Here is a 263186-nt window from a genome sequence, read left to right as displayed (position 1 = left end):
AGACTGCGTGTCAGCACCGAAGCTGGCCCTGTTGACATTGCTTAGCGCCAATGGAAGGGAAAAGGAAATGGCTTGGCCAGCTCCATATCTACCTTGGAGACGGCTAACGTGAAGGTGATTGTTTTGTATTCAAGGAGCGCCGTCCGCACGGTCTTCTACATGTATTTTACTAACAACAAAGAAAAATGAGCTAAACTGAAAAAAAAACGAGTCATACCGCTGATTCTGGGAGCAAGGAGATGCTTCTTGTAAACAAAGGAACCAAAATCCCTGGCAGAGGGGAAGTGACCCCAAATTCCAGAGGGAACCAAAGCTGCAGATGGCAGACAGAATTTTACACAGTGGCTCCTGTCCAGATCCTTTCCAGGGAGCAACAAGTCAAAAATACACATTCTGGGGCAGCTGAGCCAGGCTGGGTGATGCACGCTTACAATCTCAGCACCTGGGAGGCTGAGGCAGGAGGATTATCACAGGTTGGAGGCCAGCCTCACAGCAAGACCCTGTCACAAACACCAAAAGAAAACCAGGTTCTAGCTAAACCAGGTGGGGCCTGGGCCACTCTAATAAAGTTCCTTGGGGGTCTCAGGTGAGTTCCTCCCCAGCCTCTAGGACCTCACCGCACAGAGCTAAGGCCAGCACCCCAGCTGGGTTTCGCCACTGGCCCAGAAGCCGAGTTCTAACAAAGCCCCCTGGGCCTCCTGCATGGCCTAGTCGGGAGCACTGAGCTAGCACAGAGCCCAAAATCCAGTGCGAGGAAGAGAGGGGTCTATGCCTATCAAACAAGATACTGCAGAGTGATCAGCCTAACCCAGAGGAGCCCGGGAGGGTGAGAGCAGAGTGGGTTTGAAGATTGCCTGGTGCCAAGCAAGACGGTGTCACTAGGGCCCTTCCAAGAGGGCAGCAGAGGTGTCCGCCAGGAGCTGGGACAGCGGGGCTGAGGCACTGCTGCTGGGGGCAAGGTCCTCTGTGTCCTCACAGGCCAGGCCCGGGTTCCCTCCCCAGCCCCGGGATTCTAATGTGGTTCTGTTCCAGGCCCCACGATTGTGGTTTTGTTCTATCACAGCAGTGACAGAACAGCACAAGGTCACTGAGCCCAGGCACCGACAGCGAGGTTAAAACTACAAGGCCAGGAAGGATAGAGCCAGGTGCATAAGCTCTGTCTGTCCTGACAGGCCCTGGGGCACTGGGACACACAAGAGGAGCTCCTCCAGAGCAGCTCACATGAGGCCAGGCGTGTGGTGGGAGGCAGATTCTAGGGGGCTCAGGAGGAGCCTGAGCCGAGCTGTCTGAAGCCTCTTTCCTGGTTAGCCTCCGAGGACTCGCTGTGTAGTACAGGCTGCCCTCAAACTCACTGGGTAGGCCAGGTTGGCCTAGAGCTTGCAGCGATCCTCCTGCCTCAGCCTCCCAAGTGCTGGGATTACAGGCATGTGCCACCTAGCTTCACTGCAGGGTAAGTGGATGCAGTTGCTGGAGCCATAAGTTTCTCCCGTCTCCAGAGTCCCTTGTATCATTTTAAGTCTTGAGGTTTAGATTCTAGCTGGGCATGGTGGCACACACTGCCATATGCTAAAAGCACAGATTTTTAGCATTCTGGGAAGCTGAGCAGGAGGATTACAAGTCTGAGCTCAGCCTCAGCAACTTGTCAAGATCCTGCCTCAAAGTAAATATTTTATTTTACTTTATTTTATTTATTTATTTATTATTTATTTTGAGATAGGGTCTCGCTATGCAGTTCAGGCTGGCCTTGAGCTCACTTTGTAGTCCAGCCTGGTCTCGAACTTGCAACGATCCTTCCCACCTCAACCTCCAAAGTGCTGTGATTACAGGCGTGAGCCCCCACGGCTGGCTCTATTTTTGTCTTTTTGAGAAAGGGTTAAACTGTATGGTTCAGACTGGCCCTGAATTCACTTTGCAGCCCAGGTTGGTCTCAAACTCACACCCATCCTCCTGCTTCAGCCTCCTGAGTGCTAGGATTACAGGCATATGCCACTATGCCTGGTGACAAAGTAAATAGTCTAAAAAGAGCTGGGGATATGGCTCAGTGCAGAAGCCCTGGGTTCAATCCCCAGTACTGAAAAAAAAAAAAAAAAAAAAAAGATTCTAAGGTAGAATGGATTCTGTGGAAACATACAAACATGATTTTAACATGAATTTCCGGGGATCGCAATTCATCTACCCCAGCCTGCTTGCCTGCTGCTGAGATCCACACGCAGCTTACGTGAGAAACACATCAGCCCCACCCCAGGCGCCTCCCAAAGTCCCAGAGCATTAATACATCAACCAAAGCTCAAGTCTCACCCACATCTGCTCGGGCGCCAAGCCTGGGTCACCTGCGTCACGCACACAGTCAGTGCAGACAAGGCCTGGGTGCCTGCACGGCTTCTTCCTGGGAATCCAGACAGTTTGGATGGTGGCAAGGACAAAGCGAGATCATACACAGAAACCCAAGAGCAAGGCAGTTGCATGCAAAACAATGCTGGGCAGACATGGGCTGATGTCACAGGCCATTTAGAAAGCAGGAAAACGTGCCAGGCATGGTGGTGCACACCTGTGGTCCCAGAGCTCAGGAGGCTGAAGCAGGGAGGGTCACCATGACTTCAAGCTTAGCCTGGGCTACACAGCGAGTTCAAGGCCAGCCTAGACTATGTAGTGAGATCCTATGTCTCAGAAAAACCAAATAATAACAATAAATGTGTCTAGACTAAGAATTCTCCAATCATGAGGTCAGGATTTCTTGTTTTTGTGATACTGGGAACTGATTCAGAGCCTCTGCACAGAGCTACATCCCCAGCCCAGTTTTTGAGACAAGATCTTGCTAAATTGCTAGGGTCCCCCGGATGGGCTGGAACTTGCAATCCTCCTGCCTTAGCCTCCCAGCATGTACACCATCACACCGGGCAGAAGTCCTGATTTTTGTTTGCTTGTTTTTACCTCGATTTATGTTTCTTCTTGCACTTGCAAGCTTCTTTTCTATGAGTATGTGTTTGCAGTACTTGCTAACGACAGTCGTGGCAGGGACTTGGGGGACAGACATTGATCCCCCTGTTCTCTGCGCCCTCCTGCCTCCCCCTGGAACAGCGCTGGCTCCATTTCCATCTTTTATTTTGCTCTCCGTTTGGATTTTGAGTTTCTCACACAGGAACCAGTATAGAGCAAGCCTGTGGGGGTGAGGGCTGCTCCGCCGGGTTTGTGCTGAGTTTTAGTCACCCCGGGGGGACAAAAGCTGTCACCCAAATGAAGCCCACCTCTGTGAGGTCAGGGCAGTGGCTGTGGCTCCTGCAGCCAGTGTCCTTCTAAGACAAAGATGGACACTGCACTTGCGCTGACCACTATGACCAGTTCTGTGCTTACTTCAGAAGGGACAGCCCCAAGCATCCCCAAGGTGGCCCATCCATCGAGGTGAGCTTGGTTGTTGACTCCTGTGAATTAGATCATGATTTCGTCTCCTTTTCTCTCATAACAAGAACAAAGCTGTGGCTGAAATCTGAATGCAAATGCCAGCTGTGGCCACACCCACCTGTAGTCCCAGCTACAGAACTCTGGAGGCTGAGACAGGAGGATCACTGAGCCCAGGAATTTGTAATCAACCCCCAGGGGACATAGTGAAATCCTGTCACTTTGTAACCCAGGATGGCCTTGAACTCTCAGAAATCCTCCTGCCTCAGCCTCCCGAGTGCTGAGATTACAGGCATGCATCACCAAACCAGCCTACTTTGTTTTTTGTTTTGAGACAAGGTCTCTCTATGTAGTTCAGGTTGGCCTTGAACTTATAGCCCTGGCTGGTCTTGAACTCACAGTGATCTTTCTGCCTCAGCCTCCTGAGTGCAGGGATCACAGGCCTGAGTCACCACTCCCTGTCCAAACCCCTCTTTTGTTTACTTTTTTTTGTTATATTCAACCCACTAACTTTTTCTTTCTTATTTTCCTCCTTCTCTCCCTCTCTTTGTTCCCTCCTCCTTTTTTTGGTTTTCTTGGGCATTTTAATAGCAAATTTATAGGAATGCCACACAACACAGATAACATTTGTCCTACTTTTCTCATTGCTCAGACAAAATACCTGATACCCGAAGTTAAGTGAGGAAAGGTTTATTAGTTCGCAGTTTATAGAGGTTTCAGCTCATAACCAGCTGGCTCCAAGGCAGGGAAGCACGTGGCAGAGGGGCAGTGGGGGCAGAAGACAGCAAAATCAACAAGCGAGAGGGGCAGAGCTCTTCTGTCCCTTCTACTGTGACCACTCAGTGGGGAATAAGGTGACACCAGTCCAGTCAGTGGACTGACCCAGCATCACCACCCGCAACCCCAGCACCTCAGTCCCCGCACTGCACCACGAATCAGTCACGCTCTAGATTCAGCCACTTCGGAAAAAGCCTGTCTGACTGCATGAGGCTTTGGGGGGACACCTAGACACACCCATGACAACACTAAATGTGGGTATTTGAAGAATCAGGTTGAATCCACTGTAGGATTAAGGAACTTCTTTATTTTTAAAAACCCAAATGCTGAAACATGCCTGCTGAGATACGTTGTTTTGCATTGCTGCTTACTGTCCCTGTATTTATTGCCAACTTTTATACAGAAATGAGACTGGAAAACCTCCCAGGTCCTGATTTCTGTCCACTCAATCATGTATTTAGGTACCTGATCCCATGGGTGAAAAATTCAACAGAACCACCAAGAATGAGAAGAAGAGAAAAAGTGTTTGCCATCACAGTGGAATATTTGTTTTGTATTGTTTTGGTTTTTGGTTTTTGAGAAGGGTTTCATTTTGTTGCCAAGGCTGGCCTGGAATTCCTGGAAGCCTCCTGCCTCAGCCTTGCGAGTGCTGGGATTGCAGGTGTGCACCACCGTGCCCAGCTTTACAGTGGAGTTTTAAGCACACTTGGCACATATGTAGCCTGCTGGCTGAGTGTTTTTGGCATAATTTTCACGTTCGGCAGAGAGAACACACTTCAGAGTCTTCAGCGGGCCAGCCAGAGAGGCCGCCCCTAGCTGAGCTCAGATGGGCAGCTGGGATCTGTTTGGGAACCCGGAGCAATTTCATGCACCAGATGTTGCCTTCTTCAGTTGCGACTGGGCAAGGTGAGGCAGTGCTAGCCAAGCAGCTGCCTGGCCAGGTGCGATGGAGCACATCTGTAATCCCAGCACTCTGGGAGGCTGAGGCAGGAGGATTTCAAGTTGGAGCTCAGCCTGGGCAAATGAATGACTCAGTGGGACCCTGTCTCAAGATTTACAAAGTGTTTTGAAAGGGCTGGGAATGTAACCCACTGTGAAGGCCCTGGGTTCCATCTCCTGTACCATGGGGGCCAAAACCCCAGCCAACTGGCTCCAATTTTCATATATTTATGTATGATACATTTCATATATCAATGTCTCCATAGAACTTCCCCTCATTAATTCATAAGCCCATATAATATAGTATTATATATTTAATTTTATGTAAATTAGTATGAGTTACATAATTATGTTAATCTATAAAATGATAGTGTGTATCAGATTGTTTCTACAATTCCTAAAGGGTTTTTTTTTAAGACTGCAGGGATTGGGGCTGGAGGTTTTAGCTCAGCGGCATAAGCGCCTGCCTTGCAAGCATGCAGTCGTGAGTTCGATCCCCGGTACCGATAAAAAGGAAAAAGACAAAAAAAAATTTAAAAAAAAAAGACTGCTGGGATTCCTAAAATGTCAGTGGCAAAAAAGATAGGACATGGACTGGGGATTTAGCTCAGCAGCATAAGTGCCTGTCTGGCAAGTGTGAGATCATGAGTTCGATCCCTGGTAACAAAAAAAAAAAGAATAGGACTACTGGGTGTGACGGTGCACACCTGTAATTCCAGCGCTCCGGAGGCTGAGGCAGGAGGATCGCCATGAGTTTTGAGGGCAGCCTGAACAACAAAGTGAGACCCTGTCTCAAAAGAGCATGAGCTGGCTCAATCCCCAGCCCCGCCAAAAAGAAAAATAGCCAACCCGAAAGGGGTGAACCGTACAGAAGAGAAGGACTCGGGACGCAACTGTTGGAGAAGGGAGGCTGTGGTTCCCTCCTAAACTGGATTCTGTGCACACCAGCCCGCAGACTGATGAGCCGGCAACCAGCAGGTGTAGCGAGGGCATCGGCCATCAGAGGGAGCCACCCGGCTGCGCGTCTGCAGCTAATGGAGCGCTCTGCTTCGGGAACCCCTGGAACAGGCGGGGACGCAGTCTCGCTAAAACCTAATATCCCCGTGCGCATTGTGAAGCTGTGTTCTGGGCGTAAGAGCAAGTGAGGTCTACAGGGATGTGCAAAATTAAAAATCCAAATATTCAGCAAAATATCTTTTATTTTCAAAGCTTTGATTTTTAGTTCGTGAAAAAAAATTTTTTTTTTTTTGTCTTTTTGAGATAGTTTCATTATGCAGTTCAGGCTGGACTTATATAGCCCAGGCTGGCCTCGAACTCTCAGGAATCATCCTGCTTCAGCCTCCAGTGTGCTAGAATTACAGGCATGTGCCACCATTTTTTAAACAAGAAATTTATTTAAACAACGACACTTGACTTAAAGGGAACAGTAGGATTCTTTTTATTTTAAAGAACAATTTACTCTGAAAGACAGATTGCCCTACATGTGACAACTACATACAAAAAAGCTGTAAATTTCTCCTTGATTTTACAATGATAAAAGGAAAACATTAAAATTCTCCAGTTTAACAAGGTATACAAAGATTTTGTTGCTAAAACGGTGAGAGCAAAATATCTTACTGGAGCTGGGTGTAGTGGCACATGCCTGGAATCCCAGCACTTGGGAGGCTGAGACAGGAGGATTCCTGAGAGTTCCAGGCCAGCCTGGGCTACACAGACTCTGTCTCCAAAACAAACAACAAAATCTCACCGGACTAGAAGGAGCAGAGCCCCACTGAGTGCCCACAGAGAGAAAGGAGATTGTTGTCACGGGAGCAGGGCTTTCATGTCTATCTCCGTTCGATGTCAGTGGATCCTGTCCTTGGCCACTTGGTAACCGAAAGGCGCCTGGCTTGTGCGCATGCACGGCGGGCAGGGGTTAGAGCGCTTCCGGGGAGGGGGCTGGGGTGCTGGGACCCAGCTGCAGCGCCCCCTGGACCGCGGACCCGTCCCCGCGGTCCCGGCTCTGCAGCGCAGTGTCGCGGGCCCTTCGCGGTAGCCGCCCCGACGGCTGCTGCTGACCACTCTGTAGGCCAGGCTGGCCTCTAACTCACAGCGACCTGCGGTGCGGCAGAGTCTGTGTCACCGCCGGGCTGTCGCCGCTCGGATCCCACCTGCTACACACTCCTGGCGGGGCACGGTGGGCTCGGTCCTTCACCGTGCGGCCCTAGGGAGGGACGGGGTCGTGCAGAGCAGCGCTCAGGTTCCCGCAGGATGGCGAGGACGGTGGGGTGTTGGAGTGTGTTGGAGGTGGCGGGAGGACTTGGATTCGTGGCTATATGTCTTTTACTGTCATAAACTGAAAGTGTAGATGTAAAATTTCGACATTTACGTTTTTTGGTCACATTGTGTATTTCAAAAGAGTCTGTGTTTATCTCTTCTATCCTGTGCCTGGCTCCTTCCCCTCCTGTCACCTTCCTGCCAGGTTTTTTTTTTTTTTTTTCCTCCTTTCTTTTCATTCTTTTATTTTTGTGAACCAGGTTCTCACTAAGTCACCAAATTGCTTAGGTAGGACTCGAACTCAAAACCCTCCCACCTCAGCCTCGCAGAGTGGTGAGATTACAGATGCTCACCACCTGTGGCCTGGCAGCTGGTTTTTCAGAGACAGGAAGTAGGCATAGCCACTCTTCTGCTGTGACAACCCAGGCCGTGGAGGGGAGGGTGGAGTCCCCACTGATGGGGCAGAGCAAGGCCCTGGTTGTGGACATTTCTGCAAATACAATCCGCCCTGCTGGTGTTTTTTAGTTACCCTGAGTCTCTTTCTAAGTGTATTAGACTCCTGAGACCACTGCAACAAGTTACCACAAGCTTAGTGACTTAAAATAACAGAAATTTAAACTGGCACAGAGGTGCACACCTGTAACCACAGTGGCTCAGGAGGCTGAGGCAAGAAGGCAGAAAACGAGCCCAGTCTGGGCAACTTAGGAAGATCTTATCTCAAAAACTAAAAAAATAAAACAAAATAAAAAAGGGCTGGAGATACGGCTCTAATGCAAAGGCTCTGGATTCACTCCCCAAGGTCACAAAAGAATACGTAAATCGATAAATCTACAAGTTTATTCTCTCACATTTCAGAACGTGGGAAGTCCAGACTCAGCCTGTTAACAGGGTTGGGTCCTTCTGGACGCTGAGGGGAAAACCTGTTCTCCGTCCGTCTCCTGGTTTCCAGAGAGGGCTGCCAGCCATGGCATTGCATGGCTGGTGACCGCATCACTCAGAATCTCTACTTCAGGCTTCACACGCTGCTACCCCATCCCCGGCCCAGAGGTCCGGAGGTGTCCTTACAGCGACTCCGGTCATCCGACTCAGAGCTCAGAGGAGGAGACCAAGATGGCAGAGCAGCAAGCAGCAGCGGAAACAGCCTCTCCGAAGGTCACCGTCCAGATGCTGGAATGTAGCATCGTGAGAAGACAAGAAGGAGGGAAGTGGGTGCACTAGACGCAGGCAGAAGCTGAAGTGTAAGCTGAAGTCCACAGAGGGAATGAAAAGAAAAACTTCAAGGCAGAAGGCAGCAGCCGGCGACACCATCTCCCTGAGAACAGGACTCACTGCATGAGAGGAGCTGTCGGACCCTGGTCTCAGTCATGGTCACAGTGATGGCTGGTGACCCCTGAGGCCTTTGCAGAGAGACTCACAGCAGAGGGAGCAGCAGATGTGGAGGAGGACTGCACTGGCTGGTGGTGAATGCGGAGGACTCAGGCCTCCCGAGGGGAGAGAGCAGTTGGCCTGGAGCCGCCTAGCAGATGGTCCAGCTGAGCTCAGAACCCAGAACGGTGGCTGAGTCCCTCCAGCAGCTCCCAGCTGGGCTCAGACCCACGGAACCTGCTTGGGTGGCAGTGAGCCCAGCGTGTCTGGTACGGGGCAGGCCTGCTGAGATTGTCCACTACATCACCATAAAGCACCTGCTGGCTGGCTCGGTAGAGTGGCACGAATCCGGACTCTCTCCACAGGTTGTCTACTAGAGACAGTACTGGGACTGGACTGTTTTTCTTTTTTCTTTTTTCCTTCTTTTTCTTTATCTCTTTCTCCATTATTTTTATGTGTGTGTGAACATGGTTCCTAGCCTCTTTGTGGGTGTGGTTCTGTTACATTCTTCCTCTTTTTTGGGTGGGGCAATACTGGGAATCAAACTCATGACCATGCACGTGCAAGGCAGGCACTTACGCCACTGAGCTAAATCCCCAGCCTGTTCTTCCTCTTATCTCCTCCATCTCTCTTTTCCTGCAGTCTTCTGCACCAGTTTCCCAAAGGTGGTGTGATTCCCACTTTGTGCTCCAATCTTACTTGTAATCTCTTTCTCTTCCTCCAATTCTCTATTTTCTCCTTAGTCCATTTTAAATTTTAACTCCCAAGAGCAAAAGTGACACATTAAGGACTTATATACTACATATGATTTTCTGGTTTATTTTGTGTTTTGTTACATAATCACAAATCCAGTTCACATAGTTAAAAGTGGCAAATTAAGGATTAGCTCAGTTTTTTGTTTTCTAAGCTGTGGTCAATGCCATTGGTACCACTACAGCCAAAATTGACATAATTGACTGTTGGTCCTGGCATTCCATGACTGTGACTGACTAAAGGTCACAGCAAATACTGTAGCACAGGGCTGGGGATACAGCTCAGTGGCACAAGCACCTGCCTGGCAAGTGCGAGGTCATGAGTTCGATTGCCAGTGTCCCCTCCAAATACTGTGGCACAGTGCCAAAGCATGAGGGACTGGACTAAACAAGCAACAACTTCTCATCTTCAACAAACTGAAGAGGTGAGATCTTCCAACAGACTCAAAAACCCGCTACACCTCAGAGTAGTAATCATCACCTAAGGATCCTAAATACTACCAATAAAGCAACCCACCATGGGCAACTTACAAGCATCACCCCAGAAATTCAAGTAAAACAAGAAAGAAAATAAGAAGCCACGTAAGCAAAATGCAACCCCAGACATCTGGTTCACCAAAGGCAAATCCAGGGCGGCAAAGAGGTGGGACAATCTGAGAGCCCCTCACCAGGTCTCTCTGAAGTGGAAAAAACAAAGCAATTGAATGAAGCTCTGGAAAAAATGAAATCAGAAATAATCTCTCAGGTTAACAACAGAGATCACCAAAATGTACACCATGCTTAATGATGTTGGAGCAGATACAGAGAAAAAAATAAGATGAGTTTAAGAAAATTATAGAAGCTCAGCATAGGAAAGAAATGTAATCCACAAAGCAGATTCAACAGGTATCCAGGAGAATGCAAACTCCACTGAAAGTTCTCAAAGCAGAGTAGGCCAATGTGAGGACAGGATCTCAGATATTGAAGACAGGCCTGCAGCAGCCAGGAAAAGAAAGATTTCTCAAAAATAGCAAGGGACCATGACAAATCAATCCAGCAGCTGCTAACAAAGAAGAATAACATATGATTGATTGGCATCGAAAAAGCAGGAGATACCACAAATGACATTAAAAACATGTTCAAAGACGTCATGAGCTTTCCTGGTAGAGAAAATGAATGTGACATACAGATAAATGAGGCATGTAGAACTTCATTAGCCGAGATCAAAGCAAAACAAAACGAGAAAACCCAAAATCTACAGCCAGGCATAGCACAGTCAAGATTCCAGAAATTCAATACAAGAATAGAATCTTAAAAACTGAGAGAAAAGAAACAAATCACATATAAAGGAAGCCCATCCATCTCACTGTTGACTTGTCTGCACAAACTCTCAAGGCAAGAAGAGGTTGGGGTGAAATACTTCAAGTTCTAAAGGAATACTTCAAGTTCTAAACACTTCAAGTTCTTCAAGTTCAAAGGATACCTTTGATGTATCCCACAAAGCTATCTTTCAGAAAGATAGTTCTGAGAAACAGACTCAGAGTTCATCTGATCGTAAGTGACCTCCTCTCATTTGCAAGGAGCCCATGTTTAAACAAGGCAACTCTTGTAGATAAAATTGTGTCTTCCAAAAGAAAGGCCAACCTGAGCTCCACAGGGAAACCCTGTCTCAGAAAACAGACACAAACAAAAAAGAAAGTGGGATTATTACCAGACCCTCAGAGATCAAACGGATAGTAAGAGAATACTAGGAACAACTGCTCAGCAAGGAATTAAGCACTCTGGATGACATGAACAACTTCCGTGAAACACACACATTAGCTAAATTGACACAAGAAGAAAAAGAAAACCTCAACAGACTTACAGGAAGCAGAGAGCTGGAATCATACTCTAGCCTGCAGCAAGAAACGATGTAGGCCAGATGGTTTTGCAGGTGAATTTTATGGAAGATCACTTCCTAGCAGATTCAAAAAGCTTGGGATATTCAGGGGAACTCAAGAAGAGAGGAGTTTGCCCAAGTTATTTAAAAGAGTATCGACACCATTCCTCCCTAAATTTGCCCATAAGATTGAAGAGAAGAGAGCCCTGCAGAACTCATTCTATGAGGCTAGCATTGGCCTGATTCCAAGGTGCCTTAAAGACTTCACCACCCCCGAGTGAGGGTGGGTTTGGAGTCCTGAAAACATGGGTCATTCATGTGTGCTTTGAGATATGCTTTAGATTTTTCCCTGTAAGTCCTGCAACTCCTAAAAATGGAGCATAGAACAGACTTATGAGCAGTGATGGGAGAGTCCACCTAAAACTATGTTCATAGTGTTCTGGGGAAAGCTTTCAACTTGCTGGTGTGCCATTGCACATGGCTGTGTCATCTGTTGTATTTCTGGACACACTGGAGGTGTTGACCTGTGTCCGGAGCCAGTGGAGCCTGCCATTCAAAATTCAGGTATTGTTTTTGCAGAAAATCTTAGCTGTGTTGTTCTGCCATGATGGTCTGCTCCAGGCCCCAGAGGAACCGAGCCAGGAACTATGGACAGAAGCCTCAAAATCCGTGAGCCAAATGAGTGTGTTCACCCTGAAACTTGGTCTTCGCTGTCATCGTGTCACATGATGGAAAGCAGACCCAGTGTGTCCACATGGCCTTCCGTGAAAGTATCACCCTTTCCCAGATGCTGGGGACTGGGACCTGCTAATCTCCTGGACCCTAATATTAAGAAGCCTGGAAACTCTGGCAATGGGTCCCTGGAAGAATGAGGGAAGGAGCACTTCCTGCTTCCTGCTTCTACTCCCTTTCATTCTTGGACTGTGTGTTCTCCCTGGCTGTCCTCCTGGGGGGCAGGAATCCAGATGTGCCCAATGTTTTCCCCAGCCATGCCTTCACTGAACCTTCCCAGGCCACTCCGCATTCCTCACAAGCCACAGACTTCTGAGTAATACTGTAAGGACAGTGGACTCTGGTCATGTCCCCATGGTCACACCTCTATCATGATAAAACAAGTCCTTTGATCTGAGGTGACACAGTTCCAGACCTTCCTTCCACAGATCAGAAAGGTGAATCAGAAAGAGGCACCACGGGCAGGGTCACAAATCCTCCCTCAGAACAGGGATGCAGAGCGGGGAATTTGAGTTACTGCCAGGGTGCTGGCACACAGCTGTTAGCCCATGTCCTAGGCACTTTTCTCATTGCTGACACAAAATACCAGTGCCCAAAGTGAAAGGAGGAAAGGTTTATTTAGCTCACAGTGTATAGAGGTTTCAGTCCACAGTCGGCCTGCTCCAAGGTAGGGTGGCATCGCAGAGGGACATTGAAGAATATGCAGGAGGCAGCAGAAAACAATCAGCAGGAAGCAACAGCAGCAACCCTGCTCTGTCCCTTACATCCCAGCAGGGCTACTCAGCCTTAGAGTGGGCAGCACTCACCCCTAGCATCACAGAATTAATCTCAGTATCACATCCTTAATGCCAGCATCGCACACCCTGAATCCAGCCACTTCCAAGAAGCCCCACCTATGAGTGCATGAGGCTTTGGTGGGCCAGGCACCTGGATATCACCCATTATATCCCACAACTCAGGGAGCTGAGGCAAGAGGATTGCCACAAGTGGAAGGTCAATCTAGGCTACATAGTGAATTTGCGGCCAACCTGGACTACATAGCAAGATCCTGCCTTATTATTATTATGATCTTTTTGAGACAGGGTCTCACTATGCAGTTCAGTCTGGCCTTGAGCTCACTGTAGTCCAGACTGCTCTTGAACTTGCAATGATCCTCCTGCCTCAGCCTCCTGAGTGCTGAGATTACAGGCATGTGCCACTAAGGGCCAAGACCCTATTTTAAAACAACAACAAAAAGAATTTGGTTACTAGTTCCTCTTGGGTGGGAAGTATTGCTCTCAGATGTGATATATTCTTATTTTAGAGTCCAAAAGAGTCCACGATGTATTGTGCCTTTTTCTTGCAGGTAGCAAAAGAATGCTGCAATAGTTTGTCCTTTGTCTTAGAGGGGATGCACTCATAGCACCAGGCCTCTGGACCTTGGGAAATGTCATTGATGTGAGGCTGCTGACACTTTGCAGGGTCCATTTTCTACCTCCGGAACGCATATGGCTCATCACTGCCTGTTGGGCTTGATTCAGCTACCCACATATGGCCAATCTGCATGGCACGGCTCATACAGTGTGTCAGTGAGGTGGTGTGGCATGTCATGCTCCTTGTGGACTACAGGATGACAGAGTTCCAGAGAGTTACTGTAACTCCAGAGCTAGGAAGGAGAAGGAAGAAGAGGAGGAGGAAAAGAAAGAGAAATAACTATCAAAGAAAGAAAGAGAAGGACAGACAAAGAGAAAACAAACACATTTGCCCTATTAGTAGCTACATGTGTGAGTTTTCCACTGCTGGAACAAGTAACACTCACAACCTAAAGATGAGAGGTTGCATTTGGCTTCAGTTTCAGGGGATTCGGTCCATGGCTGGTTGAGTCCACGGCAGAACCTTCATAGTACGAAGGATGGAGGAGCAAAGGTGCTTAGTTCATGGTGTCCAGGAAACAGGCAAATAGTACCAGAGAGGAAGGGGCTGGGGATCAAACACAGACCCAGGTCCCACCTCTGTGACCCCAAGATGCCCAGCAGGTGTTCCACGTGTCCTGGGCGGCTTCCAAGCCAGTCAACTGGACTTGGTTGAGCCTGCTAGGTCACACACTGGGATCAGCAGCCTCTTCCAGGAAAGACACAGCTTTCGTGCTTCTGCCACCACGGGGCGGGGGGGGGGGGGGGTTTGCGGGTCCTTCTGTTTTGCTCCCCATCACCTGTTGGGGACCACAAACTTTTAGTGACTGGATTTGTGCATTTTTCTATAGGATAAAAGAAGAACTGAGATTATTGGTATAAACCCTTCCGAGGTTTTTTTTATTGACTCTTTTAAGCATAAAATCATACATGCCTTTTTAAGTCATCACAGGATTATACTCTGGGTCAAGGTATTTTTAAACATAAGATTATTTATGTGCTCTGGAGTCCTTAGATGAATTGTCACTGTATATAGCTAATAAGTGGTGGCTGCTTTGGGAGTGAAGAGGTTAAATCTAGAGACATTAACTTTTTAGGCATTGTTAAAATATGATACTTGTCTCTGTTTTTTAATTTTTCTCCTGCATTCTTGAGACTAACAATCAGGACTCTTGGCCGAGTTCTCAATAATCACTGAATCAATGTATGTGGGGTCTCAGGGCTCAGCTGGGTGCAGTGGGGTCCCCCCTCTGGCACACTGATTTTTGATGGCCACTCCACTCTGCAGTGCCCTGGGGCTTCCCTCTTACAATGCTGGCCTGCAGGGTGCAGGAGAGGGGAGGCTGACAGGGCTTCCCCTTTGGCCTTCCCCAAACCTCCAGCGAGGCAGTTCTGTTGTCCATTTCCTCATTTCCAGCTGCTGCCAATGTGCTCAAGGTGTTAGGAATCTTCCACAGTGTAATAAGAGTGAGTCCAGGTGCACACCTGTCATCCCAGCACTTCAGGAGGCTGAAGCAGGAAGATCTCCAAATGAAGCCCAGCATGGGCAGGTTAGCAAAATCCTGTCTCAAAGTAAAAACTTAAAGAGGGCTAGGATGCAGCTCCCTGTGAAGGCCCTGGTTTCTATCCCTAGCATCCCACACACAAAGAAAAGAGACTGATTCTGTGTCTCCTCCCCCGCCTCTCAGAGTGTCCTCATACCATGTGATAAAGCCGCCCGTCCCTGGCCTTCTACTCCCTGTTCTGGCCTGATACACTCAAGGCCACTCTGTCACGGAAACCCTGTCACCTGTCATCCTGGCTTAGAGTGAGCTGTTTCCTTTCCTCAGGACAGGCTGTGCCGAATCTTCTTGCCCTGCTGAGCCCCAAGGAGACAAACTGGGGGAGGGTTTGGGGCTGGCGGAGGACCACCTTGTGAGTTATGTGTCCCACTGAGACCTGCGTCTCTGCTTTCCATCAAGTAGAGCCTATCTCAAGGGGGGCAAGGGTGTCTTCTTTGGTCAGAAGGTCCAGGAAATTCTGGAAGATCAAACTTTCAGGCACAAAGTGTGGTGTGGTAACTCACGCCTGTAACCCTAGCACTGGAGAGGCTGAGGCAAGAGGATCACTCCAAGTTCGAGGCCAGCTTGGGCTACGTAGTAAGTTCAAGGCCAGCCTGAACTATATAACATAACCTTGTGTCAAAAACGTCAAATAAATAAATAAACCAGAAAAAAACTCAGGCACAAACTCTCACACAGCCACATCCTGGGTCCCAGCATGCCATGGTTTGGGTCAGTGTTCCTCAAAGGTCCTTGCATTGCAGGATGGGATCCCAGCCCATTGTGCTTCTGGGAGGTAGTGGCCCCTTTAAGAGGGAGGCCTAGGGGGAGGAATCAGGGGGGTCCTTTCAAAGGGGACAGAGGAACCCAGGCCCCTCCTTGATCTTTGCTCTTTGGCTGGAAGGTGAATAGTTTTGCCCCACAGACCAGGAAGCAATGGGGCCAATCAATCATGGCCTGGGAACTCTGAAACTAGGAGCCTGACCAACCTTTCCTCTTTATAACTCCATTACCTCTGCTATTTGTCACAGTAGCAGAAAACTGACTAATACAAAGGGTCTCGCTCCTCCCATAATGGCTCCACCTCTAGGAGCTGGGACATTCTACAGTTAAACCCTGGCACTGGTATTCAGTAGTTTTCCTTTGAGATGAGGCTCTGCTTGGATGTACCTGGTGGCTGTCTGGCTGTCACACAGCATGCTGTCCAGTGGGTCAGTGGGGACAGCCTGCCATTCTCTTCCTCCTAGGTTTCCTGGCATCCGGTGTAAGCAGCTTATTTGACACCTCTAGAATTTCCTATAACCCAGTTTGGCTGTGTCCTGGCCACTCACATGGCAGTGTTTTTCTCCTCCCTGTGCTCCATGTCACTTTGCAGCAGGAGTGTCTGTTTGTGGGACCACAGTGCCAAGCACACAGGGACTTGCCATCCTCTGCTGATCACACAACTGGGGGCCTCTGCTGCCAAGTGAACCCAAAGGTCATGAGGTCCCCGAATCCCATCCCAAACGTCGCCTTCCTACAGCCATGTCCAGTTGGAAGCAGAGGTGAAGACATAGACTTAGGAGACGCAGCTGTGTATGTGGGAAGCGATCCCGGAAATCAGAAGAGTCAGCAGCGCTAGGGACAAGCAATTGCCGGGTCGTGCTGAGATCTGAGGCTCAATCTTTTGCACTGATAAAATTGTTTTCCATTGTGGACAAAAATTATGCAACCACACCTGTTCCTTACCTTCTGGGTCATGTGGAGAGCAGGGATTAGGCCTGGACTTTGGAGCCAAACTGACTTAGTTTCTGTAATAGGGTCACTTGAGCTCTCTGAATGTTTTTCCTCATTCAAAGCATTCCTGTGGGGTAAGCAGGGAGAAGTGCTCAATAAATGGGGGGGGGGGCAGCTGGGCACAGTGGCTCATACCTGCAATCTGAGCTGAGGCATCACTGTGAGCTTGAGGCCAGTATAGGGTACAGTTGAGTTCCAACTAGCCTGAACTGCATAGTGAGACCGTCTCCAAAATAAAACATGTTTATATATTTAGCAATGGAGGCTGATGGTATCAATACTGTATTTTCCCTTAATCTTGGACTTTCCAGCTTCCAGAACCATGAGTAATTTCTATTGTTTATGGTTTTCTCGTCTATGGCGTTTTTGTTACAACCTCCTAAAAGACTAAGTCCAAGGGCCCAAGGCCTCCTTGGATTTTTGGGGCTGTGTGTGTAGGCAGCAGGAGAATGACTTGGACCAAGAAGGTGAAGACGCTGGAGGACCACCTGGACAACACTTCCTGAACAAAGATCAGTTATCTCCACTTAGGCTAAAGCCGGCCCTCTCTCCATGTACTGATAGGTACAGAGCTGGCTAAGCCATTTCCTTTTCTCTTCAATTGGTCTAAGCAATGTAAATAGGGCTGGCTGAGGTGCTGATGTGTAGTCTTTGAAGCTCGGTCCCTGTTTCCCCCCTCCATGACTCCATCAAACCATGGTAAAGCCTAGTGGAATGAAAAGCCATGGCTCCAGGGCTGTCACCTGGGATGAGCCTCCAGACAAGAGGCTGTGACTTCCCAGGGCAGAAAAGGTTTGCACAGCAGAGCTGAAACACCAGACCCCAACACATTAGATGCTACCTTAGCGGTGCTATGCAGATTGGTCTTGCTGCATGCTCTTCTCCCTGCATATTGCAGAGGGGTTTTCTGGCCTCCTGCCTAGCCCAGCTCACAGCACTCAGGTAATTCCCACCATTCTCACAGTCACTCATCCTCCAGCCAGTCCCTTCACAAATGAATAAAATCCGGGTCGGGCTCTGGGTAGGAGCTTTTGTTCCATTCAGCCTTCATCCTGGCTGGACTTAGGACCCCGTGGCTGCCCATAACTGTAAACATTCTCACCGGGGGTTGCACTGGAAGTGGTAGATTGGAATTAACTTGTTGAAATCCCAATAGCTTTTCCATGGAATTACAAATATAAACTCCCCAGACCAAGACAAGGCCTGGGAAGGGCTCTCTGTATTATTGAACTGAGTAGTGAAGCATTAGGCCAGGGATGAGCAGAGTTTTCCAGTCATGGGTAAAGAGGAGGAGCTTCTGGGATGAGGGAAAAGCCCGAGCTCCAAACCCTGCCAGTCACCCAGGAGTCATAAGGAAGGGACTGGGAGCTGCCTCAGTCTCGGGAAGTTTGGGGAAGGGCTCAAGGCAGGGATGTTCAGCAGAGGTGAGCAAGGTTTTAGGCAGCTTCCGGTTGGGCTCAGCTCAGAAGGCGGCTTGAGCATTAGCATCTCAAGGCGGGGGCTTCTTGGTCATTCAAAGGCTTGGCCTGGCCCAGCTCGAAGATCTAGGTCCATCGCATGAACGGCCAGGAACCAAACAAGCTAGGCCAACGAGGTGTTCAAAACGTGTCTGAGGAGCTGAGGTGAGGGGCGGGCTGGGGGTGGCAGCAGATCCTGAGGCCATGTGCCCAGGAGTCTACAGTGACCCACAGGGCTGTGGGATGCTCATGCTGTCCCCTCACGGCCTGGTCTCAACACACTGGGGCCTCCTGTGGCTTATATTTGGGCCCCACTCTGCCTACATTCACTCCCCGGTGACACCAACCACTGTCAGTGCTGGCGCTGCCCTTTGATGCGCTGGTGGAAACCACGCTCCTGCGCATGGCACGCAAAGAACACAAAGCGCATGCGCATGCAGGAGGGGCGGGGAGTGGAAAGCAGCAACATTTATAGAAGGCCCGGAGAAGTTGTGCTGAGGGCACGTCTGTACCAAGATGGGTACAAATAGAAAAGCGCTGTCAAAGTGACAGGAAAGTCAACGTCCTGCACCCAGAGCACAGTGCCCAGCAGCAGCTGCCCATAAATCAGGCTTTATGAATTTAAAGGCTCTGCACATCCGCCCCGGTGCGCCCCACTGAATCTCCGGGTGTGACTGGCAGGGTGCTGTGTTATCTCAGGGGCTTGCAACAGAAATGCTTGTCCCAGAATTCACTCTAATCTTAATTACATGCACGACATGTAGCGCATATTTATGAGCCTTAATGAGGTCAGAGGAGGATAAAGACCAAACTGTCGGAGACACGCGTGGCATGCCTGCCACAGCCTACTGTTTGTATCACTGAAAACACTAAAAGGTCGGTCGTCACTGGGCCAAGAGATCCAACACGAAAGTCCTCTCACCTGGAGCATCAGAGATCTCCTGGGTTACTGTTCCTTTTTTTTTTTTTTAAATCTCTCACAACAAGGAAAGTGTAGAATGTCTTAGGGTACTGTTTAAAATTAAATGTATGGGGCCAGGATTTAGTTCAGTAGCAAAGCACCTGCCCTCCAAGCACATGGTCCTAAGTTCAATTCCCAGTACCAAAATAAATAATTAGATGGATTGAAGGGAGTGACTTCCTCCACTCCAGTGTTTTTAACTATATTCCTGGCTTTGGAAATTTCCATTTCCAGATTGAAATACACATGAATACAGGGTTCACAATCCCGGAGAAGGAAGTGACCTAGTGGATGGGCTTTACTGACCACAGTCTGGCTCCCAGGCTCACAAGTTCAGAGGTTGAAGGTTTTTTCTCCTTTCTCTGTCTCTGGGTCTCTTTTCCATCCTTCCTTCTTTTTCTTTCTTCCTTTCTCTTTCTCTTCTCCTCCTTTTTCTTTAAAATACACGTCTTGCCCATTTTTTGGACACCATTTTGGGGGCTCATTTTTGGGGTACAACAGGATCAAACTTATGATCCTTTTGTCTCAGTTTCCCAGAGTGTTGATATAACAGACAGCTAAATTAGGTGGAAATATTGTAGGCAGTCAGACAGGACTAAATCCCTGAAGAAAGTGCAGAAGAGAACATGTTTCAACTGTGCCTAGAAGCCAGGCCTCAAGATAAAGATGGAATGACCTCGCCTGCATAACTCCCTGATGTATAAACAATATAACTATACTTGATATTCTAAATAGGTCCCGGTGATTCGGGTGGGTTACCAGGATCCTCTACTCACCTCTTTCCAGCAAAGGTCCTGGTTCTTCCCAGAAGCACTTGCTTCATGACTTGCTTCCCTCTTGGATCAACATTACCTAAGGGACTCCTTGGTCTCTTACTTGCTGATCACAGTTTTTTCCCACGTTGTACTCACCTGGTGATTTTATACCCACCTCATGATTTTGTTCTGTAAAATTTCCTTTAAGAAGTGGGCTCATTGGGAACCCACTTTCTGGGTCCCCTAAAGGAGCTGTTTCTCTCCCAGTAAAGTTTCTTATTCTTAACCTCGGTCTTTCCTTAGAAATCATTCTTTGACTTTGGGAACTACAAACTCGGCCTCTGGGACATCTACCAGGCTGAGAGTTCTATTTCCCTGATATCAGTTGGACGCCCTGTACCACTGGATTACAAACCGCTTATTTTTATAAGCGTTTGGGAAAAGCATTATACTTTTGCAGCTCCTGTATACAATCTTCCTGTCGTATCTTCCTCCCTTTTCAATATCAAAGTCCGAAAGCTGCTTTAGTGAGCACGAAGCCAGAGCAAAGCAAACATTTGTGCAACTCGGCCAACGTCTGCATCCCCTAAGGACTTAGGGGCCCCACCTCCAGGCCTTGGCCTTCACCCCGTATCTTTGGGTAAGGCAGACCCAAGGTCTGCAGGAGGCGTCTCCTGGTCCCTTCCGCGGCCCCGCTAGGCTGAGAGGTCGCAGTGTCCCTGCGGCCGAGAACTTAGGAGGTCCCGCCTTGGGTACCTCATCTCTGCCTAGCGTCGGCTAGGGAGAATCAGTCCCTGGGTGGGGAAGGCGGGGACCTGGACAAGTCCGCGAGAGGGCGGTCTGAGTTCCCGCCCTTTTGGGATGGGCCAAAGGGCATCAGAGCCCTGACGTCTCAGGAGCCCTCTAGTTCTGGCGCTCGCCCCAATCAAAATGGCGCGAGAGGCTTCCGGCCAGAACACGTGACCCGACCCGAGGCCCCGCCCCCGAGGCCCCGCCCCGCGCGCCCGGCTCAAACGCGGCGGCTGGCGGCCCGGCGCAGGAATCATGGCCCGGACGCCGGCCTGGTGCTGGGCCGCGCTGTGCGCGCTGCTCTGGGCGAGCGCCCTGGCGCTGCAGGGCGGGATGCTGTATCCCCGCGAGAGCCCGTCGCGGGAGCGCAAGGAGCTCGACGGCCTCTGGAGCTTCCGCGCAGACCTCTCCTCCGCGCGGCGCCGCGGCTTCGTGGAGCAGTGGTACCAGCGGCCGCTGCGCGAGGTGCGGGGCCCCGAAGCCCGTCAGCCTGCACCCCGGGGCTGTCGGCCCGGCGGAGGTGGCAGTCACGGGCGTGGAGGCGCGGGGCCGGGAGGGGAGCTGAGCCCGCCGCGCTGATGCGGGCACTCTGGCCCCGGGATTCCCGTCTCGGAGGAGGAGACCACGCCGCCGCGAGCTCCCTCTGCCGCTGCCCCCGCTGCCCCCACTGCCCGGCGGCAGGTCCGGGCCGCGTGCACTCTGTTTCAGCGCGGCCGTCCAGGGGTCACGAAGGAGGAAGTGGAGCGGGGGCGGGGTGGGGGGCACTGTCGGCCCAGCCAAGACCACACTTTCCTGCGTGGCTGCTGACCATCTGCCGCTTAGTCAGGGTCTGGCCCTTCCTGCCTCGGGCAGGCTGGGCAGTGGCCTGGCTCGCCCTTGTCTGTGGGCACCTCGGCCCTGGTGCTCTGTGCCATGAGGAAGTACTTTTGTGCAATCTAACACCAGCCTACAGTCTGGCGCGTGAGCCTGATGAAGTTATGTGACACCTGTTCAGCCAGTAGCGTATGGATAGTGTGCCTCTGAGCCGGGGCTTGAGCGAGGTGCTGCGGCTACAGTTGCCAAGGGCAGTGGTCGGGGAGGGCTGAGTACCCAGACCTGAGCCCAGCGCTTCTTTCCCTAGTCCGGTCCCACCCTGGACATGCCTGTGCCGTCCAGCTTCAACGACGTGGGCCAAGATGGGCAGCTGCGAAACTTCGTGGGCTGGGTGTGGTACGAGCGGGAAGTGGTCTTGCCCGAGCGATGGACCCAGGATCTGCGCACAAGGGTGGTCCTGAGGATTGGCAGCGCCCATTACTACGCCATTGTGGTCAGTGCAGGAGCAGCAGGCAGGGAGAGGGGCTGTCATGGCTGCGGAGCGAATGCAGGGGTGCTGTCACCTGCCCACCTGCCTTCTGGGCTGGCCCTGGGGGTTCCACACTGGAGTCAGTGTCCCGGGTAGGGGGAAGGGGTGACTGATCTCCTTGGGAGTCCCATCCCGTCACTGGGCCCTTCCACTGTCCTCTCCCTCTTCTCCCTGTATCTCCTATGTCCTCAGTGGGTGAATGGGGTCCATGTGGCAGAGCACGAGGGCGGCCACCTCCCTTTTGAGGCCGACATCAGCAAGCTGGTCCAGACAGGGCCCCTGTCCTCCTGCCGTGTGACCATCGCCATCAACAACACCCTCACCCCGCACACCCTGCCGCCAGGGACCATCCTCTACAAGACCGATACCTCCAAGTGAGGGGCATCTCCCTGCTGGACAGGGACAGGGTGGCCTTAGCAGAGCCCAGGCATGGGGGCTCGGGAGGTCAGGGAGACCGAGGACCACTGGGCATTGTCCCCCACCCTAGGTATCCCAAGGGCTACTTCGTCCAGGACACAAACTTTGACTTCTTCAACTATGCGGGACTACACCGGCCTGTGCTGCTCTACACCACACCTACTGTTTACATCAATGACATCACGGTCACCACAGGCGTGGACCAGGACACTGGTACGTTTTGCTGGTGGGAAGTGTCATCAGCTGTATCCAGAGCAGCTCTGATCCTTGTTTGGAAAGCTCCCCCAGAAAGGAGAAACATGCTGTCCGTGTGTTGACCTCCACAGGCTTCCATCCTGCTAGGAGCTGGCAGGGGCCTCACTGTGAGGAAGTGGGGCCCAGGAGGAAGTGGGGTCTTTCCCCACAGTGCTGCAGTCTGCCCTCACTGCACTCTGAGCTCAGGAAACACCTGGCCTGGGCAGCTTCACACCTGAGCAGGGCCCTGTCTCAAAATAAAACATTTTAAAAAGGGCTGGGGACTCAGCTCAGTGCAAAGGCTCTGGGTTCCTTCCTCAGTGCCAGAGAGTCACCGGGAAACAAGTGGCATCTGCTGGGGGTTGGGGTCCAAGGGAACCTCATGAAGTGGTGGCTGCAGGGTGACCCAGGTCATGACCCCCTTTCAGCCTGGATCTTGTTTCTTGTAGGGCTGGTGAATTATCAGATTGTCATCCAGGGCAGCCAACACTTCGAGCTACAAGTGCGACTCCTGGACATGGAAGGCAACGTTGTAGCCCAGGGGACAGGAGACGAGGGCCAGCTGCAGGTGCCCAATGCCCACCTCTGGTGGCCTTACCTGATGCACGAGGACCCTGCCTATCTGTACTCACTGGAGGTAATGGTGGTTCAAGTCCAGGACTGAGGGAGGCCTTTTGCCCCCATCGGGTGGCCCAGGACTAGCAGATAGGTGGGCAGGGTCCCTGGAGTACTCTCAATTTCCTGCGCTTAATGGGGAGGCCAATCTTTGAAGAGCAGGCCCAGAGGGTCAGAGCTAGGGATTATGATTGCTGCATCTCTGTTTGTAGCCCCAAAAGTGATCACAAAGGTCCTTCCCAGCTCACTGTGATATAGGGTACCTCACTTGGGAGGCTGAGGCAGGAGGATCACTTGAGCCTAGAAATTCAAAGCCAGCTTGGACAACATAGCCAGACCTCATCTGAAAAAAGCGGAAAAGAGGAGGGGCTCCTCTGTGCTGGGGCAGCCTGGGTGGGCTCAGGCCTGTCCATGGCTCTTGAAGGTGAGGATGAAGGCACAGACTGGGATGGGACCCATGACCGACTTCTACACGCTTCCCGTTGGGATTCGCACTGTGGCCGTCACAGAGAGTCAGTTCCTCATCAATGGGAAGCCATTCTACTTTCATGGTGTCAACAAGCATGAGGACTCGGATGTGAGTTGGGGGTCCCAAGCCCCTGCGTGGGGTGTTCCTGGTCATTTCCTTCCCCCTTCTCCTGGCACCCGAAGCCACGGAGCACAGCTTGGCACATGTAAGCAGACTGCTTCAATCAATAAGCCTGGTGTGGTGGTGCATAGGTGTCATCCCAGCACTCTGGGAGGCTGAGGCAGGAGGATCACAAGTTCAACCTCAGGCTGGGTAACTTAGTGAGACCCGTTTCAAAATAAAAATTACAAAAGGGTTGGGGATGTAGTTCAGTGCACTGGCCCTGGTTCAGTCCCACACCATAAGGCTTCTGCACAGGCTGGGTGGGCAGTGAGGTGCGGCTTCCTCAGTGGGCGGGGCTCACTGTGCTGTGCACCCTAGATCCGGGGCAAGGGCTTTGACTGGGCGCTGCTGCAGAAGGACTTCAACCTGCTCCGCTGGCTGGGGGCCAACTCCTTCCGCACCAGCCACTACCCCTATGCAGAGGAGGTGATGCAGCTCTGCGACCGCTACGGGATCGTAGTCATCGACGAGTGTCCTGGCGTGGGCATTGTGCTGGCGTGAGTGCCTGCCTCCCGTGCCTCTGTGCCCTGGGGACAGTAACCCCTGGCGGTGACACACTTTCTCCCCTCTCTGCCCTCGTGCAGTGAGAGCTTCGGCAACGTGTCCCTGCAGCACCACCTGCAGGTGATGGAGGAGATGGTGCGGCGAGACAAGAACCACCCGGCGGTGGTGATGTGGTCAGTGGCCAACGAGCCCTCTTCCTCCCTGCAGCCCGCAGGCTACTACTTCAAGTGAGTTCCCTGTGCACCCCGGCCCTGGCCTGGCCTGGCCTGTACCTAGGAGCCAGCGGAGTAGCTTTGTGTGCTGGGAGCCATGCGGTACCCTGCCCTGCAGCAAGCTGGTCCTCTGTCACGAGTCTCCTCTCTCTCCTTGCTCTGCCATTTCCTGGGCTAACTGCTTTACATGCTGTGCCCCCTAGTCTCAGGATGCGCTGTGGCCCCTCCCTGATGCCTGCTGCCAGTTGTTCTCCCCTGTGTCATCCTTGAGCCTTTTGTGTCCCCTCCCCCAGCACCAGCAAGCGCAGCCTGCCTAGCAGCATAGCGGTTTGCCATGCATGTTCACGTCGCACCCTTCCCAGCCTTGGGGAGCTTTTTTTTAAAAAATTTTTTTTATTATTTAAAGATAATAATTAAGATATTTTATTATTAAGATAAAAGAGGACATAACAACATAATATCACAGGTCAGAGCAGAACAATTTAAGCAACATAGTGTTTCACCTCAAGATAACCCAGCATAACAGTAGCTACCATAGTGTCTCTTTCCTTGAAATATTTGAGTATAACTTCATATATTATAGCATCAAACACAACATGACAGTGTAAAACCATTCAAGAGAATGAAAGTATTACAGGGTATTTAGAACCAACTAACAGAAAATGAACAATGGTTTCTATATTATCTCCTTGTCTATAAAAAATTTTGTTTATACTATCACATATAATAAAATCCAATAAGATACAACCCTGTTTTGTTTTTTATTTATTTGTTTTTCTCAGCCATTGAGTACCTATTTTGAGACAAGATCTTGTTAAACTGCAAAATCACCCAGTCTGGGCTCCACCTTGGGATCCTCCTGCCTCAGCCTCCGGGGTACAGGGATTAAAGCCACTCTGTGGACAAGAAATCGGGTTTTCGGGGAGCCTGGGGGCAGAGGACACCGGTAGGCCAAGAGCCCCACATGCTGATGGAGCCCTCTGTCTTCTGCCCTCTGTGACAGGACGGTGATCACCCACACCAAAGCCTTGGATCCCTCCCGGCCAGTGACCTTTGTGACCAACTCCAACTATGCAATGGACCTGGGGGTGAGTTGGGGTCCCTGCTGCGTCTACTGTCCCCCAGGTCTGTCATTCAGGTCCCCCATGCCTGGGAGGATATGGTGTGCCATGCTCTGGCTACAGTGCTCTCTGGGCTGATAGCTCCCCTCAGGCGGGTGGCATCTAGACCCAGGGAGGCTGTTGCAGAGCAGTGGACACTGTTCATACTTGGCACTGGCACCTCAGCTTAATGAGGGCTCAGAAGTTTATCCGCCTGGCCTTCTTGAAACCTCTGATCAGCAGAGTTGCTGAGTGAGCTCTCCCGAGTCTAGAGCTCAGGACCGCGATTGGGCGTTAATGAGTCCTGGCCGAAGCCTGAGTTAAACTCCCCAGTGATTCCAGTGACAAAGCAGCTGTGAGAGCCACGATGAGACAATGCTGACTCTGGTGCAGAGGCCGTCCGTGCCACATAGCACTTCGAGGCCCGGGGCTCCCTGCCTGGCCTCACAGGGGCTGAGCTGAAGCTGCACACACAGCATTGGGAAAGTACTCTTCAGCTGAGAGGTAAAGGAAGTGATGAAGCAGCCACACCACAGGAAGAGAAGTGGGCATGGATGACAAACCGAGAGCCAGGCGTGGTGTCGCATGCCTGTGGGGCCAGCACTCTGGGAGGCTGAAGCAGGAGGTTCGAGAATACTGAAGAAATTGCAAAGCCAACATGGGTGTAGACAGCCTCACACAACACCCTGTGGATCAGCACAGTGGCGGGGCTGAAACCATGGTGGCAGGAAGTGGCCTGTGATAGGTGGCACCTGGTCTCCCCAGGGCCTGCTGGATTTACGTGGTCTGTGACCCGTGGACTTCCCCAGCTTTCTTCTCCCTGAGTCCTTCTGCCACCGCCCAGAAAGGGGCTGTGGTTGCGGGGAAAGACATTGGTCCCAGCGCAGGCTTTGGAGATGAGCTGTGTATGTGTGTGTGTGTGCGTGCATGTGTGCATGCATTTGTGCGTGTGCATTTGTGTGCGCATGCATGGAGGGGCGTTGCCAAGGATTGAACCCACGGCTTTGCACTGAGCTGCGTGCCCAGCCCTTGAGCCCAAATCATCTTCCGCCGAAGGGACGCTGCTGCTAAGTGTGCTTCTGGCCTTTGCTCCTTACAGGCTTGTGGTTCTCGCGCAGGTCCCCTACGTGGACGTCATCTGCGTGAACAGCTACTACTCCTGGTACCACGACTATGGGCACTTGGAGGTGATTGAGCTGCAGCTGCGAACGCAGTTCGAGAACTGGCACCGTGCCTATCAGAAGCCGATCATCCAGAGCGAGTACGGGGCCGAGACCATCCCAGGACTACATGAGGTGAGCGGTGGGCGCTTTGCTGCTTCCGCTCAGTCCCGGGTCACCGGCCTCCCTCCCACTGCTCCAGGGTCTGGCATATCATACATATGATCTCCAGTTCCTCATCAAGGGGCAGTTCACGTAACAAGCTAGTCACAGCTGTGGAACTTGGTTGTTAGATGAGGCCTGTCTGTGCTGTGTTTTCCTGGCTGACCCAGAATGCCATGGGTGCTGAGAGTAAAACAGGGACCTAGCCACGGATGCACAGGTGTGTGCTCCTCCTTGAAGAGGTAACGGACTCCAAACTGATGGAAATGTTCCCTGTCTGCACTGTCACATGAGGCTACTAAGGACGTGAAGTACGACTGAGTTCACTTCCAGTTCGTCATGAATTTAAACAACCATGTGTGGCTGGTGGCTGTCCTATCCGATAGGCAGGTCCATTTCCTTTAAAAGGGAGAAAATTTCCATCCTGCTCCACCTCGATTTCACCTTGGGAACTGGATCAGAGGTGCCTCCATCATGCAGTGGCGTTTCCAGGGCAGCTCCTGGGCTTTCTAGTCCTTCTCGCTGGAAAGCAAGCGAAGCCGGCAGGGTTTTGTTCCCCTGGCCCCACTGCTGGCTGTGCCCTGCTTCTGTGCTGTTCACACACGCTCCTTGCGGCTTGTGTCTTCCTGCCTCCCGGTGACATTGCCTGTCCTGTTTATCACTGTCTCGGTGCCCATGGGCTGCAGACGCAAGATGAGCTGCCCCAGACCAGCTAGGGTGAGTTTGCACTCACACCACTCCTCCAGTCACACACTAGCAGCTCCTTGAAACCGGAGGTAGAGACGTGCTTTGTTACTCAGTGTAGTTTAGCTTTAAGACTGGCGAGATGGGAGAGTAAGACAAAAACTGCCCTCACCCGGGTTACACCGTACTCCGCTTTTTCACTGTAGTACTGTGGGAAGCCCCACGAGCAGTAGCCACGGCCCACTGAGAGGGCAGATGTTTTGGTTATTGTCAAGGGCACCATTATTTTTATCTAACGTTTATAGTTCTGCTGGTTCTGAGTGTCCAGTTCTCTTGGCCTTGAACCCCAGGACCCACCTCTGATGTTCAGCGAGGAGTATCAGAAGAACCTGCTGGCGCGGTACCACGCAGTTCTGGATGAAAAGCGCAAAGAATACGTGGTGGGGGAGCTCATCTGGAATTTTGCCGATTTCATGACTAACCAGTGTAAGTGGCAGCGTAGCTTAGGAATCCTACTGATTCCGAGCTTTTTAGGTTGGCTGTTCAGTTCTGGGTTTCTAAGTGTGAGAATACTGGAAATTAAAGGTTTAGAAAATGATTTAAGCAATGAAGGCTGCATAGAGAATTTCCCAGGAATAGCTGTGTTTCGCAACAGCAAAGCAATCTTGCTTCTCAAATTATTTGTTGGTGAAAAAGCTAATGGGAGCTGGGAGTGGTGACTGGTATGTCTATAATTCCAGCACTCAGAAAACTGAGGCAGGAAGATGGAGTCCAGGCCAGCGTGGGTGATATAGCAAGCTCAAGGCCCGCCTGGACAACCTAGCGGGAACCTGTCCCTAGCAAACGAGTCTCCTGTCCTGAGGCCCGAATGGCTGTCTTGCCTTACAGGAGCGCAAAGGACAGTGGGACCTCAGACTGGACCTGAGTCACCCATCACCCAGGATAGGGTATAGTGCCTGAGAAACCTAAGATACTGCAGTCTGTTTTGTTACTGAGTTTAAAAAGCAGCCTTAGTGAAAACAAATTCCAAAGCACTGGCAATGCGGGAGTGTTTTAAAGTCTTCTCAAGTGGGGATAGACAAGGGCCACTCTAAGTTCCAGTGGAGTGTTTCCTGCTTCCTGTACACCTAGATTTCTAGCCTTTTTAAATACTTCTTGGTCCTGGGACTTGAGCTCAGGGCCTTTGCACTGAGCTCTGTCCCTAGCCTTTTTTAAACTTTGAGACAGGGCTGTGGATATAGCACAGTGGCACAGTGCCTGCCTGGCAAGCACAAGGTCCTGAGTTCAATACCCAGTACCATAAATAAATGAATAAATTTTGAAACATTCTTCCCAGATTTGCCCAGGGTGGACTCGAAATGTGTGATCTTCCTGCTTCAGCCTTTTTAGAAGGCTGGCATTACAGGTATTCCCATCATATCTGGCCTAAGTTTTGTTTCTTGACTTACTGCAGACTTAGGTCCCTGGTAACATAGGATGGCAGTTTCAGGGAGTGGGGAAAGATACGGCCTGAGAATTCTAATATTTTGGGGAAAGACAGGCTATTGAGAAGTTGAAGTGTCAATTACAAATTTGAATGGAAAGGGAATAAATGAACAACAAAAGACTAGATGGGAAGAAGTATAGAGAACACAGAATGAGGACGCAAACCCATTCTCTGCTTAGCAAGTAGGATCACTGGCGTCTGGAAAGGGCTGGGCAGTTTTGTGGCTATACAGTGATTAAGGAGCTGAGCAGCTCTGAGTAGTGAGCCATGGACAGGTGAGAGGGGACAGTAGTCGTCACTGTCAGGATTTCCTGGATGAAATGCTCCAAACTCCTAGCTCAAGCAGCTGTGCCATCAGGAGGCGCTGGGATGGGCACTCACCGCTGGGCCTGGCTGGACGCAGTCCTCAGCCTTTTGGTGGGAGGACTCTCCTTGCTTTTTAACCTTTTGGTTCAGCTGTGGGTTCTCCGAAGGACGGCGGGGGTGTGCATAACACATGCAGCCTCCTGATAGGCCTTGGCCAGCTTTGCCCTGGCAGAGCAATTGTCAGTGGAGAGGGCCTTATGGGAGGCTGGCTCCAGGCCTGTGGAAGTCCCCTCTGGGTTTCCAAGAGACAGTGCTCATAGGGCCACACCCATTTCCAGGGTAACTGTCCCACCCCTGTCATCAGACAGCTGGGCACCCATTTCCTAAGCCTCATTTGCAACTAAAAGATAAATTTTAAAATTATACCCCTGCCGAGTATGGTGGCACACAGCTTAATATCAGGGAGGCTGAGGCAGAAGGATCATCAGCATGACTTTGAGGTGGCCCTGGGCTACCTAGTGAGTTCAAGGCCAGCCTGGACTGCAGAGCGAGACCCTGTCTCAAAAAACCAAAATAAATGAATAAATAAATTTATTTTACCACCTTGCAGACTACAAATTAACATACCAGGAAGTAGTATTTAAGAACTACTAGTGCATGCCCACAGTCCAGTAAGGCTGAGACAGGAAGATTACAAGTTTGAGCTCCACTGGGCAATTTAGCAAGATCATGCCTCAAAAATTAAAATGAGTAAGCCAGAGACTTAGCTCGGGGGCACAAGCACTTGCCTGGCAAGCGCAAGGTCATCAGTTCAATCCCCAGTACCAAAAAAAAAAAAAAAGAAAAAAATTAAAAAGGGTTGTGGGGGTAGGAATGTAGTTCATTGTGAAAGCCCTAGGTTTAGTTTCCAGTTCTGGGGACGGGAAAAGCTAGCCAACAGCCATAACCTCTGAGCAGACACTTGTGCTTTGTGCCCAAGTTGTCCCATGTGGCCCCAGGTTGTCACATCAGTCACGTGATGGGGTGACTTCCTCCTCCCACTGCATTTTTCAGCACCACAGAGAGTCGTAGGGAATAAGAAGGGGATCTTCACCCGCCAGAGGCAGCCGAAGAGCGCAGCGTTCCTGCTGCGGGACCGGTACTGGCAGCTGGCCAACGAGACACGTGACCCCAGCGCAGGGCTGAGGTCCCTGTGTTTGCAGAGCAGCCCGTTCACCGTATAAGGCTGGGACTGCCTCTGCTGCCAATCACTTGCAGACTGAAAACACGTCTGGTTTGGACTTTAGTGTGCTAGAAGGGGGTGTTACAGGTGACAATAAAGCTTTTCTATAACCTGAACAGAGTTGGCAATGAGTGACTGCCTTTTGGCCGTGCACTTGGCTCCACTAAAAAGTACAGGAGACCATTTTTGTGTCGAGGCCATCCTCTTGGCCTTACCTGTGTACACATGGGCCACTGTACTCTCCAGGAGCCTGCCCCCTTGCACTAACAGACTGGAGAAGTCGTCACATTACAGGGGTAGGGTAGCCTGCTCACCAGGGTCAGCAGCTGGGCAGGTCTACACACATGAGGCAGGTGTTGGCACTGGACTGGGCACTCCACAGTGACCACTTCTCCTCGGACATGTTCCAGCCTAAGCCCCATTCTAGCTGGATGACAGGTGCAAGGAAGCCACTTCAGGCTGGCAGCCTGGTCATGAGCATTCCTGTCCCTGCAGTCCACTGCCTGTGCCCAGAACGGTCTCTCCTCAAGGCCTTGCCCAGCTCCTTTGGGCTGCACGGTGGGAAAGCTCAAGTTCCCTAAGGACAAGTGTTAGCTGGTCAAGACTCAAGGCCAACACACCTCGGAAAGCACCACCAGCTCACCAGCTTCCATGCTCACCAGCAAGGGAGACAGCCACCCATGCCACTGCGGTGACAACGCTGTGCACCACTCTTATGTTTATCTCCAGGCCCCAACACATCTCACCTTAGAGCTTCCTTTCCAGGCTCCATGAAAAGAAAGAGGGAAGATAATTTTGCCTAATCTTATTAGGAATCTTACGACCATTTTTATAAATAAGAGAATACAGTCGGTTGAAATAGTTTAGTTAGGAGTTCTAGGGCACCATATTTCATGTTACCACTGAACTCTTAATTTCTTTAAGGTAATCAAGTATTGGATTCAGTGTAATGCCAAAGACCAGGTTGGACATGTAAGGCCTGTAATACCAGCACTGAGGCCAAGACAAGAGGATCGCTGAGTTTGAGGCCAGTGTGGGTAACACAGTGAGTTTGAGGTCAGCCTGGACTACAGTGAGACCCTGTCTCAAAAAACAAAAAATAAAAATTAATGTCAAAGAATATATAATGCTCTTAAGTTGGCAAATGTTAAAAATATTAAAGGTAACAAACACAAATGTTTTACAAATTAGGAATAAAGTCCATATTGTAGGTCTTAAGGTTCTAGCATAAAATACATTTGTTCTAGTCCATGAAGTACTGACATCTTTAGAGGACCATAAGAAATACTAAAAGGAAAGCTATGGGAAAACATTTTGCTTAGCACATTCTGTGTAAGCAGTAACATCTGTCATTCATCCTTGACCTGAACACATTTGATAAATCCACAGGAACTACAAGAATTAGAGTCCTTGAGAAATCTGTGTTTTCTGTAAGTTACATGTGGTTGAAAAGAAAAAGACTCACCCTGAAGGGGTAAGATCATGGTATCGACTTCCAGCATATGTTAAAGCTTCTGAGGGAATCCCAAAAGACTTCACTTTAGCTTTTTAAAACTAAATACTTCGGTACAAAAATGATGGCCGCACAACTTCCACAGGTAACTTCTACATTTATTTTATACCAAAAAAGTTATGTGCAACAAATAAACATTCTTACATATTTACATTTGTTTTTGTTTACCAGTTAGCAAAATGGTATCCTAAATCTCTGATAAAGAATATTTCTATCTATATTAAAGGGGAAATCTGCCCAGTGAACTCCATTTTAAATGAACATTTACTCAGGAGCTTAAAGCACTAATAATAAATATTTTTGATGGAACATACTATATAGATCATACACCTAATACTTAGGCCATGCTCAGTACAGTTTGATACTTTCACCTTTCTTGGACGAATTTGTCCGAAAGATGTTTAACCGAGTGGCTGGGACTTACCCTTACTGAAGGGTGGTTCTCACAGATTGGGAGTCATAAGTGCTGCCCTCAATGTCTGAGTAGAAATGTTGCGCCCGTACTTGTGCTGGAGGACAGCATAGGACAGAGGTCCAACACTGGGCACAGCTCTCCAGACAGGTGCAGGGGCAGACCAGGCTCTTCGTCGGTGTTCATCCAACACTGACTTTCCAGATGAGCTCACCTGTCCTCGGTCAGCGGCACCAGGCAGAGCAGCCCATCTAGGTACAAAGTGATTGCTCAAGATGTCTTTGCACTTTCTGAAGGCCAGTCTTTTGAAAATAAATACAAATGAAAAAGAAGCAAATAAAAGCCAACAGAGAGTTCTGGTGGGTCCAAAGATCCTTTGTACCAAATGAAAAATCTTTTGTCTTTTTGTATGAAAACAATCAATGGTTTTAGCATCCTTTAATAATAATGAATTTAAGGAGAGGCTACATAGATCAAGTCAGAGTGATTCCTGGTGCACAGCTAGTTAAACCTGAGTTATTTCAGAAGTTTACCCTCACTGATATCAACTAGCTGAAATAACCAAATGAAATCCTCCAAACCACTTAGACTCCCTAGAACTTGTCATCTAACCATAGCTTCTCTTATTTCTTCAAATATTTATGACTTAAGTAAATAAGAAGCTTAATTTGTTGCGAACCACTTCAGAAACATGAAGTGTGGAATTACTGCTAAGACCAATTTCCCCTCAAGCTGTTCTTCCACATAGGTGGCCAGCAATGCTGCAGTGTTTGAACACTCAGTTGGAAAGAGTCCTAACAGTCTTCAAGTTTGATAGCTGTTTCCCCACTTGGGGTGAAATCCAAGGTGCAAGGAGAGCCTAAATTCCTCCAGGGCGGAAGAGTACACAGCACGCGCAGGGTTTCTGTTACTTACTAAGACACTGGCATTTCGGGAAGTGCTATTATTTGCGGCAGCACCTGTTCATCTCTCAGTGAGAAAAAGGGTATGAATTCTATTGGGTCACAGGAATGTGGCAAAAATTTTATATACTGAAACAGTGGTTCCCCCAAGGCTTAGGAAAGCAAAAGAAAGATTTGAAGGGTCTGGCTGAACATTTCTATGTATTTTCTCATGTAAGAGTTGTAGATATTTGCAAGAATGCAACATCAAGACAAGCTTTAACTATACTTTGCTGATTAATACAAAATACAAAGAACAAACACTTGAAATTGGGACATGGGGAACTTGTTTAGCACAACTGCGATATATATAAAATCACAGAAGTCTCCATTGTTAAGCCATTTCCACTCTAGTTAGAAAAGAGAACCAGTCAACTGCCTTGGTAGAACCGAGTGCTCAGCTACAAGATGACCTTACTGTACAGTTCTCAAACATGGGGACTTGTCTCTTCACAAACACCAGACATTCAGTGCTTCCTAGAATTCTTTGACCACTTAAGAACACCAGAATAGTACATACAGAGTAAGACAGGCATTGAAATATTCACATTCATGGGAAAACATAAGCCTCGATGAAATCTGAATTAAGCTATCTTTTAGAAACTGGTTAAAACCCATTAAAAATTCATGACCATTCAGATTTCACACCTGCATCGGGCCACAAGACGTGCAATGTGTCAATTTTATGAAGGTTGTAAACTATGGAACAACTGCTGGCTCTACAGGTTTAGTTTACAGAGCAGAGCCTGTCTCCTCCCTTCAGAACGAAGGCAAATAAAGCACTCAGAATTTACCAATCTATTTGACTATTTTTAACATAATGATTACTTGGAAGCAAAAATCACTGCTACCACTTCTCAATCTAAGGAATAAAATGGTCACAAAGAACCTTTCTGGAGAGTGCAAATTTTCTGCTTCATGGTAAGGAAGGAAGGACACTTCTGCCCAAGTTCAACACACAAAATATTTGGTTTGAGATTTAAGACAGAAGGCACTTTTAACATTCTGATAGAAGATGTTAACCACAGAAACATACTATCACAATTTCATTCGGGCTTATTCAAATCTCCTCAAAAACTTCGTGCTGCCAGAAACAGCAGTGACAACATGTCTGCGTTTCACTTTCAGATACTTCTACTGGTAGGACTTTTCCCAGTTGAACAAACTGAGCTGCACATCAGCCCTGACATTTACAGATTCAATATTTGACTGAACAATTACTAACAATCCTTAGTGCAGAAAGAAACAATTAGGGAAAACACTATGGAGGTACCAGAGAGCAATCCTACCTACTCAGGCGACTGGGTTTATACTGGTTATTATCATAATACTGTTTGGTTGAGTGGCACCAATATCAAGGAAAAATATCTGCATTAAAAATTCAGCTGTATTGTAAGAGCCTGTACCTAAATATGCCATATTGCTAGTTCCAGTTTTTTTCCCCCCAAAGAATATACCGGTTTTCCCAACTTCAGTGTCCTGAAGTTCTCACTCATTCTCTAAGGCTGCAATTGATCCAGTTTTATGACCAGCCCCGAACTTGTCTTGGACATTTGAATACAGCTGCCTCCTTTGAGAACAAGGTGAGAGGGAATTCACCCCCTATTACTTCTGCTGTTGATGCTGCACCCACGGCTGCCAGTACTTCTCACAAGATGCTCTTTTGGGCTTATTGTTCTCACTATTTCACAGTCAGCGTCAAGCTGACCACTGCTCATTGCTACCTGCACCTAAACTGTACAGTAAGTTCTGCAGAGATGGATCCAATATTTCTACCTGTATGTACAAATATCACATAAATGGATTCTAGTTGAATCTACATGTTTCAATCCATCAGCTAAGAACATATTACATATTGTAAACATGGCAATATTTAATAGTTATCTATTCTAAAATATTTTCATGTCATGATCACATTTGTTATACCTGAAGTTGAATTTATACACATTAAAGAATTACTATCAATGGTTGCTCACTGAGGAACGGGGGCTGGGGCTACATTTTATTATATCAGAAACATCTTCAAAGTAAGGTTAAAGCTTGTCTTTGATTGGCTTGGCGTATCCTTTTTTGTGTCCATATTTAAAATGAAGATTGACACAGAAAATAGCTAGGGCCCCTTCTAATTTACAGTATCTTAAAAAATCAGTTTAAGATTCTTGGGGTGTTTGTTGTGAAAAAAACAAAACCGCTGTGAAATAAACTTAATGGAGAAAGGGATTTCAGACTGTCAGGAAGAGTCTGTCAGGTGGTCAGTCCTGCTTGGGTTGCAGCTGTCGCTTCCAGGCCTCATTCAAGTAAACTAGTCGTTTGTAGTTGATGATAAGAAGAATGAAGTTCAGCACATATGTGGTGACGCAGATGATGCAAAACTCCTTCAGCACAAAGTACAGAATGTAGGCCAGGTACAAAGACCCCACAACAGACACGATGGAAGATGTCATGAGGATTAAAGCTGCCACTGCACTTGCTGTCATGCCTGCAAGAGAAAAGAGAGGCTTGGCTCAATCGGGCCTCAACACTGGAGAGAACATCTGTGGTTTGCTGCAGTGCATGAATACTGATCTTACTGCAAAATTTGGAAATTTGAGAAGAAAAACTACATATCTATGTTGTTAAGGTTACACAGGTTGGCTTTACAGCACTGGTTCTACAGCTGAAAAGCTTTTTTATCAGTATTTCACATGAAACACTGTTTACTTCATAAGCGAGCCTTAGTTAAGAATATGCACAAAGCATGCAAGCTCACGAGCTCGTTACACAATGTAGCCCCAGCCCGCTAATGCCCTTGGTAGTATGGGAAACCACTCTTGGCCAGCTAGCCAGAACTGGGTCAAAATAAACCTGATGAAGAAAAACAAAGGGAGTTACATGCGCTAAGCCAGGGTTCTCAGGACAAAAAACAAGCTCAATTCTTGACTTTTATCTTCATCTGTATTGTTTTGTAATCTCTTAAAGCCAACAATATATGTATTTATTTTCAAGGCTAGAGGAGAAGGCAGAGTCTATTAAACTCCCTCTCTAACGGTAACAGGAAAAGAGTAAGAGTAAGTGATGCAGATTTGAAGATGTCAATCAAGGAGCATAAATCCTGGTGCCTGCTAGCCAAAAAAAAAAAGGTAAAGAGCACATGTCTACGGGCTGCAGCACAGCCGCAGGCCTCAGCTTGTGCGTGGGGTTGGTGAGAACTAGAAAACTGTGCTTTACTAAGGCTCAAGACTAAGGTGCCGAGTTACTTGTGCCAGCAATGGCAAATCTGGCCAACTGCCTGCTCCTGTGATAAAGCTTTACTGAAACCCTGTCACTCTCATTCTTTTATATAATGTATGCTGCTGCTTTCACTAGAAAGGCAGAGCTGAGAGGTTGTAGTGACCAGCAAAGCCTAAAATTATCTTTTGTCTGACCCAGTTTGCTCATTTCATGATGTTAAACATGTAAAACTCCAAAACTTACTGCTGTCACCTTAATTTATCTAAGGGTTTTTAAATGACATAATATGTTGCCTGTACTGTGACTTTCACATGCGGTTCTTTGGGCTGGGCTTTACCTCAGTGGTAGAGCAAGTGCCTAGCCCTGCGTTCCAAGTGCTAAAAATTTTTTTTTTAAATTTACTTTTTCTCTTTTTCCTCAACTCTAAAATAGGAATACACTCAAGCCTACCACTTCAGACTGTTGTGAGATTTAAATGAGCTAGGATAAAGCATGATCAAATGAACTAGAATAAAATACTGAAAAGCACTATAAACACTATTACTAAATACTATTATTTAGAAACAGGTACTTGTGGTTTAGAGGAAAATTCCCAGTAGCATTTAAAATGTGCCATAATTCTAAATAAATGATGATACAATCATGCAGGAGGCTGCTTTCCAGCTATAAAATAAGAAGGAAGACACTTAATATACTGATACAGAAAGACCACCGAGACAGACAAAGGGGGAAGAAACCAAACTATGTAACATAACAGTATATGTACCATCTGCCCTCAATTTAGAAGGGAGGCAAATTATATATTTGTATTTTCCTGTATATGTGGTTAGAGAAATCTAGCTCAGCAACATAAAGGTACCAGCTGGGTGAACAGGAGATGTAGGCAAAGTTAACCAGAGTGGAACAGACCTTTTACTGGATGGTATCTTATTTTATAACTTTTGAACCATGTGGCTATATTATTTATGGAGGAATTAAATATGAAATGATGAAATCTCCATGGGGAAAACACCAGCACTTCTGCAAATTGGGAATAACCTTGTCAACAATGAAGAACTTGTTCTACTCCAAAAACCAAAACTTTTAGTTTACATAGTAAGTACTGAAAAATATACCCTTAGCACTGATTATATCTTTAAAAGCTTAAATTAAAGGTAAAGAAAGAAAGAAGCTGGGCATGGTGGCTCACGCCTGTAATCCCAACATTTGGGAAGCTGAGGCAGTAGGATCATTTTGAGTTCAAGACCAACCTGGGCTACAAAGTGAGCTCAAGGCCAGCCTAAACTGCGTATCAAGAGTTCGATCCCTGGTACCGATAAAAAGGAAAAAGACAAAAAAAAAAAAAAAAAAAAAAAAAAGGAAAAAGCAGCAGCTGAATCTCACATCGCTCAGTGGGATGAGCTCCGGTGAGCTCCAGGGATGGAGGCACACGGGGCGGTCTAAAACCAACTTCAGAAAATGAGTGGAAACACTACAAATCATTTAAATAATAAATAATGAAATTAGCATATTAATTTTACAAACTGAAATTTGACAATTTCATCTCTACCTCTCATAATTAATATTGTCAAAGACTTTTCTTAGGCTCTTTTCCTATGTAGGAAAAATAAACTATCCCCTTATATTTGGATCTCTGCTTTATAGTTTTTATTAGAAACTCAATGAAGCAAGTATATGGAATTTTTAAAAGTCAGATTTCTCCATTCCAACCCCGTATCTTTTTTAGTGCATAGGCACACACAAATATAAATATTTTCCCTATATCTATTAATCCTTAATTTGCTTTTCTCACTGAACAATGTCTTAATCTTTGTAGCATAAAGACCTACTTTAATAGCTACACAGTATTTTCTACTATAGATATGTCCTAATTTATTCAATCATTACCTACTTTTAGGCTGCTTGCAAATTTTTGCTATTTTAAACAGTACTGCTATGAATATCCTTGTAAACTGCTTTATGTTTCTGTAGGATAAACAATATGCACATATAGATATAGGCAAACAGGATTACTCAGGAAAATTCACATTCACAATTTGTCTCAAAAATCAATTTCAGATAGAAGAATTAGTTACATATTTAATGAATGGAATCACAGAAAAAACTGACAAACAATGGAATAAAATATTAAGTTTAAATGCAAACACAAAAATAGATGGATTTACCTGTAAAAATATATATGCTTATATAATAAAAATATAAGTATAAAGAATGGATAAATTACTTGCAACAAATGAGAAAGCACTGGGATCCCAATAACTAAAGTATCATTAAAAGGAAATTAAAATGTAGTAAAATTAAAATAATGGCTATTAGTATGTAACTATTAGAAATTTTATAGAACTTTTTTTTTTGGTACCGGGGATTGAACTCATGACCTCACACTTGCCAAGCAGGTGCTTATGCCACTAGGCTAAATCCCTAGCTAGAATACTTCTTTTTTTTTTTTTTTTGATACTTAGAATTGAACTCATGACCTCACACTTGCCAGGCAGGTGCTGTGCTGCTGAGCTGTATCCCTGCCCCTCAAACATTTTAAAAATGAAGACTAGATGAAGTTTCAGGGGTAACCAGGAGTAGGGAGAAAGCAATCTGATAATATCTATTAAAAATCCATAAAAAATGCCAGGCATGATGGTGCATCCCTGTAACCCCAGCACTCTGAGAAGCTGAGGAAGGAGAATCACAAGTTAGAATTCTGCCTGGGCAATTCAGTGAGGTAGTCTCAAAGTAAAACATAAAAGAGCTGGAGTTGGAGCTCAGTGCCAATGTCCTGGGTTCAAACCCTGGTGCCACCAAAGTAAAATAAAACCAAACACAGCACACCCATAAAAAAATCCATGCTTTTTGACTCATTAACTCCCTATCTGGAAATTTATTTTGTGAAAATAATTCCAACAGGTATGGGGAGGAGCACAGCTGGCTTTAAGGAAAACCGATGCAGCATTATCTGGAAATGAAAAACCGTGAGCTACAGATGCCAACAATAACAAAATACTTCAGACAATACCACATTAAAAACAAGAGATCATATAAAAGCATTTTTAAAAACAACACAGGGCTAACAATGTAGCTAAGTCTTAGTTTTGATTGCCAGCATCACTTAAAAAAAAGCAGAAGATAATGGAATACTGGATATGTAAAGGTGATGGAATTATGAATGATTTACTATTAATGTTTTCTTAATATATGATTTTTAAAATAGCTACGGAGTTTATAGTAAGGGAAAAAAACACAGACAAGACTATTTGAGTAGCAGCTGCCTTGACTGGACTGGCTGTTTTGTACATCATGAGATGATGCTCTCCATGATTAAACACCAACTGACCAAGTTCAACATTATCATCATGAAAATTCTAGTGAATCATGTTTTCACAACACAAATATACACTATGGACTAATGGTTCTATCATTAATGTGTTTGTATTTAATATAAAGACACTTTAGAGCAAAGGCACAAAGTACTAAATGGAATATAACAAATTTATTTTTATATTGCTATATAAATACTTACCAAGTAATAATTGTAGTATATAAAATATAAGTCCAAAGACACTGTTTGGCTGGTTTAATACACCATCCTTTCCAAAAATGGAACCCAAAAGACCAAATCCTCGACCCCATCTGTAAAATAAGGAAAACCAGTAACCCTATATTTTAGATTCCCTATTTTTTTAAATGTAAAATTGAGTTATCCAATTCTAAGATCAACTGAACTGCCAAATTTCTTTTAAAAATCTTTTATTGTTTAAGAGTAACTCATAAAGTGAAAGATCATTAGATTTTTCTATATAGTAACTCATAAAGTGAAAGATCAATCATTAGATTTCTATATTGCAGCTGATTAAAAACAATCTAGTATAAACACATCTGATGTGCTAATATACTCCTCTGATTCTCCTAAGTGGCCCATTTCTATATATCCTCTTTTCCAGAAGGTAACAAAAAGTATTTCTGTTCTGAGGTGTAGCATTGGAAGAAGGCCTCTCAAGCAAAGGTCTCTTAGTGGCACCATTGACCTATTTTGTCAGATTATTCTACATGTGTGCATGGAGAGCGGGGGAAGCAGGGGTGTCGGTGCATTACAGAGTGTTAACGACATCCCTGGCTTTCAGGCCTCTACCCATTAGATGCTAAAAGCACTCCTCACTGCTGCAGCTGTGACTACCAAAAATACCTCAGCTGTGGCCAAATGTTGAAAGGAGGTGAAAGCTATTGGTGTGAGCTGTCCAATGGTTCTAGTACACCAACTGATAAATTGTTTGCTGGAAAATTTCACCAGCCTACACACTAAGAAACATCCTGGGAACAGCATATGTAGAATAGTATCAGAAACCATAGATCTTTCCAAGAAATAATTCTCAAAAGTAAAAACTTGACATATCATATGCCACATTAGTTCTCATTTAAAATTTAACTTGAAAATTTTCATTTGACTTAATATTTTCAAAGATCTGGAGATGACCATGTGCAACATATGTACCACTGTTGCCCCAATTGACATGTTTGAAATTTTGTTGATTTTTTTCTTCTTATCCTTGAAATAAAATAGGTGTGAAAAAAAATACTTTCAGAATCCTATTTTCTTTCTTTAAAGGACGGACTATTAAATTCTGATTTAATGAACCATCATATAAATATCAAACTAACGTTTACTTTGGATAAAGACCTCTGAAAATTGTTTGAGTTGGAATGCTTTTTAAATTCTAAAAAGAAAAATAGTTATGATGTTAAGTCAGTGTATATGGCTTCAATAAAACCTAAACTCTGCTTCTGAAAAAACATTGCCTTAAAAAGCAGATAAATAAAAGGACCTGTATTAGTCACATAGGTTTTTGTTTGTTTGTTTGCTTGTCTTGCTACACAGTCTCACTATGTAGTACAGACATGCCGTGAACTTCATAGCCCAGGCTAACCTCGAACTCAGTGATCCTCCTGTTCAGTCTCCCAAGTGCTGGGATTACAGATGTGTACCACCATGTCCAGCATCACATGGGTTTAATACTATCTGTATCCAAGAACAAGATTTAAAACCCTCTATTATTATGTTGAGAGATAAGAATAACCCGAATTTTACAGGTGGAGCCATCGAGATTTGTATTGTACAGTTATATAGTTCAAAGAACACACTGTACCCATTCATCTTCTCACTCATCCAGTAAGTACTGACTGCACACCAGGTGCAGACACTGCACAGTGCTGAGAATAAGAGGCCATGCTGCTTGTAGAGCTTACCTTCTGCTTAGGCAGGTAATTTAACAACCAAGTAACCTTTAGAAACAGACGAGCCTACACAGTTAAACAGGAAAACTGACCCTCGACCCACACTCTGAACATCTTCAAGTGCGGGAACAGAGAGTCCATGAGGAGACCCAAGACTGCATTCCCCACAAAACACAAAGCAGAAGACATTCCTGGGTGAGGCCGGAGACTCTGCTCTGTGTGCCACACTGAGCCTGGCTGCTTCGGGAAGATGAGAGGAGGCTGGTGCAGCCAGAGGCCAGAGGAGGCCCTGCTCAGAAACTGCATTTCAAATCCAACCTTGACTGAATGACAAGAAGCCAGTCTTAAAAGGACAGCATGCACAGAGGGTGCGAAAGAAAGCCATCCAGGCTGACACGTGCTGCTCAGGGCAGTGCAACAGGAGCAGCACAATCCAGCCGTCTAAACCATTTAGGGCCATGACAAAGTGGGTGCTCTGCTCCAACTGCAGTGGGTGGCATTCATGAGATGAGCGTACTTCTGATCCCTCTGAGTGAGGGCAAAGACCAGACTGCAGGGGCAACAGCACAGCCAAGAAGAAGCTATACACTTTGCAGCCTCACTCAGATGAAGCAGGGCTTCAAATTTAAGTCACTGCCTTTGGCAAGGGAATTAAAGGGCATATTGCCAAAATTACACCTGACTGTGCAGACATTTTCCTTGAAACAATGCAGTAACCCACAAAATGAATACATTATTTTGTCAAAGAAATACATGTTAAGCTTTCAAAGTAAGGCCAAAAGCTTTACAGAAAGTTTCCAATGCATATTTACAAGGTCGGGGGGGGATTTAACTCAGGGGCTTAAGCGCCTGCCTGGCAAGCGTGAGGTCATGAGTTCAATCCCCGGCACCAAAAAAAAAAAGCCTACATATTTACAAGGGAACAGAATAGTGTCATAATCCTCCATGTACTCATCACCCAGCTTCAGTAAATGCGCTTTTCTTGATTCATTTCCACCTCTACCTATTCAGCTCCCTATCATTATTTTCAGTTCTTTTCTTTAAAGTAAAATTCACATAATTTGAGCCAGGCATGATGGTGCAAGTCTGTAATCCCAGCACCTGGGAGGCTGAGGCAGAACTATCACTGCAAATTCAAAGCCAACCTTGGCTACACAGTGAGTTCAAGGCCAGTTTGAACTACATAGCCAGAAGCTGTCTAAAAAAACAGAACAAATCACGTAATTTATCACTCACTCTAACTATGTGACAAATGCATACAAAGCTGGGTTATCCAAACCCACTCTCCATAGGTTGGTTCCATCCTCCCAGTTAAACTTCTGTTCAGTTCCTTCTCTTTCAGCCACGATTCCCTGCTGAGGTGCTCATTATTGAGACCCAGGGACACCCGGGGATGGAGGACTCCCAACCAAGGCTGGCCGGCTGGTCTCCTAAACCCAACACTTCCCTCTTCCTTAGGTCTAAGTCTGTTACAACACGCAGTTACCATCCTTGCATATTCAGCCAGAGTGTTTGCTTATTTCCCTGATAAATACAACCAGTATACAACAAAGCTACACCTAATACAACTGTAAGCAAGTCAGCTCACAAACTAGACTGGACTATATGGTATTATTTTCCTGGAAAAAGTGACTACCATTTTATTCTGCTTTTTTTGTCTTTTTCTTTTTTATGGGTACCGGGGATCGAACTCATGACTGCCTACTTGCAAGGCAGGCGCTTATGCCACTGAGCTAAATCCCCAGCCCCTTATTCTGTTTTTAAGACATGTGTTTTTGTGACTGGCTTATTTCACTTAGTGTAATGTCCTCAAGATTCATCTATGTTGTAACTTGTGACAGGACTTCCTTTCTTAAAAGACTGAATAATATTTCATTGTATATACAGACCACATATGGTTTATCCAATTCCCATGCATACGCATTTGGGTTGCCCACTTCTCTGGGGAAACAAGCCCTTCTGCCAGTAAAATTTCTGCAAGACCCAAAATCAGGGCAAATCAAAGGAGATGAGGTCCATGGGCACACACCTCCTACCATTCTGTTGTGTGTTTCATGGGAGAGAAAGGCCCCTGGATAAAAACAGAAAATAATATTTCCTTCATTTTAAATTCATGGGTTGTGATACAACATCAACTGAGTAACAACATTCTAGAAAAAAAAACAAATACCACTTAAACATATATGATAATACAATGGTAAAATTAAAGAAAAGGCCTTAGAAACGAAAAAAAATAGGCCTTATAATCAAAGAAGTTAAGTGCTTGGGCTTATAAAATCTTTGTCAGTTTGTACCAACAAATGCCTCTTTCTCAGGTCATGGGAGATACTGTGTATCAACTGACATTTAAAATTCTTGGGGCTGGGGATATAGCTCAGTTGCACAGTGCCTGCCTGGCAAGTGCAAGGTCCTGAGTTCGATTCCTAGTACCAAAAATAACCCCTTAATTAAAATTCTTTCCACAACTACCTATTTGTCAAGTTATCTCAAGAATTCAAAAAGGTCGTGGATGCCTGAAATCTCAGCACTTGGGAGGATGAGGCAGGAAGATCACTTTGAGGTCAAAGCCAGCTTGCACTGCACAGAGAGACCCTGTCTCAAAAATAAAGAAAAAAAAAAAGAATACATATTCTTCTCAGCTGCACATAGGTCATTCTCTAAACTACAACATATATTAGCCCACAGAACATATGTTAAGTGCAAAAGAGCTAAAATTATCCCATGAATATCTGACCACCGTGCAATGAAACTGGAAATTAATGGCAAAAGAAACTACAAAATCTCCATAAACACATGCAAATTAACACCCTCCTGAACAACCAATGGATCACAGATACAATTAAAGAAGAAATGAAAAAATATCTACAATTAAATGAAAATGCAGATACAATATAACAGAACTTGTGGGACACAAGGAAAGCAGTCCTAGGGGAGAAATTTATAGAGGGAATTTTCACAATAGGAAAAGGAGTACAAATAAACAACCTAATGTTGCACCTCAAACTTCTAGAAAAAGAAAAGCACATCAAGCCTAAAGTCCATACAAGGGAGGAAATTATAAAGATCAGAATACAAATCAGTGCAATTGAGACTAGGAAAACAATACAAAGAATTAATGAATTGAAGACTAGGTTCTTCAAAAGAATAAAACTGATAAACACTTAGTCAATCTTATAAAAAGAAGAAAGAAATGATTCAATTTCATACAATGAAGAATGAAAAGAGTACTAGGATAAACTTGAGACATTTGTAGGAAAATGGATACACCCTGAAGCAAAATGTTAAGTAAAATAAATCAGACATACAAGCTCAAGCATTACGTGTTTTCTCTTATATGTGAAACCTGAATTATAAATGAAGAGAAAAAAAAAGATAGGTAATAGGAAATAGCAAGGTGAATTTTTTGCATACAGGAGGGGGACCAAAAAAATGGAGGGAGGGGGTGGAATGGAGAAGGAAAGGAGAAAAAAAAACCAAAGGAATGAAAACGTATTATGTACATATACCAACTCCCAATGAGTAATGTGAGTGTTAAAAATGCAGTAAAGGCCGGGGATTTAGCGGCAAAAGTGCTTGGCTGGCAAGTGCAAGGTCATGAGTTTGATTCCCGATACAAAACAAACAAAAAACAACCAACCAAAAAAAATGCAGTAAAAATGAATCCACAACTATACTTAACGACTTTAATATCTTAGTAATTGACAGACTATGGTGACAGAAAAATCAGAAAGGATACAATCTGCCATTAATAGAACACTCCACCCTACAATAGCAGCACACATATTTCTTTAAAGTACACACGGAACACTCTCCAAGACAGACTATATGGCCAACAATACATAAACATATTCTAAAAAAAATTTAACAAAAATATTTGTGTGTGTAGGGTATCAGGGACTGAACTCAGGGTCTTGCACATGCTAAGAATATGTTCTATCTCTGAGCTTCACCTCTAGCCTAACTTCAGTAAATTTAAAATAATTGAAACTATACAAAGTACAACTTCTAACCATAATGAAAGTTAGCCTGGTGTGGTGGCACACGCCTGTAATCTCAGCATCAAGAAGGCTGAGGATGGAGGATCGTTGCAAGTTTGAGACCAGCCTGGGCTACAAAATGAAAATTAACTAGAAAGTAGTAACAATTTTCTGAGGAGAGGATCGGGAGAACATGGCGGACAGACAACAGCAACTTCTGAACGCTCTCTAAAGGCTCGGCTCAGAGGCCAGGAATGATGCGGACTAAGGAGATACGAACCAGTAGAGATATGCTCTGCTGACTCAGGAACAAACTGGGCTGAGAGAATCCAACTTGGAATACAGTCCTGGCGCTAAAATAGGAACAGAAAAATCTCGGTGTGGAGGCTCGACTCCGCGCCATTAGAAACCGCGGTTTGGATTTCCGGCCGCCGCCCAGCGGCCGGCTACCTCCACAGCGGCTCAGCAAGGAGAGACGCGACCGCCGAGCTCTGGGAACGGGAGTCCCCGAACGGAGTCCCCACGCCATCGGAAACCGCGGTTTAGATTTCCCGCCGCCAGGCGCCCGGCTACCTCCATAGGGGCTCGGCAAGGAGAGACGCGACCGCTGAGCTCTGGGAACGGGAATCTGCGAACGGAGTCGGAAACGCGACGGCCAGGGAGGAAGGCTGACTGGTGGCGAGGTGAGCGAGGAACTGACTCCCTACCGCAGTTTGACTCCAGCGGAGGTTTTTCTGGGCGCCGGCAGTCCTGTAAGAGCAGGGCGAGGTGGCAACTGCAGCCGCACGTTTCCCTCTCGGACGGGATTGGTGAAAGGTGCCTGGCCGGAGGGACGCTGCTCGCGGACCCCCTAGGCTGGCCTAACCCAGATCCCAGAGCCTGACGGTGGCCCGGAGGAGCGACCGACTCCCGCGTAGGCTGCCTCCTCCGCAACTCCCTGGGGCGCAGCGGTGAGCGGGAACAACTAGCCAGCGCAATTTGATCAAGCTGTGGCTGGCAGGCAGGGAAGCCGGGCCTCCTGTGTAAGATTACATTTTATAAGGAACAGAAAATATGGGGAAGGGAAGCAACAAAAAAGGCTCCTCGACCCCCAATCCTGAGAATCAGGCAATTGTGGACACTGCACCATTATACATTAAGCGCCATTTAGAGAGCCTCATAGACCAATTCAGGAATGAAGTTATCAATGACCTGAAGCTAGAAGTATGCAGAATAGTTAGAGAAATGCTAAGCACCACCCAGGAAAAAGCGGATGGTGGAATGGAAGAACAGAAAAAGAGGGGAGAATTGCTTGATGGAGAAAACAGAGAAAGCATTGAGTATGTGAAGCAGGTGCAAAGGGACTATCAAGAAATTAAGAAGTCTACCCAAGACTGGCATAACAGCTTGAAAGAAACTAAGGACAGACTATCTGAATTGGAGGGCAGACTTGAAACATGGGAGAATGAAATGAAAAACTTCTTAAAAATAACAAAGAAACACACAGCAATAATACAAAGACAAGAAGATGATAAGAGGAGCCATAACTTAAGGATTAAGAACATAAAAGAAGAAGTAGGGACACAAACAAGTGAACTACAAAAGCTACTCACAGAAATAATCCAGGAGAATTTTCCTAATTTAGCAAAAGGTAAAGATACTCAAATGTATGAGGCATACAGGACCCCAGCTACCTACAACCCTAACAGAGAAACACCCAGGCATATAATAATAAAAATTCCAGAAATTCAATACAAGAACAGAATATTAAAAGCTGTAAGAGACAAGAAACAGATCACTTACAAGGGAAGACCCATCAGAATTACAGCAGATTTCTCTTCACAAACCATCAAATCACGAAGAGCATGGGGAGAAATAATTCAAGCTTTGAAAGATAATAATCTACAGCCAAGATTGAGATATCCTGCACAACTGTCCCTGGAAATTGATGGAAACATGAGGTGCTTCCAGGATAAAGAGGAACTGGGGGAATTTGCAACCACCAATTCAACCCTACAGAAAGTATTGCAGGATATTCTAAAAAAAGAAAAATACAAAGAACCCAGAAATAGGGGCGGGGAGGCCACAACGAATGGAGCAGAGAACAAAATGAAGAAGACAAACTGACAGCTACTGACAGAAAAAGAGCTCAACAGAAATGAGACAGAAGATTGGATGATAGGAACAGCTTTTTTTTGGAGAAAATGACATCTTAATAGGTAATACTGATTTAGTACCATCTTGTTTTGAAGTCTCATCTAGCTTTTGTTCTTCTGTCTCCAATGGTCTAAACAGGTTGTATCTTATTGGATTTTGTTATGTACGATAGTATAAGAAAAAAACTTTTAAAGACAAGGAGATTATACAGAGATCATTGTTCATTTTCTGTTAGTCGATTCTAAATACTCTATAATGCTGTCATTCTCTTAAATGGATTTACATTGTTTTGATATACTTAATGCTACAGTATATGAAGTTGTACTCAAGGACTTCAGGGAGGGAGTCAATATGGTAACTATTTTTGGGTCAGGATTAGCTGGTGGTGAAACACTATTCTGCTTAAATGGTTATGTTTTGATCTGCCCTGTTTCGCTGTTATGCCCTCCTTTTTCTCAATCTCCACTCCATTATTTACTTTTTTATTTTTATCCATTTAATTAAAGGGAAAAATATAGCAGGATATAATATAGTAACCCACTTTGACTTTCTATTATCTCGATTTGAAGCCCTGTATTACTCTCACCATCTTGTTTTTGACTGAGGTTCCTATATTCTGTTTTGCTGGATAGTATCAGGTTCGAAAGTTTAGGCATCAGCTGAGAAGATAATGAGATTCATTATAACGCCCATTCTCGTTGACTTTTATCTACTTTTGAAGACCTACAATATCTCCAATGTTTTGGTTTTGTCGGTTTTATTCTTTACGGTTTTGTTCAATTGTATTACAACTAATGATATAGGCAATTCTATTAGAAATAGCGGGAGGCATTATGGTAACCACTGTTGATCACCTTGTATTATGTTCTTATATTATCTATTATGTCCACCCTTTTGACTTGACCGATTCTGTTCTGTTATGTCACATTTGGTTTTACTCTCTTCCAAAAAAGCAACAAGAACCGTGGGAGCAATGAAACCCAAAATGTGTAATAGTCACTGTACAAAAGAGAGGAAAAGAAAGTGCTCTAAACTATATAACTGCATGTATATTTAAATGTATAAGATAGAAAATGATATCACAGAGTTTTATTGGATCATTGAACAGAACTGTTTGCAGTATCATTGTTGGAATGTCCACTCTACAAGCTTTAATTTTGTGACTTAAACAATTATTTCTAAGATGGCAATATGTAATCCATTAACTAGTGATTTCCTACTGCGCATTTTTTTCTTCTGTAAATCTGTATAACTTGTACCCCTTCACTGTTTTTTTTTCCTTTCTTTTCTTTTCTCCTTAAATAAAAATTAAAAAAAAAAAAAAAAAAAAAAAAGAAAGTAGTAACAAAAAGATACCTGGGAAATGCCTGATTATTTTGGAATTAAACAACATACTTCTAAAAAAAAATTGCATGCTGTAAGGAGACATGTTTATCCTGATTTAAACATTATATAATATATACATGTGCTGAAACACACAAGTACCCTACAAATACACAGTTTTTATCTTTTAATGTATCAGTTTAAAAAGTCCATTGATCACTAGCTGGGCATGGTGGCACACATCTGTAATATTAGCACTCTGGGAGGCTGAGGCAGAAAGATCACAAGATTGAGTCCAACTGGGGCAATTTAACAAGATACTGTCACAAAGAGGGAGCTGTTTTGTTTTATGTAAAAGTCCTGGTTTTAATCCCCAGTATACACACACACACACCAAAGAAGTTAGAAAGAAATTAGAAAATATTTTGAACTAAATGTAATGACATCAGAATTGGGGGTATGCAGCTATAGTGTGGTTTAGAGGGAAATTTATTTTATTTTATTTATTTATTTATTTTTGTCTTTTTCCTTTTTATCAGTACCAGGGATCGAACTCATAACTGCCTGCTTTCAAGGCAGGCGCTTATGCCGCTGAGCTAAACCCCCAGCCCCTGGGAAATTTATTTTAAAAGCTTGTATTAGAGAAGAAACCCCATTACTTTAAGCTTCTATTTCAGAAAATTAGAAAACCAAATTAAATCTAAAGGAAACAAAACACTAATAAAATCAATAAAATTTAAAACAGAAAAGCATCCAGAAAGTCAACTAGTTCTTTAAACAATCAACAAAAAAATCAATAAACCTCTAGCTAACCTTTATTCATAAACCTTTGAAAAACAGAAAAAAAAGAGGACATAAGTATTAATATCAGAAAAGGATATCACTACAGTTTTATATATATATATATGGAGAGAGAGAGAGAGAGAATAAAGGATATTACACTTAACTCAATGCCCATAAATTTACAAATGACATGAAAATGGCCAAAATCAACTAGAAAGTAGTAACAAAAAGATACCTGGGAAATGCCTGATTATTTTGGAATTAAACAACATACTTCTAAAAATCTAAAGGAAACAAAACACTAATAAAATCAATAAAATTTAAAACAGAAAAGCATCCAGAAAGTCAACTAGTTCTTTAAACAATCAACAAAAATCAATAAACCTCTAGCTAACCTTTAAACAATCAACAAAAATCAATAAACCTCTGTCCTCAGTGTTGAAATTCACTCAAAAAGAAATGCAGAAACTAACAGCTCTATTAGTTGTTTAAAATCTTCAAAGAAAACAAAAGCCAGGTCCACATGGTTTGGTTTCACACACCAATTCTACCAAACACACAAGAAATAATACCAATTTTATGTAATTCTTTCCATAAAAGTGAAGAAGAGGGAATAGTTCTGAATTTATTTTCGAAGATCAGCATTTCCCTAATATCAAAATCAGACAAAAGCAATGCAACAAAAAAACCCAGAACAAACAGACCATATACTTGAATCAATCATGAAAATAGAAATAAAAGTCCTCAATAAAAAGTTATAAATCAAATTCAGCAATATACAGGAAGGATAATATATCATGACCAAATAGGGCATTTCTGGGAATGCAAGGCTGGTTCAGCATTCAAAAATCTCTCAGTTTACTAAAGAGAAAGATTTGTACAGATATTGTTTTGATAATTGAATGCAGATGTCTTAGGTCTAGATGAATAATTTGCAGATGACAATGTGCAATGTATGTACCACTGTTACTCCCAATTGATGTGTTTTCAAATTTTACTATTTTTCTTTTCTCAATGAAATAAAATGGATTTTTGTTTAAAAAAAGCAATAACCTTGATGAGAGGAAAATACAAAAGAAAAAGAAAATCTATCAGCCAAGTGTGGTGGCACTTGCCTATAGGCTGAAGCAGAAGAATGCCTTGAGTTTGAGGCCATTCTGGGCTACATAAGCTAATGTAAGGCCAGCCTGCACTACACAGTGAGACCTGTCCCAAGAAAAGCAAAAACAAAGCAAAACAAAAATCAGTGTAATTCATTATGTACCCGTAAGAGAATTTTTTAAAAATTGCAAAGGAGAAAGAGAAAGGATTTTCTTTGATCCAATATGGTCGTCTAAAAAAGACTGTACTTAACCTCACAAACAGCGGATAAAGATAAATTCTTTCTCCCTCAGATAGGTACAAAATAAGCAGGTTTGCTCTTACCACTTCTATTCAGCATTATTGTATGTCCCAGCCAATAATGCAATGGAAAACAGAAGAAAAAGCACACAGGCTAGAAAGGAAGAAGTAATGCTGTACTAGCAGACATGACTGTTCACCCAGAAAATCCGACTGAGGACACAAATGAACAAAGGTCACAGCATATTCAATACAGAACCCTGTTGCATATCTCCATCAGCCAGGACAGGAAGTCAAACTTCACAGTGGCAACAACTTCATAATAACTGCCAATTTCCCTAACTTTTTGCTTTGCTTCCAACTTAGGACCATCTAGAGAAAGCCAAATGTGACTCCCTGACCGACCAGTCACTTCTATTGAGTCTTATTCCTAGCTTCTCCACACCCACACCAACAGCTCCAATCAGGCCACATCTGCAACTGTGCACTCTAAAGGCGTCCATGAGTCTACCACAAATATGTATCATGGTGGTTCTACTTTGTAGATTTTAGTTTTGGCATCAGGAGTACCTGCTAGCTTTATCCTGCCTTCCCAACCACTGACTCAGCAGCACAATAGGCTCACAATCTTAACTTATTTTTAGTCTGGTTTTAACTTTGGGTGTGTGTGAAATAAGCACCTGACATGTTTTCTGGGGGAAAAAAAATCATGGTGGCTGATGGCCTTGCTGCGGGGAGCTCTGAATAATACCCTCTACTTGCTTTCGCTTGGGTATCTTCCAGATGAGGGGGAAAAAAAATCCTCAGAATTCAGAAGTGAGTTTTTAGGTCTACATGAAGCAAGGCCAACACACAAAAGTAAAATTTGCTCTATCCACATTTTAAAATTTAAGTGTCATTTACAATAGCACAAAGACATACAAATCAAGAAAATACTGTATATAGGTACAACTCTAACAAAAACGTGTCGTAACTATATGATGAAAATTATAAAATGGTGACACAAATCAAGACTTTCTGATGCAAGACTGTACTCATGGACTGTTAACTGCTAGGTTACTAATTCTCAGACTGATGTACAGGTTTGATGTAATTCTAATCAAAATACCAGTAGGATGTTCCGTAAATAGTAACAAAAATTGTATAAAAGGTAAAGGAACTAGCCAAAAGAGTTTTGAAAATGGATAAAGTTGAACATACACTAACTTCAAGATATCCTGCAGCTTTAGTAACCCAGGTGGCACAGTGCTGGGGAAAAACACAGAGTGAGCTCAGCACAGGTACTGCTGACCCTCATAACTGAAGTACTCCAGACAGTGAGTTCAGGGGGAAGACAGCAGTCTGCCAACAAAGGGTGCTGCAACAACACACATCTCTGTGCAAAAAATAAAACAAAAACAAAACCCAAGAACTCCACAGAAAACCGACCTTGTCCTGTACTGCACAGCAGAACAATTAACAGAAGGGAGGATTGGCAAATTGGACTTCATCAAAGTGTTTGCTTTGGGAAAGATGCTGTTAAGAAAACTAGAAGGCATCCTTGAGACTGGGAGGAAATACATGAAAATTAACAATAATTTTTTGTCTCTTTTTTTTTTTTAAGACAGTATTTCACTACATGGTCCAGGCTGCCCTTGAATTCACAACAATCCTGCCTCAGCTTTCCAAGTCCTGAGATTACAGGTGGATGATAGCATACTCGGCTACCCAGAATATATTTTCTAAAAAACAATTTTTTAAATGGCAAAAAAATTAAATATATCCACAAATATATACAAATGGCACATGGAATTAGGGCAATGCAAATTAAAACTCCAGTCACAGAAGAAAGAATTTTAAATGTTTTCAACATAGTACATGTTTGAGGAAATAGATATGTTTACCCTGAGTTGAATATTATAGACATGGTACCCCATAAACATGTATAATTTCTGTGTCAAAAAAACATGACAAACACCAGATCTCGTAGTGCATGCCTATAATCCCAGAACTTGGGAGGCTGAGGTAGAAGGACTGCTATGAGTTCAGGGCCAGCCTGGGACTCACAAAACAATTAAAAAAAAAAAAAAAAACAAAAAACAAGAAAAGGAGGAAAGAGGGAGGAGGAGGAAGGGGAGAAGAGAAGAAGGAAAGTTTACAGATAGAATCCTAGAGAGCACCAAAAGTTAAGAGAAGCAATCACAAAGGTGACTGGAATGGGCTACAGTAGTAGAATCAGGAAATAACACAGCAACAGGCATGAAAGAGAATTCAGGAAGACTACACTACCAACATCAAGCTTGGAGTATAAGATGATCATGCTCCTGCAGGAACCAGCAATGGTACAGGCATGGCCGTACCTGTTAGGTTCCTACAGGTTTAAATCAGAGCCACCCAGTACTGAAACACACAAATGCTCATCCTTTGTTGTGAATGTGTTAATAGAATATAAAGTAAAAAGTACCATCCAGATTTGACAATTAAGTCAGTGGTTGATCATGACTTAAAAGAATGGCAGACATAACTGTTAACCACCACTAAGTCCATATAAATAAAATCAACTTGAGATACAAAAGTTTTCACTGAAGTGTACCATATATGTACCATATAAAAATTTACTATGAAGTTATACTGTCAAATGATTCAGGTGAAAAATACCCTGGAAATTTTATTTTTTAAAAAAATTTTTTGGGGGGCTGGGGATTTAGCTCAGCGGCATAAGCGCCTGCCTTGCAAGCAGGCAGTCGTGAGTTCGATCCCTGGTACCGATAAAAACGAAAAAGACAAAAAAAAAAAAAATTTTTTTTGGTACTAGGGATCAAACTCATGACCTCACACATGCCAGGCAGGTACTTACACTGTTAAGCTATATCTCCAGCCCCTCTATAGATTTTATTTAACCAGGGGCTCGTAAACTACAACTCACAGCCAAATTAGCCCACTGACTTTTTTGTAAATGTAGAGTTTAAGTGGAACACAGCCACATTCACTCACTCTGTTTCTGGCTCTTTTCACAGTTACAGAACAGTAGAGCCGCTGGAACAAAGACCATATGACCCACAAACACTAAGGTATTTGCTATCTGGCCCTTAATGGAAAAGTTGTCCAAATCTTGTATTTGAGCACTATCACATCACTACTGATAAAGACGAGGCAGTTATAGGGTGTAAAGACAGAGGCAGACTCTTTTGCTGCTAAGTGGACAAGCAAGGACCAGAGGCCTCAACTGGGATTTAACTTGCTGCACTCATGCTGGTCTAGATTCTGGTTCTGGGTTTAAAGATCCTTGGGAAGCAGCTCTTTCCAGCCTTGGTGAGCCATGTTTGAAAACAGCAGATTCCACTGAGTCCTGCTCAGAAGTCCATGATGGCCAGGTAACCTACTATACAGTAGAGGCGCCTAAGTCCCAATACACAAAAGCCTTAGGAAGGTGCTGTTTTAGTGTGTTCTTTGCTACAGGTGCAGGTGCAGAGTTAGCAATCAAGTTAGAAAATCTGACCATCCATCTCCATCAGGACTGAGTTCTTTCTGCCCCATATCATCCTCTGTGCCTGTCACTGCCAGAAGGTCAAGCTTCCTGTCAACCATCACCACATGAATCACTGCTTTGTACTTTTGCTAAAATCTAATTTCTCATCTCTCTCCCTCCCTTTGCACGCCTCTAAGCTATGTCCTCTGAAATTCCTCATTAATCAATAAGCTTTTAACTTAGAAACTTTTCCGCCTCTTTTGGCTCCTCTCCAACATTCAGTCCATCCAAATTGAGACATGTTTGATCTCATATTTATTTGTCATGGCCAAGACCAGAAAAAGCCACTTTGTTGCTCTCTTCCTCTTCCAGAACTTCTGCTCCTTGAGGGTGAATTTCAGTGTATCTAGACCAGAGCCCTGATTCCTGCCACTTCCACTGCACCTTCTCATCCCACGAAGTCTTTCCCTCCTCCCCAATGCACTCTTCTTCTGAAGACCTCACCTGAGAGATGAATCACCACATTGGCCATCTCCAACACAGTGACTCTATCCTGTGATGACAGGCTTCATTTGGTCATGGCCAATATTTTAAGAGGCAGATAATGGTTAACTTTTCAAGACAAGTACTGAATAACAAAGACACACATAAAGAAAACACACATATTAGGCACATCATACTAAGAAAATCAGACATCTTTTTTTTTTTTAATCAGTACCGGGGATCGAACTCACGACCGCATACTTGCAAGGCAGGTGCTTATGCCACTGAGCTAAATCCCCAGCCTCAAAATCAGACATCTTTAAAAGAGGTGGGGTGGGGGACAGTGGCTCAGTGTCACAATGCCTGCCTGGAAGGCAGGAGATCCTGAGTTCAATTCTAGTACTGAGAAAAAAAAAAGAAAAAAGAAAGAGGGAGCACTCTCAAAGTGACAATAAGACAACACCAATAATAGAAAAGTTAAAAAAATAAACTATCAACCAATAATTCTATAGTCAAATCTAAGTATCATTTGAAAATAAAAGTAAAAATAAAATTTTCTTTTCCCAACTGCATTCTCTCATTGCTGAAACAAAATACTTGATGCTCAAAATGAAGGATGCAAAGGTTTATCTAGCCTACAGTTTATGGAGGTTTCAGTTCACACTTAGCTGGCTCCAAGGCAGGGTGGCTAAAGGGCAACTATTCATGGCAGCCACAAGCTGCAAAAGTGAAAGGGCAAAAGTGGGTAACAAGCCGCTTTCCTCCCTCACATTGGATGCCGGCCACCTGCCCGAGTGGGTGCAGCACTCACACTGTCAATCCCAGCACTAGACAATGAACCAATCACAAATGCTAAACTCAGACATCTCAATGATTGCATGAGGCTTTGGGGAGACACCCAGACACAAACCATAACATTCCATCATTGGTCCCTAAAGACTCATTCATGTATGTTCTTTATGTAAAAGACATTTAGTCCATCTCCAAGAGTTGTCAAAGTCCTAACAGTTTCAGCACAGCTAAAAAGTCCAAGTACCAACTCTCCTCTAAGAATAAGGCAAACTCTTAGCTGTGAGCCCCTATACAAATGAAAAGTTAAGCACTTCCAGCATTCAATGGCACAAGATATACATTACCATTCTAAAGAGTACAACCAGGGATACAAACAAATGAGACCCAAGGAAGTCCAAAATCCAGCAGGGCAAACATGAGTCCTGTAGTTGCATATTTAGTTTCTGAAGCAATATGACCGTGAGGTCTAAAAGGCTTGAGTGACTCCATCCCCATGGTACTTCTCATGGTTACAGCTCCCACAGCTATTCTCTTAAGCCCACTTTGTTCACTCATTGCAGCTTTCCTCAGACAATCAATGCCCCTGGCTTTTCCAGACTTCTGGGTTCTATACTGCACCCATGGCTTCAACTCACAGCTTCATACTCTGCCCTCTCAGGGCACATCACCTGGCGTCCTAGGCCTTGTGAAATCTAGGTGGAAGCCTTTTAACCTCAAAACTTGTGCATTCTGCATGTGCTTAAAATTATCACCACATGGATGCTGCCAAGGTCTGCTGCCAGCTGGAACAATAGCCAGGCTTTCCTCTCTCTTGGCTGTAGGGATTGAGGACTTGGATTGCTGAACACTCTGAACCTGATTGTGAGGAAGGTTCTCTATGCAGCTACCATTCTGGAACGTGGTGTGGCGGCTGCTGCCATTTTGGAACCTCATGAGGCCTCCACTGCCATTCTGGAACATGGCACTCTGTGACTTTCTCCTCCAAGCAGTCTTTCCTTCTGCAGTTTTGAGGCTGCAAAGGGTGGAGACACTCTGCCACTTCCCGTGATGGCCCCAGGCCATCTTTCTATTCTTCTGTTCCTTCTCAACAATCAAGATCTCAGCTCTAACTTTAGAGTCCACAGCTTTACTAGAGTTTTTTTCCTTGCCAAACTTACAATGTTTTAAGTCATCCTGCTGGGCTCTTTGCTCTTGATTCACAACATAAATCTGGCTAAAAGCCCCCAACAATAGCCATGCCACTCTCTCAACATTTGACTGCCTTGAAATTTTTTTTACCAGATTACTATGCAGACAAAGTTTCTGCCCAGTCATAACACACATCATGTGGAGTTCAGCAGCCAATGTAGTCTTTCTTCCCAGCAGAAACCTCCCGAGCCTGGTATTTATCAGCATGATTTCTATTGGCCTTCTGACCTCTAACTAGAATCACCCTAAGGAACAATCTAAAGTGTTCCATCGCCACTCTTTCAGGCAGCATCTCTGAACCCATTCCAAGCTCATCCCACAAGCTATTTCCAAAAGCTCTTACACTGCATGGTCAGGTATAACCACAGCAATGGCCATTCTGTTGATACCAAATTCTGTACTGGCTACATTTCTCTCATTGCTGACACAAAATACTTGCTGCCCAAAATGAAGGAAAGGGGCTGGGGATTTAGCTCAGCAGCACAAGTGCCTGCCTGGCAAGTGTGAGGTTTTGAGTTCAATCCTAGTATCAAGAAGAAGAAGGAGAAGACAACAATGACGATGACAAAGATGAAGACAAAGAACAACAAGATGACGACGACAAAGACAACAACAAAGAAGAGGAGGAGGAGGAAGAGGAAGAAGAGAAAGAAAAGGAAGAAGAGGAAGAGAAAGAAAAGAAAGAAGAAAAGAATAGGAGGAAGGGGAAGAGGAAGAAAAGAAAGAGGAAAAGAATAGGAGGAAGGGGAAGAGGAGAAAAAGAGGAGGAAGAAAGGGAGGAGGAGATGACAATGACGATGATGAAGACGAAGACGACAAAGATGAAGAAGAAAAGGTTTATTTACCTTACAGTTTGTAGTCCATACTCAGCTGGCTGCAAGGCAGAGTGGTAAGGCTAAGAGGCAACTGTTCACAGCAGCCCAAGCTGCAAGAGTGAAAGGGCAAAAAGGGGGAGCATACCTTCTTCCCTTCATTATATTACATACTGGCTACCTGCCCCTGGGCGGGTGCAGCACTCACACTGCTAGACAATCACAAATGCTAGATTCAGTTGCCTCTATGACTGCATGAGGCTTTGGGGAGACATCCAAACACAAACCATAACACAAATGTATTAAAAACTAAATTTTTTTTTTTTTGTCTTTTTCCTTTTTATCAGTACCAGGGATCGAACTCATGACTGCCTGCTTGCAAGGCAGGCGCTTATGCCGCTGAGCTAAATCCCCAGCCCCTTAAAAACTAAATTTGTTCACTGCAGATCTGCACTACACAAAAAGTTCTTCGAGTAAAAGAAAAAAAAAAATCCCAGAAGCAGCACTGGGAAGATAGAATGCTAGGTATATTGACCTATAATCCCAACTACTCAGAGGCTGAAGCAAGAGGGTCAAAAGTTTGAAGCAAGTCTGGGGTCAATGTCTTAGATGACTAATAAATGTACACAGGCCAGGAATACAGCTCAGTGGCAGGCACAGCACCTGTCTAAAAGTGCAAAATCTTAAGTTTGATTCCAAGAACTAAATAAATACATTAGACCCCTGACTTACAAACATTCAGGTGCAAACTTCCACAGGTATATTGCATAAGATTCACTTTGTCAGACACAAATGAATCCAACTTATGAATGTTTTCCTGGAATAGAACTCATTCATAAGTCTAAGACTTATGGTAATTAAAATATTAAGTAGGGCTGGGAAAGTAGCTCCGTGGTAGATGGTTTGCATACCTTGCCTAAGCATCCAGGAGGCCCTAGGAGCCCACAAACAAACAAACAGTGCAACAATAATGGCACAAAAGGTGAGAAGAAAAAATGACAAATTTTTTGCTGATGGAAAAGCAGTAAGACTATTAATATTACACTTTGGGAAGCCAAGGATATATGGTCTAACCTGCAGGGTAATGACTAAAAGAAAAATAAATGAATATATCTAAATAAGTAAATGAATAAGATTATGTGTTAGGGAAATGGAATAATAAAAAATGTTTGAGTAATCCAACAGAAGGTGAGGAAATTTTTTTTTAAAAAAATGAACACAGAACATGTCAAAATAGAAATCCTACTGCCTTTAAATATACATACATCAGTAACTGATCATGTAAAAAAAAGTTACAAAAACCCTACAAAAATGCTACTATTAACTATCAGAGGCTCCTGACTTGGGCCCCGCTCCTAAAAACCCAAGAGGTACTCCTATTCCAATTAAACTCCCCTATTTCCAATTAAACTCCTCTAACTACCTGTTCTGCTTGATGACTTACTTCATCCCTTCATTCCTCAACATCTGGGGAACCACTTGCTAACACTTATGGTAACAGTGCAGGCCTCAGAGAGAAATGAGATAAGCAACTTCTCCAAACTTTCTCCTGCTGAACACCAAGCCCACATCCCCTCCTTTCCTCAGCCCCAAAGAAGTGACAAAATATGCACATGAAAGCCCCAGAGGCCAGGAGCCTGGTTTCCTTTAACAAGAAAGATGAGAATGAGCTGAAGTTGGCTGGAACTGATAAAGCAAGTCCACCTTCACATATGCTTAAGAGGGTTGGGGATTTAACTCAGCAGAATAAGTGCCTGCCTTGCAGGCATGTGGTTGTGAGTTTGATCCCTGTACCCCCCCCCACCAAAAAAAACAAAAACCCAAAAAATTATGCCTAGGAAGGTTTCAATTATTAGTCCTTAAGCTGACAAATTCCTAAGAACACTGAAAATTTTTTGCAAATCTATTAACTGTGGATACATTTGGTACTTAACCAGTGGGTTAGTATTCTGCCCTATGACAAAATACTTGAGGAAAACCACTTGACTGAAGAAAGATGTATTCTGGCTCAGGGTTTTAGATATTTCAATCCATAGTCACCTGGATCCACTTCTTCTGAGTTCATACTGAGTCAGAAAGAACATGATGCTGCAGACAGCTAAGTCAGCTAGAGGTTGCTAAGAGTTAAGACAGGAACTATGCCCAAGGCAGACTCAGAAGAGGGAAGAGGCAGACCAGGCCTGAGGTCAAGGGCTGAGTTGACAGAGACAAGGCCCCAAGAGGGAGACACAATGGCTGGGCATGTGAGCCTGGACAACACACATGTAGTAGGAAGAACATAAGAAACACACACAAATTTGGTCAGAACACTCTATCCCTCCCTCTGACCCCTTCCAGAAACACTTTTGCTCTTCTCCATGCTATGCACCCTTGCTATACACCTTGTTTCTATTTCAGCAATATTAGCTAAGCGACTGTACTTGGAATCCTACAGGTTGATTACAGTTTAATCTGAAGTAACCTGTAATGAGATTCTACTGTAGAGAAAGAGCCTCAGTGGCCACTCACTTTTCAACTCACTCCTGCCTCTGAGGAGCTTTCTCTTAAGAAAATGTACCTTATACCAAAACAAAACAAAACAAAAAGCGAAAAAAAAAAAAATCCCACTAGCACATAAAGCTAACACTATAAAATGGAGGGATTTTATAACCACAAATGTATTAATTAGTTCTTCAAGTATCAAGTGTCAAAAGGTTAAAAAACTGCAAATTAATTCCTCCAAATTAGAAAAAAAAATTAGTAAATCCAAGAGGAAAAAAACTAATGAAATAGAAAATAAAAGTATAATAGCACAAATCAAAAGATTATTAGAAGGGGCTGGGGGTTACGCTCAGCTGCCTAAGTGCCTGCTTGGCAAACGTGAGACCATAAATTCGATCTCTGGTACCAAAAAAAAAAAAAAAAAAAAAAAAAAAAAAAAATATATATATATATATATATATATATATATATATATATATTAGAAGTGACCTGTGCCTAAGCAGCAGTAATGAGAAGGAGGTGCTAAACTTACACTTTCCAGATCCCCGCTGAGGACACTTGGCCAGGGAGGCTTCCCATCCTCCTAAGAACTTCTATCACGGCACACTTTCTAGCATACAATATCTGAACTCCTCTCCTTGAGAGGCTACAGCTCAGGTAGTGTCTGTGAGCTTGGTGTTAATCAATTACTGTGCCATACAGCCTGAGTGTGAGAGCAATTCCTCACCACCAACTACCCAGTGCCTGTGTGGCATCTAGCATGTGACAGGAACCCAGGCACAGTACGCACCATGTGCCTCATACTGTCTTAGATGCTGGGAAGACAATAATAAATGAAATAAAATCCTATGCTTACGTGGGCGAGACACAGTTGCCTTTTATACATCAAGCAGACAAGGCAAACAAGCACTTGGTAGGTGAATCTGCCATGTAACTAGAGATAAAAACTTGGGGAATTGTCTGTATACAAGCGTATTTAAAGTCACAAGGCCGAGTGCCATCAACAACATTTGATAAATGAATCAATTTATTTTATTTTTATTTTTAATTTTTTTTGTCTTTTTCCTTTTTATCGGTACCGGGGATCAAACTCACGACTGCCTGCTTTAAAGGCAGGCGCTTATGCCGCTGAGCTAAATCCCCAGCCCCATGAATCAATTTATTAATCAGTGACTAACATGCAACCATTATCCAGCAGAGCTATCAAGGATGAACAAGCAATTCTGGAAGTGAGACCTTAAAGGAGATTTATGATTGGAAAAACTTTTCCTTCCCTGAAGAATTACAGCTATGTTTCCTTTATAGGCTGCCATGAAATACATAACGTTAGGTCCCATTTACACATTTTTTAGAACTGTAGTAGAAAAAAAATCACAACCATGGTTACCTCTGGGAGGTTAAGAACCAGCTGGCAAGAGGCATGATGAGGGGCTGGGGATTTAGCTCAGCGGCATAAGCGCCTGCCTTGCAAGCAGGCAGTCGTGAGTTCGACCCCTGGTACCGAAAAAAAAAAACGAAAAAGACAAAAAAAAAAAAAAAAAGAGGCATGATGACACTTTGCAGGGTTAGTAAAGTTTCAACAATAGCACTATTGAGAATTAAATGTCACTGAAGCTATCCCTGAAATCAACCCACTAGACTAACCCAGCTCCTCTCCCCCAGCTGTCACAGCCAAAAATGTCTCTACAAATTGTCAAATGTACACTGAGAGGCAAAGTCACTTGTAACTGAGAACCAGTGACTTATATCTTGTTTAGTTTTTGTTTTTGTTTTTTTGAGATAGGATCTTGCTTTGTAATGCAGACTGGCCTGAACTCACCATGGTCTTCCCATCTCAGCCTCCTAAGCGCTGGGGACAGGCGTGTGCCACCACATACAGTCTGTCCTGTATCTTGAAAGAGTTTTAGGTTACAGTGTTATTTGTCAGAATTCAAAGGAATAGCCTCCAAATCTGTGTCTCTACTTCACTGTACATGCATTTAGCTCAAAAGAACAACTCTACTTAGCTATTAGTGTAAAGTTACTCAGAAGGAAGATTCTATTGATTGTTGGTGTTATGGTTGGGTTCATGAGCATTCCACAAGATCAATGTAGGTGCTGAAGGTTTGGGCCCCAGTCCACGGCACTCTGAGGTCAGGGAAGCCGTCAGTAGTGGGAGGTAGGCAGGCTACATAGTGGGAATTGCTTCTTCTGGTCTCTGCATCCTGACTACCAACCTTGCCATGAGTAGTTCCCTGTGCTATGCACTCCCCCTAGGATGCATTGCTCTGCCACAGGCCCACACAGGTCATGGCACCATGTGACCACGGAGGAAAACATCAGAAACTGTAGGGCAAAATAAACTTCTCTTTAGGTTGATTATCGTTGATATCTTACTATAGTAACTTGAAGCTGGCTGACAGTTATACATGGGGTACCCGTATATACACATAATAATATAACTAGAGTAAAACATTACTGGTAATATCTAAGTGGTTGACATTATAGAATTATTTAAACTTGTCTGTACACTTAAGATTTTTCAGAATACCATGTTGGGGAAAATTTATCACGGGGTGGGGGGGAATATGGGACAGAGTCCATAGCTGAGCAAAGGCAGAGAAACAAGTTTGGCAAACTGCAGGCTATTTCAGATGGCTCCAGTATGGTGTCACATAAGGAGAGGCAATGCAGACAAATCAGATACTCAGAGGGTTCTGCCCATCCTATAGAAGGCAAAGGCTTTTAGGGGTGCAGGGAAGCTGGGTATTAAACCCAGGGCCTATGAGTGCTAAATACTTTACCATTCAGCTACATTCTCAGTCCTTTTGATTTTTATTTTGAGACAGGATGTCGCTAAAGTACCCAGGCTGGGCTCACACAATCCTCCTGCCTCAGCTTCCTGAATAGGTGGGCTGACAGGCACTGACAGGCACGTGCTATGACACCAGCTGGTAATAACTGCTTCTGACCAGTAACTACTTCACAGTCATATGAAAGCAGAAAGCAGGGGACGAAATGTGAAGAGATGAAAAGGCCTGGGTCTGTGCAGAGAGGATGGCTGGGTGCAAAAGGAAGGAAATAGAGACGACAAACATTAAAGTCAAATTCGTAAGACTTCACTGGGCCAGGAGTGGTGGCACAACCCTGTGATCCCAGCACTCAAAAGTCTGCGGCATGAGGATCAATGTGAGTTCTAGGCCAGCCTGAACTACATAGTGAAAGCCTGTCTTAAGAAATAAATAAATAAAAGCAGACTTCATTGCCAGCTGGATTTGGAAGCAGGGGTAAGGAAGGAAAAGAGTGTAGAAAAGCAGCAAGCACACTTGTCTTTTTAGTTTTTGTTTTTTGGTACGAGGGATCAAATTCACGACCTTGTGCCTTCCATGCAGCCGCTTAAGCCACTGAGCTAAATCCCTGGTCCAGAAGCACACTTGTCTAGTAGAGCCAACTGCTATGGAGGAAAAAGTCTCACTTTGCAAAGTGGAAAAATAATGCCTAATTACAAATTGTGATATTCTAATATCATTTAACATCCTTGAGACCTGAGACTCTTGCTGCAGGAGAAAAATACAAAATATAAGAGACAAAGCAAAAACTATAACCCTGACTCTGAACTGGGGGTATAGGAACTTACCATGTATTTTCATTTCAAAAAATACATTTCTACCAGGGTTGGCAATCCCAGCCTTCTGGGAAACTGAATCAGGGGGATCACAAATTCAAGCTCAGCTTGGGCAATGCAGTGACTTAGCTAAGATCCTGTCTCAAAAACATTTTTTAAAAGACCCAGAGACTCAGTGTGAAGGTCCTGGGTTTGGTCACCAGTACAGCAAAGAAAAAAGAAGAAATTTCTTATACCTCAAAGACCAGTCAGTAGCAGTAAGAACTAGACAGTAGTCTTATAATTCTATTTTCCCCTACAAGAAACTAGAGTTCCTTGGAGAGATAACCCGTCTTATGCCAGGGCAGGAAATGCCAAAGATGATTCAAAACACCTGGTTGTGCCAGACAAGCCAGCTATACAAGGAAGGCTGCTGAAGCCAAATCAAAAGGACATACTAAGTAGGGCTGCCTCAATGTCGATAAGGTTAATGATCATAATGCACTACAGAATTTACTGTTTAAATTCTATTAATTCATAATGATGCACTCTAATTTAGCCATTACTGCAAACAGTAGGGAACCAGCTCCATTTTTTTCTTTAAACCAGGAAATGAAAGAGAAAAATCATGAACTTTTTTGGGTTTCAGTTTTTGTGTTTGTTTTTTGAGACATGGTCTCACTATGTAGCCCAGGCTGGCCCGAGACTTGATCCTCCTGCCTCAGCCTTCCAGAGTGCTGGGATTGTAGGCATGTGACATCATACCTGAGTTCAAAAGTTCTAGAAAGGAACTAGTAACTTCCTAAAGATTTGTCTAAGCAATTGCTAAGTAAGATTCACTGCTTGCCTTAGTCTATTTTCAATATTGTTAATAAAATTCCTGAAGCTCATATTTATGAAAAGGTTTATTTAGCTCAGTATGGAAACTAAAGTCCAAGACAAACTCAGGTTCTGGTAAGGTCCTAATGGCAGATGACAAGAAACAGAAATCACAAGACCAGAGTGGAAGCCAGAGTGATACATGGTCAAGCTCACTCTTCTAACAACTTACTCTCATGAGCAGTACCTCGGTCTCAAAGGACTATCCTGATCCCTTCCCAGGACAGCACCCCACTGGACAAAGGACCTCCTCCGAGGCCCCATCTCTTTATAGTCCACTACACATCCTAAGACCCCACACTGAAAACCAAGCCTCCAACACACAAACCCTCGGGGACACTCAAATCACATCTGAGCCAAATTTTGCACCACCAAAATGAAGGATATGAGCTATGTTCCATCAAAATTTAAGCTTTCCCAGTTAACAGTAGCCAAGATGGACTCTTACATACACATCGAGGAACTGTGGGAACAATGGTTCCATATAACACTGTGGAGGTTTTGCCACAGACAGTCACCAGCAATCTGAGATATTCATTACCTCTCTACCTGGCCAGCATGTCGAGACTAGCACACAAGGAGGAGCTACCACTCTGCTACCTGAAATCCGGTCTATGGACTGGCACTGACACTTTAACTGCTTGTTAATGGTCTGTGATGAGACATGTAAAGAAATGAAAAATAAAACTTCCCTATGTTGTCACACACTTTTATATACTGTACTTTTATATACTGAATCTATTAATAAAAATGTGGCTTATATTTTTGTCTTCTTTAAATTCACTTTTCTCAAGAGGATCACTGCAAGTTGAAGGCCAGCCTAGACTACAAAGTGAGTTCAAGACCATCCTGAACTGCATCCCAAGGACAGGAGGGAGCTGTAACTGATGGTAAAGTATGTTAACTGCAGAAACAGATACTGGTTAAGGGAGCAAGAAAATCATGAAAAGTGGAGAGAGTTACTTACTAAACTGTTCAGAAATAAGCTCAAAACAAATTCTTTGAGAGTACTAAATTACAAAGCTAAAAATAAAAGTAGATATTCAGCATTTCATTCACAACTACTTGTTTCACAGCCTTCCTATTGGGACATAGATTTCTAAATTGAAAACGCTATGATTATCAAAAACTGAGTGAATGATTACATTAAACTGTGTTCTTGGAAACACTGGGTAAATCCGCACTTTCCAGTGACAGCAGTCTGCCATGTTCAGAAGCTAATGACAGAAGACAGCCATTTACCAAACAAAATTTACCAAGTGGTTTTTTCACTGTTCCTTTTCACAAGTGCACAGGGATCATCCTTGTTCAGTTTTACAGCTGAGAGAAGTTACTCTGGACCTTTCTGCAAAGAACTACATTAGAGGGCAAGGGATTTAGCTCAGTGGCATAAGCGCCTGCCTTGCAAGCATGCGGTCATGAGTTTGATCCGCAGTACAAAAAAAAAAAAAATTACATTAGCAATAAAAGAATGTCTGATAGCACAGCTGCAAGTCAAGAAAATAGTAAGGAAGAATTCTTCAGCTTAAGGTGCTTGTATCAAAAAGAAAGTCACACATTGCGGTTTTCACTGACAAGATTTTGATATAAAAAAGTCAGCTGAACTGTATGTTTAGCATGAGAATAAAAATCATGAAAAGTCCTAAAACATTAATAATTCTTCCCTTCACTAAATGCTACTAAGAAAGGATATCTTATATGTTATAAATGTAACATATTAATGTCAAAAGTAGTTGCTGAGGAAAAATCTCAATTATAGAACTAAAGGTTTTTAGCCGGGCGTGATAGTACACGCCTAGGATCCCAGCACTCTGGGAGGCTGAAGCAGGAGGACTGACTGACTGAAAGTTTGAGCCCAGCCTGGTCTACTGGGAAATTTAGCAAGACCATCTTTCAAAATTAAAAAAAATATTTTTAAAAGTCAGAAGTATAGCTCAACGAAAAGGCCTTAGGGTCAATCCGCAGGACCACACACACATACACACACACACACACACACACACACACACACTCACACACACAATTTGGTTCCCACTTAACTTTAAAAAGATGTGAACTAGGTAAATAATTTGTTTAATATCTTCAGTACTTTTAAAGATCACAATAACTTCTTACAAGGAAAACAATGCAACATGCTTTTTAGTGGCAGACAAAATTAAACAGTGAAAACAAAAGCTTTTTGAAGAGTTTCTACAAGTTAACACAATATATCTTTAAAATGTAAAAGCCAGTGTATAAGATAGATAACCGTATTACTGAGTTTTGTTGGATCATTGAACAAAACTGTTTACACTCTCACTGTTTGAAAGTCCCCTCTATATGCTTTAATTTTGTAACTTCAACAACTATTTCTAAGATGACAATATGTAATTAACTAGTGATTTCCTGTTTATTTTTTCTGAAATTCTGTATAACTTGTACCCTGTTTCTGTTTTTTTTTTTTTTTCTTTTTTCTCCTTAAATAAAATTTAAAAAAAAAAATGTAAAAGCCAGGCATGGTGGTACACGCCTGTAATTCCAACACTTGAGAGACTGAGGTAGGATCATTGCAAACTCAAGACCAGCCTGGGTTACAGTCTGACTACATAGTGAGACTCTATCTCAAACAGACAGACAGACAGACAGACAGACAGACATACATACATACATACATACATAAATGTAATAGAAAAATTTAAAACTTAACTTTCCATCCAAACGATAACCACATAAAGGAAACTTAATAGGCTCAAATCCACTTTATCTAAAATTATTTTAACTAATCATACAATAAAATACTAGAATTGGCTACTGCTGAAAAAGACACATTTGAGGCTATAGCATCACTTGCTTTTTTTTTTTTTTTTTTTTTATCTTTTTGAGACAGGGTCTCACTATGCAGTTCAGGCTGGCCCTAAGTTCACTTTGTAGCCCAGGCTGGTTTTGAACTTCCAAAAATCCCCTGCCTTAGCCTCCCAACTGCTGGGATTACAGACATGAGCCACCAAGCCCAGCTTGCTTTTTTTTTTTTTTTTTTTTTGGTACTGGGATTGAACTGAGGGCCATGCACATGCTAGGCAAGCATACTACCACTAAGGTACATTCCCAGTCAGTCCACTTGCTTGAGTACAAAACTTAAAATGAAAAACCTGAGTTAGATAAAACTTTTTTTTAGAGCTTTTTCTTCCATCCTCATCAACATAACTCTTAACAATGGTTTTTCCATTTGTAAATATTGTTCAATCAGTGTAAAGTTTGGCCATAGGTTGACAGAGACTGGTGCTATGTTCAATCCAATCCAGATAAAAATTAAGAGGCTTATTCGTCACATTAAAGACTTTAAACATTGATGGAATAGTTAAATTATATGTTGTGGCCGGGTCTAGTAACACACGCCTGTAATCCCAGCACTCAGGAGGCTGGCGCAGGAGAATACTGCAAGTTCAAGGTCAGCGTGGACCACAAAGTAAGTTTAAGACTAGCCTGAACTACATAGTGAAACCTTGTCTCACAGGGAGGGGGGTAAAATATGTTGTACATGTTGTGTGTTTAATATGAACAATTTTTGTTTCCTTTTTATTCAAGTACACTTACAGTAATTATACATATGACCATACATGTACAATTTAAGATTCTTCATATTGTTGCACCTTTTGATTATATTAAAATCAATAATTGGTTACTGTTAACTAGCACTGTAATCCCAGTGCACAACGGCCAGCCCAAATCATCTATTTTGGACAAATACAGTAGTTTCATTTTTCACTCCTGTACCCCAAGCGTGGTATCAATATCCCAACCTGAGCTTAAGTACCCCTCCATAATTTTTATTCATAGGTTAAAATCTCCTATTACTCCTCCTATTACTCCAAAATGGTATTTCAAATTTCCATTCTGCTGAAACCCTCTCAGTAGGAAGGGCAGGCTGTGTGTCAGGAAGCTCCCCCACACCCTTACCACTGTCACTAGTACTTATTTTTTTGTTTTTTTTTTTTTTTTTTTTTTTTTTTTGGTACTGGGATGGAACTCACAACCTTGCACTTACCAGGAAGGCACTTACACCACTGAGCTAAATCCCTGGCCCCACCAGTACTTCCTTGCACTTACTTTGCTCATGTCAGCTGTGTCTGGCATTTGACTGGATTCACGAAGAGGGACTCTCATTTATCTGAGTCTCCAGGAACAAATTCCAGCTCTCTCAAGTTCTGATCTGTAGTCCTCTCTAAAGTGAACAGTTTGTATTCAAGCTTTGCTTGATTACTTGCTTTTTCTCCCTTGAATTCAGTTCTCCACCTTCTGGGGTCAAGAGATACCAGGAAGCCAATAATGTCTACAGAGTAATCCCACAAGAGAATCTCTGAAAATAAAACTCTAAACCTAACTTTGTATGTACTAATGCAGATCTGTGATCCACATTAATTGTTCATTGCATGGTCAAATAAAGGACTAAGACTGCTAATGAAACCAATGGACACTTCCTCTTATGTCTTGTTCCTCAGGTGTTTTTAAAACCAACTAATTATTGAACTTTAAATATCCTAGAGCTGAAAAGGGACATAAAAGTCCATGTCTCAAACATAAGTGGAATAGGAGGGCTGCAGGTATAACTATAGTTTAGTGGTAAAGCACCTGCCTAGCAGGTGCAAGGCGAAATTTAATTCTCAGCACCACCAAAATAAAGACAGGAATGAATTAAATAAAAAAGCTGGAATCAACTGTGGAAAAGTAGTAAAACGTACAACACCTAATGTTTTAAATGAATCTGACAGATGTTCACATCTGTAAGTCATCTTGAAGTTAGTACTCTAAAATGAGGAAAGATTTTACAGATGAACAAATTTTCAAACTGATCATGGTATCATGTGCTGATAGACTCAGCTTCTCAAGGGGCTGAGGCAGAAAAATCACTTAAGCCCATAAATTAAAGGCCAGCCTGGGTCACACAATTGAGATTCCATCTCAAAAACAAAAAAAAGATGAAAAACATAATTTGCCAAACTTAAAAAAATTGCAATAGAGGTATTAACAGATGAAACATTACTAAACAAAAATTAGTAAAATTTTAAAAATGAGTAATTCCATAATTCTAATAAAAATGAATAGATTAGTAAGATGAAAGGAACAAACTATAAGCAGGTTCAGATTAACCTCACCGATAACACAAGTTGCAGAAAGAAAACACACTATCTGTATGCTTTTTGAGAAACTTGTCATTTTGTATACTGTAGCTATGCTCTGAGAATGTAATAGTGAAAAGCACTATAGTGAAAATAGTCTCTAAAAGTTCATAGACTACAAAATATGATGTTCAAGTAAAATCTAAAGAAAAGAATGAAAGAAACCATAAAAAGGGACAAGGGAGAGTAGGAGAAAAACATGTACACATTTTGTGCTTTAGCCAAATGTAGTAGATGAAGATTCTCAGAAATTTCAAACTTCAAAAATTAAGAAAGAATCCTGTAAGAGGCATGAGAAAAACCAAATTATCCACAATTTGACTGGGCCTGGGGATTTAGCTCAGTGGCTAAGTGCCTGCCTGGCGAGGGCTAGGTCATGAGTTTGATCCCCATACCAAAAAAAAAAATCTGACTGGCAATTTTTTTACATTAACATATATACAGGGGGCTGGGGATTTAGCTCAGCGGCATAAGCACCTGCCTTGCAAGCAGGTAGTCGTGAGTTCAATCCCCGGTACCGATAAAAATGAAAAAGACAAAAAAAAAAAAAAACAAAAAAAAACATATATACAAACAAAGACAAAAAGAAAAACTAGCATTCTCATGTATACAATACATAGTGGTAGCATAGATTATTAAATGTATTTTACTACAGTAAATTTGCCAAATTCAAGCCAGGTGTTGTGGTACACACTTAGATTCCACCTCTCAGGAGGCTGAGGTTGTAGGATCACTGCAAATTCTAGGCCAGCCTGGGCTCCATAGTGAGTTCAAGGCCAGTCTGGACTACACAGTGAGACCTTGTCTTTAAAAAACAAACAAACAAACAAACAACATGTCCATAATTCCAGCACTGGGAAGGCTGGGCAGGAGGATTGCTGTGAGTTTGGGGCCAGCTTGGACTACATTGTAAGACCTTGTATCAATAAATAAATAAAAATTTGCAGAGTCCACTTCTAGGAATACAGCCTTTAAAATAATAATGTAAATAAAGACACACATAAATATACAAGGATACTCATCACATCTCTAAAATTAAAAATTAAAAAACAACTTATATGGCAAACCATCTAGGATGAATCCAATTACAACTTGGTTATTCAGTGAAATACTATATAGACACTAAAAGCTATTTACAAGTTTGTCTGTTTTGTGTTTTGCACGATTAAAAATTGAACCCAGTGTCCCACTAAGTTGCTCAGGCTGAGTTCAAACTTGCAATCCTCCTGACTCAGCCTTCCAGAGCACTGGGATTAAGGCATGTATTACCAAGCTCAGCACAAGTATTTTATTACATGCTCAAATGCTCATGATTCAAAGATTAAAAGGAAACAAAATGTGTGATCTTAATTTGTTTCCTTAAACAGCACATACTTATGTGTACATACATCTATTTGTATACTTACATGCAAATTTACACATATAAATATACATATGCATAGACAAAAATCACCTGGAAAGATATATGCTAAAATGTTAATGACAGTAAGAAGAAAGGTTTTATGTTTTGCAGTTTTTTTAATTACTGAAAAAAAGTGTAAATAAAACCCAGGCATTATATAGTCACAGCTACTTGGGTAGCTGAGGTAGATCACTTCAACCCGCAAGTCTGAAATCAGTGTAGGCAATATAGCAGACACCATCTCAAAAACAGGAAAAACAAAACAAAACAGCAAAGTTTGACTGAATTTTCAACACCATCTACAGTCACTGATAGGGTCGTGCTAAAATCTACCATCTTGCTGTCTGTTTTCTATTTGTCCTGCCTGTGCTTCCTACCTTTTCCCCTCACCTCATGCATTCTTTTGGATTAACTGAATGCTACGTAAGATCCCATTTACCTTCACTATTTATTAGCTATACCTGCTTTTGCAGGGCTACTCTAGACTTTAACTTAGCGGTATCACTAGAGACAGACAGTACAATGGTGTCTATATCCTCCTTCCTATCCTCTGGCTGCTGTGCTACTGTCACCATTAATCCCAAGAACATGTCCATTACCCCAGAGAGAAACCCTTGCTGGCAGTCACTTGCAAGGTAATCATTCCTTATCTCTTTTCTTTTTCTTCTTCTTCTTTTTTTTTTTTTTTTGGTACCAGGGATTGACCTGACTTTGTGCTAGGCATTTATGTCGCTGAGCTAAATCCCCACAATCATCCCTTAAAGCATTAAAAAATTAGAATAAATGTCTTACTTTTGAAGCTGACATTTCTAGCACCTTTAGCTGACATTTCTAGCACCTTCCAATGTTTGGTGATTTGTATTTCCATGTATTTCCACTGTCCTTCTGTCTAAGTAACTTCTTGTAACAAGTACTCTAGGCATTTTCTTAAACTCTTTTATTTCCCCCTCACTTCCTAGGTGAAAAACATTAAAAAAAAAAACTTTAGGGGGGGGGCGTAGATCAGTGGCAGTGTAAGTGCCTGCTTTGTGGCAAAGACAAGGTCATGAGTTCACTCCCCAGTACCAAAAACAAACAAACAAACAACTTTAAAAGGTGTTTCTTTTGATTTGCTAAATTTTTTAGAAATTTGTTATTCTTACTTTTGTTACTGTCAGTGTGCATCAGATTATGTACCCTGTGCATATGTTTGATGATGATGTCACTATTGGTTGCAATCAGAACTGTGGAACAAATTCTGCAACCAAAATCAGGGCAAGGACAAACAGAGGGACCACTGTAATGTGACTTAGGGTGGCTTCCTTTGTTTATTCTTGAAATCTGTTGAATTTCTTGAATCTGAATATGTAGTTTTCACAGAATTTTAAGAATTTCTTGTCATTAAAGTTTTTTCTATCTTCTCCCACTCTTTTTTGGGCCTTCAAATACATGAATATTAGATTATCCTTGTCCTTAACTACTGCTTGCATTATAGTCACTCATCTACTAATTTTGCTATTTTTCTTCCTGTCTCATTTTGGACTTTGTATTACTATCTTCAAAATTCACCAATTTGCATTTAGTTAGCATTTAGTCAGCATTCACATATTTTTCATTTTACTTCCAATTCTACAAGATCTGTTTCTGACTTTATATCTTTCATTTCTCTCTTTGTCAAGGTAAACATTTACTTTTTAAACAAAATGTTTTAATATGCTTAATTGTATCATCTATCATCCCTCTATTTTCCTCCTGCTTTTAAATCACATTTTTCTAGTTCTCTATACTACTGGCAATTTTGTATTGAAGGACAAACAGTGTTACATCTTGGGTGCTGGATTTTGCTGTATTCCTTTAGGTAGTGTTGGACTCTCTTCTGCCACACTGTGAAGCATCTAATAACCAGACGGCTCCTCCAAGAGTTGTTTTTACACTGTACCCTAATAGGGTGCACTACTCTGAGTCCTGCAGTCTTTAATTTAGGGCTAATTTAGTCTTGTTAGCAGGCAACTGCCCTGTAAATACTATGTGTTTGTGCCTCTCCCCAAATAGAAACACACTATTTCCAGCTGCATGAGTTCCAGGAATCACTTAAGTCTACTGCTTTCCTCTAGCGTCCAGTGGTTCGAACACATGTAGATCTGGCCTCCACCAGAATCAGAGACCCCTCTGCATACCCCTGAAGCTCTCTCTGCATCTACCTCTCTCCTCTCATGTAATCCACTTGCGGATTATGGCTGTCTCTGCCTACACCATCCCCCAAAAAACCATCCTCTTTCTGGATCCTCGGCTCTGCAAGACCACCAGATTGTTTCAGTTCCCTATCCCTACTCGGTAGCCTGCAGACTACCCCCATCTCGAACCAGGGGAACTACAGCTCAGCAGGTTTCCCTTTCCCCAGAGATCACAGTCCAACAAGCCTGTTACCCAGAGTCTGTAAACCCCTAGGTCATACACTGTCTAGTTTTCTACTTTCTCAAGGTAGTAAGGGAGAGCTAGCTAGCTCTTGTTACTGCATCACTGCTAGACAGAAAAATACTATTCTAAGTCAACTAGCAGTTCTCCAATTTCACATCTAAACAATTTGCCCTAATCTATCCAACCCTGCCTATATAACATCTAAAGTGTTTTTACTCATGTTTTATTAGAATTTGCTCCACTTGATTTGACACTAACCTCATGTAATTCTCCCACCCCTCGGATTATAATACCATATGTGACTGGCCTTGGCATTCATTCCGGAATAGAACACAGCACAGGGAACACAAACTACCAAATGTAACCTGCTACATTTTAAAATGTGAGCTGTACTTTTATACATAACTAGAGGTTTAATTACAGTGTTAAGAATAACTGTTCTGTGGATAGCCCTTTATAATTTTTCTTATTATGCATGGAGGGTTTATAATGAGAAGCTACCTTTGTCAGTCCACATCTCTTACTAACAGCTCCAGCTGTTTTGCAGGCCATCATGTTAAACAAGGCATTTTGGAAAACAAGTCGCATATGCTCTGCCTGACCCCTCTACTCTAATCAATGGCGCATAGTCCTTCCCTAAACTTCAGCACTTCTACTTGCTCCACTGTTTCCACTTCCAGTTAGATTCTGCCAGAAATGATGAAGTTTCCACTGACAGGAAACAAGATTATCACAGAGGTCTAGAGAATAATGATCCCGACGAAGCAGTGAAAAGCGAGCAGAATGAAAAACTACTTTTCCTTCAGGTCAGAGATGCAGGAGAGATCTGCAAAGAGGAAGCAATGCCTTTGGCACAGAACCAGACAGTGCTGGGGGTTAAAAGGCTGACACAAAGCACAGGCCAAAGGCAGATAAAGCCTAAGGGAAAAAACTACTGAGCAAGGTCAAGAGGCTGGGGCCCAGAGCCTGCATTTTTGGTTAGCACCTATTGTTGAAAAAAGGAAAATTTTGGAATGAAATTAGACTTCAAATGGCACTGATATAAAATTGTTTTGCCACCAAAAGGCATTTAATATTGATTAAGCTGAATAATGAACACGGGTATCAACATTTGTGGGAGTACTGAGCATTGAATTTTTCAGGACCTCACACTTGCCAGGCAGGCACTGTGCTGCTGAGTTATATGCCCAGCCCCAGCTATCAACTTTTTATCATGTGATTAACCAGCTCTTAATGATACTCAGGATTTTTGTTAATTTCTTTCAAAAACAGGTAATGTTGGGTGTGCTGCACACGACTATACTCTCCATACTTGGGAGGCTGAGACAGGAGGATCTTGAGTTTTAGGCAAGCCTGGGCTACACAGAGTTCAAAGCAGCCTAAACTATATAGCAAGACCCTGTCAACATAAATAAATGTAATAAATTAACAAAATCTAGAAGTCAAAAGCCACAAAATAGTATGGATGAATCCTGAGGACACTGTGCTAAGTAAAATAAACCAGTCACAGAAAGATATTTACTGTGTGATCCCACCTCTAAGTAGTATGCAGTTGGCCAGTGATAGAGCAAGTAGAATGGTGACCTCCAGTGGGAGGAATGGGGAGCCGCTTCTTGCCTCATAGCACTTGGAGTTCTGGAGATTGGACGCTCAATACTGTGATTACACATATTGCTACTGAACTCCTATCCTGAAAAATGCTTAAGATAGGTATGTTTTACCACAATTATATTGTTTCAATATCACAAAACACTATATAGAGAAAAGCATCTCCCAATTTTCCCCTCCAACCCTTCATCCACTTGTCAGAAAGCCAGTTAACATTCCTCTACCCTTTTGATGTACTGTTTATGTATATTTATATACACATAGAAACCCACACATGAATAGTAGCATCTGACCTATTATACACTTTGGTCTTGTCATGCAGTGTTATCATAGAGACTCTGCAAATTATTTTACATGAAATTACTACTAATAATTCACTATATGTATATATTCCCTGATTATTTTTCTGGTTCTCTGCTAATGGGTAATTAAGTTTCGTCCAAATTTTTATGATTACAAACATAGCATTAAGTGTCTTCATACTAAACTCCTACATATACGGGTGTGCATGTGTGTGACAAGCCTAGAATACAGTGCATTCTTTGTGTACTGCATGTATGCACACTATTTTTTACATAAAAACTTTCACTTGCTGCCACATACATGAAAAAAGTCCTTGATGCAAAGGGTTCAAATAGTTTAACTCTACTGAGAGCAGTCTTGGATAAATAAAGTGCGAATCAACAAAATATTCTGAAATTCATTGCCTGCAACGAAATTTTCTTGATGCCTACTACAGTTTTTATGCTTTTTAGTGGCCAAGGAAGTTTGCTCCAGCCTTTTATATACTACAGATTTCTTACACTTCGATAATCCTCTAGAAAAAATTCTTATTGTCAGAACTTGTTTAATGAACTGAGAATTGTTGTTGAACATACAATAATGAAACCTGCCTGCCCGCTGTTTGTGAGTTTCCAGGGCATTGCCTTTATAAGCATACTGGCACCAACAGTTGTGCAGTTTAACATCTAGTTCAGCTATGCACATAGTATAAGAATTATTAGCAGTTAGTACTTCTACTAGAGGTCAAAAATTTCAGGTCTTATACCGACCACAATCCAATTTACATAATTTAAATAATTGCAACTCATTGGAAAAGTAATCATTTCCCTGGCATGTTAAATCAAGCCTTTTTAATAAAAGTTTTGGAAAATTTTACTGTGCTCTGTTGCTAATGGATAAGGGAGTTTGTATTTGTGGTTAAATATACCAAATTTTTTTAGATGTTGCTGTGCCTGTATCATGAAATATTTATTTCTTGTTAAGTTAGTTCTGAAATTTGTTTCACTCTAATAACTTGAGTTTATATCTAGCATGAGTTCAGAATAACAACATGTTAATTCAGTGTATTTTGAGACAGTATTCTTTTGCCATTCAGTAATTTTCCTTGATGCCTTTAACAAATTATTCTCACTGTAATTTTATTTCAAATTGTTACTGATTTTGCTGCCTTGCTAGGACAGCTGTTAGGGCTCATGTAACTATTTTATATCAGAAAGTGGTAGTGACAGCTTCCCTTTTAGAGACTCATTGAGTAACATTTGTCAATTAGAAAATCTTTTTACAAACATGAACAGATAGGTTATTAATATAATTATAGTTTGTGGAGTTAGCAAGTTCAGATTCTTGATTCTAGTTTTTGGGTCTCTTAGGCTTGAATTTTTCTGGATGGTTGCAGCAGTTAAGATTCCATGTGAAAGAAATGTAACTAAAGATTGAGAGTACGTGACTGGGCTGAGGGTTTAGCTCAGGGGCACAAGCGCCTGCCTGGCAAATGTGAGTTGAGTTCAATCCCTGGTACCACAAAAAGAGAGAGAATATATAACTAATGCTCATGTGTGTTCTGAAATAATAAAGATATCCTGTAGATTACATTTTTTCCCATCAAATTTGGCTTAAAAGGTTAAATGTAAAAGTTTATAGGTATGGCAGTTCATTGAGAGTATGGTTGAGGGAGGGGGTGTGTGAAGTGTGGATTTCAGTTTCATAGGACTGACTGGGGAATTGGATATATTGTGAAGCTGTGACTTGGATTGTGTAACATGTTAAATTGTGTTCATTAAGCTCCTGTCAACTGCTTTATAAAATTTATTCGGATCCTTGCTACTATTGCCACGATTGGAAATGTTTAAAACATTGCACAATTTTTTTTTTTACCAGTACCAGGGATCGAAGTCACAACCACGCGCTTACAAGGCAGGCGCTTATGCTGCTGAGCTAAATCCCAAGCCCTCATTGCACAATTTTAGACTAATGAAATGGTTTTTGTAGCCAGAAACAAAAAAAAAATAAAACCTTTTTTCTGAAGTATAATTGTCCTTCTATATTGTCAAGTTCTGCAACTTAAACAAAGATAGAAAAATTTTTGCACTGAGCATGTACAGACCATTATGCCCTGAACAGTATGTGACAACCTCTCACACTGCATTTATATTGTAAATTGTCATCTAGAGACGATTTAAAGTATATATGAGGATGTGTGCAGGTAACATCCAAATACTGTGTCATTTTATGTGGGACTTAAGCATTACTGGTCACAGGGGGCTCATCAATCCCTGTACAGCACATGTTCAAGAAAAGTACATGAACTCCAATTTTGTAGCTTAATTTTCCCAATGTAACCAATTAACAAAATATAGAATTAAAAAGTCACAAAATAGTATGGCTAAATCCTGAGGACATTGTGCTAAGTGAAATAAACCGGTCATAAAGTAATACCAAATGAACTAGCAGTCCGGGCAAGGAAGCAGATGATGACAGGCCCCCAAAGCCCTTCCTCCTACCCTGTTTAGGGAGTTCCCCAAGTGTGTGCCACCATCTTAACCTCTAAAAACATGTATTAATTTTGCCTGTTTCTAAACTTATATTTTTGTGTATAGGTATTTCAACATTATGTCTGTAAAGCTCACATATTATATGTCAACTTTAATTCTTTCATTTCTCTTGTATGATAACATACCAGTGTGTAAATACATCATAATTCATAGTACTCATGAGGTGTATGCATTCATAACTTTAACAGATACATTAAAGTGCTTCACTTTGAATTTAGAATTCTATCATTAATGTATGGAATCAGTAGTTTCCCTATACTTTACCAGATAGTTAAGTCAAGCTTTTTAACCCTGGCCAACCTGATACATAAAAAATGTTTTCAACACAATTTATAATTTCATATGTGTAAGAGCTACTGGCATCCTCTAAACTGTGAAAAGTCTGTGCTCACTTGACTCTTGAGTTGTTGGTCTTTGCCATAATTTGGCCTCCACTTTTTTAAAAAATCAGCTTTTAAACATGATGCCCAGAAAATATTTTCTGTTCATCATTAGTATTCCAATAGCAGCCTAGTTTTTGCCATGCACGGGTTGTCTATTTCATGTAAACTTACTTACCAATTCTTTTCTTGATGGGGTCTGGGATTTTGTAAAACATAAATGTAAGTGAACTCTCACGTAACACTGGTGGGAGCATAAACTGATACAATCACTTTGGGAAAATGTTTGGCAATATATACAAACATAAGTGTAACATTATGACACAGCAGATCCAGTGAATTTTAACAGAAAATGAGTGCTTATGTCCACCAATCATATACAAGAACATTCTCAGTTTTATTCATTTTAGCCAAAAAATAGCAACCAAAATTTCTATCAATAGTAGAACAGATAAATGTGGCATATTAAAACAAAATACTACACAATAAAAAACTGAAACATGAAACATAAATTGCATAGACATGATAGTAAATGAAGCTAGACATTAGGCCTTCTAAGACCAAAACCAGGCAAAACTACTGCGCATGGTGGTACAAGCCTATAATCCCAGCACTTGGGAGGCTAAGGCAGGAGGAGTGCTGTGAGTGTGAGGTCAGCCTGGACTACATAGTGAGTTCAAGGTCAGTGTAAATTCCATAAGAGGCCTTGTCTCAAAAAACCAAAGCAAAACAAAACCAACCAAAACTAATGTATGGACAGAGGTCAGAAAAGTTGTTATCTTTCAGGAAAATGGAAAGACAAGCATATGGGAGAATTTGGAGTGCTAGAGGTAGTCTGTATCTTAATTTAAGAGGCAGCTACTTCTCTGTATTCAATTTACTGAGTTCATCCTAGCAGATCTATTTCTTAGGTCTTTCTTTTTTTATACATATTATTTATTTTTAGTTTTCTGAGACACGGTCTCACTAAGGAATCCAGGATACCCTCAAACCTGTGAGAATTCTCCTGCCTCAGCCTCCTGAGTTCTGGGATTACAGGCATGTGCCACTATACCTGGTTAATAATAAATGAATTTTTAAAAAATGAGATAGCAACCATACTTCCTTTATTCCCAAATGGCTACTCAGTTGACCCAATGTTATTTACTGAAGAATTCAATTTTTATCTTTATCAAATCAAGTATTTGTACAAATGAGGCTACTTTAGTAGTCTCAACAGTGCTCTAATAATGACCTGTTTATTCTGATGCTCTTGACTACTCTGACATAAACTCTTAATGTTTGATAATTCCCTCTACAGGAACACTGATGTTTATAAATTTCACTTTGCGTCTTTCGTATAAACTTTAGAATCAAGTTTTAAAAAGACATGTGAGATTATACAATTTATAGATCTGGACTATCACAAAGATAAATGTTCCACTTTTAATTTCATTTCATTTAGTACATGTTTGCAAAACATGACGTTTACATTCATCTGAGAGTGGGCACACAACACAGCTTTGATCTTTTATTCCCTTCCCCTTCCCCACCCACTTCCCTGTTTCTAGATCCCCTTCCCCATTTTCATTATTATTGCTATGGTCTTTAGTTCACATTTATGATGCAGAGTTCGCATTCACTGTGAGTGTTTGGCACACCTACGCGACCATCTTGAATCTTTTTACTTCCCCTCTATACCTGCTCTGCCCTCAGTTTCTTAGACCCCTTTCCACTTGCAAAAGCTCTATTTCCATTTCCTTCTATCAATCCTTAATTCTGCCTGCTAAATCCCTAAGTTGTCCAAGCAAGGATGGAACTTGCAACCTCCTCAGCTTCCCAGAGTGCGGATCACAGGTGTGCACCACCACACCTGGTGTCAACAAGTGAACTGTGTTAAAAATGGAAAAAAAAAAAAAAAAAAAAAAAAGTAAAATGAACTAGTTAAGATGTTCCTAAAACTTCATAATTACCACATGGGCAGAATCAGAAGACCATCAATTTTAAAACATATCTAGGCCAGGCATGGTGGTACAAGCCTATAATCCCAGTACTCAGAGGAGGCTAAGACAGGAGGATTGCTACCAGTTCGAGGCCAGCCAGGGCTACAAATTAAGTTCAAGGACAGCCTGAACTGCCTCAAACACACAACACACACACACACACACACACACACACTCACAGACATCTTAATTTTAGAAATGAAAGAATATGAAAAGATAAATACCTTACTATAAATATGGTAATTTGTATAGTACATTAACATCCTTCCAATGAAAGTCATCCTATTCAAGTAAACATTATGATTCAGCATTCATTCAACTCTTTTGTTTTATAATGTTTTACAATATTTTTCAGAGGCATCCTTAACTTTCTTGATAGTTCTTAAATTTATTTCAAAGTAGATTTATTAGCCAGGCACGATAATACACACCTGTATTCCCAGTACTCAGGAGGATCACCTCAAGTTTGAAGCCAGTCTGGACTAGATAGTGAGGTCCAGGCCAGCCTGAACCACATAGCAAGACCCTGTCTCAACAAAACAAAACAAAACACAAGCAATCAAAACGGTTATTTTCTTTAAAAATTGTGTAAAGAAAATATGCAAAATTTCTATATAAATGTATTAACAGGGCGTAGAGATGTAGCTTATTGGCACAGCACCTGCCTGGCAGGTGAAAGGCCCTGAGTTCAATTCCCAGTACCAAAATAATATAACATAACATATAGCATGGCTTTGTATTTAAAAAAAAAAAAAAATGTAACAGAGATGGGTGTAGTGACACATGCCTGTAATCCTGGCCCTTAGGAGGCCCAGGCAAGAGCATCATTGTGAGTTCAAGACTAGCATGGGCTACATAATGAGTTTAAGGCTAGCCCAGACTATATAGCAAGATCCTGTCTACCCCCACCATGTCCCAAAAAAGTGTGACAGTTATTGAGAAAAAGTTAAAGTCAAAAATACATGGAGTAAAATGTCTATGAACTGGAAAATTCAGTAGTATGTATATTTCAGCTGTCCCCAAATTTATTCAACACACTTTCAATTGAAATTCTAACAGGCATACTTGCAGAATCTCACAAACCGATGTGTAAAATGCATAAAAAAATGTAATGAGTCAAGCAACAGCCAAGATTTATCACTTCTTAGACACGAAGAATTATGCATATAGTAGGGCTGGGCAGAGCGGTACAAAAGTATAATCCTAGAGGTGGGTGTGGTGGCTCACTCCTGTAATACCAGCACTCGGAAGGCTGAGGCAGGAGGATTGTTGCAAGTTCGATACCAGCCTGGACAATAAAGTGAACTCAAGGCAAGCCTGAACTGTGTAATGAGACCCTGTCTCAAAAAGACCAAAAAAAAAAAAAAAAAAGTGCAATCCTAGTTACCTGGGAGGTTAGGGTAAGAGGATCACAAGTTCAAGTTCAATAAGAGCAACTTAGCAATATCTTGTCTCAAAATTTTAAAAAATACAAATAAAGAAAAGACTACTTGGGTAGATACACGAGGAAGCCCTGCATTCAATTCCTAATATTGGGGGCAGGGAAAGTAGTAGTGATTCTCAAACTTTATGATCTTACAATTCTGTAAATTATTGATGGAGGGGGGTTGTTGGTTGTTTCGTTTTGGAGACAGGGTCTTGCTAAATAGTTCAGGATGGCCTCAAACTCACAGCGATCCTCCTGCCTCAGCTTCTCAAGTGCTGAGATTACAGGCATGTACCACTATGCCCACCTTATTTCTATAAATTATTAAGCTCTAAAAGCTTTAACTTAAGTGAGTTACATTTATTATAATTATTTACTCATTCGTTTAAAAATAAGAAATCCATCACATGTTAACATGAATAGTACTTTTGATGGAAAAATAAATTTTCTGAAACAAAATAAGTTAGAAGAGTGGCACTGTTTTATAAATCTTGTTAATGTTTGATCTAATAAAAGGCAGCTGGATTCTCATATTTGCTTGTGCATTCAGTGTCACATGCCATGCACCTCTAGCAAAGTCCTACAATAAACTTTCAAGAGAATAAGGCAAATTACATCTTCATGTTACTACAAAAGTACAGTACTTCTGACCTGGCAGACTCCCTAGAACAGTCTCAGGAACCTTATATGGTCCCCAGACCACATTTTGAGAACTCCCGACATACAGTACTACTTAAGAAAATGAGAAATAGGTCCAGCAACAGAGAAAAGAATGGAAGAAAAGCCCAGACAAGCCCTTCTACACACTCTCCTGATTTGTGCCAAAGGTGGCTCTGCAAAGCAAGAGGAAGTCTTTCCAATAAACTGTACCACAATAATAATAAAATAATCAGATAGAGGAAAAATAACTGACCCACCTCATACCACTAAATATGTGTGTGTATACCACAATATTGCTCCAAATGTTAAAAGTAAACAATAACAGAAAATAATAGATGATATTTACACCACAATACAAAAATCTTTAATTTCAAAAGAAAAGTATGACACATTAACTGTTATTAGGAATTTCTACTGCTGGGTGTGATGACGCATACCTGTAATCCTTACACTAGGAGGCTGAGGCAAGAGGATCTTTGTGAGCTCAAGGCCAGCCTGAACTGCATAGCAAGACCTTGTCCCAAAAAGAAAAAAAAAAGAGAGAGAGAGAATTTCTACTAATAAGATACCTTGACCCTATAATCCCATCTACTCAGGAGGTTGAGGGAGGAGGATTGCAAGCAGGTTTGAGGTCAGTCTGGACAACTTAGTGAGATTCTGTGTCAAAATAAAGTAACAACAATAATATAAAAGTTGAGGGTGTAGCTTAGTAATAGAGCACCTGCCTACCATGCATGAGGTCCGGGGTTTTACTCCCAGTACTGCAAAAAACAAACAAAACCTTCAAGCCTTTAAAAGAAGAAAAAATTAGAGAGTAAAATTATCTGCCATATAGATAAAACACTTGAGAGTAAAAGAGATAAAAAAAATTAAAAGAGGGTTTGAAGGGAGGGGAGGAGAATAGGGGAATAAAAGAAAGAAAGAAAAAGACTAACAAGGTCTTTCAAAGAGAAGATCTCCAAATAGCCAAAAGAGTATGAGAAGGGCTTCTCAATCTTTATCAGTAATCGGAGAAAAGCAAATGAAAACTAAAGAAGAATGTTAAGTAGTACAATCATTTTGGGAAACTATTTCATGGTTTCTAATACTCACCTACTCTCTGACCCAGATATCAAGTCCCAGATATATACTCAAGAGAAATGAATACATATGTAAAAAGACTTGCAAGACAATGTTCATAGCAGTTTTAACTCCTATACCCTAGAAACAACAATCAACAAAAAAATGAATGAGCAAATAGTAATATAATCATACAACAGAACTCAATGATTAAAAATACATACTGTAAGGGCTGGGGATTTAGCTCAGCAGCATAAGCACCTGCCTTGCAAGCAGGCGGTCGTGAGTTCGATCCCCAGTACCGAAAAACACGCAAACACTCACACACACACACACATACACACACACACAATATACATATTGTATGAGTTATATGAAGTTTCAAAGACAAGACAAGCAAAATAATGCGGTCAGAACAGAAGCTTCTGACTGAAACAGAGCACAAGACAACATGGTAGGGTGAAACAAACATGCCACATCTTTATCTGAATAATGATTACACATAGGTACACACATAGAAAAAAATATTCAAGCTGTATAATTAAGATTTTTGCATTGTATGGCTTACTAATATACTATGAAATATGCCTCATTTATATACAAACATCCATTTTATATATATATACCAAAACAGTTAATAAAATGTAACAGATTGGTAATTCCAGGCTTGGCAAAAAGGTGTATAATCAGGAAGTCTCACATCGGTAGGAATGTAAACTAAGGCCATCATCTTAAAGAACAGTACTATGGCATTACCAACTGAAACTGAAGATGCACAGAAATGTTCACAGGAGCAGTATTTACAATTCTGCAAACTAGAAACAGCTGAAATGTCCTTCAAAAAGATGAACAAATCAACTGTGATATACTCATATACTAGAATATTATTCAGTAATGGCTAAGGAATAAACTGTATCTCCATAAACATAGAGTCACAGAATAACACTCAGTGACAGCAGCCAAGTAAAGAAAACAAACTAAAAGGTTTCATTTATACAAGCTTCAAGAGCAGACAAAACTCAACTACCAAGTTTGGATGCAATCTTGGTTAGAAAAGAATGTGATGATGATCATAAAAGTTGGGTTTAAGAGTTTACTTTTGGGAAGGAGGAAGAGCAGAGTTGATGGGGAGAGGTCAAGGAGGGCTTTCTAGGATGCTGGCATTGGTTCATTTTAGGTCCTAAATGTCAGTTACAAGGATTAAGCTCTGTGAACGTTACATGACGCACAGTTCAGTGACTTTTCCATACGCCGCCGTTAAGGAGTTCACAATTTTAAAAGCTTAAAAACAAACTATTGGGCCTTGTGACTGATGGGATTTGGTCCGGGAAGGAAGAATCACACACAAGGTACAGGTTTCTAGCTTGCACAACTGCTTGGGGAGAGATACCTTTCACTGATAGCAAACATTTTCACAGGAAACTATGAATTAAATCTTAAACATGCTGAAAATCAAGTACTTCTGAAAGAGCCAAGTAGACATGTTCGGTAGGCAAGGAGATATGCAAACAAGTACTCAAAAGAAGAGGTCAGGGACAGAGATAAAAATGCCAGGATTCACCCTTAAAGAAGCCATCAGCGTGGATCTGATTAAGGAAACGGAGTGACAAAGAGGGCCTAGAGCTGACCTTCCTCAGCCTGTAACATTTAAAAACCAGATCGGTGTAGGAGAGTAAGAAGGAAAGGACTCAAGGGGTGGGGAAAAACAAAGAACAAGTCATGAGCCATTAAGCAAGGAAACAGAACATCTCATGAGTAATAAGTTGATATATCATTAGTGAGGATACAGATTATGTGTAATACTCAGCAAGCCAGTTTTTACTCCACCTTTCTGATTGATTTAAGCAATGGGGGGGGGTGGCATTGCTTCTGAGAATGGCTGAATGCTTTTATATACTCTCTTTGAGAGCAGAATGAAAATCCCCTCTTGCTCTTCTGAGTCCCAGGAAGGACCAGGACAGATCTAAAAGCACTGAGTGAGGAAGAATCACTACGAAAAGGTCAGCACATGAGTGCAGGCTCACTTTCCTGCCACATCCATGTGACTGAAATGGTATGAGAAGATTCACACACACCCTCACCCAACCCTTCCCTGTTCAAGAACAGCCAGGACCAAACCAACTACTTGGGCAGAAAAGGCCCAGGGCAGGTGGCCAGGCCCAGATCAGCAGTCAACCAAGGCAAATGGGCTCTCTCCGGTTACAGTTAAATCAGGCTCTGCTCAGAACATCTCGTCTTGTTTGAGAACTGGAGAGATAAAGGGGGTCATCTCATGGTGTGTTAGTTTGAAACAATTTAAGCTTAACTAGCATTCCTGCATGAGCGAACTAGGCTCTTTGTAGTTTTGAGTCCTGCAGTTTGGAGCCCGAGTCCTAGTTAAGTAGGGCTGGAAGCCCCATTGGAAGAACACTCGCCTAGCATGTACAAAGCCGCTACATTCAAAGGAACAAAGAGGGGGCTGGGGATTTAGCTCAGCGGCATAAGCGCCTGCCTTGCAAGCAGGCAGTCGTGAGTTCGATCCCTGGTACCGATAAAAGAAAACGAAAAAGACAAAAAAAAAAAAGGAACAAAGAGCTTCAGGTGGCTGAAGCAGAAGGATCCTTGGGAGTTCAATACCAGCACAAGTTACATAGTGAGTTCAAGGCGAGACCTGTCTCAAAAGCAACAATAACAAAAAGAACTAACTTTGAAACAGAACAAAGACACTTACCAACTATTGAGGAATAGACACTATTGGTTGATCGCTTAGGTAGTGGACTATGCCCACACCTAGGCCTGCTGTGGCAAGCGTCACACTAACCTCATTTAACAAATAAGTGAAGCAGGGACTTCAGTCATTAGTTCAGAGTCACGGGGATAAGTAAGGTAAGACAAGGCAGACCTAGGACTTCAAACCTTAATTTCAAACCTATATGTTCTACTCTTAGACCTATGTTTCATAAAGTAAAATATGTATACTTTTGAATAAAAGTACATGTATTTACTTAAAATGGGTTAAAAAAAACAATTGGCAACTGTCCCTTAAAATTAATGAGGTCTTATGGCCAAGGGTTTTGGGGTTTCTTTTTGTTGGAGGGGGTGATGGTAGGGTGGCAGGGTCTCACTGTGTTGCCCAGGTTGGCCTCTATAAATTTTCTGTTGATTATGTATTATCTAAAGACATTTTTTTTAAAAAATTACTTTCTGCAACTTTTTAAAATAAAACAAGAGTAAAAACACTACACCAATTTATACTATCAAAAAACTGAAAATATTCATGTCCAACAAAAAAAATCAAAGTTCAGTAATTAAATAGTCTTCAATAATTAATGACATAAAAACAACATTAAGGAAAAACAATTACAATACAGAACCAATTACAATAAAACCTGGAGGGCTTATGCATCCTACACCATGGTAAAGCTTCTTTAACATTAAGAGAACACAAAAATGAGCCTGGGGGCAGACTTGATGAGATTTCTGTCAACAAATTCTAATGACTACCTTTCAAATACACTTATTTTATGACAAAACAAAGCCATAATAAGAAACTAGATTAAAATGATACTGATAAGTGATTCAAGAATAAAAAGGTACACTATGTTCACTGATAGGAGGATTGGCTAGTGAAACTGCTTTTTTTCCCAAATTAATCTAAAATTCAGTGCAATTCAAATCAAAATCCCATAGGAACTTTTTTTAGAGCTCATCTAAAAAATTAAAAATGTTTTAAAAATTAAAAAAAAGAACTCATCTAAATTTCTTCTGAGAAGTCAGGCATGGTGTATATACCTTAATTATAGCACACAGGGAGGCTGAGGCAGGAGGCTTGCTGCCAGTTCAAGGGCAGCCTGGGCTACATAATGAGTCTGAGGCCAAGCTGAACTACAGGGAGATCTGTTTCAAAACACCAGAATAAATAAGTAAATAAATAAAAAATCCCGCTGAAATAGTAAATGCTGCCAGAAGCAGTAGTGCATACCTATAACCCTAGCATTTTGCAAGGCTGAAGCTAGAGGATCACAAATTCAAGTCTAGCCAGAGGAACTTAGTAAAACTCTCAAAACAAAAAAAAATTATAAATAAAAAATAAAAAATAGAGAAAGTACCAGGAATGTAGCTCAGTATACAGGCCCTGGCTCAAAACATGCAAACAGCTAAGAAAAAAATCTGAAAATAAGCATGTGATTACCAACTATCAAATTTACACATAAAAGCACAGAAGAAAAGGAAACTGTGGTAGTGGAGTAAATGCAGGCTGATATCACGGGAATACAACTGGGAATCCAACTGGGAATCCAGAGAGAACTCAAGTGTTTAGGCAGGAATGTCTTGTGGCATTTTAAAAGTAGACAAGTCAATAGCCTATCCACTTAGAAAAAGTCAAGTTAGATCACTACCTCATACTCTACACAAAACTAAATTCACACAAACTATAAGAGCAAAATGTGAAACAAATTTCAAGCAAATATATAAGAATTAAAATAAGGGGCTGGGGATTTAGCTCAGCGGCATAAGCACCTGCCTTGCAAGCAGGCAGTCGTGAGTTCAATCCCCGGTACCGATAAAAAAGAAAAAAGACAAAAAAAAAAAAAATTAAAATAAAATCTTGGGATGGCAGAGATTTTACTAAACAATACAAACAAGAAAAACCCCAAAAGCTGCAAAGTAGTGAAAAATCTGTCCATATCACAAAGCTAGAACTTCTATATAAATAAATATATCTCCTAGTGACCAACTAGGAGAACATACATGTAACAAATGATTAATTACTATGATATCTTAAAAATGTCTACTAATCAAAAAGAAAAAAAGGGATGAACAGGTAATATCCAAAAGACGAATGAGATAATACTGCTGATCTTTTTTTTTTGGTACCAGGGATTGGACTCAGAACCTCATGCTTCCCAGGCAGGCATTTATGCCACTGAGCTAAATCCTTAGCCCTCAAAAGACAAACATATAAAAATTACAGACTCATCTAACACCTCATAAATGATACTGTGGACACTTAAGGGGTTTTTTAAACACTAAATTATAAAGACACATTCATCTGATATCAAAATGGGAAACCCCTTTCCTAAACTAGAATTAAAAATTTCAGGGCCAAAGATATAGCTTAGCAGCACAGTCCTTGCCTGGCAAGCACAAGCTTCTGACTTTGATTCCCAGTGCAAAAAAAAATTTCATATAATTTAAAAAATTTGAAGCTGGGTGGGGTTTTAGCTCAGCGGCATAAGCACCTGCCTTGCAAGAGCACGCAGTTGTGAGTTCGATTCTGAGTACCAAAAAAAAAAACAAAATCTGAAGCTGGGTGTGGTGGACACATGCCTGTAATCCCACCACTTAGCAGGCTAAGGCAGGGAAGAGTGCCCTGTTTCAAGGCCATCCTGGGTTTAAAATGTCTTTTTAAAAAGGAGGTTAGGGGCTGAGGGTTTAGCTCAGCGGCATAAGCGCCTGCCTTGAAAGCAGGCAGTCGTGAGTTCGATCCCCGATACCGATAAAAAGGAAAAAGACAAAAAAAAAAAAAAAAAAAAAAAAAAGGTTAGAGATATAACAAAAAACAAGCTGGGTATGGTGGTGCACACCTGTAGTATTGGCACTCAGGAGGCTGAAGTAGGAAGACTGCCAACAGTTTGAGGTCAGTCTGGACTATACAGAGAGTCCAAGACTGGCCTGGACTACACAGTGAAACCTCATCTCAAAAAAAAATAAAAACAAGAGCTGGGGATATAGCTCAGCAGTAGTCTTTGCCTGGCAAGTACAAGATTGTGGGCTCGATCCCTGGTACAAAAAAAAAAAAAAATGGAAACAAAAACAAAAACATGAACTATTTTTCCAAATAAAATTTTGTGTGGAGCTACAAGGTAAGTATTTTATATATATATCTTTTCTAACTAGTGTATTTTTAAATTCAGATTTACAGTATATACAGTGAAAATAGAGCTCTTCTGAACACAAATTTTATTTTATGGAAGACTGAGCAGTCAAACTTATTTTGATTGTATAGCATCAAGTACCTGATTCACAAAGATGAACAGCTACAAATGGTTAACTTTTTGTGCCTTTTAAAAACAGCACATTAAGGGGCTGGGGATTTAGCTCAGCGGCATAAGTGCCTGCCTTGCAAGCAGGCAGTCGTGAGTTGGATCCCCGGTACCAGTAAAAACGAAAAAGACAAAAAAACAAAAACAAAAAAAACTAGCACATTAATGTTATCTAAGGATTCAATTATACCGAAGAGTACAGCATTCCCAAGTTATACCTGACATTAAGGAATCATTTATGAGGTGTTAGATGAGTCTGTTAATATTTTTACAAAAAATTTAAAAAATGTATGCCACTCATGACATCAAGACTGACACATAAGGCAGTCAGTCACATGCTATCGTACAAGGCATGTTGTATGATATGGTGTTTTGTTTTGTTTTCCAATACTGCACTGAGTGTTGATTCTATGATGTCTGCACTGAACTATATCCCTAGCCCTTCCATTTTTTAAAAATTTGAGGAGCCAAGGATTTAGCTCAGCAGCGTAAGCACATGCCTGGCAAGTGTGAGGTTGTGAGTTTATCCCCTGTACCAAAAGTAAAATTTTAGACAAGACTGTGCTAACTTGAGCTGGGGGTTTAGCTCAGTGGCATAAGCACCTGCCTGGCAAGTGTGAGGTCATGAGTTCAATTCCTGATACCAAAAAAAAAAAATTGTGCTAACTTACTAAATTGCCCAGACTAGGCTCCTGTTTATGCTCCTCCTGCTTCCAAAGCATAAGGATTACCAGCACACACCAACACATGGGCTCCATAGTACTAAATTTGCTCATATATTTTTACATGGACCAATAAGCACTGGCCTGAATTTCTGAAATGCCAGTAAGTCGGGCATTAGTGGCACACACCTGTAATGCCAGTATTCAGCAGGCTGAAGCAGGAGGATCACTGCAAGTTCGGGATCAGCTTGAACTACAACATGAGCTCAGGGCCAGCCTGAACTGCATAATGAGTCTCTGTCTCATAAATAAATAAATAAACAAACAAATGCCAAAAAAAGCTATATTACTGCTAGGTATAGTAATGCACACCTGTGTCATTGCACTAGAAAGCTGAAACAGGGAGGACTGCCTCAAGTTTAAGGCCTGCTTGCACTACATAGCAAGACTCCTTCTCCAAAAAACAAACTGGCCACAGTGCCACATGCCTGTAATCCCCACACTGCAGAGGCTGAGACAGGAAGATCCTCACAGAGTTTAAAGCCAGCGTGGACTGAAGCTGGGCATGGTGGCTCATGCCTATAATCCCAGCACTCGGGAGTCTGAGGCAGGAGGATCGTTTCGAGTTCTTCGAGACCGGCCTGGGCTACAAAGTGAGCTCAAGGCCAGCCTGAACTGCACAGTAAGACCGTGTCTCAAAGAGACAACAATAACAACAACAACAAAAAAAACCAGCGTGAACTACATAGTGAGTTCAAACCCAGCCTGAGCTATATAGCAAGACAGTCTCAAAAAAAACCAAACAAACAAACAAATAACAGGTATAGTCTACTAACTAGTTTACTGGCATTATAGAAATATAAATACTCTTCCTTTTACTTATTTTCCCCCAGGAAATCTAAATGCACTAACTTTTTTAGTTTTGCTTTTTAAATTCCAGAAGAGTTTTCTCAGATATCACTAGTTTTAGATGGAGTGTGTTTGATTCTATACAACTGTACCACACAGAACTGCTCCATCCACCCTGTAAGCCGCCCTTCTGCTACCTTTACAACCACACTTCTCTCTGCCATTACTAACTCCTAGCAAGCACCATCCTGTTCTCCATCGTTGAAGTCCTGATATTTTGATGTTATATAAATACAATCAGATAGCACACCTTTTTAAACAGGGGCTTTTTTCACTCAGCATTAACTCCCTTGATATAACTCAGCAGTACAAATCAACAGTCTCCAAAATACTAAAACTTAGCATAGTTACACATTTGAATACCTATAAATATTTGTAGTGTTTAAGATGTTAAAGTATGAAATCAAATGCTTATGAAATCTGTTTCACTGATAAGGATTCTGAGGACCAAATTTAAAAACTGAAATAGTACAGTGACAAGTCTAGTACAACCTAGTGCAAGTACTTGATTGAAGAAAAGCCTTCTTTAGCTCAGTGCTAAAGTTTTATCTGTGCTCATAAGAACACAGTGTAAATGTTTCATTTTAGACTTCTCTGTGCAAGCTCTAAATTCCAGTGCTTTACCAATCCCAGCTTGTCTATGGGATGTTCAAACAGGACCACCTGCGCTTCGTTTCTTACAGCCTGTTTCCCTTCCAGGGCTGGTCCCTGGAGTTCTTCCTGATTACCCAGGAGATGATCACTCTTTGGTTCCTAGTTCTGGATAAATCTGGAGATTTATCCAGCACCACAACCCAGGAGTTCAGTCCTCTGTCCCTCTACCTACACTAGTTCCCAGCGGCTGTCTCACAAAGAACTCCACCAAGTTGTAGACTCACATTCTCCCCTTCTCCCTACCTGCAGGCACCCACGTTCATGCCACATTCTCAGGACAGCTGGCTCACCCCACTGCATATCTGCCAAACCAAAAGTGTGACAAATGCCAAGTCTTCACAGGTTTGGGCTTAGAAGGCAAACAAACACTCTATAAACTTCTTAAATACCAAGCCTTCACATAAATGCCCGTGCTTTTCCAAAAAGACTGCTTGAAACATGCAAAAGACAGAATATAAACCCTAGGTAATTTGTCATTCAATTTTTGTAAAAACAGCACAATGTTTTTTCAGTTTTGGCTGATATTGGTACCATTATACTAATATCAGATCTAAATGGAATTAACAGTGGCAGTAAAGAGCTTGGATTCTTCAGCCAGATCACCTGGCTTAGAATTAAACCTCTGCCACTAGTCTGTCTGGATCATGTTTCACTTACATTCTGTGTGCCCAGTTTTCTCATCTGTAAATGGTGATGTCACCTATTTATAGGACTGTTAAAATATATGTAAAGCATTTAGAATACTGTTTAGCACATTGTAAGCATTACCTGTAAGTATTAACATTTATCTGTTTCTTAGACTGAATTCATTCTGCCTGTGAAATTTCTGTACCAATAAACAACAGTAATAACAATCATATTTCTTAAACTCATGTGAGATACTAAAAACTAAAAACTATTAGAACAAATGTTCTTTTACATACTAGCAGTTATTAACATTTCATTAAATATGAATACAAGCACTTAAAAGTATGGTGGTGATGAAGAGCAAGTCACAGGTCAGAATGTATACCTTTGTATTTTTTAAAAAATGGTGGGAACCCAAGAATGGTGTAATCCCAGCATTTCACAGGCTGAGGCAGTAGGATGGTCACAAGTTCGAGGCCAGCCTGGACTGCCCAGTGAGTTCAACACCAGCCTTAACTACACAGCACTACCCTGTCTAAAAAAAACAAATACTTTTTTTTTTAAATGATGGGAATCATATGGTGATCTTTATATTTGCAAATATCAAGTTTCACAGTTGTCTAGGAAGAGGGTGAAGTACCTGTCTAGAGAAAGGAGTGTAGAGAAGACTTCTTACTATACAGCTGTCTTCTTATCTCTCAAATCTGAAGCAGCAGACGCATTATCCATGCTAGAATTTAAAACCTGGGTTAGGAGAACAGCTCTAAAAACAAGTGCTCTGGAAGCCAGGCTTCTAATCTCATATCTGTCACTACCTGTGCTACCCAAGGGAAGTTTCAAATCCTGAGTGTCTGCTGGACAAAGCAAGGAGCACTAAAAATTTCAAGAGATTTTTTTCTAATGCTAACAATGTACTATGTCTCAGTAGGGGATGAGTAGTAAAAAGATGTTTTTGAAGATATGGGAACATGCAAGTCTGACACTGTACAACAAGGAAGCTGTGTGGACTTGATTTTCTATTTAGTTTTTTAAAATTGTCAAGCCCATTAACCCTTAAAAATTTGTATTATTTTAGACAGAAACCCTCCTGAGAAGGGGTCTAATAAACTTATAGGAAATACTTATAAAGAATATTTGGCATATTATTTTCTCTTACACTATTTCTGAAATTGTTTCAAATGGATTTTAAGACGATGACATGTTGTGAAGATAAAATATACCAATATAATTCATGCTTGAATATACAAACAACTCTCCCTAAAACAAGAAAAGTACTCTACTTAACAGTATTTACTTTACTAATCACTGCAAATAATGTAAACTCTCCAATGCATGGAAACAGCTATGAGACATACTTTACCTCAGGTAAATTCAGGTTTTACCTTTAAGCAAATTTCTGGCAGAGTCTGCTTTAGTATCCCTACTTAACTAATATACACAGAGACCAAGGCGCCACGAAGATAAGTGACAGGCTTGAGTCACATATGTGAGAAGAAGCAGGCTCAGTGCACCTCCTCGAGGGACCAGGAAGCGCTTACTTAATGGTGACTGGCAGGCAGGTGCAGGTTTACAGCAGTTCATGTCAATTTATGGGAAACCAGGGAGAAATAAAACCACAAAAGTAAACTTCTCAACAAAGCTAAGTGATTCAATTTAACAATCTTTTATTCTAAGGTTGTTCTTTCAAACTGAACTATACTATCCTTTTTTAAATGAAATGATGTGGCCATGGATAGTGGTGTTATATTCTTGTTGTGGTTTTTTTATTGACTGCACTGGGTAGAATTGTTTAAACTGGCAAATCTATTCCAGCCTTCCTATCTGGGGGGAAACAGAAATAGTTCATATAAAATCTAAATGTCTAGAAGTACTCATGTAATTATGCCTCTCAAAATACTAAGACACTTTTACACACAGACACACACTTCCCTCAAGACTCTCATTAATCTCTACCTTAATCTATTTCAATTAGGAAACTTCCAAATAGAGCAATGATAATATAGTAAGCTTAAGCAACCCAAAATCATGAGTTAACATCAGACTTTGGGAGAAGACCTTGCTCAGAATCATTTTCACCTATGAACTCTTCTGTTACCTTTAATTCTATTAACTCCTGAGTTCCAACTTTCTTTTTTCTAAAACAGTCACATCTTTCACTATTGCTATGTAGGAATCAATAGCCAAACAATAACAACAAAACTTGAGGTCTCCATTAATCAGCTTGCATTTAAAATCTTTTTTACCTTGACTAGACAAAGATGTTTACTGATGCTTATCTTATTCATTTCCAAATGAAAATCAGTCTACAATTTGGACTTAGGCTGCTTTAATTAATAAATTTTCCCATCTTTATATATATGGCAAGTAAAGTATTTCTCTTATTAACATGTCTTATTTCTCATTTCTTACCTGTCCTTTGGCATGCATGGGATTTAAACTATTTTATGTACACTGCTATACTTAAACACTAGTTTAACTCACAACTTACTAAATTCACAATTTAAAATTATGAAGGGATAAGGTAATTTTCATCTAAATTATACTTTCAGATACTTTTTAACACCTTAACTGTGGGGTTGGGGTTATACCTAAGTGGCACAGTATCTGCCTGGCAAGCATAAAGTTGTGAGTTCAATTCCTGGTGTTTAAAAAAAAAAAAAAAAAAAAAAAAAAAAACTCTTGGTATTTAACATTATTTTATTGTGGCATTTTTTTGTTTGCTGGGTTTTGTTTTATTCTTTTCCTATTTTTTGATGTCTTTGAGATAGGGTCTTCCTCTGTAATACAGCCTGACCTCAAATTCAGGGTGATTCTCCTGCCTCAGTCTCCTAAGTGCTGGGTGTTACAGGTGTGTGCGACATATCCAGTTATTACACTTTATTAAAAAGAGGAAAAAAGGAAGAAAATCTGGTTCTCGCAGTACACATAACTATGAAAATATTTAGTTTATACTTCTTACATGGCTCAAAAACCTTTCTTCCTGGTTTTTTGAAACAGGGTCACATCATATTATTAGTTTAGGCTGGCCCTGAACTCACAGTGATCCCCCTACCTCAACCTCCCAAATGCTGAGGTTATAAAAGTGCACCACCACATCCTGCAAAAACTCTTTTTAATGGTGGCTCATATCTGTAATCCCAGCAATCAGGAGGCTGAGGCAGGAGGATCATTGTGAGTTCGAGAACAGCCTGGACTACAAAAAGCTCAAGGCCTGCCCAAACTGCATAGTGAGACTCTATCTCAAAAAGACAAAAAAAAAAAAAAAAACTCCTTTTAAAAGAAAAATGAAACCAGGCATGGAGACACATGTCTATAATCCTAGCAGTCAGCAGGCTGAGGCAGAAGGAACTCTGTCAGTGTGACACGTCTGAGGACACTCGGGCTACATAATTCGAGGCCTGTCTGAACTGCATAGTGAGACCCTGTCTCAACAAAATCCAATTTTAAGAACTGAAACATACACTGAAGTACCCTTTATGAATCAAATATTACGTGTAACATTAAATTTTTTATACATTACATTTCAAAAAAAAATCTAAAATTGGTAATTTTGTCTAAATTTCACTTTAATCTAGTATCTATTCTTGTATCTTGATACTTCACATATCCTTCTGCAGTCTTTTCATTATGTATTTATTCAATCATCTAACTTTTGTTACATGGTACTTTTAAGTTTCAAAGTCCTTTCTTTGAGGAAAGAGGAAAGTAACATAAAAATGTATGCAAATAGGCCAGAGATTTAGCTCAGTGGCATAAGTGCCTGCCTGGAAAGCGCAAGGTCATGTCACCCATACCAAAAAAAAAAAGTATGCAAAAAAACACACTCAGTGGTTGTTCAAGAGTACCTAAGGATCTACTAAGACTTAACCTGGTTCTAAATAACCAACAAATCAGTTTGTCATAGTTATGCATTTTGCACTGTAAATCCATATATACATTACAAATCCATTTCTAAAACTGTCTGGAGCAGTCATAATGATAACTACTTTCCTACTAAAAGGCTACGGGATTTAGTTTAAGAGCAAATGAGACAGAGTACCTTGTTCATGAAAAAGCAGCTTCGAGTTTGTAAACAGAAGATAACTTCCATTGCTGTTTCATGTAATCATCAATATGTAGGCCAAAATAAACTAATGAGCTATATATATTTGTATCTACCTAGCAATATACCGATGAACAGGAGAAGAAATTGCTTAAATGTAATTACTGTTTACAAACGATCAAATCTTAAATCATCTCTTTTACAATTTTAAATGATCACTTTCACCTGGAATACCTCCCCATAAAAGTCTCCATAAAAACGTAAATACTTTTTTCCAAAGTAACTTACCTAAGAATATTTCATGTATTAAAAGAAAATGCTGCAGAGAAGTCAATTACACTTTTTAAAAACTAAATTTACCAGTAAAATAAAACAGCTCACCAAACTGTATTTTTAAATGTTTTATGGGTAACCCATTCTACCTATTAACATTTCAAAGTCATCCTAACGCTTAACATATCATCATTGCACTAACATACTAATCTTTTACTCAAACTTAAACCAGACCCAAACTCTGGCCATTGTCCCCTCCTTGAGCTCACGGAAATCTACAGGGATTAAATCCAAAAAATCAGCTATGTTCAGTGCGGGTGTCTTCTCCCAGAGTGGGGTCACATTCCTGCCGCCCGCGAGTGTCCCCGACTCTAGAAGTCTACGGGTTCCCAAGTACAAAGAGGCCTGCGCCGCACGGAAACACCTGTGCGGGCGGCAGGAAGGCGGGGGAGCGGAGCGCTGAGCCTCGAGCCCGGCCCGGGCGGGGGCGATCAGGGACGATCGGGAAGCTCCCCAGACTCCCCGCCCCCTAGTCTGAGACCCGCCGGGGCCCGGAGCCTGTCACCCACGGTCGGGCCCGTCCCTTGCCTCCAGCCCCAGCCCGGCCGCCCGGCCTCGCGGCCTCCCGCTGCCACCTCAGCGCTCCCGGCCTCCCCGCCCCAGGCCGCCGCCCCCCGCCGCGCCCCCAGCTCCGCGCCGCGCTACCTGGAGATGAGGGCGGCCGAGCACCTCACCCACGGCCCCAGGTCGCACAGGGCCCGGTGCTCCGGGTCGCGCTCCTTCTCCCGCTCCACGTGGTAGGCGTAGATGGACAGCAGGATCCCCGCGGCGCACACAGCGCACCGCGCCACCCGCTCCCAGCGCGGCACAGACACTCTCAGCAGCACGGGCGCCGCCATCTTCCCCCCGCCTCCGCTGCTGCCGCCGCCGCCGCCGCCGCCGCCGCCGCCCACTGCCTCCACCTCAGCCGCCGCCGCCCGTCGGGGCCCGACCCAGCCGCCGCCGCCTCCGCCACCACCTCCGCCGCCGCCTCCACCGCCGCCGCCGCCGCCGCGCCCCATTGGCTCGGTCCCCTCCTCCGGGCCCCGCCCCACAGGCGCGCGGTCCAACCGCCCAGAAGGGAATGCTCCTGACAGGGCTGGGAAGGCGCGCGCGGGCGCGAAGAGAAGGGGCGGGGCGCGCAACGGACGGAGGCCCGGCGGGCGGGGGGCAGGGCCCCGGGAGGGGTGGGGCCGCCGGCAGGGAGGGGCGGGACTAGTAAGGAGAGGGGCGGGGCGGGGCGGGGTGGGGCGGTGCACTGGGAAAAGGGCCACGACCTAGAGAGGGAGGGGCTGGGGAGAAAACGGGCGGAGTGGGGGCGGGGACAGACGTGCGAAGGGCGGGGCCGCGGGGCCTCAAAGGATAGGGCCTGAGCCCGAGAAAGGCAGCCAGTGGGCGAGGTGGCTGAGTGCGCCGGGGCGGGGCCTGGTGCAGGGGAGGGGAGGGACCGGCAGGGGGCGGGACCTGAAGGACATAGAGGGGCGGGGACATCCCAGAGGGGTGGGGCTGGAAGGAAAGGGGCGGGGCGGTGGCGCGAAAGGACCTTGCGGGTTTGGGGCAACGAAGAGACTTCAAAGATAGCACAGTGCATGACTGAGCAAGCCCTAGAGCCGGAGGTGACAATCAGTCGCCATCCTTTTTTCTTTTTCGTCATTGTCACTCGATATTTCTAACCCAATCCAAAAGAACCGTGCTCGCAGCTCCACAGCCATGCTTCCTTGACATGACCAGCCCCAGCCCCACCTCCAGGCACCTGGTGTTTAACATGTGCAAAACTTTTCTTCTCAAATGTACAAGACTATTTTTAAGTGAAAAACAACTTTAAAGTGATTCGTGAAAACCTCGCTTCTCTGGAAGCTAAATTTAAAATAGCTTAACATAATTCATATGATAGAGAAAAACATAAAAATGAGCTTAAAAAAATCAGGACAAAAAAATGACAAATCAGAGTGAAATGAAAGGCCAGGAATAGGAACACAGATAAGTGGGCCATGGGGGCTTTGCACAGTTATTACAATTGAGCCACACTTGTTCTCGTCCTGGTGGCTGAACTATGGAAAACGAAGTAAATCTTGCTAAGAATCATCCTCTTGTTGAAGCTTATTGATAGGATTGTCTTTAAAGGATGAAAGATGCTTCCAAAAGTTGAGGAGTATAAGACAAAAGAGGCCTTTATTCCGGGAACACGGGAGAGGAGACTGGCGTACTGGCCACTGGAATCCGGCGATCTCTCCCAGACACGTTGGGTGGGGGAATCTAAATAGCCTAAGCTTAGGGCAGTGCCCTAAGGCCATTAGAGATGCACCGGTATTTCATTGGCACACGTTTAGCGCCAGAAAGCAGGTTCCTAGGGAGGGGGTATAGGGTTACAGTCAAGTCTATAGGGGGCGGGGGGGGGGGGGGGAGGCAGGAGTTTTTTAACTTAGCTGCAGCCTTTCCTGGTTACAGTGTTGGTCTGGGCCAGCAACTCTTTCATATCTCGTCTTATGGTTATTAGGAAAAGGGGCGAAGATTTCTCTCTGTAACTACTTCCTGCTGGCTGAGGGCACTGTATTGGGGCCTAGGGGAGTTCGACGGGATAAAGGTTGATGCCCAGGTAGACACTGGTGCCAGGTGTTTTAGCCAGGACAACTTCACTGGTGAATGTACGTATGTCAGACTGGAAAAACAAAGAGACATAATGTTATTAGGAGACATGGCACTATTATACTTAAGGACCCAGGTGAGGTAGATAGGAAGGTGACTTTGATTTTGAGATGGTATTTTATCAGGGTGACATTGAGGTAGGAGCATCATCATGGTGAGGTAGAATTCTGAAAAATAAGTGTGAGGTTATTGGAATTATGAGAGGTGATTACTCCCCCATCTGAAAGCATAAAAGTTAGGAGGGTAGGTGTGTAAAATTTGTCTCTGGTCTAGGAGTTGAGCCGGATAAAATAGGGGGAGTATGGGAGACGGTGGCTGTACCAATATAGGGAAGGTGAGAGCTTAGGCTTTCAGGGATGTCACCTTTAACCAGACAGCTGAGGGTGGAAAGAACCACGACAGTTATCACATAGAACATAATAAAGATGATTTTACGCATGATGTGGGAGTCTCTAGGAAAGACTGTCAAGAGTCCTGCTGCAAAAATGATCATTAATAGAGCGTAAGAAATTAGGAACCAAATCGGATAACAAAACATGACTTAGCCTGTTAACTGTGGCTGTGAGGCCTTTGTGAAATGGAGACGGGTGGGTGACAGAAGATGAGATGACCACTCAGAATGATCAGATTTGGTGCTGGGAGGGCACCTTTTAGCCTGAGTGGTGTGAAACCAGGATGGGAGTCCAGCAACTTTGACCGCTGTAGGGGTAGCCAAGTAGACCACCTTGGTTGTAGTCCTGTGGATTTAGAACATTTGAGATAAATTAGATCTACTGGGGATATAGGAGGATCTGGTTTGGCCTCTCCAGAGGGCTGTGGAAGGCAGAGATCAGCATGTTGTCGCAACAGGTGTCGGAGGAAGGAGAGGACTGGGACATAGTCAGCCAAGGGAGGGAGATTTTGGGGAGCAGGAAGATTGTGGAGTAAGAATGGCCTGCCATACATAAGTTCAAAAGGACTTAAGAAAGTAGGAGCCCGGGGGAGTGCCCTGAGCTTGGCTAAGGCTAAGGGCAAAAGTTGAGGCCAAGGTTGGTGTAGTTCTAAAGAGAGTTTTGTAAGGTGTGTCTTTATGAGGCCATTTGCCTTTTCTACTTTCCCTGAGGATTGTGGATGGTATGGGGTGTGTAGGTGCCAGGAGATGTGTAAGCTCGAGGATACCTGTTGAGTGATCCGAGAAATGAAGGCTGGACCATTATCTGACTGAATACTCTGAGGTAGACCAAACCTCGGAATGATTTCTTGTAATATGACTTTGGTAACTACATCAGCAGTTTCACTGGTTGTGGGAAAGGCTTCTATCCATCCTGAAAAGGTGCAAACAAAAGTGAGAAGATATTTGAGAGTCTTGTGGCGGGGCATGTGTGTAAAATCTATCTGCCAGTCCTGACCAGGGGTATGTCCCCGAAATTGATGGGTAGGAAAGGAAGGGGGTGCCATGTGTCCCTGAGGAGAGGTCCTGGCACAGAGGTCACAGGTGTGAGTCGTTTTAAGAATGATGGCTTTTAGAGAAGGGTGTGTGACTATTGGGGCCAAAAGTTTGTATAGGGCCTGAGATCCTATATGAAAACAGTTGGTAAGTCAGTGATGATGTCTGAGGCCTGTTGATGTGGGAGAACAAGTTTAGATCCCTGAAAAATCCATCCCTGAGTGTTTTGTGTGTAACCTGGTTTATGAAGTAGCTGTAACTGCTCTGGTGAATAATTAGGCTGAGGTAGACTGTTTGGGACTAACGGGAGAAGATGAGAAGGGCAGGGCCCTTCTGCAGCTAACTTGGCTTGTCAATCTGCAAAGGCATTGCCTTGAGCAATAGGATCTGTAGAGCTTTGGTGTCCTCTGCAATGGATGACTGCTGCCTGCTTTGGAAGTTGGGCTGCCTCTAGAAGCTTAAGGATAAGGGGGGCATTAATAATGGGGGTTCCTTGAGTGGAAATAAAACCCCATTCTTGCCAGATAGAGGCATGAGAATGTAAGATGCTAAATGTATACTTTGAGTCAGTGTATATATTTATAATCTTGTCTTTTGCTAGTGTAAGAGCCCTTGTAAGGCCAATAAGTTCTGCCCTCTGTGACGAGGTGCCAGGTGGCAGTGAATTTGCCTCTATAACTTTTGACTGGTTAACTATTGCGTATCCCGCCTTCTTTTGGTTGTCTGTGTTTGTTGAACTGCCATCTATGAATCATGTGTCAAAGGCCAAGGAGAGAGGTGTGCTACTGATGTGAGGGAAAGAAGTGGGAGTCATCTGTAAGACCTCAATACAGTCATGGTGAGGAGGGCCTTCTGAGGCGGGAAGTAAGGTCGCTATATTAAGAGGACCACTAGTTGCAATAGAGATGCAAGGGTCTTGAGAGAGAGCTAAGTGTACCTGTTGAAGGCGAGAAGGGGCCATTAGGGCAGGGAGCACCTTATGTGAGATAAGCTCATGTAGGTGATGAGGTGAGTGTACTGTAATAGATTGCCCTAATGTAAACTTTTTAGCTTCCTGTGTCAGGAGGGCTGCAGCTGCAAGAGCTCAGAGACAAGGAGCCCATCCTTTTACTGTGTGATCTAACTGTTTAGATAAGTAAGGTACTGCTTGAAAAGAAGGTCCCTTTTTGTGTCCTAGTACACCTATAGCGTTGTGGCCCTGACAAGTAGTGTATAGGATGAAAGGTTGGGTGGGATCAGGAAGGGTAAGAGCTGGAGCTTTTAGGAGAGCCTCTTTTAGTTTTTGAAAGGAGGCATGTATGGGCCTAGTAGGGTCCAGGGGTTCTGATAAGGAACCCTTAGCAGCCTTGTAGAGAGGTTGAGCTAGGGCTGCAAAATTAGGAATCCAAAGACGAAAGAAATTAGCTAAACCCAGGAAAGATGTAACCTGCCGTTTAGTTGTGGGCACCTGGAGATCATGAAGAATTGCCTTACGATATGAGGTGATGGAGCGAGTGGTGGGGGTGAGAGCAAGACCTAGGTATTGGACTTTTGGGGAGGCTATCTGGGCTTTGGTGGGAGACACCCTGTATCCACGGCTAGCAAGGAAATTAAGAAGACTGGCTGAGTGGCGTATGGCTAACATATGGGATGGAGAGCATAATAGGAGGTTGTCTATGTATTGGAGCAGAACACTAGGTTTGAGATTGAGTTCTGTGAGGTCAGTAGCAAGAGCCTGACTAAAGAAGTGGGGATTATCCCTGAACCCCTGGGGGAGTACTGTCCAAGTAAGTTGCTGAGACCTGAGAGTGTCTGGGTCAGTCCATGTAAATGCAAAGAGGTTCTGGCAGTCAGGGTGCAGGGGGATAGTGAAGAAGGCATCTTTAAGATCTATAACTGTAAAGTGAGTGGTGGAGGGAGGGATATGAGAGAGCATGGTATAAGGATTTGGCACCACTGGGTAAGTTGGGGTAACGGCACTGTTGATCACCCTAAGGTCCTGTACCAGGCGATAGGACCCATCAGCCTTGAGCACCGGGAGAATGGGAGTATTGTGGGGTGAATGGGTAGGTTTAAGAAATCCATTGTCTAAAAGCCGCTTAATGATGGGTTTAAGCCCCCTTAAATGTTGGGGGGCTGTGGGGTATTGGGGAACGCAGGGAAAAATTGAGGGATCCTTGAGACGGATTAAAACAGGCGTGGCATGTGTAGCCAGAGTGGAATTGGATGTGTCCCAGACCGTGGGGTCAACCAAAGAAGGAGGGAGAGGGGGGAATGGCTTTGTGACGCATTGTGAGGCAGTTTGGAGGATTAGAGCTGTGGGGAGAGAGAAAGTGAAGGAAAAATTAAGCTTCTGAAGGAGGTCTCTACCTAACAGGGCCGTGGGACATGTTGGGATTACGAGGAAGCTATGGGTAAAGAAAAGGGTCTGGAATCTGCATGGGATAGGCCCAGTCTGTAAAGGTTGATTTGGCTGGCCGTCAACGCCCACAACAGAGATCTGAGACTTAGTACAACTCTTTCACTTATTAGGTGTTTTTTCCTTGGTTGCAGTTGTCAAATTTTCAGGGGCTTTTAATAGTGATTTTGAATAATAAACCATGTCTTTTTAGCTATCTATTCTTAGGTAACAAATTGCCCCTAAACTTTGCAGTTTAAAACAAGCAATAAACTTATTTTCTCACAGTTCTGGTGGCTCAGGAATTTGAGTGCAGCTCTGGACCCCAAAGCTCAGGTAGTCTCTTGGTCTCTGTCCCTTCTGCCCTGCGATCACGTGACAGCGGGGCTGGTGTCATCTCAAAGCTAAGAATCATCTTTCAGGCTCACTCATACAGCAATTGGCAGGCCCCAGGACACCTCTGCTGGGGGACATAGTTCTGTCACTTGCAGCTTTCCTTAAGAAGCAGCCCCTACCAGCCCCACCCCGCAAGACCAAGGATCAAAGAGCAACAGAGGACTGGGGATGTAGCTTAGGGGTAGAGTTTGGGGCTTGCTTAGCATGTGTGAGGTTCTGGCCTAGAGAAAGGATGCAAAGGAGGAAGAAGGAAAAAGAGGAGAAGGGATAGGGTGGAGGAAAGAGAAAAGAAGGAGAGGGAGAGGAAGAAGAAAGAAAAAAGATCACAATGTTTTTGGAAATGGTATTTCATCACTTTGCCCACTCTATTAAAAAGAGAAACCCTGGGTCCAGCCCTGACTCCAAAGCAACAGAACTAAACAGGGCATGAATCCTAGGAGAGGGCATTTGTCTGTGTAGCCCAGGCTTCACAAAGATTTCTGATAGTTTTCATAAATCTAAGTCAGCCTTTTGTCCTGCAGACTTCTTCCTGCTGAATTCCTTTACTCAGTTAAACAGCCTTATTGATCATCTGTCCTCCTTCACTTTTTATACCTATAAAGCTTATGCATGTTGTTGTACACAGCAATTGTTTTTTTTATTACTGTGTCATAGCCTGTTGTATAAGTAACTCCAATTTTATTTACCATTCTACTGTTGATAGATATCTGGTCCATTTTTAGCTATGATGAATCAAACTACTATGAACATTCTATAAATGTCTTTTGTTGGACATATGTATTCCTACATGAGATAATGTAGTAAATACTTCCTCTTGTCCATTTAGGTGCTCAAAGGTACAAATGCCATCAAGGAATTTGATGTGCAAGAGATTTATGGGAAAAGATGATCCTCAGTTCCAAGTCCTCCTGCTCACCACTCAAAAGCCAACACTTAGGGCACAAGAGTTGGTGAGAAAGAAATCAGCTTTAAATCAGGTATGGTGGTGCATGTCTATATCCCAGCATGTGGCGGGCTAAGGCAAGAGGATCACTGCAAATTTAAAACTAGCCTAGGCTTCGAAGTGAGCTCAAGACCAGCCTGAGCTGCATAGCAAGACCCTGTCTTAAAAAGACAAAAAAAAAAAGAAGAAAGAAAGAAAGAAAGAAATCAGGTTTATTCATGGACCAACGCCCTGAGAAGATGGGAGGAAGCTATTGCCACTCTCCACCCCCAACACACTTACTCACACACACCTTCTTAGGGAACTATGATATGCAAAAGAGTCTTAATGGGAAGGAATATTGTGGGAGGCAACAGATTCTTTGGGTGCTTCATACCAGGGCACTGTCTACTTACAGCTGTCAACCCCACTCTGGGCCAGAATGTTGACCTCCCATGGTTAACAGTACTCTGGCTACCGTAGTTGCTGTGTTTTCTTTAAGCAAACATACTACTGTGCAAGTGAGGCACTTTACATGCTTTGCATCGGTTGGTGTAATATAGTGTATAGCCCTACTTATAAGGATGGATGTTCTACATTTCGATATTATCTGAGGGTCACCAGCCTTACTGGATTTTAGAAAGATTATGTAGCAGTTAACATCTTAATCATTTAGTTGTGATTTTCTTTAAAATTTAGGGTTTTGTTTTGTTTAGTACCAGGGATGGAACTCATAACCTTGTGCTTGCTAGGCAGGCGCTTGAGCTGCTGAGCTAAATCCCTGGCCCTCTTGTTTTGTTTAATATCCCCCCCCCCCCCCAGTGCTGGGGATAAAGCTAAGGGATTGAGCATGCTAAGAAGCCCTTGATCAGCGAGCTATAGCTCCGCCCCTTTTAAGTTTGGAACGCTGGGCAATGGGGAGGGGACATCACAGGACAACTCCCAAAGGGGCAACATGACAGTAAGCAAGGACAGCCTCTGGGCCACAGGGCAACTGGGAAAGCTCGGCAGTCTCACCAGGCTGACAGGAAGCGCCGGGAGAGACTGGCCAGCGTGGAGCCGTTTGTAAGGCAGATCCAGTGCTCTTGCCGTGGGCAGTCTTTGGCGCGGAGTAGACCAGTGAGCATGTGGTCGTGAACACTGGTGACCGAAGGCTTGGAAGCGGGAGGCTACTGACCTAGGAGCCCCCTTGCGGCAGGCTTGCTTGAAGAGAGATCTTAACCACGGATACAGCCACGGCCACCAGGCCACCAGGCCACCAGTTTTCCCAAGTAGTGATGGCTGTAGAACCTCGCCCTAGTGATTTATGATAATTCCTCTGACATCACCTTCACTTTTGGCTTTAGACATTTTGATGGCTCTATTCAAGGAGCTCACTCTATTTTTAAAATTGCTTTTCCATAATGGAAACAGTGTTTGTAAATAGAGAAGGGAAGAAAGGTTGAAGGGAGGGTAGGGGGCTGGGGAAAAAAACCAAAGAATCAAGATAAATCCAAGTACAAATTCTCTATGATGAATGTGATCATTATGTATATCTAATAAATGGTACCAATAAACAATTAATTAAAAATAAATAAAAGAAAATTGCCTTTCCCCAAAAAAACAAACCAAAGCGAAACTAAAATAAAATAAAATAAAATTGTATATCCCTGACTAATGAATCTGATCACCTTTGCATATAATGAGTGCCTACACTGTTCTTTTTTGTGATATACTGCTCAAGTCTTTTGCCTACTTCTTAGCACAAATTCTCTGTCTGTCTGTCTGTCTGTCTGTTTCTCTCTGTCTCTCTCTCTGTCTCTCTCTCCTGTGTCAGAAATCAAACTCAGAACTTTGCATTTTCCAGGCAAGCGCTGTGCTGCTGAACCACATCCCCGGCCCTCTTCTTTTCTTATTGCTAGAAGTTCTTTTTTGCAGAGGTGGGAATTGGCCCCGGGGCTTGGACATGCTGGGAAGCCCCTACCACTGAGCTAGCCCAGGGCCCAGAAGTTCTTTATGTGTTGTTGTTTATGTGTTCTGCTACAAGTTCTTCGGCAGATATCCGACTTGCTGGTGATCTTCTCCCACACTCCGGCTTGCTTTTCCCTTCTTTAATGTTGTTTTTTGCTGAAAAGCAAAACAGGAATCTTTAAATTCCTCATGCTCATTGGAGTTTTCACACAAACGAGTTTTTCACATCTCAGCTCTCTCTTTTCCTAGAAGCCTCACCTGCCACCCACTTTTGCAATCAGAACTGGTGACACAAGTCCTACTCACCAGGTTTCTCCTCTCATTCTCTCGAGTTCTTGTTCTCTCTCTCTCTCTCTCTCTCTCTGTCTTTCCAACTCTTAAACTGTTGATTTCATTCTCTCTGCCCAGCTTTGCTCTTTGCATTCAGAAAGAAAAGTGACCTCCAGTAGTTCTCCATTTCATATCTCCATTCTCCACCACTGAAAAACAGAACGACTGCCTTTTATCTGTTAAAAAAATGTATAGGTGATCATTGTTTTGGGCTCAGCTCTTGCACGAGGCCCCAACAGACCAAGCCAAAATGGAGTCGCTCTCCCATGGCACCAAACAGAAACTAAGCTGTTTATCCCACTTAAGAAATCAAGAGAGAGATGACAGCCAAGTTTCCAGACAGGCCTCCATGATAAAGAAGTCCCCTGTGCTTTAACTTGTAAGGAAAGTAATCTAATCTGCTTTTTGTTTTATGTTCTTTTCTGTTCCTGCTCAAATTACTTTATAAAAATCAACCATCCAGCCATTCCCAATTGAGCACCTTATCTAAATCTTTAGATAAAATGTCGCCAGATTCATGAATCACTAATAAAAATCGTGGATCTTGAATGTCTCCCCGAAGACCCATGTGCTAAAGGCTTGGTGGTCAGTCTGTGGTGTTACTGAGAGGCAGTGAAACTGAGGCAGGAGATTAAGACATGGCCAGCCAACTGGGCAAGTGGGTGTGGCCTGCCAGTCAGAGATCCAGGACACTTATGCGCCAGCCCTGCACTGGGACTAATCAGAAGATGCAATCAACTCTGCTGTGGTGAGATCAAGCAGGTTTTTCATTTTTTCTGGGTTTTGTTGTTGTTGTTTTTGGTACCAGGGATTGAACTCATGACCTTGTGCTTACCAGGCAGGTGTTTACACCACTGGGCTAAATCCCCAGCCCCAAGTAGGTTTTTGATAGGCTGGCCTCCATCTGATGTCAGCCTGAGGAATGGGAGATACAAAAGACACTGGCCACTGACCTTGTGGTCACTGTGCTCTCTTTCTCAGTGGCCCACTCTCACTCTGCAGGACATATTTCTTTTCTTACCTTTAATAAAGGTAAAACCTCACTACATTTGACATGTCTTGACTAATTCTTGGTTCAGGACAACAAGCACCTGGAAAGAATCACTAGAAAGACCTCACAGCATCCCAAAACCCTGGTAACAGACACTCCAGGAACTAGGGTCTGAAGGAAAAACATCAGGTCACGGGTGACGTGTCCCTGAAGGCGATGTTGGAATGCCGACCCCTTCTCCCTTCTCCCTCTTTTTGTTTCCCAGCTGCCAGGAAGTAAGTGCTTTGCTTCTTAACCACACATTCTTCACCATAATGCTCTTCCTCACCATGGGTCTAAAACACAATGGAGTCAACCAGCTGTGGGTAGAATGCCTCTAATCCCAGCACTTGGGAGGCTGAGGCAGGAGGATCCTTGTGAGTTCCAAACCAGCCTTGGCTACAAAGTGAACTCAAGGCCAGACTGAACTGGAGAGACCCTGTCTCAAAAAGACACACACACAAAATCTTTTTTCCTTTCAGCCGATTATCTTAGGTATTTTGTCATGGCAACAAAAAACTAACACAAACCAAATGGATCTAAACTAAACTTGTTCAAGTGCAGTCTCTTGCCCAGAGTAGTGGTGCATGCCTGTCATCCCACTATTTGGGAGGCTGAGGCAGGAGAATTGCTGTGAATTCAGGGCCAACTTGGGCTACAGAGCAAGTTTAAGGCCAGTTTCAACTGTGTAGTGAAACCATGTCTCAAAAAGACCAAACAAACAAACAAACAATGAAACATTCCTTCTTTCAGTCCATCCCTCAATTCCACTGTGAAAAGTACTAGTGAAAAATCTTGATACATTGGCCAGTGAGGGTCCTTGTGGCTATAAACAGAGGTAGTAGATGGCAGCCCCCACAAACCGGGGCTGGGTCCCGCAAAGGGGCGGCCCACCCGAGGAACAAGGAGCAGGAAGGGGTAGGTGGTGTAACCCAGCAGAGGCCAGGACTGGGCTATAACCCCAGGAGTGCGCACTTGCCTAGCACGTGCCTGTGTCATCCTGGCACCACAGACAGAAAAAAGCAGCTAAATCATTTATTTAGTGCACGAATATTTATCCAGCATCTACTCTACTCCAAGCACGGTTTCAGGGGTTGGGGGCGATAAATCCTTCCCTCCACAGCTAGTGTTCAGGGGGAGCTAGGCGGAATTTGTCCCTGCTGGGGGATCCCAGAAAAGAACCCTAATCAGTGTAACAAGAAGAAGCTTCCCTGCAACAGACAGGCAGAGCTGGTTGGCTCAGTCACTGTCTCATCATCACGGAGACACTGTGCCTGACACTCACAACCCAAAGGAGGAGAGGGTGACTGGGGGCCCTGATCACAGCTCTTGGGCTGCAGGCTCCAAGGCAGAGGCAGTGTGGCATAGGGGCCTGGCAGAAGGAAGCTGCTCACATCGCGGTGGTCAGGAAGCAGAGAGAGAAAGGAGAGTCAGGGAGGGAGATGCACCCTTCCAGGTAACACCCCAGCGACCTGCCTCCCCCCACCAGGCCCTGCCTCCCCCATAATCCAGTCACCTCCCAAACATTCGAGTAATCTGTAGAGCTAAGCAACAGCTACAGTCTGTACCTTGCAGGCACAGTTCTGGGAGCTCCTTTTGTGCCAATCCAAGAACATAAATGTTAAATTTTATGCATAGATGAAAGCCTCATACATTGCTACTGATAGTGCAGTTTTTGTTTTGTTTTGTTTTTGTCTTTTTGAAATAGGATCTCACTATGCAGTTCAGGTTGGCCTCGGACTCACAGTGATCCTCCTGCCTCAGCCTCCCAAGTGCTGGGGTTACAGTGGTGCACCACCATGCTTGGCAGTGCTACTGGAAATGTAAAGTGGTTCATTCCACTAGAAAAACAGTCTTCCAGTTCCCCAATAGGTTAAACATAAAACTACTAAGGGATCCTATAATTCCACTCCTGGGTATACATACTAAAAATATTGAAAACATCTGTGCACCCAAAAACTTATACATAAATGTTCACGACAGTATTATTCCTAATAGCCAGATACGTCCAACAGTTGATAAATGCATAAACAAAATTCATATGCATTCAGTGGAATATTATTCAACCATAAATAGGGGTGAAATACTAATACGTGCCTCAGTGTGGGTGCATTTTGAAAAACACTACACTAACTGAAAGAGGCTCTGACATAGTGTATGATTCCAGATATGTGAAATGTCCAGAAGAAATGTCCAGTCTCCGAATAAAGACAAATTAGTGGTTACCAAGGAACTGGGTGGGGGAGAAGAGAGAGTATGGGGTACTCTCTACTAACAGGTACGGGGTTTCTTTGGAGGCTGATGAAAGTGTTCTGGAATCAGACAGGGATGATAGATGCATGCTTGTATGCTCTCAAAAGTCAAATTTTATGGGAGGTGTGTTATCTAATCAGGATGTACATGGAGGATCTTACACATTGTAATTGGTTGCTTGGTGTCTGTTTCAAACAAACGTGAAGTCCATAGTAACCAGATGAGACTCGGTCTCCACTGCCACGGTGGTGCCTGGAACTGTGGATAGATGAAACCAGCTGAGACACTGCTCCCAGAGTCCTTGACTCCCCACGGGGTCCTACACCCCTCTCATCCTGTTCCAAGTCTCCTGCTGGTATTTACTCCCGTAATCCTGATAACAATTTTTGAAACAGGACCTAGCATTTTATGCTTTAGGAAACTGAGGCACAGAGATGCAAAGTGACTTGTCAAAAGCCACACGGCTACTAAGTTGTAGAACTCGGATTCAGATGGCAGCAGTCTTACTCTTAGAGTTATGCTTATAAACACAAACCATGAGTTAATACACAGAGAAAAGAGGAATTTTACCACCACGTAACCTAGCAAAAAGCATCATACTTTTCCATCAGACCCTTCAAACCCAGAGCCTGGTGCATGCTAATCCAACTCTACCACTGAGCTACATTTCTCACCCTGTATTATGGTTACTTATCTTACTTATATCTGTCTCTCTCACTAGAGTTTAAGCCCCACAAGGGCAGAGCTCTTCATTTATTTTATTAACTACTATATCTGCCTCTAGGACAAGAGCTAGGAACCGAGGAAGTACCCAGTAAGTATATTTTGAATGAATGAATCAATGAATGAATGGGTACTCAAAAATATTAGTGTTCCCAGCACTTGGGAGGCTGAGGCAGGAGGATTGCTGGAGTTTGATGCCAGTCTGGGCTACAAAGTGAGTTCTAAACCAGCCTGAACTGCATAATGAAACCAGGCCTCAAAAAAAAAAAAGTTAATGTTGTAGTTTAGATTTATATTGCCTCCCCAAATTCTCAAGGACTCAGAGGCAGTTCGAGGTGATCACTGGAATGTGACCCGGAAGGGTGTGTTCTTGTTCTGGTTCCTCCCTTTTCCTGTCTAGGTTGCCGTGGATTGAGCAGCTATCCTCCCCCCAGGCCCTTTCACCATGCTGTTGCTGCCATGGCACCAGCGACCATGGACTGGAACTTGTGAAGCCATAGGCCAAAGTAAATCACTCTCCCTCTTCACAGGTGTCAGGGTATTGTATCTCATGTCTCAACAACAGGAATGTGACTAAGATGGTTAGCTATGAGAATCATTCCACAAATACTAGGCCTATAGTGAACATCTCTTCTAAATAGAAGGGAAACCCTTCCCACAGAGGTTTGTTTCCTCAGCACCTCAGAAAAAAAAGTCAAAAGCTTTTTAAAATAGTGTTTTGCCTTTTCCACCATCACTACACCTCTGCTCTCTCTCTCTCTCTCTCTCTCTCTCTTTTTAATTTTTGAGACAGGGACTTGCCATGTGGCTCAGACTGACCTTGAACTCACTATGTAGCCCACACTGGTCTCAAACTCCAGCAACTCTCCTGTCTCAGCCTCCTGAGTGCTGGGATTATAGGCATGCATCACCATGCTCAGTGATACCTTTCTTAAATCCTGCTTTCCTGAGATATTAACGTCCATGTGGATGACCATGAAATTCCCCATGTTCTCTTCAACTGAGGACCTTTCCACTCCACCAAAGTCTTGTACAGGAATGGCTCTTGTTCCTGAATGTCCAGATTTCTGAAATTTTAAACTCCAGTGTCTCTGTCTACTTATCCTGAGGCAAGCTAACTTTTCCAACATGGCTGCAAGAAACTGCCCCACTCTGCAAGTTCCAGTTTAGCATGCTGTTCGCCTTGGGTCTGCAGCTGGCAGGAGCAAGGTTGTGACATGAGAGGTGACAGCATCTCTGTGGCCTACTTTGGATGCTTGCTCTTTGAGCCAGGCCACTGCGCTGCGAGAGACCTGGGCCACTCCAAGAGGCTGCACTCGGATCTTCTGGTAAACAGACCCCAGCTCAGGGCTCAGCGACAGCCAGCAGCAGCCACCAGACACCATGCTGAGGAAGACACACAACAGCGTGAGCAACTCCTGGTGACAGCCACCGAGTGAATCGTTAAACTGCAGAACCCTAAAAAGTAGCAAGATGGTCATTTTAAGCCTCTAAAGCCATAGGGTTATACTTTATAAGACAAGAGCAATTCAAATAACCTCCTTTCCTTCTCACGATCTCCTCACTCCACAAACTCCCCTCTCTGGAGACCCACTCGGCCTGAATCAGCCTCCCTCATCAAGCCAGCAGGAGACAGCTGGGGAATCTCTCCAGTCTAAGTGGTTGTCCCTAGATCATTCTTTCATCCTCTCTCGCTACACTACACGTCTACATCCTCGGTATCCTCTGAATACTCTCTCTCCTCGGTGACAGAGGATGTCTGAGATTCTTCTCGGAGCTCATCTGTGGCCCATGAAGAGCTGCCTTCATTATTTTTCCTTCATTGCTGAGACAAAATACCCAACACTCGGAGTTAAGGAGAAAAGGTTTATTTAGCTTACAGTTGGTAGAGGTTTCAGTTCATAATCTTAGCTAGGCAGAGGACATCACAGAGTAGAAACATACATTGGCAAGCAGAAGACAGAAAAGCAGGCAAGCAAGGGGCCTGAACAGCATCTTCCTGCCCCTTTTATCTTCTCTTTCTTAGGGTGGGTGGCATTCAAGCCATTAATCCTAGAGCCCTTGAGTCTAGCATCGCGCCAGGAATCAATTCCAGGGCCACAGAAGCTAGATCCAAACCCCACCTGTGACTGCATGAGGCTTCAGGGAGCAACTAGACACAAGCCACGAGGTGAGTTAATTTGTCAGGGTCCACTGAAGGCAGCAGAAAAGTTAACACCAGCCACATGGGGCTTTGCCTGTACACTATACCCTTCCTTTCCTCACACACATTTTATTCACTATCTGGAACAGGAATATGCTTGAGTTCACCAACAACCATGCTTTCCTTTCAAATTAGATTACAGCCACCTGGGGGTAGTGGTACATGCCTACAATCCTAGCATTAGGGATGCTGAGGCAGGAGGATCACCACAAATTTGAAGCCAGCTTGGGCCACACAGTGAGACTTTGTCTCAAAAAAAATGAAGTAAATAAAATGTGTAACAAATTCCTGCGGAGATGCCAAATTCCTAGTGCAAGCATGTGTTACAAGCAGTTGCCCACACATAGAAGAACCCCCAGGGGTATGGAGCATTTTGTTTATTTTAAAACTCCCCAGAGAATTCCCACACTATGCCGGGCAGCTCCTCAACAAGTCCCCAGGAAGCCCAAGAATAAATTCTTCCAAACTCATCAACCAAAGGCAGCACCTCGTTTTGCAGTTTATCCGCGTTCTTTCCCGATTTGATTGGTCCTGATGGTAGAGCAGTCGTTTCGAGCTGAGATGTGTCCTGATAGCAGCACAGATGATGCACCGCACCAGAAAATCGCTTCTTTTTCTTTCTTTTTTTTTTTTTTTTTTTGTCTTTTTCCTTTTTATCGGTACCAGGGATCGAACTCAGGACTGCCTGCTTGCAAGGCAGGCGCTTATGCCGCTGAGCTAAATCCCCAGTCCCCCAGAAAATCGCTTCTTTTTCTTTTTCTTTCTTTCGTGTGTGTGTGTGTGTGTGTGTGTGTGTGTGTGTGTGTGTGTCTTTTTCGTTTTTATCGGTACCAGGGATCGAACTCACGACTGCCTGCTTGCAAGGCAGGCGCTTATGCCGCTGAGCTAAATCCCCAGCCCCCCAGAAAATCGCTTCTTACATAATAGAAACACACTTCCCAGAAACTTACAGCGCAACGCAGCGCAGCTTCCCAGCTGCAAGTGAACCGGCTCAGAAGCACTGTGAGGCGGTGTTGCACCGACCACGGGCTTGGGCTGGAATCCCCCTGCCACATTCTCTTGGCTGCAAGAGACTCAGCCTACCTCAGCCTCGGAGTCTGGAATCTTCTCCCATGCATTGGGCTGGCTCAGGACTTGCCTCGAGTTGGAGGATTAGAGATATGGTCAATAAATACTAATCATTGTTCCCTTAATCCTTATCTCTGTGGGTGAGATAGCAGCAGTCCCTGTGAGACCAAATCCTTCCAGAAGCAATGGCTTAAAATAGACTGCTACTTGGAAATTAAAATTAGCATATTGGAGAAACGCTAGCCAAAATTTGACTAATCTATATTCCAGTAACTCTGTGAAATACATAAATGTATGTCACTACTTTGAACATTTAACGACTAATTTAAAATGCAGATTCCTGGGCTTATTGCCTGATTCTAGCCAGAAGAGAGGCCTAGATGTATTTTTAGCAAAGCCCTCTAGATGGTCCTTATGATGATGTCTGAAAAAAGAAACAAATTTTTGAGACAGGGTTTCAGTGTATTGCCTACTCTGACCTAGAACTTGAGGTCCTCCTGCCTCAGTCTCTTGAGAGATTAAAAGCACACACCATCTTGCCCAGCTTCAAATCTTCATTTTAACCAGATCCTTCCTTCTAGATTGAGTCTGTGAAAGGCACTTTTTATTTATTTATTTATTTGTCTTTTTCCTTTTTATCAGTACCGGGGATCGAACTCAGGACTGCCTGCTTGCAAGCCAGGTGCTTATGCCGCTGAGCTAAATCCCCAGCCCTGGCACTTTTGATCTACACTAGAAAGAAGTCAGAAAAAAAATTTTTTAAAAAGAAAAACTCTGGCTTTGCTTTGTAATTTAAATAACCCAGACCCTAATAATTCTAGTGACAAACATGGTCACGTTAAAATTAGAACCGAGTGATAATTTAACAGTCAATAATTAGTTTCCATCCATGATCAGAAAGTGTCCCTCCAAAAAAAGATGTGTTGGAAACTTAATCTCCAGCGCAGTTGAGATATGGGGACCTGCAGAGAGGTGTTCAGGTAGATTGATGCCATAGATAAAAGGGCTTGCAGAGAGAGAGATGCCCTTTTCCCTTATTCCATCCCTTCTGCCCTGTGAGGACACAGGGTCCTTCCCCTCAGGAGATGTCACATCAAGGACTATCTTGGAAGCAGAAATCCATGCTCACCAGGCAGCTGACCTGGGGGTGCCTTCACCCTAGACTCCCAGCCTCCAGAACTCTGGAGATTTCTGCTCTTTATCAATCACCCAGCAGCAGATGTCTGGTTCCCGTAGCACAAAATAGGCTCAGACAGAAAGTACAGTGGAAATCATTTCAAAAGTGTAGGTATCGTGGTTCACCAAACAGACAGCTCTGAGGCTCTACCACTGAGAAGCCCTGGGCAAGTCATTGGCTACTTAACTATAATTCTGAAAGCTGATGACTTATAACAGCAGCAATCACTTTATCGTCCCTCGGGGGTTCTGTGGGTCAGGAGTTTGGGCACAACTTGGTGGCCTCTGCCCCTCTCGTGCACTAGAGGTCAGACAGTAGCTGTCTAGAATGGCAGGGACTCCTGTGTGTTGGTCATATTTAAAGCACCATACCCAGGCATTTTTGCCCCTACTTCCACACCTGCAACATACAGGTTTATTTTGGCTCACAGTTTCCGAGGCTTCAGTCTATGGCCAGCTGGCTGCAAGGCAGGGATATCATAGCAGAAGGATGTGGCAGAGAAAAGCTGCTCACCGCATGGCATCCGGGAAGCAGTGAGCATGGGAGGAACCAGAGGGCAAGGGGCCAGGCACTAGACACAGTCCCCCAGGTGACAGCCCCGACCCGCACAGACTCACACAGAAGTGTGCTTTACTACTCTCTGAGGTGTCTCAAGTTTAACCATCACGAGTGTCCCCATTGACCATCTGACATTAAAAAGACTCCTTAGACCATACCAAACCTCCAAAAAAAGACAACAACAGGTTCATAATTTCACTTCACATGATGCAACCATCCTGCAGACAACAGAAGACGTCCCCAGGACAGAAGCCAAAGTCTTTTCCCTTGGGGTGATGCTTACTCCTCTACTGATATCCCATAACCTAAATACTATAACGCAGATTTAATAGTACTTAAATAATGACATTAAATCAACCTACATTATAGTACACAATGTGCATAGGAATACAAAGAAAGAAAGCCAAGATCTGCTCAATATGAATGGATATGCACACAAACACATTCTTTTTTGTTGTTGTTTTTTTGTTTGTTTGTTTGTTTGTTTGTTTGTTTGTTTGAGACAGGGTCTCGCTATGCAGTTCAGGCTGGCGTTGAGCTCACTTTGGAGCCCAGGCTGGTCTCTAACTCACAATGATCCTCCTGCCTCAGCCTCAGGAGTGCTGGGATTACAGGCGTGAGCCACCACACCTGGCTTCTCACAAACACATTCTTAACAAAATAGAGGAAAGAATTACTATGACAGTTACAAAACTTATCTCTGTAACTGGCCCCGTGATCGTTGCTGCGCGATGTAACAGGTTTCTCCTCGTCCCCTTTTTGCAGTCCCTTAGAAGCCCTCAGTAGCCCTTGATATTGACCTGCAGGTGCCCCCTTATCTTGGAGGGTCTGACCCGCTTGTCATCCTGCCTGGCTCAGGTTGTTGTGCCTTCCCACTGGTGTCCCATGGCCCTGGGGGTCGTGAATTGGCACAATCACATCCACCAACTTGGTAAGTCCTGTCTCAGCCTCCTGACACAGATGGTGAGACCCCATAGTGGCCAGGAGAAGCCTGAACTCCAGCCCGATGGGATCACTATTGTGTCTCCTGGAAGAAGCTATCCTTCCCTCTCCAGGTGAGACTTTCAGACCAGCATCCTTCTGCGTGAAAACACGCAGCAAAGACTTTGCTAGTGGGTCACCAAGGGTGATATGAATCCTGGCCATGGAAGAAAGACTTCCTTATACTGGAAGTTTGTTCAGAGCTCATTTAGAACCTTCTGCAGAACCTCACCCCAGCCCTGCGAGGTACCTTGACCTAGTTAGTGCTGTAATTGTGTCCTCAAAGGCCATTCCACCCCTGTACGAACCCAGCTGTTTCTGGATGGTGGAGAACAGGTATATCAGTGAGCTGCATGAGCTTCAGCCCGGCACCCCGCTTCCTTGGCCCTGAGGTGGATTCCTTGGCTGGAAGCAGCATGGAATAGCACAACAGTGGCTTTGACAGAAGTGCTGCACGCAGTAAACACAAACCCAAACACAGAGCAAGTGCCTGTCCTGCTGAGGACATGACACGGCCCCTTCCACGATGGAAGTCATCCACTGTAATCAAGCTGCCCCCAAACTGCAGGGAGGTCACCTGAGCAATTGTGTCGGATCAGGGACCCAGTGTCAGTCTCTGCTGCTGGCAGACTGGGCACTCAGCAGCGCCGGTACCCAGGTCAGCCTCAGTGAGTGGAGTCCACACTGCCACACCTGTGTGCAACTGCTACCTCTGACCCCACTGGGCAACGACCGGAGTGACCTAGGAAGGAGGTTGACTGCTATCACCAGAAAATGTCATCTGTCTGGTTATTAAAGTCCCCTTTTGCTGAAGTCACATTCTGGTGACCATTTACATGGGACATAAATATCTTTAAACCTTTATCCATCCAGAGAGGTCTAGCCACATCCCTCTTCCCTAAATTGTTTTCCAGTTGCATTTTCCAGTTTTCCAGTTGCATTTGTTTCAAATCCCTGACCAGGCAGCCAGACCACCGAATCCATATGTAGCCACCAGGTTGTGAAAGATGAAGAAACTGTGCATGATGGAACCTCAGAAAGAGCAAGTTGGAAGTGTTTAAGGGTCAACACCACCCAGACAGCAGGAGGCTGGCAGAACCACAGGGCCTCACCTCTCCAGAGGTACAGAATCCCTGCATAGCCAGCCTGCCCAGCTCAACTGAGTTCAACCCCTCAGGCTAGGGGTGCAGCTCAGTGGCAGAGCATTTGCCTAGCACTTCCCTAGAATGTGCAAGGGCCCTGGGTTCAACCCCACACCAAAAGAACAGAATAAGATAAAATAACCAACATTTTAATATAGTAAATTAAACCCCCATGAGGATGGAAAAAGTAAATGACAATTTTGGGGAGCAAAGAATGTGACTGATTTTTACAATTGAAGGCAAACTTTAGGATGGCTGCCTCTTAGATGGCAGATTTCAGTGAAAGTAAATCTGTAAGCAAAACGTTTGGATCAGCCAGGCATGGTGGTACACACCTGTTATCCCAGCACTGGGGAGGCTGAGCCCAGAACACTGCTGCAAATTCAAGGCTGCCTAGGCTACACAGTGAGACCCAGTCTCAAAAAAATTGGATCGTGAAAAGTTCTGCTGGCGTCAACAGTCCAAGGAGGTGGCTTGTGATGACAATGACAGGTTCTCAGAAGGCTGAGCCTAGGAGTTCAAGGCCAGCCTGGGCAACATAGTGAGAACTCATCTCTAAATAAATAAACAGAAATCTTGGATATGGTGGTGTATGCTTGAAATCCCAGCACTTGGGAGGCTCAAGCAGGAAGATTGCTGCAAATTTAAAATGAACCTGGACTGCAAAGTGAGCTCAAGGTCAGCTTGAACTGCATAATGAGGTCATGACTCAAAAAGACCAAAACTAAATAAGTAAATAGAAAGAAGGGAAGAAAGAAAAGAAAAATGAGAACAACATTAAGGGTGGTACTTCATGGCAATCTTGGATGATGCAGTTATTTATTGCTGCTAGCAAATCACCTCAAACCCTCAAGGCTTTGAGAGGCTGCAAGCAACAGTATTTACCATGTCACAGCTTCTCTCAGGCAGGGATCCAGGCTCCCAGGAGCCTGGGGTGGCCGCCTTCTGTTTCAGGCTTTCTCGCACACAAGCCTGCAGTGAAGACGCTGGCTGGGGCGGTGCTGGCTCCAGCTCAGAACGGCCCCATGTGGCTCGTCAGGGTTCACCTCCTCTTCAGTGTCTGATGAAGCTCCATGTTTGATGACTGTCGCCAAGAGATCTGAGTCCTCTGCCAGCCAGCAGCTGGCTGCATCGGAGGCAAAAGGAGAAGACAGAGAGACCTGAGAGGTGACCGGACAATGTGTTTGCAAGTTCATCACTGGCACAACACAGTCACCTTTGTGAATTCTGTTCCTCAGGAGCAAGCGCACTGTGGGTAGAAAACACCAAACCTGTAAACTAAAACAAATCTTTTCATGCCCGGCATAGTGGCACATGCCAGTAATCGCAGCACTTGGGAGGCTGAGGCAGGAGGACTGCCATGAGTTTAAGGCCAGCCTAGGCTACCCAGTGAGACCTGTTCAAAGTAAAAGTTCTTTTTTCCTTTAAGCAGATTATTTAGGTATTTTGTCATGGCAACAAACAGCTAACACAAGTCAAGGGGATCTACACTAAATTTGTAAAAATGCTGTCTTTTGCTGGTCATGATGGCACACGCTTGTAATCCCAGCACTCGGGAGGTTGAGGAAGAAAGATTACTCCTAGTTCAAGGCCAGCCTGGGCCACATAGTGAGTTGAACTACATAGTAAAAGCCTGTCTCAGAAGCAAAACACCACAACACAAAAAGCTGGGCCAGCAGCTCAGTGCAAAGGCCTTGGGCTCAACTTCCAGCAGCCCCTGAAAAGAACCAAGTGAGCTGGCCCAACCTGTACCGAAGCGGAGAGGGACTCGCAGAACAGCAAATGCTGCAGGCAGGGGCCACTGGGGGCCACAGCAGAAGCTGATGGACGGAAGGAGGAAGCGCTCGAAATCACAGAAATGGAGTGAGGTAGGGATGGAACCAAGGACCTTCGCACTGAACCTTATAGGGTCTTACTGAGTCACTAAGCTGCCCAGGCTGGACTTAAACATTTGATCCTCCAGCCCGAGCCCCCCAGGGGGCTGAGATTTAGGTGCACAGCGCTACATTTGACTGGAAATGTAAAACTTTGGGTTGAAAAGTCCCCATAAGTGCTGCATGTGGTGGCACACACTTGTAATCCCAGTACTTGGGAGGCTGAGGCAGGAGGATTACCATGAGTTAGAGGCCGGTCTACACTACATGGTGAGACCTTGTCTCTAAGAAAAGAAAATTCTCATCAATGCAGCCATCCATACAGTGCCTGCTCTCCTACTCTGGCCCCTGTGAAGCGGTTTTTCATTCAGCATCTGCATAATGACCCTTAGAAAGGGAAGTTTGGTCATTGCACGGCGGACACATGTAACCCTTGCAAAGGGGAAGTCAGCACACTTACACTGAGCCTCGATGCTCCCATGAAAGCTAAAGTGTATGCTGTAAGTAAAGATTTGGAGGCCGAGGATTTAGCTCAGCTGCGTAAGCACCTGCCCGGCAAATGAGTGGCTATGAGTTCAATCCTCGGTACAAAAATAAAATAATAAATAAATAAATAGGGATTTGGGAGCTGGGGATTTAGCTCAGCAACATAAGTGCCTACCTGGTAAGCACAAATAAAAATAAAGATTCGGGCTGGGTGTGGTGATACACTCCTGTAACCCCAGCTCTGGGGAGGCTGAAGCAGAAAGATCACTATGAATTCCAGACCAGCCTAGGCTCCAAAGTGAGCTCAAGGTCAGCCTGCACTGCATAGCCTGACACTGTCTCAAAAAGACAATAAATAGACAAACAAATATAAATATTTGGCCTGATTCTCAAAGTAAACTGGAATATGGCGACTGTTTCTTTTTCTTTTGCAATTATTTGTCCTCACATTTTCATGGAGCTGAGCAATCAGCACATTTTAAAAACCAAAGTCACAGATGTGTCTTGTACAACTCAAATGGGCGCAAAGTCCCCACGTGAAAATTCTGTACCAAGCAAATAAAGAGAAGCAAAGAAAGGGAAGGCCTGGAGCTGGCCTCTCTGCTCCCAAGATATTGCTCTTTGGCGGTTCTCAGTCTGGCAGGAAGTGTGACCTGTGACCCAGTGACTGCCACACAGCATTTCAGAGTCCGAAGTCTGCACGGGGACTCGGTTCTCACCAAGGCTGTGGCATCAGGCTTGGTCACTCCCTTTCCTCCTCGCCAAACGTGACTCAAACCAGAGTTTACAAAACTCAGTTCCAGCCTCAAAAGCTGAAAGACATCGTTCTAAAGATATGCAGACAAAGGTCATGAATGTTATTATAAAGCAATGCAGGGAGCCAGGAATAGTGGTGTGTGCTTGGAATTCCCAGCACTCAGGAGGCTGAGGCAGAAGGATCACCTGGACTTTGAGGCCAGCCTGGGTTACAAAGTGAGTTCAAGGGCCTCCTGTATTACACAATAAAAAAGAAAAAAAGGCAGGGAGGAGAAAGGGCAGGAAGAGGAGACAGGGAGGAGGGAATGACAGGAGGCCCTCATTTGGGCAACTGCAGAATTAGAGGGCCTTGAGGACACTTTCTCCCAAGACTAGAGTATCTCTGTACACGTGCTAATGGAGACAAAAGCCCATTCAACCCCTTGTAGAACGTCTGTACTGAGATGATCTTAGGGAACTTTAGCTTTAGTCTAATTTTCAACTTCTATTCTGTATTGAATTTTGTTTACTTATTTGAGACAGAGTCTTGCTACACAGTTCAGGTTGACCTTGAACTCACTACGTAGCCCAGGCTGGGCTGGAACTCATGGTGATCCTCCTACCTCTGCCTCTTGAGCGCTGGGATTGCAGGCATGGGCTACCACACTTGGCCTTATTTAATTTTATTTTTCAGATGGGGTCTCCCTCTATTGTTCTATCACTCTATTGCTCTACTGGTTGGTGGTAAAATCCTAGGCTCAAGTGATCTTCCTGCCTCAGTCTCCCATGCAGCCAGGATCACAGGAGTGTGGTGTGGCTCCCCACTGGTCCTTTGATTGGAAAGAGAGAAAAAGGGCTGGGGATTTAGCTCAGTGGCATAAGCGCCTGCCTTAGAAGCAGGCAGTCGTGAGTTCGATCCCCGGTACCGATAAAAAGGAAAAAGACAAAAAAAAAAAAGGAAAGAGAGAAAAGAATTGGGACTGAAGACTAAATCACTCCACAGGCAGGGGAAACCAGGGCAGCTAAGCTCAGCCAGCACTGCATGGGTCTCCCACAGGGCCCTGCCTGCTCCCAAGTGCAGAACAGCTTGAGAGGCCACCAGGGAATGTCCCTGCCTCAGGGGAAAACTGGTTCGCCTTTTGCCTTCTCTCCACTGTCAGCCAGCTGCGTTTCTCAATTTTGTGTTTGTGCAAGCTCTCGAGGGGCACCAGCTCCAGAACCAAGACACTCGCTCCATCTGTGATTAAGGGCAAAGGTTGGCAAGGGCTCGCCCCTCCCAGACGCCTCTTTTTTGAGGCAGTATTAAAGAATGCTGTCTTCATAGGTTGTGAATATGTACAGGGTAGGCCAATCAAACAGAGGCAACATTTTGGTTTTCTGAGACTGGGCCTCACTATGTAGTGCAGGCTGGCCTTAAACTCACTATGGAGCCCAAATTGGCTCGAACTCACTGCAATCCTCCTGCCTCAGCCTCCCAAGTGCTGAGACCACAGGTGCACATCATTATGCTTCAACAAACAAAATTACTCTTGGAGCAAAAGAAATACATCGGAACCAGAGAGCATTGATCGAGTAACCCTCCACATAAGACTGCTCAACTGGCCAACAGGAAAATGAGGGAAGGCCAAACACAAAAAGGTGATTTGAGTGTTGAACGAAATAATTCAGTATCTGGGATTGAACCCGGGGCCTTTGCACTGAGCTATATCCCCAATCCTTTTTCTTAATTTTATTTTTCAAATTCTGAGACAGGGTTTTGCTAAACTGGGCTGAGCCTGAACCTACAATCGTCCTGTCTCAGCTTTCTGGAGTGCTGGGATTACAGGCCTACTAATCACCATACCTGGTTTGTCTGCTTTTTTATGCTTTCACTTGGCCCAGGTTAAATTTAATGTTTAGGGCCAGGTGTTGTGCATACATCTATAACCTCAGCATTTGGGAGGCAGAGGCAGGAGGATCGCTGTGAGTTGGAGGCCAAAGCTGGGCTGCACAGTGAGTTTAAGGCCAGCTAGAGCTATGCAGTAAGACCCTGTCTCAAAGCACTGTTCCCCTCAAAAAACCAACCTTAACGGTTAGCTCCAAATGGAAAACAAACAAAGAAATGCATGACAGGGCTGGTGAAAGCACCTGCATGGCAAGCACAAGGTCCTGAGTTTGGTTCTCGGTACAAAAAAAAAAAAAAAAAAAAGACACGACAGCTCATTGAAAAGAAAAACAAAACAAAAAAAACCAAAGAAGCTAGGTATGGTGGCACACACCTGTACTCCCAGATTTCAGAAGGCTGAGGCAGGAGGATCGCCATGAGTTCAAGTCCATCCTGAATTACAGACACTGACCCTATCTTAAAAAAAAAAAAATACCAAAGCACTCCTGTAATCCCACCACTGGGGAGGCTGAGGTAGGAGGATCCTTGCAAATTTGAGAGACCAGCTTGGGTTACAAAGTGAGCCCAGGCCAACCTGAACCACATAGCGAGACTCTGTCTCAAAAAAGACATTTAAAAAAAAAAAGTGAACCACAGCAAAACAGCTCGGGCTAGGTGCACCCTCTGCCCCCACCTTCCAGAAAGTGCTCTAATCCTACATCGGCCCTGCAGCTCTCCTGCCACCTGAAAGAGGGAGCCCAGTGGGGAAGACAACACACCCAGGGTCCCTGAGCCAACACTGCCACCTGTGCAACCCGCGGAGGAAAGCAAGAGCTCCAGGGCGGCTCCTGTTCTCGGCCCCCGCCCTCATGGAGCTGGGCGTCACGTGACACCCGCCCACTGCCTGGCCCAGCGCTGCCCGGAGCCCCTGCCCAGGCACGATCAGCCCAGAGCCCTGGCCGGTCCTCCCGCTCTGCTCCTCCGCCTTCTCTGTAGGGCAAGTGAAGGGAGGAGAGAGGAAGCTGATGGGGCTGCACTGTTGATCTCTAGCTGTCAAGGTTATTTTCCACCTAGGTCTTACTTTCGGGAAACCTGGTAGCAAAAGAAGCCTCAGGACATCATTATCTACGGATGACGCGATCCATGGCCCCGAAAATTCACCAGAAGACTTCTAGAACGCATGAATTCAGCCAGGTGGCAGACTGCAAAATCAACACTCCCAGACATAGCAGTGCTCACCTGAAATCCCAGCACTTGGGAGGCTGAGGCAAGAGGATTACTTTGAGTTCCAGGCCAGCCTGGACTGCTCAGCAAGACCCTGTCTCAGAAGAAGAAAACAAGCCAGACTTTTCGGCTTCTCTTAGTCTCATAGGCATGCTCTTTCCTGGGAATTTAATGAGGGGGCGGGGGGCCCCTGAGCTGGTCCATCTGCTCCCCTGCACTCTGTGAAACTAGGGTACAGTAAAGTCAGGGGACCAAACATTCACCCCAGGGTGGCTAGTTAGGCCTTTGTCCCAGTGATCCAGGGTGACCCAGAATGACAGCAGTTGCATCCCAGGGGAACTTCAGCTAAGTGAAAGGGGAGATTATTTCCCACTTCCAGACACAGCAAAATACATTAGCAATCGAGTTAGGACCACCATGAGTTCAAGGCCAGCCTGGGCTGCACGGCGAAAGCCTGTCTCAAAAAAATACAAAATACAAGATGTACACAACTCAGTGGGCCACAGTGGTGTTGCTAATAATTCTTGAACTCTGGGAGGTTGAAGCAGGCGAATCACAAGGTAAAGCTCAGCCTGGGCAATTTAGTGATGCAGTGACACTGTGTGTCAGAATTTAAAATTTATGAAGGTGTGGGGATGCTCAGTGCAGAGGGCCTGGGTTCAGTTCCCAATACCACACATACACACGCGCGCACATACACATCCAGACACACAAGAGTCCCTCGGCCCTGTCTGAAACCAGCAGGTCACTGTGTTCCCATCCAAGAAATGAATCAAAACCTTGATTTTAAAGAGCCAACGCTTTCCCCGAGAACCCTCCTTCAGGTGATCCCTCCAGGCCGTGGGTGCAGGGCTAAGTATCCAGGATTGGTCTATCAGTACTGAGGCCCACCCCACTCTTGTCTTAGGGTGACCCAAGGACACTGAGGTGGTCCCCCCCACCTTCCCTCTCCTTCCCCCTCCTGCCCTTCCATGTCCAATGTATTAGTTTCCCTTGAAACAAAAATTGGCACATACCTGAAATCCCAGCACCAGGGAAGCTGAGGCAGGAGGATCTCTGCATCTCTCCTACAACAGGCCAATCCCTGATATGCTGGCTGCTCCCTCTACGAGGACTCCCCCATCTTTGATTCCAGGCTCAGATTGCCTCCTAGTAGCAGCCTTTTCTGGCCACTCCTCTAAGAACAATGTAAGCAACACAGTATTTCAACCAGAAAACAACCCGTAATCAACAGTAACTACCATAATGTCTCTTTCTTTGAAATAGTTGAGCATAACTTCATATACAATAGTACCAAATATAACAAAATAGTATAAAACCATTAAAGAGAATGAAAGTATTACAGGGCATTCAGAACCAAATAACAGAAAACAAACAATGACTACTATATTATCTCATTTTCCATAGAAAATTTGCTTATACTATCACACATAATAAATCCAATAAGATACAATATGATAGAACCAATGGAAACAAGAGCAAAAGCATGGTAGGACTTCAGAGTAAGATGATATTAAATCAGCATTGGCAAAAAAAAATCAGCACTGGCTATTATAATGACTTGTTTTCTTCAAACTAGCTGTTCATACTATCACAGGTAATAAAATCAAACTAGGATAAAACTATTCCACCTAATGAATGCAGACATCATAAGGCTTCAGAACAATGTAATGGGGAATCATGATTACTATAAACTCTTATGTACTCTTACCATTTCTTACACTAGGGAGACTATACGGTATCTATACATGTGAGTTTGATTTATCTTGCTTATGAGTATGGTCTCAAGTTGCACCTACTTATTTATAAATATCTCAATGTGAGATCTACTTTGTTATGTCCTGTTTGGTCTTAATCTCTTTAAAATTAAAAAAAATGTCCGCAGGCTAAGGTTACATTAGGGGTTCAGGGCTCATGGCTCCCCCCCACCACCACCACCTGTAGGAGGAGGAATCTCGCACCTGGTGAGCCAGGCTGACCAGTGGGAACCGTTCACCACCAGCTGCTGTTCCCACAAAGTGGCAAATCTCAAACCCTTCCTCCCAGACCCCCAACTGCCCTGAAGACGGCCAGGTAAGGTCTTAGCGCTGGTTTGGTACAAGCTGGGCAGAAGGACTTAAATAAGTGAATTTTTAAAAGTTCCTCTGTACTCATAGGTGTTTGCTAGTGGAAAATTGAACAAGCATACCGACATTTTCTTTTACTGCAACTTTTTTTCTTTTTCTTTTCCTTTTTTTTTTTTTAGACAAGATATCAAGGTAGCCAGGGTTGGCATGCAACTCTCGGTGATCCTCCTGCCTCTGCCTCCTGAATGCTGTAATTACATATCAGGCGAGCCGCCTCGCCCAGTTAATTCTGGCCCCTCCAGCCAGGCCCCGCCCCCTCACAGCACAGTGCGCCAGGGAGGAATCCGCGCCAAGCTGATCCATGACCCCCACACTCAGGGGACTTTGGGGACACCAGGTCTAAACCGCTGAGATACTTACACAGAGTCTGTCGCTGCGGCTTCCTCACCGAATGACAGCAGGATCTGCGGGAACCCAGCCCAGGACGGCGAGCCCGGCTGACACCAGTGTGAGTTCCAAGACCTGACTCTGCATCCCGACAGAGGACACAGTGGCGCCAGCGCTTCCCCCCACCCCCCGCAGGCAGCCTGGGGCCAGGCCCGGATGCAAGCGAAAGCCACTGTGTCTGGGGCCACACATTCACACTGGGCATTCACCCTGGGCGGCTGGGACCGGTGTACATGGCATCTCCACAACCCCGCCCCACCTCCCCTCCCTCCAATCCTGGGTCTCCTCCTTGCTTCCTATCATCTTCAGTGTGCCCTTTAAATTATGCATACCTTGGGTTTGTAATAGCAAATTTCTGTGTCTGATTGATTTCATTTACCATTGTGGTCTCAAGGTACTTCCGGGTTCCAACACCCCACTCGTTTATTCTTCTTTATGGCAGAGTAGTACTCCATTGTGTATAAATATCCTGTTTTCTTTATCCATTCACCTGTTGATCGTTGATCAATATGTAGGCTGCCTCCAGGATTTGGCTGTTAGGAACTGTGCTTCTATAAACAAGGGTGTGCATGGCCACTGCCATGTGGTATCGTTAACTCTAGGGAAGACACCTAGAAGGGGAAGAGCTGGTTGTAGGGGTCCAACCCATGGGCTTGTACCTGGACCAAGGCTCGATGAAAATGAAACACAAAGACACCGAATTGGTTAAAATGTGAGGGGCCAGGGGCTCTTGTCTCCCGTGACAAAGAGCCCTGAGTGACTGGCACATCCTGGCTGTATTCACTGAGACACGGGCACAGGCAATCCGAGCAGCACAGGACGCCTCTGTCTCCCACCGCCGCCTGCACGCAGCTGTGCCACGCACCCCACTGCCTCCTTCCTACTGCTGTGGAAGAGGCCACTTAGGCCCTAATCTGCCCATCTGGCCTCCCACACCTGGCTGAATGGAATTCCTGGTGCTAGTTTGCTGAGAACCTGGGTCCTGATTTCCATAGTGGTTGTACCCGGTTACATTCCCCGCCAGCCACGTGGGAAGGTTCATTTTTTTCCCCTGCAGCCTCGCCAGCACTTGTTATTATTTGATTTTTGCCGATGGCCATTCTCTCTGGGTTAAGAGGGAATCTCAGTGTTGATTTTTTTTTTTTTTTACACTTTTTTTTCTCTTTTTATCAGTACTGGGGATTGAACTCACGACTGCCTGCTTGCAAGGCAGGCGCTTATACCGCTGAGCTAAATCCCCAGCCCCTTCTCAGTGTTGGTTTAATTTGCATCTAAGGGCCAGAGAGGTCAAACATTTTTTCATGTATTTATTGTTGCCCATGTTTTGACCTGGTCTTACACACTGAGAGGTCTATTTATTCTGAGTTCTTTATACATTATAGATGCAAGTTTTCTGTCGGAGGAGTGGCTGGCAAAACCTTTCCCCATCGTGTACAGTGTCTATGGCTCTGTGAGTCATTTCCTTTGCTGTGCAGAACAATTCCACATTCTTTTTGAGACAGAGTTTTATTGTAGTTTAGGCTGGCCTTGAATCCATTATGTAGCCCAGACTGGCCTCCAACTTACCGCAATCCTCCTGCCTCAGCCTCCTGAGTGCTGGGATTACAGGCGTGCACCACATATGGCAACAATTCCACTGTTGATGCATGAACAATCAAAGAATTTGAAGCTAGGGTTTAAAGCCACACCTGGCTCCTGGGTGGAAGAACTGGTTACTTGGGCAGGGAGAACAGTGCAAGAAGGAGCAGAGTCCTGTGATCCATGAATCACGCAGCAGTGGAGGAGAGGGCAGAGACCTGAAGAATCCCAGACCCCTCGGCAGGACCAGAAATGGGAGGGATGGGGGAGGAGGGCCATGCAGCAGCCAGGCTGGACAACAGGGGAAAAGACCACACAGGAAGAGATGAGTGGAGGTCACAGGATAAAAACCAAGGGTTTCACATAGGACATTTTAACTTTGAGAGGCTTATCAGCCATGCAGGTAGAAATGTCCAGCAGTGAGATGAGGTTTAGGCTGAATTCAAGGGCTGGGTGTGGGCAAAGGCAGCGACCTGGAAGCAGACACTGTGTGCACGGCAGGGCAGGCAGCCCAGCTAGGAGGAAGCGGGGAGCAGCTACCGAGGAAGAAAACGTATCCCCAAGTTGGAATAAAATGCCCCACAGAACGCCCATACTCTAGGTGACTAAGGAATAAGGCAGCAGAAACGAGAAAGAAACAGAATGAGATGAAAAGAGACACCACAGAGCACAAGAAGGTGGACGTGGTGAGGGCCCCTATAACCACGGCCACCCCGGACGCTGAGGCAGGAGGATCACGAGTCTAAGGCCACCCTGGGAACTCAGCAAGCTCTTGTCTCCGAACTTTAGTGAAGGGGGGCTGGTGCTGAAGCTCAGTGGTAGATGTGTGCTTGGCATGCCGGGACCCTGGGTTCCATGCCCGGCTCTGCCAAGAAACAAAACAAGCCAATAAAATCCAAGAATGCAGATCCAGACCCCAAACACCACCCCTTAATCAGTGAGGGGCAAGGAAGAGCTGGGTGTGATGCCACACGCCTGCCATCCCAGCATGCAGGAGGCTGAGGCAAGAGGATCACTGGGCGTTCCAGGCCAGCGGGGCTACCTAGTGAGTTTAAGGCCAGCCTGGAGTACATAGCGAGACCCTGTCTCAAAAAACCAACAACAACAAGTCCAGGAAGAACCAACAGGGTGCTACCTCCAATTGATGATCACGGAGGACATGATTCACGTGATCATCATGAATGCAGAGAATTAAAAAAGTAGATTAAAGCAACTGAAAGTGATCTAGTAATTATAAATTAGGCAGAGACCATAGCATAACCCTGGGGTTGTCAATCGGTGACCTAGAGGATGGAGAACCTAAAAAATAAACAGAAAAGCTACATAGAAATCCAGGATCTGCAAAAACTGCTATGGAGTGCCAGGCTGGATGGGGCACGCCCGTCAACTCAATACTCAGGAGGCTGAGGCAGGAGGATCGCTGTGAGTTCCAGGCCAGCCTGAACCACATAGTGAGTTAAAGGCCTGAACTACATAGTGAGACCCTGTCTCAAAAAACCAAAAAAATTACAGCAAAAATTACTGTAGAGCGACTGGTCATGAGCCTGTGTCGGCCCAGATACTGCCCTGCAAGATTAAGGGAAACACCAGGAAGACCTTAGCCAGCCTGGCTTTTCCACAGCCATGGGCAGCACTAGATGTTGCTGAAGGCACTGCTCAAAGGCAGGGCTCAGGAAGAGGAAGGGATCAGGAAGGTCTCAGACTTCATCCAAGGACAGAAGCAGCAGGCAGCATTAGGAACACACAGCCACTCAGGAAGTACAGCAGCCATGAGCTGAACCCGAAACTCCGTGAGGAAGAATCACGGGGAGGGACACAGTGGTGCATGGCTGCCAGACTCCTGGGAGGCTGAGTCAGGAGACTCTCAAGCTCTAGGGCAGCCTGGGCCATTTTAGCAAGACAATGTCTCACAATAAAATAAGTAAAATAAAATAAAATGGGTTGGGGTGTAACTCAGTGATAGAGCACACCTGGGTTCAATCCCAAGTACTGGGAAAAAATGTCTCTTGGTGGTAGGAAATTTCCTGATGTGTTACTTTCTTTGATTTTGTTGTTGTTTGTTTTTGCTGTGTTACAGGTCAGTGCCACCATCACCATTACCTGGCTGCATTTTTCTATGTGACTTGGATTTTTATATTATACTTACAAATTATTTTTACATAATAATACTTGTAAAACATTTTAAATAGTTAAGAACTCGCTGAACCAGGCATGATGGAACACACCTATAATCCCAGCACTGGGGGAGGCTGAGGCAGAAGAATCTCTGATTCAAGTCCAGCCTGGCCAATTTAGCAAGATGTTTCAGTATGAAAGTAAAACTGGGTTGGGTATGTAAGTCAGCAGGCCTGGGTTCAACCCCTGGTCCCACAAAAGAAAGAAAAGAAAAAGAATAAGCTACTTGGGGCTGGGGATTTAGCTCAGCGGCATAAGTGCCTGCCTGGTAAACCAGGCAGTCGTGAGTTCGATCCCCAGTACCGCTAAAAAGGAAAAAGACAAAAAAAAAAAAAAAAAAAAAAAAAAGAATGAGCTACTTGAATTAACATTCATTTGGCACCTCTTATATGTCAGACTTTTTCTACATTTTTGCATACACTGAAACATCTAATCTAGAATCATATAATCTACAGATAATTCATCAAAATAGAAACTAAAACATTCATGTTCCAGAACCAAGGCTGCTGGATACTTTGACCCTAGGGCCACACAAGCGCAGGGTCACAGCCCTGCACCCCCTTCCCTCCGGCCACTCTGACCCAGCCCTTTGCACACGCATGGGCGTGCGCGTGCACACACACACACACACACACACACACACACACACACACACACACGGTCAACTCTGCCAAAGCCAGGAGCAGGTCATGAGAGCCAAGTTCCTGCAGAATTTCCTTCCGGGCCCGAGCTGCTCTCCATGTCTCTGCTCTAGAAATGCCACTGACCTCGCCCATCACAGGTCATGCCTGGAAAATGGCAGGGCTCCTGGTCCACGTGGACAGGGATGACACGCAGCCCTCCCAGGCCCTGCTGGAAGGCGGCCAAAGGGCAAAGGCCTGCTGACCGACACCTCTGTGCACTGTCACCAGGATCCGCACTTTGTACCTCGCTGGTGCCAGCACTTGAGGGTGGTTTCAAAAGCCTGGATGGAACAGAGGTGGAGACACACATGGAAGGGCCAGGGAGGTTGATGCGTGGTCACCCAGCAGGAGGAGGCCATGGATGTGATCGCCAGCATCACACACACAGACACTCACACTCAGACATACTCAGACACACACACTTTTGGCAGAAGGCTGAGGGAAATACCAACTTTCAGAGATTTCTTTCACAATGACTGTATGTATGCACATCTAAAATAGGGTATTTAAATGTTTAAGTCCTGATCAAAGTAAAGCACATGAGGGGCTGGGAATTTAGTTCAGCAGCATAAGTGCCTGCCTTGCAAGCAGGCACTCATGAGTCTGATCCCTGGTACCAATAAAAACGAAAGAGACAAAAAATAAATAAATAAAAAGTAAAGCACATGACAGTGAGTCACCCTCCAAATCTTCCCGTTGGCTTCAGTCACACTTAGCCCACTGTTCTTTTTTATTTTGGTACCGGGCACCGAACTAGCCCATCACTCTTGTCATTTTTTTTTTTCTGTCTTTTTTGAGACAGGGTCTTGCTATGTAGTTCAGCCTGGCCTTGAGCTCACTTTGTAGCCCGGTGGTCTTGAACTTGCTGCGATCCTCCTGCCTCAGGCTCCCGAGTGCTGGGATTACAGGTGTGCACCATCACTTTCTGAAGCAAGTCTGGATTCATCTTTCTTGAAGGTCCTAGTTGCACTGCGCTGGTGATCCTGATGTCCCCCATGACTCAAACTGTTTCCTCCTCATGATCATTTTGACTTTGGGGAGAAGCCAGAAGTCACACGGTGCCAGATCTGGTGATTATGGTGGATGAGGACACAGCGTCGTGGTTTTATGAGCCAGCTTTTCTGTTGGATGGCGCTGGGCGGCAGCATTCACAGTATTTTTCCCCACATCTCATAAAGACACTCAGGAAAGAGGACTCCAGAACTGCTTTAGAAAAGAACAAGAGGCCAGGCAAGGTGGTGCCCTATAATGTCAGTACCTGGGAAGCTGAAGCAGGAGGAGGGTAGAGCAGATAGGTCAGCCTGGGCTACAAAAGTGAGCTCAAGGCCAGCTTGCACTGCATAGTGAGACTGTCTCAAAAAGAAATAACGAACAGTGGGATATGTGTGTCTGAAGTGAAGGGAGCATTTTGAGGGGATTCATAGCAATGTGTCTTTTACTGTAATACATTTTAAAAATTTGAATATTCTTGGTATTCTTCAGTCACCTCCTGTGCTCACTTCATTTCTTTCTGGGTCTACCTATCGATGTCCTCCACCTCAGGTGAGAAAACAGAGAGAGCATGTATCTGGCTGTCATGGTAACTCAGCGGCCCCCCAAAATATCAGCCCTTTTTTAGGAAATGAGAAAGTTCTCTCATTCTTAGATGATGATGTAAGCTGAAAAGTTAAAGCTTTGAACTTTTCTCTCTGTAAGTTTTTGAGTGCACTTGATATCAGTTTCTTCTTCATCACCACCATCATCATCATGTGGTTTTTTTGAGACAAGTTCTCACTTCTAGGCTGGCCTCAAACTCTTGGTGACCCTCCTGCCTCAGACTCCTGCGTGCTGGGATCAGAGGTGTGTGCCACCACACCCGGCTTGTAGCCTGACCTACTGTGCAGTCTCCTCTTGCCTCAAGTCGTGGGCATCTTGTTTCCTATTAGCAAGGAACCCAGCACTGCACTCAAGGGCAAAGCCACAGCTAGAGACTTTCTCCCAGGTCCCACCTGTTATGTGTCCCTCGCCACCTGAAAGCCCTCCTGATGGCAATTCTTTTTTTTTTTTTTTCTGATGGCAATTCTTTATCTTTTGGGGTCCTACCAGGAGATGTGTGGACCATGCAATAGTTTTACCAAGTAAAACAGGGGAGCAGTGTAACAAAGGATTGACTAGTGAGAGAGAAAGAACTTTCAAGAGTACTGGGCAAAAAAAAAAAAAAAAAAAAAAGAATACTGGGCTAGGGCCTGGGGGTATAGCTCAGTAGTACAAGCACCTGCCTAGCAAGCACAAGTTCTTGAGTTCAATTCCTGGTACCTGGAAAAAAAAAAAAAGTATAGGACTAGCACTCTGAATTCCCAGCACCTGGTAAGCTGAGGCAGGAAGATTGCAAGTTGGAGCCAGGTCTGGGTCACTCGGGGATCTAGCTTAGTGCAAAGGCCTGGGATTGAAGCCCTAGTATCAAAAAAAAAAAAAAAAAAAAAAAAAAAAAAAAAACGAAAATAAAGAAAAAGAGAGGAATAGAGGACTGGCAGCTGTCTTAAGGGGCCAGCTACAGTGCAAAGCTCAGCTACAGTGCAAAGATGAGGCCACCGAGGAAGGGCCTGTCTGTCCCCTAGGTCCGAGAACCAGGCTCTGCAGACCAATGGCAGAGAAGTCACCGTGTTATGTTGAAGATGGGGGTCTCGCAGCTGCCGCCCTTCACAGAACACCCACCGCCGAACGCAGAGCCAGCCAGGGTCGGCCGCAGCTCTCCTGCACCCTCTGCCGGCTTCGGTGCGTCAGCGCCGCCGGGGAAGAGACAAGGATGGGCGGGGTCTCAGCCCAGACTTGCTCCACCACCACCACCGCCCTGCAGGGGACTTAATGATCCCCCGGAAGAACTGCTTTCCCTGTAGCTTCAATCCCCACGTCCCTGCGTGGCTCTCCGTACCCTTCCTGTCCCCAGACGGAGGCACCTTCTCCCATTAGTGGTCAAAATCTCGTTTCCGGTTTTACAAGAGGTCCAAAACTTGCGCTCAGGAGGCTGAGGCAGGAGGATGCCGCGAGTTTAAGGCGAGGCTGTATCTCAAAACAAACAAAAAATAAAACAAGATGATCCTGTAGTATCATGTTAGATGCCCAGTGTAATTACAAAGGTCCTTTAAATGAAGATACAGGAGACAAAGGGTAGAGCCAGGGGACAGCATGAGAAGCCTTGGTAACCATGCTGGCTTGAAAAGATGGTGCGGACAAGTGCAGGATACAGGCAGCCCTTGGAGCAGCAGAGGTGAAGGAAGCCAAATCCCCTGCCAGAGCTCTGGGCAGGACTGCAGCCCAGAGACCCTTGCAGGGCTTCTGACCCCCCCCCCAGCTGTAACAGAATAAGTGGGTCACATTTTACACCACTGTGTTTTGTCCAGCAGGACCCTCACACAGCCAGTCATTGTGCAAAATCATACTGTTCAGGCAGTAGGGACACAGAAGTGCACATGAGCTTTTGTTCTGTTGTGATGGTTTAGATCTCAAGTGTCCCCCAATGTCTCCCGTGTGGAAAGAGTGGATCATGGGGCGCTGGCACTCCTCAGGGGATTCATCCATGATCAGAGCAGCGTCTGTGCTGTGAGGAGTGGGGCGTGGTTGGAGGCAGTCACTGGGGGTGTGGCCTGGGTGTGCTTTGTCCCTGGTGGCTCCCTGCTCCCCACTTCCCAACCTCCATCAGGTGAGCAGCTCTCCTCTGCCAAACCCTTCTACCATGCCCTTCCTGCCTCGAGCGTCCACATATACACTATGGACTGAACCCTCCAAAACCTGTGCACCAAATACACCTCTCCTCCTTCAAGCTGTGGGTGACAGGTATTTGTGTTCCAGTGACAGGAAAAAGTGACCAAGACAACTGTACCTAGTAGGCCTCATGGAACTGCATGGAGAAGGGGCACTCAGATTCCCTGGCTGCTGCAGCTGGACCTTACTCTAAGCTATCTAAAAATAAGAGCCTAGGAGCTGGGGATTTAGCACCTGCCTTGCAAGCCCGCTGTCATGAGTTTGATCCCCAGGACCGATTTTTTAAAAAAAAGTCTGTGGCTGGGTGTAGTGATCCACACCTATGATCCCAGCACTCTGGGAGGCTGAGACAAGAGAACTGCAAATTTGACACCAGTCTCACCATTAAGAAGTGACTTAGCGGGGCTGGGGATTTAGCTCAGCGGCATAAGTGCCTGCCTTGCAAGCAGGCAGTCGTGAGTTCGATCCCCGGTACCGATAAAAAAAAGGAAAAAAAAAAAAAAAAAAGAAGTGACTTAGACCCTGTCTCAGAAAAAAAGGGGGGGACTAGGGATGTGGCTCTGAGTTCAATCCCCAATATATAAAGGAGAAAGAATCAGACATGATGGCTCACACCTATAGTCCTAGAACTCAGGAAGCTGAGGCAGGAGGATCCCAAATTCAGACCCAGCCTGGGCAATTTAGCAAGACCTTGTCTCAAAAATAATACAATGAAGCTGGGCATGGTGGCACATGCCTGTAATCCCAGCACTTGGGAGGCTGAGGCAGGAGGATCTTTATGAGTTCAAGATTAGCCTGGGATACAAAGTGAGCTCAAGGCCACCTTGAACTGCAGGTTGAGACCTATTTTAAATAAAAAAATAAAAAATAAAAGGCCTGAGGATGTAGCTCAGTGATCAACCAGTTGATTATGTGCAAGGCCCTGGATTTAATCTTTACTACTGTCAAAAAATACATATGTATCAGTCTGGCGACCCCAAACAGATTTCACTGGATCAGTCTGCATCTACCGCTCGGTCTTTCCTAGTAGATGGTTGTCCTTCTCCACCAAATAAAGTCTACTGAGTCTTCCTGAATCTGGGTCTTCCACTGGATGGTGACTAATGGACATAATCAAAATCCAAAATAAGGGGGCTGGGGATTTAGCTCAGTGGCATAAGCGTCTTCCTTTCAAGTGTGCAGTCGTGAGTTCAATCCCTAGTACCAATAAAAATGAAAAAGACAAAAAAAAATCCAAAATAAGGTTAATCAAGGGGCTGGGGATTTAACTCAGCAGCATAAGCACCTGGCTTGCAAGTGTGTGGTCGTGAGTTCAATCCCTGATTCCAATTAAAAAAAAAAAAAGAAGGTTAATCATGAAAAGTAGATAGAGAGGGGCTGAAGGTTTTGCTCAGCACCATAAGCACCGGCCTGGTTGCAAGTTCGATTCCAGATACAAAAAATATATAGAAATATAAAAACTTAAAGAAAGACAACAGTAGGGTATGGTGGCATTTGCCTGTAATCCTAACCCTCAGGAGGCTGAGGCAGGAGGATTGCTGCAAATCCGAGGCCAGCCTGGGCTACATATTGAGTTCAAGCCCAGTCTGAACTACAGAAAGACTCTGTCTCAAATATATATATATATATATATATATATATATATATATATATATCAAGTACTTCATGCTGTAAAAGTGAGGAAGAATATTAAAATTTCTCCTCTATGAGTTTTGAAAAAAATAAAAAATATAAACCAAAACTAAGTTTCATTTTGTCTTATGACCAATCTCTTTTAAAAATAAAAATTGAGCTGGGCATGGTGACACACACCTATAATCCCAGGCTAAGCAGGAGGACTGGCTTGAGTTGGAGGCCAAAGTTACGGAGTGTCCAGGCTTCCTAACAACTGTTCTGTTCTCTGGAGAACTAGGGTTCCTGAGAACCACACCGATAGGGTTCGGGGATGACTCTAAAGTGTGCTACAAAGCCCTGTCTCTTAAAGGACCCACACTGGCACCAAGCTTCCCAGGAGCAACCAGCTTCCCACCAGCTTCCCTCTGGGAGGCACACTGAAACCATCACCAAGTCAGGGCCCCACCTTCCTCTGTCCAGCAAGTACGCCAGCTCCCGAGGACACTGAACTTTTACTTCTTGACAACCACAAATGCAAGAATGACCTTAAGAATACACAGATTCATGTTGCATTTTTGCAGTTCTGAAGTCAGGAGTTGGGGAAACACCACACAGTTTCCCACCAAAATCAGGACAGGGTAAAAAGCACATCGTATCCAACTAGAAAAGCGATGACAATTGACAAGGACATGCTTAATAAAAACTGTCTATTTGCTGATGAAATGAAAATCCCGAAAATCGATAATGAAATGAACTCAGCAAAAAAGAACTCTTTGGTAACAGACACTAAATCAACCCCCCCAAACCATCAGCCTGTGCGATGGGAAAGCAAGAAGCTCTACACGGCCTGCAATAGGGCTGCAGAGGGCCAGGCTGGTGGACAGGAAGTGTGCAAAGGCTGAGAACAGCGCTTGCAAGGCAGCACGTAGTACTCAGTCGCTCTCCACCAGCTGCAGTTATTTCTGTAATGAGACCTAAAAATGTAAAACGTGTCATGTTTTTGCCACCTGCTTTCACAACCCAAAACTTTACTACTGAAACCTCTTGAAACTGGTTCGTCGCCATACAATAGCCTGCTATAGTAAGAGAAAGAAGATCTGTGCAAACAGGAGGGAAAAGAACACCACAGGTCACTGAGTGGACACCACTCTGCCGCTGCCACTCTGCATGAGGCCTTGGCCTCTGCCCTTTGGGCCATGAAGCTCTCCAGCATCAGTAAAAACTCCAGTCTGCCTGCTTGGCGCTGGGCACAAGGGAAGCAAAAGTGCTCACGAAATGAAATGAAGCAAGCAAGCATGATAGTTTCACCTGTAATACTAGCACTAGGGAGGCGAAGGCAGGAGGACTGCTGTGCCTTCGAGGCGTACCTAGACAACACAGTGAGTCAAAGGCCAACCTAAACCACAACAGTGAGACCCTCAAAATAAATAAATAAAATAAAAATTAAAAAATCAATTGCAGCAATGCATGGTGGCCTATGCCTATAATCCCAGCACTCTAGGGAGCCGAGGCAGGAGGATCACAAGTTCAAACCTAGCTGGACAACTCTGCAATTCAGTGAGACACTGTCTCAAAAGAAGAAATTTAGCTGGGCATGGTGGTGGATAACTATAATCCCAGGACTAGGGAGGCTGAGGCAGGAAGATCGCATGTTCGAGGACAGCCTGGGATACACAATGAGTTCAAGGTAGCGAAACCCAGCCTCAAAAAATAAAGTAAAATATAAATAAAAAAGGGATGGGATTGACTTGGTGTGAAGGGCCTGGTTCAATTTCCAATACAGCAAAGAATAAAAAGAATGATGATGATGATGCTGTAGCGGAGTTTGACAGGTATCTCTCCCAGGCCCACAGCAGGTGTCACAATGCCCAAATCGCAGGGGCCACGCCCCGCGCTGGTACTCGGTAGCGTATCTAGCCCCGCCCCCAAGGCAGGCCAATCGGAGCGCGGAGCGGGCCGAGCCCCCGCAGTTCGCACGCGGCCGGCCTGCGTGCGGGGGACCATGGAGCCCCGGCTGGGCTCTGTTGGCCCTCGCGCTCATCTCCAGGCCCGGCCGCCGCCTCCCGAGACACTTCCGCGGGCGAGCTGGGACGAGGACGCGTACGACTGCCCTGACTACTACTACCTGCGCGACTTCCCGGCCTCAGGGGCTGGGCGCAGCAAGGGTCGGACCCGGCGGGAGCAGGTCCTGCACACCAACCGGCCGGTGCCGGGCGGCCACGAGCGCAAAATCGCGCTGAAGATACTCGCGGGACTGCGCAAGCGCCGCCAGCGCCAGATGCAGCCGCGGCCGCGCACGCGCCTTGCGTGAGCACATGGAGCGCTGCCGCCCCGCCCACGCCGCCTGCCCGCTGACCCCAGAATGGGCTGCTCTGCGCTCTCAGCTTGGCGGTTGGCTGCAAGGGGTTAGGAAATGCAGATTAATTTTTCTCATTCATTCATTCATTTTTGCCTTCCCTTTGGACTTCACCCCCAGGCCTTTTTTTCATTTTTTATTTTGAGACAGTCTCGCTTAGTTGCCCTGACAGGGCTCGAACTTGCAGTCTTCCTGACTCAGCCTCCCAGAGTCTAGGAATAATAGGAATGCACTACTAAGCTCGGAGAAACATCTCTTACGATGCACCCCGATACCCCTTTAAGAATTATTTACAATGCTCATGCTCCGGCTAAAGAGAATAATTGGTGTTTGTTTCTGATTTTCTACAGGATACCCAGAGGACCCGTTAAAAGTATTTTCGCAGACTCCAGCTGTAACTGCTCCTCCATGTTGATCAACAGAACTCCATATCGCCTAAATTTACTGCTTCAGTCTTTGCTTTACAATTGTTAGTTAAGTAACGTCCAGTGGGTATGCCTTCTTAAGGTTTTTAATTAAAAGAAGACAGCACCAATGGCATTTTAGCTCTTCCGAGTTCCCTCCCACCCACCCCCGCCCCAAAATTCGGTTCCAGTCTAACAGTTGGATACTTATATATAAAGAAGTGATCACAAATCGGGAGTGGTGATGCACACATAATCTCAGCACTTGGGAGACTGAGGCAGAAAGATGACTGTGAGTTCCGGACATAATGAATTCAAGGCAGCCTGCACTATATATAGGGAGACCCTGTCTCAAGAAAAAAAAAAAATCCTTTGCTGCTCTGGAAGAAGGGAGAAATTTATGACTGACATCCAACACAAAAGGAAGTTCCACCTTTGTTCTTTCATAAACCTCACCTAATCTCCAAGACTTTCCCATGGAGCCCTTCATGAAATGCCCTGGCCAAATTTCCCTCTATTGCGATTCTGTTACCTGTAAAACCATCTCACACCAAGTATCTATCACTAAAGTACAGCCCCTGGCCTTTGCAATCAAAGGTTCCCTCTTCCTGGTGTTCACTTTGCCTTCGCAGACTTGCTTTCCCATTCAGATGTTCTCTTTAAGAGTCCTGCCCTAGGGGCTGGGGATTTAGCTCAGCAGCATAAGCGCCTATAATTGCAAGCAGGCAGTGGTGAGTTCGATCCCTGGTACCGAAAAAGACAAAAAAAATAGTCCTGCCCTATTGTGGTAGACACACAAACTCTGACCTCTTAGAGATCATGTGCCAAGTTCGTGACCCCAGAATAGCAAACAATGGATTGCAAGGGCCACGTTGTTGAGAGGAACAAAGGTTTATTGAGAGAGAGCTCCTGAGAGACAAGCGGAGGAGAGGTCCCAAAAGTCCCTTGCCGCAGAGGCTCTAAGATTTTTTTTTTTTTTGATCAAACTCATAATCTCACACCTGCCAGGCAGGCACTTAGGCCACTGAGCTAAATCTCCGATCCTCTCCAAGAATATTTTATGCAGCAAAATCACAACATGGGTCAGACTACATCCTATCTATAGGATTACAAGCATAGTCACTTAGCGAATGATGATCCACTAGTAAAGCAAGGTCCATAACAAGGCTATATGGCTAGCATCACTCGCTTATTATAGCCACATACACAGAAAAGGCTGGGATGTCCTAGTTGCTCACCTATGTGTTTGGTCCCTATCTCGGCCAACTGGACAGCTGGTGCTGATTACAGTACAATCTCAAATTGCTGCTTATCTCTAAAGGAGGCTCCCAGGCCCAGCTATTGCATCTGCATCTTGAGGCCTGGCTTTGTTTGGCTGGGCCTCTGGCCACAGAAGTGAACTGTTTTCATCTTCCACACTGACTTCCTAGGGTTCAGACCCTGTCTGCCTAATTGTTTTTGCATTTTTTAAATTTTATTGGTACATTTTAGAGTGCTGGGGATACAGCTCAGTGGCATAAGCACCTGCCTGGCAAATGCAAGGTCCTGAGTTCGATCCCCAGTACAAAAGAAAAAAAAAGTCAGCTTAGCATGTTTTAGATATACAAAACATCATAGGGAGTTTATACGTGTATGTGACATACCTTGCTTCTTTTTTCTCCCATTCCCCTCCCTCCCTTCAACCCGTCTCCCCCTCCTTATTTACAAAATTTTTTTTCCTTCTGTCTTTCCTTTTTACCCTTTCCCTTCTATTCTTTTTTGCCTATTAATTTCTCAGCTGTCTGAATTACTGCCTTGCTTTTTCATGATGTCACCACAATATCACATAAGGGTTTGTGTCTCCTGTCCTAGAAATTTAAACTCTGTGAAGGAGGCTGGGCAAAGTAGTGCACACCTGTAATCCTAGCACTTGGGAGGCTGAGGCAGGAAGATCTCTGCAAAGTTGAGGCCAAACCTGGGCTACACACTGAATTCAAGACCAGCCTGAACTACCTCGTGAAACCGTGTCTTAAAAAGACAAAAAACAACTCTATTCAGGTTTAGAATCTTGTTAATTGGGGCTGGGGATTTAGCTCAGCGGCATAAGCACCTGCCTTGCAAGCAGGCAGTCGTGAGTTCAATCCCTGGTACCGACAAAAACGAAAAAGACAAAAAAAAAAAAGAAAAAAAAAGAATCTTGTTAATTGCTGTATCTCCAGATCCTAGCAGGCTATTAGGTAAAATGTCAAATTAACAGGATATGGATTTCATCCCAACTCTGGACACAAATTCCCTAATATATGAAACAGGGTTAAAATATATAGTGTGATACATGAATGTAAGGCATTCATATTTTCTGAATTTTCACTTTTTCTTACTGGGCCCACGAACAAGAAATATTCTGTGCACGTAGAGCCTTAAAGTTAGCCCTAAAACGAATTTATTCCTCAAATTCTATAGTCGTAAAAAAAAATAGTTGTCAATGTGGTGACGCTCCCAGCACTCTGGGAGGTTGAGACAGAAAGATCATAGATTTGAGCCACCCTGGGGGCCATGCAGTGATTTACCAAGAGTTTTTTTCCACTGGAGAGTGAACCCACTGAGCTACATCCCCGGTCTTTTAAAGTACCTTAATCCTGAGAAAGATAAAGTATCTTGCCCAAGATCCGTGCAAATCAGGCCTGAGATGTGACTAATTCCCAAGGTTGCATGTGACTTATCACGTTAATATAAATATTTGAAGGAAGCAGCAGCACGCCCTTTTTTGCCCCTTTGGTTTTCTGAGACGGTCTCGCTGTGGAGTTCAGGATGTCTCAGTATGCTACCCAGGATGCCGCAGCGGGCCTTCAGCTAACGGTCTTAGGACAGAGAAGGAAAACTGGAAAGGCGTGGAGTGGGGGGGAGGTTGGCGCTGCTAGGAAAGCGCAGGAACTTCCGGTTTTCTACAGCGTTGCAGCGCCGAGGCCATAACGTCACTTCGTACGGTCAGGCGCTGCCCTTGACGCCTTGCTCTTCCAATGACCTTCAAGGCCGGCGGAGACGTAGGGCACACGGAAGAGCCCTGTCTATGCGCTGATTGGGCGAACACTAAGACCCGCCTCCCAACTTCCTCTCACCTCCTCAGAGGCTGCCAGATTCTTCGCAGAGTTTGGTGTTTGTAGACGCCGCGCAGTGGTGTATCGAGGATGCCTCGTGGAAGCAGAAGCCGCACTTCCCGCGTGCCTTCTCCGGCCAGGTGAGACCGAGCTGGGATTAGGAGTCGAAACCCGGCGTCTGGGATTTGCCGGCTGGGGACGCAGACCGGGAGGGCCAAGCGCCGCGCACGGTGACTTAGGTTGTGTTCACCTGGTGCCAGGCCTAGGGGGAGGAATTCGTGCGCGGAGCGCGCTTCCTCGCCCACACACGGGGCACGCGGCTTGTTTTCGTTTTTTGTTGTTTTGAGACGGTGTCAGTCTAATCTGGACCGACCTTGAGCTCACAAGGATTTTCCAGCCTTAGCTTCCAGAACGCTGCGACGACTGGCGTGCGCCGCCATGCCCAGCTGAGAAGGACGTTTTGTAGAGCTACGGTCTCATGCTATTTAATAGTACGTTAAAAGTGTAACCTTTTGACATATGCTTGTTATCCCAGCACTCAGAAGGAAGTTCGCTGCCAGCTCAAGGCCAGCCTGAACTACACGGCGAGACCCTGTCCCCTAAAAATAAGAATGGTGTAGAGAGATCCCGTTTTACTGACGGTGCTTCAGGGTTTTGGGGCCTTGGTGGTCTGGTGCTGGTTTTCGTAATGTTCATTGAACCTGGAGCTTTCCCACTTCGATATATCCCCTGGGCTTGTTATTTATGAAACATCTCAGAAATTGCCCTAGCCGGGCTGAAATTTGCAATCTTCCTGCCTCAGCTTCCCTGAATGCTAGAATTACGGATGTTGCCACCATGCCATTTTAAACTTCATTTTCAGCCGGGTGTGGTGGCTCACGCCTGTAATCCCAGCATTCGGGAGGCTGAGGCAGAAGGATCATTGAGAGTTCGAGACCAGCCTGGGCTACAAAGTGAGCTCAAGGCCAGCCTGAACTGCATTAGAGAGACCCTGTCTCAAAAAGACAAAAAAAAAACCCCAAAACAAAACTTCATTTTCTAGTTTGCCAAGTGAAGGAATTGGGTGGGACTATTTCACCAGATGCCTGTCTAGTTAGGGTTTGTGTAACAGGATTGCTGTTGTGCCCAGCCTGGCCCTAAGCTCCTTTTCTCAAGTGATTTCTCTCTGGGCCCCTGTGTAACTGGGGCTACTATTTCACCACGCTAGACCCTAAGGTTTTGGGGGGTTTTTTTGGCCTTTTTCCTTTTTATCGGTACCAGGGATCGAACTCACGACTGCCTGCTTGCAAGGCAAGTGCTTATGCCACTGAGTTAAATCTCCAGCCCCTGTTAATTTGTTTTTGAGACAGTTTTTGCAGTTCAGGCTGGCCTTGGCCTCACTTTGTAGCCTAGGCTGCTCGAAAGCTTGCAAAGATCTCCTGCCTCAGCCTCTTGAGTGCTGAGATTACAGGAGTGCACAACCACGGCTGCCTGGCCCTAGGGTTTTATTTTTGCGATTCTGGGATTGAACCCAAGGTGCTGTATCATTCATCTACCACCCTTTATTTTCTCTTTTGAAAAAGCATGTGAAGTTTCCCTTACCTTGGCAGTCCTCAGCCTCCTGGGAAGAGATAAAATGCACTGAATTATTTTTGGTGAAATCTTGCATAATGTGAAAAATCTGAAGTTTACTCAAGTGTACAATTTTAAGAATGAGCCGGAATAGGAGTGTCATAGTTCATCCTCTTCTTCCACAGCCGGGCCCCTCAAATGCGAGCAGCTCCCCGTCCTGTGCCCAGGCCGGCCCCAGCCGCCCAGACCCCAGTGGTGGCCCCAACGTCTGCAGTGGGCTCACCTGCTGCTGCACCCCGACAGCCGGGCCTTATGGCCCAAATGGCGACCACTGCCGCAGGCGTGGCGGTGGGCTCTGCCGTGGGGCACACGCTGGGCCATGCAATCACAGGAGGCTTCAGTGGGGGAGGCAGCGGTGAGCCCGCCAAGCCTGACATCACTTACCAGGTAAGGATGGAAAACTTAGTGGTTTGTAAATTCCTGATGCATGAGGTCTGTCCTTGTATAATGTACGCCAGTGGAAAATAGGTTATCAAGCTGGGTGTGGTAGTGCACGCCTATGATCCCGGTGCTCTGGGAGGATGAGGGTCACGAGTTCAAGCCCAGCCTAGGCCTTTTAGTGACTTAGCAAGACTCTGTCTCAAAAAAAAAAAAGCTGTGTGTGGTGGCTCACTCCTGTAATCCCAGCACTTGTGAGCCTGAGGCAGACTGGTTTGTAAGTTTGAGACCAGCCTGAGCTACAAAGTGAACCTAAGGCCAGCCTGAACTGCATAGTATGACCCTGTCTCAAAAAGACAAAAAAACAAAAAAAAGGACTGGAGATGTAGCTCAGTCCTAGGTTTTATCCCCAGACAGCAAAACAAAGAAAATCTTCCAGTATTTTGTTTCATTCAGCCAAAAGTTGTTTCCACCGAGATTTCATTGCAGATGTCGTATATTGAGAGAGCAAGATCAGGAGTTTGGTTGAACTATGTTGAGTTTGAGATGGTTACTAGACTTCTGAGTGAAGGCTTACTTTGCAGTTCTGTGAGTGTCACTACTGCATGGCTAGGAAAAAAAAAAGCATGGTTTATTTAATTATTTTGTCTTTATGAGACAGGGCCTTGTGTGTGTGTGTTTCTTTCTTTCTTTTTTTTTTTTTTTTTTTTCCTTTTTGTTTTTTATCGGTACCCGTGATCAAACTCACGACCACACACTTGCAAGGCAGGTGCTTATGCCGCTGAGCTAAATCCCCAGCCCCATGAAACAGAGTCTTGCAACCAGTTCAGGTTGGCCTTGAGCTCAGTTTTGTAGCCCATGCTGGTCTTGAACTTGCAGTGATCCTGAGGTTACAGGCATGCACCACCATGCCCAGTTTGAGTTTTCTATTGTAAGGAGCCCAAATGTGTCTTCCAGTGTATTTCTGGTGTACTTGAACCTCATCCATCTGTTTTTCCTATAATCTCATTTTGCCCCCATGAAGCTTCACTGAGTGTTTTGTTGTTGTTTGGGGTTTTTTGTTTTTAGACAGAGTCTCACTAAATTGCCCAAGCAGGGCTTGAACTTGTGATCTTACTGCCACAACCTGCCAAGTAGCTGGGATTTCAGGTGTCCATCGCTGAGCCCAGCTCTGTTTCACTTACTTAGTTTGACTTTTGTGGTGATGGAGCCCAGGCCTTTGCGCATGCTGCTGCTGCCCACCCGGCCCCACGCTTCTTGAAATGCAGGGGAACTGTGCACCTTGTTTGTGGTTTGGGTCTTTGATTCACAGCAGATTCTGGTTCACTTTTCCTGTTAACCACAAAGACTGGATGCTGCTCTGTGCTCAGCTGTAAGCCGTTTCCTTTTCTAGGAGCCTCAGGGATCCCAGCTGCAGCCTCTGAAGCAGCAGGAGACTGGTGGCCCTTGCTTATTTGAGATAAAGCAGTTTCTGGAGTGTGCACAGAACCAGCCCGACGTGAAGCTCTGCGAAGGTTTCAATGAGGTGCTGCGGCAGTGCAGGATTGCAAATGGTAGGTGACTTCCATCCCCTGCCCCACTGAACTCGGGGGTCTGGCTGGTACCAGGGTCGCCCATGTGCTTCTGGGATTCAGGGGTGGGGTGGGGTTTGAAGTCTTGGAAGCTGTCCAAAGTTGGCCAAAGAAGTCAGTGGGTGCCTGTTGACCTCCCTCCGCTGGTGCTGACAGCCCTCTTGTGTTCACAGGCCTCCTCTAAGCAGGAAGTCACCCGGAGGAACTGGGACATGGACCTGACTGGGTTACTTTAGCACAGAAATGTTAATACTAGAAGAGGAAACCATCCAGTTCCACCCTATTGCTTCAGTGCTTCAGAAAGCCTTGGAAGAGGATGTTCCAGCCATACAGATGGGCTAGATTGGGGACACATGTGCCCGTCTTAAGCAGATGTTGTGATATTAGTTAATTAGAATAAAGTGATATTTGGTGGCGGTCACGGGGTGTATGTCACACACTGGATGCACACTTCTGAAAAGGAGCACACAGTCACCTGTGTGCATCTTGGCTCATTCCTGCTGTGAGATCTGCAGCTGTCCAGGGCTATCACAGCCCCGAGGCCTCCAGTGGGTAGTGCACCCGCTTGCTGCCTCTGAAAGACTGTAGCTGCCAAGGGCCTCTAGAATTCAAGCAGGGGCAGGAAGTGTGAAATCCTGGGGGTAGGGGGTGGCTGTGGGCCTCATGTGGAGAGGAGGTCTCCCTGCTTGGAAAAAGTGCTCAGCAATGAGGATGAAGAGGAAGGTGTACCCCAGGTCACCTGATGACAGCTTCCCCTAATTCAGACAGAAGCTCCCCCTGTGTAGGTGACATGGCCTCTTGAAAGATGCACCCTGTCAACACTCCTTGTGTGTTGGGATGAGCCTTCCCCATGTGTGCTCCCCAGGAGCTCCACCACCAAGACTCGAGGCTCAAGTTTTTTTCAAGTGCACCCAGCTGCATCTTGGCTCAAAATTTCAGTCTTCTAGGACATAAGTCCTGCTTGCGGTCCAAGCCAGCAGTGCTGTTTTGTTTTTTGTTTTGCTGTGCTTTTTTTGTTTTCAGACTGTCACGCAGGCTAACTTCGAGTTGGAGGTGATCCTCCTGCCTCAGCTTTCCCACTGCTGGGATTTCAGGTGTGTGCTACCATGCCCAGCTTTGAACAAATATTCTCTTTAATTACTAATACAGTCAAGTTTTATGGTTTGTGTGTTGGGCTTAACTACTGGCAAGTCACCCAATTGTCTAGATGAGGCTTGACCTGCAGTCCTGCCTCAGCCTTTTGAAGTGCTGGGATTACAGATGTATGTTTGCAAGATGTAAGGCAATTGTGCGTGTGGTCCTTGGGTGTGGGGGACCACCCAGACCACCTGAAAAAGTGACTATCTCTGTTTTGGATAAATTTGGCCCTATCTCCATGTATTGATACCTACACAGCTGACAAGGTGATTGCTTTGTCCCTTCAGTTGGCTTTTGCCATTGTAAACTGGGCTGGCTTGGGGCCGGGGATTTAGCTCAGTAACATAAGCATAAGCACCTGCCTGGCAAATTCGAGGTGGTGAGTTCAATTCCCTGGTGCCAAAAAAATAAGTAAACATTGAGCTGGCTGAGGAGCTGATGTGCAACCCCTGAAACAGAGACAAGCCAGTGTTACCCTACCTGGTGACTTCCCAAATACATGCATAGTTGAGTTGGGCTGGACAGAGAGCCAGGCTGTCTGCTGGGACCAAGCCAGTCACAGGGCAAATGGGGTTGTGCATCAGAGCTGAAACACCAGCCTCAAATTATTAGCTACTACCTCAGTCAGTGTTACAGACTGTTATCTGCATTTGTTTTTTTTAAAAGTCTTTTTGGTGGTACCAGGAATCAAACTCAGACCTCACACTTGCCAGGCAGGCATTTATGCCAGTAAGCTAAATCCCCATCCCACTCTGCATTTCTTGCCCTCTGCTTATCACACAGGTAATCTCAGGCCTCCTGCCCAGCTCAATTCACTGCAGTCACATTGCCTACCACTCTGGTCACTCATCCCCAAACCACTCCTGTCACAGAGAATTAATAAAGCCGGGTTGGGCCTTGGGGCAAGGCCTTTGTTCTGGTGGACACCATCTTGGCTGGACTTAGGACCCCCGCCCCAGCTCCCCACAACTATATATCTTAATGTCTTCTCGCTGTGGATTGCACTAGAAGTGGTAGATTAGAATTAATTCGCTAGAATTCAGTAACTTCTTGGGATTACAATTATAAATGTTCCTGGAGCGTGACAATGACAGGCAAGGGCTCACTATACTTGGGGAGTCCTGACAGGTCCCTGTGACAGCTAAGTGCTGTGATGAATGTTTCCTACGAAGCAGCCCACCCTCTTCCAGGCCTGGAGGGCAGGTATGCTCCAGAGGGGAGTGATGGCGCCCTATCCTGTCCCTGGTCCTGGGCCACTGCTGGGGAAACTGAAGGCCTGGGCCCCCTCCCTGCCGAGCCTTGGCAGCACCCCAGCTTTGCAGTTGGGATTTATTTTTGGCCCATCAGCCTCCGTCATCAAATAGCAAAGCCAAAAGCAGCGTGGCAGGATCCTCTTACTGCAACGCCAGAGTCTGCTTGGGGACACAGCCTCAGCAACCTGTGTCTTGCTTCCCCAGGAGCTTCAGGGCTTTTGGGAGTCTTGTCACAGTCACCTGAGGCCCTGCAACGACTTAACGGTGAGTGACCATGCAGCGGCGGGAAGCAGGAGAGCAGGGGTAGACCCATTTCTATTCTGGAGGCAGATGCACCTGGGAGAGGGTCCACATGAACTTGCTTTTTGAGACGGTCTTACTGTGCAGTTCAGCTTGGCTTTGAACTCTGTGTAGCCCAGGCTGGCCTCAAACTCTAGGTGATCCTCCTGCCCCAGTCTCCTGAGTTCCAGGATTACAGACATGCTACCACGCCTGGCTTCACTCAAGACACCTGCCTGGAGGCATTTTCTTAAGAAAGCCAGTGCCCACGGCTGTTTCCTGACTAGGTTTCGGGGAGTGTTGTTACGTTCCCATCACAGGGTGGCATCCCTGCCAGAGGCTTCTGTACTGCTGTTTGGGGATGTGATGCGCACAGATCCCCAGCCTGGAACTTAGAAAACGGCTCGCTGATGGCAGGCAGAGGAGCCCTGTGTGCAGCCTGGCACAGGCGCCCGTTGTTATTCTAAGCCTTCCCCCGGTAACCAGGCACCGGGGAGCGGGGCACCAGGCCTCCTGCACAGCCAGCCCCAGTCCCTTGGCTGCCAGGACTGTTTGGCTGTCAGCAAACTGGCTCCTGAGAGCCCAGCCTCCTGTGCCCAGTGGGGGCGGAAGTAGGGGGCCAAAGTGGTGCTGGTTTTCTCTCTGCTCCCTGCCTCTTGGCCTCTTAGCAGAGAACTTCGCGGCCCTCAGTTCCCATGAGGTCTCCACAGGCACCTCTGAGCTCCTGATACAGCCGGGCCAGCTCTGCCCTTTCTGTCCTGCCTACCTGCCTGACCCAGGACCCCCCCAGGGGTCATGGTCATGTAGGACAGAGGCGCCTGCCCATGTGTCATCTCACCTAGGGTCCAGTGCCTGTGCCCCCCACCTGGATACTGAGGGTGAAAATGGCCGAGACGTCCTTGTGAGGACCCTGGTTTTGGGAGGGGACCACAGCACTGCCCAGTGACACTGGAGACTGGGATGAGACTCACCCAACACTGCACCCCACACACCTGGTGCTGAGGCTGGGAAAGAGCTGGAATTCAGCATCTGTGGGATGCAGGAAAGAGGACTTGGGACATCTGGGGTACAGGCGGAGTGGTGGGCTAAGAGCGCAGCAGGAAGTGTTCTCAAAGCGGGGCGGTTACAGCAGGGGAGATGGAGGGACATGGGAAGGAACCCCAATATGATGGCAGGCAGCAGGCAGCACAGAGGAAACTACACTCTAACTTGTCCTCTGCAATCCCAGCACTCTGGAGGCTGAGGCAAGACAGTCACAAATTCAGGTCCAGCCTGAGCTGCATCTCCAGACAAAAAAGTACTGTCCCTCCCCACCCTGGTTGGAGCTCAGTGTGGAAGCCTAGGTCCAATCCCCAACACCAGAAGAAAACAAACAAAAACCCTTACTACCTGCAGTTTCTCTGTGGGTCTCAAAGCAAGGATGTGCCAGTGTCAAGCTCATCTTGGGGTCACACCCTGCTCTAGGCCAGCTGACCAGGTGCTGCCCCAACATGAGGCAGTAAAGAACCACAGTGTCCTGTGAGGTCAGTGCTGAGAAGTAGGCCTGAGACATAGGGTGAGGCAAACCCACAGAAGGGAAGTGGTCATCGCTGGGACCAGAAGGGGCTCCAAGACAGAATGCATGTAAATTTTTAAGTTCACAAACATGTCTTTCAAATGTTCACTGTAGAACAGTGTCAGGAGTTGTGTCAGGAGATAAAAAAGGCAAGAGAACCAGGCATGGTGGTGCACACCTGTAATTTCAGCACATAGGAGGCTGAGGCAGGAGGATCACGGGGAGTCCGAGGCCAGCCTGAACTACATACACAGCTAGATTCTCTTGCAATGGGGTTGGAGGGCTGACCACTTCCTTTTGCTCCCTCGAAGAGACCCTCGGAGTCTCTGCCCCAGGAACCAAGCATGACCCGGGATGAGTCCCTGCCAGATTCTCACTCCACTCAGGGCTTCTATGAAAACTATGAGCCCAAGGAGATCCTGGGCAGGTAAGAAGCCAATCTGGGCTGGCACAGGCCCACCCTCTGCTTGACTTGCCTTCTGAGGATCCCTCCTGAACCAGGGTGGGGAGGGACAGGCACATCTCTCACGACCAGCCTAGCTGGGTGATCAGCAGGAACGTTATGGCCCGAGGAAGGTTCCGGTTCTCTGTGCTGGGAAGGAATCAAGAGGCCTGAGGCCAGAGCTGGACACAGTGGCAGACACTGGTGTGAGCCCAGCACTTTGGGAAGCTGAGGCAAGAGGATCATAAGTTCAAGTCTCACCTGGACAACTTAGCAAGATGCTGCCTCAAAATAAAAAATAAAAAGGGGTTAGAAATACAGTTCAGAGTTAGAGCATCCCCAGGGTCTGATCCCTACTATCACAGAGAAGAGAGAGTGAGCCAGAGCCAGAGAGAGACAGATAGAGACGGGGAGGAGGGGACCTTGCCCGGGCACCAGGCCTGTGAGGCCTCAGCTCCAGGCAGATGAGCCCTCTGGGCTTCTCTTCACCCCAGCGTCTCCAAAGCTAGCAGGGAGCCGGCGTGCCTAGGTAAGGGTAGGGCGTCCCAGCCGCCCAACCCGGCCCTGTCCCTGCCCGCCAGGGGCGTCAGCAGCGTAGTCAGGCGCTGCATCCACAAGCCCACGTGCAAGGAGTATGCTGTGAAGATCATTGACGTCACCGGCGGGGGCAGCTTCAGCGCCGAGGAGGCGCAAGAGCTGCGGGAGGCCACGCTGAAGGAGGTGGACATCCTGCGCAAGGTCTCCGGACAGCCCAACGTCAGTGAGTGGCGGTCCCGTTCGGCTGGGATCAGGCATGGGGTGGCGGGATGCAGCCGAGAGCTCCTCAAAGTCCTGCACCCCGAGTGGCAGGCGGGGCTGGGACCTGAGTGCGAAGTCCCCACCTGTGCCCAGACCCCGTGGATGCCCCGGGGCACCATCCTGTCCCCCCACAGCCCACAGCAGCTCAGAGCCCTCACCCCACATCCTGGGTACCTGCTGGTCCTGCTAGCCCTGGCCACAGGAGACGAGCCAGCCATTTCCGTTTCAGTACAGCTGAAGGATACTTATGAAACCAACACTTTCTTCTTCCTGGTGTTCGACCTGTAAGTACCCAGCCCTGGTGTCAGTCATGGCCCGGGACACAGTCTGGAGATCAATCCCGTGTCCCGGGTCGTTGTGTCCCATCCCCCACCCCCACCCCCACCTTACTGGACCGGCCAGGGGCATAGTTCTTGCTAGGACTGGGATGGGCGAAGCATGTCAGTCCTTGGCACAAGCCACCAGGATTGGAAACCTGCCCCCGCCGGTGACGTCAGTGATCTTCACGGAGTACTTCTTGCACATGGGCTTGTGGATGCAGCGCCTGACCTCACTGCTGACGCCCCTGGCGGGCAGGGTTTATCATTTTGGGGCTGGGTCATTTAAGTTTCCTTTCTCCTGTTTTGGTTCGAGACAGAGTCTTACATAGTTCTTGAACTCACTATATAGCCCAAACTGGCCTTGAACTCACAGCAATCTTCCTGCCTCAGCCTTCTGAGTGCTGGGATTACAGGTGTGTACCACCACCATGCCGGGCTATTAGAAACACTTCCCAAGGGGAGGGAACTCGTCACTGCTTCTCACTGCTGTACTGATTTTTCCTTATGCATCAGTTAATAGGTGGATCTACATGAGAAAATCATTCAGGTAGCTAGACCGGGTTTGCACAGCATGAGATACAATTTCATTTTGTTTTTGGTGGTATTGGGATTATACTCAGGGTAGTATCCCTAGCCCTTTTTTATTTTCTTACTTTGAGACACAATCCAGATCAGTTGCCCAGACTGACTTCAAATTTGTAATCCCCCAAGTTTGCCTTCCAGGAAGCTGGGATTACAGGTTTGTATCACCTTGCCTGGCTCCAAGATACAATTTAGCCTGTCACTTCTTTCACCCCAAGGCACAGCTGCCCTGGCCTGCAGGACATCAGGGTACAGGGAGGCAGCTCCTTGGGGCCAGGGTTAGTAGAGGGCAGAACTGTTAGCTCCTGGAAGGCAGGAGCACACTGCTGTCCCTGGCTTGGTCCCCATCTCTACTGGTAAACCTCAGGTTATTGCTGATGCTAATAGTGAGTTCTCCTAGGATCTTTTTTTTTTTTTTTTTTCAATCGGTACCGGGGATCGAATTCATGACCACACACTTGCAAGGCAGGTGCTTATGCTGCTAAGCTAAATCCCCAGCTCCTCCTAGTATCGAAAAATTTCAAATGGAGTAAAATAACAGGAATAGGTTTTTGGACATAGGCCAGTGGTAGAGGACTTGCTAGCATACTCCAGGCCCTGGGCTCCATTCCTAGCACTGAAGAAAAAAAGAAAGAAAGAAAAAGAAACACTGGAGTCACATGACTGGTGTGATGGCACACTCTTGCAATCCTGACCCTGGGGAGGCTGAGGCTGAAGAAGCACCATGAGTTCAAGGCCAGCCTGGGATACTCAGTGCATTTAAGGTCAGCCTGGACTGCATAGGGAGAATTTTTCCCCCAAAAAAACTAGACTCACACATCACTTTTAAAAAATATTGTACGTCTAATCAGGTGTAGTGGCATGTGCTTATAATCCCAGCACTTGGGAGGCTGAGGCAAGAGGGTTGCTGTTTGTTCAAGGCCAGCCTGGGCTACATGTAAAGTGACTTCAAAGCCAGCCTGAACTGCATAGTGAGACCCTGTTTCAAAAAAACAAAAGTATTACTCCTCCATTGTATAAACAAGGCTCAGGAACCTGACCTCCATTGATTCCCCATTTGCCCGCAGACCTCCCTGCTCTTCCCGCAGGGGTGGTGGGCTGGGGGCTGCATATACCTTTGCCTACTTAACCGAAGGAGCCTTTCCTGGGTCCCCACCCAGGTGCTCCTCACAGCTGTCCGCAGCTGTCAGTCATCCTGCAGTGTTCAGGGACAGCTCAGATGTCCTTAACCTTTGAGGAGCTGCTGGGGAAGCTATTTGTGCCATGGCCCCGGGAGCCCTCCAGGGCAGTAGGCAGATCGCTGTGCCACAGAGCTTTCTAGACCCTCTGAGGCGAGAAGACTGAACCAGCCTTAATACCTGCCGATCCCTTCCACTGTTCCCCTGGAAAATGCAAGAGTCAAGGGCCTTGGAGCCCTGCACCAGTGGCTTGGCAACCCTCCTGCAACACTAGCTCTGATTTAGGCCCTGAAGGATCCCAGCCCGCGATATCGCGATATCGCTTGCAGATGGGGACCCTGCGCTGTCCTCACCCCACCTCCTGCCTGCCACACTGCTCTTCCAAGCCTTCCTGATGACTTCTTTCACCCCAGGGCACAGCTACCCTGGCCTGCAGGACATCAGGGAGGCGGCTCCCTGGGGCCAGGGTCAATAGAGGGCAGGCTTGGGACACAGCCAGTGTCCTACCCTCGGCTCCCACAGGATGAAGAGAGGCGAGCTCTTTGACTATCTCACCGAAAAGGTCACCTTGAGCGAGAAGGAAACCAGGTAGCTTCCATTCACCCCTTGTCTTGTCCCCCAGACCCAGGGCTGAGGTGGGGGTTGGGGGTACACAGCGCCTTTGATGCCTCCCTCCCGCACTCCATCGTGTCTGGTGTGGGTCCAGCTCCCTGCCTGCCCCGACCCTGTGGGGCAGAAGTGACTGTGGCAGGGTACTCACCTTGAGAAGGAGAGGAAGTATCACCTGATTCTGGAACAAGAGCAAAGCCAAGTGGGGTGGGGAGTAGCTAGGTGGTGACAGAGTGCTCACTCAGCATGTGCAAGGGTCCCCAGTACCCCCATCCTATTCTCCCCTAAAAGTGAGTTTGTGTGCCGTCCTCAGGAAAATCATGCGGGCCCTGCTGGAGGTGATCAGCGGCCTGCACAAGCTCAACATCGTGCACCGGGATCTGAAGCCCGAGAACATTCTCCTGGACGACAACATGAACATCAAGCTCACCGACTTTGGCTTCTCCTGTCAGCTGGAGCCGGGGGAGAGGTTGCGAGGTGCGGTACCCTGGCTGGGGCTCCCACATTGGTACCCCCAGGAACACACATTGCCAGGGTTCCACCTTTTCCCCTCAGAATGAGCAGCACCCTCCAATCCTGAGGGTCTTAGCTAAGTCCTCTTTCCTGTCAGCCTTGCCAGGCCAGTTAAACATGGCCCCAGGAGCCTGTGTAACCCCGACCCCATTTCCGGGCCATCCTGGTACCCCTGCCGAGTCCTGACAGTGTCTCTTCTGCAGAGGTGTGCGGGACCCCCAGCTACCTGGCCCCGGAAATCATCGAGTGCTCCATGAACGACGACCACCCGGGCTACGGGAAGGAGGTGGACATGTGAGTGTGGGGAGGTGGCCCTGGCACTGTCTCTGGCGCTCAGGTGTGAGCAGGCTGTGTCCCCTCAGGTGGAGCACCGGGGTGATCATGTACACGCTGCTGGCTGGCTCCCCACCCTTCTGGCACCGGAAGCAGATGCTCATGCTGAGGATGATCATGAGCGGAAGCTACCAGTTCGGCTCCCCGGAGTGGGACGATTACTCGGACACTGTGAAGGACCTGGTGAGGCCTGGGACAGCCTGGCTGCGGGGCGGCTGCAGGGCGGGGACCCCGTCACCACTCCCAAAGGCTAGCTATCCTGCCCTGTATCCTCGGCACCCCCCACCCTCCAGGTCTCTCGCTTCTTGGTGGTGCGCCCCGAGAACCGCTGCACAGCAGAAGAGGCCCTGGCGCACCCCTTCTTCCAGCAGTACGTGGTGGAGGAGGTGCGGCACTTCAGCCCTGCCGGGAAGTTCAAGGTGCGAGGCCCCAGGTGCACCGGGGCCCTATACCCCAGGCTGTGAGGCCCCCTCTCTTCGCCCTGGCTGCCCACCGGATAGGTCCCGGGTCGGGCTGCAGGGAAGGCAGGGCCCGCCCTCTGGCTCCCTCTGGACGCCTGTAGGTCCCCGTAGGTCGGGATGGGGAGCACCTGGCCAATAGCCCCCAAAGCTGCCCGCGCCCCGGAACAGGCTGGGGCGCAGAAGGCCAGCTGGGGTGCTGTCCCGGCCCCGCAGGTCATCGCGCTGACGGTGCTGGCCTCCGTGCGGATCTACTACCAGTACCGGCGCGTGAAGCCGGTGACCCGGGAGATTGTCATTCGAGACCCCTACGCGCTGCGGCCCCTGCGCCGCCTCATCGATGCCTACGCCTTCCGCATGTACGGGCACTGGGTGAAGAAGGGGCAGCAGCAGAACCGCGCCGCGCTGTTTGAGAACACCCCCAAGGCGGTGCTGCTGTCCCTGGCGGAGGAGGAGGACTTCTGAGGGGCAGGGCTGGCGGGAGGCGGAGGGCCTGGAATCTCCTCCCCATTATGTGGGCTGCGGCCCTCGGTCTGTCACCAGGGGCCTCTGCCCCAGGTCCTGCTGGGGACAGAGACCAGGAGATGCCAGCCACGAAGCCACAGGAGACTTCGGCCACCTGTTGTCCCAGACTCGGTCATAGAGGCCAGAGCCCAGCACCATGAAGGGCCAGGGGAAGCCTGGTGTTTCTTCAGTACTTTTTACTGCGTTCTCCCAGACCCCCAGAGGCTGAAACTGGTTCCTGACAGTAACAGGGGAGCTGCTGACCAGCAAACACGGGGTGCATCTTCTTTCTACAAGAATTTGCTAGGAAGCTGGTGTGGCACTGGCAGGCCTATAGTCCCAGCGCTCAGGAGGCTGAGGTCAGAGTTTGAGGCCAGCCTGAGACCTGTGTCAACATCCCCCAGCCCCTACCCCCCAAAAAGAGAAAAAAGAATTTGTTGAGGAACTAGAGCTGCCTGAAGAGAACTTGCCTCAAGGAAACAATGTCAGATCTCTGAATCAGCCAGGGAGAAAGGGAATGGAACAGATTTAAACATCACTGGCCATCGGCCTCCAAAGCAGACTACTGGTGTCAAGGATCCCTTCCCACTGTCATCAGCACTTGACCTTTAAGGGGAGCCCCCAGCCCCAGGGCCCTGCAGGCCTGCTCTCCACATGGCACCCGCCCTGAGCAGGGTTCCCTGCAGCCTGGCGGGAGGTGGCAAGGGAATGAAGGATGTGGGTGCACTTGAAATATCCAGGGAGTGACAGGGAGCAGCAGGTCTCTGCACACTCAGCTCACAGCTCTCCAAAGGCCCGGCCCACACTGGCCGCACAGCGGAAGCCCAGGTTGTCTGAGGCTGAATCAGGAGTATTTCCCATCCTGCCAATGGAAGGGGAGAAAGAATGGATGTTTGTTGAACAAGCAAGGGGCTTGGCCTTTCCAGGCCTCCTAGTTGCACCCTGACTGGGCCCAGAGGTCTGGGTGCCTGAGGTGGGGGAGCCCCCGTCATGCTGGCCTCGCAGGAGGGGTTCTGAGCAGTGCCATGTCAGGGGAGGAGAGCAGGACCCAGCAGGGTAGGTGAAGGTGCCAGGTCAGCCCAGACGCCTGGAGCCCAGGTAGGACAGTTGTGCCTCTGCTAAAGAATGGCACAGGTGCTCCCTGATGCTACCTCACCTCCGGACTGCTCAGGAAGAATCAGGCCCCAGGTAGGTGGAAGTGTCCTGCCTGAGGTCATCTCCCTACTGCACCCCAAAAACAGAGACAAACCCTAGCTCGCAGGTGGCGACTTTCTGCACTCTTTGTCCAGAAATAGAAAGTTCTTCAAGAACCCAGGATGGGAGAAGCCAGCAGCTGGTGGGGTCCACCGGGGTGAAGCAGAGCCCCTGACAGGCAGGGATTCGGGACACCACCCCGCAGGCATGGCCCCTAGCCAGGAGCCCCCGAACCTTTTGCTTTTCATCATAAAACAGTGACTATGGAACATGTTCTGTGAGCCCGTCTGAAGAGTCAGTGATTCCAGGACTACTGGCAGTGACCCACTACTGCAGCCACACCACTTCCCCTCGTCCACTGACTGTGAGGACAAGTGTGGACCCTGACATCTCCCCAGGTGTGAGAGCCAGTGGGACAAGGTCCCCCGCTGTCTTGGTCCCTCTTGCTTTCTGTGGCCATGCTACTCACTCTGTCCCCTGCCTACCACTCTCGATGGAAATGGGGTACAGCAGCAGCACCCACCATGCTCCTGAGTGGGGGTCCCTTGGGTCAAGTCCCTCACCTGGTGGTGACCCGAGCCCGGTGATTGGCAGAGCCATCAGCTGTGTCGATCCAGGATGCGCCCCGGAGGACACGCATGTCCTGCTCAGCGGGCTGGTAGGATGACGCCGTCCACTCCCACACGTTGCCCATGAGGTCATAGAGCCCTGTGGGAAAGTGGGGGCAGCCAGGGGATCCTTTACTCTGCCTCCCCCACCGGGCAGGGCGATGTGTCCCACTGAGCAACCTGCAGGAAGCCTTACCGTAGTCGTTCTGTGGGGGAAAGGCATTCACTGGGGACACTCCGTGGAAGCCGTCCTCAGCTCTGTCACCCTTGGGGAACTTTCCCTGATGGCAGAAATGACCACTGAAGGACAATCAGTCTGTCTCAGGGCAGGATCTCGCTACCCAGATTCTAGCTCACCTGCCCTGCTGTGTCACCAGGCAGGGTAGGGCACAGGTGGGACCTTTCGGTTCCTGTCCAAGCACCTGCCACCTCCTACCAGGATCTCTGGCTGGACTTTGAAGGCCACAGGTTTCCATGGGGCCCACTGTAGTCTGTCATGCTTGCCCTGTGCCTGGTTCACCACCCTTGGCAACTTCCTCCCCTCCTGTTTGCAGCCTGAGGCCATGGCCCTGTGACAAAAGAAGCATCCCCCCCCCCCAAAAAAAAAAAAGCATCCCTACTTCTCTGGTCATCAGAGCCACTCCCTGGTCTTCCTGGGATCACTGACATCCCAGGCTGTCTCTCTCTGTCTCTCCCTTCTGCCACCAACACTGGTAACCCCTTTTCATCTGCCCTGACTCAACCTTCCAACCCGCCTGCTCTTCACCAGCAAAATTCCTTACAATGTGACCTACATTTGCTGATTTCATTTGTTCAACTTGTCCATTTTCTTTGCATTAAAACTGAGCACCAAGCCAGGTGTGGTGGTGCTTGCCGCCTGTAATCCCAGCATTTCAGAGGCTGAGGTAGGAGGATCACCATGAGTTCAAGGCCAACATGGGCTACATAGTAAGTTCAAGGCCAGCATGGGCTACATAGTAAGTTCAAGGCCAGCCTGAACTACTTAGCAAGACACTGCCTCAAAACAAAACAAAACATCGCCCTTGAATGCACACCTGTAATGCCAGTACTCAGGAGTCAGAGGCAGGAGGATTGCCATGAGTTCAAAGTCAGCTTGAACATATATAGTGAGAATTCGCTTCAAAAAGAAAAAGAAAAGCAGGTGGGACCTTAAAGGGAGGTAATTAGATCACTGGGCCATCACCTTGGGAGCAGATTACTGTTGGTTTTTTGGACTTAAGTTCCTGTGACAGTGAGTTGTTACAAAGCAATGTTGCCCTGCATGTTTGGCCCCTTCCACTTCTTATTGTGATGGGGATGGGGATGAGGGTGACTCGAGGTTTGCCAGAGGGGCCAAACTCATGGGGCTGCACGATACAGGGCTTTTAGACTGTAAAACTGTGAGCTGAGTAAACCTGTTTTCTTAATTTACTCAGCATCCAGTATTTTGTTACAGCAACAGAGAACAGATAAATATGCTCTCAAGCCACCTGCTCCTACCTGGAGCTCTGCTCTGAGTTTCAGATTCGGATTTTTGATGTTCTATTTTTCAGTGGTGCTAGGGGTCCAGCCTGGAGCTTCATGTGAGCTGGACAAGCCCTCTGCTGCTGTGCTCTGCCCCAGCCCTCTTGAGCACAACCATGTTCCACACCCTAAATTGAGAGGACTCTAAAATACCCAGTTCTGTCCCTTGGACCACCATGTGCAGATCACATCACGTGGGTAAGGGGAACACCATCACTGTGCAGCCAAGCCTGAGTCCGTGCTTGAATCCAGCCCTTCCACATTTGATGAATGACTATGCATCATCCCGTCTTAGGTCAGCTTCTCTTTGGCTTTCTTCACCACCACCCTGGGTTTTTTTTTTGAGACTGGGATTCACCATGTAGTCCATGCGGCCTCAAACTCACAATCTCTCTCTGCCTCCTGAGTGCTGGAATTTCAAGTGTGTGCACTGTGACCAACAGGGTGCCTCCCTTTTGATTTCCATTTTCACTTAAAAGTCCAGACAGGGATTTGGCTCAGTGGTGTAAGCACATGCCTGGCAAGCGCAAGGTCATGAGTTCAATCCCTGGTACCAAAAAAAACCAGTCCAGAGGCTGGGTCTCTGTCACCGCCTAAAATTCAAAGACTTCCTGTCAGTACCGCAGTTTGACTTCATCTGTCCTGCAGAAATCAGCCACAAACATGTCGTCACTCTAGTTGTACAACCTCTGCAGGGGCTGGGAATGTAGCTGAGGGGTGTGGTGTTTGTCCAGCAAGCACAAGGCTTGGGTTCCCACCATAGAACCTCAACAAAAAAAGCAAAACACCTTGGTTGGCACAACACAATACAACGCTGGGCACTGTGCTCATTTCTGACACTGGGGGCCTTCCCCCCCACCTTTGGTAATGAGGACTGAATGGAGGGCTTTGCATTGAGTGACATCCTAGCTCTTCTCACTTTTTTTTGTTCATTTTGACACAGGGTCTTGCTGACTTGCTAAGAGGCCTGGGTTAGGCCTGAATTTGTGATCCTCCTGCCTCAGCTTCCTAGTGTTCTAAGATTACAGGTGTGTGCCACCGTGCCTGACCAGAATGTTCTTTATTTCATGGCACGTGAGACAAGCGTCTGTTTTGTTTTTGTTTTTTTGTCTTTTTCCTTTTTATTGGTACCGGGGATTGAACACACGACTGCCTGCTTGCAAGGCAGGCGCTTATGCCGCTGAGCTCAATCCCCAGTTACCAGTGCCCTCAGATGCTGCTTTCTGCCCAGGCAGTTCATCAGTCAGCAGCTGGGCAACTGCTCTGCACACAGCACCTGGCCTCCTGCACTGAGGCCAGGCCCCGCCCACACCAGGAAGCAGGGTTGCTTACCTGCCACAGGTTGGTGCGGTTGGGCTGGAACCTATTTCCCCATGGGTAAACCTGACCTGCTGGGAGAGCAAGAGTCAAGAGAAAGACAGAAAGAATTAGGGAAGGAAAAAAGGAGCAAGGGAACCAGAAGGACAAGAAAGGAAGACTAGGGTCCTTATTTACCAAACCTAATCCCTCACTCAGGCACTGCGTTGGGAACCCTTGACCTTGATCTCCTGATTTGCTAAGGTATACTATTATTGTTTTCATCTTTTTTAAAATGTGGTTCAGACTGGCCTTGAGCTCACTTTGTAGCCCAGGCTGGTCTTGAACTCCTAATGATCCTCCTGTTTCAGCCTCCTGAGTGCTGGGATTACAGGCATGCGTTACCACACCTGGCTTAAATTGTTCTATTATTGATTGATTGCAATGCTGGGGTTCACATCTAGGGCCTGGCAGTGAAGTACATCCCCAGCCCTTTTTAATTTTTACTTTGAGATAAGGTTTCTGTAAATTGTCCAGACAGGACTCAAACTCTTCATCCTCCTGCCTCAGCCTCCCAAAAGCTGAGATTTCGGGCATGCACCGCTATAACCTTGCTTAATTACATTTATTGCAATGTAATTTATACTGTGGAATCTCACCAACAGTAAAATATTATGTCTGGGGTGTTGGGGATTTAGCTCAGTGGCATAAGCACTTGCCTGGCAAGAAAGGCAAGATATACATATACATATACACATATATATACACATGTGTACACGTGTACATATATATATATATATATATATATATATATATTCTATTTTTCTTTACACTCTTACAGTTTCTCCTTTTTATGGGATTGGACGGATGTCCTGGAACATCAGTGCCACCACCACTGATCCCTCATTGGTATGGACGGTTTTGGGCCTCGAGGCGCTAAGGAATGGCCCCTTCCCACCCTCCAGAGTTCCTGGGCCAGTGGGCATCCATACCCTTCAAGCCACCCCGGGCAGCAAACTCCCACTCCTCCTCAGTGGGCAGCCGGCGGCCACGCCATGCACAGTAGGCCTGTGCGTCGTTCCAGCTCACGTGCAGCACCGGCAGCTCCAGCCGGTCCCGGATGCCGGAGCCGGGACCTGAGGGCTGATAGTGGAGAAAGGGACAGAAAGCTGGCTGTGGCCGCCCAGGGCCTGAGCTCTGCGGCCAGTATGAGAGCCAGGGTGGAGTAGAGAGGCACTGACAGGGCCAGCAAAGGGGTCACAGGGTCTCACGGGAAGTGGAGAGAGGAAGGGACTGCTGGGCAGTCCCCTGGGAGCCCCAGGTCACCCCTTACAGCTGGGTATCCCTAGATGGGCAAGGGACCTGGGGGAGTCCTCAGAGTCAGAGTCAGGTGTGGACCATGGGGTAAGGAGCCAGTACTCACCTGCCTCCAAAATGCCCTTTCCACTGGAAGCCACCAGAGGACAGGCTGTAGGAAGGAGTTAGGTGGGTGTGGGGTGCCCTGGCCCTGATGGGTCCTGGGGCTGGGGTCTTTGTGGGGCATTTGACCACCCCGTTAGAGGCCCAGATATTCTCTCGGAGTGCAAGCAGTGCAGGATCTGAAACACGAATTCCTTTGGACTTTTATCTGTCTCTCTAACCAGGAACAAGCCCAGGGCTCCCTCCCTTGGGTGCCTGCAGCTTGCCGGTAGGTCTGCCCCTGCACAGTGGCCTGGGTAACCCCGCCCCACTCCCATCCCCTCAGCTGTTGGCTCCTCACCTTCATCTGCTGGGATGCTGAGTTTCTTAGTTCGCTGGAGACCAAGTCCTCAAAGACGAAGCTCCACCCAAATAGCTCGGCCTCTGTCCGGTACTTTTTCTCCCTGACAAACTCCCTAGGAAGACAGAGATTTCCCCAGTCTCAGCTGAGAGGTTTCCTTTGATGGAGATCACTTTGAGGTGGTGCTGAGCAGGCTCTGGAATTAATCAGTTGGCTTTCTATGTTAACATATAGTCTGTTCCAGGTCTAAGTGACTGGTGTGATGAGCCAGTGGCTGGTATGCAGAAACAGAACTTTCTGTCCTAAAGGTCACGGTTGAGCCTCTAGTGGCTGTGACCTGTGAAGTCTCTGAAGGCAAAAATTATACTGTAGCTGAGGACACTAAATCTCACTCTGAGTCCAAGGCAACAACTGCCAAGCTTAGAGATAAAACAGCTTGCTCATCAGGCAAAGATTTACTACGTGCTCACCATCACCTTTGCCCACTGTTCCCTGCTTTTCCCGTGCCCCCTGCCATGATGCACAATGAACAGTGGCCGAGTTGGAGCAGTCAGGGTCTCAGCCACAGTGCTCCTACATTTCCTGACTCCCGAGTACCACATCACTTTCCTTTGCTATACACTTGCCCAGGAGATCAGGAGACTGGCCAGCTCCCAATAACCCCTCTCCTTCTCCAAGGAACCTCTTATTCCTGTGTCCTGGGTTTCCAAACCCAAGACACAGTTTCCAAGCTGCCAAGGGATCAACCTGAAAGCCCAAGCAGAGTTTCTTTGCAATTGGGATATAATTCACATACAGTAAAATTAACTTTAGTACACAGTCTGCAAGTGTTGACCAAGTGTGCAATCACTAACATAATCAAGCTGCCATCTAGGGTACATCTCAGCAGTAAGAGCGCTTGCCCAGTATGTGCAAGGCCTGGATCCCATCCTGGCAGTATCTGCGTGGATGTGTGTGTGCATGCATACGCGTGCGTGCACACACATACACACACAGAGAACAGTCCTATTAACCACCATCAGAATTTCTCCAGTGCCCCTGCAACTACAGATCCACTTTTTTGCCCCATGGCTTTGCTTTTCCTAAGACGTTATAGAAACTGAACCCTATAAAATGTAATCTTTGCAGTTTTGGCTTCGCTCATTTGGCAGAATGCTTCAGAGATGCTTCCATGTCTGAAAGGATTTTGGCCCAGACAGGACACTGTAGCCAGTAAAGCCTCAGGCAGAACCAAGGAGCTCCATCTTCCCCACCCCTAGGAATTTGCGTCTGGAGCAAAATGAATACCAATGAGATACCTGTGCACCCCTAATGCCCCCTTCAGGCTCCACCCCAAACCTAAGCTACATGTATGCCCCCACTCCACGTGTCCAACGGAGAGATTGCCAACCTTGGGGAGATGCTGGACCCCAGGGGGTCGGGGAGATCTCTCCCTGAATTCTTAAAATAAAGGTCATTTATATTTCATACTTCTTATCTTTTCAGCCGCGCCACAATTCTATCAACGTCAGTCGTCTGATCCTTTCTGCCAAGGAGTATAGCTTATTCACTTTAATAGTATCACTAGCCGAAGGTAATCCTTCAACGCCTCTGGTTTTTTGTTTTTTTTGTCTTTTTCTTTTTTTATCAGTACCAGGGATTGAACTCATGACCACACACTTGCAAGGCAGGAACTTACGCTGCTGAGCTAAATACCCAGCCCCAATGCCTCTGGTTTTTAGAGATGAGTCAAGGCACTGAGCAGGAAGCTTAAGGGGGAAGAGGTTTCTTTTCTGAAGTCTTCCTCACTTATATAAACCCACAACAAACATGGGAGGAGAAAACACAGGCACTGTTGTCTCCATCTGACATATGAAAAGCCCTGGGTCAAAAATAACATACCTAGGGCCGGCGATTTAGCTCAGTGGTAATAGCGCCTGCCTGGCAAGCGCAAGGTCATGAGTTTGATCCCTGGTACCAAAAATAAATAAACAAATAATGTACCTAGACTTGAGGATGGATTTCCCTGCAGTTTGGTATGGGTCCTTTTTTTTCTTTTTTTTTTTCCCCAGTACTAGAGATTGAACCTAGGGCCTTCACTCATGTCTTCAGCTTTATTTGGTTTTATTATTATTATTAATATTATTTGTCTTTTTCGTTTTTATCGGTACCAGGGATCGAACTCACAACTGCCTGCTTGCAAGGCAGGCACTTATGCTGCTGAGCTAAATCCCCAGCCTCTGGTTTTATTATTTTTGAGACAATGTCTCACTAGGCACTAAATTGCTCTAAATTGCCAGCTGGACTCAAACTTATGATCTTCCTGCTTCAAGCTCCCAGGTCTAGTATATTTCAGCAAACAGATTATAGGGGTAAAATGAATTGTTTTTCTAGAGTTAACAGCATTTTGTTTAAGTTTTCTGATAAAAGAAGGTATTGTTTACCTGTCAAAGAGGCTTTGCAAAAGCAGTCAGTGATAGGGAAATTTTGAGCAATATTACTTACTAGGCCCAGAACATATATATGGCTTCTCAGCCTCTTACTAGAGAAGCAGGGATATATTATAGAGGGACTTGTTAGAGGTGACATCCTATTTCCATGATACTATAGCTCATAATTTGAAATATAAAAGAATGCATATTGTTCATCTATTTTTGGTTGTCATGCTATGGCACCAATGAGATTAGAAGTTATCTATCGTTCAGTTTAATTTTATTATTATTCTGGATCATTAATATTATTTTTTTGTACCAGGGATCAAACTCATGACCTTCCACTTTCCAGACAGACTACTTGTACTGCTGAGCTAAATCTCTGGATATTTTGGACTTTTTTAAAGTTTGGATTTTTGAGGCAGAATTGCACTATGTAGTTCAGGCTGGCCTTGAACTCACTGTGTGTTCCAGCCTGGCCTCAAACTCAAAGTGATCCTCCTGCTTCAACCTCCCAAGTGCTGGGATTACAGGCATGTGCCACCATACCCACCAGTATGATCCTTTCCCTAACTCTTACCTTTCTCCCTGCCAAAACAAGCTTCTTCTGGGTGTTTACTTCTGCTCCTGTTCTCAGTAATGTAGCCAGGGCTGGGGCTAATGCAACAAGGGAGTCAAGAGATTCTCCTGTAATTCCAGCACTCTGGGAAGGAGGAGCATGACTTTGAATCCAGCCTAGGCAACTTAGTCCAGTGAGCAGGACTATATAGTGAGACCCGTCTCAAAAAAAAAATTTTTTTTTTAAATCTTTTTGAGACACAGTCTTTCTATGCAGTTCAGGCTGGCCCTTTTTTTTTTGGCACTTTTTTTTTTTTTTTGTCTTTTTCATTTTTATCGGTACCAGGGATAGAACTCACGACCGCCTGCTTGCAAGGCAGGTGCTTATGCCGGTGAGCTAAATCCCCAGCCCCCCGGCTGGCCTTTGACTCACTTTATAGCCTAGCTGGTCTCGAACTTCCAATCATCCTCTTGACTCAGCCTTCAGAGTGGTGGGATTATAAAAGTGTGCCACCAAGCCTGGCTCCCTGTCTCAAAATTTAAAAAAATAAAAAGGGCTGGAATGTAGCTTAGTGAAAAGGTTCCAAATTCTTTCCAAATACAATAAATAAATAAATAATGAATAATAGAATAAAATGAATCAAGGATATGAGTTCTAGGCCTAGATCTTCTGCTAACAGGGTCAAGTCAAACCTCTCTGGCTTTCAGATGAAAGATGGAGATGACACTTTTCATAGTACCACTCGTAAGATGGTAAGTGACAGCAAATAAGCTACTTTCCTTTAGAAATCAGGAATTCAGATTAGAAAGAGCCTTTACTCCCCCTGAAAAACACCTGATGTACCTGAAGTCTTTATTGGTGACAGGAAATATGTCGATGGCAAAGGGTTTTACTGTTACCTCCCGGGCAGGGCCTTCACCATCTCTGGCATCCGAAGCATCTGTCCCCATCAGGAACTGCCCACCAAGCAGCTGGACCATGTCAGCGGCCTGCGAGTTTCCTGCAGAAAAGCACAGGTATCAGTGATGCACCCATGGGTATGGGCCAAAGGGGATTATTGGTATCAAATGTTAATACTCATCACTCACAGTACAAAAAGACAAAGAGTAGAAGCTGAACTACTGGACTTTAGCCAGCTATGGTGGCGTCACCTCTATGTCAGCACTCTGAGAGGCTCAGGCAGGAGGACTGAGCCCAGTATGACCAAATTAGTGACTTAGTTTCAAGATAAATGAAAAGGCCAGGATGCGACTTGGTGCGAAGGCTCTGGGTTCAAACCCTAGGATTACAGTGACAACAAAAAAACTGGCTTTAAATTCTTGTGCCACCTTATTTGCTGAGGGACCTCAGGAAAAATAATATAGGATCCAATTTTCTCATCTATAAAATAGTGAGAACTGTATGAATTAAAATACATGTAAAATATTGAGCTCATCACTTGCCTCTTTAGTCCTCAACACAACCTTTTGTCGCAGCCAGGTAAAATTTCAAACTGTAATCTAATACTCAAATATATGTAGCTTTTTTTTTTGTTTGTTTTGTTTCCAGATGTCTCACTATATAGTTAGGCTCATCTTGAACTCACTATGTAGCCAAAACTGGCCTCAAACTCACAGTAATCTGCCTGCCTCTGCTTCCTGAGTGCTAGGATTACAGGTCTGGGCTACCATACATGACATATTAGCATTTTCTGTTTTTTCTGCCATGCTGTTTCTCCTCTTTCTCTCCATTTGTTGAACATTAATCTTTTTTCTTCCTTTGAGACAGCTTTTATGCTGCCTGGGCTGGTCTTAAACTCATGGGCTCAAGTGATCCTTTCCCTCTGCCTCTCCAGTGCTGGGACTACAAGCCCCAAACACCAAACTGAGTATACATTTTTTTTTTTTTTTTTTGATAGTGGGAATTTAACTCATAATCCCACCCTTGCTAGGTAGGTGTCCTGCCGCTAAGCTATATCCCTGGCAGGTATAAATTCTAAATTATTCTCACCACTACAGCATATGCTGCAGAAGGAAAAGGACCGTATCTATTTTGCCTGGATAGCCCTGGCACACAGCATGAATGTGCCATAATTATAATAACCAAATGAGCTCCTTTATAAGCTTGCTATTTGAATGCCTCAGAAAACTACACAGTAAAAAGAATCTTCCATTTCTTTATTTCTTAGGCGGAAACCAAGACCCAAAAAGCTGATTTAAGAGCTGGCTTGGGTCTGGGAGTGCAGCTCAGGGGTAGACTGCAGAGAAAAAGTGGATCCTCAGACACAGGACTCGACCCAGGTCTCTGGGTTCAGCAGTGCTCCCAGAAGCCAGTCGCTGACTTGACAGACTTCTTCAGTACTTTCAGGAAGGACATCCAAACACATCAGTCCCATAGGCAGAGTACAGGCCTTCTGATGTTCCTCAAGGCTGTCTTTTGCCACTTTAGCCACACACGCTCATTTCATCCAATTTCAGTTTCCCCTCAACAAATACATTTTAGGAAAAACAAAAAGGAGTAAGCAAGCAAATATCAAGTTAAAAGGGAATTAAGAAACAACATAATTGCAATGTATGTACTTTGTTTTGACCTGAATCCAACAAGCAAATTGTAAGTATTTTTGAGATAAACGGAGTGGTGGTGCACAACTGCAATCCCAGCACTCTGGGCAGCTGAGGCAGGATCCCAAATTCAAGCTCAGTCAGCCTAGGTAATTCAGTGATTCAGTGAGATCTTGTTTCAAAATTTAAAAATAAATAATAATACGATAAAAAAAATAGGCTAGAGGCTGAGGATATAGCTCAGTGGCATAGTACCTGCATGGCAAGAGCAACGTCCTAAGTTCGATTCCCCATATGGGGGTGGGGGGAAAAAAAAGGCTGGGGATATAGTTGCCAACTACAGTCCTGGGTGGATCCCCCAGTACTGGGGGAAAAACTGGAGCGGTGAATGTGAGACTGGAATCACATTGGAACATCGCCCGTGCTCAAGCGGAACTCATATTCAATTCCTTCCATGACCTCCTGGGTCCTGAGCTGAATTTCGGAGAACTAGTGCGAGGCTGAGATTCACTTCCGGTCCCAGGAGTAAGGGGACCCCACCAGAGAGCAAGGGTGTCACAAACTGGCAACTCTTCAGGCCAAACGACAGGGCCAGGAGGGGCCGGTCTGCATTTTTCTCTCGTGTTCACAGATTTTCAGAGAAGTGGGAAGCAACAAAGCGCCAGTGACTCAGGGCCCCGCGCCGCCCGTCCCGCCCTGGCGAGCCCGTCCTGGGAGGGATGCCCACCCCTTCTCTTGCATCTGGGACAGGTGGCGCCGGCAGAGGCCAGCAGACTGACCTAGCAGACTGACCTAGCTGGAGCCATGGGACGGACAGGAGCCACAGCACCGACAGCAACCACGTTAAGGAGCTTCCCATGCCGACCAGCACAAGGAACACGCGAGCCCCGCTGCGCATGCACTCGCACGCATACGCCGGCAGCCACACCCTCCGCGCGTGCGCAGTCCAGAGTTCAGAAATTCTCGCCCTCCCATCCCAGAGCCCGCCCGGAATTAAGGAAAAGCAGTGCTGAATCCTGCTATCCCAGCAGTCCCTCCACTATTCTTAAACACCTTGGGACTTATTTCAACCTTTTATAGTAGTTGTTTTATTTAGTGCATTATTCCACTGCAAGACCACAGAAAGGTTTCAATTTATTTATTGCATGCACTGTAGGACAGTGCTAAGCCCCCAAATACAAAGCTTATGCCATTAAACTTCACTGCAGCTATCAGCTCCATGAAAGGAATTTATTCGGAACTAGAATACTAATTTGAAAAAATGGAGCTAGTAGAGTTGGATATTTTTAAATGCATTAAGTTCTTAAACTTGAAACTAAGTAACCCTTAACAATATTTTACCTAATAACCCCAGTTCTTAGTCCAGCTTTTTTGTTTTGTATTGTGGCAGGGTCTTGGTATGTGGCTCCAACTGACTTCAAACGTGATGAACTCGCAGCTTCAGTCACCATGCCTGGCTTGTACCTCTATTTTTGCCACTGTATACTTGCAGGTTTCTGTTTCCTTATATCTACTTAGTTCACGTCAAGCTTGCAACTATAATGCAACTTTTTAAACGTATTTTTGAGGTCTCAGCATGTAGTAGATTGGCCTCAAACTCATGGGATCCTTCTGCCCCAGCCTCCTGAGTGTTGGGTTATGGCATGTGCCACCATGCACCTTTGTTTCGGAAACATAACCTTTCTGAGGAAGCAAAGGTGTTTCAAAAGCATGAGTTCAAGTGATTTTACTTAGAAATCTATACTAGGGTGACAGATGCATCCAAGTTTTTAAATTATTCAAGTGATATTTATATTAGCATAACGTAGTATGTAAATATTTAACAGAGAACTGTTGCTTAATTTAAAGCATATCCACAGGAGCTGGGCATGGTGGTACCCTTGTTATCTCAGCACTTGGGAGGCTGAGGCAGGAGTTACAGGCCAGTCTGGACTACAAAGTGAGTTCAAGCCCAGCCTGAACTGCAGTTTAACTCTGTCTCAAAGATAACAAAACAAAACAAAACAAAACATCCATGTCCACAGGGAATTACTAAACCGTTAAAAATGGTTTTTCAAGGAATATTTAATAAACAAGTTAACTTTATGTTAATACAGCTAAAACAAAGCCACCTGTTTTCTGGGTAAAAAGGACCTGCATGTGTGTACACTCAGTGCAACTAGAAAATACTGTAATTAGAATTCCGTAACATCATAATTTGAATAGACACCAAGTGTTTTCTCCTTTTCTTCATGTGGGAAAAGAAAATTCCTCTGAAAATCACTTAAAGCGTGAACAGAAATTCCAGAACTCTATTCTTCAGGATCCTTCTGTGGTCTCCAGGATTCAGATGATACAGGGAGGCTTCCACTCAGCCTTTCAGCGAGGACATCCCAGCCCGCATGATCTCATCTACCAGGAGGATGTTGGTGGCAATCACAGTGCTGAAAGGGAGAAAGCAAATATGAGGCTCAGCTGCACGCTCTCCCCCAAGCCAGACTCCATTTCCTGCATGCGCACACCAAGCTGGTGCACATCCCTGCTCCTCTGTACAGGGTACTTCAGTCTGTTCACCATTCCATTCTTTTGCGGGGTGAGGGGCCAGGACATACGAAGCAAAGAACAGATGCTTCCCCCAAAGCCAAACTTACCAGGAGTGAAGCAGCTGTTTCTTCACACAGTAGTTATCCCACACGCCTGCTTCTGCTGCTACCATTGGCTCACCTGAAAGGGAACAGAATCACATGTAGTAGGCCATGAAACTGGATGCTGTCTGAAAGAACAGCAGAAGTTTGTATTTGTTGACAGAAAGACGTGTTGCTTTTTTTTTTTTCCTTTTTGCTTTTTTGAGATAAGAGTCTCACTATGCAATTCAGGCTGGCCTTGAATTTACAACAATCCTGATCCTCCTGCCTCAGCTCCCCAAGTGCAGGGAGTACAGGCATGCACCACCACGCCCAGTGAGGGTCTTATTTTGTAGTGCAGGCTGGCCTTGAACTCCTACCTCTGCCTCTCAAGTGTTAGGGTTACAGGTGTGTGTCACCAGCCTGGCTGCTTATTCTATTTAGAAATTCCAGAACAGAAAATAAAACCAATTAAACTCTTTAAAATTTAAGAGGGCTGGGGATTTAGCTCAGCGGTACAGCAACTACCAGGCAAGCATGAGGTCTTGACTTTGATTCCTGGACACCTCAAAGAAACAGTAACCAAGGCAACTTAGTAAGATCCTGTATAAAAATAAAATCTTAAAAAAGGACTAGGAATGTAGCTTAGTGTTTCCTAAGCTTGATCCCCAGTACTGAAAGAAAGCAAGCTGGGAATGGTGCCTAGTGCCTGTAATCCCAGCTTACAGGAGGATCATGGTGATTCTGAGGCCAACCAAAGTTAGTGAGTTCAAGGCCAGTTTGAACTACATAGAGAGACCTTGCCTCAAAAGAAGGAAACAAAACAAAAATTGAACTGCATAATGAAACTGTCTCAAAAACAAAAAAATTTAGTTATGTTTTTTGTTATAATTAGTTTTAGAGGCATCATTAGTGTATGCAGAGTCCATTTCTGCATCTTTCCTCAAATAGCTTCTATATTTAACATGAATTCTCTTTTATTTAATCAACTGTAGGTTATTTAAATAAATTCCTACAACTTAACGGGAAAATTTTAGTTAAGGTAAATCCAACAAGAATCACACATCAAGGTCATGAGTTCAATCCCTGGCACCAAAAAAACAAACAAAAATACCACACTCTGAGAAATCCACTCTGTGATATGATCAACTTGTCTACTCCATGCCCTAATTCTATTTCATTCCATTTTTATCTTCTACTTATCCCAATTTAGAGTCCAGAATTCCCTCAAAGCACTGCTATCTTTAACTGTGAAGAAATCCCCAGGATTCCTAGTCCTCACATACAGACAGCCCTGGCTCCACCCTCACCCACTAACTTAGCTCTCCTCTACACATGGCTGGTTTCATTCTCTTACCTGTGTTCAAGTCCACACCCACAAGTTGACCTGACTCCGAATGTTCTGCTTGAATTTTAACTAATGTTTCCTGAAGGTCAAAGCCAGAGTTCTGAGCAAGAACCTAAAATAAAGAAGTTCAATTCTTAAAGATACAGGAACCAAGAACTGAGGGGAAAGCCTACAATAAATAAGACAACCATTACTTACATTCTCTCGTCCCTTCAGAGAACAGCCACATTCATTGCAACCTCTAACCTGCTGCAAACCTAGCAACACACTGTTCCTAGACCTGACCCTTCAATGAATTTAACAGAAAACAATGATCCAATTTGTCAGCTTAACTAAAAACAACAGAAATCAAGCATAAAATCCATACTGCAAATATTCTTAAACTATTTCTCTGGTATGTGAAACTTCAGAGACATTCAAATCTCCCAAAGGAACAAAATACTCTTTTTGAGACCCTATCTTAAAAAAAAAAAAAAAAAAAGATGATATGGGGATAATTTAGACATGTGAAAAAGCAGGTCAACTTGCTTATCCAGACATTTTCAGGTTTGAAAAACCTACATACATCAGAATGCTCAACCAGCTGAATTGCTCTGGTGCAATTTAGAAAACCATGAAGGTTACACTCGCACCTTGGGAATAATGAGCAAGGCATCGGCAAATGCCTGGACTCCGAGCTGGGCCCGACCCTTGACGCTGGCCTTGTGTTTCATCAGCGCTTCTGCCATCGCCACTTCTACCGCACCAGCACCTGGAACCACGCAGCCTGTTCACGTGGGAGAAGACAGAAATGCTGAGCCCAAGAGAAGAAACCGTAGAACCAACTATAAAGAAAAGACCCCACATAAATGGCACTCGAAAGCCACAATATAAATAACTAACAAATCAAACAGCCAAATGGCTCAGCTTAGCACTTGGCAGCTGTTGGCTGCTTCATTATTTGTAATCACTTTTAATAATGATACACCATGAAAAAACAGCATATCATTGTCATTTTAAAAGGAAGTTTTTACTTTTGCATGGTGTCTGGCTGTGTAAACTACTGATTAAAGAACACAGTATTCAGCCATGCCTTCTAGACTTACAGAGTACTAACGTAGTGAAGGTCTTACCATCATCAATAGCATTTTTGACAGCCCTCAAGCCATCTCTTATTGCATCCTTGATTTGCGTGAGAGTATGCTTATTTGGTCCTTTGACCAATAATGTGACAGAGCGGGGATTGTTGCATTTTTCAATAAAGGTGAACTTCTCTTCCCCCTACATATAAAAAAGACTGCATTTTAACAAACAATATACAGCTGCCCAGAGTAAACATAAGGCAAAGGGGGCATGGAGAGACAGTCATAGGACATAGGACAGTCATAGCACATTCAGAAGATACAGCATCCACCATATTGAAGAAAATTTTAAGGGTTGGGGATTTAGCTCAGCAGCATAAGTGCCTGCCTGGCAAGTGCAAGGTCACAAGTTGAATCCTCAGTACCACAAAAATTTAAACCAGATATGGTGGTGTACACCTGTAATCCCAGCACTGGGGAGGCTGAGACGGGAGGATTGTTGCAAATTTGAGGCCAGCCTGGGCTACAAAGTGAGCTCAAGGCCAGCCTGAACTGCACATATACGCATGAATCACTCACATATACGCATGAAAAGAAAATTACAGCAAAAAAATGCACGTATAAAAGAACTGGGAGGGCTGGGGATTTAGCTCAGTGGCATAAGCACCTGCCTTGCAAGCAGGCGGTCGTGAGTTCCAAACCCTGGTACCGATAAAAAGTAAAAAAAAAAAAAAAAAAAAAAAAAGAACTGGGAAGCTGGGAGTGGTGGCGCACACCTGTAATCCCAGGATTCTGGGAGGCTGAGGCAGGAGAATCATTGGGCTACAAAGTAAGCTCAAGGCCAACCTGAACTGCATATTGAGACTGTCTCAAAAAGACAAAAAAAAAAAAAAAAAAAAAAAGAACTGGGGGGGCTAGGGATATAGCTCAGTGGTACACAGCACCTGCCTGGCAAGCGTTAAGTCTTGAGTTTGCTTTCTGGTGCCAGGAAAAAAAAAAAAAGAAATAGGATCTGGCTGTGGTGGTGCATGCCTACAAACCCAGCACTTGGAGGCTGAGGCAAGAGGATCACAGTGAGTTCAAAGTCAGCTGACATACATACCAAGACTGTCTCAAAGAACAAATTGGATCTTTTTTTTTCTTTTAACAAATTGGATCTTTGATGGATTTTTATCTGTATAAATCATGAACTTTAAATAACAAAGAAAAATCACATCCTGAGTTTGAATTTTTCTACAGAAAAACTCATGAATAGAATAGGACAATTAGTTTTCAGATGGAAAAATGCTTACCAAAGTGTACTCATAAACCAGTCCCGCATGTCCCAAACAGTCAGGACTTAGCTCATCTAAGGAATTGAGAGCCACCCCACCACAAGCAAGAGTCAGCCTGAAATATTAAAAACAGTTTTTAAAGGAGTCACACAGGCAATATTACCTATTCTGTTTAGAAAAGACTAACAGTAATAAAAAAATTTCAGAACTACAAATGAAATTATGTTCTAAAATGTGCTCAACGTTGTCTTTTTGTTCACCATCACCAGCGGAGAACAATTCTTTTCTCCATTTAAACCCCCCCCCCCCAAAAAAAAACCACCCTCCCCAGGGCTGGGGATTCAGCTCAGCAGTATATGCGCTTAACTGGCAAGTGTGAGCTGGCTGAGTTCAATCCCCAGTACCAAAAAAAAATTTAAATTTAAATTAAAAAAAAAAAAAAAAAAAAAAAAAAGAATTCATAAACCATTCTCACTGCCAGATGTGTGGTGCACACCTGTAATCTCAGCACTCGGGAGGCTGACGCAGGAGCCTGTGAACTCAAGGCCAGCCTGCACTACCCAGTAAGATCTGGCCTCAAAAATACAATAAACAAGAAATCATGGGGGCTGGGGATTTAGCTCAGTGGCATAAGCAGGCAGTTGTGAGTTCGATCCCTGGTACCGATAAAAACGAAAAAGGAAAAAAAAAAAAAATAAATAAATAAATAAGAAATCAAATCTATATCAGTGACCACAGAATTATGCAGCTCTTGTCCTGCATGCATCAAGTCCACAGAGCACAGTGTTGAAACAGAATAACAAGTTCAAGTGGTAATTTTTATTATCTATACTGTGCATAGATAAAAGTGTAAAAAATTACATAGAGAGGGAAAAGAATCTTAATTCACTTGCAAAATACCTAAGACTGCCACAGTGACCTGCCCATACCTCTCCATGTTTCTTCTTTTAGCTCTACGCAGAGCTATGATGCCTTCTTTGGCAAGGGCATCCAAAGAGAAGGGATCAATTCCCTACAACAAAAACAAGTTTCAGTATCTTTCGCCTTTAAAAAAAAAATGTGGCAGACAATTTCACTTATAAATCTAATTTTTACTCACCTTTTGATTAATAACAACAAATCCTCTATCTGAATCACCACAGACCTTCTTTTTCAGTTCTACAATTTTTTTAACTCTATCTTCAATGAATTTTCTTTCAGCTTTTACTAGTTTTTCTCTCTCTTCTGCACTCTTGTAGAAAAAGCCAGAATTCACTTCTCTATTAAAAAATGTTACAGAAAGGGGGAAATTTTTTGTTATTTTTTTTTAGTAGAAAACATCAAGCTAACTGGCTTAAATCTCAGGACAGTTAAATCTAGAGTTCAAGCCAGGTGTGGTGGCTCTCGCCTGTAATCCCAGCACTCACGAGGCTGAAGCAGAAGGATTGTTTTGAGTTTGAGACCAGCCTGGGCTACAAAGTGGGCTCAAGGCTGGCCTGAACTGCATAGAGACCCTGTCTCAAAAAGACAAAAATGAAATAACATGCTGCTATTCCATCTTGAGGCACCATAAGCTTACGTTTTCTCATACTCCAAGGAGACATTGCACGTGAGGATGTACGCATTTTCCACTCTTTTTTTCATATCAGGATGCCGTGCTCCATGGTCCAAAACAAGCCCTCTGATTAAGCTATTAAAACAACAAAATATATAGTTACTCATTTCCAGATAGGATAGGAACATACACACCAAAATGTAAACATTAAACTGAGACTGTATAGATAATCTGCACATTGATCAGCTTTATTTTTTTATTTATTTCAACAAGACTTTTCAGAGACATACAGAAAATCAAGTGCGAGACAGAAATTTTGCAGAACATTCAAACAAGTGTCAACTCTATCTTTTGAAAAAAAACCCTGCAGAATCCCAGCATTCTGGGAGGCTAATGTCTGGAGACACAGCTCAGAATAAGGGCTCTGGGTTCAATTCCCAGTACTAAAAAAACAAAAACAAAAAACCCCTGTAGCGAGAGTCTCAGCTGTCAAACTGTGGCTATTACTTTCTTTGAAAAAGGTTAAAAACCAAATGCTAAACAGAGCCAAGGATGCAGCTCTGTATGAAGGGTTTGGACTGGATTCAAACTCCAGGAAGATATCAAGTTTTCAAATTAGGTTTTGGAAAACTTTTTTTCTTTCCTTTTTATGGAGACAGAGTCCCACTATACAGTCCAGAACTCAAGGCAATCCTCCTGCCTCAGTCTCCAGTGTGCTGGGATTACACGCACAAGCCACCACAACGTGATCAAAAAAACATTTTTTTGCTTAGTTCCCCAAGTCTCCCTTTATATTTTGTGCCCAAGTATTTCAATAAATGCCAAATCATCAATGTTGTTCATAGTCTAACCATAAACACATCATCTCCCTCATTTCTGAAATACTTTTAAGAAATTTTTTTCAGAAGTATTTCTAAGAATAGATATGATACTCAGCAACTTATCCAACATAAATGTAAGTTCACCTGAAGTTATCTGGTGAAAACATGCATTGCACAGAGCCAGGTGTGGTGGTGCACAGCTATAATCCCAACACACTCCAGGCTGAGGTAGGAGGTTTGCTGTGTAGTTCAGGCTGGCTATTCAGCCAAAGCCTGTCTCAAAAAAACAAAAACAACAAACAAACAAAAAAATGTACTACCTATTTCAGTCTGGGAGTGTAGTTCAGTGGTAAGAATCCCTGCTCAGCATATAAAAGTTCTGGGTTCCAGGGTTCCACAGACAGAATTAAAAAAAAAAAAAAAAAAAGTTTTCACAGCACTCTTTACCTACCTTGTATCTGTTTCTGATTTATGCTTCATCTCCATGATCTCAACCATGAACAGATCAATAGGTTCATCTTTTTTTCTAATGGCCAAAATGGAATCTACCACAGCCTACAACAGAGGTATAATGAATTTCTTTTTGCAGAAATTGGAACATATGGGGCTGGAGATTTAGCTCAGCAGCATAAGCGCCTGCCTTGCAAGCAGGCAGTGAGTTCGATCTCCGGTACCGATAAAAAGGAAAAAGACAAAAAAAAAAAAAAAAAAAAGAAAGAAAGAAATTGAAATATACGCTGTGTACAAGTTTAAACATAGTCTCTTCACTTTAGAATCTCTAAATGGATCTTTCCTCTGAGTAAATAAAATATACTACAAATTAAAGGCTTAAATCATTTGCATTTTTCAAATTCTCAATTTGCATTGCCCCCCAAATCAATCTCCCCCACTATTTAATTAAAAATACCAATAACTGTATATTTACAGTTTATTTTTGTAATGAAGTAGAAGAGGAACATCAAAATTCCTTAAGCATCAAAGATGGGTCATCATGAAAAAAAAAAAAATTCCTTAAGCAATGGCAAATGCTTAAGGAAATACGAATGCTCATCGCCATGGATTTGACCAGTACACACTACATACACTACCCACACGCCCCACTCCCCAAATCGTATCAGACATGCATGAGATTGAACACATACCTCTGTTAGGACATCTGCAAGTTCTGCATGAACTTTAGTACGCAGAGACGTTCTAGCCACATCTATAAGTGTTTCCCGGTCCATCTCTCTGGTTACTTTGACTTGTTCCAAAAACTGCAGTGCCTTTTCCTTTGCAGCTTCAAAACCTTCGGTAATTATTCTCGGATGAAGACCCTAGTCAACACGCAATTACAGAATCACTACTAGTACCTACCCCTTTTAAGTAGATAGAAATGTAACTTAGATAATTTTTGAAGGGATGTTCTGGTTCATTCATAATTTTAATAAAATTTAGGTAGTATGTGCTGCCTTTCTGAATACATTTAAAAGGAAAAAAATAGTCCTTTCAATGCAGAGGGAAAGAACAGGACATTACTCTAGCACAGAGTCAAAGCCAAGGAACTACAAAGCACACTTGGGTGTTCACTGTGCAAGTCGCCAGACAATACCAAAACTCCACCCTGCACTCCAAATATCTGCAGTCCATAGGAACATTTTATTTTTCTTATCGGTAATCTGAAATTCACATTATTTAGCAATAAAAATAAACAAATGGACACTAAGACTCTTTCCAGGAAATTCTGACAGTGGATTAATTCTGCTGTTTGCTTTAAACTCAGGACTACTCTGGGCTAAAAAAGCTGTACAATTCTTAAATGTTAGTTGACCTTTTCCTTATATGCCTAGCCCTGATTACTGCATTTCAATTATACATGAAAAAGAATTTCATGAATTTTTTTTCAGACCATAAAATGTTCTTTAACTTGTCCATAATCATAAAATGATTGTATGTCACATTAGGATAAAGACGAGGTTCCTAGATTTAAATTCCATCTTTACATTCTGGGTGGTCTTGGCTATAATTAACACATCAATACACACACGTATCAGACATTTCCTATATATAACAGCACAGAAACCAGGATTATGTGTACCTCAGAAATGTAGAGATCTGCCTGTTTCAGCAGCTCGCCAATGATCAAGACGTTGGAAGTAGTACCATCACCAGTTATATCATCCTGGGCTGTTGCTACTTTTGCTATTAAAGAGGCTGTAGGGTGTTGAATTTGCTGAAAGGGAGAAAGAATTATTTAAATAACTCTGCATGGGGATGCTGCCAGCAATTCTAGTACTTTGAGAACAAGAAAATCATGAGTTCCACACCAGCCTAGGCTACATGGTAAGCTCAAGGTTGACTTGACTAAATATATAGTTAGACCCTAGTTCAACAATCAAGAGTGACTTCAGTGATTTAAAATGTGTTTTGAAGCTGGGCATGGTGGTGCATACTTGTAATCCCAGCACTTAAGAGGCTGAGGCAGGAGGACCATAGTGAGTCTGAGGGCAACCAGGGCTCCACAGTGAGTATAAGACTAGCCTGAACACAGTATGACCTTGCCTCAAAAAATAAAATAAAAATGAAATGTATCTTGAAATCTGCGAAGAGGTTCTGCAAATGCTTTCTACTATTCCAGCTCTATTACGTTTAAAAAAAAAAATCACAATTAACTATTTTACACACCAGTTTGTGATCATCAAAAAAGTTCTCATACAAATTTACTTCTCAGATTATTTTCAGTTTACTGATCAAGAAACCTGAGGCTTAGTTAAGGTTTACAAAGCTGACAAACTAACAAAAGAACAAGGCTAGTGGTTGTGGGAATAAGCTAAGTATCTTTTAAAACAAAAGCCCAGTAGCCTTCAGAACAGCTTGGCATTTAATCAAATAAAGAAAAGAAAGCAGGTAAGGTGGCAAATGCCTTTAATATCAGTACTTGGGAAGCTGAGGCAGGACTATCATGAGTTCAAGGCCAGCCTGAGTTACAGAATCAAAACCTGTTTCAAAAAACCAGAACAGGCCAGACATGGGAGGCTGAGGCAGTTCAAAGCCAGCCCAGGCTACAAAGTGAGTTAAAGGCCAGCCCAGGCTGCAAAGTGAATTCAAGACCAGACTGCACTGCATAGAGGAAACCCCGTTTCAAAAAAAAAGCCAAAAAACACCACCACTACCCCCAAACAAAAAACTAGAACAGCCCTAGGAAGGCTGAGGCCAGCCTGGGATATACAACAAATGCTGTCCTCATAAATACATCTCCTAGATCAACTAGTCTTTAGACACTTAAAAACATCTGGATATTGATGTTATCATCTATCACTATAAAACCCCAGATTTTATTCTCAACTCAAATCAGAGATAAGTCATTCCTCTTTTGGATGCCAACTGCTAGGTTCTGGGAGTTCAGACATGGATAAAATACATGGATGCACCTTTGGAACATACTCAGTAGTGAAATAAATAAGACACATTTTGTGTAAACACATCATATTGCTTGGTTAGTGTGACAAGCTGAAAAAAAAACCCTATGTATGTGTGTATGTACACGTATATAAAAAACTAAGATATACTACTGATTTCTCTCAGTTTGCCTAAGATTTGTGCTGGTATTCTTTGGACAACTGAATGCAGCTGTCTTGCACTCTGGGTGAATGCTTTGGGGATGACAATGTGCATTGCGTGTACCATTGCTGCCCCCCCTAATTGACGTGCTTTGAAATTCTGTTAAATTTTTTTCTTTTTATATTTGAATAAAATGGATTTGGAAAAAAATGAGAGAAATATGTTTCCAACAATTTATTCTTGAGGGGCTTGGGATTTAACTCAGCGGCATAAGCACCTGCCTTGTAAGCAGGCAGTCGTGAGTTCAATCCCTAGTACAGATAAAAAGGAAAAAGACAAAAAAAAATTGCATACAATTTATTCTTGAATCGTAGGCCCTTAATGAGACTACTTTCTTTGCAAGTGAAGGCAGAGAGATGAAACATAAGAATTATTGTTTTTCAGTTTTTTGTGGTGCTGGAGATGGAACCCAAGACCTGTCACATGGTAGGTGAGTATTCCTCCACCAACCTACAAAGGCAGCCCCAGGAATCGTTTTTTTATAAAAACAATAAACTGGGACTATAGTTAATTTTAGTGATCAGGATCCTCTTGCTGGTTCTTTTCTGCTCTTCACTGCTCATCTTTTTGGGGCGGACAGAGCCAAGGCTGTTAGAACAGCCAAGGCTTTTATCCCCAAACTTGGACTGCAAATGGCAAAAGAGTAAGGCTTCAAAAGACAGTCTGTCACATTCCAGGGCCCCTCAATGTATTCTGTTATTACCGGTCAAGTAACTTTCCTATTCCTTCCACTGTCTGAGGTTACTTATTGAGACATCACCGAATATAATTTTTTCCTACCTAGAGGACGAACATTAGAAATCTTTGCCCAAGTCAAGCAAACTACAGGAAATTAAGTCCTTCTGAACCTAGTACATCAGCCTCTCACCATTTCGTGAAGCAGCACATTACCATCTTTAGTAAGCTTGATGTCTCCAGCGCCAGAAACGAGCCTGTTCAATGGACAGAAAATGAAGTCACTACGTGAGGTTTAACACACACAAAAGTGGCCTTTCCCCTGATCGTTGGGAACCGAGAGGGCGCGGTCGGTCACCCTCGCCTTTCCCCAGGGCGTCCCGAGACCGCTGTGAGGCCCCCGAGGGCGGGGAGCACGCACGCTGGCAGCTTTTGTTCAGCGCCGCGCCTTATCGACGCCGGGAACGCGTCGCTGCCGGCGAGGGTGGCTAGGCGGAGCAGCTGTGCCCGAACACCCGAGGCCAGGAGGGGCTGCAGCGGCGAGGAAGGGCGCGCCTCGGACCCCCGCCCGCGGCGCCCCGCACCTCCCGGCGGCCCCGCCTTACATCTTCATGGTGCCTTTAGGCCCCAAGTTGGTCCTCAGCACGTCCTGCAGTCCCCGCGCCGCGCTGATGTTAACCGCCAGCGCTGCCTGTGCGCGGGCCACCTCAGCCTTGGGGTTGAGGGTTTTCACAGCCGCCATCGCTGCCCCAGCGGAGGAAGAAGGGGAAACAGCGTGTAGTTCACAGCCCGGGTTTAGCGTGGCCAAGAGGCTCTATCCGGGTCTTCTGGAAAAGTCTGGCACGCACGGCCCGCCCCCGCCGTGCTTACGCCTCGCCGCCATTGGCTAGCGGTCCCTACGCGCCTGCTCATTGGCTTGTAGCAGTGCGGCGCCTGTAGTTGGGCGCCATTAAGCCTGGGAGGAGCCTATTCCTTTGCAGTCTAGGGTCCTAGCGGTTTCTAAAGGGCTGGCTTGTGAATTCGGGCTGCGGCCCGGACACTAGAAGTGTTTGCTGTGTGCAGGAGGCCAGCTTGCTGGCAGGGCGCCTGGGCGTGGCCAGAGGGCCTGAGTCTGAGGTCCCCGGCCACAACGCGTAGGGTGGGATGCGTCTTTCCCCTGGCCGGCTTGTCCTCAGTTTCCTTTCCTTGGCTTCCACCATCTCTTACATTGGGTTTCTGTACCATAAACTATGCTAGATGGTGTGCTGGGTTGTGTGGGGACACATGCAAATCTCCTAAGTACCCGTCTCCAGTATCAGTGTTTTTTGAGACGGTCTTCTGGGTCTTTGGGAAAAGTCTGGCACGTATGGCCCGCCCTCGGTGTACCCACGCCTTGTCGCCATTGGCCGGCAGGCCTGACCCGCGTGCTCTAACTCCTAGCAATCCTGCCTTCTGCCTGCCTCCAGAGTGCCGGAATTATAAATTTTTTTTTTTTTTGTCTTTTTCATTTTTATCGGTACCAGGGATCGAACTCACGACCGCCTGCTTGCAAGGCAGGTGCTTATGCCGCTGAGCTAAATCCCCAGTCCCTAGTGCCGGAATTATAGACACGCACTACCATACCCAGCTTATACGGTGCTAAGTCAAGGAAGATTAGGTGTAATGCAAGGTAGCACGTGCTAAATCGGTATAGAAAGTGACAGGGTTGGTGTGGTGGAACTTGAAGAGAAACAAGAATTAGTCCTTTAATGGGATCTAAGTGGCTTCTGAGACCTCGTATCCCCAGGCAGTTTTGAAAACTAAGGTTTGATTGAGCACTGGTGGTTTGATTTTGCTTTTGGAGACAGACTTTTACAATGCAGTGCAGGTTTGCCTTGAATTCACTTTGCGACTGAGTTTGAATTGACAGCGATCTTCCTGCCTCAGCCTCCCAAGTGTTGGGATTACAGACGTCCACCACCACATCCAGCCTTTTGGTGTTTCTGAAATGACTTGTTAGTTACAATTTAAGGCGCGGGCCCAGTATGCGGTAGCGACATCTTTGTTGCGGTCCTTTTCCCCTGCTCTGGGTGTCATGATGCCAGGGCTGTCACTCAGATAGAAGGCTTCTTTCTGCGCGCGCCCTCTACTGGACAGCAATAATATCATGGCCCTGTGTGACCCTGTCACCAACCACCTGGTGCAGCCAGAGGGCAGCCAAGTTGTTATTCGCGCAGTATTAGTGTGTACTCAGTAAAAAAACTTCCGAGGCGTAAAAAGTTCACCGAAAACTTATATTTAAGTGCTTGGCAACACATGGAGTCTTTGCATCTCCAGCTATTGAAAAAGCCTTACTCAGCATACAATGCAAAAGATTATTGGACAAAGCAATCAAAACTCAAAACTGAAGGAAATACCAGAGCCAGTTACAAAGAAAGAGGACCTCCAACTCTTTCAACAATCAATATAAGATTTTTTTTAAGTGAAAAAGTTGATTTTTCCTAAGAGAATTTTGTCACTGGTTCTTTGAATTTCTTAATTATCAGAATTGTTTTACGGGACCACCTCAAGATAAATGGGAGTCACAACATTTCCGGTATGATGTCAGGTCTAGGTTTTATTACTGCACAGCAAAACAAAATGTGATAGACTACTATGGAGCAAAAACTCCAGTCCTTCCTTTGTTTCTTTTTCTCAGTCTAAGCATAGAGTCCCTGGTCTTAAATGTGTTTCTCCCCAAGGGTTACTTATGATTGGAGTTATGGGAACTACTCACCAAGGGAACATTTGAGCATATTTGGACTTACTCACTGTCATTTTGTGGAAAATACTTGGAAAATCAAATGTATCAATCTGAGAGTCATTGGACAAAGTTCCCTTGCTCCTGGAACAACTTGCTGTTACACAGTGCTCTACGGGTGCTTTATCATGTAATCACCTTGTGTGATAAGGTGAAATAAGATTTTTAAAACTTTTTTTGTGTGTTTTTGAGACAGGGTCTGGCTGGTCTTGCGCTCACTTTGTAGCCCAGGCTGGTATTTAACTCACAAAGATCCTCCTACCTCACCCTTTTGAGTAGTGGGATTACCAGTGTGCATCACCACACCTGGCTGAAATAAGATTTAATGCAAGGCAGGCATTGGACAACGGGACCAGATAGCTGTCGAACTACTTCATGTAGTGGAAATGAGGCATTGTTGAACAAAAGAAAACTCAGTTTGCTTAATCCTTGGAAGCCTTACCCCTTGTGTCAGTGATGGCAAACCCTTTTTTTTGTTTTTTTTTTGTTTTTTTGTTTTTTTTTGGTCTTTTTCCTTTTTATCGGTACCAGGGATCGAACTCACGCTGCCTGCTTGCAAGGCAGGCGCTTATGCCGCTGAGCTAAGTCCTCAGCCCCATTGATGGCAAACCCTTTAGAGAAAGTACCCAATCCACAATCTCAAATCCATGTTATCATAAAGTGCCAACACTACAGTTAAACCTGAATACTGAGGTTTTAGTTTAGCAAAAGCAAGTCATACACTAACATCTTGTGTTTTAAGAGAAAAACGACAAGGTTCAGCGCCATTGCCTATGTCATCCAAAAAATCTTTGTGCAGAAACTCCTTCAGATGTGTCAGTGATTTCTAATTGATTTCAGATGTGAGGATTGACATTTTAGTTGAGATACTGTACTATAGACTTACCTATGTAAATATTTGCCTATTTTTACCTGAGTTTTAGCAAATGTTATGAGAACTTATTTTTTTCAACAGCTTTGCTATTTGATATGAGAACTTATTGCAGTTTGTTGAACAAATCCTACTTTAAATGTCACAGTTAATTGTGTGCCTTAGGAAGATTTGCAGTGCTCTTGCCTGGGTCTCCCAAGTAGCTGGGTATACAGGCATGTGGCACCATATCTAGCTCATTGAATTTTCACAAGAATCTTTTGAGGTTGATAGGTCAGATATTATTAAAACAGTTGCAAAAATGGTTACTTAGGCCAAGAGGTTAAATGACCAACTCTGGGTCACACTGTGATGTGTTAAGAGAAAGCAAAAAACCTGGTTCCGCCCTTGATTCTGTGATTGTTTTTAATTTCTGATTATCTCTATTTTTCTTCATTCCCATTTCCAATATGCAAACCTAGGTCTTTGTCTTAATTACTTTTCTCATTGCTGAGACAAAAATATCTAACACCCAAAGTCAAAGGGGAAAAGGATTTAGCTCTCAGAGGTTTGTAGAGGTTTCAGCCCACAATCAACTGGCTCCAATGTGGGATCACATGGCAGAGAGCAACCGTTCATGATGGTGGAAGCTACCAAAAGCAACAAAAGAGGAGGGCAGAGCAAGCCTCTTTCAGTCCTCTGTATTACATGCAGGCTCCTTGCCCTAGAGCGAGCATAGTACTCACTCCCTAAATCCTCAAATTAGACCATAAGTCAATCACAAACTGTAGATTTGGCCACTTCTGAAAAGCTCACTTCCATGACAGCATGAGGATTCAGGGAGACATCCAGACATAAACCATAGCAGTCCTAATCACATCTTGATTGGCCAACTACTGTGGTGCCCTTGAAGTTGCTCTCCATATATTACCCATGTTGCTGCTGAAGCAGTCTCATGCAGCTGCTCTTATCTAGTCTCTCAGGTATCTCCAGGATATAAGGCTAGACTCCTGCTGTGTTCACACAGGTCCAAAGCCTGGTATGCTGGCACCTGCCTCTCCAAACTCATAACCCTCCTTTCTTCCTATCTTTATCCTCATCCCGAGCTTTTTAGCTCTTAGAACTGTCTACCTATTTTTTCTCAGCCTGGAACACTCTGAGAGCTCCTTTCCTCCACACCACTCCAATTTCTACCCCCCATCTTCACCCAGTGGGTAGAAAAATAAACGTTCTTTATCTTCAAAGAAGCACAAAGTTTAGGGAGATAAATGTATACACAAGCAAATGACAGGATAGGCTTTATTTATTGATTGATACTAGGGATCAAACTCACAACCTCACACTTGCCAGGCAGGCACTTACACCACTGAGCTAAATCTCCAGCCCTGGGTATGTTGTATTTAAAAGATGAGTAAAATGCTGTGACCACAAAGCCTTTAACTTACAGGATTTTTGTTTTGTTTTGTTTTTGGTACTACTAGGGATCCACCCAGGGGTGCTCTACCACTGAGCTATATCCCCATCCTTGACCGGCGCAGCTCCAATGAAACAGGAGACAGGAGACGCTTTTGTGGGCGACAGTTAACTGCTAGTTTATTTACGCGGGCTCTGGTTTATATATTTGGCCGTGACCAATCACAGGCTGCCACAAGGAAGCAGGGCGGGAATAGGATGTAGGCTCTGGCTACTATATCCAGCTGTGGCCAATCAGGAGTTGCCACAGAGTACGGAGTGAGCGCGGGGTGCGCACGGGTTGGCTAATTTAAGGAGGGACTTAGTGCATTGCGGAAGCTGGCGTGGTCCTTAGTCCCGGCTGGGGTATGGTATGTTGAGTGCCTGCGCCCAACACATCCTCACTCCTTTTTTTGGTGGTACTGGGGATCGAACCCAGGCCTTTGCATTGAGCTATATCCCCAGCCCTTTTCACTTATTTATTCTGACACAGGTCTCACTGTGTTGTCCAGGCTGGCCTCAACCTCACACGCCTTCTCTTCTGTGTGGACCAACACACCTGGCTCATACCTGTTAACTCTTTTTTTTTTTCTTTTTGATAGTCTTGCTATGGAGTTCAGGCTGGCCTCGAACTCACAATGATCCTCCTGCCTCAGCCTCCTGAGTGCTGGGATTATAGGTGTGCACCATCACACGTGGCTACATGGGTTAACTCTTACCTGAGCATCAGTGAAGGCTTGGTGGGGGAGGGAGGTAAACTTCGAATGGAATTTCCAGAGATACTATACACATGTCGTAAGGAAAGAGGCCTCAGAAAAGTCCCTCTGGGCTAAGAACAATAGCAGAAGGGCTGGCCCAACCAGAGAAAGGCAGATACGGAGGATGGATGGAAGAAGAGACAGATCTGGAGAAATAAGCTTCCAGGGGCCTCCTTTATTGGACTTCCGCCTACCAGCAGTGGGAATCCAAGGAATAACCTGGATGAAGATAACCCTGGAATGGGGAAGGAGAAAGGGAAGGAAGGGAAAAGGAAAATATCGATACAAAGGAAAAAAAGGAAACAAAGCTTTTGTAAATAAGGAAGGTAAGAGGTGTTGAAAGGGAGGATGGGGGATGAGGGAAAAATCAAATTGGGTCATGTACAGGTACAAATTCTCTATGATGAATACGATTTTTTTTGGCTTTTTTTCGTTTTTATCGGTACTAGGGATCAAACTCACGACTGCCTGCTTTCAAGGTAGGTGCTTATGCCGCTGAGCTAAATCCCCAGCCCCGATGAATATGATTGTTATGTGTACCTAAAATGTGCCAATAAATGTAATTAATTAAGATAAATAAATTTTTAAAAAGATAACCCCGGAGGTGGCATGGAGGATGAAGCAGGAGAGGAGACCAAGGATGGGGAAGTCACAGAAAACATGGCTGTTAAGAAATTGGTGTGGTTGGGGGCTGGGGATTTAGCTCAGAGGCATAAGCACCTGCCTTGCAAGCAGGCGGTCGTGAGTTCGATCCCCAGTACCAATTAAAAAAAAAAAAAAAAAGAAAGAAATTGGCATAGTGGTGATCTGCAGGGGGCCGAGGTGTCACTCGGTGGTGGAGCACTCATGCTGTGCCCTGGGTCTGCTCCCCCACACTGCAGGGTTAATAAGCCGGTGAAAGCATATTTGATCCATAAACAAGTACTCGTTATTTGACTTTATTTTTATAAAGTCTCTTTTCTCCCATTTTTATTATTACACCTTACTGTTCATAATGATCGCATTCCTCACAGGGAGTCAATACATGGACATCCCACATCACAGTTCTTTTCTCATCCTCCTCTCCCTTCTTCCCTCCCCTCTCCCGCCATCTCTTGGTCCCCTTCCCACATGCAAAAGATTTCATCTTGTCATTGCCTTTTTTTTTTTTTAGGTTTTTTTTTTTTTTGTCTTTTTCATTTTTATCAGTACCGGGGATCGAACTCACGACCACCTGCTTGCAAGGCAGGTGCTTATGCCACTGAGCTAAATCCCCAGCCCCATAGGGGGTTGTTTTTTGAGGCAGGGTCTCACCATGTGGTCCAGGCTGGCCTTGAACTCATAGCAATCCTCCTGCCTCATCCTCCCAGAGGAGGGGAGTATAGTCGTTCATCACCACATCTGGCTCATTTCACTATTTCCTATTACATATCTTTTATTTTGCTTTTTATTTATGCTTTGGGTTTCTCATATAAGAGAAACCATGCCATATTTAAATTTGTGTGTCTGATTCATTTCACTTGAGATTATAGTTTCAAGACGTATCAATTTTCCTACACGATTCAGGTTTGTTCTTCTTTATGGCAGAATAGTATCCCACTGTGTATAAATACCACATTTTATTGATATATTCACTCTGTTGATGGACATATGGGCCGATTCCAAGATTTAGCTTTTCCAGTATTGACCGGCGCAGCCCCCCAATGAGACAGGAGACGCTCTTGTGGGCGACAGTTAACTGCTGCTTTATTTACGCGGGCTCTGGTTTATATATTTGGCCGTGACCAATCACAGGCTGCCACGAGGAAGCAGGGCGGGAATGGGAGGCAGGCTCTGGCTACTATATCCAGCTGTGGCCAATCAGGAGTTGCCACAGAGTCGGCACGGGGCGAATACGGAGTGAGCTCGAGGTGCGCACGGGTTGGCTAATTTAAAGAGGGATGTAGCGCATTGCGGAAGCTGTCGTGGTCCTTAGTCCAGGGTGGGGTATGGTGTGTTGAGCGCCTGCGCCCAACACAGTATGATTTGTGCAGCTATGATGATGGATATGCATATATCACTGTAATATAATGTCTGTAATTATTTTAGGAAGATACCTAAAAGAGAAATAGCTGGATCAAGTGGAATTCTAATTTTAGATTTTTTTTCTTTTTGTTCCTGAGAAAGGATCTCACTATGTAGTTTGGGCTGGCCTTGAACTCACTGTGTAGCCCAGGCTGGTCTCAAACTTGCCAGGCTGTCAAAGACTGCCAGGCTGGCAATCTCTGCCTTGGCCTCCTGACTGCTGGAATTTCAGGCATGCACCACCATGCCCAGCTGTAGTTTTAGTTTTGTGCAGTCTCCATGCTCATTTCCGTAATGTGCTAGTTTACATTCCCACAAAAACCTTTTTTTTTTAAAGATAGATGTTCTTGACATGTGGGAGGAAACATCTTAAACATCATATATGACTACTTCCTATACATCTAAACAAAAAAGGAAAGGATATATGTTAAAGTATTGATATTGGCTATATAAGAAAGTTCAGGCCTGGTAGAGTGGCGCCTGCCTGTAATCCCAGCACTTGGGAGGCTGAGGCAAGAAGATCACCACAAGTTTGAGGTCATCCTGGGCTACATAGTGTGTTCAAGGCCAGCCTAGAATGTAAGTGAGACCCTGTGTCAAAAAAAAAAAAAAAAAAAACAGGAGTTCAGGATAACCTAATTTCGTATTTTGCAAACCTCTCCAGATTAGCATCTCCATAAAGGGACACACTGAAGCATGTACATGAAAATATAAGCAGTATGTCAAGTGTCTCATTAAATCCCCCCGAATGTCTTTTTTTTTTTTTTTTGAGACAGGGTCTCACTATGTAGTTCAAGTTGATCTCTCGATGTGGTCTAGGGTGGTCCTAAACTTGTAGTAATCCTACAGCTGGGTATTATAAGTGTGTATGCCATGTCTGGTCTGCATCAGGAGATTTTTAAACTTGCTTCTTGATTTCTTCCTCAGTCTATTAGCTGTTCAAAAGTAAGTGAATTTGAGCCGGGATGTAGTTCGGTGGTAGAACACTTGCCTAACTTGTGCAAGACCCCAGATTTCAAAAATGCTTTATATTAAAGTTTAGATTTTTTATGTGTGGTGCTGGGGATCAAACCCAGGGGTCTGTGCCTGGTAGACAAGTGTTCTACCACTGAGCAGAATCTTCAGTCCCAGGACAAATCTTCGTGGAGACTTTGCTCTTTTGACTGTCAGATGGTCTTTCCTGGAAAATGTTCCAGTGCTGATGAGAAAACTAATCAGCAGCTGCCAGATGGAATTCTCTGCAGATGTCTGCTGCCCATTAGGTCCCAGGTGTAGTTTAACTCTGCAGTTTCTTTGTTGGTTTTCAGTCTGCTGATCTGTTCTTTGATGAAGAGGCATGTTAAAGTCCTTGATTATTATTACTGTTTTGTGGATTTGTCTCAGCCACTGGGGTATGTGTCATGTCCCAAAAATGTCAAATCAATAAATTCCTGTGTAATCCAATTTTATATTCTGTTCCATGTGAATCCTGTTTTTTTTTTTTTGCCCCTACACAGTGTCTCACTATGCAGTTCGGGCTGACCTTGAATTCATTGTGTAACCCAGATTGACCTTGAACTCATAGCAATCCTCCCGCCTCATCCTCCTGAGTGCTGGGAATACAGTTATGTGCCTTTTTTAAAAAATATTTTTATTAGTGTCTTAATTTTACAGAATATTGAGCATGGTATTTTCAAACCTGTACCTACTTGATTTTATCTACCCCTCATTACACTCTCTAACTTCCCCCATTCTGTTCCTCTTGTAAAATAGAGGTCTCCCCTCTGATCAGGGAAGCAGCCTTGGTTCTTTGAAAGGGTGAGAAGGAATTTAGGGGTCAGGAGACAGGAAGAAGGGGTGGGGAGGAGGAAGTCAAAAGAATCAAGCCTGCAATATGTATATGGACCAGTTACCCCAAGATGAATGTATTTAATATGTACCAAAGATATACTAATAAAGAACAGAGAGAAACAGTCTCCCTCCTACTCCCATATCATCTTTTTAGGAGTCCATATATTAGGGAAAATGTGTAAGATTTGTTCTTTTGATTCTGTATTATCTCACTTAACATGATGATCTCCAGTTCCATCTATTTTCCTACTGACAAAATTTCATTTTTCTTTCTTTCTTTTTTGGATGGTGCTGGGATCGACCCCAGGGCCTTGTGCATGCAAGGCAAGAGCTCTACCACTGAGCCACATCCGCAGCCCTCATTTTTCTTTATAATAGAATACTTCTAACTATACTGTTGCTATCTGCAGCAGTAATTGCCCTCATCAGTTTTATCCAAAATAGCTGAAGACATATTAACACAAAAACTTGTGCATTGATATTTGTAGCAGTTTTATGCATCATTGCCCAAACTTGGAAGCACCAAGTCCTCTGGGGGATTCCTGGTGTGGGGTCTATTCAGCCAATGGGAATAGTGTTTATTCAGAGTTAAGAAGAGATTAGCTTTCAAATCCAGGTTTTGTGTTAGAAGTGTTAGTCAGTGGTAGACTGTGTTTAGCATGCATGAGTTCTGGGTTTAATCTCCCAAATTCCCAGCCCTCAAAACACATTTTATGTTAAAAAAAATCAGTTGAGTCTTTGTTTGGGTCCATTTCTTTTTCTTTCGTTTTTTTTCTTTTAATTACAGGGGATTGAACTCTTGGTCTTTTGAGTCCATTTTTGAGCTCTGTTTTGAGCCACTGATCTAGGTCTTTTTTTTTTTTTTTTTTTGGTACTAGGAATCGAATTCACAACCTTATACTTGCTAGGCTTGTGCATTGACATGCAGACACTTAAGTCACTGACCTAAATCCCTGGCCCCCTCTATGTCTATTTCTGATGTCTATTTCTTGATTATTATTATAGCCTTATGAAAAGTGTCAAGATTAGTGTGATACTAATTGATTTTTCAAAACTTATCTTTTTAGGACGGGGATTTCGCTCAGTTGTGTAAGCTCCTGTCTGGCAAGTATGAGGTCATGAGTTTGACCCCTAGTACCAAAAAAACAAAACCAAAAAACCAAACTGGGCATGGTGGCTCACGACTGTAATCCCAGCACTCAGGAGGCTGAAGAAAGAGGATCATTGTGAGTTTGAGACCAGCCTAGGCTACAAAGTGAGCTCAAGGCCAGCCTGAACTGCATAGAGAGAACCTGTCTCCAAAAAAAAAAAAAAAAATCCTCTTATCTTTTAAAAAAATTTATAGCTAGATTTTTTGTAGGGGGAGAGACCTTTGTGTTTAGATTGCAGAATCATCTTGCCTCTCTATTTAAAAATTTTTTAAAAAACCTTTTATAGACAAGGTCTCATTATGTAGTTGGGGCTGGACTTGAACTCACTTTATAGCTCAGGCTGGTTTTAAACTACAAATGATCCTCCTGCCTCAGCCTCCTGAGTGCTGGGATTACAGGTATGTGCCATCATGCCTGGTTTTGGTTGGATTTTTGAGACAAGGTCTTGCTATGTAGTCTAGGCTGGCCTTGAACTCACTGTGTAGCCTAGGATGGTCTTGAACTCATGTACTCCACCATGGTTTGAATTCACAGTGATCCTTCTGCCTCAGTCTCCAGTGCCCTGGGATTACAAGCATGGACCAACACAACCAGATAATTTTAAATTATGCTTCAAATTTGGAGTCATGAGACTCTAAAGATCAATTTGGAGAAATGCCATATTTAGTATCTTGACTGTTATAATTCATGTGTATACCTTGCTATTTACTTAGGTTTTTAATTCTTTCACTGATGTTTTTAAATTTTGAGCCTGAAGATCTAACATATTTTATTAAATTCAAACCCCAATATTTCCTGTTGTTGTTGTTGTAGTACTGGGGATTGAACCCAGACATATCCCAGGCCTTTTTTCCTCTTTACTTTAGGTTGATAAATTTCCCAGGCTGGGTGAAACTTGTGATCCTCCTGCCCTAGCTCCTCAGAGTGCTGGGATTACAGGAATGGAGTGAGAAATTCTCTTTTAATTCCTAGGTTGCTGAAAGATTTTTTCAAAGACAGATGTTGAATTCTGTGAATTTTTTTTTTTTTTGAGACAGAGCTTCATCACATAATCCAGCATGGTCTTAAACTCACTATGTAGCCCAGGCTGTCCTTTAGTTCCTGGTGATCCTCCTGTCTTAGTCCCCATTACAGGAATGTACTATTAGGCCCAGCGATCTTTTTGTTCGCCATTATTTGATAAATTAATGTGGTTTTCCTTATTTAGCCTATTGATATAGTTGATAACACTGATATTTTTAGTGTTAAACTGGTCTCACATGCCTGGAATAAATCCCATTTGGCCATGGTACGTAATTCTTTCCATATATTGCTTCATTCCTTGTTAGTATTGCTCAGGCTCATTAGTTTTATTGACCTTTCCAAACAATGAGCTCCTGGGGTATTTCTGTGTTTATTTTTTTGAGGCAGGGTCTCACTGTGTAGTTCAGGCTGGCCCTGAGCTCTCAGCAGTCCTCCTGCCTCACCCTGAGTGCTGGGATTACAGGTGCATGCCTCCAGGCCCAGTTTGGGATACTACTATTAGCCAGGGGAAAAGGGATAAGGAGGAGGCCAGAGGGTAGTGAGGAATGGATATGGGTGAAATACATCACGTTTAAAAATTAAAAGATAAAAAGAATTATGCTTTTTGTTTTATACATTTTCCCTTTTCTGCTTTTAGTTTTGTCAATTCATGTGCTAATATTAATTGTTTCCTTTTGCTTGTTTTGGGTTTGTTTTACTTTTTCTGTCTTTTTCTCTGTTGTTTTCAGGTTTGCTGATCAAGTTTTATAGTCTTTTATAGTTCTGTGAGCCCATCTAGTATATTTTCATTTCAAGAACAGTATTTTTCAACTCTAGGTTTTCCATTTTGTCATTTAAAAAATTGTGCTAGATGTGGTGGCCTACACTTGTATTCCCAGATAAAAGGCAGGAGGATCACAAGTTCAAGGTCAGCCTGGCAACTTAGTGAGACCCTGTCTCAAACAACAAAAAGGGCTGCAGTTGTGGCTCAGTGGTAGAGTATTTACCTAGCTTGTGCAGGGCCCTGCGTTTAGTTCCTAGAATCACAGAAAAATCCACTTTCCCCTGAGTCTTTGTCTGAAAATCCTTATGACTATTATCCTTTAAGTCCGTCGGTGTCTTTAATTCACTGCTTTATCATTTTGTGTGGTAATTACGACATGTCTGTTGCCTGTAGATCTTTTCCTATTGGATTGCCTCCCCAGAGCATGGGTTTCATCTTCCTGTGTTTCTGTAAGTCCTTCAATTTTTTGATTGTGCTAAACCGCCCCAATAATCCATTTTGGGGATGTGGGTTTTGCTATATCCTTTGAAGAATTTTCCCATTTATTTTCCCAGGAAGTTAAATTTCTGCTGCTCACCTTGTACTGGGGTGTACTGGGAATATGGTTTGAGAGGGACTGGTCTGTTTCAGTTTCATCCTCAGTCTTGGAGCAAATCCTTGCCCTGGGACATAATATTTATTCCTAAACCGTGGTCCCTGCTTTTACTGAAAAGCTTAAAATGAGTACCAAACCCTTTTAATTTGACAGGATTCAAGTGAAAAACTGCTCTGTGATGGGCAGTAGCTGGAATCTCTGTCCGGCTTTGAAGTCCCCTACACTCATGTAGGGATTCATATATTACTTTATGATATACACATTTATTAAATAGAAATGTGTCTATGAAATACCTTTATATTCATGTATAGTTATAAAATACATATGAAGTAATATATAAGTGTTAGGGATTCATATATATGAAAAACTAATATATATGTATCAGTTCAGTGCTGGGGATTGAACCTAGGGCCTGGTGCATGCTAGGCAAATGATCTACCCCTAAGCTATATCCCCCAGCCTTATTTATGGTTTTTTTTTTGGTACCAGGGATCAAACTCACAACCTTGTGCTTGCCAGGCAGGCGCTTATTGCCACTGAGCTAAATCCCTGGCACTCATATTTATGGTATTTTCATGTATTGGTATTTAATGCATTGATGGAAAAATATTACTTATATTAGAAAATTGCATTCACCCTTACCCTACCCTATTTAAAGGAGCATCAAAATCATCAAAAGATGACATATCTTTTCCTGGTATCATTTCCTTTCCTGCTCCCAGAAGTAATTGCAACCCTAGATTTTATGCTTTGAGTTATCATTTATATTAAATTATATGCTCTTTTAAAATTTTCCAGTAGCCATTTGGGTGTCTCCTTGACTATGAATGTTCACAGTTGCTGAGAGTGTTCTTATGTGTCTCTTGACCTTGTAAAAAGTTTTTCCCAAGTGCATTCCTTAGGTGGAATTCATAGGTCATAGAAAATGTATATCTTCAATGTTATAAGTATTATATACTTGAGTGATTGTTCCAAATCACGATACTTCAGAGGGCTTATTAGTACTGAATGACTTTTTGTTTTTTTGAAACAGAGTCTCACTATAGTTTGGGTTGGTTCTGAACTCTTATGTAGTCCAGGCTACCAGGCTGGGCTGGAGCAAACTCATGGTGATTCTCCTGCCTCAGCCTCCTTAGTGTTGGGATTACAAATGTGCACCACCATTTCCAACTGAATGACTTTTTAAAAGTATAGGATTCTGGGGGCTGGGGATTTAGCTCAGCGGCATAAGTGCCTGCCTTGCAAGCAGGCAGTCGTGAGTTCGATCCCTGGTACCGGAAAAAAAGACCAAAAAGAAACTTGAAAAAAAAAAAGTATAGGATTCTAATGTAATTAATCATCAGAAAACTTGTTAGGTCATAAAAAATACATGGAAAATCTTTGAGGATTTGGTGGCACATGCCTGCAATCCCAGTCCTCCGAGAAGTTGAGGCAGGAGGACCATAAATTCAAATCTTTCCTTTTCAGGAAAGAAGTAATACCTGTAGTATACCTGTGGTATTTTTATCAACCAGGTATGATGAAAACTTTGCAAAAAGAATATGCTAATATTTTTGAGTTGGGTGTGGTGGCTGGCATATACCTGTAATTCCGGTGCTTGGGAAGCTGAGACAGGAGGATTATCTGGAGTTGGAGGACAGTTTGGGCTACATAATGAGTTCAAGTCCAGCCTGAACTATATCATGAGACCCTGTCTCAAAAAGCAAAGCAAAACAAAACAAAAAGCTAATATTTGTATTATGACTTCATTGTTCTGCTTGTATTTGGTTTGTGTGAGCTGTTCAACATCATTCCATTCAGTCCAACAGTGAAGTACACTTTAATCTGTTTACTCAGTTATGCCTGGCTAGCAAGATCATGCCCTCACTGTTACACAATGTATGGTGGCTCACTAGTGTCTTCTGGCTGTCTTTTTAAAAAATGTGTCATGAACAGTGTCATCTACACTACCATCTGCTGTCCAAAAGTATTAGTACAGGTGGGAGAGTGCAGTGTGTGAGGGCCCTGATAGATTTGACAGATTTGGAACTTGAGAGCCCCTAGAGTGTGTTCAAGGTTTTGTCTGAGGTCTGTTTAGGAATGAAACTCATGAAATACGAATAATAATTAAAAGTGACATGTGAATTCTAGCTTGTAGTCATTCACATTTATTATACACTTGAGTTTCTTTTCCACTTTAAATAAATTCTCATTTACCATTTAGATACAAATATTTGTTTTTTAAATTTTGTATTATTTTGAAGGTAGTAAAATCAACAGAACAAGATGGAACAAAGCCAATTGAAACAGTGTAGTGAAATTGATACAGAACTTCACAGCAGGTTACCGGGATAAAAATAATAGGTACCACAGTATATTTTATTATCTTCAAAATAGTTGCTCTTTCAATCAGGTATAGCAAAATAAAATGAAATACAAACCATTATAGAACTTGTCAAAACAGAAAATGGAATAAAGCAATATCATTAATCAGAATAAATATTTGCCTTCAAAGAGATGGTAGAAGGAAATCCCCCTTATTTGCTATATTGCATATGGTCAACCTTCCAATAGATGCTCAGATCTCTTGCTCCCATTTGCTAACAGGGCAGGGGGTGGTGGTGGGGGAATGTTTGATTCTCAGCCTATGTGCTGGTAGGCTCACTACGGCTTAGCAGTGAAGTGAGCTGGTTGCTTGGTTTCCCAGTGCCCTAAGTTCCAGCATGACGTGGATCTCAGGAGTCATTGGTGGTTCTCCTCCTGGAGCAGCTGCAGCCTGCCACACCTTAGCCACTTACCAAACTTACCAAGGAGGTGAGCTGGTTGCTTGGTTCCCCAGCTGAGATACAAATATTTGATGTTCAACAAAAATCTTTTTTTTTGAGACAGGATCTCCCTTTGTAGTCCAGTTTGGCCCTCAAACTCATGGAGATAACCCTGCCTTGGCTTCCTGAGTGCAGTGATTGCATGCCTGTGGCACCACGCCTGACTCTTAATAAACATCATATATCCTTTACTTATTTTGAAATTACTACATAAGGGGCTGGGGATTTAGTTCAGCGGCACAAGCACCTGCCTTGCAAGCAGGCAGTCGTGAGTTTGATCGCTGGTACCGATAAAAAAGGAAAAAGCCAAAAAAAAAAAAGAAATTACTACATAATACATGCAGGTACTTGACTGATTTATTTCAGACCTCCCCCTGCCACTGATAACTGAGTAAGACTTTTACCTCATTTCTAAACTCCATGTGGTGTTGGCGGGTAGAAATAGCTTGGTGGTAGAACACCTACTAGTGTGCTTGAGACCCTGAGTTAGGTTCTCAGCACCAAAACCAAATTGAAGCAAACACATTAGACTTCTCCATCTCCATCCTTTGTCAGAACCATTTCCTGGAGAACCAGAAGAAACTAAACGGGTGTGTGTCCCAGGTCTGCAGCCATTTCTGCAGTAAACAGTTATGAGAATGCAGAACTGTAAAGGTACATTGGGTCAGAGGGCACCAGGACTCTTGCAATGGACAAACTCACCTTTCACTGGATTCAAGAATTAAAGACAGAGCTCTGTGATCCAGTGGGTGACCCAGTAGGTGACCCCGTGGGTGGCCCTGACTCTTGCATCCTCTCCCCCATTGATCAGGTTACAATTTACACAGAGCCTGGGGCCCAGAGTGTCTGGGCTGATCTGTTTGGGGTGAGGGGCGCCACCTCGCTTAGCGGCAGCCAGCAGTGGCCAAAGGTAAATTGTTTAGGGCCACAGTCCCTGTTCCTTGTAGTCAACATAAAAGGAGGTGGGCAAGTGACAGCTGGAAGAGAAAAGGAGAGATAGAGATGGATGGGGGAAGAGAGGGAGAGCTAGAGGGAGAGAGAAGGAGGTGGTGGAGAAAAAGGTTCAGTCTTTTGGACATTGTGCAATTTTGCAAAGTGTGCCCAACCCCCCCTGAGCACTGAACCCGGGGTCTGGAGCGCGACACCCAGGCATCTGCCGCCGAGGCACGTGCCCAGCCCTGTGAGTAGGTTTTGAAATTCTCCTGGGACCTGTGTTCTTACAAGAGTGCGATGCCAAAGGTGGAGTTCAGAAAAGGGCCCCAAGGTACTTGCTTGATTGCAAAATCAATGAGCAGAGGTCCCCAGCTTCTCCCACCCCATCTCCCGGGGGTGCGGCAGTGGGCGTGGCTCTCGGAGGTCGGGGAGCGCTCGGCCCCGCCCCCTCTGCCGAGAGGAGGCGCCCGAGGAGGCGCCCACTGTGCGGCCCGCGAGGCGGAGGCGGAGGAGGGCGCGGGGCCGTCCCGGGGCGGGGCCCAGGCTTCCTCCAGGCCGGCAGTGCAGAGCTGAGGCCGGTGTCTGCAGTTCAGCAGAGCACCTGCAAAGCTGCTCGGAAAGCGCCCCAGGGATCCCCAGATCTCACCCGAGCGCCGGGCGAGGGCTGCAGCACCGGCCCGGGTCCAAGTCGCCCGCTCCAGCTCCGTCCGCCTCGGCCCGTGCCGCGGGGAAGTCGCAGCCGTGGGCCACGGTGAGTCACGGCCACTCGCGTCCCGGGCGCCCACCCGCTCGCTCGCCTGGCCTTTGCCCGGACCTCCCAGCTGCAACGCCCGTTGGTGCCGCCTGGCTGGATTGGTAGCTTCCCTAGGACCTCGAGGCTTTCTTCCCTTTAGTTGAGGTTTGAAGGGCTTCGCTGCTTTTCTGCCTCCGGGCAGGTTAGCAAACAGCATGAATGAATGATGCAATATCGCCGGGGGAGCCGTCAGTACCAGAGCAGGAGCCAGGGTTTGACTTTGTCATCTTCCCCGGAAGAAGTGAAACTTTGAACAGACACCTGATGATGTGCTGCTGCGGAGATGGCTTCCCCAGGAACCAAGTCAGCTCTCCATTCATTTTTGTGCTGTTTTTTCTTTGTATGCGATTTGCATATTATAGTTAGTTACACTTCGAATGTCTGGTAACTAGAATAGTTGTGAGGGTAAGGGAAGAAAATAAATTCCATGATTTCTTTGTTTTAGTACAATTTCTGGAGAGGTTTTCAGTGTGGTAAGGAGGAGGAGGCTGTCAGTTTCATAATAGTGAAATGAAACTAGTTAGGACTTGAACCGTTTTTAAAGAATCTGACGCAGGCCTAATTACTTTTTTCCTTCCTTCCAGTACTGGGAATTGAACCGTAGCTCATAAACTGAACTATGTTCTCAATCCTTTTTCATTTTTGATTTGGAGACCGGGTCACATCAAATTACAAAATTGCTAAGGCTGGGCTTGGACTTGTGGTCGTGCTCCTACCTCATAAACCAGTGGTTATTAATGTATAATTTATTGCAATAAGATGCACCTGGTTTTTAATTTTGGAGCCAAATCCATCTTTGTTCTTTTTCTTTTCTGTGCCTGTTGAGTTTCATTAGGAAATTTTTTGCCTACCCAAAGGTTGTTGAATTAGCTGTGTGTTGCTTTATTAACAGATAATCCTCAGTTTTAGCAGCTGAGAACAAAATATACTTATTTTCCTATAGCTTCTGGGTGTCAGAACCCTGGGAGCCACTCACCTGGGTGGAGAAGTCTCCGTTGGTGGAGGCCGACTCATCTCAGGGCTTGGAGGACAGATGGCTTCCTGGCCCAGTTCTGTGGTTGTTGGCCCAATGCAGTTCCCTGAGGACTGCTGGACTCAGGACCCCAGTTCCCTGCAGGCTTGGCTGGGAGCCCTTAGTGTCTGGTAGTTTTGGTTGTGGACTTTTCCACAGGCCAACTCATACCATGGTGGTTGCAGTCCTTCAGCAAAGACGATGAACTGACTAGTTAGCCCAGGCTACAATCCAGCCTGGGCCTGAGCCATACTCCTGCCTCAGCCTCCCAACTGCTGGGATTACTGTCCTTTTTTTTTTTAAACAGTACAGGGATTGAATCCAGGGCCTCATCCCATGCATGAGGTGCTCTGGCATGGAGCCACATCCTCGATTCTTTTTAAAATTTGTTTTCTTGGGGCTGGGGATTTAGCTCAGTGGCATAAGCGCCTGCCTTGCAAGTGTGTGGTCTTGAGTTCGATCCCTGGTACCGGTAAAAATGAAAAAGACAAAAAAAAAAAAAAAGACCTTATCTCAAAAGAAAAACAAATTTCACACCTGACTTTTAAAAAAATAATTATACATTGAAAGAAGGTTAAAGAGAAATACACAGGGAGCTCTGTGCCTTTGAAGGGGGAAGCTCCTGTCTCTGATGGCAACACACCAGGGGATGCACGCTGAGCAGCCCACGCTCTTTATTCAGATGTCAGAGACACACACACTCTTTTGTGCCATGGTCTAATTTCCTAATTTCAGAAGGGACAGCCTACATGGGGAGTCACTACCCTTGCCAGTGCTGAAGAGGTGGCGATCACAGAAGATGCAGTGGGAACCTTTTTAGAAGCTGCTAACCACATTCAGGAATTTTTTCCCTTTTATTTTTGGTACCTGGGATTGAACTCGCGACCTTGTATTGCCAGGCAGGCGCTTTGCCGCTGAGCTATAGTGCCAGCTCTGTTTCATATATATTTTTTGAGACCATGTAGCCCAGGCTCAGCTCGAACTCACGGTGATCCTCTTGCCTCAGTCTCCCGAGTGCTGGGGGTCACAGGCGTACACCACCACACCCAGCTCCCTTGTGGTTTAAAAGTTTCATAGTTTGAGCTTTTGTGTTTAGGACTGTGGTTCATTTCAAGTTTGTTTTTGGTTTTGGACCATGCAGGTCAGAGAACAACATACATTACAAAATTTCTCTATTTTATTACACTGCCAGGTAGAATTTCTATATAGTAATGACCACAGCCCTGTCATTTTCATGTTGGTCAAACAAAACAGCAAGGACTTTTAAAATTTTCACATGATTTAATACATGCTCAATTAAAAAAAGTCAAACAGCAATCAGTATATGTCTTCCAGATTAGAAGAGAAATAGGGTAGGTCTTTGTACCTAAACTGTTCTTTTGGATGTAAACAGCATCAAAGGAGAAAGTAAACTATCTTAAAGAGTAAATTAGCTGATAGTGCTGCACAGCTGTAATCCTAGCACTTTGGGAGGCTGAGGCAGAAGGATCCCAAATTCAAGCCCAGCCTGGGCAACTTAGTGAGACCCTATCTCAAAATAAACATTAAAAAAGAGCTGGGTGTGTAGCTCAGTGCAAAGGCCCTGGCTTCAATTCCAGTACCAAGGGGTGGGGGTTAAACTGACAATAATTTCTTTTGTTGCCTCGCTGGTGTGGACAGTAAGAGGGCTCTCTCTGAGGACAGGAACTTCTGGGGACGCTGAGGCTGCACCTCATGGGGAGGTGGGGATAAGGAACTGGGAAAAAGCCACCCATGCTTGGCAGGGTGGGGAGAAAAGCACCTGACTTGCACCCTGCATCTGGGCTTTGGGTACACCTTGTATTCACTCACGTGGAGAGGTACAGTCCAGCCCCGTGCTCCAAGTTCATGGCCCTTGTGCTCTTCGGACTGTTTTTGGACCTCCTGAATTCTTCCATTACTGTAAGGAGCCATTCTGGCTGTCTTCTCTTTTGATCTCCATTTGCTTTTTTCTGGCTTCCTGTTCTTAACTATTTTTAAAAATTTTATGCTGGGGGGGCCAGGGATTTAGCTCAGCAGCATAAGCGCCTGGCTTGCAAACCCACAGTTGTGAGTTCTATCCCTGGTACCAAAAAAATTTTTTACGCTGGATGTGGTGGTGCACGCTCATAATCCTAGCACCCTGGAGGCTGAGACAGGAGGATCGTTGCAAGTTTGAGACCAGTCTGGGCTACAAAGTGAGCTCAAGGCCAGCCTGAACTACATAGTGGGACCTGGACTCAAAAACACACAAAAAATTTTTTGTTCCCTCTTTCTGAGATTTGGCATCTTTATCCACTTCAATGAACTTTGCAGTTTTTTATTTTTGTTTTTGTCTCTTTCTGTACTGGGGATCAAACCCCGGGATTCTCTATGACTGAGCTACACCCCTGTTCCTCTTTAATTTTTGAGATAGGACCTCACTAAGTTGCTGAGACCGGTCTCCATCTTATGCCTTTGCTGCCTCAGCCTCCCAGGTAGCTGGGATTCCAGGCACGGCTCATCACTTGCTCTGTATTTTCAGTTTTACTGATGAGAATTATAATTCAAAGTTGTTGGCTATTTTCTTATTGCTGGGGAAGCAGAATACTTTTCTGACTCTTCCTCGAATGCTCTTTGTTTCCTCCATTTATTTTCTACTGCTGGGGACAAAATCCCGGCCTTCCACCTGCTAGAGAACGTGTCCCCACTGAGCTTCACGACAGCCTTTTCCCTCATTTTGCACACAGCAGAGACCACTTTGATGGCTCTGTAAGGTACCCAGCTTTGCTTCTGTGCCTGTTTGCCTCATATTTTCCCAATGGGTGCTGTTTCTTGAGGCTTCTGCAGGATCGAAGTCAGAGAAGTGTTTCTGGGGGAAGCACCATCAGAGATCTTTGCATCAGAACCATTTTCATAGCGGTTCTCTGAGGAGGGAAAGCGATCTCTGAGGAGGGAAAGGGACCCAGATCCTTGTGCTGTGTCTGGACCTTAACGTTCATCTATCTCCTCGTCCTTTCTTTCTATGCTCTTGCCTTAAAGGAAGCAGTAGTTACAGCTGTGTGCAGTGTCTCTTTCCCTCAGCAAGCGAGCAGGAAGGTAAGAGCATTGTCTTCTAGGAATCCAGCACTGGAGAACTGTGAATCTTTGATGTTTTTGTGTGTTTGGTGATCTATCAGTTAGCAGTTTACTGTTCCCTTGAGTTTAAAAACTTAGTGTAATAATCCCAGCACATGGGAGTCTAAGACAAGAGAATAGCCATTAGTTTGAGGCCAGCCTGGGCTGCACAGTGAGACCTTGTCTCAAACACAAAACATTGCTGGAAGCTGTGATGTACACCTCAGCTTGCCTAAATAGTGAGTTTTTTTTTTTTTTTTTTGGTACCAAGAGAGTTGAATTCATGACCTCACACACTTGCCAGGCAGGTGTTTGTGCCACTGAGCTAAATCCTCAGCCCTAAATAGTGGTTTCTTCAATCATAAACTGTAGCATAAGTGCAGAGGGAGTCCAGTCTTGCATGCAGGAGGCTGTAATTCCGATTCAGAAACTTCTAGGGTTTATTGTGTACTGTTGGGCTGGGGCCGATAGACTTGGTTCTGCTACCAAAGCCCGGTAAACTTTGTTCTCTGTTGCGCATCCACCCGGAAACTGTGGTGTTTGTTATCTGTTCTTGTACAGACACAGGGAAGAAGTCAGTCCTAACAGACAGTAAAGAAGTTAGTATGGCCTTGGGTGTCTTTTCTAAGATACTAGATGAAAAATTTGGGAGAAATTTTGTATAGGCAAGGAGATCTTTTTTTAACCTTTTATCCAAAATCAGACTTTATTGCTTCCTGGCCTTTTTGGGTAAGATCAAGTGCAAAGTCGGACCTCCTTTCCTTCCGGCTGGTCCAGAAGGAAAACCTGGGTTTTTTGTTTTGTTTTGTTTTGTTTGAGACAGGGTCTCACTGTGTAGTTCAGCCTGCCCTGGACTCACTATGTGGCCCAGACTGGCATCAAATTTACAGTGATCTTCCTGCCTCAACTTCCCAAGTGCTGGGATTACAGGCCAGTGCCACCATGCCTGGCTCAGAAAACCTGTTTTTGTACTTTGGATCTAGGGATAAGAAATGCTTGTCAGCATGGTTTCTTTTCTTCTTTTAATCTGTTGGACCAGCTGGGAGTCAGCGAGTCAGAGTCCTGCTCCCAGTCGCAGGGGCCAACGCTGAGGCCCGGCCTGTGTCTGACCCTCCCACCGGCGTTTGCCCACCCCCAGGCCTGTCCTTTCCTCCCACAAAGAGCCAGATGGGAAGGATCCAGAGTCCGCTCCCGGGGTGATTTTTGTGTGACAGTCTAATGTACACAGCCCGGTCTAAGCAACTGTACCTACTTAGCAGACACCCCCTCCCTGAGCATTTCAAATATGTGTGAGTTAAAGAGTCAGGGCTGCGGGAGACAGAACCGAGGGACCGGAAGCCAGCAAGGAGGCAGCGTTTTCAAGAGCAGTTCCCGGTCTTACAGTTCTGTTTGGGGTCCTGGAGAGACTTGCCAGAAACTCGGTGTAAGCCTTGCCCAAGCAGCCCATTTCTGTCCATCTTCCGGACCACCCTGCAACCCCGGAGGCGGTGTTCACCTTTCGAGACCCAAAGCCAGGCCCCGTGTTAAGCTGGGGGTGTGGACATCAGTCCTCGCCTTATTTGAGGAAATGTACGTCTTTTTGGTCATATTCAAGGCTGGGGTGTTCTTAGGTGAGCTATTGCTGATATCACTGATGGGAAAGAAGCTCTATTATGTGGGTGAAATTCAGAAATTCAGACCAAGAATTACCGTTTTGATTACTCTCTCCCCGTCTCTGTCTCTGTCTCTGTCTCTGTCTCTCTCTCTGTCTCTCGATGGTGCTGCGAGTTGCTATGCACTGAGTCCTCTTATTTTGTTTTTGTTTTGTTTCATACTGGGTCTCCCTACATCACTAAATTGCCCAAAGTGAGCTCAAACTTTAATTCTTCTGCCTCAGCCTCCCAGAGTTCTGGGATTAAGGTGGGCACCGCCGCGCACCGTGCTACCCTTATCTGATTATCTTAACGGGACTGGGGCCTCCTGAAGACCCTGCCCCATTTATCCTCGCAGGCCTTGGCTGGCGCCGGGGCCTGTGTGGTTGTCTTCCTAGTGCCGAGACCTTGGGTGCTTTGCTGGTCCCTCAGAGGAGTTCCAACCTTAGTTCTGCCACCTGGCCTCCTTCACACTCCCAGAATGCTCTGCGTCTTGGGCTCCTCCCACATCGCGTGCGTGTTCCCAGCCTCCTCTGCGCTCACCCCTGGCCGCCCGTGCCTGCGCGGTGGGTCTACTGCTTCTGCTGTGGCTGGCTGGGAACCTGACCCTGGCTCCTCCGCTGGCCCAGGGCCGCGTGACTGCAGGCGATGCAGCTGCTGGGTCCCAGCTTGGTGGGCACTGAGGTTTCTGAAACCCGTTCCTTTAGTGGCCTCAGGAACAATGCGACTCCTGGTGAATCATCGCCCTGCCTGCGTGCAGCTGGCAGGGTCTGGCCGATCCTTCCCAGTCCTCCTCTACAGGAAGATTTTTCACTTTAGTAACCTAAATGGCACACTGAGTTGGGATTGCTTTATTGAGAGGAAGAAGCTATTCGATTTGGGTGGGGAAGGGAGGACAGTGCAGCACAGCGGAGGTCATTATATTTGCACCTTGGAGAAGTCCGTGACGGAAGGTGGCGACCCTGGGCAGAGGGGCAGTGTTTGCAAAGGCACGGAGGCACGGAAACACAGCATGCGTGAGAACAAGGTCTTACTGTTTGCGGAGCATGAACTCTGTGTATTCGTGGGAGAAAAGTGAGAAATGAGGTCAGTAGTGCCTCACCATCAACGTGCTGCGTAACTGCGTACGTTAATGTATGTGCTGCTGACGGGAGTGGGTTAGTAAGAGCCCAGGCACGAGGTCTGATACCAGTGAGTCTTAACCTGATTTGATTCTAGAGTAGTTTCCAATTACTCAGGAATCAAACCTGAATGCAGACTGGCACAGTGGTTAAAATTGAAACCCAAATGACCATGTTAAAAAAAAGTTTTTTAAGTAATCCAGTAAAATGGGCAAATGATCTGAATAAAGTCTCAAAAGCAGAAACACCGGTGACCACAGATGTAGGAAAAGATGCTCAATGTCAGAGCTGCCAGGGGAGCACACATCAAAGCTCCAGCGAGAGTCCAGCTCTGCTAGTTCTCATGGCCATTCTAAAGAAAACTCAGTTAAGAAATGCTGGCTTGGCTGGGAATATACCTCAGTGCCTGCCTGGCAAGTGCAAGGTTCTGCATTTGATTCCTGGTGTGAAAAAAAAAAATTCTGGCTGGGATAGGAAGAAAAAGAATTCTTCCACACTGTCTGTGAGAATAGTGTGGAGGGTCCACAAAGACTAAGAATAGGTCCTCTCTGGGACCTAGTGACCCTACTTCTGGATATATATATTCCAAGGGAATTAAATCAGCACACCGAAGAGTACTGTGTTTCTTGCACTATTTGCAATATCCAAGGTATGGATCAGCTTGGGTGCCCTTCAGCATAGAAGCAGATAAAGGAAATGTGGTCTAGATATCCAGTGGAATATTATTCAGCCAGAAAGAAGGAAATCCTGTCATCTGCAGCAAAATGGATAGAGCTGGAGGATGTTCCATTAAAGGAAATAAGCCAGGTTCAGCAGCACAAATACCACATATTTTCTTAAATGTGGAAGCTGAAAAACTGACCCAAATGTAGAATAGCCATACTAGAAGTTGAGAAGGGTGTTGGGAAAGGGGGTGTGCTGGATAAAAGGTTGGATTTGATTGGTGAATCCATACCCAGGTATGGAGACAGCACACTTAGCCAGATATAAAATCAATCAAAAAATAAAAAATAAAAGATAAAGTGTATTCATAAGGAGCTCAGGCTGGCCTGGGACTTGAGGTGATCCTGCCTCAGCCCCCCAAGTGCTGGGATCACTGTTGGGTACTGGGATCACCCCATGTGCCACCTATCTGGCCCTCTATTTTGTCTCTTTAAACATGCTCAGTTTGGGATAGGGATTTAGCTCAGTGGTTTAAGTGCTTGTCTGGCAAGCATGAGGTCGTGAGTTCAATCCCTGGTACCAATAAAATATAAATACAAAAATAAAAGATGCTCATCTTTTTCCTCCGGCAGGCAAAGATTCTTCCAAGCATGGTTTCCCACTCGGAGCTGAGGACGCTGTTCTGTGCGGCGGATGCCGTGTGCTTCGACGTGGACAGCACGGTGATCAGGGAGGAGGGCATCGATGAGCTGGCCAAGTTCTGTGGCGTGGAGGACGCAGTGTCGGAAATGTAGGGGCGGCCTGGGTGTGGTGGCAGGGTGGCAGGGCAGGGGGAGGTGCTGGGTGCTGGGTGCAGGCTGGTGAGCTTTCCCTCTTTCTCTTTCTCGTGGAGCTGGCTTGGCTGAACCTCCTCCCTATTTGTGCACAGTAACATCTGTGATAAGTGGCAGGCAGACCAGAGGAGCTGCGTTTATCTTGGACAGGAAGAGGAGGGCAGCTGGGTGTCTCCAAGGGCTGAGGGTTTTGTGTGTGACTGCATGGCCTCAGCAGGTCCCTGGAAAGCCCAGGTGGGTCCAGAGTCCCTGGATCCCAGGTCAGGGTCCCTCCTGCCCTCCCGCCCTCTTTTTATGGAGACAGGGTCTTGCTCTATAGTCCAGACTGGCCTTGAACTCTTGGCGATTTTCCTGCCTCAGCCTCCTGAGTATTGGGGTCATAGGTGTGAATGCATCGCAATGCCCAGCAAGATTCCTCCCCCCTCTTGGCAGTACTCTGTAGCAGTGGCGCCTCCCTGTGCTGCCACCTGTCACCAGGTGACTATTTTGTGCTGAGGTGCACTGGATGCGAGCGTTGCCAGCCTTGGGGTTCCTTCCTGGCTTAAGAGAGTTCCTAGCTTCCAAGGCAGACCCTGAGGTTACAGGAGGTTGGGTTACAGATGCTGAGTATATGGCTTACCTGGGCTGTGCTCTCAGAGCTGCACAGCAAGGCCCATGTTCAGGGGCTGCGGCAGCACCTTGATCTGGGAAGGCTCTGGACCCAGGCCAGGCCACCTGCCTGACTCGACTCTGGGGCTGTCCTAGGACTCGGCGGGCCATGGGCGGGGCAGTGCCCTTCCAAGTCGCGCTGGCCGAGCGCCTGGCACTGATCCAGCCGTCCAGGGAGCAGGTCCAGAGGCTGCTGGCTGAGCACCCACCACACCTGACCCCCGGTGTGAGGTAAGGTGGCCAGGTTCCCTGCCTTGATATCCTGCTGTCTGCTGCTGGGCACCCTGCTGTGTGGCCCCTTGCCTGGCATTGGTCCTGCCCAGTCAGCCCTCCCCTCCTGTGGGAGGCCCCAAGATTTCCTGTTTCTTTATTTGAATTTAAATTGATTTTAATTTTGAAACAGAGTTTCACAAAATTTCCCAGGCTAATCTCAAACTTGAGATCCTCCTGCCTCAGCTTCTCAGAGTTCTAGGATGATAGGTGTGCCCTGGGGTTTTTTTTGTTTGTTTGTTTTTGGTCCCAAGAATCAAATTCAGGACCTCACACTTGCCAGGCAGGCACTTATGCTGCTGAACTAAACCCTCGACCCTCCTGTGTTTCTTCATCTCCTGTTTTTCTGCGTTCATGAGCAGAAGAAAGTTGTGTCAATGAGCAGAAAAGCAACACCTACTCATTTTTTTTTTTTTTACCACCCACTCATTTCTGAGTGCGGTTAGAAAAACATGATTAACCATGTTAGCATCTTGTCACATACATCGCATGAGTGCTCTCAGCAGAAAACAATGTATTTTAGATGTAAGTTTGTGTTAATGGAGGTCTGGTGTTTTGCAGGGAGCTGATAAGTCGCTTGCAGGAGCGTGGCGTCCAGGTTTTCCTCATCTCTGGTGGCTTCAGGAGTATCGTAGAGCACGTTGCCTCAAAGCTCAATATCCCAGCAGCCAATGTGTTTGCCAACAGGCTAAAATTCTACTTTAACGGTAAGACCTGATAGGACCGAGTCCCTTTCCTGTCAGACCTGTCAGTGTTGTCCTAGGCTGTGTCTGTTAAAGTCAATATAACGTCAGTCTTTTCTCTACAACAGACTTAGCTCAGCCTCTGTCCTAGCTTTAATGTTCATGTCATGCCCCGTCTGTATATAAGTGACTGCATTTAAGCTGGTGGTGGTGGCAGATGTGTCATCCCAGCACCTGGGAGGCTGAGGCAGAAGGATCGCAGGGAGTTCAAGGTCAGCATGGGCTACATAGCAAGACCCTATCTCAAAAAAGCAAACAAAAAAATTGAAAATAAGTTGAAATGTCCCCTTAGGTAGGATGGTATATTAGCATAGTGAACTGTGTATCTTATTATTTTCGGGTGTTTTGCCAGCTCAGCAAGGTTTAGAATCACTACATAGGGGCCTAGAAGATGCAGCTCACTCACTTGGAGGCGTTCGTGACTCCACAGCGCCCCACCCAGGCCAAGAGCTGTTCGCAGTATAAAGCAAGGCTTACTTATCCTGGGAGCAGCGGGAGCCCCAGCTAGGAGGTGACTTCCCCAAGGATTGTGTGGAGCCTATTCAGTGCCCTCTAAGTGTGAATGAAGTCACTGAGGGTCCAGCTGGCCCCTTAGCTCCGTCTGTGCCCGGAAAGGGGAGGGGACCTGACGCTGTTCTGTTCTTCCCAGGTGAATACGCGGGTTTTGATGAGACACAGCCAACAGCCGAATCTGGTGGGAAAGGGAAAGTAATCAAATTTTTAAAGGAAAAATTTCATTTTAAGAACATAGTCATGGTTGGAGATGGTGCCACAGACATGGAAGCCTGCCCGCCTGCTGTATGTATTGCTTTCTTCTTCTTCTTTTTTTTTTTTTTTTTTTTTTTTTTTTTGTACCAGAAATTGAACCCACTACCTTGCAATTTGCCAGTCAGGCACTTCTGCCACTGAGCTATAGCCCCAGCCCCGCCTACTGTAGGTATCAAGGGGATTCTGCTTCTGGTTGGAATTTTATCTTAGACAGCTGATTTAGAATTGCATGAGGTCTACAGCAAGAGTTAAAAATAGCTGAGATCATTATAAAACAAACTAAAAACACAAAACAGCTAAGACAATCTCCTCAATTGACTTTTTGCAAACCTAGGAAAATTTATGGCTAAGGAGCTATTACTTTGAAAACTTTTATTGCCAGGTATGGTGGCAATTCTTATAATCCTAGCGCTGAGAGGCTGAGGCAGGAGGATCACAGAGAGTTCAAGGTCATGTGAACTACATAGCGAGATCCTATCTCAAAAAGTAAACAGAAACTTCTACTGACCCCTTTGGCCTTGTGGCCCAGGCTGGGCTCAAACTTACAGTTCTCCTATTTTAGCCTCCTAGAGTGCTGGGATAACAGCTGTGGTGCCATCACTAGGAAACCACCATAGGAAAACGAAGAAACCACCATTAGGAAAAAAAAAGATCATTTGGCATGTGTGGTGATGCCTGTCTGTTCTCACAGTATGTGGGAGCCTGAGGCAGGAGGATCACTGTGAGTTGAATGACATGGCAAGACCCTGCCTCAAAAGAAAAGAAAAGAAACAGAAGAAGAAGCCGGGCGTGGTGGCTCAGGCCTGTAATCCCAGCACTCAGGAGGCTGAGACAGGAGGATTGTTATCAGCCTGGGCTACAAAGTGAGCCCAAGGGCAGCCTGAACTGCATAGTGAGACCTTGTCTCAAAAAGACAAAAAAAAAAAAAAAAAAAAAAAAAAAAAAAAACTGACTAAAATAAGGTCTCATTTAGTGTAATTAATGAAATGATGATGCTGTAACTAGAAATTTTAACTATGAAAGTAGAGACGGGGGGCTGGGGATTTAGCTCAGCGGCATAAGCACCTGCCTTGCAAGCAGGCGGTCGTGAGTTCAATCCCTGGTACCAATAAAAATGAAAAAGACAAAAAAAAAAAAAAAAAAGAAAGTAGAGACAGGCCTGTTCTGAACAGGTCAGCTGCATCCCCCCAGCCAGGGACCTGTGGGTTACTGCCCCTCACTGTGGTCTCTGGTCACTGCGGTTACTGCCTACATGTGTCAGGCAGGAGGTGGAGGGCGCAATCCTGACTCCAGTGCAGCAAGCCTGCCTGTCCCCTGCTGACCTGGCATAGATGTGTTTGCTCTCCAGTTTAGAACACAGACTTTAACCTGCGATGTGATCCGATCTTAGAAAGTATCTGTCAAGGTGTTGGGAGGGCATGGCCACATGTTCCTTTTCCCCTGAACACCCTGTATGTGCCCTGGGGAGGCTGAAAGCACAGGCTCACCTTCTTTGTATGAAATTTCTTCTTTCAAACAAAAATATTGCCCTCGCCCAGACATGGTGGCACACGCCTGTAATCACAGCACTTAGGAGGCCGAGGCAGGAGGATTGTGTGAGGTCAAGGTCACCTGGGGCTACCCAGTGAGTTTAGAGCCAGCTACTTATCCAGGCCCTGTCTCAAAAAACACAAAAATTGCCCTGACCTACTGCTGCATTATTTACAAAAAACATTTACTTCCCTCCTTTTTTTTTTTTTCCCTAGGATGTTTTCATTGGATTTGGAGGAAATGTGATCAGGCAACAAGTAAAGGACAATGCCCAGTGGTACATCACTGATTTTGTGGAGCTCTTGGGAGCCCTGGAAGAATAATGTACACTTTTATGCACCTTGTAACAACTTTCGATCAACTTTTAAAAGTTACATAGCTTGACACTGCTGGCTTGCACTGCCAAGGAGGACTTGGTAAAGTTGATTCTCTGCACATTCAAGTAAACAGTAGGACTCCTCATAAAGGGTGGGATTTGAAAACATAGTTCAGTGTTTTGGTAGGACAAGTCCCTGGGGAATTTCATCATCTGGATTCTTCTATATTAACACTAGATGTATTTTACTTGAAGCCTTTGAGAGGCATATAATAAACTAAATATTTCCATTCCGGGGTAGTTGAGTTCCTTGGCCTGAAGTGAACACCCGTGACCCGTTGGTGTAGCAGTAAAAGTTTATCTGCTTGATTTGTGGGGTTTGAATTCTGCCTTTTATGCAGGGAACCATGAGATTTCTGTTTCCCTGGGCACAGTGTCCCTGTTCTGCTGGCCACTGCAGAAGAACTGTCACCTGTCCCTGAGATCCACAACGCTTACCGTTTCCCAAGAACACAGGAGGCTGGGAACAAGGAGAAGGCTTTGTGTAGACCAGCTCCAAGGAGATGGGGGGCCTCTGCCTGTCGCAGGGTGGGTGCCTTGGGTGTGGCAAGAGGACATCAGGGAAAGGCACCGGGCCAGCAGCGGGCTCTGGCCACTCAGGTACCCGAGCAGCACCTGCAGTTCTGTTTCACTAAAGGCCTGCGCCACGGTGCCCAGTGGATCAATTCCATTTTTTTATTAGTAGCTGTCTGCAGGGCAGGAGGATTACAGGACGCATGGGGATTGCTCCCTGCATAGAAAGCATCTTACTTCCTTGCTCACCCCTGCCCCTCCCCTTCTCCTCCTCTAGATTCCTCTTCCCATTTGAGAAAGTTCAGTTTTTTTGAGGCAGGGTCCCAACAGGTAGTCAGGCTGGCCTCAAACTCACAGTGATCCTCCTGCCTTATTCTCCTGCCTCAGCCTTTTCAGTTTTTAAAAATCTATGATACTCTCAGTAACAGCTCTGGGAAAGTTTTTTTCACCTCTTATTATGTTATATGTGGAATGTTATTAAGGTTTGGTAAAAAACAAACATAGATCCTTAAAAGTACTGGTGGTGTGGTGGTGGAGGCCTGTCATTCCAGCCCTCCAGAGGCTGAGGCAGGAGGATCACTGCAAGTCTTAGGCCAGCCCAAAGGACATAGTGAGATCCTGTCTCACAAAGCCAACCCCTCCCCCCAAAAAACTCTGGTCTTAAAAATACAATTTGTGTGTGTCTTTTTTTTTTTTTTTTATTGGTACCAGGGATCGAACTCAGGTCTGCCTGCTTGCAAGGCAGGTGCTTATGCCGCTGAGCTAAATCCCCAGCCCGTGTGTGTGTCTTTTTGAGGCAGAGTCTCCCTATGCAGTTTGGGCTGGCCTTGGACTCACTTTGTAGCCCAGGCTGGTCTCCAACTTGCAAAGGTTCTCCTGCCTCAGCCTCCCAAATGCTGGGATTACAGGAGTGCACCATCACACCCAGCTTTTTAAACATAGAATATTTGAAAATTACATGAAGTAGAATCACAAAGGCCAACTTTTCCCTCTAAACAAATTAAGAGCTCCCAACAGCATACGTGAATCCCAAGAGCGTAAATATGGCTTCGAAGACAGACGAGCAAAGCAGGTTCCTGTTTATTTTGAGCAGTAACAAGAAAGGAAATTACAGAATGAACTGGGAAAGAATGAGGTTCTCCATCCTTGGAGGAAAAGGGGAAGGGGAGAGCGAGACTAGGGAGTTATGCAGGATATACCAGCCGGTGATTTAGTGGATGGCTGCTTGGGTTTGGTTTTGGGGTTTGGTGGTTGTGCCGAGATCAAGCCCAGGTGCTGTAAACTATTTGAAAAACATCATTTAACTGGCTTAGAATTAACTAAGTAAATCGGATGCATCCAATCTCCTTCAAAATCGGTTTCCAACTGGGTCCAGTGGCCCTCACCTGTAATCCCAGCACGCAGAGGGGGCAGAGGCAAGGTGGCTCGGAAAGCCAGTCAGGGCAGCTCAGCAATTAGTTGAGGCTGGAAATCAAAATCGAAAGGGCTGAGGGAAACCGACTTAGTTGGCAGCCATTAACGGAGCTTCTACACAAGGCGGTCGTTTTGTAACTCAAATGACTCGCGGGCTGCCTGGGGAGCCTGCAGGGCGGCACCTAGCGCAGGCAGGACCAGGCCTGCTGGGAGGGGGGTACCGCAGGAGCGCGCAGAGCAGGGTGTGGGGTCTCAGGAGCCACTATCCAGGGGCAGGGCAGAACCAGAAGGATGCGGACTGACTGGGGACTCTGCTCTGCAGGGGAGCCACGAAGCCCGCGTGGAACTAGCTTGCTTTCCCTTTTCTGTTTTCTCTCCCTCTCCCTTCTTCCTGGATTGGACCCAGGGCTTCACACTGAGCCACATCCCCAACTCTTCAGAGCCAGGTCTTCCTAAGTCACTTAACTGCCCTGGCTAGGCTTGAGTGCCTCCTGCCGCAGCCTCCCAGCATGCTGGGCTTGCAGGCGCGTCTGGCTTCTGCCACCTTTCCTACAACACAGAGCACTCCTGTGACACACAGGCTGCCCAGCGCCAAGCACACTGCCCAGAGAGACCCACGCAACCCTTCGTTGGCTTGCAGGGGCAAGTTTGAAATGACATTAGAGATATATGGCCGTCTCCTTTTCCAATTCTGGAACTGCTAGAAATGTTTCCAGTCACTTGGAGTTGTGCCCCTGCTTATCTCTCTGGTATCAAGGAAAAGATCTTGTGCAAAGCCAGCTGCAAAGGGGCAGGGGTGGGGCTTTGCTGCCTTAAACCGGCATCTCATGTGTTCAGGCTGTAAGAAGGGGCGCAGCAGAGCAGGCTGCAGGGGAAGCACACCGTGCTGCTGCCCTACGGCCCGGGGTGCCTTCCCCACTCCCAGGTGTAGTGCGCATCTGTATCCTGTCACCCAAGCCACAGAGGGGTGTTGGTGGCCATGTGACCCCAGGATGAAGTTCAGCAGGTGCCTAGCTCTAAAAGACAGCCCTTCACATGCACATGTGTATGTATGACACAGGCCCCGCTATGTAGGCCTGAACTCACTGCGACCCTTCTGGCTCAGCCTCCTGAGTGCTGGGTTATGGACCTGCACCGTCACGCCTGGTTTATTTTTTGAGATTGTATCTCACTAAACTGCTAACTGCCCAAGCTGGCCTTCAACTTGCAATCCTCCTGTCTTGGCCTCCAGAGCCCAGCAACTGCACACAATTTCTAAATGAAGATTCCTTCTGTTCCCAGCATTTTCCCCCAGTTCTGAATAGTCGGGTGAATAGCTAGGTTTCCCTTCCTACTACACATGAATGCCATTTTTCTTAGAGACAGTGATTTTGTATAAATTGTTCTTTTCCTCAAATACATCTTGCGGATGTGTGGCTGGCTCCGTGCTGGGTGGGGTAGAGGACAAGGGTGAAACATCCTGTTCCCCAGGAGCCGACGGTCCAGGCAGGACCCAGACGGTTAGAGGAACCCACGGTGCAGGTCAGGGCCAGGGCTAACATGGAACATGTGCAAATTAAGAGGATTTTACTGGCTTTGGTATTTTCTCAGAGAAAACCATCCACATGTAAAAGTTTAACATCTGGCGAGAGATTTCTGCACACTTTATTTTACATATCAGTTCAATTCATGGGGCAGATTCGTTTTTCAGTTTATGGGGACGCTCCCATGATCACTGCCCACAGAACACACGGCCCGGCGCAGCATGCACCGCCCCACAAGCGCTCAGGAAGCGCAGGCCTGAGCTTCTGACAGAGCAAGCTGAGGGGTCTCAGGTCACTGTGATGCTTTACAAAATAAAAGCTCTCTCCCAGTACTACTTGCTTTATAGAAAAATATTACAAATAAAAATCAGTGCTATTCAAGGTGTTCATTTCAAAAATCACGCATGATACAGGCGCAGGCCTCCTCCCCCATGTGCAGGATACACACACCCTCCCGGACGCCGCCCAATTCTAGCTGCTTAGAAAGGAGCCGGTGCTCCACATCCACGGACCAGTCCACCTGTCACGGGTCCTGGCTTGCGACTCAGAAAAAGGAGAAATGATTACATCTGCATATCTTCTGGATACAAGAAATTTGTCCAAATCTGTCATTATGAAATGCACTTGCTTTTTTTTTACAAAGAAATGGCTGATTTTTTTCATGGTTGGAATCTTGTTTTGAAATAACTCTAATTTCAGACTGGACCCTCTCTTCCTGGAGGGCAGGGAAGGCAGGCTACCGTCCAGTTGGTTTGACAAATTAGCATGTGTTTCAGGCCTCGGAGCTCAACGTGGCTTCCTTTCTCCAATTATGTCAACTTTCAAGATAAGAGGTCTCTGTAAGCTATGTACAGCCATTTATAATTCAGCATGTCTTGTTTCACTTGATACACGATTAAATTAATTTAGGACCAACACTTGCCACACACGTTTGCACAGGCACACACAGTCTCTAGCTTACTGCAGGGGTGAAGTCTTCAGCGGGATCATGATTCTCGACTCCATCTCCTGGATGAGCGGGACTGAAACGGGAGCAGAGTTACTGTGCTTGTTCCTTTCTAGCCCTGTCATGGTGCAGGCACACGGGGGGTGCGGGCTTGCCACCACAGCAGAGCACCGATCTTGGGGCAGAAAGGCGTGCTCAGGACAGCAACGCCAGCGTCCCAAGAGGCTGTTCACACCCAAGCGTCCTTCCTGGAGAGCCGGAGAGTGGCTCGATTTGTGGCAAACTGGCAAAGTCTACAGTGTGAGGAAAAGGGGTTTCTCCAAAGGATCCTTGAACCAAAGTAAATTTATACAAAGCCAAGAATCCTGTACAAAGATACAGACAGACTGTATTTGTTAAACTTACTGCTGAGTAAAACACGCCTCTGGGAACTGATGAAAGTGTAAGCAAGCCATAAAATCACAGTTACGGGTTTTTTTGAACTGAGACCAGGTAATACCTACTTCCTGGGGTAAATGACTCCTGTTCTTGGTGGCGCACAGCTTAAATGCGACTAGGGCTTAGGACCTCCTCAGTCTCCCGGGTTATTCTTAGCTGTTTCCTTATGCAAATCAAACAGGGCCCCACAATACTTGTACAGCCTGGTCTGCAGGCACGCATCGTGCACATGGAAAGTCTATTTCCTGAATTTAATCTCAAGTTTACTCATCTCTTGGTGCTGGGAATCAAACGTGAGGCTAAGCTCCCCTCTGCTGCACCTGACTCTTGAATTAAGGTACAATAAGTTCTGTCTTTGGGAACTGATGACTATGATGAAAGAGACAGCTTAGGAAAGTATTTGTGTAATCCACTTTCAGGAAATATGGGTGTTATAAAAAGGTAATACTGTAAAATTTACAGTATCCAAGAGCCTGAAAACAGAAGCAGGCAATATTCATACTTGAAAGAATGACTGTTCTTCTAGAGAGAAAAGTCAAGGAAGTATTACAAATCTGTCTCCCCTCTCCCCAGCCTTGTGCCTGACCACCCTGACAACACAGGGGATGATTTAAAAAGCAGGCATGTTAACTTGTTACAAGGTGAGGAGGAGGAAGCGTTTCCAGATCACCTGTGTAGTACACCAGCTCCTCCCAGCCGTGCTTGTGCCAGGCTGCGTTCCGCGTGTCCTCCCGGCTCTGCAGATCCTTGTAAGCTTAAGAAGAAGCACAGACAAGAAACAGGACTCAAACCAAACCCAGCGCCACCTCCACCAGTCCCTGCCTCTGGCTGGTCCCCTTTCCTCAATCTGCTCTGACACTGAGGACTGAGCAGGAACACTGCAAGCCTGTCACCCCATGTGACAACCTGCTGTCACCCCTCAGCCCAGTGAGCGCTGGTCAGCAAGGGAACTTTCCAGACCAGATCAGGTGCATTCAGGGAGGTGTGGCTGGACACAGCAAGGGAACTTTTCTTGTTTTTGAGACAGGGTCTCACTACGTAGGTGAGGTTGGTCTTGAATTCTCTATTTAGCCCAGGATGACCTCAAACTCACAGTACCACTTCTGCCCTCCTTCCATGGCCCAGCTTCCGCCTGGGCCAGATGCCCTCTCCCTGACAAGCTCTGGCCTTCAGGCCTTCGCCCTCACCCCCAAACTGCAGTCTCCATCATCTGTTCACAGGCTGGGTGGGCTCTCAGTGCTCTCAACTAAAAAGTGTTTTAGGGGCTGGGGCTGAAGCTGGTGGTAGACTATTTGCCTACTGTATGTGAGACCCCAGTTCAATCCCTAGGCTGGAAAAAATAAAATACAAAATATGTTCCTATTGTAAAATAGCTCTTTGGTGGCTGGTTTATTTCCTTCAGTAGAACCTCAGATTCACCCATTAGAAAATGCAGTGACTCTGAACCCCATTTTATGGCTGTCTTCTACACCTCACTGATCCACTCTCCTCTGTATGTGACTCTGGGGTTGGGACACTTTTGAACAATGGTACTGAGCATCCAGAAAGGGTGTTGGGGCAAGGGTCTGAAATACTAATACATCACTCTGCCCTACCGCAAAGCCCTGAGAGTTCAACAACACGCAGTACAATCTCAAGAGACAGAAATGTACAACAGATTTGTTTTAAAAATCTACAGTATTTGAAAACTCGTACTCATGGTGTCAAATCTCAGCTCCCAGAGACAATGTTGCCAACTGGTGTCCCAGGAAGCGGAAGGGACTGGTGGCTTCTGCCACACAGTGCAGTGTGAAGTCCCATGGTGCAGTGGGGCTGGGCTGTTTCTGCAGGAAGCATTATTTCTGGGAGTGAGGACGGGGCCTCTTCCTCACGTATTCCTTTTTGCCTTAACTTACCCACTCAGACCTAGGTCCTGGCTATCACTGATTAAAGTGATCTGAGTGACTTTTATCATCTCCTGAGTCCCCACCACTGTCCCACCTGCCTTCCTGCCTCTACTGTTGGTTCCTTTAGGTCCTAAAGTCCAGCTGACCTCCCACTGCAAACTTCCCCAAGGACATGTGACTTTATATCCTCTGTCTCCAGAGTGATCCCAGTCACATGCTGCCCGTCGCAGTTACTCACTCTGCACTGTCCTCAGCAGATCTGCCCTTCTCCCCTTGTAAACCAACACAGCAGCACAGGCAGGAACACAGCACTAACCCTGGCCACGAGCTGCCTGGCTCTGGCGTGAGTTATGCTTCAACCTCAATTTTTTTTTTTTTTTTTTAACTTTTTATCAGTACCAGGGATCAAACTCATGACTGCCTGCTTGCAAAGGCAGGTGCTTATGCCGCTGAGCTAAATCCCCAGCCCCTTCAACCTCAATCTTAACATCCGCCTACATACGTGCCTGGGACGCAGGCGGAATCACACTACGGGACCAGAGGCTGAGTTTCTGCTCTAGCAGGAAAAGCAGCACCAACAGCCATCAGTGTGATCACCACCCTAGGAAGGGCTATGGGGCTCAGAGGGTGGCATTCACTGGGGCAGGAGTCGGCTCCCATCTCAGTCAGCCCTCAAAGACAACAAAAGGGTGGCCGACACAAGTGGCTGAGAGCCCATGCGTGGGAGCTGCTGGTCTGGCTACAGCTGGGCACTGGCTCCGAGCACACGGTATGCGGCCTGGGAACGTGGGCCTCTATCACCCTCCGTCTCCTGCGGCTGCTGGTTTCACCTCTTCCCCTTTCATCATTGCAGCCGTTCTTTATCAGTTTTTTTTTTTTTTTTTTTGTCTTTTTCTTTTGTTATTGGTACCGGGGATCAAACTCACGACCACACACTTGCAAGGCAGGCGCTTATGCCGCTGAGCTAAATCCCCAGCCCCTCTTTATCAGCTCTTATACAATGGATCTAGGCAGCCCACGCTGTTTTCTTAATTTTTTTTTGGTCTGTTTGAGACAGGGTCTCGCTATGCAGTTCAGGCTGGCCTTGGGCTCACTTTGTAGCCCAGGCTGGTCCCCAACTCACAAAGATCCTCCCACCTCAGCCTCCCAAGCGCTGGGATTACAGGTATGAGCTACCACACTCGACGGTAGCCCTCGCTGTGGATCGTTTCAGTTTTTTTTGGAGATAGAGGTGCACCATCCCACCAGGCTTCTTCAGCTTTGGATGCCACAACACTTAGCACCCCCCTGTGATGTGTAGCTTTGCTAAAGTGTGTAGTAAGGTTACTGACTTGAGATTTCCTCCAGTGCCTACAACAACTTAGTTAGCAATGAACCCTTAAGTCCCAGTAACTTGCTGAGTGAGGTGGTACATGCCTCGAATCCAAGCATACTAAAGGGAGGCTAAAGCACAAGAATGCCAAATTTGAGCCCCTCCTGGCAACTCAGCTAGATTCTGTCTAGAGAAAAAACAATAGAATCAAACAAAGGCAAAACATCCATACCCCAAAGATGATGAACCATGTATAGCTGCCCAATCTGAGAGAAGAATCCTCCCACTGCTTCGTTATTGTCTTGTCGAAAACGAATTGCACGGGCCCTGGAAGAGAGACAACACTCACACACTGGACGGATGGTCAGGAAGAACTAGCAGGCTGCATCCTCCAGACTCAAGGCCAGACCTCGGACTGCAGCTTTTGTTTTTTAGACAGGGTCTCACTATATAGTTTAGACTGGCCTTGAACTCAGTGATCCTCTTGCCTCAGCCTCCCAGGGCTGGGATTACAGGTGTGCACCACTGCACCTGTAATTTCTTTCTCTCTCTCTCTCTTTTTTTTTTTTTTTGTCTTTTTCCTTTTTATCAGTACCCGGGATCGTTTGCTGCTGAGCTAAACCCCCAGCCCCTCTGTCTGTCTGTCTTTCTTTCTTTCTTTAACAGAGTACAGTATTTGGGAAAAGAGTATCAAAAGGCACTCATTATACACATATTACACACACAGATTAAAGTGCGTTATGTCTTTTTTTTTTTGGTACCAGAGAAAATTCATGACCATGTGCTTACCAGGCAGCCACGTAGGCCGCTGAGCTAAATCTCTGGCCCTCATATATGCTTTCCATACACAACAAAAAAACTGTGACTAAATTGGTTAACAATGGGTGTTTTAAACTTTATAAAATTTTCCTCTGCCAAAAGGTACTGGCTTTTTAAATACCTCCTTTCGTACTTGTACTGGACCTTTTATTTTTACTTCTGTTATAATTTGGATTCTTAAAAATGTATTTTTACAAATGTAATTTTTGTGAATCCCAGTAGACACAGAACATCTGGGAAGCAGCACCAGATGAAATAGTGAAGTCCCCCCAAGAAGTAAGCTGGGGTCAGTCAGGAGCTCCAAATGCTGCAGCATCCTGGGGATGGTCACTGTCATATAAATGTGGATGGCGGGCTGCGTGTATCCAACCGGGGTAGGGGGACCTCACCCTTGGCCACTGTTTCTGGGGGAATGCAGGGGATTCCCTGCAGCATCACAATGGCAGCTGCAGAACTGGGAGAACCCGCTGGGAGGGACAAGGCCAGTGTCCTCAAGGCTACTCAGTGGCATCCGCTCTCATCCACCAGAGCTCAATGCCACACTGGACACCCGGCCCGAGCTCCCAGTTCCCTTCTGGTGGAGGAGGGACACTTGCCCTGTCCCTTGGATTATCCAGAAATAGTATTAAGCACATTAGCTTTCACATTTGGAACTGAGTAATCAACATCTTCACAAAAATTACACATCCAATTAATAAATTATTGGAATTAAGCAAATCAATTTCCCATGCGTTCTAACTACACTCAGAGGAGAGAACTTTATCATTGAGAGTGATACATGTTCTGGATTATTCATTTCATTCTGAAGTTTTCTAATTCAGTCAGGGAGGGCAAACAGAACATACTTGCCGTGGCCTGGGAAAAATCAGAGGCGTGGACTAAGAGGAGCTCTCCGGCCCATGGTTACCTACATGCCAAAATAGACATCGAACACTGAACTGGCTTTACAGACAAAGAACTGAGACCTCAATACGTCCTTGTGGATTCCCTGGTGAGATGTTATTTGGTAAAATATGAAACCTGAACAAGTGGGTGAGTCTATCCTGTGAACACCTAGACACTGCCGCACTTATTGGCCAAAAACAAAGCACAAAAATAGAAACAAAAATCTCTGGACAGCTGCATCTGTAAGGCCGGAGTGTAGTCACGTACAGATTTCTCAGGTTTCAATCAACAGAAACAGTTACTTGTGTATCACAGACATCCTCATTTAATGACTTCCTGGACTTTCAATCTGTCATTTTTTGGGCACAGTTCTGGTCATCTTGCTGACAGAGCCTCACTGTCGCTTTTTTTTTTTTTTTTTTTGGTATACAACACCTTGTGTACACAGTGCTGTAACTTTTGCTGATAATACCGTAGATAAGTGCAATTCTGGTGTACACTACAGTACTGTATGTAAGAGTGATATAAATACAAACAAAATCAAGCTGGAGTTTCCTGTATCCATACTATAATACTATCAGCAATTCCTCATTTAGTGACCCAAGCATTTAGCAGCCTGACTGCAGGAATGTAACCCTGTCATCAGATGAGGAACGGCTGCACTTGGCTTCTGATGACCCAAGAAGAGTCATTAGAAATAAAGATCACAGAACACAGAACCATGTGTTTGAACAGGAGAGAGAACTCAGAAATTACTAAACGCAAAACAAGGTATTTCATAATCAAAAAAGGAGAACAGCATAAGCTGAAAGTCAGTCAAAGTCACAGGTTCTCATTTCAAGAAAGAAAGGATCCGAGCAATCAAGTGATTTCCTCCCACCACTCTGCCAGCCTCCCCTCTGGTGGGAAAATGATTTTGAAAATGATAGTTTGGAAAACACAGCAGTGAGTTTCTGAGGAACTGAGTTAATTCAAAAGACATACAGTATAGAGAATTCCTCCCAAGAATAAAGATGGCAGCAGAAAAATTAAGGGGTAAATATATTTATCTAAGATTTCAAGGAAAAAAATGGTCAAGATCTTTTATTGAATGAGATATACTTCCAGGTTTACTTCAACCTTTTTTTTTTGGTGGTACCGTGAATTAAACTCAGGCCCTTGTTCTTGCAGACAGGTGCTATGCCACTGAACTATATCTCAGCCCTACTTTGACTTTTTTTAGGAAACTATTCTAACATCTCAAAATTAAAAATACTTTCAGTCGCGTAAGCTCCTGCCTGGCAAGTGCAACATCATGAGTTCAATCCCTGGCACCAAAACCAAAACCAAAACTTTTGACGATCAAACAAATACCATATTACAGAAAGTTCAGAGAGAGGAGAAAAGAACACTAACAATTTAATCACCATAAAAGTTTCTTTTCTTTTCTTTCTTTTTTTTTTTTTTTTTTTTGTCTTTTTTTCATTTTTATCGGTACCAGGGATCGAACTCACGACTGCCTGCTTGCAAGACAGGTGCTTATGCCGCTGAGCTAAACCCCCAGCCCCCACCATAAAATTTTCAATATCATTTTCCATTTCTAGTCCCAGATACTGACTTCAGCTGACAATGAACAAGGTGGCCAGTGTTGTATTGTAATGGTGAAAGCTGCAGCTTTGCTGCTAATAGTAACGGCACTTCCTGTGTTCCCCACAGGTGTATTAAATGGTCACACAATGAAGGCAATCTACAGACTCATAATTCCCTGAAAACACCAATGACATTCTCCACAGAACCAGGAAACAAAGCAGTAATTCCAGCAGTAGAGCAACAGAACAGGTGACCCAGAAATAAAACTATGCAGCTACAGCTATCCAATTTTGGCTTTTATTTCCTGAACCTGAGTCAATTTCTGTATACAGTGGGGGAAACAAAAAGAGCTAGCCGGGAGTCCTGGTGCATACCTATAATCCTAACACTTTGGGAGGCGGAGGCAGGAGGAGTGCTGAGAGTTCAAGGCCTAGACTACAAATCCTGTCTCAAAAAACCAACAAAGAAAAAGAAAAAAGTTTTGCACAGTAGGAAACCATTAACAGAGTAAGACCAGAATGGGAAAAAAGTGTTTGCCAGCAATTTAGCTGAAAGACTAATACTCAAGACTATACAGAGAACTTAACAAAACAAAAGCAATCAAGAGAAGATTCAGCAAGATGACAAAGCAGGCCCTCCCTTGAGCCCTTGCTCCCTGAAGCAACTGGCTGACACCGAGGACTTGGAGAGATGCTAGCAGCTGACGTGGTTTGAGCTGTTTGACTGACTCTGCAGGCCTGGGGCTGGTGGTCCAGGCATCTATTTGGAGGATGGCAGGGTGCACTGTGGCCATTGTGGGAGATTTCCTTCTGTCTTGTTTTTGAAATCCAATGTTTTGTTCCATTTTGTTTTGTTTTATTACTGTGTCTGATAACCTGAGCAACTATTTTGAAGATAATGATATGCAGTATAAGCACCATTGTTAAATTCGATCATCTTGTTTTGAAAACCTAAATAGCTGTTGTTTTGTTGTTGTTGGTTTCCTTTTGTTGTTATTAGGTTTACACCTTGATTTTCCTGTTTTTTCACTTTAAAATAAAAAAAATGTACAACAGATATCGTGAATTGGGAAGAAACTGCTCAAAAGAAAAGACAAACTTTTCTTAGGGGAAAGAAGAATAAAAGGAAAAAAATATGTATATACAAGACAGTAAGGGTAGTCACACAGATAGCTGGCTCGTGTATGTTCCTTGAAAAGAATGTTTTGTGCCAATATTGTTTAGACAAGGTATCATGCCTGTGTCCTACTCTGAATAACTACCACCACCGGTACGTCATGTACCAAGTACTGTAACTGCCCTACTATTCTGTTTTGAAACTCATTTTCATTGCTTATGTTTTTTTCTTTAAAACTTTTTAAAAAACATCAAAACAACATGTAATCCTATTCATAAATGGGCAAACGACTGTAAAAGTCACTTCTCAATAAAGTCAAAGGTTCAACATCTTTACCAGAGAAATTCAAAACTACACTTAGATTTCATCTTACCAGAACAGCTATTTTAAAAAAAGCAATCACCACCATTACCACCAAGACACTCCCAAACTATTGGCAAGAATACAAGAGAAACAGGAAGTCTTCATACACTGTGGGTGGGAATATAAATTAGAACAGCTTGTGAAGATCAGTAGAGAGGTCCCTAAAAATTAAAACCAGAACAGCCACACAACCCTCCCACACTGCTCCCATGTCTCCCTGAGGCAGTGAGGCCAGCAGGTGGCATGGACGCCAACGCTGGACACTGTGTTCCCCGCAGCGCTGCTCCCAGGAGCTGGGTCTGTGGCAGTCTGGACACGCAGCATCTGCACGCAGAGTGTTACTCAGCCAGGAGGCACACAGAACTCAGGTCACCTGCGGGAGAGCAGATGGCACTGGAGGGCACGGGGAGAGAGATAAACCAGACCCAGATGACCATCACACGTTCTCCCTAATATGTGGAACCTTGAATGATGACAGGAAAGCAGAAGGGCAACTATTATTAGGAGATTGGGGAGAGGGGAGGGGCAGGTAAGGACACCTAATATGGGACAGGAGTAGGACCAAAATACATTGAAACAGCTCTCAAAGCACGCACAACTGGGTGGGTGGAAGGATGGGGTGGTGGGACAGATGAAAATGTGGATGTGCACATAAAAAGTAAATTCTTCTTTTCCCTGTTTGTAAAATAATCCACGTAAATGTAAACTCTCTTCTCTTCCCTTCAATTACTAACAAATACTCTATTCCTAATTTCTGAAGCAGTTTTTATTAGGAAGTAGTCTTTCAAGCTGGAGTCGGATCTTACCACCTGCCTTCTGAACATGCGCTGCGATGGTTCCAACAGTCAACATGATGAAGAGACCCCCTAATCCCATTTTCCCAGGACTCAAACTTTCCCGCTCTGCTGTATTTGGCTTGGTTCTTCCCATAAAGGATGAGCACTGCAGACAGGGAAGCGTGCTACCTTTTGTCCTCATCTCTGCCCACCCTCTCTTCCTCCAGGGCTGGCGCCAGTGTGGCCTCATCGGTTTTACATTTGTCCTCTGCATGTGACACCAGGATGCAGGGCTCTTGCTGCATCTTTACAGACTTCCCCACCCGCCAGGTTAGCTCAATTAGCAAGGCCCTGCCTCAGAATGAAATATGAGAAGAGCTTGTGAGGTGGCTCTGTGAGGAGGCCCTGGGCTCAGCCCCCAGCCCCAAATGCACACAAAGAAAGAAAAAGGTTTCCATAGAAGATGCCATCTTTGCATATCCTTTGGTAGCTCTCTCTCTTCAACATGGTATCCTCAAGAGTCATCCATGCCATCAGTTCAGAGCCGCTTTACCTGAACCATTTTCTAAGACTTCAGTTGATGAATGTGATGTCGTTTCTTTAAGGCATCAGGGTTGCAACTAGAGCAATTACAACTGATGTAGTTCTTATGCAGCCACTACTTGTGTCACCTATTTGTCGGTATTTACTGACCACCCAGGAGGTGCAGGCCACAAACCCAGCAGGCCACAACCCAGCAGCAGGCAGGCTTGCACATAGAGACCTCTGCAGGGTGAGAGAAGCAGTCTGCTCTCTGAGATGAACTGACTCTTCATTAAGAGTCATCCTTTGGGCTGGGGATTTAGCTCAGCGGCATTAGCACCTGCCTTGCAAACAGGCGGTAGTGAGTTCGATCCCTGGTACCGATAAAAAAAAAAAAAGCCAAAAAAAAAAAAAAGTCATCTATGAATTTTTTTTTTGGTACTGGGAATCGAACTTAGGACTTCAAGCGTGCCAGGCAGGCACTGCACCACTGAACTAAATCCCTGGCCCTTTTTTGCTTTTTTGAAACAGGGTCTAGTAGGTAGCTCAGGCTACCCTTGAACTCACTATGTTGCCCAGGGTGATCTTGAACTTGTAGCAATTTTCCTGCCTCAGCCTCCCAAGTGCTGGGAATACAGGTGTGCACCACCACTCCTAGCTTCCTTCACCCATTTAAAAAAATGTCTTAGGGGGTTGTAGCCCAGTGGTAAAGTGTTTGCTTACTTATCACGTATAAGGTCTCAGTTCAATCCCCAGCAAATCCTCCCCAAATAAATTTTAAAATTTATTTTTTAAAATTTTATTTACTTTTTATAGTAAAAAAAAAGCTGTCATTAAAGCTGACCATCTTAATTTTAAGTACATTGTTCAAGTAGTATCAACTGCATTCACTCTGCTACATAACAGATGTTCAGAACTTTGTCACTTTGCAAAACTGAAACTCTATTCCCACTAAATCTCCCTCTCACCCCCATGCCCCTAGTCCCTGGCAACCACCTGTTCATTTCTGTTTCCTCCGTTCTGATTCCTCTGGCCACAGCTCCAGCAGTGGAATCATACACTACTGTCCTGTGATTGGCTTACTGCACATTACATAATGTCCCCAAGGCTCAGCTGCTATGCGTCCTGTGACAGGACTGGGCTCTTTCCTAAACAGGACCTCTTTTTCACAAGGATGCATGCGCTCTTTGTCTACACCCACTCGCCTGTCGACAGTCACACGGATCACTTCCCACTCCTGCCTACTGTGAATAACCCTGAGCCGAGCACGGGCGTGCCAACAGCTGAGTCCCTGCCCTGAGTGCCTGTGCGATCGACCCGGAAGCAGCCCTTCTACATCTTCGTTTCATTCTACACGAATCCATTGTGGGGGTGTCCATATTGTTCTTCATAATGGCTGTAACATTTTACATTCCCAAACCCAGTGGAAGGTTTCTAATCTCTCTACACCCTTGTTAACATGTTAGGCTGGCCTTAAGCTCACACTGTAACCCAGGTTGGTCTCCAACTCACAGTGATACTTGTGTCTCAGCCTCCTGAGCGTGTGCCACCACACCTGGCTGCTAATACTTTTCTTCCAGTTCATATTTTTTTAATCTTAATTTTAAAAATAAGGTCCTTTTTGTATGTTTGTTTGTTTTTGAGGCAGTCTCCATATGCAGTGCAGGCTGACCTTCAACTCACTGTGAACTCGTGGTGATCCTCCTGCCTCAGCCTCCTGAGCTCTGGAACTACAGGTGTGTGCTACCATGCCCAGCTAAAATGAGGTCCCTTAAAGTACAAGCTTTTAAATTTTGATGAATTCTAATTTAGCAATTCTTTTTCTTTTGTGGACTGTGTTTTTGTATTATATCTAACACCTCTGCCTAATGTCACAAAGATTTTCCTCTAAAAGCTGCATAATTTAGTTCTTGTATTTAAGGGCTTTGACTACTACCCTTTTTTTAAGTTAATTTCCCTACTGAATTACTTTGGTACCTCTGTCAAATAACAATTGCTCATAAATATAATGGTTTATTTCTGGTCTTTTAATTCTATTTCACTTATCTGTATGCCCTATCTTTATGCCAGAACTAGTTCTCTCTTTCTCTTCTTTGTGTGTATGTCTTCTTGAGACAGGGTCTCACTGTGTTCAATCTGACCCTGAACTCCCTGTTCAGCCTGGACTGACCTTGAACTCATGGATTCTCCTGCCTCAGGCTCCCAAATGCTGGGATTATAGGTATGCAGCACCACACCCAGCTGGAAAATTTTTCATAATAAAAACATTAAATAAGGCAGCAGTCTAAGCTGGGCACGGGGGTGCATGGTTCTCAGCAACCCAGGAGCCAAAAGCATCACACGTGGGCCGGGCAGTTGAGACCAACACAGGTGCCACAACCAGACATCCCCAGCTCAGCTGTCAGGCCATGGCCTTCTTCTTAGAGACTTTAAGTATTAACAATGTGCCTTAAAATAATGTGTTAAGATTTACAAACTCAACATTGGTAATGTACTCACCAGTAATTGCCCCATTCGATCATGGTTCCTGGCTGAAAAGAGATTTAGATTTAGATTTGTTAGTCTGTTTGTGATAAAATATACAAACAGGAATAAAGACATGATTATATGCTGTTTGCCTATCTCAAATGGGAGCATCACTTCACGGCTTCATGCATGAAGACAACATATATATACATAGTGGCAAGAGTTTTTAACCACGGTTAAAAATGGTTATCAAAGCCATAGTAGGCCAGAGGTGGTCACTCATGCTGTAATCCCAAGGCTTTGGGAGGCTGAGGCAGAAAGATTCAAGTTTAAGCCCAGCATGGGCAACTGAGTGACTTGGTAATATCCTGTCTCAAATAAAAGGGCTGAGGATGGAGCTGATTGCCAAGGTATGGGTTCAACTTGCCCCACAAAAAACTCCAAACCAATTTAGGAGCACCAAAGGTCATCACTCCACCTTTCGCCCTTCAGTCTACTGCACGTGTCACTTTTAAGGATGCTGTTGTTCCACTGTCACAGTATTTATGAGCTGCTCAGATTCAACTGTGGTAGGTTCTATAAACTGTGCCCAGCCCTACACTTGAGGTCTTTCTTCTTAAAAATGTAAGTTAGCAAAAACAAAACCAAAAAAATAATAATAATAAACATGTGTAACAGCATAAAGACAAAAGAGCTTAGCAAAGAGAAGGAGTAAGGAAAAACGGAAAGGAAGGGAGAACTGAACAGCGAGGAGACGTCACACCTTAGTAGACGGCTAAGCGTACAGAGCTGACTGACCGTGCGCTCGAGCTCTGTAGTCGGCGTGACGCCCTGCCTGTACTCTGTCACAGGTGAGGGCATAGCTCACTCGCATTCCATACTTACTCGGAGCTGGTAAGACCTGAGTTCATAGATGTTAGGCCCCGAGCGGGGGACAGGCTCATTCCAGAAGCTGAACTCCAGAAGCAGCTGATTCCTCCTGGAGAGAAGCATGTTGCTTCTTGCCTTACGGAAATCTGCAAATTCCTTTCGGTGAAACAAAATGGGCTTATGAGATCTTTCGGCACTTACATAAATGTACTTTAGTACTGACTATGTTCCCACAGTAACACGATTAGAAATGGAGTAATCAGCATAACCCACCTGGCCTGCGACCATCGTTTCTGTCTATCAAAATGGTGTAGTGACTTACGCTGCCTTCTGCTCTCTACGGTCCAGGCTGGTGGGTCGGTCTGTCTGTCTGTTTTGGTTTCTGAGACAGGGTCTCACTCTGTAACTCAAGCTGGCCTGCGACTATGCAGCCTAGGCTGGCCTCAAACTCGCAGCTACCTTCCTGCCTCAGCCTCCCAAGCTCTAGGATCACCACTGTCCAGCTTTGGATGACAAACTGCATGGTTATACTAAATATTTAAATAATACAGTAGCCACAATTAGTTTTCTCTATTTTTGGATTTTCCTAGCATATACATGGAAGTAACACGATGATTATAAACAGTAGATAACTTAAAAGATATTTATATTGGTCCGGGAGCCAACATGAAAGATTTGCTTTTGTAATGCTATCTGGCTGCTACAATTCCCATTAGCAGCTCGGCACTGTGGCACTCTGGGAGGCTGAGCCAGGGGGATCACAAGTTCAAATCCAGCTTGGGCAATTTAATAGGACTTTGCCTCAAAAACAAACAAATAAGAGCTGGGGACACAGCTCAGTGGCATAAGCGCCTGCTGGCAAGTGCAAGGTCCTGAGTTCAATTATTCCCCACACCAAAAAAAAAAACAACAAAAAAACCCCAAATAAATAAAAGGAGGTGGCACTGGGGAGATAGTTCAGCGTGAAGGCCCTGGGCTCAACTGCCAGTACAGCAACAAACAAAACTACCAACCTGAACCTATCCCAAAAAGGTGAGGAGGCAGGACAGCAAAGTTAGTATCTGATAAAGAACAAATACGTGACTAACAGTTCCTAAAACAGACCTGTCCAGCATTAAGCAACCCAGGCTGTGTCTACCATGCTGACTTTCCATTTTCAAAGTATAAAAGACTTTTACAATAAGGACTGCTATTTTAATAATATTACAATGGTCAGTTTATGTTTAAATGGAACATGAGAGTCCAAATGATAATATTTCTATGACCAAAACTGAAGAATTTACTGACAGGAACTGATGACAGGAAAGTCACTGAACTCCTGTGTCTATGCCAATTGTGTACAAAGTTTTTCAAAATCTTACCCGATTTCCTCTGAGTTTGCTCATGACCTCCATGAGGGCTGGATAGCCTCCCTCGTATCTCCAAAGGTGCACTGGAAAGCATTTTGAAAGACAGGATACATTTAGAGACTCGTGACCCTTTTATCTGACAGGTATGATGTGAACAGAGCACAAAATGTGCCCCAAATTGGCTTACACTGTAAAGTTCACATAACAGCCTCAAACACAGAAAACAGTTAAAAAGTAGGCTTTGGAGTAAACTGTTGAAAAAGCTACTTCAACCATAAATGGCTGAAATATATATGGGCAGTTTTGATTATAAAAACAAACATTAATTAGAAAATCATTTAAATGATTACAAAAGTGTCTAAGGAAGACGCATTTGTTCCAAAGACTTCTGCTTCCTACCCGCTTGATCCTGCTCGCCATACCACGTGTTCCAAGTCCCCACCAAAGTGCAAGGGTAATGTTTATCTTCATGGATCTTTGGCAACACCTCTTGACTTAAAGAGAAGAAACAGCAACACTAATTAAACAACCAAGGAAACTTCCGAGTGGACAACATGTAAGCAGCGACCCTAGGAATAGGGACACCTGTTCTGAGTGGCAACTCACCTACGAACTATTTCTCATTAAATGAACTGCGGAGCTAAGCTTCAGGCTGAATTCTGCTGTAATCTAACACTTTGCTTATCAGAAACTTTCTCTCTAATCACAACCATCTAGAAGAGTTGTAAGCAATTCCAATACAAAGATGATGAAAAAAGGGTCAAAGGTCCCAAGATTAAAGAAGCTATGCGTCTACAATTTCCATTTCAGGCAAAAAAACTACAAATTTGTTTTGTTTAGTTTTTTGGTACATGTGAGAGATGGAACTCACAACCTCGTGCTTTACCAGGCAAGTGCTGGAGCCTAAAACCTCAGCCCTGAAATTGTTTTAAGGAAGGAGGATAATTAGCTAGGGACGTGACGTTTACAAAAGTAGATTCTGCTGATTCTGAAGATTAAAAGAATAAGAGACATGGGGAAAGCAGAAAAGGCCACAGATGAGGGAAGAGAGCACCGCTGGTGCAGCAGCAGCTGAGGTAAGAGGAACAGAGGACGAGGAGGAAGGAGACAGGACCAGGCCCAGGCCAGGACAGCACAGAGTGTGCTCGCACCCCAACCTCTCAGAGTCCCAAGGGTGGCACTGTGACTCAGCCACATACAAGAATCAATAAAGACACACATGAAGGCAAAGTCAGCTTCTACGCAAGCCAACTGGCTGAGCGATTCCAGAGAGCTATGCAGTCCTCAAACACACGGCCGCATCATGGCCCTCGGCTGCATGGGAACAGGGGCACAGCCACTGCAGGGCCACGTGTAAGTGTGACAGAGGGGCGGCATTAGTGCTCAGTTCCATGGACACTTACTTTTGGTCTAGAGTCTAATGTTTGGGGTCAGCAAATAGGCGTGGCTACTCTGTATCAGGAGGAAACCTCAGACCTGTAAGCTTTTTAGTTTTGTTTTGTTTTTGTCTTTTTAAGACAGAGTCTCGCTATATGGTTCAGGGTGGTTTTGAGCTCACTTTTTGCCCAGGCTGATCTCGAACTTGTAAAGATCCTCCTGCCTCAGCTTCCCAAGTGCTGGGATTACAGGTGTGCCACCATGCCCAGCTAGACCTGCACAATTTTTGAAAGGAAACACTGTGATGAAAATACAACATCTATTCAACAATGGATCCAAAAAAAGTTATGAAGGTCAGAGACAGAACCTGCTCAAATGATTTGCAGACAATGCATTATATCAGGCTGACGACCAGCACTAGACACTAGGGTACCATGATCAGGTCCACATGAAAAGGTGACGGCACTACTCCTGGGTCTAACTGAAAATTCCTATCTTTTGTAACCATGTCTTTTAAAATGAAGACCCGACATTAAATGTATCCCCCTGTATAACCCAGGAGTCTTTAGAAAGAATGGAGATGGATGCAAACAGGTATGTTTGGAAGGTGAAAATGGGTTTCTTTTGGGCCACATGACATGAGCAGCTCTGAATCAGAGCAAATGTGTAAGACATCAGTACAAATGGTCTTGGTGGGGCCCACAAAGGCATAGAGAGTCTGACAGCAGGGCCCTGGCTTGTCACCAAGACCACTCATGTGAGGAGCTGGGGTCAATCCCAGCCAGTCCTCTCTACTAGGGTCCCCACATCTGCTCCTTCCAGCCCTGGCCTTACCTGAAAGGAGGTTGTAAGGCAGGCAGTACTTGTACCCAAAACTCGATGGGCTGGGCAGAATCTCATTATAAGGGTCCCTAAAAACCAAGAGGAGTTCAGTCTTTATGTTCTGGAAACAGAGCTGCTGAAAGCTTCAGAGGAAAGAGGAAACTGATAGGAAGCAAGTCAACCTGATCTGCTTTTGGATAAATGGGTTCCATGATGGGGTGGGGCTTGTCAGGCTTGGAGAGGGAGACAAGAGGGAATCCAAATACTGTCAGGTGAAGACTGTCCAACCTGTGGAGACCAGCTAATCACAAGGACTCGAGGAAAGGGCTAAGTAACACACAGACAGGGAAGTGGGTGAAGCAAGGTGATTCTAGGAGTTGAATTTAGAGTGAGAGCAGAACATTCAAATACAAATATGGACAGATAGCCAGAAATCTGAGACAGGAGATGAAATGATAAGAAGAAAAATAACCCAGGGAAGCATTAGCGTAGAGAAAACTTTCATTTCCTGAAAAAACACTAAGAAATAAGTATCTAATTTGTTTTAGGTCTTTTTTAACTGTTTACTTTGTTTTGTTTTTGAGACAGGGTCTCACTATGTAGCCAAGCTCTTCTCGAACTCAAAGTGATTCTTAGCCTCAGCCTCCCAAGTGCTGGCATTATAGGCATGTGCTATCATGCCCAGTTTGTTTTAGGTCATTTTTTTGTTTGTCTGTTTTAGGTCATTTTTAAGTAAAGTGGAATATGCCAAGGTAAGAAATTTTAGTCAAACATTACATTTGACAAAAACATCTCCACTAATAAAGCAATGAAACAAAAAAGGTTTTAGCTCATGAAATTTTGCTGACTCTATAGACAGACTCATCTACTTTTTCATGAAAGTAAAGATTAAAAAATAATTTCATTCTGTTTGCTCACAGCTGATCATTAAAACATTATTTTGTTAACTCAATTATGAAGTGATGAGTTAAATTCCCTTTTTAGTCTTTAATTTACCAATTTTACCAGAGGGCATCTCCTATCGTGTGACAACTGCCCCAAGAGACTGGGGTTCAGGGAAGGAAAGACTTAGGAGGAAAAGACAGCTACACCCAAATACACACCAGACTTCTATGTTTTACTTGGGAGGGACTATGAATTCTTTTTTTCTTTTTTGTTTTTATTGGTACCAGGAATCGAACTCACGACTGCCTACTTGCAAGGCAGGCGCTTATGCCGCTGAGCTAAACCCCTAGCCCTGGGACTATGAATTCTAAACCCTGACACTGAGCTGTTCAGAGACAGGACTCACGGGGTACAGGCAGACGTGGGCTGAAGGAAGGACTCAGGCACTGAGTGAGCAGATGAGCCAGATGGCTCTGCAAAGTTCTTCCAACCCAGAGAGCCCAGAGCCATTCTAAGAAGGTTTGACAGACTGGGAGGCAAGTTAGCTGTGTGAGAGCTTAAAATACAAACTGGCACTGGCAATACCACAGAGGCTCCATTTAAAAGCCTCTGAACACTCAACTTGAAGGAGATAAAAATCTCCTTAAAATTTAAAAATAAAAAAGTTTAAGTCACTGACTGACTCCCCAAGGAAAAGACAGTCTAGCATACACACCAAATTTTGTTGTATTCTTCTAGGCATTCCGGTTTAACATTGTGAACTGAAATAAAAGAAAATTCAACAATAAACTTATGAACAGACAAACAGAAGTCCACCAGGAAGGCAGCAAAATTGCTACTCACACTGTAACTTGTACAGACTGCTGGTCTCCTTTTTGGCTAGGAGATTAGAGTGGGCATCTTTTCTGGGATCAACCTTCCTGACAAACAAGGATTTTAACCAGCTGTCTTCTCGAGGTCTGTTACTGGAAGACGCCAATGTCCTAGGGAAGAGCAAATGCACTAATGTGAATTTCACAGGGAGGGCAGAGACTTCGGCGTCTTTAGGCAGAGTCAGAGGACCCTGCTTTTCTGAATCCACTGACCCGACTCAGCAAATGCTCACTGACCGCTTATTTCAGACAGAGTGGACACAGAACATCAGCTTTTTCACAGCACCACATGCCCAGAAGCAGAGAACAGTGTGCAGCAACCCGTGGCACCCCTCAGAACTCCCATGTTTATCGCTGCGGTCTGCGCCACTCTGGACATCTCTTTTGCCCAAAGCACAGAAGAAACACATCTGGATTAGACTAGCAGATTTCAGAGATGGAAGAAGGGCATTGGTTGCTGGGAGCTGAAGAAAGGAGGGAATGGGGAGTTACTGTTTAGTGGACAGCTTCAGTTTGGGAAGAGGAAAAACTACTGAACATGAATAGTAGTGGTGGTTATGCAAGGATATGAACACACTTAATGTCACTTAGACATGATTAAAACCATAAAACTTGCATTATGCAATGTTTTGTTTTTGAGGCAGGATCTTGCTATGTAATTCCTATTGGTCCTGAACTCATTATGTAACCTAAGTTGGCTTCAAACTTGCTGAGTTCCTCCTGCCTCAGCCTCCCTCTGCTGAGCTTGTAGGCATGGGCCACCCCCCAGCTGTTACGTACATTTTCCCATGATTTAAAAAAATATTTGATTTGGAAACAGTAGTAATGATTGCATCATCGTGATGGCAGCTAGTGTCTGTAAAATACACACTTAAAGTTGGTTAACGCCAGGATGTAGCTCAGTGGCACAGTGTCTGCCTGGCAAGCGTTAGGTCATGGGTTTGACTCCTGGTACCAACAAATAAATAAATAAAGCCAGTTAAAATCAGGCTGGCAAAAAAGCCTGGTGTGGTGGCTCATGTCTGTAATCCCATCACTCTTGGGAGGCCACGGCAGGAAGATCACCATGAGTATGAGGCCAGCGTGGGCTACATAAACAAGTTCAAGGCCAGCCTGTAATACAGTCTGCATTATATGGCAAGATCTTGTCTCAAAAGGTAGAGGGGGAGGCAGTGTTGGGGTGAATATCAGCAGTGAAGCATTTGCCCAGCATGTGGGAGGTCCTTACATGATTCCCAAGACCCCCTACGGATAAATTTGGCTAATTCAACAATCCATACTTTATCCATGGATTTTAAAGTGCTTGTTTAACTCATACATACACTTGCTAGTGAAAATGCAGACCTGTACATCTAGAGAGCAGTATGACACTTATTAAAATTGAAACCATGACATTTCGCCCAGTAACTACACTTGCAGTTTTACCCTGCAGGCATCTATATTTGGGTAAGTACACAGAGGGGAATGCACAAAAACATTCTTCATTGTCTTGTTTTCAGTTTTTCCTAATATAGGTAATCTGGATATCCACTAACACAGACTGGCTAACTAAATTAGGGAATGCCCACGGTGGAAACATGCACTGACACATCTGCATCTCTGAGATCAACTACGTGGGAGGAGCAGACACAGGAGGGAGTCACATACACAGAAAGCCAACTAAATAGTGATTACATCTGGGGACTGTGATTGGGCTTGGAGCAGTAGTGATGATTTTTTCTTTTTAATGCACTGATGCATCACGTGAAATGATTCTATATTATTTTTATAATTAAAAATTAGCTAAAATACCTAAAAAGTGCCTATTTTGAACTCTTTCTATAGGAAACCACTGAAAATAATACTTAGAAATTCAAAACTGGTCAAGATTCTCTCTTTTCTAACCTTACATAACCACGATCAAATAACAAACTGTTTCCTTATGTCTTCATTTCTGCTCAAACTTATATATAGTAAACCACACTTCTTTTTGTATACAGTCCTATAAGTTTTGACAAATACATAGAATCACTATAAAAAGATACTTCAATTTCCAAAATTCCTCTTTTTATAATCAGTCCTCTCCCCAACCATGACAGCCACTGCTCTGTTCTCCGTCCCTCTAGTTCTGCCCTTCCAGAATGTCCTGTCATATAGAAGGTAGCCTTGGGAACTCAAACCCCTTTTATAACCCCTGACCACCATCTCTGGCTGGAGTTAGTTAGTGTACTTTTCAGAGTTCTACTCTTTGACCCTTTTTCTGCCCTTTCCTAGACAGTAATGCACTGAGATTCCAAATGGCCAAGACATACACTCAGCCAGTGCTTCCAAAACAAAGTTGGGATGCCAGCAGGCCAGTGTAAACCCATTGCTGGGGATCTCTATAGAAACAGCGCATGGTTTTCAAAAGACTCATTATAATTTGTAGAGCAGACTCGCTCAAGGACACAGCCGTTGGCAGACAAATGTAGGCAAAAAAGAGAGTAACCTCAGAACAACTCTGGAGGAGGACCAGCACTTTAAACAGGCACAAAAAAAGACCGTGAAGGCAAATTCCCATTGCGTCAGGAGATGAACATTTAGAGTCTGCACTAGAAAATATAAATCCCTATTCTTATTCGACTCTGGTATTCTGGAAATAACAGTACCCTAAATTTCACATTGACATCTCCCCCTGCCAATAGTAACTAGCTGCTTTATTAAACAAATATTGCAATTTCTACCTCATAAGATGTTAATTAAAAAAAAAAAATTTTAGAGAGCAGGTGTGGTGGTGCACACTTATAATCCCAGCTACTCAGGAGGCAGAGATAGAGGGATCACAAGTTTGAGGCCAACTGTGGTAACTTAGGGAAACCCTGTCCCGAGACAAAAAAAATTTTTTTTCCTTTTTATCGGTACCGGGGATCGAACTCACGACCGCCTGCTTGCAAGGCAGGTGCTTATGCCGCTGAGCTAAATCCCCAGCCCCCAAGACAAAAATTTAAAAAGGGGGGCGGGTATAGCTCAGAGCAGAGCACTCGTGTAGCATTTCCAAAGCCCTGTGCTCTATTTCTAGCACCATAAAAACAATCAAACCAAAAACAATTCATGGGATATTATCTCAACTAGAAACCCAGATAAGATTTCTGAGTAATGTGAACTTACAAATACACAAACAAAATTGCCAATATAAAATTAGTCATGTTTCTTACAATGATCAAGAAACAAAACATTTTTGAATCCTTCAAAGATTAAAAAGCAGCAAACTCATACTAAATAGGCAAAATAATAAATTACTATCAATACAATACCAGTGCAAATTTCCTTATAAAGTGGACAGGGCTAAAACATACAGTCCTACCTGTAAAAGAAGGTGACCATTCTGTTTCCCTCGACTTACTGTCAAACTGCAGTCTTTTGAGTGTCAGCTATCAGTGACTACAGCTGCCTAACATGCCCAGCACATCCAGTCATTTAACCAAATCATGCAAGGATTCCACAGAATCCGTGGACTCTATGGAGGCAGCTATGCCAACAGCTGCCAGTGATAAGATCCGGCAAGGCCTGGGTTCTTACTGACAGTGGTAATCACCAAGTTCAGGAGTTTGGGTGGTACATCAGAAGGGGCAGAGAGAAGCACATCCTACCACATGCTAGACTTCAACAGACTGAGCACAGTGTGTGCTGGCTCTGTGGGCGTTAAACTGGGTCATACACTGCGCTTGCTCACTCTCGTGAGGGACCCGTCAGTACACACCAGGGGGACCCCAGGTATTGTAGGAGCAGAAGCACACAGTACAGGAGCTCAAGGGAATGGACCGCCAGCATGCAAATGCATCTGGGGTGAGGGACTCCAGTGGAGACCTTCCCACTCTGTCCTGGAAGACAAGCAAGGCAGGTGACAAGCCCAGTCAAGGGCAACATGTACATGGGTGATCGAACCTTGTGATGAATGTTTAAATAAAAAATAAATTATAGTAAAACACTGCCATTTATCCCCCTCAAAATATTCCCCCTCGTTTCAAACATCCATCCTACTTTTGGAAGCAATTCTGGAAGTCTTTTTTAGTGTCTTTATGAGGTGTGGTGAATGCTGCCGCCGAGTGCCATCCAATGGAAAAGCAGGCTGGAAAAAAACACGACACTGAGTCCTTGTCCACCTCCTTCACCAGATCTGACACCCTGTGGCCTCTGGCTCTTTCCCCAAGGCAAAACGACCCTGAAAGGGAAACATTTTGAATGGATTCAGGATAGCAGAGGAGGCAGCCACAGCACAACTAGAAGCAGCAGGCTTCCAGAACAGACCATGAAGGGTTCCACTAAGCAGGAGCACAAGGAGAGGGGATGCATAAGCCGTGAGGGGAGGCGGAGTGGGGCAGGGAGGTCAGGCTCTCGTGCACCATGCCTACTTGCTGCTCTTCATCCTGGATAAGGTGTAATGTCAGTAAGTTTTCAAAAGAAGTATAGAAACCAGCCTGGCAGTGGTGTGGCAGATACCAGCAGCAATATGGGGAGGGTGCTGGGCTCCCCAGCACTGGTACAAGGGGGCTCCAAATGAACACTCACTGGATGTGTCAACAGAGGACCTGGGCAAGGAGGACCATAGCAGCAAGAAGGGAAAGAAGCCCTTCTGGAGTGAGGAGAGGAACAGGTCCCCATGTGTGTGGGGGGGTATCACAATGGGGCCACAGCATGCATCTGATCCTCAAATATTTACTGACCACGCCCAGCATGGGCCAGGCACTGGGCCAAGCTGAGGACACAAAGATGAGCAAACTCAAGCCTGCCTTCCAAGAGCTCAATTCACTGGTGGGGGCAGAGACAACACATCCCAGTCCCATGTGAGACACAAGGTGGCAGCTGTGCGGGAGGCCACGGAGTCTGTCAGTCCAGAGAAGAAACCCAACAGCTAGTGAAGCAGCAGCAGCACACAGCTGGGCTGAAGACTCGCAAGCCAAGGAGCAGTCTGTCAGGTCCTCCACGACACCACTGCTGGCTGATCTGTCATTGTGCTTAACCTCTAAAACAGTATTGGCACAGTTGATACTCTTCTAGAAATACCCCTGCCAGCAGCTGTTATCTAACAGTGACCTTGCTGGATGCTACTTCTGGTTGACACTGAAGGTCCCCCTCTTCTGTCCACCCTGTAAATGTTATGTTGGCCCATCTCAGGGCTTGTTTCTCAGCCTCTTCCCTATCCACATTCTCTCCTCCAGTGATCTCACCCACTCCTAGACCATGCAAGGACTGAGTCTACTGTAACTGAGCCAAAATAAACCTCTCTTCCTCTAAAAAAGTGTAACAAAAAAAAAAAAAAAAAAGAAAGAAAGAAAAGAAAGGAAGAAACCAGTGTAATGAAAGAAATCTCTCAAAAAAAAAAAAAATCCAAAGAAACAAACAATATAAAGCAAAACAGTGTAACCCCCATCTCTCATTATGTACCAGGATCTCTGCCTACATGCTGACATCCCCCACATGCTGCCCGAAGCCCAGACACTTTGGGGAGGCACAGCCAACTGCCAATTTTGTTCATCCAAATAAACATTATGCAGCCATCTGAAACTTTACAAGGTTCTAATCTGCTCTGGACCCTTCCCCTCCTCCACTATAACTGTTTGGATCAAGATTGTCCCTAAAGGCCTCATGTACTCCTAGTGACTGAGTTATGGGGGCGAGGCTGCAGCTGACGTGCTGTCAGGTAGTCACTGGGGTGTAATCTGGAGGGGGTATCACCCTCTCTCTGGTTCCTTCCTTCTCACTGCTTCCTGGCTGCCACAACAGGAACAACTGTCCCCTGGCCAGGTCCCTCCTCTGTGCCACTTCTGCCCAAAGCCAGCCCACCATGCAAGGTCTGAGTCTACTGTACCTAAGCCAAAATAAACCTCTCCTTCTTTAAGCTGTGGGTGCCAGATATCTTTGTCTCAGAGACAAAGAAAGGGACTAAGATATTCACTGCTATTTACCCAGCCAACAGTGGCTGCCATATGGTGGACATTTATATACTTAAGGAACAAAGGAGTCTTGGGGGCACCAACACCCACTCACTTGGCCATTACCCATAATTCTCCCCTCTCTTCAAAGTCCACTGATTTTTTTAAACACAAAGATCACATCAAGTCCACCAGAGACTTTTACTTTTAAGGATCTTCCCCCATTCTCAGCATAAATATCCAAGCTATGACTGTCTGCAAAGTTGGGATTACCTGGCTTATGTTCCTTACTCCCTCTCTTTTAGCAGCCTCCCCTGCCCACCTGTATTCCAGGCCCTTACACTTTTCCCGGCTTTCTCCTGCTATCTGACTGTCTCCTACTCAAGATGGTCTCACATACCCCTCAGGTCTCACCTTAATGTAACTTTCTTGGGAGAGGCTTACATGAGGTTATGTAGGGTTCCCAAGTATCTGATCTGTTAAGTTTATGTGCATTTTATCTCTGTCATAACTTTCTAGAGATAATGACCATGGCTATTAAGCCTGGTTTCATGGGGCTTCAAGTACATATTACACCTTCAATATTGGGTAGAATTGGTGAATTCATCAGTCGTTGAGTCCGAGAGAATACCTACATTAAGGTTGATAGGAGGCCAGCAAGCAATAATCAGAAGGAGCTGAGAGGGGATCAAAGAACAAAGAGGTCCAGAGAGTTGAGTTCAGCATCAACAATATATGGCCCCATTAGGAAGTAATGGTATAGGGTTCCATCTCCACGATTCTACAGTGCACGTCCTACTTCTTAAGATTGCTACTACAGCTGAGTGTGGTGGCCGTATCTGTTATTTCAGCATTCTAGCGGGCTGAGGCAAGAGGATGGCAGGTTCTCAGAAATTTAAGATTAGGGAAATCTAACAATTTAAGGAGACCTGATCACAAAATAAATTAAAAAGGGGTTTGGATGTCATATCCAGAGCTGGGGTTCAATCCTCAGTACTGTCAGCAAAATAAAGCAAAAACAGAAGTCACCTAGGATTAAATATAATACACTGTACCATATTAAGTTATCTGGACCACGGTAAGAGTTTAATACTGGGTTCTATCCTCAGATGCACCCCACAAGAGGAATCAACAGTGCTTTTGCTCTGCTTACGTGTCAACTACTGGGTATTTTCAGAGGCTCATTAACGCACCACCACCCCTAGAAAGACACCATTTACACTGCCCAAAAGTAGAAGGAAAAAAAGAGTAAATGAAGATGGGCTTTGGTTATGAATGTAGCCACGTCAACGTGATGAATTCAGACAACTGAGCCTCTACTCCAATGAGCTTACAAGAAAAGTTTAAACACGAGCGCAGGACTCCTGAGCGCCCGGAACTCGAAGCCTTCACATCCACGGTCTGCTTCACCGCGAGTCGGACACAGGTGGAGCGAGTCATCCTCACCGCCCCCGCGCCCCCAGTCTCCTCGGCGCAGGCACCCCGGCAACCGCGCGTTATTTTATGCCTCTTTCACAGCACCCCGCGAGGCGCGCGCACGAGTCCCTTCGCCGGCGGCCCGGGCGCGTCCCCGCGAGGCGGCGCCGTGACCTTGACGGCCTGGCGCCGGGGACTCCGACCCGCCAGGCTCCTGCCCGCCGCGACCCCGCCGCCCTGAGAGCTGTGGGCGCGCAGCGGAGGCCCGGCCCGAGCACCCGCGCCCCGCCGCGGCCCCTCCCCGGCCGCCCCGGAAAGGGCGGTGCTGCTCACCGGAGTCCGGGCAGGAGGCCGCAGGGGGCGGCCGGCCGCAGGAGGCCTCGGGCCGCGGCTGCTCCTCGGGCGCACAGCACTTGCGTCGCCATCTTGCTCCGGAGCCCCGGCTCCCCCGCCCCCTCCTCGGCCCGGCGCCGCCGTGACGCCGCGACCCCTCCCCCGGCCGGGCTGGGGGCAGGCCGGGCTCAGGAGGTGGGGGCGAGGCGGGGCGGGGGCGGGGTCTGGCAGCGTGGGCGGGGAGCCGGAGCGCGCGGCGCGAGCTGCGTCTTGCGCGCTCTCGCAAATAGGGCTCGGCGGGAGCTCGGTAAGCGGAGAGAATCGCTCGCGGCTTCCGCGTCTTGTACAAATCCACGAAGGCGGAGCACCGCGGCCAGGGGACTGTAGGCCCAGGGTTGAGGAGGGAAGCGATATTTAGGGCTCTCTCTAAATATCTTGGCTTTTGTACTTCGTGCTACTTGAATGTACAGTAGTCGTACCTTGGTACTTGGCTGCCTTGAAACTCTTTGAATCTGTTTCTTGATCCTTTTGTTTTTGCCACTTGGTTGTTCAGGCTGGCCTTGAACTCTCTGGCTTCAAACTAGCAGTAGTCGTCCTGCTTCAGCCCCCAGAGCTAGGTTTAAAGGAATGCACCGCTACACGCGGCTTTGATGCTTTTTTTTTTTTTTTTTTTTTTTGAGACAGGGTCTCGCTATGCAGTTCCGGCTGGCCTTGAACTCACTTTGTGGCCTCTAACTTGCAACAGTCATCCTGCCTCAGCCTCGTGAGTGCTGAGATTACAGGCATGCACCACCCCGCACGGATTTTGATGCATTTTTGACCCTAAAATTTTGTCCCAGTACTCGAGGCTTGTTGGGTGCTTTAAACGCAAGTTAAGACCTGATGTCACTCACCACTCTTTCCAACCTAATTTGTTTGGTACTCGTCACCTCCCAGAACTAGTTGTGCTCCGGTAAGCTGTACAGTGGTACCTTGGTTCACGAACTCTTATTGTTCCACGACTGTGGGAGAATTGGCCACGTTGTTGAGGAAAAATGGTAGCCATCTTGTCACCCAATGTAGATTTTGCAGACAAGAATGATGCCAAATACTTTTGTTTTGAGAAATCGTTTGCAAATAAAAGCGTTGGTGAACGGAAGTGCAACTGCATTGCCATTTCAAAAACATAACTCTTCAACGGGACATGGTGGCACACGGCTGTAAGCCCAACACTCAGCAGGCTGAGGCAGGAGTTTCCAGTCCAATCCAGGAATTTAACGACTTAGCAAGTTAGTGTCTCAAAATAAAAAGTAAAAAAGCACCGGGGATGCACCTTAGTGCAAAATCCTGGATTCAATCCTCAGTGATGGAAAAAACAAAGTCATATGCAAGCCTGCTGGCCTTCTTAGCTAGGGACTACATTGTCCTGATTCCTGCTAGCATGTGTCAGTCCCGAGTAACTATCCTTAGGCCAGTCCAGGCTACTGGGTACAGGGTGTGAAAGGATGATTAGTTCCTGTAGGTCAAGTGCTGAAAGGGACAGCATTGCATAAGGGGGTGGAGGGCTGTGAGGTGGAGGAGATGCCAGAAAAATTCCTAGATCAGTTTTCAAGGGGTCTATCTCCCCAAAACAGATGCATTTCTGGCAGAAGAAACAACTTCCACAAAGGCTTGGGTATGGAGGATACTGTGAAAGAGGTGTTCTGCTCTGATTGTCACTGAGTATAAAAAAAAAAAAAAAAAAGAGGTGCTCTGTAGGAAGGTGAAGGTCCCACATGTGTAACCTTGAAGACTTCAAGGAAACCAGGCGAGAGGCACAGGCTCTAGCCACGAAGGAAAGCATTTCAGGGAGGCTTGAGGAGGCCGAGAGACAAGGCTAGGAGGTTGTCATTGTGGGGGTGAGGGGAGGGGAGGGCGCAAAGGCTGGGCAGTGGCCCATGGAGTTCTGAGGCTGTAACTCGGAGTCAGAGCCTCAGGGCAGCAGAATCTGTTCAATCTTCTCCTCACTGGGACATAACACCCAACACCCACAATTCTAGGGAGGAGAGGCTTATTTGGCTCAAGTTTCAGTTCCTAGTGGGCTTAGCTCCAACGCAGCTCTGCTCACCTTGTCAGCGGAAGCAGAGCCAGCCAAGGGCAGATGGGGCAGGGAGAGTCTCTTCCAGGTTGAAGCTGTTTCTTCTACCAGAAATGTTCCTGTTTCCGGGAACTGACTCCTTAAAAACTGAGCTAGGGATTTTTTTGACATCTCTGGTACCTTCATGCCCCTAGGCCACACCCAGGGTCTATCTCTGAGCTAAAGTCGCCAGCCTTGGACCCACTGAAGGAATTATCTGATGGTAAATGATAAGGAACCATGGGAAAAGACAGGAACGGGGACATCAGGGCAACAAGAATTTCCCCATGGGGAGAGGTCTTGCCCCTTGGAGCCTGAGAGGTGCAGCCAAAGGTCCAGAGGTTGAGCTGGGAGTTCCCTAATTCAGCTTACACACACTTAATACCTTGAAGTAACATGGACCCAGAAAGAAGGCAGAAGTGAGCTCTCCCTGGGAAAGGACGTGTCCCTGACCTCCAGAATAGGAGGTAGGGCCTTCTCAAGAGTACATGAGACCCCCATTCTTGTGCATAGATTTTCTCAACTTTTTCCACTTTATTTCAAGACAAATATTTTCTCCTGGGATGTAAACTTGGTAGCTAGACATTTCTTTTTCCTCCAGTACTGGGAATTGAACCCAGGGTCTTACTGCATTAGATCCCCAGCTGTTGGTATTTTTTTTGAGTCAGAATCTTATAAGTTCACCAGCTTTGAACTTCTCATCCTGCTTCGGCCTCCTGAGTAGGGTAGTGAGACATTTCTTTGCCAATCTCTTTTCTTGTGTTTGGTGTTAGGCCATTTATTGTGCACTCCCTCACTATCATTTTGCTCTGAAATTTCATTAATCCAGTGCTTCTTTTTTTATGGCAAAGGAATGAGAGGGGTTTATTTCACATAAACTTAGCAACTTGCAGTGGCTATGTCTGTGCACAAGTAAATCCCAGGACTTGGGAGGCCAGCGTGACCTACATACTGAGACTGGGTCTCAAACAAAACAAACCCCTAAACAATGAGGCAGGAGGATCAATGAGTGCAAGGCCAGCCTGAACTACAGAGAAACCCTATCTCAAAGAAAAGCAAATAAATAAGCATAGCAACTTCCTGAAGCATTTTTACCCAAAAATTTCCAGGAATTCTATTTTCTCAATGCTATGCCTCTCATTTGCTGGGGAAGTACACTACACCTGTAACCCAGAAAAAATGTTTAAATGAAAATGCTACGTTACAGGGTGCATGTAAACTTTAAAAAAAGATTTTTTTTTTTTTGGAGGCAAGGTGTTGCTATGTATTCCAGGCCGACACTGAACTCTCTATCCTCCTGTCTCAGTTTCCAAGTGCTGGGATTGCAGGTGTGGGCCACTGTGCCACATAGTCCTTTAAAATGTTTTCGAGGTGGCTTGGACTCTGTCTCAGAGCCTTGGTACAGATGTCCTGTCATTGAGAGCACCCCTTGAGAAGCACTACCAGGCTGAGGAGTGCTACTCAGCCCCACCCAGCAGAGACCTACACACTAAGAAGCTTCCTTCTGGTTCACCCAGCTTGGCACCTGTAGGGAGCCGAGTGACAGGCATTGTTGCCTAGATGTCTCTCTCTCTCTCTCTTATGGGCACTGTGTCTGTCTATATTAACCATAATCCTCTTTTGCTTACGTCACTTATCCTGATGTGATGGTAACCCTGTTGTATTTATCTGTTTAACCTCTTCCTGTCCCAGCTCCCGCCCTTAGCCTATAAAAGGTGTGATTATTTTCTCAATAAACCGGAAAAGGTCAGGAAAGTGGAGGCTGCTACAAGACCTTAGGGCGATAAATAAGACAATGGTCTTAATGGGGCCCCTACAACCAGGCCTCCCCTCACTCAGTGCCATTCCTTTGGGATTTTTTAAAATTGTCATAGATCTTAAAGATTGCTTTTCTCTATTCCTTTACACTTCATGACTTCCAAAAACTATTGGGAGATATTAATTGGCTCATACCATTTTTAAAACTAACTAAACATGATTTACAGCCCCTTTATGCGCTGCTTCGGGGAGACATAGATCCAACTTCCCCCCGAGAGCTTACACCTGATGCCAGGAGAGCGCTCAGTAAAATAAAAGAGGTTATTGCTCAACAAACTGTTTCCTTTATGGACTACAATGAGCCTTTACAGTTTCTCATTTTTAATACAAAGCTTTGCCCTACAGCAGTGTTCTGACAACAAGCTCCCCTCATGTGGGTCCATTTACCAGTCTCTCCAAAAAAAACACTTTTGCCTTATTTCCAAGCTGTCTCAGACCTAATAATCCAGGGTAAAAAGCAGAGAAAATGTTACTTTGGCAAAAAACCAGACATTATCATTCAACCTTTTACAAAAGACCAAATAGATTGGCTACTTCAGAGTACTGAAGTGTGGCCTATTGCCTTAGCTTTCTATTCAGAGACTATTGACAATCATTACCCTCCAAATAAGCTAGTTGACTTTGCTAATCGTCACTCATTTATATTCCCTAAAGTCACAGCTTCACAACCCCTTCCGGGTGCCCTGGTTTTATTCACTGATGGCTCATCCTCTGGAAGGGCTGCTTATATATCTCAAGACAATGTTTCTACCCTCCAGACAGATACTTCCTCTACACAATTAGCAGAGTTAAAAGCTATTCTTGCAGCTTTTGCTGCTTACTCTGACCAACCATTTAATTTGTATACTGACAGTGCTTATCTTGCCCAGTCTGTTCCATTATTAGAGACTGTTGCTACTATATGGCATGCTTCCCCAGCTGCAAATCTGTTCAAACAATTACAATGCTTCATACGGCTTCGCCGTCATAAGTTCTTTATCAGTCATCTGCGAGCTCATTCCAACCTCCCAGGGCCTCTTGCCCAAGGAAATCATTTGGCTGATGTTGCTGTACGAGCACAGGTTTTTATGGCTCAGGACTCCAAGGTGCCTGAGGCTCAACAAGCCCACCAGTTACACCACCTCAATGCTCACACCCTCCGCCTTCTCTACAAAATTACCCGTGAGCAAGCCAGACAAATTATAAAAAATTGCCCATCTTGTGCTATCCACTCACCTGTTCAACACCTAGGAGTCAACCCTAGAGGTTTAATTCCTAATGCCTTATGGCAAATAGATGTTACCCATTTCAATGAGTTTGGCAATCTAAAATATGTACATGTCATTATTGACACTTATAGTGGCTTCATTTTTGCCACTCTCCAGACTGAAAAAGCTGCTAAACACATTATAACCCATATGCTGTCAGCCTTCTCAGTTCTGAGATGTCCTCAACAGCTCAAGACCGATAATGGCCCTGGCTATACCAGCACCTCCTTTGCTCAATTTTGTAAAAGCCTTAATATCCTCCACACTACAGATATACCTTACAATCCTCAGGGACAAGACATTGTTAAACGTACACATCGTTCTCTTAAATTCACCATAGATAAAATAAAAAGGGAGACATGGCACCCCACCCAGGGGTCCCCTAGAAATGTCCTTTCACATGCTCTTTTTATTTTAAATTTTCTGACCCTGGATGCTTCAGGCTGCTCCGCAGCATCTCGGTTTTGGCATACTCAGACTCAAACACGGTTTACATCTGTTTTATGGAGAGACCCACTAACCAATGTGTGGAATGGCCCTGATCCAGTCCTTATCTGGGGACGAGGTTCAGTGTGTGTTTACTCTCAACAAGATAAAAAAGCTAGATGGCTACCTAAACGCCTCATAAAACAAGTAGACAGTTCTTCAAAGACCCCATATAACGCCCAAAAATAATGTTATTTCCTGAGGCACAATCCCCTGTGTTCTCTTACAGGTGACACATCTCCTTAGAGCCTTATGCTGCTTAACCAGCCTTCTTGAGCCACACCACACCCATGGTGGATTTTGACCCCTGCCAAACAGACTACAACTGCTGACAGCCATGCACAGAACCCCATGACTGCGGAAGAGGCTCTTCTCGGTCTGGAGGAACATACACCAGCCAAATAGACTGCATCCAGTGTTATACAAGGCATGCTCCAAGACACAAAAAAATGACTTCATACAGAGACACCAACAAATGGCTGTCAACCCCTTCTCCTTGATTTGGGGGGGGGAGTTTTTCCCTTACCTAGTCCCCCTTTTGGGTCCCCTAGCTGACCTATTGTTTCTCATTTCTGTGAGTCTTGTATTTTTCAGAGGATTATGATGTTCATTATTAACCGGATAGACGCATTTATGGCAAAGCCCATTCAGGTACACTATCATCAGCTGGAGTTGGCAGATCAACAAACCTACAGGGAAGGAATTCCCACGAGTGGCCCATATGATGATGCGGCCTGACTGCCCTGGGGCAATGGACAGGCAGTCAGAGACAAACAACTAAGACATGCATGTTAATTCCAACGGCCGCCTAAGACAGGCACAGGACCAACTGCTGTTCTGCAAGCCCATGACGGGTAAGGCCTGGTTGGGTTCATGCAATGAGGTCCTTGACCTAAGACAGACACTGTCCTCACAGGGCCTGCCATACTCTTAATTAAATAATATAAAAAGGGAGGAGATGTAGGGAGCCGAGTGACAGGCATTGCTGCCTAGATGTCTCTCTCTCTCTCTCCTATGGGCACTGCGTCTGCCTACATTAACCATAATCCTCTTCTGCTTACGTCACTTATCCTGATGTGATGGTAACCCTGTTGTATTCATCTGTTTAACCTCTTCCTGTCCCAGCTCCCGCCCTTAGCCTATAAAAGGTGTGATTATTTTCTCAATAAACCGGAGGCTTGATTGGGTTAACATCAACTTGCCTTCGTCTCTTTTTGTCTCCCCCATGTCTTTTGTTTAATCCCCGTTTCTCCTCCAGGAGTTCCAAACTTGTTGATCTACAGGCCGGATCAGGCACCCATCCAAGTTCTACTGCAAAGATAGCAGCCCACGTTCACTTGTAAACCAGAGGTAGGGCTGGGGATACAGCTCAGTGGCACAACCACCTGCCTGGCAAGCACGAGGTTTGAGTTGAAAACCAGTACCGAAAAACAAAAACAGATGTAAGGTCTGAGGACTTTTCTTATTCAACCCATTCTCTATACTGGTGCTCTTTAACTTTTATTGAAATGCAAATCTAATTCTATCATCTTTGAAAACTTGAATCCATTATCATTTATAGCACAGCACCTATTTCTGAGTTCCATCAGTGCTCCAGCAATTCCCTACCAGCTTTAGAACTCCTGGTTACATTCTCTCTCTGAGGACTTTATACTTTCTGAAATGCCTTCCCACATCCATTTTTTGCTAGTCTAGAGATGCGTCAAGATTCAGTTATGGCACTGGTCATCTCTCCTGGGAAGCTAATCTCTCCAGCACATGATTCTGTTTGCCACAAAGGTGCCTGTGCATAGCTCCCTACTCTGTGAGCCTATGACCAACGCCTGTGGGCATCACTGAAACAACTTTTACAATGTACACATTACCTGAAGTTCAAACCACTTCAAATCTCTCCAGGAGAGCCAGAAAACTGAAACATACAGCTCTGTGTTTCTTTGGGCCAAAATCTAAGTCATCACACTTTACTAACAAATAGCAACAAAACTCAGAAATCTCCAAATTGAAAGTATGAAAGTCCTATATCTTGGTGAAATGAGAGAGAAAAAAAGCTTATTTTGAATATATACCATCAAAAGTATTTACCAAATGTGGCCTTGTTTGTTTATATCAAAGATTTTCTTGCTCCAAAACAGAGGTTCTAAGGTGAATTCAATGCCATTGAATGAAAATACAGTAAAACAACATAACTTCTAAGATAGGAGAGCTTATAAAATAATGCAGATTGCTGGATACATTTAGTGTGGTGTGAAAGTATGTTCACTGAAAAAGCTGAAACATGGGGCTGGGGATTTAGCTCAGTGGCACAAGTACTTGTCTGGCAAGTGTGGAGTCATGAGTTCGAGCCCTGGTACCAAAAAAAAAAAAAAAAAAAAAAAATTAAAAAGCTGAAACATGACACAAAACCTTTATGAAAAATTGTAACAAGTCCTTTACTGTTTCATAAATGCTATGAGAGAATTTGACAGTTTGTAACAAAACTAGAAATCTTTCCCTTGTCTCCTTCTTCCAGGCTTCACTGTGTGGAAACAATGTTGAGTTCTTCCAGAGTTTTGCTGAGCTCAGTGGTTTCCGAACTGAGCGGACTCTCCAGGTAGGTGGTTCCTGCACAGAGCTTTCCTGTTACTGGATCTATGACTCTGCCCACCTTGAAGATGATCTCGGCCAGCTCATGTTTCACATGCTTTGTTCGTGGAACTGGTAAAGCTTTGAGAAGTACAATATCCCCAACAGTGCACTGCTGAAGGGCATCATGAGCAAAGTAGGTTTTTCGCTTATTAAAATACTGTTGGGAGAAGGAGAGGGACAAATTAGTAGTTTCCAGTCTTGACCAGGCAATACAGTATAGAATAAGAAAAAGTAATGGGCAGAAAACAAGCCAGGCCTTGGGAAAAAAAGATACTTAAGGAAACCTCTAGTATAAAACTTAACTGCTTAATTTTCGGAAAACAGCAATGATGCTGGGCATGGTGGCACACACCTGTAATTCCAGCACTCAGGAGGCTGAGGCAGGAGGATCATAGCAAGTTCAAGACTAGCTTGGGCTACAAAGTGAGCTCAAGGTCAGCTTGAAGTGCATAATGAAACACTGTCTCAAAAAGACAAAACAAAACCAAAAACCAGCAAAGACTTTTCCTAGAGTGGATCTCAGTCCTGAGCTCTCTAGTCCCTTCCCTGCAGTATGACTGATCTATCAATTGTCATCTGACCCTAAACACTTCCTGTCCATTGAAGCCTTCTCTCCAGCCTATGAGCATGCTCCATTCTCCATTAGCTGTGTAAGTCCATGCTGGGTTACTTCCCACCATATAAGTAGGCTCAAGAGAATTAACTGATACAGTGTACATAAAGCACAAAGCTCTATGCCTAGCTCAAAGAATTGCTAAGAACCCAGAGAGGGTAGCAAGAATCACCTTATTTTTCATAAGGCATTGCTGCATCTGGTTTTCCCATTTTACAGATGACACAACCAGGCTTACCAGGTTGAATTGTATATACAACTGATAAATAAAAGAGTCAGTGCTCAAAGAAAGACCTTCTAACGCCCATGACCAAACCATCACTCTAGTCATCATCACTCTTTGCTTACTTCTGTTTTTTTGCTAATTACTACTACCTGAGAGCCCAACCACAAATGCAGAAACCACCCTTGTTCATCTAACAAATCACTGACTCTGTGTCTTCTACCTGGAATCTATCTTTCCCCACTGTTTCCACACCTCTAACTTTAGTGCAGGTCCTTACCCTTTCCATCCTGGACTTTTGCGACACCTTCCTTACTGCTAGTGCTCATCCCTACCCCTGTGCCTCCAAGGTTTGTCTTTCCTTTAATTAACAGATGGAATCCAAAACACTAAAGACCCTTCACAGTCAGCTCCAGTTGTCTTTGCATTTATTCAACAACAGTGCCAAGCTCTGGGCCCATTCTTGCCAAACTCCTTGCTATTTTTGTAGCTTGCCATTCCCTATCCTGAGTAAGTGACATCTGGGTACCACTCATCAAAGCTGGAGTGACTGTTCTCTATCTAGTTCTCTGAATAAAATCTTAAGATTCAGCTCAAATTCTCCTAATCAAAGATGCTTTCTATGTCTGAAAGTCTCCTGTTTTTCTGGTCCACTGCGTTTTGCATGCAGCCTAAGTAGATCAGTTATCAAATTGCCTTAGAATCAACTCTGTTCCACAAATGCAGAAGTCACGTTATGCTCAAAGAAGAGGACAGTACCTGGCTCACCGCAGGTGGTCAACAACTCTTTACTGAAGGAGAAAGGTTTTTTGTGCTTAGAACCGAAAACATGTTTCGATGCCACTTGAAAACAGGTGCGTTCCTCACCTTTAGTAAGTAGGGATCCAGAACAAGTCTGGTCACTCTCACTTTAGCAGTTTTTTGCATTGCTGTACCAATTACCTTCCCCACGACCCATTTGGCATGCACAGATGAACGAACTACTGACATTCTGTGGCTCTGATCACCTGAAAAAAAAGTTCAATTTTTGATGGTTATTACTCGCCAAATGAATTTTGTCACCAAAATCGCTGAGGTTCTCAAATAGCTTCTGCTCTCTTTCTGGAATCACCATCTCAGAGATGTTTATATGTCCCTTTTGCCTTTGGAACCCAACTTCCATCTTTATAGCGTTGACCAAGCAGCAGCATTAATCTCTTTCAGACTTAGTTGCCTCCTCAGCAAAATGGGGCAACTCACAGCAACGTTCTGAAAACTCGATCGATAAGGCGCTCAACAGCGCAAATAAACGCTGGCTGAATTCTGTCCCTAATCTCCCCCCATACCCCAGGACGGCCTCCCCAAGCTTACACAGCCTGGCTACTCGCATCGGGGAAGACACAGGGCCGGAGACCTTCACGTGGGGCTGCTTTCAGGGTCGGAGACTACAGAGACCATCGCAGCCCCAGCCCTTGGGAGACCCGACTCGCTCCAGCGACTCATAAGTCCCTGCACCCCTGACAGTCAGACCTTGGGCCCTCGCTCACCTCAGGCTTCTAGTGCGCAACCGCAAAGGCAACGGAGCGGCGCCCGAGCGCTTGTGCGGCACACTGCACGCAGGCTCCGCCCACACGCGCCTCTTATTGGCTGCGCGGCCTCCTTGTGGTCAAAGGCGGACTCAGCCACATCTCCCCTAAAAGAGACCTGGGCCTCTGCCTGGAGGCGGAACTGTGCTCTGCGTATGCTTTCCCCGCGTGCACTGCGACAGGAGCCCAGGAGGTTCCGGCGATTTCCCTGATCACTTAGTGTCCTCTGAGGCATATTCACTCATGAAACATTGAAATTTTGGGTCCAGTTATGCAGGACGAATAACTTGTAATGTTCTGTTGCACTGTAAGGTAGCTATGGTTAACAACGTTAATTGCAAATGTCAAAATATGTAGTAGAGAAGATTTTGAACGTTCCCAAGGCAAACAGTAAATGACGTGATCTATATATTATTTATCTTGATGTGATCATTAGCCATAATATACAGATAGGGAAATGCCACTGTGCCTCATAAATCTTTTTGTCGTTTTTTCATATCCATTTTATTCAACGATAAAAAGCCCCATATATCGTACAATTGTAATTGTATTAATTAACTTTATTTTTGTCTTTTTCTTTCTTTTCTTTTCTTTTTTTTTTTTTTTTTTTTTTTGTCTTTTTAAGACAGAGTCTCACTATGTGATTCAGGCTGGCCTTGAGCTCACTTTTTAGCCCAGACTGGTCTCGAACTTGCAAAGATCCTCTTGCCTCAGCCTCCCGACTGCTAGGATTACAGGTGTGAGCCTGGCCTTTTTTTGTCTTTTTGATACAGGGTTTCACTATGCAGTTCAGGTTGGCCTTGAATTTGCACTGATGCTCCTGCCTCAGCCTCCTGAATGCTAGGATTGCAGGTGCGTGCTACCACGCCCAGCTAATAATAGTTTTAAAAAGTGAAATATTTAAATAACAAATTAAATTACAGTTTTTAAAATGAACATTTAAGCTTCCCAATGCTAGGGTTGGGCTGGGGGTGTAGATCAGCAGCACAGCACCTGGCTGGCAAGCACGAGGTCCTGAGTTTGGTTCCCATTACAAAAAAAACCCCAAACAACAACAAAAATCCCACCCCAAATTCTAGAGTAGAAATAGTCATTTTTATCCTCTGGAAATGTCCCTCCTAAAATGCACTCCCATCCCACCTGAGATTGGGCATCCAATACTTTTACACTTAGCCAACCAATTTTTGGGGAGGGTATGGGGAATCAAACTCAGGACCTTGTGCTTGTCAGGTAGGCATTTATGCTGCTATGCTATACCACTGGCCCCCCAACCTGTTTTTTATATTTTGAGAGAGGATCTTGCTGAGTCCCTAAATTCCCTAGGTGGGGCTTGAATTTGTGATCCTCAGGCCTCAGTCTCCTACAGTGCTGGGATTACAAGTGAGATGGGCTGTGAGCAGGGTGCTTGGGGATGCCTTCTCAGAGAGAAGACTGAGAGTATGTTAGGCTTTTGCTTTGAAATCGCTGAGAGGAATAGCAAACAATAGGGTATTGGAACAGACTATTTGAGGGCCAAAATGTAGGTGTGATCGATCTTTGACTATGGGGACACCTTGGTAACTGGTGAGGGAAGACTTGGAAAATAATTTATCCAAACATTAATTTGTCCCACATTCATTTATTTCTTAGCAAATATTTATGGAACACTTACTCTCAGATTCTGTGCTATGTGTTGGTGGCAAAAAGATGAACAAAAGTGTACCTTTGGGGGTCAGGGATTTAGCTCAGTGTTATAAGAGCTTGAGAGGTCGTTGAGTTTGATCCCCAGTATCAAAAAAAAAAAAAAAAAAGGCGGGGCACATTTGCTCTCAATAGACTCATGGGTCAGTAGGACAGGAGAGGAAGAAAAGATTATGAAACACAAGGCTTGAGAAAGAGGGGTTTAACTTTAGGGCTAGTGGGGACTAGAGCAGTAAATGCAATAATTCCCCCACCCCTTGGAGGCTTTTGGGCCAAAAGTGGGGCAAGGTGCTTTATATAGAGAAATACCTCAGACTGACCTGACGTGGGGCAGAGTGCTTAATTTTTATTAAAGTAACTTCCAGAATGCTACAGTTTAATCTTTGGGATGGAATGCAAAAGAAAAATATGACAATCTAGGTATAGCCTTAGTGAGAGTATCAGGAAATGGTGTTCATATGATGGTTTAAGACTCAGGAATGAGCCCAGTTTCTTTGTATGTTTTGGTCAACATCTAATGGGTGTAATGGTGCCTGAAAATATTTAGGATTCTGGCTTAGACTTGAGCTAGCAGGGAAGATCCTATTGCTGACTGGGTGACAGGATGGTCAAGGCACTCTGTGATGTTTGGTCAGGACACAGAAAGAAGATAGGGGGACCTGGCGAGCCTATAGAGGGACATAGGAAGGTTCTTGAGACAGAAAGCAGGCATGTGGAGGGTGCTGAGGTGGGAGTAGTACTGGGAGAGCGAGATACCACCATGGTGGGACAAGGATGAGAGAGCAGGCCAAGATGCAAAAATAAGCCCCACGTGCAGTAAACTCTGACCCTTTGTAGTCGGCGTACAGTAAGAAATGCCACCAGGAAAACTCATTATCCTTATAGCTTCACGTAGTCAACTTAAAATCACCAATTTGGAGGTCACACAACTAGGTGATACATCTTGAAATTCTCAGGTTTGTTGTAGATGATACCCTTGCTGTGTGGGCTATGATAACAAGTTACCTAGGTCATGTCCCAGGGAGTCTCAGGCCAATTTGCTGAGAACTAAGATGAAGTAAAGATTTGGCACCTCTATCTTCATGTTGTGTCTGTCCCCTTTGCTGTCAGAGAGACCCTGCTGATCATTTAGAAATGTTTTGTGCAAGAATGTGACAAGGTCAGCTTGATCTGTTACCTGTTGGAGCCGGGACGCATTTCTTCTCCCATACCCTGTGGCCTTTCAGCCACCGCAACACTGAAAGCCCTTCAGTAAGGCTGGGATGTTGATGCAGGATGGTGACACCAGCTGTAACAGTAACTCAGCAGTTTCTAAGTGAAGCTGACCATCTGAAGCCCACTGAGTCCAAGGCTAGGATGTTTGTGTAGGATGACAGTGGCATTTACATGCAAGTTCAGCTGCTTCTAGGATGAGCTGACTGTGACATGGGGTGATTCAAGTCCAATACAAGAAGAAACCTCTTCTGAAGCATGACCCCTGCTAATGGGAATGACTGGACTTTAGCCCACCCCACACAAACCTGCTGCTCCCTTAGTTCTGGGCACAGGAGCACGGCCACGCTCTCTCTCATTCTGGCGCCTTGTCATAGCTCCAATTCAGCTGATACCCCCTTTTCTCTGCCTCAACTAAGCTTTGCCTGTCAAGAGTGAACATACTTGTGATGCTTGTCCACTCTCATTTCTCCTGCCTCTGGGTCAAAAGATCATATCACAGGGCATCCACAAGTGTCTGTTCCTGCCAGAACCTAGAGTAAAAAGATGGCAGGCACCGAGGCAGGCCTCTACCCAGGAGATTATTTCTTTTTAAAGATCTGATTTTTCCTTCTCAGTGATAGGGAGCCTGTGAAAAATGTGAGCATTTTGTGTTCAAGATAATCATGGCAGTGCATCCAGGACAGAATAGACTCATAAACAGATAAATGGAAACAGAAATGTGGCATATATGCACAATGGAGTGTTACCTTATTTTACCCCAAAATAAGACTGGATTTAGTATTTTTTGCCTCAAAAGACCTAAGGCTTATTTTCAGGGGATAGCTTATCATGTACAACAATCTACATTTGTTCATGTACAAAAACTTACATTTATTCAAATATGGTCATATATTTTTCTGGAATATTGTGATGACTCTACAAACCCCCAGTCCTGGCTTGAATTTCTCAAGAATCTGTTTCCTGACTGGCCCCGTCTCTGGTGTCCAGCAGCACAGCTGTCCTTGAACGAGCTCTTCCTCTCCAAGTAGTCTGCTCCGGGTGCACTGGTGACACAGCTGTCAGTGATTTTACCCCCGTGAATTTTTTTTTTAGGTTTTGAATTCTGTTTTTCATTTTTTGATTTTAATACAAAATGCTTGGCTGTGCTCAATAATAAAACTGCATGCATGAAAAACTGGCCAGCCTGAACAGCAAATGGAACTTTATGGAGTCTACTAAGTGCTTATCATTAAGGTAGTTCAATTACTTATACTGTAAAACTGATACGTAGCTTTAGTGAACAAGACCAAATGCAGATTTTGTGTGGACAGAAGGTACTTCTGACATTCAGTTTTGCTATATAGAAACAATGAATAAATGAACTTTTTTCTTTTTTTTTTTTCTTTTTTTGAAAGAGGTAAGTAAAAGACTCAATTTGACTCTTGGTGGGGGATGTAGCTGAAAGTAGGTCTTCATTTCGCAACCATCATCTGTATGAATTCTTCATAGTTGACTTGTCCATCTCCATTAATATCTGCTTCTCTGATCATTTCATCTACTTCTTCGTCTGTTAGTTTTTCTCCTAAGTTTGTCATGACATGACGCAGTTCCGCTGCACTGATGTAACCATTTCCATCCTTGTCAAAGACTCGGAATGCCTCGCGGATTTCTTCCTCGCTATCTGTGTCTTTCATTTTTCTAGCCATCATAGTCAAAAATTCCGGGAAGTCAATGGTGCCATTACCGTCAGCATCCGCTTCGCTGATCATAGCCTGCAGTTCAGCTTCGGTTGGGTTTTGACCCAGTGATCTCATGACAGTTCCTATTTCCTTTGTGGTGATGGTGCCGTCGCCATCTTTATCAAATAAGGAGAAAGCTTCCTTGAATTCAGCAATCTGTTCTTCGGTCAGCTGATCAGCCATGGTGCCAGCGAAGCGAGGAAGCGCAGAGGGAGCGAGTGGAGGGCCCAGCGCAAAGGCTGTGCGGCGGGGCGCCTTCGCTTCAACAGCTGCTGAGGCGCGACGCTCACTCCGCGCGGTGCCGCCAACGCCCTCTGCGCGTAACGGCTACGCGCCTGCGCCCTGGCCCACGCCCTCGTCCACGCCCACGCGGCTCCCGGCACCACGCCCCGCCCCCGGGAAGTCTTCACCCGGGTCACGACCTCTTGCAGGCGGGACTCTGCAGAGTCTCGGTGAGAGTGTTAACAGAAGACTTAGGAAACAGGCGTAGCAACAAGAGTGATGAGGGTCACAAATGATGGGCCACACAAAAGTGAGGAAAATGGCAGGCACAAAAATTCAGAAAACATTTCTTTATTCACAGGAGCGCATCACGTATGTCTGCTTCTGCTACAATACGGTGTATTGAATTACGAAGATTCATATTAGACGCAGCAGTTTCCATCTGGTATCAGACGTGTTCGTCATTCATGTGATGCTTCTGCAAGTCTGAAGTTCATTTGTTTACATAGGATGTTTATCTGTTGTCTAAAGTCACCCATTTGGCTTTTTACAAATATTTAATTAAAGTTTAATTATATAATTATCACTTAAAGTATTACTATAATAATACTATTTATTTATATTTAATTATAAATCATTATCATTCAATATGTCTGTCATGTGTTGCAACAGATGTAGTATATGTGGTCCATTATATGAGAAATTTTTTTTGAGGAAGGGTCTTACTATGTAGGTTACACTGGCCTTGAACTCACCATGTAGCCCGGGCTGACCTCCAACTCATGACAATCCTCCTGACTCAGCCTCTGGAGTGTTCTGAGTGCTGGGATTAGAGGTATGTGCTGGGGCTGGGGATTTAGCTCAGCGGCATAAGCGCCTGCCTTGTAAGCAGGCAGTCGTGAGTTCGATCCCTGGTACCGATAAAAACGAAAAAGACAGAAAAAAAAAAGAGGCATGTGCCACCATACCCAGCTGAGAAATGGTCTATGAGATACTGAAAATATAAAAAAAGAGTAAAATAAAGGAGATACGGTAAGAATGGTGTATACTTTTCAGAGATGGGGAAAAGAATCGGGAAGGGTGAAAAGGGAAAGGTGGGAGGATAAAGGGATGAAAAGTGTTAATGAATATATATATACACAGAAACACACACACATATATATATATGTCTGGGGATCGAATTCACAACCGTGCACTTGCCAGGCAGGCACTTATGCAGCTGAGCTAAATCCGTGGCAGAATGGGTATATTTTGGAAAAAGCTCTTCCAATCTAATTCTTCTTGTTAACAAATCAGATATTAACTTTTTTTTTTTTTTTTTTTTGGTACCAGGGATGGAACTCACCTAGCACTTGCCAGGCAGGCACTTATGCTACTGAGCTAAATCCCAGGTGATATTAACTTTTTTTTATATTAACTTTTAAAATGTTAATTTCTTTTTTCTTTTTTCTTTTTACTGGTACTGGGGATCGAACTCATGACCGCCTGCTTGCAAGGCAGGTGCTTATGCCGCTGAGCTAAAATGTTAAATTTTTAAGCTAAAGAAGTTACACAGAATGAACACTCACAGCAATAACAAGTCACTTTTACTAATCATTCCTGCAGGGCTTAAGTGCTGGTGCAGGGTGAGGAAATGGAATTCGCACATCCTAACTGTACGCTGCACGAGTTTTCTGGATGTTGACACTGAACTGTACATTTACAACCTCGATGTACCCAACCTCACCAACTTCACGTCATCAGTGCATCCTACCAGGTAGGACAAAGAATGCAAAGGCACACACGAAGTTCAAAAAACACTGCTCCAAATTAGTAACATTTGGAGTGACTCAGAAGTTCACCAATAAAAAGTGCTCCAGTGAACTAGGCTCCATCCATGTAGCAGGAGACCACGCAGGCGTTAGAAGGTGTTGGGGAACTGCTGGAGGTTGGTTTATCACATATTATAAGTAAAAACAAGGGCAGTTCAGAACCCACACATTTTAAATGTGCCTCAGAGAGGACAGGAAAGGTAGATAAAATCAGCATTCCCCCTGGAGAACAGGATTATGGATTCCTGAGATTCTCTCATGCTTATCTAGAAATGAAGACTGGGTCAAAACAGCCAAAACAATACAGTGGTTCCTGGGTTCATGAATTTAATTCTTTCTATGATTTTGGTTACAAACCAAATTGGATGTGAACTGAATCAAATTTCCCCATAATGGCCAGGGATTTGATTCAGCAGCATAAGTGCCTCCCTGGCAAGCGCGAGGTGGTGAGTTCAATCACTGGTACCTAATAATAATAATAATAATAATAATAAATTTCCCCATAGGTCAACATTGAACCTATCCACTGAATTTGATTTGGTTTACAATGAAATTGTGGAAAGAAGTCTATGAACTGAGGTCCCACTGTATGTAGGGCTATTTTACATCTGCACCTTGCAAGAGATATCTTCAGATGACTAACAGTTTTTTTTAAATCACTACAGATACCTGAAACAAAAAATTTAAAAGAGGAAAACAGACACAATATCAAGGCTAGGTTAACATTTCGGAGCTTTGGCTTTCTGTTGGTAAGACAGCCAGTCTACAGAGAGCCCTTGAAGGCTCTTAACTTAAAGGCTGGAAACTCAACTGTGATCTAGGGCCTCTATCCCCCCAGGGGACTCAATACGGGACTTTTCCCCTTCCTGGTCCAAGTCCAGTGTCACAGCACATGAGAAGCTCAATGTTTTGCAGCCCTGGCTGTGTACCTGGGGGTGTTCAATAGGACACAAGGCTCAGCCCACAATCAGCGACTCCACAGCAGGGCTGGGTCCAGCATTTGAAATCTGAAGTCTCTTAAGTGATTTGAAAATAAAGTGACAGAGAACCCAGGCCAGCGGCCTGTTATTATTAAGCTTTAGCCCCACAAGAGATCTGCTCCTCCTCTCCTGCCAAGGGACCCTCTGAACACATACACAGATGAGACGGCGCTCTTGTTTCTGAGAATATTCACCTCACCTCTGTGTACCTGCAGACAGTCCCCAGCAGACTGTTCCTGTGTGGCGGCGTCACAGAGACACGGCAGCAGTGGCATCCTTGGGACTGCAGGCGGGTTTCCCAGAGCTCCTGAATGTGGCTCCTGTGTCCCCACCCAAAGTTGCAATCAATTAGGTAGAGACTTTGCTCTGAGGCTCACATCTGTCTCCTGTCTGGGATCTCGTGAGATTCGATTTCAGGTTGGGCACCTGTAATGAGATTCGCCAGCATCAGCCTAATAAATTCCAAAGACGGTCACTCAGTGACCTACAGAGTCCGCAAAGAGAAGAATCATTCGTTCATAAAGACAGAGCAAAGAAAGTGTGAGAACCTTTAAAATACTAAAAAAGCACTTTTAGAACTTTTGCTTTCCACACTGCACAAAACTGAGCTGTAAGGGCAGATTATCTACTATAAGATCAGCCTCAGTTCCACCCCTTCCGATTCCCAGTATAGAAGACAGAGGTCCCTGCCTAGTTTGAATATTTTTCACAAGAGTGGCTTCTGTCCCTGTCAGAGGGGAAAAATTGGCATTTCAACAACCATAACACAGTGAAATGATCTGATTTGCTAAGAACCACAAAAAATGGTCTTTTTCTGTCCCCAAAGGTTGTGCTGAAAAATGCTCCCAAAAAACCAGTGATGGAAGTCGTGAGTTCGATCCCTGGTACCGATAAAAACAAAAAAGACAAAACAAAACAAAACAAAAAAAAAAACAGTGATGGAAATAAGCTATTTCTGACAAGCATTTTTTTTTTTTAAAGAGAGAAGGCTGCAATTCTAGCATAATGGCCTTGTTAGATAAGGAAGCCACTTACCGCCCAATACATGAAACTAGCCACACAGTTCACATCCAATACACCAAGAGGAGGACCCTGCGGGAGGAATTTAAAAGTATTTTAGAACTAGGTTCTCACTACATCAGCATCAACTCTGAAAAAGACCAACTGTCAGAAGAGCCAGACAGAAGTTAGTGAAATTAATTACTCTTAAGTTTCACACCCAATCACCTCAAAGCCAAGTGCTTCCCGATGATAATAAAAACAGCACGTAACAAGTTAGGCAAAGCTATAGACAAATTGAAAAGGATCCCACAGATGACTTAGCCAAGGTTTGCCCAAGTGTGCTAAGGGTATGCTACTGTCTGCTCAAAAACGGGCTGAATTAAGCTGGGAAGATACTGGCCACACAGTTAAATTTCTTTGCTACAAATCCCTAAGAGATTTTGTATGGAAACTGTGAATCCCACCAAAACCTTCAGCACAGGGAAAACGTCGAGTGCTCTATACTGCATGCAACGTTTTCCAAATATACTTATTTTGGAAATACTTTATGGCATCTGTTTTTTTCTTTTCCAGATCTCAGCTTCAATCGGGATGGTCTGACATCACAGACCAGGAGAGAGCCCTCATTTACACCTTTCTTATTCAGATAGCATTTTTTATTATTGAACTATGTCTGGAATTCATCTTTAAACCCTACAATCCTAGAAAGCAGGGACCCAGCCTGTTGTTTTACATCTATTTTTAAGGTCCTGAGCCTGGCAGGTAGTAGATGCTCAATAAATAATTTGCTAAGTGAGTACACGAAAGGGTTCTGGTGCTCTTTTTTCTACTTTAAAAGGACTTCTTTTGTTTTGAGCCAGTTCTAGATTTGCAGGAAATTTGCAAAGCTAATCTACACAATTCACCCTGTGTTCATCCTGCTCAAGCCAGGTTAACGTTTTCCTAACCTTACCACAGTGCCCCAAATTAGAAAATGAACATGGGCGCTCTGCTAATTCGAGTTATTCACATTTCACGTTTCTCCGCTCGTTCTTTCCGCAGTCGGGGACCCTGCAGTAAGGTAGCTCCTCATCCTCAGAGTCCTCCGGTCTGTACGTTTTTCGGGCTTCCTGTTTTGGAAGGAGGTTGTCAGGAGGTTGACACTTTTAAAACGGAGATTGAAAGCATCAGACGCACAGCGCCGCGGGGAGACGCTGGGGACCAAGGGTGGCTCCGCGGGCCCGGGCCGCCGTCCCCCTACCGTCTGGACGGTGGAGCTCGGTGGAAATCTGTCCCCGCCACAGTCACGGGAGACACTGCGGGCACTGAACAGCGGGGCCCTGAGCGGCTTCCCACCGGCTCGGCTCCTCCGTGCGCGCCCCGTGGCCCGGGTCCCACCAGGGCCCAGAGCTCAGCAGCGGACCTATGGAAAGATGTGGGGGCGCGCACGGGGGCGGCCACCCGGACGGGGAGCCCCGGCCCGGACGCGGCTCACTCAAGGCCTCTGTGCCGCCTCCTGCAAAGGCACCCGCTGCAGCCGGAGAGCACATGCCCAAAGGGCCAGGCCGCTGGGGCCGCGCCCCCAAACCAGCTTCGCGCAGCCCCCACCCGGAGGGCAGAGCCCAGGGCGCACGCGGGGTGCAGCATGTCCCCACGGTGATGCCTCGCTGACCCCTTCCAGGACTAGACCTCCGCGGTCCCCTACCTGTTTTATATCGGTGAAACTCAAAATGTAATAACAAGACAGGCTTATAATTCTAGCATTCTGGGAGGCTGAGGCAGGGGGATCGCA

The 263186-nt window shown here is 45.0% G+C and overlaps 11 protein-coding genes, 2 long non-coding RNA genes, 2 other non-coding genes and 1 pseudogene across 32 annotated transcripts; 6 read left to right on the top strand and 10 right to left on the bottom strand.

Annotated features, from left to right (window-relative positions):
- The first annotated feature begins 20958 nt into the window (after positions 1 to 20958).
- Positions 20959 to 31947, top strand: Gusb (glucuronidase beta). 3 transcript variants are annotated; one of them, XM_013148253.3, is made up of 12 exons: positions 20959 to 21210; positions 21866 to 22051; positions 22280 to 22461; positions 22575 to 22717; positions 23188 to 23375; positions 23778 to 23930; positions 24303 to 24481; positions 24569 to 24715; positions 25704 to 25788; positions 26919 to 27095; positions 28157 to 28292; positions 31745 to 31947. In XM_013148253.3, the coding sequence occupies exons 1-12, from the start codon at positions 21001 to 21003 to the stop codon at positions 31768 to 31770; spliced, it is 1812 nt and encodes a 603-aa protein (XP_013003707.1). In that variant the 5' UTR covers positions 20959 to 21000; the 3' UTR covers positions 31771 to 31947. The 3 variants fall into 3 exon arrangements, with proteins under 3 accessions (XP_013003707.1, XP_003465812.1, XP_013003708.1); XM_003465764.5 differs by lacking the exon at positions 31745 to 31947 and adding an exon at positions 30652 to 30936 and having other exon boundaries at positions 20960 to 21210; XM_013148254.1 differs by lacking the exons at positions 20959 to 21210; positions 22280 to 22461; positions 22575 to 22717; positions 31745 to 31947 and adding an exon at positions 30652 to 30936 and having other exon boundaries at positions 21985 to 22051.
- A 463-nt stretch (positions 31948 to 32410) lies between these two features.
- Vkorc1l1 (vitamin K epoxide reductase complex subunit 1 like 1) lies at positions 32411 to 98449 on the bottom strand. 2 transcript variants are annotated; one of them, XM_063234457.1, is made up of 3 exons: positions 98148 to 98436; positions 40411 to 40520; positions 32411 to 36165 (listed from the first exon to the last, which is right to left on the bottom strand). In XM_063234457.1, exons 1-3 carry the CDS (start codon positions 98339 to 98341, stop codon positions 35939 to 35941), a joined length of 531 nt encoding a protein of 176 aa, XP_063090527.1. In that variant the 5' UTR covers positions 98342 to 98436; the 3' UTR covers positions 32411 to 35938. The 2 variants fall into 2 exon arrangements, with proteins under 2 accessions (XP_063090527.1, XP_063090528.1); XM_063234458.1 differs by lacking the exon at positions 40411 to 40520 and having other exon boundaries at positions 98148 to 98449.
- A 20347-nt stretch (positions 98450 to 118796) lies between these two features.
- Positions 118797 to 134238, bottom strand: LOC134472550 (uncharacterized). Its single transcript, XR_010042427.1, has 2 exons — positions 125863 to 134238; positions 118797 to 119912 (listed from the first exon to the last, which is right to left on the bottom strand). It is a non-coding gene; the product is annotated as an uncharacterized LOC134472550 (long non-coding RNA).
- A 4776-nt stretch (positions 134239 to 139014) lies between these two features.
- Nupr2 (nuclear protein 2, transcriptional regulator) lies at positions 139015 to 141704 on the top strand. The gene is made up of 2 exons (XM_063233624.1): positions 139015 to 139555; positions 139857 to 141704. The coding sequence occupies exon 1, from the start codon at positions 139015 to 139017 to the stop codon at positions 139459 to 139461; it is 447 nt and encodes a 148-aa protein (XP_063089694.1). The 3' UTR covers positions 139462 to 139555; positions 139857 to 141704.
- Positions 141705 to 142934: 1230 nt separating this feature from the next.
- Positions 142935 to 146965, top strand: Chchd2 (coiled-coil-helix-coiled-coil-helix domain containing 2). The gene is made up of 4 exons (XM_003465762.5): positions 142935 to 143124; positions 144721 to 144982; positions 146367 to 146526; positions 146718 to 146965. Exons 1-4 carry the CDS (start codon positions 143075 to 143077, stop codon positions 146726 to 146728), a joined length of 483 nt encoding a protein of 160 aa, XP_003465810.1. The 5' UTR covers positions 142935 to 143074; the 3' UTR covers positions 146729 to 146965.
- A 2066-nt stretch (positions 146966 to 149031) lies between these two features.
- Positions 149032 to 159160, top strand: Phkg1 (phosphorylase kinase catalytic subunit gamma 1). 2 transcript variants are annotated; one of them, XM_003465761.5, is made up of 10 exons: positions 149032 to 149198; positions 151080 to 151195; positions 151792 to 151970; positions 152238 to 152292; positions 154611 to 154676; positions 155011 to 155174; positions 155414 to 155504; positions 155573 to 155726; positions 155837 to 155962; positions 156218 to 159160. In XM_003465761.5, the coding sequence occupies exons 2-10, from the start codon at positions 151113 to 151115 to the stop codon at positions 156464 to 156466; spliced, it is 1167 nt and encodes a 388-aa protein (XP_003465809.1). In that variant the 5' UTR covers positions 149032 to 149198; positions 151080 to 151112; the 3' UTR covers positions 156467 to 159160. The 2 variants fall into 2 exon arrangements, with proteins under 2 accessions (XP_003465809.1, XP_063090522.1); XM_063234452.1 differs by lacking the exons at positions 151080 to 151195; positions 151792 to 151970; positions 152238 to 152292 and having other exon boundaries at positions 149048 to 149198.
- On the bottom strand, positions 157015 to 169340 carry Sumf2 (sulfatase modifying factor 2). Of its 11 annotated transcripts, none has more exons than XM_005001934.4 (9): positions 169189 to 169340; positions 166700 to 166856; positions 162887 to 163001; positions 162551 to 162595; positions 162120 to 162270; positions 161164 to 161222; positions 158504 to 158588; positions 158263 to 158407; positions 157015 to 157367 (listed from the first exon to the last, which is right to left on the bottom strand). In XM_005001934.4, the coding sequence occupies exons 1-9, from the start codon at positions 169292 to 169294 to the stop codon at positions 157283 to 157285; spliced, it is 948 nt and encodes a 315-aa protein (XP_005001991.2). In that variant the 5' UTR covers positions 169295 to 169340; the 3' UTR covers positions 157015 to 157282. The 11 variants fall into 11 exon arrangements, with proteins under 11 accessions (XP_005001991.2, XP_003465845.3, XP_013003702.1 ...); XM_003465797.5 differs by having other exon boundaries at positions 161164 to 161219; XM_013148248.3 differs by having other exon boundaries at positions 158263 to 158588.
- A 1102-nt stretch (positions 169341 to 170442) lies between these two features.
- On the bottom strand, positions 170443 to 182154 carry Cct6a (chaperonin containing TCP1 subunit 6A). The gene is made up of 14 exons (XM_003465833.5): positions 181918 to 182154; positions 181506 to 181569; positions 179115 to 179249; positions 178180 to 178353; positions 177489 to 177592; positions 176241 to 176351; positions 175782 to 175941; positions 175612 to 175694; positions 174701 to 174797; positions 173460 to 173607; positions 172980 to 173113; positions 172357 to 172459; positions 171027 to 171099; positions 170443 to 170819 (listed from the first exon to the last, which is right to left on the bottom strand). The coding sequence occupies exons 1-14, from the start codon at positions 182052 to 182054 to the stop codon at positions 170747 to 170749; spliced, it is 1596 nt and encodes a 531-aa protein (XP_003465881.1). The 5' UTR covers positions 182055 to 182154; the 3' UTR covers positions 170443 to 170746.
- LOC111755632 (small nucleolar RNA SNORA15) lies at positions 173286 to 173419 on the bottom strand. Its single transcript, XR_002790194.1, has one exon. It is a non-coding gene; the product is annotated as a small nucleolar RNA SNORA15 (small nucleolar RNA).
- Positions 178478 to 178613, bottom strand: LOC111755635 (small nucleolar RNA SNORA22). The gene has a single exon (XR_002790197.1). It is a non-coding gene; the product is annotated as a small nucleolar RNA SNORA22 (small nucleolar RNA).
- Positions 182155 to 182657: 503 nt separating the features above from the next.
- LOC111755627 (uncharacterized protein C3orf38-like) lies at positions 182658 to 184204 on the top strand (annotated as a pseudogene).
- A 14585-nt stretch (positions 184205 to 198789) lies between these two features.
- Psph (phosphoserine phosphatase) lies at positions 198790 to 211986 on the top strand. 2 transcript variants are annotated; one of them, XM_003465796.5, is made up of 6 exons: positions 198790 to 199023; positions 207218 to 207375; positions 208163 to 208297; positions 208898 to 209043; positions 209729 to 209877; positions 211593 to 211986. In XM_003465796.5, the coding sequence occupies exons 2-6, from the start codon at positions 207236 to 207238 to the stop codon at positions 211698 to 211700; spliced, it is 678 nt and encodes a 225-aa protein (XP_003465844.2). In that variant the 5' UTR covers positions 198790 to 199023; positions 207218 to 207235; the 3' UTR covers positions 211701 to 211986. The 2 variants fall into 2 exon arrangements, with proteins under 2 accessions (XP_003465844.2, XP_063090521.1); XM_063234451.1 differs by lacking the exon at positions 208163 to 208297 and having other exon boundaries at positions 198846 to 199023.
- Positions 211987 to 215286: 3300 nt separating this feature from the next.
- On the bottom strand, positions 215287 to 242312 carry Nipsnap2 (nipsnap homolog 2). 2 transcript variants are annotated; one of them, XM_003465831.5, is made up of 10 exons: positions 242116 to 242294; positions 234447 to 234586; positions 234319 to 234364; positions 230919 to 231013; positions 230532 to 230602; positions 229186 to 229326; positions 228334 to 228365; positions 220017 to 220111; positions 217257 to 217340; positions 215287 to 216224 (listed from the first exon to the last, which is right to left on the bottom strand). In XM_003465831.5, the coding sequence occupies exons 1-10, from the start codon at positions 242205 to 242207 to the stop codon at positions 216160 to 216162; spliced, it is 861 nt and encodes a 286-aa protein (XP_003465879.1). In that variant the 5' UTR covers positions 242208 to 242294; the 3' UTR covers positions 215287 to 216159. The 2 variants fall into 2 exon arrangements, with proteins under 2 accessions (XP_003465879.1, XP_003465880.1); XM_003465832.5 differs by lacking the exons at positions 230532 to 230602; positions 234319 to 234364 and having other exon boundaries at positions 242116 to 242312.
- Positions 242313 to 250165: 7853 nt separating this feature from the next.
- Mrps17 (mitochondrial ribosomal protein S17) lies at positions 250166 to 252900 on the bottom strand. 2 transcript variants are annotated; one of them, XM_003465795.5, is made up of 3 exons: positions 252749 to 252900; positions 252090 to 252229; positions 250166 to 250543 (listed from the first exon to the last, which is right to left on the bottom strand). In XM_003465795.5, exons 2-3 carry the CDS (start codon positions 252210 to 252212, stop codon positions 250274 to 250276), a joined length of 393 nt encoding a protein of 130 aa, XP_003465843.2. In that variant the 5' UTR covers positions 252213 to 252229; positions 252749 to 252900; the 3' UTR covers positions 250166 to 250273. The 2 variants fall into 2 exon arrangements, with proteins under 2 accessions (XP_003465843.2, XP_005001987.1); XM_005001930.3 differs by lacking the exon at positions 252749 to 252900 and adding an exon at positions 252573 to 252742.
- Positions 252901 to 256527: 3627 nt separating this feature from the next.
- LOC100729712 (calmodulin-1-like) lies at positions 256528 to 257682 on the bottom strand. Its single transcript, XM_023563352.2, has one exon. It carries the CDS (start codon positions 257581 to 257583, stop codon positions 257134 to 257136), a length of 450 nt encoding a protein of 149 aa, XP_023419120.1. The 5' UTR covers positions 257584 to 257682; the 3' UTR covers positions 256528 to 257133.
- A 501-nt stretch (positions 257683 to 258183) lies between these two features.
- LOC134472549 (uncharacterized) lies at positions 258184 to 262904 on the bottom strand. Its single transcript, XR_010042426.1, has 3 exons — positions 262425 to 262904; positions 261449 to 261505; positions 258184 to 260839 (listed from the first exon to the last, which is right to left on the bottom strand). It is a non-coding gene; the product is annotated as an uncharacterized LOC134472549 (long non-coding RNA).
- Between the last annotated feature and the right edge of the window lie 282 nt (positions 262905 to 263186).

This window comes from Cavia porcellus, unplaced genomic scaffold, assembly GCF_034190915.1.
Source record: "Cavia porcellus strain 051 isolate PalLab524CR breed Dunkin Hartley unplaced genomic scaffold, mCavPor4.1 scaffold_23, whole genome shotgun sequence".
Classification (NCBI taxonomy): Eukaryota; Metazoa; Chordata; class Mammalia; order Rodentia; family Caviidae; genus Cavia; species Cavia porcellus.
This window is presented reverse-complemented; position numbering and strand designations above follow the sequence as displayed.

Excerpts from the sequence above, each read along its gene's own strand:
- Mrps17 (XM_005001930.3), bottom strand. Across the intron at positions 250,544-252,089 it reads TGGATCCCTACTTACTAAAG|TATTTTAATAAGCGAAAAAC; the intron begins GTGAGGAACGCA and ends TTCTCCCAACAG.
- Phkg1 (XM_003465761.5), top strand. The coding sequence starts at position 151,113 with ATGACCCGGGATGAGTCCCTGCCAGATTCTCACTCCACTCAGGGCTTC. Across the intron at positions 151,196-151,791 it reads CCCAAGGAGATCCTGGGCAG|GGGCGTCAGCAGCGTAGTCA; the intron begins GTAAGAAGCCAA and ends CCTGCCCGCCAG. Across the intron at positions 155,727-155,836 it reads CGGACACTGTGAAGGACCTG|GTCTCTCGCTTCTTGGTGGT; the intron begins GTGAGGCCTGGG and ends CCCACCCTCCAG.
- Gusb (XM_003465764.5), top strand. The coding sequence starts at position 21,001 with ATGGCCCGGACGCCGGCCTGGTGCTGGGCCGCGCTGTGCGCGCTGCTC. Across the intron at positions 23,376-23,777 it reads CCTATCTGTACTCACTGGAG|GTGAGGATGAAGGCACAGAC; the intron begins GTAATGGTGGTT and ends TGGCTCTTGAAG. Across the intron at positions 24,482-24,568 it reads GGCGTGGGCATTGTGCTGGC|TGAGAGCTTCGGCAACGTGT; the intron begins GTGAGTGCCTGC and ends GCCCTCGTGCAG.
- Psph (XM_003465796.5), top strand. The coding sequence starts at position 207,236 with ATGGTTTCCCACTCGGAGCTGAGGACGCTGTTCTGTGCGGCGGATGCC. Across the intron at positions 207,376-208,162 it reads GAGGACGCAGTGTCGGAAAT|GACTCGGCGGGCCATGGGCG; the intron begins GTAGGGGCGGCC and ends GGGCTGTCCTAG. Across the intron at positions 209,878-211,592 it reads TGGAAGCCTGCCCGCCTGCT|GATGTTTTCATTGGATTTGG; the intron begins GTATGTATTGCT and ends TTTTTTCCCTAG.
- LOC100729712 (XM_023563352.2), bottom strand. The coding sequence starts at position 257,583 with ATGGCTGATCAGCTGACCGAAGAACAGATTGCTGAATTCAAGGAAGCT.
- Cct6a (XM_003465833.5), bottom strand. The coding sequence starts at position 182,054 with ATGGCGGCTGTGAAAACCCTCAACCCCAAGGCTGAGGTGGCCCGCGCA. Across the intron at positions 176,352-177,488 it reads AAATCAGAAACAGATACAAG|CTTAATCAGAGGGCTTGTTT; the intron begins GTAGGTAAAGAG and ends TTGTTTTAATAG. Across the intron at positions 171,100-172,356 it reads GGGTGTGGACTTGAACACAG|GTGAGCCAATGGTAGCAGCA; the intron begins GTAAGAGAATGA and ends GTTCCCTTTCAG.
- Vkorc1l1 (XM_063234457.1), bottom strand. The coding sequence starts at position 98,341 with ATGGCGGCGCCCGTGCTGCTGAGAGTGTCTGTGCCGCGCTGGGAGCGG. Across the intron at positions 40,521-98,147 it reads TCGGCCGCCCTCATCTCCAG|ATGGGGTCGAGGATTTGGTC; the intron begins GTAGCGCGGCGC and ends CTTATTTTACAG. Across the intron at positions 36,166-40,410 it reads TATACTACAATTATTACTTG|GCATGACAGCAAGTGCAGTG; the intron begins GTAAGTATTTAT and ends TTTCTCTTGCAG.
- Nipsnap2 (XM_003465831.5), bottom strand. The coding sequence starts at position 242,207 with ATGGCGACGCAAGTGCTGTGCGCCCGAGGAGCAGCCGCGGCCCGAGGC. Across the intron at positions 228,366-229,185 it reads TCAGGTCTTACCAGCTCCGA|CCAGGAACCATGATCGAATG; the intron begins GTAAGTATGGAA and ends ATCTCTTTTCAG. Across the intron at positions 220,112-228,333 it reads ATCGAATGGGGCAATTACTG|GGCCCGTGCAATTCGTTTTC; the intron begins GTGAGTACATTA and ends TCTCTCTTCCAG.
- Sumf2 (XM_013148248.3), bottom strand. The coding sequence starts at position 169,294 with ATGCGCAGCGGGGCTCGCGTGTTCCTTGTGCTGGTCGGCATGGGAAGC. Across the intron at positions 162,596-162,886 it reads CAGCATCCCAGCAGATGAAG|CCTGTCCTCTGGTGGCTTCC; the intron begins GTGAGGAGCCAA and ends TCCTTCCTACAG. Across the intron at positions 158,589-161,163 it reads ACCGCACCAACCTGTGGCAG|GGAAAGTTCCCCAAGGGTGA; the intron begins GTAAGCAACCCT and ends TTCTGCCATCAG.
- Nupr2 (XM_063233624.1), top strand. The coding sequence starts at position 139,015 with ATGCCCAAATCGCAGGGGCCACGCCCCGCGCTGGTACTCGGTAGCGTA.
- Chchd2 (XM_003465762.5), top strand. The coding sequence starts at position 143,075 with ATGCCTCGTGGAAGCAGAAGCCGCACTTCCCGCGTGCCTTCTCCGGCC. Across the intron at positions 143,125-144,720 it reads CGCGTGCCTTCTCCGGCCAG|CCGGGCCCCTCAAATGCGAG; the intron begins GTGAGACCGAGC and ends CTTCTTCCACAG. Across the intron at positions 144,983-146,366 it reads AGCCTGACATCACTTACCAG|GAGCCTCAGGGATCCCAGCT; the intron begins GTAAGGATGGAA and ends TTCCTTTTCTAG.